This window comes from Echeneis naucrates, chromosome 20, assembly GCF_900963305.1.
Source record: "Echeneis naucrates chromosome 20, fEcheNa1.1, whole genome shotgun sequence".
NCBI lineage: Eukaryota > Metazoa > Chordata > Actinopteri > Carangiformes > Echeneidae > Echeneis > Echeneis naucrates.
This window is the reverse complement of record NC_042530.1, coordinates 16,685,781-16,974,138: the sequence shown is the minus strand read 5'-3', so window position 1 is coordinate 16,974,138 and position 288,358 is coordinate 16,685,781. Positions and strand designations below refer to the sequence as shown.

The 288,358-nt window shown below is 40.4% G+C and overlaps 6 protein-coding genes across 18 annotated transcripts in view; 3 read left to right on the top strand and 3 right to left on the bottom strand.

Annotated features, from left to right (window-relative positions):
- Positions 1 to 232, bottom strand: part of LOC115060955 (uncharacterized) — a 3,695-nt gene extending 3,463 nt beyond the window's left edge. The window contains exon 1 of the mRNA XM_029529131.1: positions 1 to 232. This exon is cut by the window's left edge and continues 97 nt beyond it. The gene's annotated coding sequence lies outside the window, so the exon portion shown is untranslated.
- A 1,959-nt stretch (positions 233 to 2,191) lies between these two features.
- On the top strand, positions 2,192 to 16,803 carry LOC115060649 (copine-3-like). Of its 4 annotated transcripts, none has more exons than XM_029528640.1 (16): positions 2,192 to 2,286; positions 3,187 to 3,377; positions 3,507 to 3,686; positions 3,765 to 3,839; positions 3,923 to 3,994; positions 6,272 to 6,352; positions 8,385 to 8,474; positions 9,648 to 9,746; positions 10,541 to 10,627; positions 10,773 to 10,832; positions 11,017 to 11,150; positions 13,198 to 13,252; positions 13,366 to 13,417; positions 13,939 to 14,072; positions 14,155 to 14,391; positions 15,056 to 16,803. In XM_029528640.1, the coding sequence occupies exons 2-16, from the start codon at positions 3,219 to 3,221 to the stop codon at positions 15,167 to 15,169; spliced, it is 1,629 nt and encodes a 542-aa protein (XP_029384500.1). In that variant the 5' UTR covers positions 2,192 to 2,286; positions 3,187 to 3,218; the 3' UTR covers positions 15,170 to 16,803. The 4 variants fall into 4 exon arrangements, with proteins under 4 accessions (XP_029384500.1, XP_029384501.1, XP_029384498.1 ...); XM_029528639.1 differs by adding an exon at positions 14,481 to 14,595 and having other exon boundaries at positions 2,224 to 3,377; XM_029528641.1 differs by having other exon boundaries at positions 2,222 to 3,377; positions 3,548 to 3,686.
- A 1,013-nt stretch (positions 16,804 to 17,816) lies between these two features.
- LOC115060973 (copine-3-like) lies at positions 17,817 to 31,551 on the top strand. Of its 3 annotated transcripts, XM_029529164.1 has the most exons (17): positions 17,817 to 18,036; positions 19,647 to 19,796; positions 20,149 to 20,328; positions 20,609 to 20,683; positions 20,779 to 20,850; positions 20,956 to 21,036; positions 23,438 to 23,527; positions 24,769 to 24,867; positions 25,070 to 25,156; positions 26,845 to 26,904; positions 27,006 to 27,139; positions 27,228 to 27,282; positions 27,392 to 27,443; positions 28,106 to 28,239; positions 29,089 to 29,325; positions 29,584 to 29,696; positions 30,232 to 31,551. In XM_029529164.1, the coding sequence occupies exons 2-16, from the start codon at positions 19,665 to 19,667 to the stop codon at positions 29,692 to 29,694; spliced, it is 1,599 nt and encodes a 532-aa protein (XP_029385024.1). In that variant the 5' UTR covers positions 17,817 to 18,036; positions 19,647 to 19,664; the 3' UTR covers positions 29,695 to 29,696; positions 30,232 to 31,551. The 3 variants fall into 3 exon arrangements, with proteins under 3 accessions (XP_029385024.1, XP_029385023.1, XP_029385022.1); XM_029529163.1 differs by lacking the exon at positions 29,584 to 29,696 and having other exon boundaries at positions 17,823 to 18,062; XM_029529162.1 differs by lacking the exon at positions 29,584 to 29,696 and having other exon boundaries at positions 17,824 to 18,036.
- Positions 31,552 to 32,115: 564 nt separating this feature from the next.
- On the bottom strand, positions 32,116 to 37,876 carry idi1 (isopentenyl-diphosphate delta isomerase 1). Of its 5 annotated transcripts, none has more exons than XM_029529166.1 (8): positions 37,444 to 37,876; positions 36,639 to 36,673; positions 35,854 to 36,093; positions 35,143 to 35,315; positions 34,973 to 35,065; positions 34,719 to 34,849; positions 34,512 to 34,616; positions 32,116 to 33,254 (listed from the first exon to the last, which is right to left on the bottom strand). In XM_029529166.1, the coding sequence occupies exons 3-8, from the start codon at positions 36,003 to 36,005 to the stop codon at positions 33,042 to 33,044; spliced, it is 867 nt and encodes a 288-aa protein (XP_029385026.1). In that variant the 5' UTR covers positions 36,006 to 36,093; positions 36,639 to 36,673; positions 37,444 to 37,876; the 3' UTR covers positions 32,116 to 33,041. The 5 variants fall into 5 exon arrangements, with proteins under 5 accessions (XP_029385026.1, XP_029385029.1, XP_029385027.1 ...); XM_029529169.1 differs by having other exon boundaries at positions 35,854 to 36,008; XM_029529167.1 differs by lacking the exons at positions 36,639 to 36,673; positions 37,444 to 37,876 and adding exons at positions 36,465 to 36,469; positions 36,740 to 36,977 and having other exon boundaries at positions 35,854 to 36,008.
- LOC115060971 (WD repeat-containing protein 37-like) lies at positions 37,332 to 59,850 on the top strand. 4 transcript variants are annotated; one of them, XM_029529158.1, is made up of 15 exons: positions 37,332 to 37,740; positions 38,842 to 39,039; positions 40,809 to 40,905; positions 41,040 to 41,135; positions 41,765 to 41,829; positions 42,033 to 42,116; positions 45,017 to 45,155; positions 45,755 to 45,826; positions 46,037 to 46,081; positions 46,264 to 46,340; positions 46,846 to 47,080; positions 47,915 to 48,056; positions 56,355 to 56,489; positions 57,330 to 57,444; positions 57,520 to 59,850. In XM_029529158.1, the coding sequence occupies exons 1-15, from the start codon at positions 37,738 to 37,740 to the stop codon at positions 57,649 to 57,651; spliced, it is 1,635 nt and encodes a 544-aa protein (XP_029385018.1). In that variant the 5' UTR covers positions 37,332 to 37,737; the 3' UTR covers positions 57,652 to 59,850. The 4 variants fall into 4 exon arrangements, with proteins under 4 accessions (XP_029385018.1, XP_029385019.1, XP_029385021.1 ...); XM_029529160.1 differs by lacking the exon at positions 37,332 to 37,740 and adding an exon at positions 40,159 to 40,230 and having other exon boundaries at positions 38,983 to 39,039; XM_029529159.1 differs by lacking the exon at positions 42,033 to 42,116.
- A 4,685-nt stretch (positions 59,851 to 64,535) lies between these two features.
- On the bottom strand, positions 64,536 to 249,422 carry adarb2 (adenosine deaminase RNA specific B2 (inactive)). Its single transcript, XM_029529330.1, has 10 exons — positions 249,320 to 249,422; positions 134,942 to 135,028; positions 133,063 to 134,015; positions 95,740 to 95,854; positions 84,174 to 84,342; positions 81,058 to 81,209; positions 79,383 to 79,551; positions 75,112 to 75,293; positions 67,838 to 68,019; positions 64,536 to 64,712 (listed from the first exon to the last, which is right to left on the bottom strand). Exons 1-10 carry the CDS (start codon positions 249,420 to 249,422, stop codon positions 64,536 to 64,538), a joined length of 2,289 nt encoding a protein of 762 aa, XP_029385190.1.
- Between the last annotated feature and the right edge of the window lie 38,936 nt (positions 249,423 to 288,358).

The following is a 288,358-nucleotide window of genomic DNA, read 5'->3' as shown; positions in this document are numbered from 1 at the left end:
TCAGCCGGTCAGTTGGTATGACACTTTCGTTCCGAGTAACTGACCCTTCTTCTACCTGCTCAGTGTAGCCAACCAGTTTGTATGACACTTACGTTCCGAGCAACTGGTCCTTGACCTCTACTGACACTGTTTGTGTTATCACCGTTAGGTTTCCACAGTAGTCAGTTTCAGTCTGACACCACACCTTACAGATATCAGGACATTGAGAGAACCCCCCCCTTTTAAACTTCCCCTGTGTGTGTGTGTGTGTGTGTGTGTGTGTGTGTGTGTGTGGATACTTACAACACGGCATCTTCTTATCCTTTATCCAATTCTGTCCGGTTTTTCTGTAATAACAGATAACTGAACAATGACCTTTAATTCAGGAGATCTCACCTCCTTGGACTAAGGTCTTTTAAAAACTAGTGTCCCTGACACGATATTCAAGATATTCAAGATATTTACTGAGTGGCTGCTTTTGACTCCTCGAGTCGGGACCTCTAAACCCTGAACTCAGTGCCGAGTGGCTGCTTTTGACTCCGGAGAGTCGGGGACCTTCAAATCAAAATCAAATCAAATCAGATTTATTTGCATAGCGGCAAATCATAACAAAGTTACATCAAGGCACTTTACATATGGAGCAGGTCTAAACCAAACTCTTTATAAATTTATTTAAACCCAACAGATCCTCCGATGAGCAAGCACTTGGCAACAGTGGCAAGGAAAAACTTCCTTTAAGAGGCAGAAACCTCGAGCAGAACCAGGCTCAGGGGGGGCGGCCATCTGCCTCGACCGGTTGGGTTGAGAGTGGGAGAGAGAGAGAGAGAGAGAGAGAGAGAGAGAGAGAGAGAGAGAGAGAGAGAGAGAGAGAGAGAGACAGGCAGGCAGGCATTGGAGGGGGGGGGTGTAGGCAGGAACATGTTGCTGCATGGAGTTCATGGAGTTGAGCTGTAGTGCAGAATTCATGAAATATGGAACCAGCAGGTGTTGCAGGAACATGGGGTGGTGATGAGTCACCACCTGCAGGATGAGGACAGGGAGAGAGAGGAGAGGAACTGGGAGAGACAGAGACTTTGGCAAAAAAGGGTTTGTAAATGCAGTATAATTGCTTAGAACTGGGTGTTTTTTAAGAAGGGTGGTTCTTATCAGTGCATGCAAGAAGGGAGGGAGAGAGAAAGAGGGCGAGGGGGAGAGAGGGTGACAGAGAGAGAGAGAGAGAGAGAGAGAGAGAGAGAAGCTCAGTCCTTCCCCCAGCAGCCTAGGCCTATAGCAGCATAGCTAAAGAGTAGAGGACTTTAACTTTTTAACTATAAGCTCTGTCATACAGGAAAGTTTTAAGCCTGGTCTTCTAAACCTTCTAAACCCTAACTCGGTCTTTCCTCTTTTTCCTCACTTTTATGCTATTCAAGTACTTAATTCACAGTCAACTTCTTATGTTATTTTAGAATGCTCAATAGTGCTCAATAGAATGCCCAATAGACCTTTTAGAAAAGGTCTGCTTACCTTTATTTCGTCGCGACTAGAAGTTGACTGATCCCTTTTCCTTGAACCCGTCCTAATGAAGATTAGCGGACCTGTCTCGCTATCCCGGACGAGCCCCCAAATTGTTGCAACCACACTTGCTATGCTTCACTCATGGTTGCTGTCCCAAAGTCCAAATTAATGCGAAGACAGGTAAACCGGGTGAGGATAAACACTTCTTTATTCAACGATCGTTGGAGAGCATTACATGCAAGCGCCGTGTGTGGAAATGCTCTGGACAACAAAGAGAGGTCCCAGTCTTTTGTACCCCCGGATTTCCCTATGTTTTTTTTTTGTTTGTTTGTTTTTTTTTTTTGTTATCCTATTATGGAGTTGTTTTTCTGCTTTCGAATGACAGTGAGTCTTTGCAGCTCTCGGATCCCCCTCCCCTTCTTTCTTGTTCAGAGCAGTTTTCTCAAGGCCATTATTACATAGGTTGTTGTGCTTTGCACGAGCAGCTCCTCAAGGCCATGATTACGTAAGCTGCTCTGCTTTACTGTGACACTACTAGATTATGATTCAAACATATTATATAAATTCTCACACTTGTTACAGTACCAGATTAGGACTCAAACATATTATGTGAATTCCCCACACTTCTCAATTCATTTTACGATGTATCCATGTTCCTGTGAGTCATTACAATTACACTAAGTTGATCCCTATGTGCCCTGGTCTGCTGCCGCCCGCCGGCAGTCCCTGTACCGGAAACGAGCGCACCGGACACCGCCCACCCCAGCAGCTCGCTGTGTCTCCAACTGCGAAACCAACAGGGATCCGAACCAGGTAGGAGAAGCTTACAAAACACTGTGACCGACACTTTGTAACGTACACACACATTCGGTTGAACACGACTAACTACTGTACAACAAGTTACCAGGGTTAGGCGTTTCTTTCGTGTCACATGACCGTTGTCAAGTTAACGTATCCTAAGTAAGAAAATACCCGACGTATAGACGTTCTTGTAGTGAAAGGCAGTTAACGTGAATTCAGTCGTGCGTGGCGGGGTGTGTTACAGTAACGGCAACTCTGCTGTCTGGAGATCGGTCAATGTCCCTTCAGCCACTCGATATCAATGCGTTATTTTCATTCAATATTGATCGTGAATTTTTGCCTCGATAAGTACTTTAATTCGGCTTGTGTAAAGTACAGTTAACAGCTACCGTTAGCAAACGTCAGCTCCCTAAAATTGTAAAAAAAATTGAACTCAGCTCGATCAGTGAATCTACGAGTAGATCTCAGCGATAGTTTATCGTAAACGCTGAACATTTCTGTTCAACACATTTACGGCACATTTTTTCATGCAATCCTCTCCATTATCCGCCCAGTGTGGTGTCAGGGTGGAGCAAGGGTTGAAGAATGAAGCAGTGGATTCTTGGAACCAGCAGGGTGGTCGAAGAAAATGTTTCTTTCACAATTCATACTAACAGTATAGGCCAGAATGGACATAGAAAGGGTCATATACATTCATAGCAGTTGAAAGATGACACGTCTTTGGAGTTGCCACCATTTTGATTAGTAACTAATTAAGGTGATTTATTTCCTCAGAAACAGATTACAGTTGCATTCATTGTATCATTTATTTACCTGCTTTTACATGTAATTAGTTATTCCCCACAGCCATGGAATATTACATTTCTGCTACAGAAATACTTGGAAGGTTGTTTAACTGTTTATGTATGCCAGTTGTTGTGTGTGAGAGTGTCCTCCAGGCCACGATGGCAACAGGGGGAAACTCAGGTCCAGGCACCACGGCCTGTGTGACCAAGGTAGCGCTCAGCATCTCCTGTAACAATCTGCTTGACATGGACGTGTTCTCAAAGTCTGACCCTCTATGTTTACTGTCCATGAACACTTCTGGGCCGCACTGGTCTGAGGTAAGTGGTTAAAAGGGTTTCTTCTACACACACATACACACGGACAACTATTTAGTGAAAGTTTGAAACAATGCTAAATGAGAAAAAACATAAAGAAAAATCATTATCTTTGTAACATGTTTCTGTTAGATTGGCCGGACAGAGAAAATAATGAACTCCCTCAATCCCAGTTTCTCAAAGACTTTTGTCATCGACTACTACTTTGAGATGGTGCAGAAGTTAAAGTTTGAAGTTTATGACATTGACAATGACATGTGCAGTCTGCAAGACGCTGACTTCCTGGGAGAAGTGGAGTGTACACTGGGACAGGTAACAGACCTGATTGCAACAGGCCATTTCTTATCATCTGTCTTTGTTTCAAAGATTTTGAAATATTTTTCCATTTAGATTGTGTCCTCGCAGAAATTAACAAGACCCCTTGTCATGAAGGACAAGATGCCTGCAGGAAAAGGAACTATTACTGTGAGTCACTTTCAGTTCCTGGAGTATATGGGTATTTGGGTAATGTGTACATGTGTTCCTGGTGAATGTTTCTTGTTTTGTAGATATGTGCTGAAGAAAGAACTGACAGCAGAGTGGTAGTGTTTGATATTGCAGCTAGAAAACTGGACAAAAAGGTATGGGTCACCATGTATTGGATTACAGGATCATCTCAATAAATTAGAATATCATCAAAAAGTTGTTTTGTTCCAGTAATTAAATTCAAAAAGTGGAACTCATATATTACAGCCTGATATATTTCAAGTATTTACTTTTTCAATCTTGATGATTCTAACTTATACCTAAAGAAAACTCAAAATTCAGCATCTCAAAAATGGTCTCTCAGTCTGATTCAGTAGGCTACATGGTGTTTCCTCTGGGACTTTTATCAGCAGCGGCGGCAGGCTCTCTGGGGGGCCTGAAAATTTCTTTTTACCTTACAACCACTACAACCTATGCAACTCGGTCATATACAATGTCAAGTAAAGGCTGAATGTAAAAAGTAAAAAAAAAACAAAACAAAAAACAATAAAATGAAGTCAGTAAAAGGCTAATGGCACCTGACTACCGTCATCTTCATCAGTTGTCTTTCTCTTACAGAAATATTTGAACAAGCTCATCTGAAAATGCAGTCAGCAGTTAATATGTCATGGCGTGTAGATATTAGCTTAATTAATTAGCTTAATAGTAGATATTGTGTGGGTCCCAACTGCCAAGCAGTGGGGCAATGGTCTGGTAGTGGGGCCCAACGTGGTTGCATGAAAAAAGGATCTTCTGAGTCTTTTGAGGTTGCAGTTTTATTCAGAAAAGTACAAAAAAGTATTTGAACAAACACCTGAGTGCACACTGAGTGAGATCTTTCCAATCCATTCCTTATATACCCCTTTCTTTTAGAGGCAACTAGCCTGAGCAGGCCATTGGAATGCTACCCTAGACCCTCACTCGTCCTGAACTCTCTCAGTATTAAATGCACTTTTTTAGTATTGCTCATTTTTACTTCAACAATATTAGCTTAACTAATTGATAGTTTACCCACCTTAGCATCACTGAGATGGCACCGGGCCCAATGAATGCAAGCTACCGGTATGTTACGTAAGTTAGCTGGACGTCAATACTTTGCAAATGTCTATTGTAAAATCTATTATGAGTTATGAGTTATTATGAGTTATCTTAAGCTAATAAGTCTACCCTTTCTCTGGTAAGTCTCTGCACTATTTTCCAGAGCGATACTCCTCTGACTCTCTGATCTGGTGCTTAGGTGCCTGATGTGACATCACTTTCAAGGCTGTGCTCTCACGAGTAATTAACGTTGTATTAACTCCAATAGGATCCCCCCTGCTGTTGCGCGGTGATGTATTTGCTACAATAAAAAAAAAATCCTAAATAAATGTAGAGGAAACACTTACACAATTATGGGGAAGACGGCAGATGTGACAGTTTTCCTGAAGATGATCATTGGCACCCTACACACGGAGGGTAAGACACACAAGGTCTTTGTTGAAGAAGCTGTTAGTTCACAGAGTGCTGTATCCATGTGTCAAGCTGCTCTTGAACCAGACATAACTTAGGAGGCATCCTACGTGGGCTAAGGACAAAAAGCTCTGGACATTTTCTCTGTGTTCCAAACTCTTCATTTTAGGTAAAAGTAAATTTTGCATTTCATGGAAATCAAGGTCCCGGAGTCTGGAGGAAGAGAGGAGAGGCATAGAATCCAAGTTGCTTAAAAGGCCTAGTGTAAAATTTCCAGTCAGTGGTGGTTTGGGGAGCCATGTCATCTGCTGGTGTTGGTCCTCTGTGGTTAGTCTGGTCAATTCAGCCGGGTACAAGGAAGTATCAGAGCACTTCATGCTTCTTTCTGCTGATGGAAAGCTTTATGGAGATGCTGTTTTAATTTTCCAACAGGTCTCGGCATATGCCTACACTGCCAAACGTACCAATCCCTTGTTTAGGGACCGTGGTATCCCTGTGCTTGATTGACCAGAAACTGGCCTGACCTAAACCAGGTGAAGGTTGCCATCACAGCAACCTGGGCCTTCATAACACCTCAGCAGTGCCACAGACTGATCGCCTCTGTAGAGCTGCTGTAATTCATGCAAAATGAACCCTGACCAAGTATTGAATTTTTTACATCTCAGTAATCCAACATTTATAGCAAGAGCTGTAAGTTTCGAAAACATAAAATTTTAAAGAATTAAACACTTGAAATATATCAGTCCATGTGTAATGAATATCTGAATTTCTGTTTTTGAATTGAATTATTGAAATAAATCAACTTTTTGATGTGTAAATATTTGAGATGCACCCATATATTGATTTCTAGATATTAATGAACCATGGTTAATTGCACATGCAAACTGTCACCGAATAAGTGATTGATTTATTTAAGCTGTTTATTATTTTATGTTCATATCCAGGATTTCTTTGGAAGGTCAGACCCCTTCCTGGAATTACACAAGCAGACAGAAACTGGATGGCAGCTGGCTCATAGGACTGAGGTACAGATTAGGTTCCCACTGTGTCTGTGTCTCTGAGACTTTTTGACTGTGTGGGTTTGAGACTCTGTGGCTCAAAATTTCAGGGACAATACAGGGTACAAGTATTAAAATTCATGTAACTTCATGGAGTAGATGCCCTGGTAACATTTCCCAGAAATTGGTGTTCTAACTAAGCTCAATAGCAAACTGTATATTTCAGCATTAACGTACAGTGCTCAGCGTAAATGAGTACACCCACTTCGAAAAATAAAACTTTAAACTATCTCAATGAATACAAACATTTTCCAAAATGTTGACAAGAATAAGTTTACATAACATCTGTTTAACTTATAACATGAAAGTAAAGTTAATAAAATAACTTAGAGAACAACATTTCTAAGTTTTACTCCAATTAGGGTGATGCAAAAATGAGTACACACCACTGAAAGTCTCTGGAGCAAAGCTAAATTTTGGACTGCAATGTGTAATTTAACAAGAATGAACCACAGTTGAGTCTAATTATTTATTACACAGGTGTCCAGCAGACAGTTGACTATAAAAGGGTGTGAGTGAAAAGCCCTTCTAATTTCATGACGTCAGCAATGACACCACATGGAAGAGAAATGTCACAAGATCTGAGAAAATAAATAAATTCTTGACACCACAAAGATGAAGGCTACAAGAAGATCAGCAAAGCTTTACTTATCAGTCAGAATACTGCAGCAAAAGTGGTTCAAAAATATAAAAAATATGGAACTGCACCCATCTCACAGAGACCATGCAAGTTAACACCTCGACAGGAGTGTCTTCTGATGAGAAGGGTTGAAGAAAATCTGCATCCAAGTTCATTACAGTTATCTAAAGAAATAGAAAGCCAAACTGGGGTGACTATTTCCCTTGACACAATACGGTGTACGCTGCAGAGGAATGGCATGCATAGGTGCCGTCCAGGAAAGAAGCCTCTACTAAAGCCCAGGCACAAAAAAGCCCGCCTAGAGTTTGTCAAGGCCCATGCTGACAAAGATGAAGACTACTGGGATTCTATACTCTGGAGTGATGAGACCAAGATAAATGTTTTTGGAACAGATTGCTTCAGAAGTGTATGGTGTCGCAAAGGTGAGGAATACAGAGGAAAAAAACATGGTGCCTACAGTGAAACATGGTGGTGGCAGTGTCCTTATGTGAGCTTGCATGAGTGCTGCTGGTGTTGGGGACTTGCATTTCATTGATGGGATCATGAATACACAGATTTATTGCGCTATACTGAGAGAGAAGATGCTACCATCACTCTGTGCCCTTGGTTGTGGTATACTTCCAACATGACAATGACCATAAACACACATCTAAGACCACTGTTGGATTTATGAAGAACAACAGGGTGAACGTGATTCAGTGGCTCAGTGTCTCCTGATCAGAACCCAATTGAACATCTATGGGGAAGAGACAAGTTGAGCATCACTCTCCATCCAGCATCCAGTCTCTTAAAAGAGGTCATTCTTGAAGAATGGAAAAAAAAAAAAATGTTACAAAATGTTACTAACTTGTTCATTCCATGCTGAAAAGACTTGGTACTGTCATAAAAAATCCTGGAGGTCATACAAAGTACTAGATGTGCAGTTTTTGTTGTGGGGTGTACTTATTAGGCATCACCCTAATTTGAGTAAAACTGAACATTTTGTTCTCTAAGTTATATTATTAACCTTACTTTCAAGTTTTAAGTTAAACATATTATATAAAACTTGTCAACATTTTGGAAATTCTTTTTTTTTTTGTTCATTAAGATTGTTAAAAATTTAAAAAGAATTACTTTTCGAAGGTGGTTCACTTATTTATCCTAAACACTAAGTCTGAAGTGACTCAAGTAATGAATAAGGTAATTGTCTTAATTGTTAGGATTTTTCATCAACAATATGTGTCATAAACAGTGCACAGTGGAAACTTCTTACTTACTTATACAATGCAGTACAAGTTTTAATTACATTATTTCACAATGGGGTGGGTTAGGGTTATTGGGACATCAAAGTGCCCCTTGCTCATATATGGTTTTGTGCAGGTGGTGAAATACAACCTAAACCCAACATGGAAACAATTCCGTGTCTCACTGCAGGCACTCTGTGGAGGTGACGTGGAGAAATCCATAAAGGTACACACAAAGATACAATCACTGTTTTGATAACAAATATATTACAGATTAATCACTGGAACCTCTGATACTTCAGCAACCAATAAAATACAGTTTATTTTGAAACTTGATACATAGGTTATTCTATGGTTGAAATTAAAAGGGAAATCTTACCTCATGTGCTCATGTAAGGTTGGAGAAGTGTGGAAATGTGTGCAAGCATTGGTTGACCTTTTTTTTTTTTTTTTTTTTTTTTTTTTCAAATTTCCATCCTAATTCTTAAAGCACAATTGTAAGGATGAGATGCTTTCCACCCAACAGTGCAAGTGAGTTTACTGACAAGTCCTCTTCATGTGACGGATGCAGTGTCCATGACAGAACAGCAATGATACTGTCCTGCTGCATCTGACTCTTATCATAAAGGAATACACATATACACAGTTACGAGTTATGAGCTAAGCGCATTGGTCAACTTACCTGTTGGATGACAGTGAAGTTACTAAAATCATTGTGCGTCCCTGGTTGGCTGTTGGCTTCAGTGCTACAATGCTAACAACAATAAGCGTCAGTGGGAATTTAAAATATGAGCTGAGCTAAGTCATGAGTAATACTTCAGATGGTTGGCTAGATCTGGCATCTCATCGTTGGGTAGTAAAACTACAGAAAAGAGTACATTAGAAATGTATGGATAGAGCACCAGAGCCAGCAAACTACCAGGGAGTCAGAAATGACTTGAGTATCAGTTGAGAAGTATCTGTCAGTTGACCAAAGGATTATGATCCCAAATGGTAGAGATTTCCTTAAGATAGATGGCTGTCAGTTTTCCATGAGCTTTCATAGCTGTTCTTATTGTAGACTCACGCAGTGTGTGCAATCCACCCTAGTTTGCTGATGCTGTGTTCATACCTGTTTATCTTCTCCCTGTCCTCTCAACACTCAAGCTGCCATGTGCAGACTCCAGTCAGGTAGTGGGGGCTGGGCTCACTCTGTTTTCCAGTTAGTTTGTGTGTGCTTCTGTTTGACTATTAAATGTCAGTAACAGGATTTTGCTTTACCTTTTCCAGCATGCCTTGTCTCATCTTTGATATTCACACACTGTGGTTTTAAATGAGCAGAAAATGTGGGTAAATTATCAGAGGATGAACTCCATGTTTTGTGTGTATGGTGTTTCTTCAAACTGCCTGTGTTTTCCAGGTGGATTGTTACGACTTTAACAACAGTGGCACCCACGAAATCATTGGTTCCTTCCACAGCACACTTTCCCAGATTCAGCAGGCTTCACAGACATATGCGGTGAGCCATGGGTGTTTGTCAGTCATGTCAGTGATGTTAGAAACCACAGCCTTGGCCTTGTGAATTTGATTCATTGGCCTTTTTAAAACAAAAAAAACAAAAACAAAAAGAATCCCAGACAAATGTTGGGATGGCTGTGATGTTGCGCTCTCTGTGGAAATGCCCTGCACTGAACTCTTTTTGATCTGAGCTGGGAACTGCCCTTTCTGAGATTTTACAGGTCAAATTGCCTGAACTCTTTATATTAGGAGACTAAATAGATGGGTTATCTGTAAGGGAAATGGGATTTATAACATTAGCTTGTCTTGCTGCTAAACTGAAAATCATTCCTAACTGGAAAATTACAACCCCATCATGGTTTTCGTCTGACTAGTTTGTTTGAAGAGTTTATTGATTTAATTGGTATTGAAAGAGCAGCTGCCACTTTATGGCAGTTAGTCCAGGCCTGGAGGGACTGTGGCAAACGATAAGCTTTTAATTTGTTATTATAAATGAATATTTGAGAATCATCGGTCTAGGAAATGAGAAGGGGAAGGAAGAGAGAAAAGGAAGAAAAAAATGCCCCTTTTTGAGTGAATATATTGTTTTTTTATGTCAGTGTTGTCCATTATTTGTTTAAAAAAGGATGAACTGTTTTTTACATTTTAGTGGCCAAAGGTCAATATTACAAAACACTTTACAAGCCACTACCCAAATCTTCACACAAGAAGCACGCTATGAGATAATTTGACACAGATGGCAAATTTTTTATGACTCATTTTGTGACAGTTTTGTGGTATGTTTCATCCTCTTAGGCTGAATTTGAATGCATCAACAATAAAAAGAAGCAGAAGAAGAAAAGATACCAAAACTCAGGTGTAATTATCATAAAACAATGCAAGGTACTGTGACTTTATCCTTCTTGTCTGCCTCTTCTTCAGTGTAGAGGATAGGTAGTGGACAACCTGTGTATATATAAATGGTATAGAGTATTAACTGCATGCTGTATATCTTTTCAGTAATCTCGTATCATTTTTTTCTCTGCAGATAGTGAAGGAATACACATTTCTGGATTACATAATGGGTGGCTGTCAGATTAACTTCACTGTGAGTCATCTGCAGATTGTTTTTTTTTTTTGGGGGAGGGGGGGTAAAATGTTTGAAGGAAAAAATATAGATCTCTAGTTTGTATTCACACCTTGACATTCCATCATATAATTTGTGATGGCAATCTTTATTATAATGTTGTCAAAGCGTTTCTGATTTAAATTTTCTCTGTGTTTCGGGGCAGATTGCTATTGACTTCACAGGTTCTAACGGGGATCCCAAATCCCCTAACTCCCTCCACTACATCAGTCCTCATGGCTATAATGAATACCTGGCAGCTATATGGGCTGTGGGTAACGTCATCCAGGACTATGACAGGTAAATGCAGTTTTTTGTTTTTTTACAGACCGTTTAATGATTTGGATTTATTTGAATGGATTTATGATGTACTAGAAATCCACCATGATTCGTGTCAACATAATGACTTTTTGTTGGGGTGGAAATGCATGTAGAAGATATGCAGCAGGCTGATTTTTATTCCATATACACTCCTGATGAGGAGTTATAGCACAAAATTATTCTGCTCTTTTAAGATAAACTACCTGTCAAAAGTTTTAGAACATCCCATTTTTTTATTATTCAGTTTAATGTCTCATTGCACTCTGAAATGAAAACATAGTACAAATAAACAATTTGAGTTAAAAAATAAATCATGGAATCAATTTATAAACCAAAATGTATTCTAAACTTTTGACTCATCAAAGTAGCCACCTTTGGCAGAGATAACAGCTCAACACACTCGTGGCATTCTTTCCACAATAGAGATCAAATATTCTTCAGAAAGTTCTTCTCAAATCCCTTGGCACTTGTGGCACAAGTGGCACTTGTAAATTGCTTTGCTTTCACTCTTGTGTCTGGTAATCCCAAAGCAGGCCACCTCCATGTTTTCAAGCTTACCAGCTTGTTCTTTTTTCTTGAGGTAGTTCTGGCATAGCTTAGACTTGAGTTTATCTTGCTGTAGGATGAACCCCTGACCAACTAGGTACATACCAGAGGGTATTGCATAGCACTGCAGAATGCTGTGGTAGCCATTTTGGTTCATGGTGCCTCTCACTCTGTACAAGTCACCGACCCTCCAGCAAAACAGCCTCAGACCATCACACTTCCTCCTCCATGTTTGACAATTGATGCCAAACAATTGCAACCATCCTTTCACCTACTTGACGGCATAAAAAGATCCTACATGATAAACTGAAGATTTTCTATTTTAATTTATCAGTCCATAAGATAGGGTTAGGGTTTTATCGAGTCTTCAGTAGTCCAATGGCGATGTTTCATGGCCCAGGCAAGCCTCTTTGTCTTATTCTGACATCTTAGAAAAAGGCTTTCTTGCTGCAACTCGTCCTATCAAACCTGCAGCTCAAAGTCTTCTCTTCACAGTTGAAACTGAGACTTGCTTACAACGACCACTATTAAGCTGTGCTTGAAGCTGTTGTCCTGTGAGCCGCCTATCACGCAAGCTGTTAACTCTCAGAATCTTGTCGTTTGATTCAGTTGTGGCTTTGGGTCTGACAGACCTCTTCCTGTCAGTTTGCCCCAGTTTCTGAGTGCCTTTTTGATGATGAAGGAAACTATATTCACTGACATCTTGACTTTCCTTGCAATTCCTCTATAGGAAAGACCTACATTTTTGTAGTGTGTTACGATGGTCTCTCCTTCTTTGTTGATAGCCTTTTTCTTGCCATTTTTGTAGCAACACACTACTTTATGCAGTACAATACTGTTCAATTGATGCTCACGAGGGTATGGTACCACAGTGTGTTCCAACACTGCTTTTATGCAGACAGGGAGGGTTGTAAGTAATCCAGAAGTTTGAATACCCGTGGGAATTAGTTACCAGCATTCAAAGCTTGATCAACCTCCATTGCTGCAGAACAGCTTAAAATTGTTATCCCATTTCATGTTCCCTGAAAAGGGCCTTTTTGTATAATTCTGAAATGTAAGTTTTGGGTAACATTACCTTTTTTTTAACCTCTGGCAGTTCACCTCTTACCTTTCAAGCTATTTATTGGACTTGAACGTCTTGGATTGCAATAAATAACTGGAAAAATTGGAGTGTTCTAAAACTTTTGACTGATAGTGTATATGAAATCAGTGATCTCAGTCATCACTGATTTAGTCCAAAATTGTTTTAGTGAACTAGGAAACACTAGAAGTGGTAATTTTCCGACATTATGAAATGAAAATGCCTTTGCTAAAAGTATGTGCCTGTGAGACATCATATAAACTGTCAGAAGCTGATTCATACACGTTAATTCTGACTGAAGTCATGAAGAGTAATGATGGGTTAGGATAGAATGATGTAAATTGGTTACAGGGAAATCCTTTTCAGTAATACCTGTTTTCCTTCACTTCCTTTGTGCAGTGACAAGATGTTCCCTGCTTTTGGTTTTGGAGCCCAGGTCCCTCCAACGTGGCAGGTAATGGTTTATTTCAGTTAAAACATACTTTGGTGTTTGCTATGGTCTTTCTTGATGTGACAATCAAACTATTTTAGTTTTTCATGCATATGAACAACTATTTGTGTTTGCAGGTTAGCCATGAGTTTCCCATCAACTTCAACCCATCAAATCCATTTTGCGCAGGTAACAACAGACTAAAGTAAAGTCCCTTTTCTGTGGAAATAATCTACATTCTATCTTAATGACCATCAGAGGATAACTCCACTGATTGTGAAAAGAAGTGAAATTATGTTGGTCTATGGGAAAATGGCCCTCATTCTCACTTAAGTCATTAACTCAGTAACCATTTTCCTAAGACGTTTATGGTTTCAGTGTCTGGTTTCAAGTCAATACAATATGATGTTTTTTTTAAAGGATGTAGAAGAAAATAGACCATTAACTAGGGAATGCATTAGGTTGTGATAGCCATGGGATTTACAAACTTTACCACCGAATCAAAATAGAGTACAGAGAAGATCAGATCCACCCCTCACGCCTCAGGAAGGTAAACAAATTACAAACTGAAGGCTACTTGAAAACAGAAGTCCACAATATAAAATACTAGAGAAATAATCATGGCTAACCTTTCTGCGCAAGTGATCTTTGCACAAATAAATTATATTGTGTTGTGTGTGTGTATGTGCATTTTGTTTGTTCTGTTATAGGTATTGAAGGTGTGGTGACTGCCTACCAGCAGTGTCTGCCCCAAGTCAAACTTTATGGCCCAACAAACTTTTCTCCAATCATCAACCATGTAGCCCACTTTGGCAGACAGGCCATGCAGCAGGAAACTGCTTCTGTGAGTTGCTGGAAGCAGCAGTCTAACTATATCTATTGTGTATAAATGTTGAACATGAGAAGAACTTCTTTGTGTTTCCCAGCAATACTTTGTCTTGCTTATCATCACTGACGGAGTGATCACAGACATGGATCACACCCTTCAAGCGATCGTCAATGCCTCCCGCCTGCCCATGTCCATTATCATCGTTGGGGTTGGGGGTGCAGACTTCAGTGCCATGGAGTTCCTGGATGGAGATGATGGAATTTTACGGGCTGCTACAGGCGAGACTGCCATGAGGGATATCGTGCAGTTTGTGCCATTCAGGCAGTTCCAAAATGTAAGATCATTTATAAAGCAACCAAGCAAAGTCTCTGTGGGGATGCCTGAGCGTCTTATCTTAAATGATGTCCCCACATCTTATTTCAGGCAGGCACTGCAGCCCTTGCCCAGAGTGTACTGGCAGAGTTGCCTGACCAAGTGGCCTCCTTCTTCAATTTATTTGACCTGAAGCCCCCCACCGAGCACAGTCCTTCCTAGAAATGTAGGAGTTATCCCAATCCCAATCTCCTCCTGCCTTCCCCACATTTGATCCAAAGCTGTATAAATATGACCCCACTGAATTTAACGTTTTCTATGGATTAAACAAATGAGATATGTCCATGATCTTGTAGCTGTGTTTTGGAACATTTGAGCAGGATTAGCCTGAGAGTGGGCCTTTACTTACTGGCAATATTGATCTTCACATGGATCTCTCAACTAGAAAACAAACAAGAACACTTTCCTCAAATATGAAACTAATGACTTAAGGTTTGAAGGTCAGAATTACATTGGGCATATTGTAGATGCGTAATAGCAGCACACAAACTCCATAAATTCTCTTAGACAAATGTGGTTCCCCTCTGCAGCCTCCATTTGGTTGCTTCAGATGGTTCCCCATAAGGTTCTTTCAAAAACTATAAACATGACATTGTCACACTTACTGTTGTCCTCTGTCTCTTTAGAGCCCTCAAGAGCTGCTTGCTCAGAGTGTCTTGGCAGAAGTCCCAGGTCAGGTGATGAGCTTCTTCAATACCATGAAGTTGAAACCACCCCACAGTGACACACCTTCTCCCTGACCTCTTAGCCTCAGCACCCCTCGGTGATGTGTACTGAGGATCATGTAAAGGCCTTTAAATGTCCACACAACTTTATGTGACTTAAGTGCCAGAGTGATAAAAAATAATTTCTTATTGTCATAATCAAAATGCTTGCTTTCTGTAGAAACATTGATGCAGGCAATTAGAATTAGAATGCTTTTATTGTCATCATACACAATGTACAACGAAAGTAATAACAGCCACAAGCTTACAGATTATTAAACAGATAAAACAGAAAAATTCTAAACAGATTATTAGTCTCTCAATAACTATACTGCAAGGGTAGGAGCTAGGCCTGTCATGATCATTAACAGTTAGTTGACATACAACTAATTGTGATTAATGATTTGATTGTCTTTTTCTGATCATTTTATGCCACTTTTATAATATAAACGTAGTTTAATAATACACATACACCTACAACTAAATTCCTTGATGCTGTCAATAGATGCTCATCAAAATATGGTTGTTGAATCTTAAAAACAAAGTGTCTTGAGAAAGAGTTTGTGGCGCTAATGCTCCCCTTGGAGTGCTATTAAACTATTGCAAAAGAAGAATTTAACGATTATGCAAATTGATTACACTCGCCTCAAATGATGCAATCCAGTGAGTGTATTATAATTGTGACAGACCTAGTGGGAGGAGTTAATGTGCTAATATTTTCTTCACTATGTCTATTTAATGTGAAAACTTTATTAGGTGTTTTCCAAGGAAATATGCCATCACTTCCCAATGAAAACATAGACTTAAGTCTATTCAGCATGCACAAATTCAGGTCGGCTTCACAGATGTTTACATTTTACAGGTTTAGAGGTTTACTGAAATGAATGCCTTTTGTAGATTTTGCCCTTTTTCTGCAGTTTGTACTTCTGTCTGTTTCTTTTTTTAAATTCACTTCAGATTTGGTTTGATGTACTATTCCTTGCCTTCATATAACTGTCAGACCAGAAGAATCTTGGAGAAAGATTTAATACTCAGGCTTCCTTGAGCAAAATGCTTATTTATACTGATTAACTGTATAAGTTGTCTGAAGCGGAAGTACTGAACCTCGCTGTGTTGTGAAGATGACCTAAACATCTCAACAATTGTATCTTATTACATTTTTCTCATTATTTACAGATGTATCTCAATAAATTAGAATATCATCAAAAAATTGATGAATTTCAGTAATTCAATTCAAAAAGTGAAACTTGTACATTCATTACACATAGACTGATATGATTTGTGTTTTCTTTTTATTTAGATTATTATAACTAACAGCTAAAAACATAAGTGAAATAAGTGAGTCTGTGTTTAATGACACACAATACAGTTTTCACTTACTGAATTACTAAAATAAATAAACTTTTTTAATAATTTATTGGGATGCATCTGCGAGTGTTTATTAGTTTGCACTTATCAATGTGCCATTTGCCTTATCTAATATACTTCCTATGTAATCAGATTTTTTATCACTCACATTTGGATTTGGACTACTTAATGTCACAGTACAGATAATGTGTTTCTGAAGTGCCTATCAAGACTTGGACATAGTAAGAAGTTTTTAAAGCCGTAACAAAAAAAAAAAAAAAAAGGCACTGGAATAAAAAAACAAACAAAAAAAAAAAAAACAATAGTGGAATGAGACATCAAAGCAGGTACTCCTGAAAAGGCAAGAAGGGCTCTACTTTAACAGTCCAAAGCATGCAATGCATGTAGTGCACGTAGCACGTAGTACAAACTTTAATTTGTACATATGTTTTTATTGAAAATTTCCTGATTTAGCATGACAGTCAAATATGAAAAATCTGCTAAATTCATACTCAAAATATATTTTAGCTGAAACTTTCATCCCAATCTCTTTTGGGTAGAAGATAAAATATAAACAGTCACGCTAATGACATCATAAAATAAAATTTAATATTGCATTGTTTGTTTTGTTATTTGGTCTTTTGTCTGTTTTTCATTCAGAAATGAATATCTGTAGGTCTGAGTGTGAGTGGTTGTTTGTCTCAGTATGTTGGCCCTGTGATGGACTGATGACCTGTCCAGGGTGTACTCCTCCTACGCCTTGTGTGAGTTGGGATTGACTCCAGCACCCCCCGTGACCCACAAGCAGTAGAACCTAAATGAATGTGTAAAATTCAAAGCATGATCAGACAGTCTGTTAAATTGCGAATACTAGCTATACACTGATTACAAAAAAAGAGACATCAGAAGACTTAACTTTAGCTAAAAGTAATGGAGTGTAACATGTTAGGGTTTTTTTGTTTTTTGTTTTTTTTTTTTTGTTACTCCCTGGTGGCTGTGAGTTCATGATCTCATTCTCCAGTGGCAAAAAAAAGTCTATTCAGCCCACTTCTACCGCCAGGTTTTTGTGATGTAAACCCACCAAGACACATCTTTTAGAGCCATCCCCCCCTTAAATGTGTCATAAAGGCTGTACAATTCAAATGAAAAACAGTTTATGTTGATTCTCCCCCTGATGGTCAGTCGATAGAATACAGATTACAAGCTCTTCAGCATTGACCTCGCTTGGTCAGCTTTACTTTAACACACTTTCTGTTGGAGTCACTTTGATTTAACATGAGTGTATCCTGTATTTACTAATATCATCAATATAGGTATAATTAGGGGTATTCATAGTGCCATGACATCATTAACGACCATCGGCTGCAACAGACACATCGCAGCACGCACAGATAATACAGTGAAAGGGGCGAGGTCTTTCAACGAAGGTCTGTTTCTGTGGGCGGACTGTGCAGCTTTGAGCCTGGAGTCGGTCGGCGGACTTTAGCCGTGTTGAAGGCAGAGCTCAGCGGAAGACAATTAGGGCTGGAGTGACGGAGCAACACCTAGTATTGGTCGTGAGTTAACAACATATTTTCTCCCCGTGAGTCTTCTACCGACAGTAGATCTTTTTTACCCCGTCTTGACTTAACGTGCTAGCTAAAGCGGCTTGTTGTCAGTTTATTAGTATTCAGGTTTTTAGCCTGTTAGCTTGCTGTTAACGTTAGCCCCCGCCACTGCACCCAGATTGGACATCATCAGTACTTATTGGATTTCTGTGAAAGAGCCCCGGCGAGGGTGTGTCCAGGCCTTTACCCATACCCTTACCCATAGGAAACACTTTGAGCCCCTGTTTGAGCCACACTGCCGCGAACCGCTACATGTCAGTTTAACGCCTAGCGGCGGATACGACAGTGGTTTGGTCTAATATTATGGAGTCAGAACAGTCTCATAATGAATTAACTATCGCGGGGCTCTTCACGAATGCAAACAATCTGTTTTGCAAATACACACGCCCTGGTTAACAAATGTAATTTGTATGCAAACCTGAAATTTAAATTCAGTAATGTACGCGCTCTGCTTCACAAATGTAATTTTGAGGCACATTTGTTATATAAATTTACAAATCATATGGATTGCTGAATGTGCATTTATGAAATCTGTACGTTGGATTTTGAGACTGACCTGACGTCCTAAGTCAACCAATGTCGCCATTAGCTGATAAAGCAGTCAATCAAATGTATATTTCTGATTGACAGATTCATCAGCCAATCGCATTGAGAGACTTAATCAACCTCTGACTGTCAGTAACATTTATCTGACTATCCACTCGCTGTAAATCATGCAATATCGTAGAATTAGTTGAAGCGTCCTGCTTGGCAACGTTTGAATGAACATCAACTTTATGACCGTATGTTGCATGTCGCCTTTGCAAAACGTGTTGTTTATTGTTTTCGTAACGACGGCGGTCGCCAACGGTCTAAGTGAGAAATGTAAGAAGCCATTTGATTGGTTTAAAGGAAACATACCTGATTGGCTGATGAATCGTTCAACATTTGATTGATAGCTTTATCAGCCAATGGCGACGTTGGTTAACCTGCGACGTTATGAGATCTCAAAATTCAACATACAAATTTCGTAAATGCACATTCATTAATTCGTATGCTCCTTGAAATTATATTACAAGTGTGCCTCAAAATTACATTTGTGAAGTCCGAAATACAACTACGAAACAAAGTATGTGCATTCGTGAAAAGAGAGCTCATTCATTATGAGACTGTTTTGATTCCATATAATGTTGGCTTCAGGAAAATAAGAAATGACTCTAATATCATGGAGCAGTCTGTGCTCTCTCTGTTAACTATAACCTTTTAATTTCCAGGCTACAAATAATGTCCTAAAGCGTAATAATACCACTGTTATGGATGGATTAGGCAATACATAATTAACACAGTCCACACTGATGAGCTGGAGCTGAAAGTGCTTCAGAATAAGATTGAAGTTGCAGGTTAAAACAATAGAGGATAGATTATTGAAGGTGAAAAGAAGAACCAAGTTTAAAACCAACATCGTGCTTTTGTTGTCTGCTGTCTCAAGATATTTATACCTTGAGGGTGAAACAGCTCTCAGCTAACCACTCCCTAATGTACACAGAAGTGAAGTCTTCCTTTTTGTGTTGTCTCTCCAGCTTGCTTCATTCAAGGACATGGCTGCCCAGTGTGTAACCAAGGTGGAGCTGACGGTGTCCTGTGACAATCTCTTGGACAGAGACATCGGCTCCAAGTCGGATCCGCTGTGTGTCCTCTTAATGAACAGCTCTGATACTCAGTGGTTTGAGGTCAGTAGGGAGGTTGGATCTGGATCTGTGTAATATTAGAAAAGCTAATATAAATGAACTGATATAAACCTGCTTAAATCTAGTCTGAATATCAGCAGCCAAACCCTAACCCAACTCTGAGAAACATATTGTGTGGTATATTTAAAAAACATCAATTTTCTTTGGTGTTACATCTATGATAGTGGAGCAAAGGAAAATCTCAGAGCAGTTTAAATCATTAGCCTTTAGCTGGAGAATCTGTGTAAGCAGTAATGGCATCATTTCCTGTTTCATTATGACATGTGTACCATTGTAAAGTTAACAGGAATACTATTCACACCCACACATAAAGCAATCCAATGTTTCCCAATAGGTGGCACGCACAGAGAAAGTCCAGAACTGCCTCCACCCAAAGTTTGCAAAAAAGTTTGTCATCGACTACTACTTTGAAATAGTGCAGAAACTCAAGTTTGGGATTTATGACATTGACAACAAGACCATTGACCTGAGTGATGATGACTTCCTGGGGGAACTGGAGTGTACTTTGGGCCAGGTAAAGACTCTGAAGGTTTCAATTGGTCACTTTTGAAATTTCCACTGAACATATTTGTTAAATTTTATGTGTCCTCAATTTAAAGTCTGCTATTGGCAGCTGAGTTCAGGCATAATGAAGATACCATTGTTTCACCATGTCAGAGAGGTGCATTAACATCTGATAAATATCTGCTGTGTAGACACAGTAGGTATTGATCAGATGTAATCCGCCTCGTGGTCCAGAGGCTGTTCTCTTGCACTCATGGGTGATCTCACTTATTCTACTGCATCTGCCACAGGTTGTGTCAAGTAAAAAACTGACCCGACCACTCGTCTTGAAGAACAAGTCTCCTGCAGGAAAGGGGACCATCACAGTGAGTGGCAAAGAAACTTAGTAAGACAATTGTCCCTTTATTGGCTGTAATTAGTTGCTCTGATGTTTATTCACCTATCTTATGTTCTGCTGTAGATCAGTGCCGAAGAAATCAATGATAACAGGGTGGTGAATTTTGAGGTGCAAGCGAGGAAATTAGATAACAAGGTACAAGTCATTATTTTTAAACTATTAAATGCTGTCAATAATTTTTTTTCAACATTCAGGTATATTTTATTGATTGGTGTGTTTCATTCCTTCATTTGTTTGCAGGATTTCTTTGGGAAATCAGACCCGTACTTGGAATTTTACAAGGCAACAGGAACTGCATGGCAGCTGGCTCATAGGACAGAGGTAAAATGCCTGCACAATTACAATGCCTCAGTATTTATAAACTTAGCACAAAAGTAAGTATATTTGTGCTTGGTAAATTATTTCTTTGTTGTAAAAAGGCTTCTTGGCAATAAATCTTAAACTGTTGAAAACCCTGTTTATTTCTGTTTTCAAAGGAGCGACATTTGTAAGGGCTATGCATTTGTGGAATGAGCAGCAGAGCTGAGTATTTGGGTTGCGCCTATTTCTCATCTCTGAGAGACCTTAACCAGGAGTATGGGACTTATTTCTTCTGCACCCTTCTGTACAGAATATTGTGAATTTAAAGGGCATGTGTGTCAAATTTATAAACTGTAAATAAAGATCAATGTAGCCTTGGTAATGTCATCCACAACTTTCTCAAGAGTAGTTTTAGAGTACAGAGTGAGCTGCTCCACTGATGCCATCCTGGCTGCATGCGACTCTGCCCCTGACTGTCAGATGAAGGGGTGTGGCGTGTATGGAGCCAAGATTTTGGAGCATGCCTGCTTGTGGCACTCACACTCACCCACCTGCTACTCCAAGCCACCACACCCAAAGTTATGTAGACTATTAAACTTGAATAAAATGCAAACAGCTGAGTTAAGTAGATCTATAGTTTGATGAGCAGGTTATAGCAGGTACACTGTGGCACTAACTCCAACATTATGACTTTTCAATGGATAATTGTAAGCTCAGTCCCTCGTGTTCTACATATAATACATATAACATATAACACAGGTAAAACCATCAGGGATCTTGTGTGGTATGAGAGGTGTGAGTGAAAACCAAAATTGCTAGGCGCTAATTCAATTATTAAAGATAAAATCACTGTTTGATTGCCCCTTCACAGCAGAAGAAATGTGTAGTCATGACTAGGATTGGGACCTGGATCCAGTTCTTTTTTGGAACCAGTTCCATCACTTTTGGATTGATGGTTCTTGCAAACAGGTATTAGATTGTTGGGAGCTGTGTAATTCTTTCATTTGACTGTGCATGTGCATGCACCGTTGGGATGTCACATCCATCTACATGAGTGAGTCGAGTGGATCCGCCCACTGATCTCAGATTGTGAGCGTCATGGTTGTATTTTAAAAATTTTAAAGAAAACGAGGCTAAGTGCATTAAGTGCATAGCAGTCATCACTTGCACTGGCAGTAGCACATCCATGATGATTATATTGCAGCGCTGGTGCACGCTGAAGAAACAATACACACTGACAATTTAAGGATTTATTCATTCAACAAACAAGAGTCTCAGTTGCGTGTGGAAGAACCATACACAGCCACAACAGCCTGACACCTCCTTCTCATGTTGGTCACCAGTGTAGTCACACGCTGCTGAGGGATGGCATCCCATTCTTCAACCAGCATTTGTCACAAGTCAGCCAGCTTGGTTGTGTTGGTTACTGGCATGCTAAAGCTGATCCCACAAGTGTTCAATTGGGTTGAGGTCAGGACTGTGGGCAGGCCATTCCATCCTCTCCACTCTCAAATTCTGGAGGTAGTCTCTGATAAACCTTGCTCTGTGGGGGAGAGCGTTGTCATCTTGAAGGTTAGACTTCGGTCCCAGACCGTGGAGATGTGGGATTGCCGCTGGTTGCACAATCTCATCTTGATATCTCTGCATTGAGATTGCCTCCAAAGACGACAAGCTTTGTTTTTCAAGTGAGGGAGATGCCGCCCCACAGCATCTCACTGCCTCCACCAAAAGATGCTACTCTATCGGTGGCCTGAGCAGAATTTGGACTCAATGCTGAACATAACGTTCCTCCACATGTTCAGGTTTCAGTTGCCGACTCCAGTGCAAACTGGTCTGATGGGGAAGGGCAGTTTTGGCAGGCCTCCTGGCAGTCCTATGTGATTGGGGATTGGCAGGATACAGTCTGTTCCAGATTGTCTGAGCAGAGAGCTACCGGCCATATCATCCTGCAAACCTCGACTGCAAATCTGCAGAAGACAGCCTATATAATCTAAGAGCTGACAGGGTGAGGAAATGGCCTTCTATGGAACTTGGCCTTCACTTTGGAGATGGTACTAGGGTCACTCAAAATAATGCTTGGTTTTGCGGAACACATACTTGAAGTTGCCCTTCTGCACGGGCCCTATCCAGATCAGTCAAACATGGCATGGCAAGTCTTGGAGCAGACACCTATTGACCACTGTAGCAGGGGCCATGCTCATACCTTGGGGTACCAGAAGCTCAAAACAAGAGTTGATAGCAACAGCAAAATTAGCTGTTGGGCACTGGCAGAGATGATGTGGCAGATTCCTTATGGGCATATTGTCATGTGAGCCTACAGGGAAATATACAACCTTATGTGATTTCTGTTGGACATTTCCATATTAATTACTCTAGAAAGAGTAAGCTGGCTTTGTGTAATCTTCATATATTTTGTCATCAGGTGGTGAAGAACAACTTGAATCCAACGTGGAGACCCTTTCGCATCCCCCTTCAGTCTCTCTGTGGAGGAGATATGGACAAACCAATCAAGGTAAGCTGATGCCATAACATCAGCTACTTTAACAGCTGGACCACCTTCCACTTGCACCTGCTCTGATTTCTGATTTCTTCTTTTTATGTTTATGATACAATACAACCCTGTCAGCTTTTACTAATGATGAATGAATACAGAGTTCAAATTAAACCTATGTTGGATCTCCTTCTCACACATCTGAAAAGATCTGTTTTTAGTATATTTACTCCCAGCTTGATCCTCTGTATTCTTTTTAACCTCTGAAGCAAACATGTCAGGAAGGATGCAGTTTCCAACCTTACAGGACAAGTGAGTTATCCAGAGCGTCAAGTGTTTTTCTCTTTTCATCTCACCTTCACTTAATGGTTGAAGTGTGTGGATGGAGTAGATGGGGACTGATACCAGACACCTCCTCAGCACAGTGTCCAGCCCTTCAAATTCTCTTGATGAGAGCATCAACTTGATGATCTTGTAGAACACGTTTGTTTGGAATCACATACTCGCTTTCAAATCATGCTACTGGCATCATCAGTCTCGTACAACAGTATTACATAGTTATGTTTGAAATCTCACTTTTGCATGTTGTCTGTCTCTACAGCTTCAGTTTAAGAAACGTAAATGGTCAGTTCACTGAAACTACTGAATTTTCCTCTCCTGTCTCTGTTGGTATTTGGTTTTGTTGATTGTTTAAAGGGTTCAGGTTAAGGGCTGCAGCTATTGAATATTTTAGTAATTGAGTATTCTACTGAAAATTCCATAGATTACTTGAGTAATCGCATAAAACATTTTTGTCTAGTTACAGAGCAATTATAAATACACATGCAAAAATAAGACATTAACCCAATAATGAAACATAAAACAATTGTTTTCCTTGTTAGACAATCAACATTTATCTTTATCATTGCTTTCGTCATTGTCACGTCTTTCCTCCATAGAGACACAGCTCATTCGAGCCCCGCCCACACTGGAGAGGGGAAAACAATCAAGAGCTCTCCATTGACTTTGTATTGTGTGAAAGTGTCTCTTGTCACTCTCCATGTGCCAGCAAGCACAAACAAATTTCCCAAAGCTGCTGGTTTTTGTCTTCTTTATGAGCATGTTTTGTTGAGACAATTTCTTCAAATGGAAATATATTTTTAGTGAAAACTATGTGGATTATTTTTTGTAGTTTGTGTGAACCGACTTTGTGTGAATCTTCTGACATTTATCTTGCTAACCAGTTGACATTACATTGGATGATTGTTGTTATCTGTTTCCAGGTCGAGTGTTATGACTATGACAATGATGGGTCACATGACCTTATTGGAAACTTTGAGACCACAATGACACACCTCATAGAAGCATCACAGTGTTCTCCGGTATGATTGTTTGTAGGTTCATTTGCGTAAATACTTGTCATATCAAAAGCTTTGCAGTTTGGATCAGCTCATTTTATTTATTGTTGAATTCATGATATTGTTTTATATTGTCTTAGTTAAAGCACAGTCCTACCACCAGCTTGTATCTAAGTGTTAGGGATGTAATAAAGATCGAGACCCCTGCTGCTTTGTTTTCTCTCAGGTAGAGTTTGAATGCATCAATAGCAAGAAGAAACAGAAGAAGAAAGGCTACAAGAACTCTGGTGTTGTGGTAGTCAAGCTGTGCCAGGTACAGTTATTTGCTTTCTGCACTTCTATTATATAATACATTTTCAGAGAGCCACACAAAGACCCAGACAACACAGATATTATCAAAAGACAGAGCAGATATAATGAACGTTTGAGTGACTTGTTAATGTATGACAGAGGTGTTTCAAAGGAAAAGCCTTAAATATCCCTCTGTTCCAATGTGAGACTGATGGAGGCTTCTCCGCCATCCACTAGAACTGACCATAGAAGCAGAAGGTTAATCATTAAAGTCAGTTTTCCAGTGGATACAAATAACAGCCCTCTGCTATTAAGGTTTTGACTTTACACTTTGACTCTTATGCCGAGGTGGGTAAGACAGAACAAAGGGAGACCAGCTAAATTATGAAAATAGAATTAAATAGAATTAAAAAATGTGCACCAGAACATAAAGTCGCTCACAAGGTGGAAAAAAACATAATCTCCAGTACAAGATAAACCAATGCAAAATAAATAAAGAATAAACTAAGGAGATGGGCCAGTAGGATCAGAGAGTTGCAGCTCAAGCAGCTTGCAGCACAGTCAAGAGGCGCACACACAGAGTCGAGAGTCCACATAAGGTATAACAACAGTCTGGCAACCAGGGAATGAACCCGACAAGTATAAGTAATATGGCTTAGAAATGATATTCAGCTGTGCTGCCTGATACTGTCAACACCTTCCCAGCCATGCCTCCACCTCTGCAGCAGGGAAAGAGAGAGAGATGGCCGGTCTCCGCAAAAAAATTATTATAGAGCCCACACAACTGCACGAATTCAAGAGAAACAGGTCTGGCTGTGTCTTTATGGTTTTCTGGAAAATTGAGAAAAGATCCCTAGCAATATTTTTTCAGTTCCAAGGAAAGGACTACTGTCATACACAATGATAGTTATTTTCTAAGCAGATTTAAAAGCATGTCACCTCAAATGCATATAAAAGTGGATGCAGGTTCTGTGGCTGAACAGTGAACCCAGGGCCGAAGAACCTTAAACCTTCATTCTATCTAATGACCATCAGGGGTAGACTCTACTGGTTGTAAACAGAAGTCAGCTTGTATTGAAAGCCATGTACATTTTCCTAATGAGCTCATGGTCTCAGTCTAGAGCAGGTCGAATCCACCGCTTACTCGTCTCAGCTCTATCTTCTCCTCCTAATATAGTTTCTTCTGGGTTAAAGAAACCAAGATTGCAAATAGGAAATTACAAACTGGAAGCTACAAAAGACAACATGTTCAAACTTCAAGTCCTTTTCTTATGTTGAAGGTGTTCTCCTGTGTGACTATCATACAGCTAACCTTCATTTGTAGCATGAACTGATGCATTTTGTCTAATGCGGCAGCATGGTTAGTGCTGTTGCCTCAAAGCGAGAAGCTTGTGGGTTCGATTCCCAGGCCTATTGTCTTTTTGTGTGAAGTGCAATATTCTCCCCCTCCTCCTTTTCTCCTCTGGTTTCTTCCCACACTCCAAAAACGTGTCTAGGTTAATTGGTTACTCTAAATTGTCCGTAGGTCTGAGTGTGAGTGGTTGTTCGTCTCTGTGTGTTGGGCCCACGATGAATGGCAACCTGTCCAGAGTGTACCCCGCCCTTGCCCAATGTGAGCGGGGATGTGCTCCAGCATCCCATGCAATCCGGAAACAGATATTCAGTAGAAGGTGAATGAAAGAATGTTGACTAATGCTTAATCTTTTATAGGTGGTGAAGGAGTACTCATTTCTGGATTATATAATGGGAGGCTGTCAGATTAACTTCACTGTGAGTTCCCATTAATGCCAGTTTTTCCTATGGGTCTTTTGAATGATAACAGTAATGAGATGTGCATCTGCTTTTTTATTTTACTGCACATCTTTTGGCAGGTGGCTGTCGACTTCACAGGTTCCAATGGCGATCCCAGGTCTCCTCAGTCTCTGCATTACATTAGTCCTCAGGGCGTTAATGAGTATCTCTCTGCTATCTGGTCTGTGGGCAATGTCATCCAGGACTATGATAGGTACACAACACAGTCTACTCAATTCAAAACTTAAAGTTGCGATGTCTTGATGACACGGGCAAATGTGACAATTGTCTTTTCTGTGTAGTGACAAGATGTTTCCTGCTTTTGGCTTTGGAGCCCAGATTCCACCCACATGGCAGGTAAAATGTGCAAATACAGATGAGACCACAAATACATACAAGACTTACGCAGCGGTTTGTAAATGGTGGTTTTGCACAGGAAATAATATCTGATGATAATGTTTTTCAGGTTTCCCACGAGTTTCCTCTCAATTTCAACCCCTCCAATCCATTTTGCGCAGGTGTGTTGAGTCAGTACCGTAATTTCCAGATTATAAGCCGCTACTTTTTTCACACGCTTTGAACCCTGCGGCTTAAACAACTATGTGGCTAATTTATGGATTTTTACAATGAGCTTCATGCCGCCAATATATTTAGCGTCCCATCAGACCAATGAAATCACTGGACAGGTCACAGTGGACCAATTAAATTTTTAAATTAAATGCACCCACACTAAATTCTTCAGATCAGTCATTTATTTTGTGCTTCATGCACACACCCTTATCATGGAAAACCCACGAAGCAACACATATGATGCGGCTTTCAAGTTAAAGTCGATTGATCTGGCGAAAAGGTGAAATTTTCTGTGTAACATAATTCCTGCCATATATCATTTCCTCCCATATTTCCGACACCTGCGTCTTATTAACAAGTGCAGCCTATATATGTAGAAAACTGTTTTGCTTTTTAAATTAAGCGGGTGCGGCTTATATTCAGGTGTGCTCCATAGTCTGGAAATCACGGTATATTTCATTGTTTCATAGTTTCATTTAGATATGCAGTGGGAAGCAGGTGATTGTAACTGCAATCGGGTTAATAGCAATACCTATTTTGCAGTATGCTAATCCTAAAAAAAGTCTTAACCTTACTGGGGGTATGTGCGTGTGTGTGTGTGTCTGATTAGGTATAGAAGGAGTGGTGGAGGCCTACAGGGTTTGTTTACCTCAGGTGAAACTCTATGGTCCCACTAACTTTTCTCCCATCATCAACCACGTGGCCTGCTTTGCCCAACAAGCCCTCCAACAGACATCTGCATCAGTGAGTATTAGTCTGAAATGGGACTGTAAGCTCTCATGGACCTACAGTGGAGTGCTTTGGGTTTGTGCTAAATCTCAATTTATTTTCCATTCAACATGTAAATGTCTTGGTTGACTTTGATCTGCTATGAGACAAATACAGAATTTTTAATTATGTCTCCCCCACGCTGGAGACAGTCAGGGAGCGGGACACAAAATCTGTCAGTCTTCATACCTTAAGAGAGCTTCAATATTGGCACATAGACTCATCTGGCCTGAAGGAGCAACTGATCAAATTTTTGTGGTCAGTGGTCAAAGGTTCTGGTCATTACTCAGAAATTCATACACTTATTGTGACACAATAAAATTGATAGGATAAGGTCAACATCATTGTGACATCATAATGTTCTCTGTTCACTATTGAATGCTAAATTTAAAGATAAATATTCTCCACTTTGTGATTGAATAAGGTCAATAGGAGACTCATGTCTATGTCTCATTTGATTGTTATTTCAAGCTAATTCCATTGTTATCCCTTTGCTGCTACCTAGTATTTTAGATACTATGTACACTTGCAGTAAACATTTGGATGTGCCACCCTGGGCAGGATAGATGAATGGCCTGTTAATAGTAATTTCCTAATTTCCTAATCTTTATAGTGAAGCAGTTTGATTTGATAGTAGTTTCATCATCGTTGTTCTGTGCCAGAACTATGTGAATCCTTTCATTTCAGGTGTAATTATCTTCTTGAAAGTAATAAATAAATTCACTAAGCTGCTGGTGGTATTCAGCATCTTAAAGATTTAGAATTGTAAAATGATTGAGGATCAGTTTACATAGATCTTTTGTTCTGTCTGTGTTCTTCCTGAAGCAATACTTTGTCCTCCTCATCATCACTGACGGAGTGATAACAGATATGGATGACACCCGCAATGCTATCGTCAAGGCCTCTCGTCTGCCTATGTCAATCATTATTATCGGAGTAGGTGGGGCTGACTTCACTGCCATGGAATTTCTCGATGGAGATGATGGACGTCTCCGCTCTCAGACTGGCGAGGCCGCCATGCGAGACATTGTCCAGTTTGTGCCATTTAGACAGTTCCAAAACGTAAATAACATTTTTTTTACAACTCATGTCTTGGTTGGTTGTGTTGGGTGTAATTGCAGCTGATTTTTCTCAGACAACTTATTGCTATAGAAACTGCATGCATGCTTGTTATTACAGTTTGCTTTTCTTTCAGCAGTTTCCATTGAACTACTTTCAGAATGACAGAAACATACCCTTATGTCAAAATTCAGAGATGCCCATCCCTCAGTCTAGGTCTTTTGGGTTATTTGTGTGCCTTGTTTATTTATCTCTTTTCAGGCACCCAGCCAGGCTCTTGCCCAAAGTGTATTGGCCGAGTTACCTCAGCAAGTGTCCTCCTTCTTCAGTTTATTCAAACTGAAGCCTCCCCAAGAGCCCAATCCTTCATAGGGGTACCCCAAATATTTCAGTCATAAAACCTACCACGTTCTTCGTTTTTGTTTGCCCTATCTGAGATGCACTGCATTCCTGTATTATTCACCACATGTAGTGACTCTGAGTTGCTTTTTTCATCTGTGTTTTAATAAAAACCTGCTTATTTTCATAAAAAGGAAAGATCCTCTGTATATCACTAAACTGTAAATCATATCATTTGCAATTTTTAATTCATCACTACATCCACACTAATGAGCCTTAAATTGATATTGACCATATTGTCTTGGTCAGTAGCTGTTGTATTATTAACTGTCTTTACTGTTCATTCATTGTATTCAGCTAATCTGCAGGATAGACAATCCGCTTCCTGTTTACACTATGTAAACAGTGTGCATGATTTTTGATCTGGAATTGAAGTGCTTATCTGGACATGGATCCAGCAATCTGTGTGGATGTAGCCTCAGACTGCTTCTTAATAATTAGTGTGTGACTGGTTTGTAAGCAAAAATGAGACCCTAATGAAAAACCTTATTCTTCTGCATGACTCTTCAGGGTCCCAAGGAAGCGCTGGCTAAGAGTGTTTTGGCAGAGGTTCCTGGTCAGCTGGGGGATTTTTTTAACGTCATGAAACTGGTTCCACCCATATCCAATTCTGCCCCAAATCTCTGAGAGGACTAAAACCACAAGGAGGAACCTGGAAATGGACCACTGTCACCCCTGCGTGACAGGACTTGCATCTCATAATTACACCCTGCCCCCAGCTTTCCTTTCACTTCTTTCCTGAAATACCAACTTGCACCGTAGAGAAAACAGGCCTGGCCTTTCGCCGTGGAGCCTTCATCAATACTCCACACTGTTTATACATGTATCCAGTGCATTGTAGCACAGAGCTTAAGCACACAAAACTATCATTCCATCATTTCATCCAAGTTAATTAGCATGAGGTGTACTCCATAAAACTTAATTGGAAAGGACCTTGCAAGGTAAACAACACAGACTGTAGAATCTTGACTATGTCTGTACATACTTCAAATAAAGTAATAGTAAATGCAGATCCTCCACAATGAGTTATTAAATGCTCTGCTGCTACTTTTAATGCAATTTTATTTGCACTGAGATAAGAAAGAGGGCTTTTAGTCAGGGATCAGTAATGCTTAAGATGCTCAGCATAGTCTGGGGGCTCCCTGTGGAATAGCTGTAGAAAGACAGATCGCAGTTCTTCTGCTGAACAGCTTTGTAATTCATGTAGACAAATTAATTGTATATCACTTAAATGTCTGATGTGGCACATCATCCCCTTTGCACTCACCTATGACAACACAGTATACTGCAAAGATCTAGTGACTGGATAGTTTTCTCATTCAAGTGTCAAACTCTGTATGGGTTTTAAGCACATGCTTATTAATACATCAGAGTATTGATCAGAAATTGTGTGATAACTTGGAAATATTCATAGTAGATGTGGTTTTATTGTGCCATTCTCATTACCCACAATACATATATTTGGTTTCATATTTTAATTTGACCAAGTCAAGCTTTCCTCTCTTTGGGAAACTGGTCTCATATTACAAAGACACTTACGTGTCAATTTATTAGATACACTTGTTAAAATAGCATGATGCAGTTACACAGCACCACAGTCTGCCACCTCCAAACATGGCAGACTGGTGTTTGAAATGTTCATGAAGACAATAGGTTCAAAAATGTGTTCAGAATAAACTGACAACAGAATATATATACCTTCCAGTATATAGGAGATACTATGTTGTTGTCATATTTTGTTTAATACCTTGTCGCTAAAACATATGATGTCTCATGCCTGCTTCATGTGCGTTCGTGCCAAATAGCTTCCAAATAAAGTTCTTTACTACACACAAACTGAGCTCAAATGTTATTTGTCACCAAGACGAAGAATGAGAATACACCTTTCATTCATTTCCATAGCTTTCCTTATTTGACCACGCTTGTTTGTTTTGCTCAGCGTTTCAACATTTCTCTATAGCATGCACACATTTACTATCCTGGGTTTGTTTGTGTTTTGCATTATGATTGGTTACAGCTAACATACAACAATAATTTTGGTTAAAACAGACATTTATTGTTTAAAGAGTTTAAGTTTAAAGATGCTCATTTGTTGTTATCTAAAAGTTAATTTTCTTTTTTTTCTGACTATACCCACATGTTCCGGGGGGAAAGGGAGGAAGCAGCTGATCACTTCCTGTATTTATACCTTTGGTGATGTCATTAGATATGTCACTGGGTGAGACCAGGTATAAGGTGAATAGATTATATGATGTGATGTATTTTTGTTTGTAGCTCATTTGTTTATGGTTGAGAAGATTTATGTGGTAAGCTGTGTGTGTTTTACTATAACTTTGTTGCTTATCTGCTGTAATGAGAAGAGACAGCACTCAGGATGGAACAGCCCTGATGGAGAGGCCTATATAACCAAGTTAATGGCTTATTTAGTATGTCTTCAGTTTTTTGTTTTTTTTTTGGCTTGTTTGTTTGTTTTTTTTGTTTTCTGTATTTATGACCTGGCTGCTCCTTTTTTTCCTGAATAGAACACCTTTTGCTACCTGGGCATTACTTCCAACTCAGCCTTCTATCACTTCTGGTCAGGCTTTCCACAGTCACCTTTGAAGTAATTCATCAGCTCCGAGTATTTTCACAAAATGTATCCCCTACCAGTTCATGAGATACAAAGGTTATAAAATGGCATGATGGACCAGATTTGTTTATTTGACTCATGGCTCAGGTCGGAGGACTGGCCCAAATGATGACTTCATATACTACACCCTCACTACCTTCCATCCCCAACCTTTCACTGCTGTTATCCCAGCAGCTTGATGCTTAACACATCCCATCAGTGAGCTTATTCAAATCCTTTATTGCGTAAAAGGGTAGAAAGATACAGCTTGTTCACTGATATTGTAGCCAACATATACAGAGTGACAGTGGTTGGTATGGCTTGGAGACACCATCACCTCAGCTTTAAGACCTGTGCTCAGGCACTACTTCTATCAACAATAGTTATTTTCAGCCCAATACATGAGACATCTACTGTTCAGAGTTTACAACCTGACATGCATCTTTTCAAAAGAATGAAATGTGATGAAATGTTATCTATACAGCAACAAACCTACTGTAAACCACATCCCCTCAGACTTTTAAGTAGGTTTAAACATTCTCTGCTTCCTCGTCTAGTGTAGAAATCAAACCTGCCAAAAGATGCTTGATGTGATGCTTGTCTCTCGACACCTAAATGTCAGGGGCAGCCAGGCTTTACTTTTGTGTAACATGAAGAGTGTACCAAACAGAGGTTACGGGGAGCCGAAGGTAAAGACTGACCCTGGTTGCAGTTACATGCGATGAATGTTGTTGTGATCCATGAACTGCTTGAGGTTCTGTAGGCTGTCCCACCACTTAAAGAGGAAGGTCTCAGCGATCAGGCTGAACCAGGGTGTGATCTCCAGTTCTTTGCGCTTGGCCTTGTCCAGCATCTCCTTCAGCTCCTCCTTGCTCACAAAGCAGTGTCTTTTGATCTCATTGGGGTCTGGACTCAGCTCCACATCCTTCAGAGAGACATAAACAACAAAACACTATTAGTGTCTAAAGCCTGACAAGACCCTTACCCCCAGATTCATCCCAGTGGGCTGGAGGGGCCTGTGGTCTGAATGAATGCCTGTCGGCCTTAGGATATGATTTAATTAGAAGCCAAGCTGAGGGCCACTCGCATTCGGTTTTCACGATGGACAGTGACTTATGCCCGCTCTTGGCTCTAATTAAAGAGCTCCATCCCGCTATGTGCCTCATGTGTTCACTATTAGCCTTAAACTTAAGTCAAGCAGCAGAACATGTCTTAAAAAAATCCAACAAGCAGAGGTTGTTAAACAGTCAAAACTGCACCAGAGTAAGTCCTGCCTTATCAACTGATGTGGAGCAGTGAGGGACCCATGTGCACATTGAGCATATTTCCTAACAGAGTGGTTTTCATTTGATTAAAAAAAAAAACAATTAAAAAAGTTTTGTGTAAAATTTTGTATGTGCTGGCCACACTTCCTTTAAATTAATTAATTTTACAGTGACATAAATGATAAAGCCTTTTTTTTTTGGGGGGGGGTGGGGGTTGACAAATACTGGAATATCTTACTGCTTTGCATGAGGTCCAATGTTCAACATGTCCCACTTCCAGGACACAAAAGCATCTGTGATGGGTCTCAGTCCCATCATTACATTTGAATAGTCTTGATATTTAATATGGACCAATTGACAATCATAGTTTTTGCTTTAAGCCATCAACAACACAGTTACTGCACTTGCCCGTTGTGTATGATGTTTGCTATTGGTCAGATCTGATTCAAACAGAAGGTGAGAATATTCTTCCCTTGTAATTTACCAGCACTTGCCAGGTCTGATCCTGCTGCTTTCCCTTGTTACTGTCACACACTTCAAGCATCTGTGAAGTGCTGTTTGCTATGTAGTCACTCCCCCTACACATTTTCATTCATTCACAGCCACTTATGCTGTGACCTCTACTGTTGTTTGCTTTGCTGTTGCTTAAGCCGATGATGAATTGAAACACACTTGTTAATTGGTTCAAAATAAACAGGTTTAATCCATTGTGGATTTTAACTTTTCTAGGATGGATTCTAGGTGTCCCTGACAAATTAATACAATAAATATTTCAAATGACCACAAACTCAAGTCTAAGATCATCATATAAATCATCCCTGTGCTACCCTTTAAATATATAACCTCAACATACAATGATTAATTAGTTTCAGACACGTTTATCGATTAAGTGGCATGTGGAAGAACAATAATAATACCTTCTGCATGAAGAGGATGTAATCAATCTCATGTTCTCCCCAAATGCCATCTGACTGGGCCTTGTAGTGGATTCTGGTCAGATATGTCATTTCATCTGGCGTCACCTGAGGTGCAAGAGATGAGACACAAGCAAAGAGTCATCACTTTCCTCCAGAATCAACTTCCATTCAGTACACCAGCCAGAACTATAAATGGTGTACATTTACCTGTTCTGTTGGGATGCCCAATTCAGCTTTTAGTCTCCTCTGTGCAGCTCTCCTCACTCCTATAGCATCCTTCTCCTCCACCTCACTGTCTGTGTGCAGAGGGTGACTGCAGCATGTGTTGGTGAAACAGCCTGCCAGTACACACACCCACACCCACACCCACACACACACACACAGGATGTTTTAACACATTACATTCCAATGTTGGGACTAGTATTGAGAGTCAGATTGGAGGATAGTAATGTGTTGCTGACCAGGAAAAGTGATCTTGGCATCAGACCTCTGTTGTAGGAGAAGCTTTTCTTCACTGTTGAAGATGAATACACTGAAAGCCCTGTGCAACAAACCTGGCCAAAAAAGACTCATGAGAACAAATTTGAAATGGGAAAACACAGAAAAGTCCCTGTTAGCAAAACAGATATACCTTTGTCAATGTTGGAGTTGAGGTGGCAGTTTTTCTTAGTATCGGCTCCAATCCTGGTGTCGTTCTCATCAATGAGGATACACATTTCAGACAGTAGCTGCACCTGCTTGTCGTCCAGGTGATCTGTTGTGATCTCAGGCATCTTGACTGCTGACTGTAGGTGTCTGATTTCACTGTAGGGAAATAATAAAGCAAGGCTCAGAGCTGACCCTTACCGCAGTACCTTTAATGACACCACTTATTAAATGACTGGATAATCTGTCCAGCATAAATACATCACAACTGAAAGTCCCCAGTGCTAAGTAGACAGTTTAGATAGCTTCTTTTGTCCAACCCCAAATGTGAACATGTACAAAGATTCAAAGAAGAATTAACCGTTTATTTTCCTGACAAACTTGAGTGAGAGAGTTGAGTGAAGTGAACCCCTGGACATATTAAAGTGTTTTTCATCTGATTCTATAAGCTCCTGCTTGCTTTAATTTGCAAAACAACATATAGTGATTAGCTGTTGTTCTTGAACACATCCTTCAACCACATCAGATTGACAACATGTTTGATGGAGACTGAATTTCTTCCCTATGAGAGCAGCATGTCAACAGAGACGACCAGCTGAGTGAATAACACTGCTGATGGTCAGGTGGCTCGTCTGGGGCTTTCCGGCCTTTATCCTGAGATCCTGCGGAATCCAGATTTCCGCTGGACACCGCTTACCTGGTTCTGTGTCTGTGGCAGGGGTAGATGTGTGTGCGGCGAGGTCTGCTCCACTTTTCAGCGGCTCCCACAATGGTAGACTCGTTTGGTTTCAGCGAGGCTGCTGCTTCGCAGGACAGTCTCCGGAGCACCGCCCACACAGGCCGCACCATCGCCTGACCGAAAGAGAAAACCAATCACACAGACTGAGGCTGTGGGTGTCTGGAAAACCAGGGGAGGCTCACATCCAGTGGTTAGAAGCTGGATGAACAGGAACGAGAGCTCTCGTGAAACTGATATTCACAATGTATCATAAGTGAGCAATAGGTTATTACAATGTTTTTTAAACTGTATAATTTCAACCCATGAAACCTTTATAAATAACGCGTGCCTTACTAATTAGTACATTTATCACAACTGTAAATAATTTTTGCATTTATTATTCATAAAATTATTACTCATTGAAGAGATCAACGCAAATAAAGATAAACAATATGTCTTTTACATTTTTTAAGCTTTCCCACGTGTTTTGTTTTAACCTTAGTTCCTTCAGAAAATCGTAATAATTAACGCAATTTAAAGAAAACCATATTTGCAGCGGCTCGCATTTTTTTCTACATTTACGCCATTACAATAAATCACAAATCTCTGCAAACTGCAGAGCAGTTTTCGAGAATTGTTGTTTACATTTGATAATAACTGTGACTAACTAAAAATCTATTAGCTGACAATCAAAATAATCATTACTTGCAGACTTAATTAGAGTTTATGATTGTGCCGTCTGGCACATGATGCAAGTCACTGACCTGACTTGCTCTGTTGCCCTAAATAGGGAAAAAGCCTAAAGAGGAAAAAATAAATAAATAAATTAGTAATTGTCAGTAAGATGGGCAGCACAGCGGCGTAGTGGTGAGCAATGTTGTCCCACAATAAGATGGGGTTCGGCTCCCGGCCTGCGTCCTGTAGTTTGCATTTACTCTGGTTTCCTCCCACCATCCAAAGGCATCATGTTTTGGTTCATTGGTGACTCTAAATTGTCCGTAGGTCTGGGTCTCAGTGTGTTGGCCCTGTGATCGACTGACAACCTATCCATCCCGCTCTCGCCCGGAACGTTGGCCGGGCTTGGCTCCAGCACCCACCGGGACCCAAAAAACAGATGAGCGGTAGAAGATGAATAAATTTATGACTGTCAGTAAGATGTACTTAAAGAATTGAAAGGAAATTCGTCCAATGCAGTGACATTGATCATGTCAGTGTTACATTAAGGTAGATTTAATGACTAGTTATTTATGTATGTATGCAGGTATTTCTGTACATACACACACGCTGCTAAGTTACTAGTCAATTGAAGCACAGTGGAGCAAGAGGTGATTTCGATGAAGGAAGTAATGAAGAAATCTAGAGCAGATGTGTTCACCATGCCTAAAGCTGTGACAGTATTACGTGTAGTCCAGTTGTTCTAGCAGAATCCACTCCAGGTTTCGCTGTCACCTCTCCATCAGACCACAGCCTAGCCCGCACCACCAAGGCCTGTGACAACTGGACCCAAGTATGGACTGTCTGCATTATACTCTTATCACTTACGGGGAGATCGACAGCACGTTCACTTACTTATACAGTTACTCTCCTGTGTCCTTCGGATAAACTGCGTCTTTTAACGTCTTCTGCGTTTGTTTCCAGCTACATTTTACAGCTCTGCGCTGCAGTCTGCCGACCGTGCTTTCACTGCGTGTTTCTGACGTCACATCTTTTCATTGGTCGCCCTGGCGGCTTCGGGGCAGGCCATTGGCTTAGAAAGGGCAAATACAAATCTTGTGATTTAAAAAAAATTAAATGCGTTGATGTGTCAAAAAACAAAACAAAAACAAAACACAACTCTGGTTTACGTAGTCATACGTTGACAGCATGGTGGGTATTGCTATTGCTAATGAAAAGGTTAACATGTTGCTGCAGGTCAGCCTCCACTAGTGCGGTCATGTTGAACCTTGAGCTTCAGTGACGCTGGTATGTGGCAGCTAGTAGCGTTAGCATGCAGCTAACCCAGTTTTCAGATCTCTGTGCTGGTCCAGTGTGAAGTCAGACGGGCAGTGACGACGGTGAGTGTCAGTACTGATCCCTGCATGACGGCTGACAGGCTACACATCTTGAACTCACACAGCGAACGGTCACTGATCCAGTGGACTTGCCGAGGGGCTGTCAATGTACAATGAAGTCACGTGTTCTGGCGCATGTCACACTAATGTCTACTTTCGTATTGTGGACTTAACGGTCCATTTTTAAATGCATCGTGACTCTCCTGTGCTACTGGTGGGTTTACTGGTGCTCAGCGAGTCCATGTCGAGTGTACCGGCTTCATAATCATATTATCCGCTTAGTTTGTGAGACCGTGTGCCTCACTGCATTGGAAATAAAGCAAAATCGAAAGTGTATTGCTTGCTGATAGACGCGAGTAGATTAAAGCAGATGACTCCGGGGAGTCAGATTTCCCCAGCTGCCAGTACTAAATTTGGACTAAATACAATTTGCTACGAATCACAGATTTATTCATAATGTTTTTCAACAGTTGCACCTGTTTTTTCGACAGTCGTCTTTCATCAGCAGGGTCTGGTGTTGAGTCAACACGAAAAGAGGCCAATTTAAGAAGTCAGTGGTTCATTGCATAACACATGCACATACATTTGTTTGGTGAGTTAATTGTCTTAGACCTGTTTGACAAATTAGACAACATGTGTTTTTTTATTATTAAAAAAAGAAACATTAAATAACTGGCTATTTATTTTTACATTCAGTTCTTCTCTGAATGCAACAGTAGACATAATATAGAATATATTGGTTTTAGTTTAGATTTCTGAGGGGAGTTGACCTCCACATTGAGCAGTTTCTGTCAAGGCTGTATACCAGAACTTGACTTCCTCTTTACCCTTAGGTAGGTGGTGTTAACCCACAAACCCAACCCGATCCACCCACTCGCCAACCGCAGAGCTTGGTCTTTGTTTACCTGTCTCTCAGGTCATACATCAGCAGGGGACAAGATCCATCCAGCAGGTAGAAGGGATGCCTGTGGAGGGCGGAAGCAGCAGCGGCTCTGCTTCAGCTGCCCGTCACCCCAAGCAGAAGCGCAAGGCTCACAGTTTATCTATCCGGCGCACCAACAGCACAGAAGAGAGACCATTGGGCATGCAGAGAGGAGACATGCTGGAGGGACAGGTGAGGAAGCTGCATATTCAAGATACTCTTTCCCACACACACAGACACACACTTTTTACAGTTTGAAGATAAAGAATTTAGTAAACATGCAGTGTATAAGACATATGTTAACATGTGACGTATAGATGAGAGTTTCTCATATATCAGTTAAAACTGCATTTACCAAAATGGGTAAATGAGTTAATCACCATTTTGACTGCAATTCTTGGATGGTGGACTGTATTTTTTACCTGGTGTTACAACAGCCACAGTTTCAGTGGTACAGTGTGTTTGAGATGAGATTCGTTCCCTGAGGGAAAACTTAGTTTGATTAATTTCTTCATTTCACATCTTAACTTATTCATACAACAGTGTGTGCCAGTTATTGATTCTTCATGTCAAAACAAAGGAATCTACAGTGACTTTTTAAGATAACATGAAGTTAGAGATTAACCACCTCTTCAAACATTTAAGCTGGAGCAGCAATTGATTCATCTCTCACTGAAAGGCAAAACTGTAGGCTCTTTGATTAATACGTAGATCCTGATGAAAAATCCGCTGTAGGTAGCTGTTCAGCCTCCTTTCTGCTGTTTGATCAAGATCCTTGTGGGTGTTAACTTTTGGGAGTTGACTGTATTGACAGTCACATCCCAGTTAGGAATCATTGCGAGTTCATGAGTTCTTTGAGTGGTGTCGTCATATTTTTGACAAGTTTGACAAAAGAAAGACAAAACAAATGGAAGCAGGTGATTTTCTGAAATTTTCAGTTCAAATGAGGTGATTTTGAAGCATGATTTTTTTTTTTCTCTCCACTAAACTTTCCAGCACAAGGAAAGTTTTTAGCATTTACTTTCCTTACTTGACCATGTCTTTACTTTATCAGCTTCTAGAACTTGAGCTCAACTTGCACTGACTTGTTGTTTCATCAAGTATTAATACTGGCTGCTTGTTCAGGTCTGATTAGTCTTTTCACCAGAACCTTTTCCTCTATTGCCAAGCCATGATGACATCATTATTAGCAGGAGTACGTTGCAGGTTTTAAGGCCACAACTAAGCAGCTTTGAATTCATAAGGACTGCATGTTGTTTGCTAATTGACCTTTTTTGTTTTCACAAATGTGTTAACATGTGGCGCTGGCAGAATGGTCAGGCGGTTAACATTACTGTGACAAACTACTGATCTGAACACTTGCCAGAAGAAAGAGTTATGGATGTAAGTGTTTGGTTTTCTGTCTCTCAGATGGCAGTTAGAAATAAGTAACAGCTCTGAAGGGGAGCTGTCAAATGCAACCTTGTGACTCCAATGTTTTCACAGCCTTTGTTTCACTTTGCATACTAGTCTGCTCTAGACTGAGCATTTAATAACTGAGTACTTCACAATGGAAGTAAGTCTATTGAAATGTAGCCAGTGAGCAGTTGGAGCCTGGCCGGTATGTGGTTAGTTAATTGTAAATAGGCTGTACTTCTTTATCTGAGAATGTTGCAGTGTTCTTATAAGTGCCAGTGGCAGTTCATTAAAGCAGGTTAATAAACTGGCGGTGGTGAACAAGAGATTTGTGAGGGTTTATTTAGATTTCTTTAAGTGGTTTGTTTTTATGAGTCAATTAAATTTACATTTTACTATACATGATATGAGACACCCATTAGTCACTGTAAGTCCATCGTGTCAACAACAGCTTGTAAAAACCTTTAAAAATAGTGTTGGCTGTTTAAACACAAGACACACACCTATACGTTGAATCTCTTGGCCCATGTTGCATTTGAATTCTGCCTGTGTTTCTCTCTATGCAGGACTCAAAGCTGCCTCTGTCCTTACGGAACAACCTTCTTGACCTTTTTGGTCAAATTGAGCGAGAGTTTGAAAATCTTTACATTGAAAACATTGAATGTGAGTGTCGAATGTTTTTCTTACTTACCTTACTGTATTTATCTTCATGTGCTAACTGACTAACTAGATGGCATGATAGCGCAGGTATTTGCGTGTTTGCGTACGGATGAGATGTCATTGTGCTAACATTACAGTGCGCCGGGAAATTGACTCCCTAAATGAGCGTATGACCGGAGATGGACAGACTATTGAAGGAGGAGACCCCACCAAGGGAGCCCTGAAAACAAAAGGTTCAATATTTCCCACGTTTTGTTGCCCCTTAGGCTTTTGTTTTCCTGAATACATTTAACAACGTTTTCTTTCTGGTTTAGATGATAGTGTGGCATCTAAATGTGAGTGAATACAGTGTCGCAGTGTCATGGACCAGCACCACCTGGAAATCTTTTACTTTAACCCAAAAAGGCTTTATTTTAAAACATGTCCCCTTTCCTTACCTGAAACCTGCAATATTTGGCTCACCAACATGGTGTGGGTTTTTTTTTTTTTTTTCTTTAAAGAATGAGCTGAGTGACAATGCAGTTGAAATGTAACAAAAAGATGAGACACATCAACTTATGCCTAATTATGTGAATGGAATTGAGGCCCGTACACGTGCATTCAATTTCTCAATTAGGGAAATTTGTAAGTTGTAAGTAAATGAACATCTCTGTATAAGAATGTATCTTCATATTTCCTATACATACACATAGTTTCATGCAAACAGGCCTGGCTTAAATTGTAAACTCCCTTTATGTGAAAATAGCATATCTTTGCTGGCAGCATGTTGTCAGAGGTCATTAGGAGCCACATGGACTTGAGCTACTAAGAGTTATCTGCAGCAGTGACATCAACCACTGTTCTTTGTCTCTTAATCTCACAGCCAGCCACAGCACCAGTCAATTGTCACAGAAGTTGAAGACAACCTACAAAGCCTCAACCAGCAAGGTACTTGGTCCCAGTTGTATTGTCACTTGTGTAGATGGTACCAGACTACCTCACAGTCAAAAAGTGTTTGTGGGCTAACAAGTAAAATTATGACCAAACATTGTTAGGATGCAACAGTACTAGTAATATGGAGATGTCTCAACTGCCAGAGTTTGATCAAACTCTATGATGATGTCTTCCTTTTTAATCTCTTGCTAATGCAGAGCTTGTACACACTCCATGGAAAAATAGGTGGACCTCGCAACTTCAGTGTGGCCACATGGGAGTTGTGGGGTGGAGATTCATGGGTAATTTCCTGAATGCTCTGTTAATCTCTTAGTATTGTGAGGGAAAAGCTATGGGCTGAATGTCTTTTTAACTCGAGTCTGACCTTGACTTCTCATCTCTTCTCTGTTCCGCGCATTAGAGGCCATGAGGGTAAAAGGCTGCTAGAACACATGATATACAAAGGAAGTTTCTGATTGGTTATTAATTGAAATTATTCATAGGACCAAATCTAATCCCTGTAAATAAAAAGTTAAGTACAAAATCAAAGATTTATTAGGGTTACTAGGAGTTTGAATGGCTGCAAGTCTACACAGAATTGCCTCAACCTTGAGCAGGGCGTTAATTTAGTTTAGCACCAATCTAAACAAGCCTTCATACTTTACATCCAGTTTATTTATTCCAAATATTCCAAAGGAAGGGGGTCATGTCAGTCTTCATTCTTAGTTAAAATAATAAGATGCTAGTGTTAACTATAAATTTGCTGAATAACCATGAGAGTGGTGTCAGTATTCTCATGTAACTGTTGCCAAGAAAGTAACTGAGTCATTTCCCAAATTGTCTACCTACTCCTTTAATGCAGGGATCAACAGTGAAAGTAAATCCCAGTGCAAAGTGTGCGAGTATCAAAAATGAAGTGGATTCACCAGTGTGACAATCTCTGTTTATTAATGACTTACATTTTTCTAAAAAGATACAGTAATGTTATTTAAAAAAAAAAAAGATATATTTGTGTTTAATTTTTATCTATACCTTTCATTGTTTTCAAAGTAAATGTAAGCATAGAGCCCAGTGATGGTTTACTGTACGTACCATTGTTAAAGTTAAAAACTTTCTTGTTGCTTCTTGTAAAGCAAAGAAATTATCTTAAAGCAGCCACAAACTGAGTAGAATGCAATCCTCTTCTAATTGGAAAGCTAGAGAAGAAGGGATGGGAAGGGAGGACTTTTTACATTAACTTCCTGTCAGATGTAGTTGCTATTTAATGTACAGCTAACTTCTCAGCTGGCAAAAAAATAATTTAAGACTACATTTGTCATAACTGCAGGGAAATGAGACTAATGATCTGCACTAACTGTCCCCTCAGTTTGCTGCTGCGGTGACCTTGACTGGAATGGGGTTGTTCTTGTTGCTTGCTGCTCATTGTCTTCTAATGACAGCAACAACAACAAATAAGGTTGTGTTGTACTGTAGTGTGACTGTAAGCAGACTAGACAGAATGAGAGCATATCTTAACACGGTCTGACACATGTGAACCAGATGCTTCACTGCTGCATCTAATGACTGCCAATGATCGAAGCTTACAGCTGTGGTAAGCTGTGTGCCTGCAGCAGCAGTTACAATCAAACTGAATAGAATTTGGTGATGTGCTGTCCTCATTTTATAACTCTAGTGACATTTAGATTCAATTTGAAACCATAAACCTTGTGGCAGATTTCGAGATGACCCCGAATGTAAAAGTACTGCTTGTTTTCTGGATTTACACATGCTTAGCTTTTGCCTGCAGCCCTGTTGCTGGCCTGTCTCATAGAGCATGCTCTGCTGTTCATTTGTCTTCTTAGAGCTTTATTCCTGTGTAAATTTATAACAAATGTAATGAATACATTTCAACCCGGTAGATGCAGATGGCCGCCCCTCTTGAGCCTGGTTCTGCCCGAGGTTTCTGCCTCTTAAAGGAGGTTTTTCTTTGCCACTGTCGCCAAGTGCTTGCTCATGGGTGGGGGGTGTTGGGTCTCCTTAAATAATTTTATCAAGAGTTTGGTCTATATACAAAGTGCCTTGATGTAACTTTGTTATGATCAAATAAATCTGATTTGATTTGAATAGAATGCATACTTTAATGAACCAAGCAGCAGAACTAAAAGAAAAAATTAATAATATGCATATGCTAAATGTAATAATACTGCTGAAAATTAGTTAGTTACTCCTTGGACTAGCTCTTTACAGCAGAAATGAAAGCATTTGCAACCCCAGAGATAGCTAATTTCATCCTTTAGGACACCTGAACAGGGGTGAGTTTCTTTATTATAACTTGTGCTTTCTATAAACTGTTATTCAATGAGGTCTTGTCTCCTCAGATGCCCATTCTCTTATCACTTTATTCTGCCTCACGGTGGCATTGTGCCAAACAATGCCCCCAGACCAGACCTCATTATAGACCAGCACGCCTATGGTGCTGGATATGAAAGTTAGGACTATTTTGAAACTAAGACACCAATGCAGCTGTGTTGCACTGGTTCCAAGATAAGGCCTTAGAGTGAAAAGTTAGCCTGAAAAATGTTCAGCATTTTTAACTTTTTCAGTAGTCTAGAGTAGATATGGACAAAAAAAAATCAGTGAAATGTCACTGTGAGAATGCTGTCTAAAAGCATTTTCTCTGACAAATTTCTGAACAGCAAAATTTTTGTACAGCTCAATTAAATGTCTTCCTTTTTATTGCTTCTCACAGTATTTTGAGTGTTTTGTCCTTGTCCTGATCCCGTAGAAAAGATGATCAGTTTCCCCATAGAGCTGTCAGCAGTGTAGCTGCTTGATTAAGAGCAAATCAGGGTCATGATAAAATCTGATTTTAGCCCAGAGGAAGAGGTTAGCCCACTTGCCCTTGGACACAGGCATCAGATATAACATAACCTAATAAATCTCTATATCCTTGTCAGATAGCAACAGTTTAAAGCTACTGTAGCAGTCTCTGGTGTGGGTATTTGGTAGGAATTGAAAGCTGAAATTATAAACTCAATTAACCCCTTGTTTCTGCAACTGTGCTGTTTCATGTCTTGTAAATAAGCCACATTCATGCTGGGACCTGTATTGCTGTATTGGTCATTATTGTTGGTGACAAATTTTGCACCAGGATCAATGCTCACACTTCTCTCCTGTCTCTTCCCTCACTTGCATGCCCCTGCCTTTTCTTTCTCCTGCTCAGATTGTGTCCAGTTTCAAGGCCACCACAGGGTCCCGAGCCTTATGCCAGCTGCTAAAGGAGTATATGGGCCACCGGGACGGGATCTGGGACCTCAGTGTCACACGAACTCAGCCGCTGGTCCTGGGCACTGCCTCTGCAGGTAGACTAAATAACTTTGCTAACTTTGCCACCATGGCGCACAGTTATTTTAAATAGGAGAAATTAGTTCAGTTTAAAGGTGCTGCATTCAGTATTTACATGATTAAATCACATTACCTGTAAAGACGTGATACGACCAGTAAGAAATTTGTGGGCAGAGCCAAGATAATTGATAACATCAGTTGCACAGCAGTAACACTGCATCAGTGAACATATCACAGAGAAAGGTTACAACACAACTTATAAAAAGACAACAGTTAATATACCATTTTGTGTTTAACATTGTTTTTTTTTTTCTGCCATAGAGAGAACCTGAAGTTCCACTGCTGCTTTAACTAAGATGCTCAGTCTCTGTTTCCCTATAAACTGGTTCAGGCATTCCTTACCAAATCAAACTATGATGCCATTATGTAAAATGATACGTTCCAGCAGTAATCAATAGCTGTCATTGTAAATATGCTTCATGTTCATAACAAGTCATAACAAAGTTTCATCAAAGCGCTTTACACACACGCATACACAAACTCTTTACAGAATTGTTAAACATATCCCTCCAAGAGCAAGCACTTGGCAATGTCGTCCACCTTGCTCTCTTTACAGACCACTCAGCTCTGCTGTGGAGCATAGAGACTGGGAAGTGTCTGCTGAGGTATGCTGGTCATGCAGGATCAGGTAATTAAAATTTAAATAGATAAAGCACATGTTAGAAGTACTATTGCTCTTACCTATTCTTACACCATATCGGCAGGTTCATGTCTCAAATATGCTATAAGTTACAGTGTTACAGTTGGTGTTACAGTTACAGCATTTCGTCACATGGCTTGTTAAATGAGTAATCCTTGATATAACTTATTTTTTATATATTTTATCATTTTCCCACAGTCAACTCCATCAAGTTCCACCCCATAGAGCAGATGGCCCTCACAGGTTTGTATCTGAATGCATGTGTCTTCATTGTGTTGATTTGTGTGGATATATTTCTGTCAACATGCTGATTCTCTTCATGTCTTTTTGACTATTTTTATCTTGCCTCTGTTGTCTCCAGCATTCAGTTCTGTATAGATGTGATTGTGCTGCTTGTTTGTTGATGAGTACTTGTGTTTGCACAGCCTCAGGGGACCAGACAGCTCACATCTGGCGTTACATGGTTCAGCTTCCTGCCCCCCAGCCAACACCAGATGTCAGCGTGAGTAGCTTTGTATTACTGTTGTTCCTGGGTAGCGACTGGAATGTCCTGGAATGTCATTAACCAAAAGTATTTTGATTATAATTGCTAGTATTTCTCTCAAACAATAGAGGTCAATGTGAAGGGTTGTACCTTACACTCTTCTGTTGTGTAGATCTCCCTAAGAAGACAGTTTTTTTTTTTTTTTTTTTGATTGATTCACAATATACCGCAAATTTCAGGTGAGCATTCAGAGAAAGCAAATTAATTGTGATGCCACAAAGTCCCGACAGCTGGTTTTAAGGTTCAGTTTCTGAAAAAAATTCTCAATGGACTGAGACTGAGACCTATGACTGAATTAATATAGATCCTACACCTGCTTATAATCAGATAAGGCATGGACGTCTATGGATAATATATGGGACTTTAAATGAAATCTACCAATAGGTCACTTTACATTCTATGATGAAATAATGACAACAAGTTGTCAGTGCACATTGCTCAACTCTTGCATGTCCCTTCATAGGCTCCATGTGATGACGATCAGGACTCCTCAGATAGAGAAGAAGGTGAGGTTGACGGTGAGGGTCCATTTGAGGTGCCCACTGTCCGGGTTGCCACAGCAACCTTGAAGAGCCATCAGGGCGTAGTGATTGCAGCTGATTGGTTGGTTGGTGGCCGGCAAGTGGTGACAGCTTCCTGGGATCGTGCTGCCAACCTGTATGAGGTGGAGACATCTGAGCTAGTTCACACACTCACTGGTAGGCAAACAGACTGATGTGGTGTTTTTGATATCTGTGTTTGAATTATTTGAAAAAATACATATTTATGTTTGATTTGTCATCCTCAATAAGGCTGCAGTTAATTTCCAAACGAATACCAAGTGCAGTAAAAGAAGATCGTCTGTACATTGACCATTTGCAGCGCACCACAGAGTGTACATTACCAAATATGTGTTTAGAGGCATCTGATCTGTTTCTTCCCTTGTCATTCTGTCAAACCCACAGAGATGAGAGCAGTGTTTGTTTTCTCTTCAAAATCTGTAGCCTTTGCCACTGGAGTCTGTCAATCAAAGCAATAACAATGGACTCCACAAACATTGTATCAAGAAAAAAAGAGAGATTAAAACAGCAGCTGAAACTGCTGCTTATCTGTGTTCTGATCTGAAAATCCAGATTGCTAAAATCCTTCATCCAGCTATAATATATGGCTTCAAAGGACTTGTAAAAAGTGTGTATTAAAAATTTGGCTTGGAACAGGATGAAATACAACAACAGAGACACGTGAACATAGACAAAACAAATGGAACAGATCATAACCACGATTAAAATGACAGATTAGAATGGCTTGAGAATTGATTGAAACATTTGATCTGAGTACATGTCCCAACAAAATATAATACATAGATCCAGTGATTTTTTTTTTTTTTTTTTTATTGTGAAACTGTTGCATATTATCTCTTAAAAAGGTTGGACAGAAACACTTTTTGGCTGCAGAAATTGACAAGTATATAAGTGAATGACAAAAATTATGGAAAACAAGCGCAAAGCTTCATGTCTTTACTACTGTGTGTGTTCGTATTTGTGTACAACCAGGCCACGACCAGGAGCTGACCCACTGCTGTACCCACCCCACCCAGCGGCTGGTGGTTACATCATCCAGAGACACCACCTTCAGGCTGTGGGACTTCAGGGATCCTTCCATCCACTCTGTCAATGTGTTCCAGGGCCACACTGAGTAGGTATCTCACACAGACACACACATGCTCCATCCTGGTCGATATTCACCTAGAGTTTGCATGATGGCTAGCTGCTGCAGTACTCTTGTTGCCCACAGGGTGGTGATGCAGCATCTCTGTGGTCCCCCAGTTTTTTTTTTTTTTTATCCTTACAGTCCCACATTCATCTATAGAGCCTGCTGCTCTAAGCCTGCACCTTGGCTCTTATTTATTACTGAGCACTTTTCCTCACTTCAACTGTTTGCTTGTCCTCCTCCCTACTGTTTCTCCATCTTCCTCTCCTTCTCCCTCCTGTTCATTTATCTGTCCGTTTCTGTGTGAATCCCCAACTCTGTGTAATTTGGCACTTTGCTCACTGTTAACACTCAATTGCAGCTGCTCATTTCAATACGATGACTGTCAGGCTTGTCTGTGGCTTTCAACAACAGCACCCTTTTAAAGGCATTAGAAGTGTGTGCTCATTTGTGTATATGTGCTTTCCTACACGTGTGTGCTGGCTGGCTGCCTTTGATTGCAAGTGGGGGATTACTTAGAGCTCATTATGTATGACCCCAACATGTATAATTCCTGCAGATCCCACATTAATTCTCTCCCTTAGACAATAGCTGTAATGAGATTAAGCACCAGTGTTTTAGAGTTAACGACAACTGTCCTCTCCTTATCCCCCCCCCCCCCCCCAAATAGCCACAGATGTGAAAAGTTTCCCCCTTGTCCTTAACTAGTGCATTTAAAGCTGCAATCCACCCTCAGTCCCTCAAGATTGAGCTGTCAAGATGAAAAACAAATAGCAGAAACTTTTAGAAGCTGTTCACTTTTTATTGAGAAAATGGCAACACTCCTTGTTGCAGCAACAACCATATATAAAACAAATAAATAAAAAATACACAATAGAAACAAAAAATTCCCAAACTAAAAAATATTAAAAATATAACAATATAAAGTGGCAGTGGTAAAGAAATACTTTGCAGTAGTGCAAAAAGAAAAGTGATGTAATAAATCCAAAGTGCAGATTTTTAATTGCAGTGCCAGAGAATTGTTGTACAGTCTGATCGCTTTTGGGATTAATGACCTGCAGTTGCGCTCTTTTTTTGCATCTTGTGTGCAGCAGTCTGTTGCTGCTTAGTTCTCCCATAGTGTCATGAAGGGGGTGGGAGGGGTTGTCCAGAATGGATGACAGATTGGCCAACATCCTCCTCACCAACCTCCTCAATGGAGTCCAGAGAGCAGTCCAGGACAGATCCAACTCTTCTGATCAGTTTGTTGAGCCTCTTCCTGTCCCTCTCCGAACATCCACTGCTCCAGCAGACCACTGCATAAAAGATGGCAGAAGCCACCACAGAGTCATAGAAATTCCTGAGCAGAGGCCTCCACCTACTACTACTACTACTACTACTACCTCTCTAGGTGGAGACGACTCTGGCCCTTCTTGTACAGTGCCTCAGTGTTTAGTGACCAGTCCAGTTTATTGTTAAGGTGAACATCCAGGTATTTATTCTCCTCCACGATCTCTATATTCACGGAAGTTCACTGGCAAAGTGTGTTGTGGCTTCCTGCTGAAGTCGATCACCACCTCCTTTTTCTTACTGCCGTTGATGTGCAGGTGGTTCCCTTCACACCAGTCAACAAAGTTGGTGATGACCTCCCTGATGTGTACAGGGTGAAGAGGAAGGGCAACAGGACTTTTCCCCCATTGGGCCCCCGTGCTGCAGACTAGCAGATCAGACACACAGTCGTAAAGACACATATTGTGGTCTGTTGGTAGCTGGTGGTCCATGCAGCCAGGTTACAGCCCACTCCAGCTCCTTCTAACCTCTCACTGATGGCTGGATGGTGTTGAAGGCACTGGAGAAGTCAATGAACATGACCCCCACTGTGCCCCCAGTGGTCTCCAGGTGTGACTGGCATCTGTGCAGCAGGTAGATGACACTGTCATCAACCTGCTGCACACCAATGCCGGGTCTTTAAGCAAACTGTAGAGGGGCCATGTCACAGTGCACCAGGAGTCTGTCTTCACTCTTGGTCTCTTCAGTGTAATGTTAAATGTAATTGGATAAAATAAAGAATAAGTTTCAGTTCTATTTCATCTCTGCTGACCGCCAGAGGCGGTGCTTTAAGCACTGAATATTCCCCTTCGTGCATGCGCAGTTCCAGTATGTAAAAAATAAAAATATCACCTGTGACCTCTGGGTGACCCGGAGGAGACCATATCTTCCAGTGTCACCTGAGCCTCATTTCCTTTTTTTATTCTCGCGCGCAGGTTGCTTTTGGAAGCACTGAGCCGCATTTGGCCCGCTTCACTACAGCTACCTTATTCCATCGCTAGTAGTTCCGCGACCGTTGTCGGTTGGAACAGCGACCATTCGCCCTCCAGGAGCTGCGACGGCGATATCGCTCTTTTTCAATTAGTCGTAATGAGCTTACGTGGACACCGCAACACTCTCTCCCCGGTAAGGCAGTGCCCTCACCTCCCTCCCGGGACAAGGTGAGTATATTCCTAATTCTTTGCAGCTACTTTGTTTTGCTTATTAACTTCCTGTTGGTGATGATGGCCTTCGCCCATCCTTCTCCCGGCATATAATTTAGTTGCTTGAGCTGATGTCTTTCGCTCACTTACCTAGTTGGTGGGTTGCGTGAGCGCGTCCCAGTGCCCAACATGGATTCTCTGCTAGCGGTAGCTTATAACTTACGGATGAGTGTGTTTGTCAACCTCTGTTTGTACAGGCTGCGTGCGCGCTGCCTCCCCAAAGCACACGGTTTGCTTCTTATTAATTGTAGCGTCAGCGCTCCAATTTGTTAATTAAACTTGAGAACCCTGATTGGGTAAGGGCCACAGCAGTGGCTACCTTTGTTTTGTAACAGCTTGTGCTGCTGATTAATTTCTGTGTTTGGGCTCCTGCTGGTATAGGAAATGTACGTGCTTCCTCCCTTCAGCATACAGTTCCCACACTTGGCCTGCCCATAGCGTGCGCGCTCAGGTTGCCCAAGTGGTTGCTGATCTTTACTGAGCCCATTGCCTGGCACAGGAGGCGTACACGCCCCCTCCCCCCAGTAAAAGGCCTCTTTAGGACATCATGGCAGGAGCACCTAAGCAGTCTAGGAGCCACCACAATGGTTAACTCCCATTTCTGCCCATCTTGTGAGGCCCCTCTACAACCAGAGGACGGCCGCGACCTCCGCCCCACATGCCTTGGCCCTGAGCACCTGCAGCATGCACTGTCCGACAATCCCTGCATGAACTGCAGCTACTTACCTGTGAGGACTGCAAGACTGGCAGAGGTGGAAGATCCAGAAGATGGGCGTGACCTCCCCCCATTGGGCCAGCCACATCTGGACTCTCTGAGACACTCCAAGCGTCGAGCAGTGGCGGCAGAAGCCACACCCCCCAGGAAGAGGACAAAGTCTGATCATAGCAGGCTTTCATCTAAGGTAGAGCAGCTGTCTGCTGAGCTGGCCCAGATGAGGTCCCTGCTCGCAGCTCGCCAGCCTGACGCTTCCTTGGAAGCTGAGGTAGCACCCTCTCCTCCAATGCCGATGCTGATACCTGAGGAGGATACGCTCTCCCTAGCAGCTTCAGCTACCCACTTTCACAATTACAGGTAGGAGCCAAGGAAGGGTGGTTCCTGAGTTCTCTGAGTTCAATGGCCGGAATGGAGAACAGCTCCATGCATGCTATCATGCACGATGCAGCGAGAGTTGGCCTGGATTACATGCCAGCCGTTGAGCCCACCATTGCCTCACTCATAGTGTCCCCGGATGAAGCTCTGTGAAGGGATGCTAGGTGCCCTCGACCCCAGTGTCGGATCACAGACGATCTCCTCACAAAGGCCTACGATGGTGTAGCTGGTCGGCAGGTTTGGCTTTCACAGTCAATTCCACTTCAATTCCACCGCCGGCCCCCCACATCCGGCCGGGTCAGAATGACTTCCGTCAGCGACCCGGCAAAAGCTCTAGCACTGGACCAGAAGTTATCCGCCCTCCTGGCCAAAGGCGCCATCGAGGCTGTGGATCCTTTGTCACTTCCCAGGGGGTTCTAGTCAACCTATTTCCTTGTGACAAAAAAGACCAGGGGCTTTCGCCCAATCTTAGACCTCAGAGGGTTAAACAGATTCATGAAAGTCATACCCTTCCACATGCTGACCATAGCAGAGGTCCTGCGAACTGTAGCACATGGAGAGTGGTTCACATCCATTGACCTCAAGGACGCTTACTTCCATTTTCCCCATCGCTCAGCAACATCGGCAGTTACTTCACTTCGCCTATCGAGGCTGCCACTGGCAGTTCAGGGTGCTGCCCTTTGGGCTCTCACTCTCCCCAAGGGTGTTCATGAGGTTCATGAGGCCCTTTCGCCTCTCCAGTCTTAGGGCATGAAAGTCCTTCCATACTTGGACGACTGGCTTGTCTGTGCGCCGTCTCTGGCCCAGGCATCACAGGAAACAGCGCGTCTCCTGTCCCACATGGCCCGCCTCGGACTCAGGGTGAACTTGGAGAAGAGTTGCCTGGTGCCGTTACAGACCAGATCTTTCATTGGGGTGACATTGAACAGTGTTACGACAGCCAGACCGTCCCCCCACCAGGTTGACGACATCCTACACCTTCTTACCCTATTCCAGGAGGGCCGCCAGCTGACCTATGTTACATTTCTTCGCCTCTTGGGCAAACTAAAATCCATTTCAGCTGTGGTTCCCCTGGGCTTGTTGTCACTGCGCCCCCTGCAGAGATGGCTGAACCGTTTCCACCTGGACGCCAAGCGGCACAGGTGCAGGAAGCTCAGGGTATCACAGCAGGCTGCCCTCACCTTGGCCCCATGGAGAGACAGGGCCTACATGCTCAGGGGTGTTCCTGTGGGCTGCGTTCCGTCTCGCAGGGAGACTCTCACCACAGATGCCTACCCCTCAGGATGGGGTGCAGTGTGGCAGAGCAGGGCGGTGGTCCATGGGAGACTGGGGTGCACACATCAATGTGTTGGAGCTGCAGGCAGTTCACCTAGCTCTCAAACACTTCTTTCCACACCTAAGAGGCAAGCATGTCCTCGTACGGGTGGACAACACATCAGCTATGTATCATATAAATCATCACGGCGGGACCAAGTCTCCGCAGCTGCTGGAAGTGACGAAGGATCTCCTCACATGGGCAGCTCCCCGCCTTCGGTCAATGTACCTACTGGGAGAGCGGAACCGTCTGGCAGACTTTCTCTCTCGCCAGAAACCTCCAGCAGGAGAGTGGTGCCTCCACCCAGAGGTAGTGCACACTATCTGGAACCTCTTCGGCAAAGCAGAGGTGGACCTCTTCACTTGTCAACCTACTGCCCTCTGTCGTTCTCCTTGGCCAAGGTGACAAGCCCTCTAGGTCAGGATGTGCTGGCTCGCCCTTGGCCAGATGGCCTTCTGTATGCCTTCCCTCCACTTCCTCTGATTTGACTGGTACTCCACAGGGTCCTTCAAGACGGTCACAGGATCCCGCTTGTGGCCCCCTTCTGGCCGGGGAGGAGCTGGTTCCCTCTGCTCCACGGACTCTTTCATGATCCACCATATTTTTTTTTATTTTTGGAGAGATGCACGCCTCTGCTTGTTGGTTATTTGGTTTTAAGAAGTCTTTGTTTTGTCTGATTTGTCAGAATCCTTCCTGAGTCTTTCAGACAAACATGCAGGTTCTCACCCTCCTCTTCTTTCCATTTCACAACTTGTGAGATTTGTTTCAGTCGGAACCTCTCTGCCATGTCATAGGTTTCTCCTGTTTGCCATTAGCGCTGTTCTCTCCTTATTTCTTCTGTGGGAACAGCAGAGCAGAGTGTGAATGGTGTAAATGCAGAGAAGTTTGAGAGCTGGAGGAGACATCATTTTCACTGCCTGCCTTCAGTGGCAATTACAGCTAAGTGCAGTACACAGTCTGTAGCTACACCCCCACTGCAATTGCAGAATAATGACAACTGCACATGAGCTAAGAAAATGGCTGAAAGAAAACGAGAGGTTACAATGGACTTTCTGTACAAACCGGATGCCATCTCACATTTTTCCGTCCAGCCATCAGTGATGATAGAAAAGCAAGTTGTGTTTGTGTGTGTGGTTGTCTGTCGTTAGGTTTAACATCCTGTCTCAGGAAGCCTACACTAGCACTTAGCAGGTTCTCAGCAGACAGCAGTTTTACTGTAGCAGATACATGTTCTCATCAGGAGTGATTCACAATGAGAGATTATCCCAGATGTGTCATTAATTGTGTTTGTTAGAAAGGAGGACCAGGATCACAGCTGCACTATCAGAATACACACCTCAGTTCACCCTGCAGATCCTGTGCACTGTTATAAAGAAATTATAATAACACTCCGGATCTGTGTCATCAGGGATCAAAGTGCAGATTCTCAGGTCTGGCTGAAGTGTTTACCTCACATCTGAAATTCACCCTGAGAACACACTATCATGGTCAGCACAAGGTCAACTCAGAATAACTGAGCAGCAACATGAGGTGTGTGTTCTGCTGTGAAACAATGACATGGGGGATGGGAGAAATTCAGAACTTGTCTCAGAATTGATAAACTTTGGAAACTGTGGTGTTTCGCGTGGAAGAGCACATGGCCCAGGTGTGCACAGCAGCCTGGGTTATTCCCTCTGACTTTCTTGTCTCTCTCACTATGATTGCACAAATAAAGGGAATAAAGTGACAATCTGTCCCAAAGTAGCTGAGAGTCAAATTGTCAGTGCCCTCCACCTTCTATAATGGCTTTTAAACTGTGCGGTTAGTGGAATTAATTTTGACTATAACACTTCTCTCCTCATATGACCTCAGTGTTAGCCATTAGTTGAAAAGGTTTGGTGGTGTCCTAGAAAAGAAAAGAGAGTCAGTAGAGCACAGGGGTCTTTGTGCTTCATCGACATTTCACCTTAACTGCAGAAGAGTCCCTCACTGCATCTTGCGTTCTTTCCATCATCCATCACAAGTCTTGACCTTGATTCTTTGAGACACTGCAGTGATGCCATTAAGTGACACCACCCTCCAAACCTCCACCGCCCATTTGAAAAATCTTTTAACCTTATACAACCTTTTAATCAATTACCTTGTCTGATTACGCTCCCCACACACACCTCTCCCACCCAGCACACCTCCTATCTTTCTTATTCTTTGTCGCTTTCTCCACCTCCTGGTTTCCCAGCTGGCCTCTCCCCTACAGAGTCAGAAGGTGTAGCAGTTTTCTCCAGTCCAACCTCTCCCATAGTTTAGACCCCAGATTAGCCCTTGATGCCCCACCACTTTGAATTAAGGGTGAAGAAAACTAGATGTGGAAATATTGTAAGTGGGTGTTAGTGGTAATGTGTATATATATACGTATGTGTGTGTGCATGCACATGTATGTTTGTGTGTGTGTGTTTGTTTGTGAAGGTAAACTACAAAATATAAAAGTTAATCAAGAATCAGAAATTCCATCCAGCCTTTTTTTTCCTTTATCTCTCATTCATGCAGGGAAATGACTGAGATGAACAATCGGAGACTGGAAATCTTAGTAGTTTGTTGAATGAATGGACACCAGATTTTTTGCTATTGTTCAGAGCATGGCTGGATGGAAGACAGTGCTGGATGAGGGAGATGCTCATACCATGATGGAAAAATAATATGTATGTGGCACCATCTTTCTTTTACATATAATTGTCATTAGAGTCGGAAGTTACTGCAGGTCATTGATAACAGGCAGCAATGGAAACAATACATGGTGCCCTCTGCGGATAATATTAACGTGTGATGAAGTCTTCAGGTTGCTATAAAATATTATACAACATTAAAACACTCACATACAGATATTTAAAAGGTGCCATACATGTCAAATATGTCAAGTGTGTTAGACCACCTTGCTGACTTTACCTTCCTACTTTAGCGTGTTATATAAACATTTAGCGTATAACTGCTTTCACTCATTTGATAACATTAAATACCATTTCATATATATTTCTCACTCATTCGTTTTCTACTGCTTACTGTTTGTGTAAGGGCCAGTTGGGGATACTGGAGCTCATCCCAGCTAGCTTTCTATGCGAGTGGGGTACAGCCTGGACAGGTCTAGATAGAAACCATTCCCTCCCAAACTTCCCTAATTTTCATGAGTCTAAATTCCTCACCATGGAGATTCTTTCAGCATACAAATGACATTGAAACACTCTGCCATCTCAAATCGCTGTACTTCTTCAGCTCTCATGACTGCATTTTAATTGGAAAGTGGAGAATCTTTTGAACATAATATGATCACACAAAGGAGAGTATTCTTGTCTTTATATGACAGTTGTCTTCTGTTTTTGCGCCCCTCACCTGTGTAGCACGGTGACATCTGCAGTGTTCACAGTTGTCGACAACGTGGTTTCAGGGAGCGACGACCGCACTGTCAAGGTCTGGGATTTGAAGAACATGAGGTCGCCCATAGCAACCATCCGCACGGACTCAGCTGTGAACAGGTTGGTGAGGGGACACATGTAACTGGATGAGAAACAAGGATGTGTCGATGCATTGGTTGGTGCAGGGTAATTTTGTTTAAGATGATGCAGAATCAGAGGGGGAAATGAAGGACCTGTTGAAAACCTGCCTAAAAGCTTCCTGCCATTGCACAAGCAACATTTTGACCACCATACATAATATAACAGACCTCAACAGACAGACAGACAGACATTTGTTTTGGGTTTTGTTTTTTTTTTTACTGAAACAGAGCAGATATGCTGTCAAGCTCATTTACACCAACACAAAATTGAAAATGCAAAGCTCCAAGATGAACAAGAGGTCCCTCAAAATGCTTTGATCACAAAAAGCAAATAATATGAAAATCTGCATTTTTAAAAAGGCAAAAAGATGTACTCTTTTTTTTTTTTTTTTTAAGCCTCATGTTCATGTCTATGAAAACCTGTAGATTCCTTTTAAAAAGATAATAATGATCTTAGCACCTTAGCTTGTCAGAATAATAAAGGGAAGTTTTTTTTCCCATGGGATTTTAAAGCCACTGCTCACATGTAAGCTTTATAGTTAGTCAGACATCAATATATGTAGGGACTGCAGTTTTACTTAACGTCTAACATGAAGACCAGAATACTTTGCAACTGCAAAGAGTGTTGTTTCCTCAGTTGCTGTTATATAAAAAAAAAAGTGTCCATTTACGCCTTTTAGCTAATGGCAGCTAGTATGTAGTATGCAAACTAGAAAGTGAATTTGTGTTTGCGATATATGTAAATGAAGATTGAGTTATACAAATTATCAGTCCAGCTGCAGTGCCCCTGATGCTAAAATAATGTGCCCTGGTGTTTCAGAATAAGCGTCTCTACCAACCAGAGGATTATTGCTCTGCCGCACGACAACCGACAGGTGCGCCTGTTTGACATGAGTGGAGTGAGGCTGGCCAGGCTCCCACGCAGCAACAGAATGGTAAAGATGGCAAAGGAGGAGTTGTGTGTTTGATCAGTCAGTATGCATCATCTAAATGAGTTTGTGTTTCTGCAGGGACACAGACGTATGGTGTGTTGCACAGCGTGGAATGAAGAGAATCAGTCGTGCAACTTGTTCACCTGTGGCTTTGACCGACAGGCCATCGGGTGGAACATCAACATCCCTGCACTGCTCCAGGAGAAGTGAAGTGCAGCAGGCTACTGATCACAATCTATCCATGTATATACAGTATGGTACAAATAAACACTGTAATCTGTGGACCTCGTACATGCTACTAAGCTTTAAGTGTTCACCCTGTGAAACATGGTAGTTGTGATGTATTTCACAGCTTCCCAGCAGCTGAAATACATGGCTTGTTATTTCTGTTGTTTTCCAGGGTGTGGCTATTAACATCCACTGGTAATACCATATTACTCCCCATTTTATTCTGTCTGTCACTGTGCACATCTGCAACTGAACCCTGTGAAATTGACTGACACTGTTCCATCCATTTAATGTCTCAGTGTGTACGAGGCCTCAGAGCTGCTCCTCTGTGTTTGAACCCTTCACTTATTTAGCATGGATTGTGAATTGTGACGTGGCTGAGCTGATCCATTCACAACTAGCCTTTTCTATTTCAACTGTTTGCCTCCAGGTCACAGGCTGCTGCTCACATCACTGTTGTGGTTACTGCTGAATGAACGCTCTTGCATGTAGATAAACTCAGTTACCCATTGTTACTTGTAAAGTTTTGCTAGAACAATTGTTAGGTCAGGACAGTGTGTAGAACATGATTTAAAGATAAATGTGTATATATTAAGTTGTGGCCTGGTAAAGTGACCTGCGCTACAGGTTGTTGCTTGTTAATGGATCATTGTTTTACTGTAATCTACCGTTGAGGGTGGATCCTAGGGAGAACAGGATAATTCTGTGAAAGGCTTTTATTGTTTTAGTCAAAATATTTCTTATCATGGAGCAAAACATAGTCATATTCAGGCCTACATGTGTTTCAAAATGGGACCTGCTCTCCTGTCCTGAAGTCTTCAATGATCTAAACTCAAGACTTTGCCTAATTGATGCTTTCAATTCACAGCCAGCCTCCAATTCAATATTTCAATATTCAGATTTGTGATACTGTAACTCTGCCTTGTTCCATGTTTACAGTCTTTTTTATTGCTCCATTTGCCTTTCTGTTAAATGCAATTTGCCAAGAATATAGCAATAATGGCAAAACAGCTGCACTTCCGTTGCACACAAATCCTCTGTGTGGGATTTGTTTAACACAATCATGCTATAGTATTCTGTTCACGGTCGCTTTAGGTAAGGTGTCTAAAAACAGTGTCTATAAACTATCCACCTCTCTGGTGTGTTAGAGTTAGTGAGATACAGAGCCATCCTCTGACTGTTGCCAACTCAGAGCCCTGTACTGCTGGAGAAAAATTGCTGAACTTTTCTCTTCTTCAGTAACAGCTTGTCGTCATCATCAGGATAGTGTTTCCATTCTGCATTGAACCCTTGTATGACCTGTTGCACTTTTTTGCGTTAGACAAAGCTGTCCAGTGTGTGCACTGCTCTTTATAAAATAAACAAAAAAGAAACTTTAGGTTCTCAGACTGAATTAGATCCCCCCCCCCCCCCCTTCTTGGAATCTGACATTGAATGACAGTAGTGTATCTGGGTCTGGGCTCAGTCAGGATCCAGGAAACTTTTTACTAGTTACACATGTGCAATATCCTAAACATGAAGTCATGCTGTTGTCAATCTGGCTGGCAATTGCCAGATGTTTTATTTCAGTGCTGTAAATCCCATTTGATTTATTTTACTTGTGGGATTGGTGTAGCTGTAGCTGTATATAGGTATGCATAACTTAACCAAAAGTTAGCTTTAGATGACACTTCATCGCTGCTTCTAGCAACAATAGAGCCAGGATGGATTTTTGAAGTGAATTGTAATAACTTGTAAAAATGCCTTACCATTGCAGTGAAAATGGTGCATTAGCTGTATCCATCTGAGCATCAATACACTTTCCCAAATGCTTGTTAAATAACTAATTGTGTTCCTCTGCATAGGGCAGATAGGATTTTCACTCCTTTTTCATTCAGGGAACTCAATTTAGCACCTGCTGGTATCACTGTCATTTTAATCTGCAGGTAGAAAGGCAAGTCCAGTTTGTGCCCCATGTATGAATTCCAACTCGGCAGAAATATGATTTTGGATTGATACATTAAATTAGTGAGTGCCAGATTGAACTGGCAAAAAAAAAAAAAAAAGAAAGTGGAAATGCTTTGCTTCATTGTAGCGAATCATATTCACCTCAAACTTCATTATGTGATCTATTTTGCATACCTTATTGTGGCAGGTACATGCTCTCTGACACTTTCCAATAAAAATGTGTGGTTTCCCTTTCCAGTCTCTCATGTTTCTTTGCCATCTTATTTTATACAAATCTTTCTCACATTTGAATCAGCTCAAAAGATATACATCCTTTCCATAAAGTAACACTTTATTCATGTGGAAATCTGGTACCTCGAGATGTCTTGGTGTTAATGAGAGTGCAAGTACAAAGTATATATGTACATATATATGTATGATTATACAAATCTGTTTTTCTAAAGTTTCCTTGCCAAACAGTCTTCCAGCTTCAAGGAGAGGGACTCACTTTTGAAGTACAAATATTCCGTAATTACCAGGCAAGTGTTGTTACTGGGACACTGATAAGAACTGGTGAACTGCTAAGAAGGTTGGAAACCAGGTTCATCTCTAATGTTTTTTGTTGATGTCAAATGTATTACAATAAAACTGTTACTGATGTTTTTGATCATAAAGAAGGCCATGTTTTAGTTGCACCAATATACACATAAAAAAATCTATATATTTGCCTCCACAGTCAATATGTAAATTAAATGTAACAGTGCTCATCACATTATGAACAAAGGAGTCGCTGTCCCTGTGTAAGGAGTCAGATGTAAAACAATCAGGGAAAAATTACAAATGTGACTCAACAAACAGAGCTTAGTCCTAATTCCACTCACGGAGAAGAAGCAGCCTTTGGCAGGTACAGTTTAAGGAGAACAAAAGTCATATACATGTATTTTTGATTTTATTTATATCTTCTTTCACTGTTTCCTGCTTCATAGTTAAACTCTTCAAAACTAACTCATGTTTTTGTGTTACTGCTAAATATTTTAGCTGTTGGCTGTAAAGTAAGCTAATTCATGGCTGCAAGAGTCTGGATTAGTTCTAACATATGTAGATGGACATACACACAATTATTTTATGTCTGACAATGATTTGCATAACACAAAAAACAAATAAAAATAATGTTAAGTATTTTTATAACAGCCTTACAAAGAATTAGAAACAGCATGATATTGATAGGCTTGTTTTTGCATTTTGCATTTTGCATTTTGTTTTGTTTGTTTGTCTCCCCCTGCCTCGGGCTAATGGTCTTCCATGTGTATTTTCACGCATTGTTGTAATGTAGATTTTGGAAATAAAATCTGATTATTAAAAAAGAAAAGTAGCACCTCAGGTTGCAGTGTCACAGTCCCCTCAGAATTTACTGACGCATGCAGTGAGACCATTCTATGGAGCTTTACCTCTCTGTCCATTAGATTACAGCTGGCTGCTTGTGACCAGCCACTGTAGCAAATTGTCAATTATGATTTTTATTGTAGTGCACAGCCGACTCCGTGGCCTCAAGGGGGAGGGTGGATGCTACCGAGGAGGTATACCCCCATCCCCTCTCTCCTCTTCGTCCTTGCTTCATTCTTCCACCAGGCTAATTTGGTCGCTAGTCTGTATGACACCTGCCACCAAGCCTAACAGAGATAACCATTTCCCCATGGATTTCCCCTGGGAACAACCGGGAGAGGGAGGTTTCTGTAATATTTGTCTGAATACTCCTGAGGGCTGGTACCGGCTGCGGGAAGGTGATTGTGAAGCTGGCAATGTGGAAATGGGCCATTATTACTGTTCATTATTAGATTTTTTTTCAAAGATTAAATAATATGTATTAAATCTATTCAATTACACTATTCAATTCAAAAAGCAATCAATAAGACATAAAATTACAAGATTTTGTGGTTTTATTCACATTTACAGTACAAACATTCACTTTTTTATTTGTCACCTAAGTGTAATGTACAGATCTTAGCAGCAATTCTTCTTTATTTTAATTTACATAATAAACACACTATAATCTCTCACATCTTTGTCTACATCTTTTGTACATATATACACTCATAAGTACAACATTGCCATTCAGACATGACTTTTAGTTATAATCTGTCAAAATAAATCTGTAAGTCTGCTTTCATGAGGGACACAGACCATGTGAAATGCATATAAACTAATGATGTCTTGTCTGATGTCACATATGGAGTACAGGCTGATGTCGACCATCACAAACACAAATCTTTGCCTATTTGATCTTTGCTATAATGGGAAAGCACAGTCAGGCTTCCTGCTGCTACATTAAGTTGAAATCAAACATTATTATATGTAAATCAAACAATGTGAATTCCTGAAAACCTCAGTTTTTTGTTTGTTTTTTTTAAGTGAAGCTGCCACTAGCCAAGGGCTGAACATAAAGCCTGAACCCACAGGAGTCCAGAAATCCCATGTTCACTACATGTCAGCTGGTTTTGGTGACCTGATAAATTGCAACTTAGCCTTATTTACCTGATTAAAATTCAGCTGCTTTATGAGTTAATAGTGGTACCCACAACAAATATCTGTCAGTATATATGTGTCATCATGACCTGAAAACTGATGAATATATGTGTGTGTGTGTGTGTGTGTGTGTGTGTGTGTGTGTGTGTGTGTGTGTGTGTGTGTGTGTGTGTGTGTGTGTGTGTGTGTGTGTGTGTGTGTGTGTGTAAATGGGCAGATGTTATTTAGACTGCCTATAATCAAAGCTTCTGATCTGCATGTGTGCAGGGGTTAGTAGATACACCCCATATTATTCTCAAGAATAACATCTACACCATAATTGGACATAAAAAACAGATACTGATTGTTTTGTATTTTGTTTTTTTGTTTTTTTTAATTGATGTCATCTTTGATCTGCCATGTCTGCTGAATGTAACCCTGCTACCTTCAAAAGATTATTTATGGACTCCCTTTTTTCCACATGATCATTACCCAGTGGTTTATCCGTGAGGCTCCAGTTTGTAAATTGTGGCAGCTCAGAATTGAATCAAACTGAAGCAACTCACAGGCTGCTGTCAGTCAAATCTGATCAAACCACACCTGCTGAAGGAGATGCCCCTTAGACAATTAACTCCTGATAAACAGTAAAAAGACTATATTCTTGATGCTACAGAGGATTGTGAAAACTTTGAAATACAACTTTTAGGGGATTTTAAAGTCACTTTTACAGTGTTGACCAATAATGATAGGCCAATGCCTTTCTTTTAAAATATGCTGTGAAATCAGAAAATAAATAGCTCCCACTTCAGCATATGAATCCTCTGTCAAATCATCTTCCTCAGTAGGTGATCAGCTCGTCAGAATGAAGGGTTCATTCTGCAAAGCTGCAGTTCAGACTGCGTCCTCACTGGAGCTCATACTTTTCCCTCAATGCACCACTAGATGCCACTCTCACTACTCAGATACCTCAGACTAAGCTGAGCTGGTGGCACTTTCTTTATGCCTTAAAGAGAATGTAGAAGTGACAGAGGAACACAACCATGGACATGACATAAACATTTAGCTGCATCACACAGACCCACAAGGGTTTATGATATTATCATGAGCTATGCAAAGATACAAAAACTGTGCAAGGTGCAAATACATGTACATGGTGGTGATTAGGGATCTCTAGTCATCTTGTGTTGTAAATCTTTTATTCATACATTATGGTGTAAATTGAAAATGGCGTCAAAAAAATGTAAAATAAAATAAAATAAAAATAAAAATAAAAAATACCCAAAGCTAATTGCAGTGCAGACAGACAGAGGAGCCAAACTCTCCGCCACCTCGCCTATTTAACTGTTCAGGGTGGTCATGATAGCTAAAGGTAGCACAAGTCGATGAGGTCAGCAAGGCCTTGCTAATGAGTCACGACTGTTGTTTGCTCTCATTGGTGACAATAAGCTTTGATTCAGATCTGCTGAGGTCATGAGAGCAAGAGAAAAAGGTTAAATTAATATGAAAGAGAGGGAAAAGAGGGAAATGTTCCCACTCTTCTATCATCACCTCCGCTTGTACTTAAGTAAACTTTAATGGCCGAGTTCATGTCATCGCTACGGTTCTTCTCCTTCTCCCTGCCCTGTAGGGGAGGAGAGGAGGGAAAAAAAGACGGTGTATCAACCTGTCGTTGTATCGTGGTGAACTCTGCCATGCTTGAGAGGCAGAAGGCTGAGGGGGTGGGAGGAGGGCAAGGAGAGAGTGACAAAGTGGAGGCAAGGGAAATAGGAGGAGGAAGGAAGAAAATGGGAAGAGGGGGTGAAGGACAGAACCCATAGAGACAAAAGGAGAGGGACATCAGGAGTCAATGGGTGAGTCAGGGAAGGAGGACAAAGATAGAATTGAGAACAGAAGGTGAAGGAGGGCTGGTCGGAGGCAATGGCCTGTCCTTCTCTTTTTCTCCCTCTCTCTCTTCCCCTCTTCTTCCTCTATCAGCTGTCACTCTGACAGGGCTGGTAATTGGACGTGGACCTCTCTCTGTCTCTCTCGCTCTCTCTTTTTTTCTCTTTCTCTGTCTCGCTCTCCCCCGTGGCTCAGCTCCTCAGCGGGATCCCTGGTGCCTGGAAATAGCTGATGACAAGATAGCGGCTGCCTTTCATTCTGCTCAAGGTTACCCCACCCTTTCCTAGCAGCCGGAGAGGGGGGTGCACACCTAATGTGTGTTTGCTTAAATGTGTGAGTTTAAAGAAGTCCATCTTTTTGTCCTTTTTACTTTCTGTCCATTCAGCTGACCTTCCTTGATGTTGCTGTCGTGGGTGGCTGACGGCCCTGATAGCTTTGAATATTTAACGTGACGTAAGCAAACTTCCAGGCATGAAGGTGTGAAGCTGGGTGTTTTTGAAGCATGGAGTCATTTTATTCTAAAAAAATAAAGGTTAAACAAACTCACACACTCATCCTCACACTGACAGTAGGAACTGTTCTTGCTCAGGTGGTTTCTTCACCCAGGTACCGAGGCCCATCTCCTGCAGAGATCTGAACCATTGCTGCTTCACTGTCTGATAAGGACGCACCGCCATCTTGGCCTCGCAGTACATGAACGGTCGGTCCATAGATGCAGACACATGCATTCCAAGCTGACAAAGGCAAGGAGAAAGAAAGAAACAGAAGAGGAAGGAGAGAAAAACACTTTAAATCAGGTAAAAGAGTCACAGACACAGTTGTGAAAACAACGACGAAAAATAAAGACAAAAATAAAGCCGGGGCACAGAGGCTAAAGGTTTTGATGAAGGGGGGTGGGTGGGGGATGAGCAAAACAAAACGAATGAGCCGGCACAAATGCATTTGGGTGGTGTTGGGTGATGGTGGTGTAGTGGTGGTGGGGGCTTCAACAGCTGTGTAATCTCCCCATTTAAATTTCACAAGCAATTGAACATTCTCTGTGCTTTTTGTGCATTCCTATTGTCACGAGGGGAAACAAGGAAGATCTGCGAGGAGACAAGTAGGGAGAGAGAGAAAGAGAGCTAAAGTTTCTTTTGGCGATTAGTGCGCTTGCTCTTGCGTGGCCCTTATATACGGCGTGCAGGGAGCACTTAAGGTGGGGGCCTCCTCCAGTACTTCTCCAAATAATTATGGTTTCATAGTCATTATGCTTTAACAGCCGCCATTTGGCAATGCAGGCAGTGTCTGTTACATAAAGTTTCTGAATGGAAATGAAAGTGCAGGGGGTCTATATGCTGCTGTTATACATCTGAGATAAGCTGTTCAGACAGATGTTACTTGTTCACAAATTTATCAGCAGAACAGAGTATCTCCATGTATTATCCATAGAGACTTCACCTGCACACACTCTGTCACTGATTTAAATACATGGAACTGTATTTTTTGACTGAGTTGATGTTGGTATAGTCAGTGGTTCTGCAGTTCAGTAGATGTGTGTCTGTATGCATGCCTGTATGTTGCGAATGACACTGTTTGCATGTTGCTTTTGAAGATGACTGAGTATTGCATTTGGGTATCCAGCAGGAGAGCGACAGTTCATAAATCAGAGCAATGTATAACATATATTATATTTTATTATATAAAATATAATATATGTATATTTTATATTTTTTTTACTTATAAGGTTAAAATTAGAAACTTAGAAAACAAAATGTTCAGTTTTACTCAAATTAGGCTGACGCAAAAATAAGTACACTGCACAACAAAAACTGCACATCTAGTACTCTGTATGGCCTCCATGATTTTTAATGACAGTACCAAGTCTTCTCAGCATGGAATGAATAAGTTAGCGACATGTGCAAGCACGCTGTATGGGGTCGCAAAGGTAAGGAATACACAGGAAAATGCATGGTGCCTACAGTGAAACATGGTGGTGGCAGTGTTCTTATGTGGGGTTACATGAGTGCTGCTGGTAGTGGGGAGCTGCATTTCATTGATGGTATCATAAATTCACAAATTTATTGTTCTATACTGAGAGAGAAGATGCTACCATCACTCTGTGCCCTTGGTTGTGGTGCACTTTTCCAACAAAACAATGATCATAAACACACATCTAAGGCCACTCAATGTTGGATATCTGAAGAAGAACAGGGTGAATGTAATTCAGTGGCCATGTCACCTGATCAGAACTCAATCAAACACCTATGGGGAATTCTGAAGAGACAAGTTGAGCATCACTCTCCATCCAGCATCCAGTCTCTAAAAGAGGTCATTCTTGAAGAATTGAAAAAGATTGATGTTGCAAAATGTCGCCAACTTTCATTCAACATTCCATGCCATGGTGTTTTCCAGTGACGGTTAGTAGCTAGAATGCAGGTTGCAGGATTTTTAGTGGTGATGACAGTTTCACACTGGAAATGCCCCAACTGCCATCCACAACATTGTTTTTGTATTTTACATCCGTCTCAAATATTACTTGTCTACTACTTCTTTACTAATGGGAGGCAGTGCTCCTGGTAGAGGAGAGCGGGTATGGTTTTAACATGGTGAGTTATAACACCACCAATTCCACAAATCAGGGAGGAGAAACAAGTCATACAATCATTTCAGAATTTACCAACTCTATCCCCAATCTCACATGGTGGTTGTGAGATGGAAACAGGTGCATGCAGATATTATTGAGGAAAAAACAGGTAACGAGTTAAGAAACTAATTGTTGTTAGGAATCTGTTCTGTTTGTTTTCTGTCTTTTTTTTGTTTGTTTTTTTGCTCCCTCCTTCAGTTCCCCCTCATTTGTTTTTTCTCCTTTCACAGACAACTGCTGTCTCACCATTTCTCTTTACGTACCCCACACATTCTACTTAGTGACTCCAGTGTTTTAACCAAAACACTTTTTTAGTACAATTGCAGATAAAATCAATGTGACTTACAGTTCATTAAATTGTAGTTTCTCTGACGAAATGTGAACATTTTTCCCCTCCTAATTTCAAGCAACTATGCTAATACAGTTAAACAATGGCTGACAGGGCTGGGTTTTTAACATGTTACAACCATCCCCTTACAAAGAGCTAAAAACACTCTCTTGATTTTAATCATTTTACAGTACAGTGGAAAAGGAAGACTGACAGAGGTGTGCCTGCTAATGTTTAAAAAAAAAGCATCTAATGAAGCCACAAAGAAGTGCAAGTCAGTCAGATCAGTGGGGAAGAAACATGGGTTCTGCCTTGTAACACTAAGCAGATACTGCTCAAAGTGAAGTGTGTTTTTCATACAGGTGCAATGTAGTATTAACTAAGCATTCATACTGTCATGCAAGTTTGTTCTAGTAGACTTATTTACACACACACACACACACACACATACATAAACCCTCCTGATTAAACAGAGAGTGTGTGTGAGTTATGCCCAGTCATAGAGAAAGAGAGAGACATTGTTCTGGATTTTTCTTTTTTTCCAATACAGCTGTTCTGAAGCATATTCTATGGTGCGGTCTCTGTTTTTGCTTCTTTTATGTACTTTTATGTACCAGTATTGGGGTGGGTTGTAACAAAGGAGCACCATGACATTTTTATATTATTTGACATGATAACTGACAGATGAGGTCTGTGATATTCTTGCAGGGTTTTGTAGAAGTGCCACATTTGTAGTAAACAAATGTGTGTATTTTGTATAAACATTTGAGAGCTCTAAAGAGCTCAAAAATTCAGTGAGTTACAGGTGCTGAAGCAAAAAGTGTTCCCCTCCCTTGTCTTCCTCATGATGAACTGAATTCAGTCCACTCTGCTCTGATTTTGTCTTCTCTGTGTGTGTTTGCACTCACCTTACGGTAGAGTCGGCTCCAGCGGGTGAACAGGGTGTGCTTGCAGAGACGAGAGGGTGTCCCCAAGTCCCATCTCCGCCCAGTAGCAGTGTTGACCACCTCCAGCTGCGTGTCACCTAGCGTCCAGTTGACACTAACACACAAGGCCTTTCCCGGGTGTTGATACTCAACACTGCTCAGCCCTGCCGGGAAGATAAGATGGCACAGAGAATTGCCTTGGTTATTTACAGTGAAAGTTTTCCACCACAAGTGGTCAAATTCAAAACATTTGATGAAATGCACTGAGTGTCGGAGTGACATTTTCAAACTATGTATTTTCCCTGTCAAACCTCTACTTGGTTCGTTTAACTTTCCTTCACTCTCCCCTCCCCTGAGGCTAATCGCTGACAAAGTTTTGCAAAGCTGCAAAAAGCTAAGTCAATCTGGCCTGAAATAGAAAGGCTATTTTATATGAAGCTGTGATACACTGTCGTAGAGGGAGGGAGTAACAGGAAGGCTATCGAGAGCATAAGCAATGTGTTCCTGCTGTTGTGTGAGTACTTGTCTGCTTTTGTGCCCCCGAGGTTAACAGTGTTTGAATGTTTCCACTTAGGTACACTGTAAATATCTCTAGTTACAAAGATCAACTCTCCTTTACACTGGACTGTCTGCGTCTCTACCTCTTTCTCTAAAACAAATAGCCTCATTGGCAAACCAAACAAAACCATGACTGTAACAAAGAGAGACAGAGGGAGTAGAAATGTAGAGGTGAATGGCTGGCGCATCAGGCTTCATGTGGAAAATTTGCTGTCTGTGTTTGGCACATAGGTGTTGGCAAAGTCACAAGCCCATGGAGCAAATACACCTTACATGAAATGAACGAGGACTCAGGGAATAAAAAAAGTCCTTGAGAAGCCATAGCAGGTGATTTCATAGGAGCCAGTTTCCCAGTGTACTTTGGGTGGGTGAAATGGAGAAGTTTTGGGGTTTGGAAAACCCTCAACTGTACAGCTTGGAGCAGAGCCAGATGTTTTGCAGTGGAAAAAAGGAATTATCATTTTTATGTTATTTAAGAGGTTCCTTTTTACAGGGAATATTCAGATTGTTCAATAACACTGGCAGTAACCTTGTGGCTAATGTTTGGTTAGTCAGCTTCACTGCTACAGATGAAAGTAATAGCTTGACATTTTGAAAAAGATACTCATTCATGTTGCTAGGAGTGAGATGTGAAGATCTGTCTGCTGGTTATTTTTTCACTATTGATTCATTTGCAGATAATTTTCACATTTAATCTTTCTCGTGTACAGCAGGAATAACAGTCAAAGAGCAACACCAAGCCCTCTGACTAACAGATTAACACACAAAATTTTAAGTTATTATTTTATTCTACATTTATGCAAAGTGTTGGTAGAAAAGTAAGAGCTGGACAACTTCTGGCTAAATGCTTAGTTGCAATGCCAACCTCCCAACATCCACAGCTTGGTTGTTTATACATTTCTTACATTGTCAAACTTTAACATAAGTCGATGGCACCCTTGTCTCTCTTTAGTTATTAATACTACTTTTATATATCAATAAAATAACAAAATCTGCTGTCACGATTCTTCAACCTTCCTGCCAAACTAAAAACCATTCAGATACTTCATTTCAACCCCCTTATTGGACCAGTGTCTTGAAATAGTGCCTCTATGGTGGCAGACATGCTAAACCTTGTAAACATGTTTACACTAACACTAACTACACACACCTGCAGATCTAACTCAGGTTGTTTACCTATCAGAAGGTTGCTGGTTTGATTTCAGTACCAATGCACATGTCAAACTGACTTTGGGCAAACTACTGAACCCCAGAAAGCGGTGTTGTTGTGTGATGTCATATGAGCAAGAGTTGCTGCATGATAATGTGAATGATTGAGTGAATGTTGCTTGCAATGTGAATGAGTTTGCATAGTTAAAAAGACATGAGAAACATTTTAAGTGTAGTCCATAGAAGAAAGACATGGCTTTGTTGCCATGGTTACTATAATGGCAGCTTGCTTAGGCTAAGGGAAAAAAACAAAAACAATATGGCATGATCTCAACATGAGACATTCTTTGTTGTTATTGTTACAATAATAGTATCAATACACTTAACTTTCTGGATGTGTTTCTTTCACATGGGATTCAAACACCCCTGTCTTGTGTCATCCATCCACTTGTTGTAGACACGAGGACAATGTCACTGCACTTTTTCCTTTGCTCCTATCATCATCACTATGATCACTAGCAACATCACTGGCAACAAAACCTGACCATGGGTCATACATTTCTGCTGACAGATAACCTTTCTTTCTTTAGTGACCACACAACCAGGCTGGTGGAATTTATTTCCAGAACAGCTGATTGGTACAGGTTCAAGAACATTGATATACACATACAGACAAACACTTTTCCCAGTACATGCATATACAAGGTTTTGCTTAATTCTCATCATTATGGGCATGGTTCGGAGTTCAAAATGTTTATTGCAATGGAATGAAACTGTTTTTGAAGCAGGTTGTTCTGGAAGCATAATGTGAAAGGTGAGAGGCGTCAGAGATCATTTTGCGGCCTCTGTTCGGTGTCTGTTTGCAGTGAAGCGACTTAAGGGATGTTCGGGGCGAGCCAATAATTTTGGTTGTCCCATTAATGATGCATTGTAATTCCGAAAGAGGGTGTCGTGGCTGCCTTGCCAGACTATAATGGATGTGGTGAGAATGTTTTCAATGACGGCTGTAGAAGTGGAGCAGGACATGAAATCTTACTGTGAAATTTGTGAGCTGTCGAAAATGGAAAAAGTCTTTACTTTTGTAGATGTGGCCTCTGTGTATTTTCCATTTGAGGTTGTTTCTGATGTGGGTACCAAGGAGTTTTAATGTGTCAGTGTAGGTGGACCAATGAGCTAATTTCTCTGTTTAACAATATGTTTCACTGCGTTTTGTTACAATTACTCAGTGAAAATACCACAATGGAAGAAATGTTGGGTGCAGCATGTCACACTGCCATAAACATGCTTCTGATGTAGCACCTCTGCTAACAAAATGTGAAAGCTAAGTGCTACTGAACATTAAAGTCGCTCCAGTCATGTTTAAAACTGACTTTCTTGGATCTCACCTCAACAAAGCGTGTTATTTATTATATCAGGTATCTTCATATGAGGTCAGCAGACAGATTCTGTGCACCTGGTGAACAACACACACCGCCTGACAGCTGACACAGACAGCTTGTTATAGTACAATACCTGATGTTCAATGCCATAATACATGCCTTCAGATCATCTCCCCCCTTGCCTCACTCATTTTCCTGTCCTCAGTCCTCCATTCACCAATCCAAGCCCTTTTTCTGTAGCTCCTTGGAGCTGGAACAAATTGCCTGCCACAGGAACAATCCTCCAAGTCTCTTATTACCCATCTCTTCTCTCTTGTGCAGACGCACCTCTTTGAACAAAAGACTCTCCTATCCATCTTGCCTTTTTCCTTTCTCTCACTCCATTCATGGCTCATTTCATCCCTTCAATGCATTTGACTCCTCTGTTTCTGTAATAGCCAATTTGATTTTTCCTTCATTGAAGACTTGATCAATTTCACTTCTGGGAAGTGTTTGGCACACATGAAAGAGGCAGAATAAGAGCCTTTTGGTTATGGGATTCATAGTTGTACCGTAAACGTATCAGGCTTCTGTAGAGCCACAGTACAGCATAGCCTGTTGGTCTATTTGTGCTTGTTGCATCTATCCTCATTGCAGTGTTCCAGGGTTTTCCTGTAGTTTCTTTTGCTGTTACATGAGCATGTAGCAATAAAAACATACCATAATAAAATGTTTGGTTTGGGGATCTTGTCTGGAGTTCTTCGCGTGCCTATAAATCTCTGTTTGTCTCTATATGAGGGTCCTCCATGGTGACTGGTACTGGGTGTATATATTTTTTCAGTATATACCAAGATTATGTCCACTTCCTTTTTCACTTTACTCATGTGTCCCACCATGGCAAATTTGCTCTGTAAACTACCCATGCTACCTATGATCATCTCTGAAGCAAACAGAGAAACTCTACGCACACATACGTTTGAGATTTATGCCATCTTTTATTTTTGGGATTTTTTACAAAAACTCCCCTGTGTATTCAAACCTGATTTTGTTTTGCTTTGTTATGGATATGGATCTGAATGAAGAAATTTTGAACTTACTCCATATTCAGTGTGGTCTCTTTTCTAGTGTGTGCCGGAAAATCTTTCACCAGTCATCTACTTACCTACACTACTAAGAACAAGGCACTACAGTAAGGTAGTGCCTTGTTCTTAGTAACAGTGATATAATTAATTTTTCAGTAATGAGTGGTGTCAGGGTTTAACATTCGATATGCAGACATCACAAGTGTGAATCCAATGCTAACAGAATGTAGATGTAAACAATCATTTGCACTCTTCCAACCAAAATTCCAACAGCGGTCAGTGACCATTATTAATGCTTTAGTTATAAATTGTTGTTTCTTTTTTATCTTATACTGAAAACAAAGCAACAGGACAAGCGCGAAGGACAAGTCTCATCAATGTGTTTGGCCCTTGGGTCTCAGGTAGAGCTGCTTTGGCTTGGTGTGATAAGACCGGGCCTTGTGATCCCTAGGAATTTCCTAGGTGCTGCTTTTAAATAATCCAGGACACACAATAGCTGGGGAGCTCATCAGAGCCAGTGAAATGATGGATGGAGGAAGAGGAGAATAGAGGTTGAGGGTATATTTGCAGACAGACATCTGAATGCAAGAGAAGCTCTCTCTTTTCCTCTTCCCTTTCCACCTTGTTGTCTCCCTGTCCTTCCCAGCCTGTCTTGCTCTCTTGTTCTGTCGGAGCTTAGATTGAAATGCTAAGGGCTGTGATTACATTGATTTTTTGTTTTAGTGATCTCCCCTGTCAGCCCCTGCCCCTCGCCTGTCAATAGGCTGTACTCAAGGTGTTGCAGGTGCTGCGGTCCCACAGTCTGGCACACATATAGGGAACACGTAATAACTGTAAAAAGAACAAAGCAGAGCATTTGCATTTGCTGTTTTGAGTTGAGAGGATATTGGACAGTAAAATAAAACTTACATCTGTCACAAAAACATACATAAAACTTGCTGACACAAAGAAAAATGCAGGACATTCTGCTACACCATTCCTCCCTTAAATGGAGGATAAAAAGCCATTGTGATTAAAAGGTGTATTTATTGCAAGCTTTATTATAGTTAGTGTAAATACCTCAGTATTATAGTACTAAGTTATTCACTCTAAGTATAAATGATGAACTAATGGATCATACCTGACCACAATTATCTGGATATGAACTGCAGCTTGTAATACCCAAAACCAAAACTTCTATTTCAGACAAGTCAAATGACTCCAATTCAAAGAGCCATTGAACAAATCATGAGAAATGCTTCCCAGGGCCACGGTTGGGAGCCCTAATGATGAATTCACCCCAGCTATCATCACAGAGGACAATTCTGCACAATTATCAATCTTGATGAGGATAGGTTTCACAAAATATTCATCCTTAGGGCAACCAATTACCAAGAGCAGAGCCCTGCAACGTAAAGAGTTCCTGTGCCCTTCAAGAAGTACACTTGAAAACTGACAAAATTATGTACATTTGACATGGTATAATGTGTTTCCTTGTATCTGACTGTCACAGTCTTTGATCTTATCGTTGATCTCCTGGCAACAAAATATGTTCTATATTGCTGTGCAGCTTTCCGTCTCTTCTCACTGTGACTGGCCTAGATCTGAAGTGATGGCTGATGCAGTTTCTACAAGTTGGGTGTCAGTTAGATCCTCTTCCAGTGTTTATCCTCTCTACAAGTGAAAGACTGAGATCTCAGTGGAACCCTGCAAGCAGACATGCCAGACAGCTTCTTAGCTCTTTCTTGTCTGGCTGGCACAACGCAACTGTAGAGATACGTAGGGTTTGTTAAATGTGTGGGCGAGTATATAACGTGATGAATTGTTATTTATTTGGTCTGGAGCAGAAATTTTTATTTAGAGAAATGTCTGAAAACAGATTGTGTGTACTCTACATGACATATCCACTTCTGAAAACACAGACAGGTGTGTCACCAAATGGGAACAGAGAGCACAGGATGTAGTCTATTTAGCAAAAAAAAAAAAAAAAATACATACAGTTTTTCTGTGCAGGTTAATCCACTTCTTGGGAATTTCATTAGAGATTACGGTTTGTGTATTTTCACCATACTTGAAAAGTTTTTTGGCAACTCAGTATGGCAAAAATTTAAGTCAAAAGGTAGACCCTTATATCTATACCTTGAGAAATTAATAAAGCAAAAGTATCAAAGGCCTCAGTTCATGGAGAAATGTACACAGCTGGTATTTAGAAGCAAAGCCTTAAAATCATCAGTCAGGACTTCTCAAATTTTGTGATGTTACAACAAAGCAGTCACTACCAAAGCAGCCATGCCCACCAGCCGAGCACAGCTAAACCACCTTCCAATCTTGCATGACTGGATCAGTTTTCCCTGAAAATTGCTATATTTCTATTAGTTGAGTTACTGACCTCTTACTAGAACTCTAGAGGGAAGCCAGAGAGAGATGTAAAATCACACAGAGATGTTTTTTTTTTATTTCTTAACACCACAAATACATTTTTGACTATTGGAGATCAACACTTCAGGTAAAATGTTAAATCTGGCACCTTTGAAAACTAGTGATTTAAAATTGGCACAGACAAAAAAAAGGTGTAATTTCAGTACAATGCTCTGTCATAAAGTACAGAGCTAATTTCCACTGCTATAAGAACAAGGGAAAAAAACCTTCTCCAGTCTCATAATACCAGCATCAGTATCATAGGCATTTCTATGTTATCCCAGGTGTCAATAATTACCAGATTTGTTAAAATGAAAATTTGTAAAAAAAAAAAAAAAAAAAAAAAAAAAAAAAATCAACAAAGCACTAATTTGACTAAATGCGATAAAGCTAAAGTAATAAGGTTAATGCTGATGTTAGCTCTCTGTGAGGTGGACAAATAACTGTTTGTGGTTTAACATTGGAACTGGAGAGTTTGTGTTCTATAATTGCATCTCTGATTCAGTCACCAAGTGCTTTACTTTAAGAGTATAATTGAGAAACTTGAAAAAAAAAAAAATCCCATTGTACTACGTTATCAAGCTTCTAGGATAACCAACTGCACTGTGCACTGTGAGGACTGAATTTCACTCTGTGTTGTGAAGACCTCCCTTTGTATTCATATATTCCCAGTTGTCGCGCAAATACTTGACAATCTGTGTTTGCGCCTTACCACTGAGTAGGGGCTGGTTGCGTCTGTACGTGGCAGGCAGTGGGCCGAGACGCTCCTGCCGTTGGTTGAGAACCCGACCCAGATGACCTGTGTGGCGCAGGCTGCCAACAGTCAAGCTGTGCAGGTACACTGGCTCCACAAAGTGGCTCAGCAATGCTCCCTGCAGGCCCAGGATGTTCCATCTTGGGGTGTGGAAGGAAAGAGGGAGCCAACAGGGGATAGTAGCAGGATGGTGAAATGAAGATGAGGATGGAAAAATGAAAAGGCAAAAACAAAAAAAAATGGAAGGAAGGTAAACGTTTGAAAAAGTAGTGGGTGAGAATAAAAAGAGAGAAAAAGAACAATAGATAGGTGTAAAAAATCCAATAATAGGTCAAACAGTTTGATCATTAGCTTGATGAGGGACGTGATGAACACACACACGCACACACACCTCACACCTTCCCTGGTTCGAAGACACAAACCATCATCATCGCCAGCAGCAACACTGGCAAAGGTCAGTACATCAGCATTCATTAAATGGAACAACACATTACCATGTGCACATTCATCTGTGCTTTTGAGTTTAATACACTGCACAAGGCAGCCACCTCAGGGTTTGTTTAGGGAGATCCTTGAGTGACACAAAATCACTGTGGGGCTAATCCTACCAGCCACACCGACGCCTGATACTGTAGCCAGCTGGTCATGAGCCACCTACTGTTGAAATCCCTTCTATTTAACCAGCAGATGCTAATTTATGGATGGATTCCCATGTTTATTATCATTACTGCTCTTCATAGAGAGAAAGCCTGCTGTGTACCTGAGCCATGAGCTCTGTGCCACAGTGCACTAATGAACTTATGCCAGGCACAATCAGACACTTGACATTATCCTGCAAATGTTTACATCACTATTCTTTTCCTTCATCAATGTCTCTTTATCTGCAGTGTTTTTTGTCTTTTCCAGACTTCATAATCACTCAATATGGCCTTTTCCTCAATCAGTAAACATAACAGCTTTTTCGGAGACAGTTACCGGGCTCAGGAAACAGTGTCCTAAACAGTGCACTTTGCCTGCAATATGTCAGCAAGATCTGTCCTTCCCTCTCAGATGGAGGGGAGTTGAGAGTTGCACTCACACACACACATATATACACATTCGTACACATACAACCTCACTGCTCCACTAAAACAGAAATAGTTTAGCCTGAAATATTAATTTACCCAGTAAGCGTCAGTGTGAATCAGAAACATCTTCTAATCTCATGCAAGAAAAGAGCCATCTGGCTTAGGTGCGTGACTTTAAAGGGTGAGGGGGGGGCTCTCTCTTCCTCCTCCCTCTCTCAACATCTATCCTTTATTCTTTCCCCCGGTAAACGCCGACCATTAAAATGATGTGTTCATCTGCATAAAACTGCAGGGGAAAGGAGAACATCATCGTTATATATGAAAGCCATTTAGGCCCCTCAATTAAATCCAGCTGTTGACTTCAAATCTAATATCAGCAAAAGAGCTGCGAAGGGCCAGGCTTAAGAAAACAAAATGGTGATCATCTTGATCATCATGTGAAGTAATGACAGGGTGAGACATCAGCTGTTATCAGAAATGTTTATGGTGAGAGCACCTGAAACTCACCTGTGGTCAAAGCTGAACTAACCATAATAAAGTGCAGGAACTGGAGGAAGTGGAAAGAAATAAAAAGTAATGGGAGGTTGCAAAATGAGTGTGACAGAGGACAAAAAGAGTATCCAGGGGATCACGTGAAAATTGCAGCTGTGTGTGTGTGAGTGTGTGTGAGTGCTCCTCTCAGTTCCACCCTACACCCTGACCTTGATAAACTGGCCCTTTGTGACCCACTCTCTCTAACGACAGTCACTGATCATTTACAGTGATAAAAGAAAAAAAAGAACGAAAAAAAAAAAAAACAACGCAGAAAGGAGTCTGTGGAGCACAGCGAGTGCGTCTCCTGTCTGGTTTGGCTGGATGGTAGGGGAGATGATGGTGGGAGGAAAGAGAAACAGGGTGTCCCTTCTCCTTCCCCAATCATGCTATTTTTTGTAAAGTAATTGCTTTCACCCCCGTTGGTGACCTGGGTAGATTTAATCACACCATCTCCAGCCCTGGCCAACTGAATCAAATTGGTCAAATTAACAACGGCTGCACAGGAGACAGGTTCACCTATCTCTTTTACTTACGCTGTGTCTCTCACCTCCTCTCTCTCTCTCTTTCTGTTTGTGTTTGTGCCAGCTCTTCACACACACAGAAGCACAAAAAATTGGCTCAGCTGTGGTCCTGGGTATGGCTCAGTTGGAACAGTGCAGGAATTACTGAGGTAACTTTATGGGTTCAGTTGCTGTTCAGGTTCAGTTATGAGAGACTGGTACTGTACTGAAAACTGACTTCGGGAGTAAATGTAAGTGTAGGGAAAGACAATCTAAAAAAGGAAACCTAAAACAAAATCAACAGCTCTAAATGAAGGCTCTCCATTACTGGGTCTAAACCAGCGGTGTGATTAAGCATAACTGCTAATAATAATAACAATAATAATAATAATAATAATGATACTAATAATAATAAAAAAAATAATAATAATTTTTTAAAAAGGCCACTAAATAAAAATGCTTGTTTGTATAAGTGAGTCTGCTCACCCAAAATTTGAAATGCACTAATTGAAAAGCAGGGCAGTAACAGTTAGAGGAGTTTCTCTTCAAGGTGACTTGGGCTGGAACACACGACAGTCACAGCCAGGGGCTCAAGTAATACTTAATTTGCTCTCTCAGGTAGTCAGACGAAAATGCATGGCAGTAATAACCAGTCATAAATTGTCTGTTTTTCAAAGGGATGGTAGCACACTGTCTATACATCTACAAATTGAACTCTTCAATTTACAAAGTCTAACTTAAGTCTTAAGTCTGACAACAAGACAAGATTTCATTGGATACACCGATTCGAAATGCCAAACCTTATCACAATGCATAAGCACATCAGATGTCTACTGCTGTGGGGGACTTAAGTTTCAGGGTCAACTGTATTTATCTTGTACTAGATAAATCATATTGTAATTAATATTGCAGAATTAAGAACAACAACCAACAGGAGTCTGCCTCAATAATGGACAAATTATTAATATTAACTTTAATTATATCAAAGTTAACCTTGAGGCTCCCAAAAGGGAAAATCCCCAAATCACCTATTCAGTCTCACATACAGTACCAGTCAAAGGTATTTATTCAAATTAGTGGGAAAATTTGTGCGGATAAAACTACTTTTAAAAACAAAGAGTATCCACATCCACAAATCCACATGTTCAAAGGCTAACAGTTCTATGCTTAGCTTGTTTTATGCTTGGTTGGCCCACTGAACATTATCCAGTCCTGGGACAAGGAAAACTGTCCTTCCTTGTGCTTTGTCCAAGTCCAGTGTCTCGAGTCCAGAGCTGCTGGTCTGAGGGGTTGAACTCATTCCTCAAGTTGCTTGTGTAGCTGGTGTTGCTGTTAAGTAAAGACTTGGTACTAACTTGAGGCTCATTGCTTAGAGTAAACAGCAGGAACATGTTGTGTCATATCAGCTGGCATTTAACTTCTTCACTCTTGGAAATCTTAGGCAGAGCCTCATGTAACTACCCTGGAGGAGAGTGAAGAGTTGTGGTGTAGATTGGGACCAAAAGAGACCTCCGAGCAAGAAGAGAGAATCTGAAAGAGGGGATCCATTAGGAACTGATGGATCTGAGCCAAGAGGCAACAAAGTATCCAGGACTGAGAGCCAAGATAGAAGGGATGAGCAGGGGTTTATGTAGACCCCAAAATCTGTTTCCACCTTCGCATCAACTTCAGCACAAACCATTTAGTTTTAACTGCAGTGTGAAAACAATATATTGGTGCTTTTCTTTCAGTCTTTGTGAAAATACCACTAGTAACAATCATAACGACTTATGCCTGTAATATATTACTGTGTTAATTTAGAGTGACAACACTGGAATGTGAGGAGTACACTGATACCCCTGGTTTGGGATTATTATAAATTTTACTTACAGTGGTCCTACACTGTGGCAACAAAATTAAATAATATTCACAGAAAAAGCTTAGGGCAGAGCTATCACTGGAAAAAAAACAGATTAGGTTTCAAGTTTTAACTCCCCAGGAGAGACCAGCTGCTTTCAGGTATTAGGGTAGTTTGGAGGTTTGGAAAATGCTCAGAGTCATTCAAGTTTTGATTTAAAATTGCCATCAGGGAAAAAAATGCATCCGAGAAAGTGAGGATGGTTCAAACTCATTATCTGACAGAACTGACCTGGTGAGCTTGTCTGTGCAGGACATGGTGATGAGCTGTTCACCCTGTAAGATACCGTCCCACGTCTGGATGGCCCCCCGACATCGTACCAGCACTGTTCCTTCTCCTGACTCAATCTTGGTCCGCAGGTGGTTGCGATGCTTCCTCATGAAGTGTCTACTACTGTGAACTGTCAACAAAACAACAAAATCATAACCTGGCTTTTTCACCATTCCTAATTCCACTGACGTGGAGACTTAAAACATTCTTTCACTGCATTATATAATAATATACAGAGACGCATTATTCTGACTAGCCATTGTTATTGATGCAAGCATGCAACTGGATTGTGCAGATGAGCCTGCAGTTTGTGAGTGAGGGGGAACCATTCCAATAGACTGATGCACTTTGAGCTTACTCTGGTATGATGTTGTATCATATAACCAACCAACATGACAAGCCACATGATCATCACAAGCAGGAGCACAAGCTCTTGATCTATTTCAAATTCTCTTTTCTTCATCCCTCTTTTCTAGCTTTTCCTCTGTGGTTGTTGCTTCAGTTGATGACAGCAGCTAAAAATTAAGCCCCTGACTTCCAACTCAGTAATATTTCAGAAAAAGGTACTAAGTATTTTTTTTTTTAATCTCTGAGAGTGCACTGCAGAACATTTAAAAGGTTTAATGACCAAACGCGTGAAGTTCAAAGACTTCTCTGATCTGACAGCATCGTCTTTTCTCCCCTTTCTCTTTTTCGATCCCCACTGGTTTCATGAAATCCCATTTACTGCACTGTATACATACATAGCTAAATAGCAATTTAATCTGTGGTGAAAGATGAAAGATGAAAGATGAAAAATCGACACATTCTACTATAAGAAGCTGCAGTTCAGATTACAACTACCAACTATACTGTGGAAATCATTGGAATTAATTCAGTTGTTTTCCCAACAAGCTGGATTGCTGGAATGGTGTATTAACAAAAATTACCAGTCCTCAAGACAGTGGAGTACACCGCATGGAATCACTCCACTGGCCTCCTCTGTCAAAGAATAGATTTTCAAATCCTTCTACCGATATATAAACCACTAAATGCTGTTGTGTCTAAATACCTTCTAGATTTAGGAATAAACAAAAGTGGAGCAGTTTCCATTTTCTCTGCTCCTCAGCTGCAAAAAATGACCTTCAAAAACTGTCAGTTAATTTACATCAAGTCAAAGAGCTACTATTTGATGCAGTTAATCAATAAAGTGTCCTTTAGTCTTGTGCTGTATTGCATTTAGCTGTATTCAATGTCCTTTGTCACACCAGCACTTCTCACCTGCTTTTATTCAATATTAACATGACTTATCTAAATATTTTCTGTCTTAAAAATTTCTCCTAAATGCTATTTTAATGTCATCTTAAAGTTGTATTTTTAAAGTAAGGAACACTGAATTTCCTTGTTACTGAATGTTACTGTATAAATAAACGTCCTTGCCTTGCCTTCAGTGCTTAAGCAGTAAAATATCATTGAGTCAGCAGAGTGTGGCTGAAGGAGGCCAAGACGGAGTGTGACATGAAGGATGCCAGCTCTTTGGCTGTGTTTGAGAGAAAAAGTATCTGCGAGAGGAAATGATCTCCTTTGTAAGTCTGAGAGAATGAGATGACAGAGAAAATGAGTGTGACTAAGTGAAAGGAAAAGCCAAGTATCTTACGGTCCGCTGTGATTTCGTAGGGTGAGTTGAGTCTGCCGTCACCACATGGTGAGGTGCTGATGTACATGTGGAAATGGATGTTGTCTCTCAACCTGTAGCCGCACTCCTTGTGCTGTACGAATATTGACTCCTCCCAGTCCTTGGGGCTTTTACTTTGGTGGGGAAAAACCATTCATCACAGCAGAGAAAATAGATTACCACTTTTCTGGACACCAGCCTTCTCTCTCCATTCTTTTGCTGTCAGACTGACAGTCCTGGACATTACTCAGGCTGTCCAGCATCTGGCAAGTATAATGCTGCTGGTCTATACATGCTTCACAATTGAGCCTCGGATGTGTCACCTTAGTCAACTAAATGTCAACTAAATGATAGATTGAGATAGAAAATAATGGTTGAATAAAAAAAGCAGCACTCAAGAAAATAAAATCCTGTATTTACAGATTTAGGAGTCAAAATGACATCATTAAGGACTAAAGAGAAGAGAGATAGTTGTACTACAAGAGTTCATTCATGCATTCATCTTCTACTGCTTATCCGATTCAGGGTCACAGGGATGATGTTTCAACTAGACTTAAAAAACCTTGGACCTCATGAAGATGAATGACCAGCTAGTGATCAAAATCAAGGAAATTAATATAAAATAAAAATAAGGTTGTCTAAGTTTTTCAAAGACAAAGTCAGTCTGATTAATTTGTGATGAAATAAAAGATTCCAGTGAGGATTTTTTTGGATACATTCATTAAAACTGAGCCAAATATCTTAAATATGGGGCGCACACACACACACAAGAAACACAATATATTAAACTATATATCACAATGCAAAGCACGACTGAATGCTTTATATAACCTCTCGTATGCCTGCGATGTCCTTTCACTAGTATAAATATGGCAGTTCTGGCATTTTGTTTGGTCATTTCATTATGAATTATCTTCCCCCATTAGCCACTTTACTAAGCTGCAAAGTCTCTGTACCTGCCACCCAGCATTGTTCGAAAACAAAAAGTCAGTGCTGTGTATGCAAATATGACATTCAACGATCTAGACTTCTAGCCAGTAATCTGATGAATCAGCCTTGCAATCAGGTTCCTTGGGGGAGATCAGAAACATAATATATTCTTGTGCGCTGGAGGCAGTTAGCACTCAAAACCAATCAAGACTGTCTGTTGACACTGGTAAAAATCTTTGAGGGGGGGTCTGTGTTCACCATAGTTCGTCAAAGTGGGTGCATAGGTACAAAAATGAAATACATTAAGGAAAGGATTAAAAGCAAATAGGCCACGGAGACCCAGAGCTAAACCTATTGAGTGTGCTTAATTAGCAAATCCCTGAAGCATCTCAAGAAGAATTTTTTTCATGTAAACCAAAATGTTCGATTTTGCAGATGTTTCTCAATAATTGTACTTCAATTTATGGAGTATTTATGTAATGTTTTTGTGGAGAAGTCGAAGAAAGTGGCAAGAATTGCAATTTGAGTTTGGTAAAATGCCACCTCCCATTCAAAAAAAGAACTCAAGATGGCAGAGGCAATGGGCATTCATTCCATTGAATTTAAAGGAAATTGGCAGACATGAGACGTGCAAGGAGGCAGCACAGTATAGTGTTTAGCAGTGTAGTGGTTGCACTGTTGCCTCACAACAAGAAGCTTGCGGGTTCATGTGGAGTGTGCATGTTCTGTGTGCTTGCATGGGTTTCCTCCAGGTACTCCGGTTTCCTTTCACCATCCAAAGACAAACGTGTGTGTAGGTCTCTGTCTGTCTCTCTGTGTGGGCCCTGTGATGGACTAGTGACCTAGCCACCGCAAATGTCTAGGTCTACGTTAATTATGACAATTGCAAGATGGCGGTTTCCTGGTGGGACTGGTTAGCTGGGAAAGTACAAAGCCTCTCATAGAGCATTCACCAGTGGAAGGTCACAGCAATATGATATGTAAAGTTATTAAACATACTGTAATGCATGATGTGATGTCAGGCATGCTAACATTGGTGGAAATACCTTGGAAATGAGTATCCATATTGAAGGAAAAAATATTATTTCTCATTTTGTTTTTCAAAATAATAGTAATATAAGTAATAATAATAAGACCCAAATATCAAAACAACTGTTTCATTATAGTTATTTTTGATTGGAATTCAGTATTATTTTGAGTCTCTTAAATATATAATAACACAAAAAGTATATGTCATTGACCTGATGCCATTCATAATATTTTAATTGAGGATGTCTTTTTTCAAAATATAATTTTGTACTAATTTTGTGAACCCGAAATTATTTGTACAGTACAGGCCAAAAGTTTGGACACACTTTCCTATTAATTTAAATGAGAAGGTGAGTCCAAACATTTGGCCTGTACTGTATTTTATCTATCTGTTCAACAAAGAAAAACAATTTTGGGAAAAAAAAAACAACTTGAAAACTAGTCTGGCTTTAATTCATGCCACGACAATGGCAAATGATCTGAAAAGAAAACCGGCAGCCAGTCGCAAGTGACGTTTTAAACATGTTCTCTGGCAAATACAATTTCCAGTAAACACTCAGAGGAACCTGATGCTGTCATGTTGGATGCTGGGTCAAGGTGTGAGAGAGGGGTGGTGTCTATTTTACTATATCAGATTTCAGACTTATTATATTATAAGATTCCTAAGAATCAGTATTAGATATTAATTTTGGAAATGATAGTCTCATTTAGAGGATAATAGACCATAAAGCAGGGGATGGATCACAATGTGGCTATTGACCGACTGTATCACCCAATCAGGACAGAGTACAGAACAGGCCAGATCCAGCGTCACTCATCCTCAGCACATTCTCGTCCAAATATGGTTTCTTCTGGTTAAAAAAAGAAAACACGGTGAATCTACCATTTACGTTATCTTTCTGGCTAAATGTATTTGTTCCCCAAGCCAGTTCACTGGTCATGATAAGCAAAGAAGCAAAGTTTTGATCTCTAATTAGGTGGCCCCCAAGCTGACCAGTTGACTGCTTCAACAGTCAACTGGTGAACAGCAGGCAACAGCATGATCTTGCTGTTTCAGGGAAGTGAGAATTTAAACACCACAGAGACATTCAGAGCTTTTGAAAATGGGAGATATAGCTGCAAAAAAAACCTGCAGTTACCTGAAGAAGAGTTCAAGTTGTGAGTAGAAGAAGCGTAGCAGGGCTCTGCGGGCCATGACTTCAGCGTGACAGTCATTGACCACCTGGCCCTGGTCACTCAGATACTCCCCATTTATGCACTTGGTGCCTGTGGATAATGCCACCACCTGGGCATGCCGCAGGTCCAGCCCTATTCGACAAAAACACACAGACAAATGTGTATCTTACTGCTCCTGTCATATGTTGCATTGACGACACTGATTCCTCAATCCACATTCTTAAACTTAAAATAATAAGGATAAATAAATAATAATGCACAGTGTAATGACAATTGAATGTCCTCTATTTTTTTTTTAAGAAGAAACATGTCTCACTTCACACAGATATCACAGCAGAGGAAAATAGATAAAGGCAAACGGGTCAAAGATGTTCAGACTATAAATGTTTATATTGTTTCTCTGCCTGCTCTGTACTGTATAGCTGCTAATGCAATATCAATAAAGATTTGTCTGAGAATACAAACTAAATTTCATTAACCATACAAATAGAGCCAGAAAAAAAGTAAAATATTTCATTTGGAATTGCAGTTTCCATGAGGTGCAAAAGCAATATATGCTCAGGGTGCTCAGAATGCCCCCAACATCATTGTGCATAAAACATTTTCATGACAAGGCAAAGGAAGAGCATCCTGCAGACTGCTCTTTTATTGGCCACTGGAGATCTGCTGAATGAAAACAGCCGCTTTCAGGGGTCATTCAATGTATGTAATATTATGAATTGTTGGTATTGTGAAGCTAAGATAAATCTACCTAAACCTAATCTTACCTAAAATTTCTTACAACATGATGTGAGAAGGGATTCAGTCCTTGAGGGAATAATCCATCAATATTAGATATCCAGTGTACTTAGTAGTGGGACCTCATTGACTCATCTCGATTAGTTAGAATCACCCTTTCAGTGCTCTGCGACCTAGATATTAGGAGGTGACTTTTAAAATAATGAAAAAAGCTATTGCGTGCTTGCTACAATTTCTGTTCATTGAGCTTTTGCAATCACTTATTCTGTGTTTTAATGAATGGTAGTTTTCCAACAAAGGAAAACCCACAGGGACTTATTTATTTAATCATGCAAAGTGACATGCGTGATGACATCTTTGATAAAGTATTTGTTACAGTATAAGGATGAGTAAAATCATTTTCTTTAATCAAATTAGTGCATTTAGCGCAAGAGGCTTTTTCCCCATATTTACTCTCAGATCCAAGATTTGAAAAATGTATTGTCAGGATTGTACTGATCATTCAACCTCTGAGGACCAATAGTTCTTCAGCGGATGCGAGAGTGGGATCTAGATGTAGTTGTGACATTAAATTTACCTAGTTGTCAGGGGCTAAAAAACAGATTGTTCACATTCAAGGGGTCTGCCTGTGCAATCACTTCATACACAATTAGCTTGGCGAGTCCAGTGTTTTCCAAACTTCCACAAATAAAACTAGTGGACCATGAGAGAATGTGAGGGATGAGAAGAAAATATGTTACTCTGATGCACAAATCTGTTCTTTCATGATGGACTTGCTTATTAACAATGGCCTATATTATATTAGGCCATTTGAAGAGTCAAAGGCAAACTGTCTCTATGGTGAACTGATATAACTAACTTACTAGGATTGTAGGAAACTCTGAGCAGACGTGATTTGGAAAAGGGATTTGTATTATATTTTATAAGTCATAATATGTGATCTCAATTAGCGGAAAAAAAAAAATCTCTCAAATATACGTTGTTCAGGTGTACTGGAGTCATAAAGCATTGTATTGTTAATGGAAGTGCTGAGCAATAATTTGGTGGATGTTGGCTAAATTAAAGGCCTCTAATGACACAGGTCCAAGAAACTCTGAGTAATGAAACAAATGTTATTAGAAAGGTTACAGATCACAAGTCATCCCATCCTGTTTTGGTTTTCTCTTTTTTTGAGGATTAAGACCAGTGCTGATCCATGCGAGAGCCAGGCTGACTGGCAGAGAGACAGGGGTGTGGCTGTCTGGATCAGCACGTTAACGGCATGCCATTCCTTTCCCGGCTGCCACAAATCTCTCCCATCGCCTCTGAAAGTCAGGCTTCGTTGGCTCCTGGCAGACCCGAAGGCACCGCCGGCTCGGCACATGAGCTTTTATCAGCTTCGGCCCAGATGGCAATGTGGCGGTAGAGTCCTGACAATGGAAGGCGGGCAGGAGAGGAAAAGATGAAGGGAGGGAGGAGTGTGTGTGTGTGTGTGTGTGTGTGTGTGTGTGTGTGTGGGGCGGGGGGTTGGGGGGAAGGGGGGGGGGAGGCAGTTCAGGAAGAAAGAGCACAGAAAGGAAGAAAGGAAGTTTGTGAAGGACCATTTCACTGTTTTCTATGGGGGCAGACTTCAACAATACTTGACTAAAAAATATATATTTCATACCTTTTTCCAACAAGTCATCTATTTGGTTCAAAAGCACAAATCATCAGCCAACAGAACAGTGCTACCATGAGGTGACATCGAGCTGAATTAGAGGTTATGTTTTTGACCACCTGATACAACAAGCATTCTCCCTTTACAAAATGGGTTCCCTGCTGAGGCTATCAAAACAGGATGAGAGTGATGAGAATGACTCAAAACAAGCAAAGTAATCAACTGCACGATAATAAAATGCTTCACAGAGCTGAAAGTAACTGTTTGTGTGGTCCAGACTGCTTTGTAGTTGATCATATGAATTGATAAATTACTAAGCTACTGAATGGCAGTTTCTCTCTCTGTTTGGGCCAACTGCATCCCAGAGCAGGTTATTGTCCTTTAGTGTGTCTGGATTGCATCTGGCTATGCATAGGTCAGGTTTCTCTCGACTCGAGGTATGTCTCAGATTGGACAGCTGTGCTTGTGCCTTAATTCTGAAATCGCCGGAAACCCTACTCTCTGTGATTTCCTCTACAGCCTCTCACCTTATTGCTTTGGACCAGTCATCTTTGATACTGAAAATGTTTGTCTCACTGATACCAAGTTATAAAGCTGTAGAATTTCTATTTTTGACACAGAAATATTGTACTTATTAAAATACTCATATGTAGATTAATGTTAGGGAGAGCAGTGTGTCAACCTACATTGGATGTAAAATATGTTGTAATGAGAACTAAATGACTTGACAATTGTAATCAATCGTTTTAAGCAGTAGCAGAATTTATGGGTGATGCCTGCAAGACCTAGGTCTGATTACTTTTGGTAAGGGTGCACAACATGTGTTCATGTTTGAGTAAACAGGACAGTGGACAAAAAGAAATGGATTCATAACAGCAAAATGTGGTTTACACACACTGTTCAGCACTGAAGAGAGCGAGTGAGCTGGTATTAATACTCTTGATGGTTAAATTGATCTTCAAAAGCAATTTGATTGCTAATTTGGGATTGATCAGATCACCTCTAGTTTAAAAGCAGATTGATAAAGAAGAATTCAAATGAAAAGATTAAACAAGGCCTAAAGCAAAAACTGAGGATAAAATAGTTTTATATCAAAGAGACTCTGAAATAGAATAATTAGCTCCAGGTCACTCTTCTCCCAACAAGTAATTATATATATTCATTCACTCAAACAGACTCCACTGACATTACATCTTTGTCACAGTATGAAAAGGTAAAGTCTATAGTTTTGAAATTACTGTATATACACAGTAGTTCAATAATATCTGATTATAAGCTTCTAAAAAAAACAGGCTATACATACTGTACGAGCACACAAAAATTATTCAAAATGTACAAGTGTACGACGTGAAAATCTCTATATCACGAATGCAATGATTAGTATTCCTGTAAGCAGTACATCCCAATTCTTTCTCTGCGATAAGGTAAGTTCAAAAAGGTAACAGACTCTCCCAATTTCATTCTCCTGCTTTTCCTTACTGTTCCACTTTGCGATTGTTTAGATCAATTTTGCAGTGGATAATTTCTGCTGCGCTGCTTGCTACTGTGCCATGAAATTGGCACTGAGGTTGCCTTCAGTTTGCAGGAGAGAGGAGAGGAGGAGGAGAAGAGATGAATGAAAGTGGAGAAAAAACAGAGGTGGGAGAGCAAGAGAGAGAAGAGAAGTGAGAGCTAACGGCAGAGTTCTGTTTTTAAACCAGGAATAATCAGTTACATCAGAGAAATACAAAAAGAGAGGGTCAAAAACAGCAAGGTAAAGCAGAGTCAAAGGCCTGAGGTATTTTCACACACAACTAAATCTGTTGATCACTGGTGATTCAAAAATGTCACACTCGAGGATAACAGCACTGTCAGACACAATGTGCATCATAGACTACATACTTTGAGACCCACAACCACTCAATCTGATAACTCAACTATAGTAAGTATACTACCAAAAGTGTTAAACAGGAAGACAAAGCACAAACTGTGGAGGTAAACACACATGAAGCAGAGACTTTTTTGTCAGGTAGATGCAGGCATTTATTTAACCCGGTAATTTTATGACTGTTGGCTGATAACAAGTGGAGGGAAAAGAACAGTAGGTGGTTTGGTATCAATCAAGCAATGCAGAGCAATTTTCCTGTCAAGAATAAAAGGAATTTTCTCAGATGGCATTAGCTGCCGTTCAGGTCCTTAAAGGCCCCATATATTTTTCTCCTTACATATTTTTATATTTACCTGCTGATAGCCATGAGAAGACATTTATGGCTTTAAGAAGCCATAATCATCAACAGGGGTGTTTCTAGGATCTGACCTTTGGGGAGGCTCAGCCCCCAGGAAGCAGCTGACATCCACTCTTGACAAGGAATTATGAGGCTACTGAATTTAATCCATCTTTTTAATTTCTTAGAAAAGGCTAACATTTCTTATAAAATTGCATCCTACGGTAGATACAAGAAGAAAAAAAATTAACTTTTTTTTCCCTTGCCACTGTTGCCAAGCGCTTGCTCATGGGGGGATATGTTAGGTCAAGACCTGCTCTATATGTAAAGTGCCTTGAAGTAACTTTGTTATGAGTTGGGGCTATGTAAAGTGATTTGATTTAATTTGAGAACCATGACTGCTTTGTTGTGACGTCACAAAGTTCCAGAAAACAGCTGGTTTTAAGGATCAATTTCTGGAAACAGAATGTGACCATTTCTATTTGGTCTTTGACCATTGATATTATTCCTAATGCTGATATAGAACCTAGAAATGATTTATGATGAAAAAACATGGACAATGGCAGACCTTTATTCTCTATGGGACCTTTAAATCTACATCTTATTCAACTTCTGGTCTTCTCTTATGAGAATCTTCAGTGCCAGATCCAATCCAAAACTTCTCAGGCCATCACATAATGAAGCGGAGCACTCTGACAAAGTAACAGGAGGTTTGGCTGCTGTCAAATACAGGAGGAAGTGAGGTAATTTTATTAGTCATGACTCATGTCAATACTTGTGACTAAAATGCATTTCTTTTAATGTTCCCCTGCTTCCAACTGTGCAATCACACAATACCTAGCACACCCACACAGTGAGTGCATCTTGTGCCACTTAGTCACAAAAATGCAGTGTGGTGGGATGTTATGACCTTGCATTGGTCTCTGCGCTTATGAGTAAAGCTACAGGAAATCGAAAGCTTAAAAAAAAAAAAAAACACTTAGGTTATAATTACAGAAAATACCTCTTTCAATGCAAGTGAGATGAAAGTCCTTAAGGTCCTTATTCTACCTGTGGAGAAGTTGCACTCTGTGGTGGGCGCAGACAATTCATATTCATGGTATACCCATAAACCCACATTCACACATAGTAGAGGTGAGATGAACGTGGGATCCAATGCAAAGTGTTTTGAGCAGTCCATAGGACTAAAGAAGTGTGGTCATGCAGGCTTTTTCTCAAACCTTTTGTTTATCGTACAGTTTGCAGTACATTTCAAACACATTGGCTTAGAAAAAACTCAGAGGTACAGAGAGAATGATACACAGTCTTCCCTTCTAACTTTATGTCTCTGCTTGATGCTTATTTTAATTTTACCCCAAAACACTGGTCCTCTTCTTGGTGGGCCCATGTCTGCGCAGTCAGACCAAACCCACATTTATATTTTGATTTAAGGGTCCAGGCTTCTGATTCAAGGGGTCAGCCTCTATCTAAAAAACCAAGTATGACAAAATAAGAGCCAAGAGCTTTAAAATCCAGTGATATTGTGAAGTGGGACTGGGACTGATTACACTGATGGGAATTTGCAACAAACCTGAATACATAATCACAATTGTTAGGCACAATTTCATGAGCAGAGTCAGTGGAAAATCTCACTCTACAGCCATGGACTGGTTTCATATACTAAATAAGACTAGTTATCCTGCATATCATCATATATTTAATGGCTTTCATTAGCATTATTGTTACGTTTAGTGTTGATGGAGGATCTGTATGTATGTCTTCTGTATAAGGTAAGTCTCACCAAAAAGAGCCTTTTAAATGAAAAGTGATAACTAATGGGTTTGACTACTTTACTGGCAATCATCAAAGAGAATCACTGGGAGTACCACACAGCAAAATACATATAAATGACATAACCATGACATTTACATTGAGTCATCATTACACAAGGCAACTGCAATCGACAGATACCAATAGACCTATTATCTGGATCCCTTTATTCTCTATGGTTATACAACAGGGAAAAATGTTTCCTAATAAGCCACCCATTATATTTGAGCACCATAAAGGAGACATTAAAACATTTCCTCTAAAGCAGAATGAGCTTGCAAGGTCAATTTTTAGTAAACTCATTTATATGCCATTTAGATTTAACTCCATAAATCATATCTTTTGTGTGTTCTTTCATCAGAGATGTTGGGTGATTACATATAATGTCATCCAGTGCCTGTCATTTGAATCACAGAAAATCTCTGAAATTGCTCAGCACTTCCAGAGAAAAAGAGGGGGGAAAAAAAAACAAAAACATCTTGGCAGGAGTTTAGAATTCACCCTTTTGAATCTTTATTAGCTTGAACAGGCAACTGCTCTGAACATATAAGGGCATCTTTGTGAAATGCTGCTGAAACTCTGAAATCTCTCTCTGTGTCTGTGCTACAACACACCCTGGGCACATCCCTGCAATTTATTTCCTTTTAGGAAGCTGTTTTGTTGCCAGATGTGAATATCGAACGTTAACATTTCCAGCATTTGGAAGAACAGATAAAGAGTTGAGAAAAATTCTCATTTGAAAATGGATATCCGTACTTAGAACCATAGCTTAACCACCATTTGTAATCAATTAGTTTGAAACCCTTGCTCTCATCCCTTTCTTTGAGTCCCTGTGGTATTTCTTCCCCCTTGGAGTCCCAATTAAAAAAAAAAAAAAAAACTCAGAAGAATGTTCTCTGGTCCCATCCAACAAACAAATGGAAAAAAGAGAGTGGGAGCGTTGACTTTTTTTTTTTTTTTGCATTTTTACATGTGGGTCTTTCTGATTCCCATGTCTGTGAACACATCTGAACACTGTTTAGCATCTCCAGACACTCAATGCTGTTTCAAACCGATTCAAATGAGATTTTCCACTATATTTCACAATATGTAGTGGTGGTTTACTTTGCCTCCATTAAGGGCCTGGGGGGTGTTGCTGTCTATCTATGGTTCAAAGGCAGAGCCTGATTAATGTTCCTTAGGCATAAGCATCGGCATGAGACACACAGAAAGAAAGAAACGCGAGAGAGGGGCGGTAGGGGAAACAGAACAGGACTCCCCAGTGTTCCTGACAAATTTGGTGTCTGACTGCACGGACGCTGGCCACCACCGCAGCTGCAGCCACTGCCTTACTGCAAATACTTGGCAGCCCTTCGTCTGGATCTTTGAAGATAACGTTTGCTATTAATAAACAAACAGAGGCAATTACTGGGAGGCAGAGGGTAGAAGAGGGATTGGATTAGGTCAGAATGACCCGCAGTCTTACTGAAGTCTAAACTGATGAACTGCAGCACTCAAAAGGCAGCAGTGATACCAATCCCTCCTCACTGACCCCTGCACCCCCACAGCCTGCAGCCACACAAGAAGATAACACTCCTCTGTGTGTGTGTTTGTCTGTGTGTGCATAGATATCCAGTGTCAGTATCCAGACATATGAGTCTCTGTGTATTTATATATGTACTGCCATTTTTGTGATGACTTATTACAAAAGGTGATATCAAAAAGGTAAGACTACGACAGTGACACTGTAGACCTTTCAAGTGGAAATAAACCCTGACACTAAGTAATCGTTCATCTTCTTACTGTGCATAACTGAGTACCAGTGTTTACTAAATTAGATACATTTAAATATATGACAGTATATTGCTAATGAAATGACAAGTCAACAATGCAAATGAAGGCCTATTCTTTCAGCCTGCTGACATTAGTCATTAAAACTGTAATTAGCATTCAGCCATAGATACTTGAGACAACCTAATTCATAAACTCTGAAGGGAGGAAGCCTATTAAATAAGCTAGTTCATTAGCTCTTTCTGCTAATGGCTAATCAAATGTACAAGTAATTTACAATTTGATTTCATTGTTTGGTATCATGTGGGTACAGCTACTTCTGTGTCTGCAAGATGCATAGGAAGAGATTTCCGAGGACACAAGTGATTCAGGTGGCCAAGACTTCACTCAAATCATATTTCAAGAATCTTCTAGCCCTGAACATGGGAAATATATTTACAGCTCCTATTTTTACCTCTTTGGCTCATTCCCTCCAAACCCCATTGTAATTTGAACCCTTGATGCATATGATATATAATACCATAACAGGATGGGTTTTATTTGCTCCTGCACAAACTGCCAAGTATTCACATTAAAGCCCTAAACACTTCCTGTCATGCCAAACTCTAGCCTGCCAACTGTAGAGACCAACTGAGCTTTCAACTCACTACTGGCCTGTTAGTTTTCTAGCCATTAACCTGTGGGTACTACAGCTGGTGCCTGCAGACATTGGAGATACTCACTGTAAACATTTTTGTGTCATTAACCTGAGATGATTATTTTAAATTTGTATTAAATGCTTTTATTCCTCCCCATGATTTAATATCCTGCTAATGCTGTGATACAATACACATGGCAGTTTGATAGGAGTGCCACTAAAAAGTTTAAAGGACTTACTCTTTGGGAGAGAGTGCCTGTAGCCTCATATTATGGGAATATTGATGCTTTACCTCAATATCATATCATATTGACACTCACCGGCCACTTTATTGGGTACACCTGTTGAATTGCTTGTAAACACAAACAGCTAATCAAGCCAATCACATGGCTGCAACTCAATGCATTTAGACATGTAGATGTGGTCAAGACAACTTGCTGAAGTTCAAACTGGGCATCAGAGGAAAAGGGATTTAAGTGACTTTGAACATGGCATGGTTCTTGATGCCAGATAGGCTGGTCTGAATATTTCAGAAACTGGTAATCTATTGGGATTTTCACACACAACCATCTCTAGGGTTTATAGGGAACGGTCTGAAAAAGAGAAAATATCCAGTGAACGGCAGTTGTGTGGATGAAAATGCCTTGTTGATGTGAGAGGTCAGAGGAGAATGGGCAGACTAGTTCAAGATGACCGAAAAGCAACAGTAAGTAAAATAACTACTTGTTAGAACCAAGGAATGCAGAATACCGTCTCTGAACGCACAACACGTCGAACCTTGAAGAAAATGGGCTACAGCAGCAGGGCTACAGCAGCAGAAGACCATACCGGGTGCCACTCCTGTCAGCTAAGAATAGAAGAGTGAGGCTACAATTCGCACAGGCTCACCGAAATTGGACACACCAAAATTATGAGTCTCAATTTCAGCTGAAGCATTCAAATAGGTAGGATCAGAATTTGACATAAACAACATGAAAGCATGGATCCATCCTGTCTTGTATGAATGGTTCAGGCTGTTGGTGGTGGTGAAATGGTGTGGGGGGGTAATTTCTTGGCACACTTTGGGCCTCTTAGTACCAACTGAGCATTGTTTAAACACCACAGGCTATCTGAGTATTGTTGCTGACCATGTCCATCCCTTTATCACCACTGGATGAATACTTTCAGCAGGATAATGCACCATGCCACAAAGCTCATATAATCTGAAATTGGTTGCCTGCCTGCCTGTCTCTCTCTCTCTCTCTCTCTCTCTCTCTCTCTCTCTCTCCCTCTCAACCCAACCGGTCGAGGCAGATGGCCGCCCCCCCTGAGCCTGGTTTTGCTCGAGGTTTCTGCCTCTTAAACGAAGTTTTTCCTTGCCACTGTTGCCAAGTGCTTGCTCATCGGGGGATCTGTTGGGTCTCTTTAAATAAATTTATAAAGAGTTTGGTCTAGACCTGCTCTATATGTAAAGTGCCTTGATGTAACTTTGTTATGATTTTGTGCTATACAAATAAATCTGATTTGATTTGGTTTCTGGAACATGACAGTGAGTTCACTGTACTCCAATGGCCTCCACAGTCACAGGATCTCAATCCAATAGTGAACTCACTGTCATGTTCCAGAAACCAGTTTGATATTATATGAGCTTTGAGAATGTGGTATGGATGTGGAATGGGAGATTTGGATAATAGATGTGCAGCTGACAAATCTGCAGCAGCTGAGTGATGCTATCATGTCCACGTGGATCAAAATCTCTGAGGAATGTTTCCAACACCTTGTTGAAATTATGCCACAAGAAATTAAGGCAGTACTGAAGGCAAAAGGGTGTCCAACCTTTAACTAGCAAGGTGTACCTAATAAAGTGGCCGGTGAGTGCATATTCCCTGCATGTGGCCTTAGAGGGGCCAACTGAAAAATTTCAACTAAAGGTTCTCACTCACAATATGTAGATAATATAAAACACGAACACCTCTTCATTACATGCAAAAACTAATAGGTAACATGTTACACCAGTTGACACCAAAAGCTTATTTTAATAACAATAAAGCCTGGTTTTAGTAATGATTTACTTAAAAAAACTTTAGTTAAGCTGCGTCTACACAGACTCCTGCAAGATTATACTGCGGTCCATGTGGGTATGTGTGGTAGTGTGGAAACAGTGTGTGTGTGTGAGTGTGTGTTGGCGTTCATGTGCACGGTGCTGGTCTCTGTGTCCTTTTTGTGTGAATATGTGGGAGGCCCTGATGTAAGGTGCAACAAACACCACATGAAAGATAAATGAAGCATGAAAGATGCTTTATAAATGCGTAGTAATAACTCGTTGTTTCATGCTGCAGGAGAACAAGTGTGAAGCTTCCTCCTCCTCCACAGCTGGCTTTCAGATTAAGTTTTGAGATGATCTAGTTAAGATTCCCACTGCGGCATCTGGAAATCCTGTTAAAGCTGCCTGAGTACAGCACATCCAGCATGCAGTCGGGATGAGTGACACTCACTACCATGTCTTATTCTCCTCAGAGACCCTCGATAGTCAATAATTTATCAGGAAAGAACAGTCTCCTGCACAAGTCCAAGATACAGCATGGTGTGGAGACTCTCTTCTTCCTACCTTCAGTTTATAGATTCTCTCTCAATCTAGAATTCCTTCCTATTTTCTGTCTGCTCCCCATTTTTTTCAACCTTTTTCACTCACTCCCTATATTGCACCACTTCAATAATTCAAAGTGAAATATAAAAGTCAATGAAATTTGCCATACCTCGGGTCATTACGATGCCTGCCAGGGATTTGTGACGAGCGTGCGTAGGGCTGCAGCCACCCACCAGTGACCGGTACTTCTCCCTCACCAAGTGGAATATTGAATCGGCAAAGTCCTGCAAAACACAATTGCTCCTTTAATTACTGACTTCACACATTCAGTCCAGTTGTGAAATATTCCAACGCTCTAATCTGTTCAGGTTAAACAGAGAGTTTTTGATAGATTGGCCCAGTGGGCAACTTACCTCTTCAGGGCTTTTGATTTTGACATGTTATCAGAGTTACTTTCTATGAACACCAAGTATTGGGAGAATTTGTTACTGGATCAATATGACTCAGAGCCATCACTGTTGTGGGAACTAAGCAGTCATGTGTTGGGTTCCTTAGGGAAACAGTTTTTACTTCTTGAGTAGACTCCCAGTGCTTTACCCAGCACAACACATCCAACTTCCTGCTTCCACACAATACAATGTATGCTTAAGTATATATATTGGGCACACATAGTGCATTAAGGGATAAAATCCCAGTCATTGGAAAGTTAACTATGTTATATTATTGTTGAAAGCCCTTATGCTGTGTGAGTTTGTTCTACAGTTTATTACAAAATAGGAAATATTCAAAAATGCATGGCCTTCATCTCTAATGCAGGTAATTTATGTAATGAATGGGAAACAGTTGAAAACTCCCTTACTTGTCTGATCTACACCAGTGTCATTGACTTTTACACCCCTAATATTTTTGTCCCCTTTATGGCTGTCCTCCTGTAAGAAATAAGCCTTTACTATGAACCATCACTGCTCATGCTCCCTTAATTCACCAGTAAAACAGCCTTAAAGCTTTTACACTGACAAAACTGCCATGGAAAAGGAAGACACCTCAAGAACAACAGAGGAGGCATTCTTCCACCAGGATGGATAAACAGGGAATATCTGTCACATTGTGAGTACAGATTAAACAGAATTAACAATGGAAACACCATGAGGAGGGTACCCACTATCAAATAAGTTTGTGTAAAAGGCACTCTTCTATTTCCTATAATTAAAGAGGATTCTCAACATTTGTATCTCAATCACTCTGTTTTCTCTCTGGCTTCACTGAAGTGGATGAATATCTCGTACATTATTTTTACATGAACATGAAAACATGACTTTTTCATTTTCCCCACCATCTGCCATTTGCAGACTCAGAAAAAAAAACAGCTCTGTGTTCCTATTTTGTGTTTTAAACTCTTATAAATTATATTAAAACATGCCTGAAGTAATTTACAGATAACATTTGAGCGAAACCCTTACTTCCACTCATCTACGCCATTCTGACTCTCGCTCTCTTGAGCCAAACCAACACTTCATTCCAGATTTCCACTCTTCCATTCTGTTCAGCGGGTACCAAAGAAGCCATGTGGATCATATGCACACCCCTTCAAACCTTAAATGGTTTTACTGTAGTGGTAATTAGGACTTACAGTCAGCATAAATGCATAACTGAGACACCAGAGTGGCACAAAGGGCCTTTTGGACTGTTTGCATCCCCAGTCACTAGAGGAACATCAACAGATGCCATGCCAACAGACCCATAGTGAGAGAGTGAGAGTATGAGAGAATGAAGGGATTAGGGGAGAAAAAAGACAGAGAGAGAGAGAACAGCAGCATCAGTGAGCATATTACACATTATAGCCCTCATCAGGGCTGTGAAATACTCACTGTTGGAAAGCTGATGGTAGATATGCTCACAGCTCGTGGTTTTGTGGGTAGTGTGCTGGCCAATATATACATATGCAAATTCACATATTGTTGCTCTGACACTGGTGTCAGCTGGATGTTTACTTCAGAGAATAGTACAGAAAGAAGTAGTGATCCTGTGAACAGTCAGCACAGTGAATAAAGCTGAGCTCCTGATATGATAATCAAACAGCTACATGTCAGGCCACCACAATAAATATTCTCTAAGAGCTGTCGAATAGAAGATGAGTAAAAGACAAGTTTGCCTCTGAACTTTCATATCATGTTTGTTTATTTTCTGCTTGAATAAGCCTGTCATCATATTTGTTGAGTCCTGAACTCACTACAGCTCAGGCTGCATTGATGGAGACAAAATGAATCAAACAACAAGAGGAAAGGTCATTCCGCACCTCATTGGTCCAGATTCAAAGAGTCCACAAAGCCACCTGGGTCACAAAGATAATGGTCAAATGCAAAAAGTGACCATGGCTAAAATGATTGTTATCAGTGAAATAAGTGAAGGAAATGTTTGATAAGAGATATTTTTAACAACTGTTCTTATGTCAATTATGTCAACAATTCTTATGTCTGTTTTGTATTTCAAAGACTCAAAAAAGTAAGTCAGTATAGCAGATGATTTACATTTTACGGTGTTAAAAGCTTTTTAAAAATGCAGTTTACAATGGCATTATTAATAATTTCCATAACAGTGGGTCCTTAATAACTGATAATGACAAAAGCAGCTTCCTCACCGGTCCTTAAATTTATGGTCTGCGAATGACATCTCTAACTACCAGACTTTATCAGCTGTAACTAGTTAATGAAGCTGCCATAAGTTTCAAGAGTTGCAAAAATTATATTCTCTGGTTGACTTTTCAGTGTTTTGAAATGAAAAATTAAAACTTGGAAGCCTTAAGCAACACAACTATATATAAAAGTATGATTTGTTTGTCATGACTGGTTTAAGGACAGGTTCATAATTTTAAAGCTTAAGGTTTAGATAAATTAAGACATCTTCAAATGTTGCATTATGGCACTTTACTGTCATTGTGTTTCATTTAACTAATCTGATCTGATTCATGGAGCTCAAATCTCATTTTAGCTTTATCTGTGTGGCTTTGCACAGAGCGAGAGCTGTGATTTTGTGTCCATTAATTTGAAAGTGCCTTTTTATTGTCCAGGATAAATAACTACAGAAATGGTTAGAGCAAGAAAAAAAAAAGTCTAAAAGTTAGATTTGAAACTAAAGATGGAAGAAGCACATCAAATATTGACTGGAACTTTGATGCTGAAAAAGCCTTTAGTTTCAAGGTCCAAGGATAATTTGTTTTTGTTTGCATGTTTGCACATGAAACCAAATTTCAGGTCAAGCAGCTTACAATATCACTCACTCACTCATCTTCAACAGCTTATCCATTTCTGTGTCATGTGGGGTGCTGGAGCCAATCCCAGCTCACACTGAGTGAGGGTGAGGTACACCCTGGACAGATGGCGAGTCCATCACAGGGACAACATACAGAGACAGACAGAGACGAACAACCACTTACACTACAGACAATTTAGAGTCACCATTTAACCTAAACATGATGTCTTTGGACGGTGGGAGGAAACCGGAGTACCTGGAAAAAACCCACGCAGGCAAGGGGAGAACATGCAAACTCCGCACAGAAAAGCCCCAGGCCCAAGAACTGAACCCGTGGCCTTCTTGTTGCGAGGCAGCATACAATCATCCAATTAATTTGAACAGAGTCCTGCTTGGTTTGGCAGCATCAGCTGGTGTCGGTCACAGTCAGGACCCCAAGTCAAGTCCTCCATCCCTCCTAAAGGCCTTTTCATCGATGACATTACTTAAGTAAGAGGAGGTGGCAGCTCAGGAAGACCCAGAGAGCAAAGGTGGAATAGACCCTGGCACACAGCCTAGCTATTTGTCCCTGCTTCCTCCTTCTCTGCTTTTTCCTCCTTTACCTCTCTGCCAGTATGTTTTTTCCCTTCCCTTTCCACCTTTTTTAAGGCTGACTCTCCAGACTCTGTTCTTTCCTTTTATTCCCCCCACCTCTGTTGTCAGGTTTCTCTTATGCTGGTTTGTGATAAGGGCAGTGATGTGTCAGGACTCAGAAACCTACAGTGAGTCAGAGCCTATAATTTCCTCATCCTGTCAGCTGGAGTGAAAAAGCAATATACAGTAATCTACATCCTTGACACAAAAAGGAAACTAGTGTGTTTACAGCTGTGCTTGTCTTCTGGCAAGTAATCCTCTGTCTTGCTTTGCAACAGTGAAGATCTGCATACGTGTGTGCATCTACAATTTGACTGCTTTGCTCCTCATTTGTTAACATACAGTACAGTCACACACAGTCATACACACCATCTTGAGTGGGGGAGTTGAGCACCACCTTTAGTGTGGACCTAATGTGCAAGAAAAACAGGGCCAAGGATGTGTGGCACAGGAGGTCACCTGCCACACAGGAGCAAGAAGGAGCAAGAAGGGGTAGAGTGGGACTGACTGCATTACTCTTGGATGAGCATCAAGGTTAACACTACTTTGGTGGCTTCAGTAGCTACTGTACATTTGGGACATGGATCTCAAAATCTATTTCAGGTAACCGGCGTAAGCTCCACTTGGAACACAACTCAGGTGGAAGGTTTTTGAAAGGAAAACTGCTGTAGTGGCTGTCATGTTACTCAGCCCACCTGGCGTCCTTGTTGCATTAGTTCTAACCAATTTGCTGAGCAATTCCTCTGGGTCTCCTCAGTCAAGTAAGAGCAAACAGCACCAGTTATTTTGTAAGTGCTACAGCTACAATGGGTGAGATTTGCTTCAGCAGTAGGCCAATCAGCCAAGATGAACAAGTACTGTACAGAACCACATGTAAAATTCATCTACTGATCTTTCATCCCACTTATACTTAATGACCTCATGCAGTTAAATATCCAATAATTTACACTTTGTGATTATATTTTTGAGGTAAGATATATTTATGGTTTTGGACCAAAAAGCAGTTCAGTATAGTTTTATATCTCCCCTGTCTTAGGCTTCTCTCTGGAGCTTTGTAACACTCTGTTCTGATTGGTTGACTGTGAATGCCCATTTTCTGAGTTATTAAATAAAAGTACCGAATAGTTTGATGTTCGGTCTTAGAGAAATCAAATTCATGGTAGGATTGTAGGTCAAGATGGGCTGGGATCGGGAGGGCAATGACTACTCGCAAAGTTCCAGTCCTGACAGTCCTGAGAGCTGGTTTTAAGGTTAAGTTTCTGAATTCGGACTGTGAGGATTTCTCTGCAGACTAAGACCGTTGATTTATTTACCATATTCATGCAGAATCTAGACCTGATTTATAACCAAGACCCCATGGAGGCCTCACTTTATACAATGTGTACCTTAAAGGCAGATTGGATGGCTATTTGAACTCAATGCATCGGGCACTCTAAGACTTAATTTTCACCACATCTTCATGTCAGTAAATTTTCAGTCAAAACAGTCACTGACACTACTCATGAGAGTGAATTCAGTTGGAATCAGTTATTGATCGTAGAAATGCATCTGTTAGCTGATCCGTGATCAGTTTAAATAAGAGAAACGGTTAATGTTTCAATGTTTCAGCCTAAGCCAAACATTTGTGCAAATGCTTCATAGAGTTTAGTCAAGTAGGAGATCTGGAGTAAAATAAGAAATAACTGGAACACTCAAATCTTTTTCCTTTATAGCTCTCTCACACACACAGGGTTACTCTATCACTTTCCAATTTAGTAATAAAAATGTACTTGGATTACTTGGACCTTTTTTTTTGCTGAAAAATGCTGCCTTGGTAGCATGGAAACTATATTAGAAAACTGTTTCAACCAGAACATTGCAGTTAAATTCTGAAAAGCCAAAACAAGGGGCTAAAAGATGCTATGAAAGTCAAGAGCACTGCAGAATCTACTGCAAATTTTCTGTGGGTGTGTTACACCTATGACATTCATGCAAATACAAGATCCTCTCTTATTAAAGAGAGAAACAATTTGAAAAAATTATCTGATTTTGCAAATGTGTTCTGCTTGTTTTATCAAATATGTTATATTTATTTCAGTGTTTTGAAGAATGATCACGAGTTACTTTCAAGGATAGTGTGTGATGCTTTGATAAAGGTCATAGTGGTTAGGCCACAATAAGAAGGTCAAGGGTTCGATTACCAGCCTGGGGCCTTTCTGTGCAGAGTTATATTCTCCCCATGCCTGTGTGGGTTTCCCACCATCCAAAGACATCATGTTTGGGTTAATTGGTGACTCTAAATTGTCTGTAGGTCAGAGTGTGAGTGTGAGCGGTTATTTGTCTCTATTTGTCTCTGTGAGTTGGCCCTGTGATGGACTGGCAACCTCCCCCAAGGGTATACCTCGCCCTCACTCACTGTGAGCTGGGATTGGCTCCAACACCCCTGCGACTAAGAAAGGATAAGTTGTTGAAGATGAACTAATTAAATTAATGAGAAACTACCAAATTTCAGCAACAATGTCTGTGTGCAGCGGTTTGGCACAAGTACTAACCCACATAGGTAAAGAACATTCTTCAATAATGGCCGGTCTACTTCTATATTTATCTATCCATCTATCCATCTGTCCTCACCCACCCCACTACCCCCCAAATGTTTGTACATATAAACAGTTCGGCATATATCTCCAAGGTAGTATGGAATGTCACCAGCAATCCTTCTAAAAAAAGTAAACATTGTGCCAGAAACACAAATGTCAACAGGAAATTTTCTTCACTGCTTCCTGACCTAGAAGCCTGTGCATACTGTTCGAGGACATGGTATAGTGTTGGGGTGTGTGTGTGTGCATGCTCTCAGATTGAAAGAACGCTCGATTGTATTTTTTTCCCAAAGGGAACTGATGATTTGAGAATCACGAGTGATTACATTTTAAGGCGTTTCATAACACTCTCATACGTCTCCTCAGTTAACTTGATGTGACATGTCAGTGTAAAACTGAGAAAGTTGTGTTAACTGTGTGGGTTAACTTGTGTCGCTTGTGTGAACGTCAAAGCTCATGTTTGGTGAAGTGGGACACACACACACACACACACACACACACAAAAGCGTGCACATGCGTCAACGCACTACCCTCACCATCTTATCATCGGCCTGCAGAGCAGTCCAGGCAGCATAAAAACCAGGCCATGTCTTATATTTCTTGATAGAGGCATTTAACAATTAATTCTCCTGAGTTTTAATAGTGTCTGCCCTCTGCCTAGATATCTTCCCCCCCACCACCACCATCACTAGCCCACCGGATCTTCTCCCCATCCCTCCCCTGCTGTCAAGCACGAGACATTTGAAAATGGATATCTATTCATTTGGTAGAAGTGTTGCCTCTGGGAATTTTTTAGAGTCTCAAAAAGCCAGACTCCTTGCAGTCATATTTCCTTCTTGTTTGTTCTGAATATGACACACAGAATCACCCTCATTCTTAAATCTTTCCTGCTCTGGCCATCCTCAAGATCTGTATCATGACAGGGAAAGAAAAACATAAAAAAACACAGTGCTGTTACTTGGATCTTTTCAGTGTTTGTTTTATTGTCTGAGTTTCTATTGACGGTAAAAGATTATATTGTGCCATATGACAACATTAATGTGCTACCCAGAGAATTTTGTGTCTAAATGTAGTGAGTGCTGTGAAACACTCCAGCACCTCACCTTTATCTGCATCCAGCCCATTCTTATGTGGCGACCACATGGGCTTATGTCGGTGGAACTGATGTGTTTGTGTGTGTGTGTGTGTGTGTGCGTCTGTTTCACTTTGTTTTACTTTCACTAATTTGTGAGGTCCTAAGACTGGGAGCCCATTACATTTTTGGGGTCTGTCAGGACTATGGTGCTGGACCACACAATTATGAATGTATAAGGGAAACAACTACGACCAGGTTTGGGTTCAGAGTTAAAGTTAAACATTTAAATCTGAAAGGTAAATTGTTAAGGATGCAGGATGGCAATTGTGGTCTCCACAAATACAGCAAAACAAGGATGTGTGTGTGTGTCACGGCAGGGCCAAGTCAGTCAGATCAGGCAGCCAGGTAGCACCATACGCCATCATCATAAGAAGAGGCATTTCTTTTTCAAACCACATGCTTGATGTTAGTGAGCGAGAACAAAAGCACATGAAGGAGCACCAGAGAGCGTGAGTAGCAGAGATTGTGCAATTGATCTGTCTTTGCCACAGCTCGCCCAACCCTCTTCCCCCTGCAAGCCCAAGAAAAGGGAGAGATGGGACTGCACCACAGGTTTCCCTAAGAAGGCAGAGCTCAAGCAGAGTTTCCTCATTAGGCTTGAAAAGGTGGAAACTAAGACGATACATTTTGTGCACGTGGTAAGGATCAGAATCAAGGATGAGCTACCCCAAGAATGATAGCCTCACCCAAAAACGAAGGACACGTCCACATGGTCCAGTTCTTTTGCACAGAGCCATCCAATTTATGCAGCAAAATACAGAACCGAGACAACTTAGCAAGTATACAAACAAGATATTTAACCCTGCTTGCCTTGCAGATGGACTGAAATGGACATAATGTATGGAAATAATATCTCCACAATTTTTGAGGGCATTAATTCCCCCATTGGCTGATGCCCTGATATTTTGATATTTTATGCCCCGATAGTATCAATTTCAGGTTAAAACTTGTGCAACATTTTGGTTGAACAAATATCTAATAAACTTTGCCATGTCTTTCAAGCAAAGTTGCAGATGGTGGTGCACCAAATAAGGGGGAGACATAAACATTTTACATTGGCACTGGCAGTGCTCTGGTGCAGGCAAGGCAAACTACACAACTATTGGTATTACCTAGGCCCGTTCATATGATTGAGGACTTTTATGAACAAACCAGTCCAGAATCCAATAAAACCAATCTTACATTTTTGTGTGAATGGAATCTACTCGGTCCGACTAGTATAAACTAACTAGAAACAATTTGAATGAAAGAGAGAGAGAGAGAGAGAATGCAATCTTATCATTAACACTAGAACTACCACAGCCCAGCAATTTGGCTTTTCTACCCACAAAGCCCAAGTGGCTGGATTAGTCTGGAACTAATATCCTAACTCAAGTGTATACAGCCCAACTTGTCACTATTGTTCTGTAAATGAGGTCCCTACTATAGTCATTGTTCAGAACCACGCTCACCCTTCCACCATGCACAACCAGTAGACCTGCTTTTATATTTTCCACCAATCTTTATATGTACTTTTTATTTATCTATTTTCTTATTTTGTTGTTTTCACCAGGATTTCTGTGTTTGTCAGCAATAAAGGTCAAAAACTTTAACTTTATTAAGGCTACTCAAAGCCCCCCATGTCAAAAGGTCAAACTTTGTAATAACACTGGATTTTTTTCATGTAATACACGTCTTCAAAGTTAGGTCTTTAGGTGGCACCAGGAATACATATGTACGCACTTGAGATGTGTGAACCTAAATTTATGGAAGCAGATAAGTCTCACAAAGTGCTGCATGGTTATAAAAAAAAGTATGTACCGTATTTTTCGCACTATATGTCACACTTCAAATTCTTAAATTGTCTTGACCGATCGACAGTGTGCCTTATGTATGAATTTTTGTTGTGCTTACTGATATCGAACCAAATTTATGTGGTGCACTGCGCTCAAAAATCTTTCAAAATGTTTTAATGCAACTTTGGTGAAAAAAAAAAAAAAGAAGCCGCTCCGCTTGACGGATTGTCATAGCATTCCCAGCTGACACAGGGACGTTGTGTTAATGTTGGTCTTTGGTTGGATATGGGTTACAACGTCAGACAACGTTAGATAACTAATTATGTATTACTGGCAACCAACCGCCATCCAACATTTAGTCAATGTTACCTTACTATAATTAGACGTCAGGCCAACATTAGGTTTTTAACATAAACCCAATTTTCAAATCCATATCATAATTCAATTATAATCAAATGTTGGGAGACAACGTTGTTCCAGCGTCTCACTAACTTCAGGTGTTTGCTATTGCTGGCAATGATAAACCAATTAGAGAACAGTGCGCAGTACGCTGACCTCTGCCACTTCTTGTAAAAACTTTATAGGTTTTGTCATGCGCCTTATAATGCGGTGCACCTTATGGTCCGCAAAATACAATATATATAACATAACAACCTATAATACATATATATGTATATATATATATATATATATATATATATATATATATATATACATATATATACAGAAAGGACCCAGGCCAGGAACCAAATCTGCAACCTTCTTATTGTGGGGCGACAGCGCTAACCACTATGCCACCGTGCTGGCCATTTTTTGGACTGTAAATTTTAAAATTAACTATAAACAACCTTGTTCCCTGAATGCTGAACTTTGAACTTACTGAACTTACATAATATATGTATTATGTATTATATCCAATTGATAGCATGCTAACATGTTAACATACTGGCATAACATAAAATAACGCTAAAAAAAAGACGTAGAGTGCTAAGCAGTATTTGGCCAGCATCGATTTCACTGTGAGCATGTTAGCATGCTGATGATAGCTTATATACAGCAGGCAAAATAAGTATTAAAGACCACCATTTTTCTCGATAAATATTAATTAATATTTCCAAAGGTACTACTGACATGATTTTTTCACCAGATGTTGGTAACAACCCATGCAACCCACACATGCAAGGGAATCAAACCTTAGATGTCCATAAATTATGTGTGATAAAATGGACACATAAAAAAACTATTGAACACATGAAGAAACGGAAATGCAAAAAGGCACCAAAAGCCAAGACACCAGCTGAAATCTATCAGTAATCATAAAGCAATCCTGCCCCTTGTCGGTGCAAATTAATATCAGCTGGTTCTGTCCCAACTGATAGTCTATAAAAAGGTGTCTTATTGCCAAGGTGTCACACAAGAAACATTTCATGATGGGTAAAATCAAAGAACTTTTTCAAGACCTTCGCAACCGTATTGTTGAAACATATTGATGGCATTGGTTACAGAAAGATTTCTAAACTTCTGAATGTTCCAACAACATCATTTCACCATAAACCGGCTACAACCAGGTGCTCCTCACAAGATTTCCAACAAAGGAATCAAAAGAATTATCAAAAGAGTTGTGCGAGAGCCAAGGACCACTTGTGGAGAGCATCACAATTGTTTCAAAGAAAACAATAAGTAACGCACTCAACAGCCATGGCCTGTATGCACACTCACCACACAAAACTCCATTGCTGTAGAATGCTGAAGCTCGTTTAAAGTTTGCTGCACAACATTTACACAAGCCTGTGAACTACTGGGAGAATATAGTCTGGTGAGATGAGGCCAAAATTTAACTCTTTGGATGCCATAATACACACAATGTTCGGAGGTCAAATGACATAGCACATCACCCCAAAAACTGCATACCAACAGTGAGGTTTGGAGGTGGGAACATCATGGTGTGGGGCTGTTTTTCAGCATATGGCACTGGCAAACTTCATATAATTGAAGGAAAGATGAATGGAAAAATGAGATTCTTGATAAAAAAAATCTGCTGTCATCTACCAGGATGATGAAGATGAAACAAGGGCAGACATTTCAGCAAAACAATGATCCCAAACACACAGCCAAGGAAGCTCTGACTTGGTTTCAGAGAAAGAAAATGAAGCTGCTATAATGGCCCAGCCAATCAACTGACTTCAATCCGATAGAAAATCTGTGGAAAGATCTAAAGATTAGAGTTCATAGAAGAGGCCCACAAAACCTTCAAGGTTTGAAGTCTGTTTGGTCAAAACCCAGAATGGGTTATTACCAACAAAGGCTTTTGAACAAAGTATTAAAATTTTAGAAATATATTTATTGAGAAAAATGTTGACGTGTTCAATGCTTATTTTACCTGCTGTACTTGAAGGGGGCATTTACAGAAAGAACAGGTGTTTATGTGGGCAGTGTTAGGGTTAGGGTTAGGTGCTGGTTCAAAGTTCAGGTCATGTGGAAAACAAGGTACTATTTCACATTCAATTGTTCATTCATTCATTTGTTCATCTTCAACTGCTTATCCGTTTCTGGGTCGTAGGGTGCTGGAGCCAACTCCAGATCACACTGGGCGAGGGCGGGGAACACCCGAGACAGGTCGCCAGTCCATACAGCTAGTGTGATCACGTTTTAAATTTGGAATTAGTCCCTGGCTGTCCACTGTCACTCAACAATCAAAAATGTAACCTTGTGTTATCTGTGTACATTCAGTCAGTCAGTCATTCAGAGATCAAGTGGAGCAACAAAAGCGATTAGCAAGTATGTGGCAACACATTGCCAGTGTACAGCAGCCAGCCAAAAGAAAAAAATGGACACTAGGTCTATAGCTGCTACTACTTCACATAAAATCATTTAAAATTTAAACTGTCTGAACAGATGAGACTATAGTTGATGGTAATGTTATTTAAGCCATCAGAGAATGTATACGCATGCACTTCCATGAGTGCACATGTTTTGTGCACATTGTGGTTTACACTTACTGGTATATCATGTGTATGGTATGAGATTTAAAATAAAAATTACATTTCTGCTATTAGCTTCAGAAAACAGTCATTAATATAGTTCCCTACTAAAAATCAATTGTTGGGCAATTACCAGATTTTTGTACTATTTTGCTAACCTAATGTTGTGAAAAATTTAGTGGCTGGTAAAATATTTAGTAAGTATGCGCAGCTTACCTGCCATTTGCAGGTAGGTCAGCACCCAGTGTGTCATCATGAAAACAACAGGGGCTAAGCGTCATTAGCCTGGACATTTTATTTAGCCAGCATGATCCAAATTATACTATTATGAATAATTCTAAACAGTGTTCATTTGTTTGTACATACAACTCCGCCAAATACGGTGTAGAACGGGCAGCACTTCTATCTGTATCAAAGAAAAACTAAGATTCTATTTTAGACTTAGATCAGCATTAGCTGCTGGAACATCATGCCGTCAAGAGTGTGGTAAAACCTGAGCTCCATCCGATATGGACAGAGTTTTCAAACAGTGAACAAGAACAAGAGAGCAACACCTCTTGCGAGAGTGAACAGCACTTGTGAAGTCGTTCATTATTTGAAAATGTAACTATTCAATTCACTGTTCATAAAAAACATTAATGTTTTCATTAAATGCGTTTGGGCACAATTGTGACTATGGGCATCTGAGCTCCTGGTGAAATGAGTGTAGCAGCAGCCTCTCTTTACAGCTTGTGAGTTTCCTAGAAACAAACAAACAAATAAATAAAATAAATACATTGCTACAACACCAAAGAAATATGTGCAAATGTTTTATCAATGATTATATTTTAGCTAATGCTCAGTAGTTCATTAAAAACATGAAACTAAAATGGATGTGTAAAACCCAAACTTTGGTCATAGCTAACTTCATAAACCCCTGATGGGTTGCATCTGGTCAGAGCCTCTAATGCTCTGAAGCCTAAATCCAAACATTAATTTGGGAAATGAAACCCTAGCACTCAAGCCAAAACGAACTGAAGCCACTGAATCATAACCACCAAGCGCAGATGTTAAGCGCTACTGACTCTAAAACTCATTATCAGTATAAATTCACTTAATCTGATCAAACAAGCTCAGCCAGTTACAACAACATAGACGCTATCAGGGCCTTTCCCATCTGTAGCACAATGTTTGGTGTAGTAACCTGGAAACGATGCTTGCCAGGCCCCCAAATAAACTCCCCATCAGAATGACTTTCTCTGCCTGAAGAAGAATACAGCATCTATACTCTGTTTATTCCACTGAGCTCCCACTGATTCAGCTGCAGGTTTTAGAGAAAGACATTAGCCTGAGGCCAAATGTTAATCTGCAGTGTCAGATATAAAACATAGTCACAGGTGACAGCGGGGATTACACAGAGTCGACACATGGGAGAGCAACTATGTTTCCAGTTGGTAATCAGAACAGACTCCCCGATTTATCAACTGCCTACATCCCTTTTGTAGAGAGCACAGAAATGTTTGACCTCATTACTTCACATTCAATGTGGTAACTGAAAGGAAAAAATGGGTTAAGTTGTAATTTTAAAAGATTCAGGCATCTTGTGGCCCATTATTAGACACGTTTCCACTCTGACAATAACAAATCCCTAGTTTGACTCCTGCTGTAAACCTGGTGACCTGTCACTCACCCTATTTGTCTGCTTAGTCCTTGTCTGCAAAATGCAATTCACTAATTTATCAACAAAAAACCAAAGCTGCAAACATTTAGAAAGAATTGAATAGTATGGAATGATTTTTTCCATGTGTCACATAAATTTGTTGCAATATTAGAAACTACATGCCAAAATGTGTTTATAATTCATCTAAGGCAGCTACATCAACTATCTTCTATGATTAGGTTTTGTTTAAATTTTAAAACATTTATTCCATTCCATTTCATTCCATTAATTGATGGAACTGATTTAGTAAGAAGAAGCTGGAACTTGTGGATAAAAATGGATAAAAGCTAAACAGTAACTGTGACACTGAGGATAGGATTTATTAAGAAAGTGCTGCAGTGCAAGACAGAAACCTCTGTGGTGATCAATGTTGAATGCAACTCCGGTGAGAAGGGGAACAGTGGGGTTCCTATAGGATCACTGAGCTTGAAAAATAAAAACTTTGATAGCTAAAAATTATTCAGCACATCATTCTGGGCCATGGGGGAGGGGGCTGGAGCCAATCCCAGCTCACATTGGGCGAGGGTTGGGTACACCCTGGACAGGTCACCAGCCCATCACAGGGCCAACACACAGAGACAGACAGAGACAAAAAATCACTCACCCCTACTGAAAATTTAGAGTCACCAATCAACCTAAACATACATGTCCTTGGACCATGGGAGGAATTGGTCTGGACGCTGGGTGTTTTATTTAGTCTGTACTACATGTCATTAAATTTTTTGCCTTACTGTATGGAGATCTTTATGTTCCATTTTCCCGAGTATGTATGCAAAAATCACAGCAAAAAACATGTTTCAAGCGGATTTGAACAATGATGCCCCAGGACAGTTTCTCTTATATTGCTGGGCTTTTGCCTTTTAAAAATGCATACTTTAAACAGCTTGTAGTTTAGTTAGACTAGACTGACAGTCTACTCTTGCTGGACATATCGTTAAAATATGTGCAGAGCCTAGGAAAAGAAGAAAAAAAAGGTTTAGGCTGATAAGAGCTGGTGTGCATCTAATGGAACTGGTTGGTTCTTGAATCACCCAGGTTGATGATTTGAATCTTTGCACTGAACCAGACTGCATGTTTTTCTGTAGATAGTATCTCTGTTCTTTCTGTTTTTGTCTATTGTAGAGAGTGTTCTTTTGTAATTTGTAATTTGATTTGTAATTATATATAATTTTAATCTGTCTTTATACAGCTGTGGTAACGAGCAAATTTCCCCAAGTGGGATCTTATCTTATCTCTTAACTGAATCACAAATCACGAGTTCTCCATTAACCCAGATCCCATGAACTGTCTGGTTGGCTGCTGCTACAGTAAGTTCACAACATGAATCGATGGACTCACCGGAAACAGTTCTGAATCAAAGGATTTGTCTGAACCGGCTGACTGACTGAAGTCAGTGATTCTAAATAATGAATTAAACAAGTAATTAAACAGACTGGTGGTCTGACGATGATTATTATTATTACTATTACTATTATTATAAGTCGTAGTGATATAAACTAGTAAAGCAGCATATTTTACTGAAAGCAAAACAACAGCAAATTATATTATTATACTAAATTTATACTACTTTGGTGTGTGAAATATTTTAATAAATTTGTGTAAACCAATAATGCGTATGTGGATCTTTATCATGGGTCATCAGTTTAAAAAAAAAAAAAAAAAACTCCAGAAGGGGGTGGCCAACAACACTGACTCAGGTGAATACATAACCACCACTCGCATCTAAGGCGTTTCGGTTTAAATCCCCTCTGATTAACCTCCATGGTTGAGATAAAAGCAGCGATATGCCTCAAACAACTTAACAATGTCAAGCACAGTGTAAAACACATACCAGCAGCTTTTTACATTATGCCAGCAGAGGGACTCTCGCAAAAAGATACCATGACCTACCCCCTAGAGATGGAGAGAAAGGAGGAAGCAAAAAGAGGGAGAGTGAGAGAGAGAGAGAGAGAGGATGAATAGGCAGGCACTTACAGAGGAAAAGAGGCCAAGAGACAGGCGAGGGAATGAGAGGGTCAGCGATGAGGATTTAATGAGTCTATCATCTACAGTACATAGCTAAGTGGGTTGAAGATGGAGAAGGAGGCCACTCCAAAGGGCCCTTAAGGCTGTCCAAACAACTCCCATTAACTTGCCCCTGATTCAGCAGTCACAACCTGATGCTGCGTCATTCAGGACAGAGGTTTTATTTCTACAAGTATTATGCAAAAATGAAGTTTTAAGACTGCAGAGTAAAGGTTTAATCACAACTTTTAAGGAAGGAATTGGCCATTAAGGTGTTAGCACTGCACTGCATTCAATAATTATCAATAACATGGACATATGCAACATTTAAATCACAAGAACTGTGAAAAATAGAAGGAGTTGCTATTTTTGAATGAAGAAAAAACTACAAGTCATATTTTCCAGACATAGGGGAGCTTGCTTATTTGCTATAAGCCCCAACAAAAATAATTTAATACAAAAGTGATCATTCCAGCTGTAAATGTATTGCATTTCTCACTCAGTAATTTCTACCAAAATTGCATTAATTCATGGATGATGGTGAATTTCTATGTTAGTCACTGGTCAGACAGTACTCTTGTAGAAACAGCGCTGTCACAAGCATTCTATGTTGAAGTTTTCTTTAGCAACGAGAGGTTCTGGGTGTTTCAAATCCAAATTCCCAGGAAAAATGCCTGCAGAAATGTGTGTGTGTCTGAGAGAGAGAGAACTGTGCATGAGCTTCTGCATTCAGTAGTTGAAGACCTTTAAATGTACTGAAATAAAGTTGCCTTTTCCAACCCTCATTAATGCTATCACCTTGGTGTTGTCATATATTTCACAGCCATATATCTGCCACTGGCAGTTTACAGATAGTCTGTGTGGTTAAATGTTGTGTAGAACAAAGGTTGGGGAAGAGTGGTGGTTGTGTCTCACACCAGATGCCACACCTAATAAGAGGAAGCTTATTTGCGAATGTTGTATGCCATTTTACATACAATGCTCGGTTTTAAAATAAATTACTGTTGACGTGGAGGAAGAAGAATCTGAATATAATAATTATATGTACTATCAAATATCTGCTGCTCTGCAGTTGAAATTAAATCTGAGGAAAACTAAGTTTATAGTGATTTGACATTTCAATGAAACGATGATTGAAAATCATTCAACTTTATAGCTACTAGAAGTGGACTAACACTAAATGATTCAGATTTTTTGGACAGAAGCTGCTGGAGATGGTAATGTGCAAGTGTACCAGGCCACACATGCATAAACACACGTGGTAACATTCGAGATACCATTATTTCTCCTTAGCAGTCCAATGAAAAGTTGTGTTTGACAATGTTTAAATCCCTGATATACCGTATTTTCCACACTATAAGGCGCACCTAAGAGCCTTCAATTTTTTCAAAAGCTGACCATGCGCCTTATATATGGATCAATATTGATATTGATCCATATATATATCTGCCAGTGGATCGTAAATGCCTGGGCTGATATATCAGTCTCAACTGTGGTCCGAGCTTTCAGGAAGGCAGGAATTATCACTGAACTGCCAGACAACAACAGCGACACTGACTCGATTAATGACTTTGATGAGACGGAGCCGGGCGTGTTGGATGCCGCATTCGCGCAGCTGTTCAATTCGGACACTGAAGAAGAAGAATTCGAGGGATTGGTAGATGAGGAATGAACTGATAAAGTGAGCTTTACGTGTTTCTTTTGTGTGTTTACAGTGGAACAAGGTTGGTCATATTGTGAATATGGACATTAACGCATAACGTAACGTAACGTAACGTAACCCCAGCCTCTACTGTAGCGCCTTATAATGCGGTGCGCCTTATATATGGAAAAAGTTTTAAAATATGTCATTCATTGAAGGTGCGCCTTATAATGCGGTGCGCCTTATAGTGCGGAAAATACGGTACTTACAAATCATGTAACTTTAAGCTAGGTTTGGTAGTTGTGTGCTTAACTCTTAGCTCAGTTCACGGTATTCACGTTTACCTCTGAAAAAGGGGTTAAAGCGCCAGCTTCACCTGAGGATCCAGGCAGACGGAGTGAGGTATGTGTTTCTGAGGTCTGTTGAAATTATGGACATTATGGACATTAGCTTGTTATCCCATTTCCACATTTCGGAACATAACTCGGTGTAATGATCAAACTCTTCTCTCTACTTCTGACACCTGCTGTAAGATTTTTGTGGTGGTTTGCAGCAAGGAAATTACTCTGTTTTCAACAAGATAATGTTGAAAAGTTGGGCTGGTCTTCTATCCTCAGTTAATACACCTACCTCACATTACATTCACAGAAAAAAATCTTAAATAGTAATAGTATAGTAATTGTAATAGTAATAGTAATAGTAATAGTATAATAGAAAATCATAATCATAACAATTCACTGTGGTCAGAAATGTGCTGGTAACATAACAGGAAAATTGGACAATGAACTGTTAATAAAAGTCACATATTGGCATGACATTATTGCTTACACATTAGTAAAATCAGATTACAGATCAGTCCAACTCTATTTTCAATCTCCCAATGGAGAATTCCAGTCCAGAATTAGTAATTTTACTGCAATCCATATAAATGATAAGGCAAAGAAAATGTGATTGCTGTTTGGACATAAGTCTGCAGTGAAGGCTTGAATACATTTGGGATGGCAGGATCTAGAGTTGTCTTTTATGTCTGTAAAGTGTTTTCTCTGGAGCATTGTGATGGCTCCCGCCAAAGAGTAAATGATTGTGTCGGCCACCGCCCAGATGCAGCGGCCTCCATCTCTGCTGCTCTTGAAGATACTGCTGTGCCTCTTTTGGCGGGCTCAACCCTGGCAATCAGCGAAACTTCAAACTCCAGCACCCAACCTTTGAACATCGCCTGTGAATGTCCGTTGCCAAGCACTGCTCTCCGCTCAGTGTGGAGATTAGAGATGCAGACAAGGGGAAACACTTGTGCTTTTAGATGCCTATGTCTCTCTCTCAAGCTATGCCTGCAACATGATGTACTGTCAGTGGTACATGTTCATACTAACCCAGAGTATACCAAGACTGCAACAAATTCACTAGTCTTCACCACTTGAGTGATGGCACACATAACTAAAATGATGCCAGTAAAATTTCACTGTAGGATAGTTATCATTAGGCAATGAAAACAGGAAATATGTGTAACGTTTTTTTTTTTTTGTTTTTTTTTTTCATTCTAAAGCTTCTTTATGTATTTTACCACAATATTCATAAAGGCAGACTTCCATGTGTTCTCTAATTATTATAAATCAGCCCTAAGCTTGATATTAACACTGAGAAAGAAATGAAAATGCTCAGACCACAGAACAATGGAAACAGAATGTGGTCAGAAACTGAGTCTTAGGGCGCACTCATACTTGGCCCAGTTCGTCCAGACAGTGTGTGAGACCCTCCCTGTCCCCAACTCACCTGCACTCACATTACTTCATAATGTGCCCAAGCACAGTTATCGCTAATACATACATCACCCTGTCATAATAACATGCATGATTTCAATGAATTGGTGGCTTCTTTTGAGAAGTTCCAGTCCAGATTGTTTTTTCGATTATGCAAGGCAGTGATTATCAGCTAACAGAGCTGCATGCACAAGACATTTTTATGAAGGCAGCAGGAAACGAGAGAAGCATTGGTTGTATATCACATCTACATTGTATACAAATGCTTGTGCCCGTGCATGACTGTGACTGACAGTGTTGAAGTCAACTTCTCCACACCAAGAAAGTGCCAAGAAAGCATAGTGTGCTTGAGTCAGTACAGAGTTTTGAGTGCACCCTTACAATTAGCATCAGGACTTCTGTACCTTTGCAATGTCACAACAAACTACTCACTGTCTTGTCAAGCCCTCCCAAGCCCACCATCAAACCTTGCAGTATTTCATCTCTCTGAATCTTTTCCTGAAATCTGTTATATTCCTATTTGATCCATCTGAAAACACTCACAGACCCCTTACTAAAGCTCCAGAGAGAAGATATAAAACTAGACTGAGGAGGTTTTTTTTTTCTTAAAATCACAAATATATCCTCTTATGGATTTAAACTCTACACATAAAAGAAAAGAAAAACTGTAAAAATGTGAGACCTTCAAGAATAATATTCTGAATGAGTCAACTGAATAGTCTTTTTGAATTTCTCAGCTGGGTTTTTTTCTGTGTGTTGAATTGGCTTCTGAAGGGCTCATTTGTCCAGCGGCCTTCCCTTTGCTGGTGACTTAGTGTGAATTGGCCTCTGTGTCATGTCTGTGGGTGCTCCTGTGGCCAAAAGACCCTAAAGTCAGCCATACATCATCAGATATTGATATATTTCCACTGCATCAGCATGGCTGACATTTGATCCATAGCTTGGGGTGCTCTTTTTGAATTCCTAACAGTCAACAAGGGTTCATAGAGAAATGTCATTGTTGTGTTGGTTTGAGGCGCCTCACTGACATGAGGGCGAATGGTAAAAATAATAGGGGACAGATAGCCTACTTTGTCTTGCACTTCTGACCCTTTGGTTTGGATAAAATGTTTGTTTTAGTCAAATATAACTTTGAACAGCTATATGAAATAAATACATTATGTCATTTACTTTGAGCCGATATAGACTTTTATTCTCTCATTCTTAAAATTCTGACTTTACACTATAGCAAAATGAGGCCATGAAGTACTGACATGGTAAAGCTCTAACACTCTATTATAAACGGTATTATAAACATATTTGTTCTAAACAACAAAATGTTTTGTGATTCTTTTTGCTTTTTTACAAAGAACAATAGCTTGTTTGATTACAATGCATTCATAAAAATATCGCCAATGATGTATCTAATGGGGAAAAGTGATAAGAACATAGAAAGATATAAATTTTTAGGTTGATTGGTTTCTCCAAATTGTCTGTGGGGCTGAATATGAATGTGAGTCGTTTTTCATCCCTGTCTGTTTCTGTGTGTTGGCTTGGCAATGGACTGGTGACCTACCCAGGGTGTACCCCGCCAGAACCCCCTGTGACATGGAAATGGATAAGCAGTAGATCAACAAATCAAAGAGTGGTGCACTTTTGAGACCTAACTTGGGTGCCTAACTTCAGCTTGTCAGTTTAGCATCTACTTTAAAGATGAACTTCCCATCCAGTGTGAATTTAGTTTCCGCTGACCTACATGGGTTCAACTTCTCACCTTGTCACAGCGATACCCAGGTGCACTCTGTGACATCACAATGGGCTGTGGTTACTGTGCAAGGAAGAACACTTTCTGACCACACCCAGCATCAGACTTTCAAAAAGCTAAAAGCTTTCAACCATAGAAGGCAGTGACATGCTGCCTTTCAGCCAGCTGTATAGTCACTCTTTTGGGCTGTGCCAGCTGTTCCTGATGATGATCTAAAAATAACAGCTGTCACATATCAGTCAACTTTGTCCTGCGCTGTTCACTCTGCTGCAAACTGTGAAAAATGCATGAATGTGAAACTCTAAACATCACTGTTCACTTGACATTTTGGAGAAGTGAGGTTTTCACTCAACAACAGTGATATGTTTATCCTGCAGACAGTTGCTATTAAGTTTATACCTGCCCTTTGGAGAAAATAGCACTGCTCTTTTTTGCACTGATGAATGTGGCTTTTGACAAACATCCCCTGACAGAAGAGGCTTAAACAGTGCATGATCCCTCTCACCACCAACTGCTGTGCGCACACACACAGCAGCGCAACACAATATAATATGCACCTCACAGCCCGCAGATGAAATGAATGCAAATAACCGCAAGAGAAAGCCTTTTGAGTGTTCCAGAAACATCAGTCTGGCCCCTGCTCTTTTAACATTTACTAAAATCCATCACGTGGCGTTTGCAGAGTAAGCAAGTAAGCAGTAACAAATTCACATGCTCCCTTTTGTCACCTTTTCTTTTCTTTCTGCCAAACCTTTCAATTGCACGCACTCACACACACATACACACAACTTTGTGCAGGCAAACACATTTATAAGTTCTTGCAGCAGGCCAGCAGAGAGAGCAGAAGAGGCATCACAATAGACTGAAAAGAGAGTCAATATTAAACTGAGGGAAAAAACAACAAATAAAGCAGAAGGTCTATATCTATTGTATGTGTATGTTTTACTTTTAAGTCTATGCCTCCTTTCGCTAATTATACACCATTGCTCCCTGCTGCTGCTGCTGCTGATGTGTCAGGTGGTTTCTGCATGAATACATGCCATGTGTTGTACAGGAGATTTAACTATATATTTTCTGTATTCCGTTTTGACATTTTTTCTTTTTCCATCTTGCCAGTTCTTGCCATGGTTATGTTAGAAAGCAAGAACCGAGGAGTGATAAGAAAAAGACAGTGACGAACTAGTGACTGACAAGACAGTGAGATTGCCATATCTCCACCCCCTCAACCCCTGGGTTCATCTTCCTTAACAACTGGTTAGGCTGCGCTTTAAAAACAGAGCTGGGAGGATGCACTGGATGTCAGCTATGCAGGAGAGCCTGGCTGTTTGTTTGAAGTAGCTGCCACATCTAAACAAGCCAAAGCTGTAAATGTGTTTCTGTAAAGTGGCTCAGAAGGGAAGTTGCTTGACATGTGTGTTGTATGGAGGAAACATAAAGAGAAAGCAAGTGGGAGAAACTAACAAAAAGAGAAAAGAAAGTATTTTTGTGTATGTGTGTGGGTCTGTGGACAACAGCACAGTGTGCATACACTATGACTGTGCTTGGGCATGCATACTTCCGAGTGCCACCTGATTATTGGTGAAAGTGAGGGAAGGCTTGAAAATGAGGCTATATAGCACATAATGTCAGAATGCTCAATTCTGACATTTCACGCAGCAATTAGAACAACAAGAAAATTGATACACAGATTCGCTCTTTTAAAAAAAAAAAAAAAAAAAAAATATATATATATATAATTATTCATGAGGTGTAAAATTGAAGACCTTATGAAGTGATGAGAGGGAGTACCACAATTAACCACAATTAGGAAAAACAACCTGCTTTCAGCTCAAGAGCAATTCCAGGGGATATAAGAATATAGTGTCAGGATTTCTCCCACAACAGCCAGTGTGCCAAGTCTCTCATCAACAATGTGGTGATACATTCCTCATGCTAGATGTTCCATTTCATTATTTAATTTCATCAAGTTCCTATACAGTCTGAAGGTAGATGTCTATGTCTTCCTGTTCTAGGTTCAATATTAATACAGTGAAAGTATCAGAGATATCAGTGCACAGAGAAATGCTCATAGTCTATATTCAGTGACTGAGGCTTAAAGCTCCAGGACTTCTGCAAGTCACAAATAAAGAGTCACTGCCTTCAGACACTTGCCCCAAGCCCTGTCCTGGGTTGTGTTTCTCTGACTTTGAATAAGATCCTCTCTTCTGACTGGCTTACTTATACATTTTAACAGAGCTCCAAAAAGAGGAGCTTGAGAAAGGAGATGTAAAACTCCACCAACGTGATTTTGGTTTGTAAAATCACAAATTTATCTTTCTTTGGAGATGTCCAGGTAAGATAAAAAAGGAAAGGTTTAAAACATAGGACTAAAACATGGGAATAAACTTTTAATATGCAATACATACTTAAAAAAGAAAAAATGCTCACCAGTGCTATGTCATGCTCAACTTGCATATTTTAAGCTATTTCTGTTTCTGGCATCGGTGCAGGGACCTCTCCTCATCATCTTTGTGTGTCAGTGTATGACTGTGGTGTTTAATTTCTCCATCAGCAGGAATGCTGCTGGTTCATCATCCTACACAGGAGAGGCCCTGGAATTCAGCCAGGAAGCAGAGCAAGGAAACAGGAAAGTGGGAATGGATTTGTTGTGTTGCTGGTGATGTACAACCAGGTGCTAATGCAGCAAATGCATCAGGCAGTGTGTATCTGGCAGTTAGAGGTATATGCAGCTGTGTCATTGCTATTAGTAATTCATCATCTTTTTAGTGAAGGTGATGGATCAGAGTAGTGAGATGGGTCAAACTTTTCTTACTTTAAAAGCTTAAATGTCACACTGAGTGAAAACTTTTCCTTTCAGCCACTGACTAAAGAAAATGATAAATATTCATTCTGTGGGCTGCAAATAATTATTTTTTTTTTCACATAACACAATTCATCTAAGCTTTATCAGTGCTCTGTGTAGCCAATCGAATGGCTAATCAGTCCATCTACCCAGAGTTTGTTCTAAAGTTGACAGTGCTGGGATATCTTGAAGCTGTATGTGTGAGCCACCTTTCTGATAGTGTGATTGATTGGTACAAATGTTCTAAGGCCACGATTTGCACAAGCCTCCAGAACGGCCCATATTTGATCTGCTAAGTGCTCTGTGAATAGACAGAGTTGGGAAAAGATATTGTGAATCATGGTAACCCTCCCTGTCATCAGTATGCAGAGTTCAGTACTTCCTGTATTGGAGGGGAAGAAGTGCCACCAAAGGTCAGCCCAGAAACATCCCTCTGTGACACTGACAACACAGACAATATTAGCAGGCAGCTTCAGGTTCGTCTCTCATATTTAGAGGTGACACCTGTGACCTGAATATGCAATTCAGCTGTTCTGGAAGCAATTATGAAAAAATCAGTTGATAAGAGAGTAAAAAGTTCAGTAAGAGTTCAGCTGCATTTCTTTTTTGAATTCATATTGTTCTAATTTGGCAGAGCTCAGCTTTAATGAAGGGCAGCACAAGCACAGCAAAATGCTGCCATATACAGTGAATACAATGAAATATGTCACCTATTTCCTGTCGACTTCGCATGTACACACACACATGCATTCATGCCTGATTGAATTTGGAAGATATGTGAGGGGACCCTAACATGGGATGTGAAAACCATAAACACTATGCATTGCATAGAGACCTCTGTGTTTCCTCTTGTGGCCTAAATAACATAAAAATACATGAAGATGGAGAAGGAGCTCTATCCATAACCCAGTGGACGGTGGTTCCATGCACAGCGCAGGCCTTAACTAGCTGCCTGTTGTATACCCATGGGCAGGCAGGCTGAAATATGAGGACTGAGGACATGAGGTCTTCCCAGAATGTTAAACTCTCTCTCTCTCTCTTTCACTGTATACGCCCCCCACCCCCACCCCCTCATCCCACTGTGCCCTGCAACCAATCTGACGCCTAATTAATCCTGAAGGTCTTTTGTTCCGCTGAGGTTTTCCTCTCCTTCCCGCCACTGCACTCCATCCATCCTCACCTCCCTCACTCCCCCTACAGCCTGCCTCTCATCTTTCCCCCTGCCAGCTTGCTTTTTAACCCCTACCCACCCCCCAAACACACAAATACAAAAGCATACACACACACACACACACACACCTTATTCCAGCCTCGCCCATTCTGTCTCCCCCAAGGGAAGCAAGCTACAGTCCCAGAGAGCAAGACAGAGCTGACAGATGTTTTTCTTTTCCTTTTATTTTCATCTTTGGGGTAATTTAGTCAAGAGAAAAATGAATGAATGTTGTTACATTTATTCCCAGTATTCTACTAATTATGCTCATATGAGAGACTTTTGGGGTTTTATCTACTCATGTTTGCCACAATGTGGATGTAATGATTAACAGCAGACGAATATGAAGATTCTTCTAGTAGTTGTCCCAAATGGATCAGGTGCCATGTCTTTGAAGGTGGAGTTTAACATTGAGGTAAACACACTTATTAAGTTTTTTACCCTGAGATAAGAAGAAAGATTACCAATCGCACGTGTCCACCCTAAACATGAGGGAAGCTATCTTATCCTAACATGAAGATGGGGAGCAGGATCCTATTCTGTTCTGACTATAATGACAAAAATATGATAAAAAAACAAATGTAAAAACATCCCTACTCCCTCGTTTTCTAGTTTTCTAAAAGAAATAATTTTACTGAAAGAAGCGAATAAATAATCTCATAAAATGATACATTGTTAAACCCAGATAATACAATAAAGTTATAAGCAATGAGCTTCAGAACTTTTGTCTTCTTTGGACAAAGACAGGCCCACCTGATTCCCTCTGTTCCTAGTCTTTATGCTAAGCTAGGCTAAGTGGCTCCTAATTGATTCAGATTTATGATATAATACCCCAAATAGGCGGCTACAGTGAAGGTGTCCTCTTGTGGCTTTAGTAGGGATGACTCATCTTTCAGCCCACAGCCAAGCAGAGCACATAGGGGTCCAGTGGGTCCAATGATCAGCCAGACATATGAATTTGTGGAAAAGGACAATCATTGCCAAAGGATATGTTTCTGTCCATATGTGTTTGTGTAGTGGAATAGTAGACAGTTTGAACATTTCTTTTTGAGGATAGAATACGGTCTCATTATACCAGGTAAACTGAAAAAAACAATCGACAGCTGAGGTTCAAGTTTGCAAGTTTTGAATCCTCAATACCATGTCTGAACACTAATTGCAGTAGCTGCATGGTTACAAGGCAAACTAAACTATAGCTATTACATGAAAAAAGTGTCATAAATTTTTTTTTTTTAAATTTCAGCTGAGAGTTTATGACTTTGCATTAGATTTGTGTGAAGAACAAAAAAACAAAACACGTCAACCCCAGGTTTTTCTTCAGCTCTGTAGCCAGGCTGACAGAGAGCCATAGCTCAGTTGAACCAGATCCCCTTAGCTCTAAGCAGTGACAATTTCATGGACTTTTTTACAGATAAAATTCTCATAATCAGAGAAAAATTAATCAGCTCTTACCTACATTAGACAATAATCTTCTACTGAATACAGCAACTCATGAATCAACTACAATGCCTATTGTACATCTGGAGTCATTCTCACCTCTGAATCTCTCAAAGCTAGCTTCTATAGTTTCATCATCCAGACCATCAACCTGTCTATTAGAACCAGTACCTACTAACCTCTTTAAAGACATTTTTTATTTAACTGAGCCGTTCATTCTAGATCTGATTCATTTGACTTTATCTTTGGGTTATGTAACTCAGGCTCTTAAGACCATAGTCATCAAACCCCAGCTTAAAAAGCCTAATCTTGATCCAGATATTTTGGCAAACTATAGACCCATATCGAACCTTCCATTTATTTCTAAAATCATTAAGAAAGCCGTAGCAAGACAATTACACGAGCACCTGGATGGGAACGGTTTGTTTGAAGAGTTTCAGTCAGGATTTAGAGCCCATCATAGCACAGAAACAGTGCTGGTTAAAGTCTCCAATGATATTTGAATGGCTTCAGACAATGGATCAGCCTCCATACTTCTTTTAGATCTTAGTGCTGCATTCGACACCATAGATCAATATTTTAAGACAGAGACTGAAACATGAAATTGGGAGTAAAAGAACTGCACTAAGGTGGTTCAAATCCTGCTTATCAGATAGACATCAGTTTGTTCATGTTAACAACAGCTCCTCCTGAAGTCAGTGAGATAGTCAGACTGCAGACATGTCTTGAACCAATAAAAGTCTGGATGACCAAAATTCTTTTACTTCTCAACTCTGACAAAACTGAAGCTATTGTACTTGGCCCTTGTACCCTTGTACTTGTACTTGTACTAATCATCTAATCAGTCTGGACGGCATTACTTTGGCTTCCAGCTCCACTGTAAGAAATCCTGCAGTAACCTTTGACCAGGACATGTCCTTTGTCCCTCACATAAAACAAGTCAGTACGGCAGCTTTCTTCCACTTGAGAAACATTAGGAAAATCAGAAACATCCTCTCTCAGAAAAACTAGTCCATGCATTTGTAACGTCTAGGCTGGACTACTGTAACTCATTAATATCTGGATTTCCAAACAAATCTCTGAAAGGCCTTCAGTTAATTCAGAACGCTGCTGCATAAATATTAACAGGAACTAGGAAAAGAGATCACATCTCTCCTGTGCTAGCTGCTCTTCATTGGCTGCCAGTAAAATATAGAGTAGAATTTAAAATCCTTCTGTTAACATATAAAGCTTGTAATGGCCAAGCTCCATCATATCTCAGAGAGCTCATAGTTCCTTACTGTCCTGGTAGGCCACTCCGCTCTGGAAATGGAGGTTTACTCGTGGTTCCTAGAGTCTCCAAGAGTAAATCTGCATCACCATCCCATGTTCCTGCAACGCCTGCTGGTCTCATATTTTAATGAATTCTGTACTACAGCTCATCTCCATGAACTTCATGTAGCAACATGTTCCTGTCTACACCCCCCCCCATGCCTCTCTCACTTTCTCTCTCTTTCTCTCTCTTTCGATCTCTCTCTGTCTCTCTCTCTCTCTCACTCTCAACCCAACCGGTCGAGGCAGATGGCCACCCCCCTGAGCCTGGTTCTGCCCGAGGTTTCTGCCTCTTAAAGGAAGTTTTTCCTTGCCACTGTCGCCAAGTGCTTGCTCATTGGGGGATCTGTTGGGTCTCCTAGAGTTTGGTCTAGGCCTGCTCTATATGTAAAGTGCCTTGATGTAACTTTGTTATGATTTGGCGCTATACAAATAAATCTGATTTGATTTGATTTGATTTATGTCCTCTGTAGAAAGAAGTGGCTCTTGTCTCACCCATATGAAAATTTGAAAAGAGTAAATGTTTGAGGTGAACAATGTTTATCTTCAACATGTACAAAAGCTACTGATAGATGGTAAAAAGAGATCCACAGGTAAACTGTCCCTGTTAGTTTTGTTATTAGGCGACATCTAGTGGTCGTAGTAGTCAACCTTGGACCAAAGGGAACATTTAGTTGTGGTAATATAATTCATAGGGTGACAAAGTCCAGGTCGGAATGAGGTTGCTGGTAAATAGATGAGTCGACGCAGGAATCTGATACATGAGATCTGTTTTGGATTCCCACATAAAGGAAATAATTTATGTTTCGTCTTTTCATGACACAAACCATGTCTATGTTATTCTAACTATAATGAGAAAAATTGACACAACTTTTAACGACTTCAGGGTAATGAGTGCTCGACCACATTCCACAGCTGGTGTTACACCAGCTCATGTGACCTGCGAGCAATCCAGCCCACTTCCAAGTGAGGGTCATGGCATCCTGCCGGAAAACATCAGTGCTGCTGAGCAGCTCAGTGAGGAGCAAGCTGAGTGAAGACCGGGCTAATGAAAGTCAAAGAGCTCAGCAGAACATCCATGCTCCACCTTTGATACTTAATTACCAGTGTTTCCATTAGCGCCAGTGCAAAGTTCATCTGGTAAATGGTTCTTAAACCAAGTGGAAAATGATCATTTGTGTTTTTCACATGATCACAAGATTCTTAAATATCAAATAATATTGAAACCAATTGTATATCACGTCAACAGTCGACATTTTCTTCTAATTAAAAGAGTTACAAGGCTAACATTTAAAACCCATAGTTGATAAAAATGTTCAGGCTTATTAAGACCTCTGGTCAAGTCATATTGCTATCTAACTGTTCAGATCATGATCTCTACTTAAACCTTACCACTTTTAAAACGTTTAATGTTTTCAATGTAACAAATATAACATTTAAATGGGCAGCGTGGAATGGAATGGTAGTTAGCGCTGTTGCCTCAAGCAAGAAGGTCATGGATGCAATTCCCAATTCTGAATGGAGTTTGCATGTTTGCATCCGTTTCTTCCAGAAGCTCAGATTTCCTCCCATAGTCCAAAAACTGTCTAGGTTGATTGGTGACTCCAAATTACCCGCAGGACTGCGTGTGCATGTGAATGACTGATGGTCTCTGTCTCTACGTGTTGGCCCTGAAATAGACAGGTGACTTGTCCAGGGTGTACCTCTCCCTCGCCTGCAATCTGAGCTAGAATTGGCTCCAGCACCCGAAAACAGATAGTTTCTTGAGATAGTGATTTCTTTGTGGCATATCCTCATTACTGTTTTCTTTTCTTAAATTGTATTGTTTTAAATTTCAGTCATCTGAAAACAACTTGAATGGATGAAAGGGTATGAAAAGTGCTCATTTAAGAGAATAAATTCAAAATGGCTTCCGTGTTGTGTCTGCTGCATTATGTGAATGTAATGAGTCTTTAGTGTGTTGATCTGCTCACTCTATGTCACCATGATGTCTTTGTGAACAATCTGATCTCACAGAAATAATGCATCCTGCATGTCTCCATCCATCTTGCATGAAAGAATGGTCCATTGCTCCTGGCAGGAAGGTCATTTAAAGGCCAGACATCCAGACCTCTCCTCTCTCCTCCCTCCTCTCCCTCCTCTGGTGCCTGAGAGCTAGAGATAAACCTACACATGCCAGCCACACAGGACCAATAGTCGTGATTTATCGGAAGCCATTTGGTACCTGAACGCCTATGAAATTGTAATGAACTTGATTATGCTTTTAATGAAGTGTGAGAGGTTCTTCGGGAATGATTATAGCCATGCTCTAGCTCACAGCTTGGGGCTGTGGAGGGGAAAGGTGGAGAGAGAAAGAAGGAATGGAACCCTGTCAGAGACAATGAGGACTTAGTGGCTGCAACTCAGGATACAGTAGGGCAAGCAGAGGTGCAGTCAGGGCTGCTACGCTTCTAAGGGATAGATTACAGGGGCGTTTTACTGTATATGTGAGGTGACTTGTCCCAACCAACCCCATTTCAATTCCTCCTTAGCGAGGGATTTTCCCTCAAAGCTTCATGCTGATGTGGTACATTAGATTCAACAGCCTGCAGCCTCATAGGTCACATTTTGCATATATATTAGACAGTTGAGGATGATTCTAACCTTTCCATGTACAGGGTGCTCCTATTCAAATGGGGAAACATTATTGTTTGGTGATTTCACACACAAATCTCTACCCTCCCATGTTGCCTTTTCTTTAAATACCACACCACGATGTAAGTGGCTGCTAAAAGGGCAAACTGAAAATCCAGGTGCAAACAGCAGCATTTTGCTCACATTACTTTCTTACACTAAGTGACAAATTGTAATAAGATTTTTTATGGATTCACATAATGACATAAGGAATTCCCTGTATGCTCAGAGGTCAGAAATCAGCAGCATTTTGAAAACACAGCAAGACATGGCAGTGCTCATAAAAACATATTTGCAATTTCAGTCATTATTTTGCCTATGGTAAATGATGCACTCATCGAAGAAATTTTTAAGTTTTGAAACCATGGCGACTGAGGCCACAGCCAACTTCTTTGTTTTCTACATGAATGTGATGATTATATTTATTTCTTTAAATCTGTAAAAATTATTAATTCAACAGTAAAAAAGAAAGACTCGATACTCAGTCAGATACATTCTTTTTTTTCAATGTTAAGTTTTTTTCAATGTTTCAATCTTTTCATCAATGTTAAGCCGTATATCTCTCTTTATCCATATCAATTGATTTACATATGAACATACATATACTTCTATCTATATTTAAATGATGATTTCAATGATGAAATCATCATTGAAATCTCAATCCTAAAGGAGTGTCTTGCAGATCAGAAAAACAAGTTGCAGATACATTCAAAATAATACCAGTACTACTTTTAATAATAATAAAAGTACTAATACTACTAGTGCTTATAAAGTTCAGAGTCAGAGTCTGTAAAATCCTAGAGCTGCTTTTTCATTGTTCATTGTTGTAATTCTACCACATGTCCCCCTGGTGTTCTCTGCCAGACTTTTGTGGCCTTTGTGTACATAGCTTTCTTCCTCTTCCTTCGTGGTTGATCTGCGTATGGACTTTCACCTTGCCTTGTGCCTTGTGCTGAGCCTCGTTCCGCCCGAGGTTTCTGCCTCTTAAAGGAAGTTATTGCGTCACTGCTTTGTTTCCTGTGTGTCATCTCTGCATTTGAGTGCGATCATTTAAGTACTATCATATTTCTAGGTTTCTGTTTTTAAAAGCATATTAATTTTAATGGTATTAATATACAGCAGAAAAAATCTAAACCTGCAGTATTTCAGTTTTCAAATATACTTTTTCAAGCTGGCGTGCCGTCTTCAGCTCAGTTATGTCATGTGGAGGAAGGCTACAGAGGCATTTATTTGGGACTAACTAGCTGACAGAGTGTTTTAAAACTCTGGCTTTGTTTACGTGTTTTTTCTTAACTAAAAGCTCAACATTTGTCTGTTCAGAGAATCTGTGTTTGCTCAGAGTAAAGCGCAGCATGTTGAAGATGTATGGATGTAAACAAATTGCTTACACTTAGGATGATAAAATATGGCACTAAGAATAATCATTCATCTAAAACAAACATGCCTCCCTGAGATCTGGAATTTTACCTCTTGCTGTTGAAACTGGATGTTTGTCATTCTGGAAGAAGAATTTGCTCAAGGTGCCAAGTGGATGAAAGAAAACAAGCTGTATTGTATTTAGTAAGAAGACTGATACTGATTTTGTAAACATGGATTATGCAAAAAGACTGAGTTCACATATGAAATATTTAAATTAGTCAGTTACCTGGGGAAATCTTGGGAAATAAGAGGATATGCCCTTAATTGTATTTTGTACAGCAGTCCTTCACTATCAGTAGTTGATTTTGATGAGAAGTTCCTATATATATTTTTTTTTTTTTCTCTACTGACAGATGAATCTTTTGTAAAACAAAAGTATTCTTATTTTCTAATCTTATTGCTGGCATCATGATTCTCCCCACTCACATCAAAAAAGTTTTTTGATATTACTGGCTGAAAATGAAAAAAAAACAGCCTGATTGGTTTTCCCTCAACTTCTTGTCTAGTATTTATTCCTTGATGAAAATGTCAGTTACATTCTATTTAGTTTTAGTCATGATGAACCAGAAAAGACATTTCCTTTGATTGAATTAATAGAAATAGATAAACGCAAATTTTTTTTCAAGCAATTTGCACACCACAACCAGGAGAGCAGTGATAATCACTACTGATCCTGTGAGTAGAGTCTGCTGCAGTAGTTGTCACTGTGTGTGTGTGTGTATGTGCGTGTCATCATCATCATCACTGTCCGCAGGCTGAGGTTGTAACACTATCTGCAAGGTCTTTGATTTTCTTAATCAGCTGCCCCCTAATGTGTTGCTCACCCTTCACTCTTTCCTCTATTTGGTGAATTTCAATCTTAGATAGGGTGCTTGGACAGGCGATGACTGTTGCTAATTTGCTGTGGCAATATTAATTAATGATCAGCCTGTCACAACTGTTTATATTGAAACAGATTTGAAGTGGGAGAGATTAGACAAAGAAAAGTATGTGTGAGAGGTTCAGCTGCTGAAAGGGGTCACCTTCATGTGCCTGAAATCATATTCAATTTGCCGTGACAGAGGCAGTGAAATTACTCCACTTGACCAATCTGTATCCTTCTCTATCTCTGATGCTTCACGTTTAGCGATAACTAAATCAAATCATACTGAGCCAGAAAAAGCCCAGAAGCACAACATGCAGTCACATTTGATCTCAGCTGGTCTGATTAAAAAAAATTACTATTCTCTTGTACTTTTATGAAACCAAATGACAAATATACATGTTTACATGCTTTTTCTCCTCCATTAACCCTAATTTTCATTCAGGTCTGGCACCAAACACATTTCCCTATTCAAATGGACTTTAATCCGAGGTGTCAGAGCGCAATGTCCTGACCACTGACCTATGCACTGTCCTTCCTTGTGGGCCTGCTGAGTCTGACTCTGTTTTGCCCATGCTGGACACAAGTCTCAGGCTCAATTGACTTGGCAAGTGTGATGCGACGGCACGGGGATATTAAGTGGCCAATCAAGGCCTGAACAGTGGGGTAATCATTCCACTTGGTGAAAGGGGAGTCAGGATTATTCTGTTGCTTTCTGATATCACAGCACAGGCTCTAATAAGGCAAACTGGATTTAACAGCAACAACTTCATACTGACTGATTTATAATAGTAGAGACTACAATTAATTGTAGTTAAAATGTATTTATTTATTTTTTTATTTCAATTAATTTAATTAACAGAAACATATCTGTCTATCTGATGTCACGGTTCAGTTTAGTTCCATGCCCTGGCAGCAATTGGATAAAACAAAATAACAGCTGCGATATTGGTTTAATACAACACATCATTCACAGCCCATGACACGTGATGGATTATTTGACATTTAACCAAAACCAGCTTTCAGTCACATTGATCCAAGGGCTTTTGTTGCCTCAACCACACACAGGACACAGGATGTGACCTCTGATTTAGCTTTCAGGTCTTTTAAGACCACCTGTGAACACAATTCTACGGTGGCCCCGATAGTTCAAAGCACTTAAGAGAAACACATGAAAAAAAGAAATAACACACGCAAAGTCAAAAAACATCTTCAACAATTTGACAGCACTTGTGCTGCAAATAGTCACAACACAAGAGAAGAGTTTCCAAAGGGACATTAAAAAGTAATGTCATAGTAATTTGACTTCAACAACAGTGATTCCAGTAGCTTGGAAAATCCCCACATCTGGAATCTGTGCTACTTGCTGTGTATTTGTGTATTTGATTGAATTGTGAGTATGTGCAGCACATATTTTGCATACTGATTATAATGTTTTGTTAATTCATTTTTTTAATTGAATGTAATTTTCATTCATTTTTTCACAATTTTCTGAATTTGTGTTGAGATCTCAAGGCCACTGTAGAATTAAGGCTGTGATTATTAGTTGCAGAAACATAACATGCTTGGAAGTGAAGTGAAAATGTCATCGTTCTCTATTATGATCACTTATTTTCGTTAAGTAAAAACTACCTCTGTATAATGCTCAGCCCCCCAACCCATACCAATAACTGTTATACATCGAGTTATTTTGTTTGAGCTTGAAGAACCTTAATCTCCTCTTTGATAACCTTACATTTACTTAGAATCAGAACTACTGCTGCAGAAATGCTCAACAGTAAAATCCCACTTCATCACACTTCTAGAGCTGGTAAATGTAGGTGATTCTGTCTGTACTACTCTGGAATGAATGAGTGGAACTAAAACAATGTAAGGCAACACGTCATTTTCTCACTTGATTTTCCCCAAATAAATACAAGTTAATGAAGGAATAATAAAAAATTACGTCTCGGCTGCAAGATAAAGCAGTGCTTTAATGTCAAGCAGACTGTAGTCCAATGCCTCATTTCTGGTGTGATTGTTAAAGTCAGTTCTCACAGGCATGAGGCTTGGAGGGATGGAAAGTGTTGGCTGTATAAGTGCAGGAAGGGGTCTGCTGCATGTGAGGATGTGAGCTATTATTCTTGTCTTGAGTATTTACATGGAGCCCGGAAGCTTTTAGAATACAGCACCATGGGGTTCAGGTGAGTTTAAATATTTTGTATACGGGAGGGGGGTTCTGGATTTACTAGCCACACACTTTAGTTCAGAATACAAGTTTCATCCTCATGTTCCATTCAGTTACATTAATGTAATATCTCCCTTTTATTACATTCACTACCCCCATCGAAGACACAGAGTGCCCAAATTGTACTGCATACTGTATCTTCAGGCTAATTTGAAAAATAGCAAATTTACAGTGCCAGCTGAGAGAGGGATGCAGAACTTGCTTTTGCTTATGCTGAGTTTCTTTAAAGTAAAATTTTAACTTACCAAAATCTTCAAAGTTTTTTTTTTTTTTTTTTTTTTTTTTTTTTTGTGAGTCTGGCGATAGAGAGAGAGAGCACAGGTTGGGTCATAACAGTAGAACTAGAAGGTTTCATGTAATAGTAATTTTCATTATCAATATCATACATACTTTCTTGAAAAAAAAATATCTAAGTTTCATATCACAGAAAACAAAAATACATAGCTTAAAACCATTGGGGACATAACTTTTTGGGTTAGGGTTCTTCTTTAATCGAGAAACTATCAAGTATGATGGGAGTCAGCAGGGAAAATATTTTTGGGTCCAGTGAGTCCAATCACTGTATTTAAAACATTAAACTCTTTCTTCGTCTCTGCTTCCTCAGTTCATTGTACAAAAGTGAAGAAGAACTGTTGTCTTGACCCTCTGCTTTACATCAGCAGCTGTATAATTCTGTGGGTCTTTGTCAAAGTCAATCAATTGATCTGACAGTTGTATGTGAGAGTTTTCCAACAGCACCCAAATCACTGCGTGAGACAGTAAGTTGAATACAGAATCCAATTTTAAAATACATATTTTTTAAATATATATATAATTAGATATTTTTCCACATTTTGTTATTCTCAAAATTTGAGGGATCTACTGACTGAAGCTTCACCCTTCTACAGATGGAACCACAGGGACTTCTGAGAGTGAGAACAGGCCAAGTTGGCACATGAACGTTGGCATCCCACCATAATGTTTGCATTACCCCCAGAACACAGCTGTTACATGTAAATACACGTGCACATTCTATACATGCTTTTGTCCTTAGCAATGAAAACAAAATGCCTCTCAAGTCTGGCAGACAACACGGCTGACTTTCAAGAAATTCCACAAGTGAGTGCTTTCTGGAACTAAATGGGTGCAGCAAATCCTCTTAAAATCCTTTTAGACACCGTGGCAGTGGGGAGAAAAAGAAAAAGTTTCTCCCAGGCAAACATGTGCAGGTTTGTTGGGTTGATGCTCGTGCTCAGGGGAAGGACACTCTCACCAGTTTATTTCTTCAACGCTAGAAAAGAATGTTAATACGACAGATACCCTGCAGGAGCACAGAATGGTGACAGATGGCTTCAAGGAAAGACTTTGGGGAAAAGATGTGAACGGCTTAATTTTTCGATTTAAGCCTTGAAGAGAGCTTTATATGGTACTTTGTGTAGTAATAGGACAGAAAAGGAAAATGTTACACAATGTTGCATTTTCAGGCACCTGAATGACAGATACCGGGACAGATGTTTTTCTCAGTGCAAACAACTAAAATCAGTGTGACTATCTACTCAGGGCAGTTTTATATTAGATGGAATTCCGCAGCTGAAATTAAGTTTTAAATGGCTGCCAACCAGTGCCAGCCAATCCAGCCACTGTGTCTTTAGGCTCTCCAATTTCCACAAGTTTCTCAAAAACTAGTTGCTGTGCTCTGATTGCTATTTACATATTTGGGTAAATGAGCATGGGATTGGGCGGTTTGTTTGTTAGTATGCTCTTTGCTTTTCTATCTCCTTTGGGCAACAGATTGAATTAATGTTTGTAGACACTGTGATACCACACATGAGGAAACAGGAGATTTTGCAAAATTACATAACTCTCCCAATTACAGCTCTACAAACATATAAGACTGAAAAAAAAAAAAAACCTCATTTGGGTTGTGATGCCAATTTCTTTTATGTGAGATACACGAAGACAATAATTAGCTTCATTTACATGATTTTCTGTTAAAATACACCAACAAACAGATATTGTTTACTCAATACCATGGCTTTGCAGAACATACACAACAGCACCCACGCTCAAATCTGTAATTTGTATTTTCACTACATTCACTATTTTCTGAAAGGGTAAATGTCAGCTTGTTTCCACATCTCTTTATCACTGCTGCCACTGATTCTGCTTTTACTCTGTTTAACTCCTATCTCCTTTCCTCCTTAATTACTTGTTGGAAGGTGTTTGGCTTTTCACTGCACTCCTGCTGTTTCGGTCATTACAGGCACCAGTAGGAAGTGGAGTGGCTGCCAAAGAAGCTTAGCTAAAGAGGGGTGCTGTGGATGTGTTTGCACGCACCTGGGGTAAATGAGGACAACTCTTCCTGCTGGCTTTCAGGCCTGTCCTCCCTTCAGGGGCTGTCCTGATGTTGAATAGGGCCTGAAGAGCACACTGGGCTGCCTGGGTCTTGGCCAGCTTCTTGCTGCGGCCGCAGCCCTCAAATATCTGCCCATCTACACGCACAGCCATCACAAAGCTTCGCAGTCGTCGGCCTTCAGTTTGTTCTGAAAGGCAAGCATAGCGCAGGCCTGGTCGGAGTTCATTTAGCAATGCCACAGGGCTCTTGGGAGCCTCAGGCTCTGAGACTATCCCACCCAACCTCTGCTGAGCCTGCACCATCAGGTCCAAAGTGTGACGAAGCAACCGCCCATGTCTCAATAGCTCGCTAGACAGTAATTTGCTCTCAGCTGCTGAGCTGCAGAGGGAGAGGCCATTAGAGTATGGCGAGGATTCGAATTCCTTAAAGAGCGTGTCAGGGAAGTCTGCCTGGTCTGAGGTGAAATCAGCTGAAGGGTTGGAGATGTTTCCCATAGCTAGGTGGGCTTGAGGAGCATTAGGAAACTGGATGAAAGACTTCAGGGCCAGCTCGGCAGCCCGCATCTTAGCTTTCTTCTTTGTGGGACCAGTGCCCTCAAACGTCAGCCCATTCACTTCCACAGCAATGGAGAAGATAGGGGCGTGTACTGGGCCTGTCTGAGAAACCATGCGGTACTGCAAGCCTGGCCGGAGTTCATTCAGCTGCACCAGCGCATTTTTTGGAGTTTCAGACCAAGAAAGCTTCTTATAGATGAGACGGAATTGACGTAAGTGCCCCTTGTTGTCTTCCTCCAGTGGCCGTTTCCTCTTCAGAGCTGAGCTGCTGCCTCTTGTGGAGTCTGAGCACAAAAGTGACTGGCAGTCTGCAGACCCTAGAGTACGATCCTCTAAGTTACCAATATTGCGGTTTTCCTTCACTTCTGCACTGCTGGTACCTGCGATGGAAACAGTAAACCATAAACAGTGAACTCCAATGTGGTGCATGAAAAAACACTCAATGAAGAAAAACAGCATCCATTGCTGTGTGACGCACATTGTTCTTGGCTGAACAAAATGAATCAAGGAAAATCTCTGAAGGAAAACTGAGCCAATTGATACACAATCAAATGGTAATGAAAAAAATATACAATCACCTACCAGAGTTGAGCCCCCTTCATACCACAGAGCTACATCATCATCATATTTAAGTGTTGTGAAATCCAAATACAAATCCCCTAAAAATGGTGATGTTATCTGCCAAATCATTCTGTAATCTTCTTCCAAATTGGCTCTGGATCTGCTTCGTAAGTGAGAGACATTGGTCCCTGTGGCCAACACAAAGCATCAATCCTATTTGTAGCGGGGGTGGGGATTGCATGGAGTGGCAGACATTCTGAGAAAGGATGAGAGAAACGTCTGTAGCTTGCTTTATTTCACACGTCTATCCTCTGAGAGAGTAAAGTCGGAACAGCTGTGATACTCTCTACAAGTCTAGTTACGGGAAAGTGATGGTAATGAGAATGATGGGAAATGAACAAAAATAGGGTGTTCAGATCTTGCAACTAGAATGTTAATGGAGAAATGGGAAGTTGGGGGATCATGCACTGGCATTTGCTGATGGACTGAAGCAGATAGTAGTTTGAGATGATGTGTATGCCATTGCACACGTACCTGTCTAATGTCTTATTTATCACAAACACTCACATTTAATATTTAATAGCTGACTTTTATAAGATATTACCGATTTCAACACATGAGCTGACATCCATTCGTAATCAAATAGCCCATTTCACGAATAATTAATTCTGTGGGTGGCAGCTTTTCGCTGAAGGAGTTAGCACTGCATGCTCACAGACAGAAAGAAAAAGAGGCAGCAGCTTACTTAAACTGTCCTCGTCCTCTGTACTGCTGGTCCCAGGGCTTATGTACTTGAAGGGAGCGATCAATGCTGACAGCATACTGAATTTCTCTGGAGGAGAGACAAGAGACACGCAAAGTCAACATGAGGGCAGTGGCCGAGAATGCTTTGATAGTTTTATTGATTAAAGCCATCAGCCCAACATGGAAACAGAGTTGGAGCATAAGAGAGCAGGAGTATGCACACAGGGCATGTTTTTCTGTCACATAAACATGAACCACAAGCCATACATACTCACACAAGGGAGCAGAGACACACACTCACACACACACAATATCAAAAAAATTCTATACATTCTGGGCTTCATGCTTTTTGTGAGGTTTGTTTATAGAAGTGCTTGAATCAGAATCAGGTTTATTGCAAGTAAGTTAAACATAGGATTTTTATTTTTTTTTAATTGCAAACCAGCAAACATATTTTAAACAAAAAATGTAATGACAGAGCAAAACAAGAGTGTTCAAAGAATAAATGTTTACAATAATTTTTAGAATAGAAATGATAAAAAAAAAAACAAAAACAAAGCAAAACAAAAGAAAATAATATAAATGTGTACTACAAGAGTGTGAAAAAGAGGACAATGTGATAAATGCATGATTAGATATTGAAGATTTCATCCTCATGAAGTAACAGACGTTTAACAAATCATAAAGCCATATGCTGTGGCTGTGAACTTCATTCACAGAAATGTCCAGAGTAAAATATTTGTGACTCGTGAGTAATATATATATATATACAGAAAAAATGTTGAGGCAGCAAGACTATTTAAGTAGCCACTTCTATGAAACATACACTGGATGGCTGTGATCAAAATTGATTTTTTGGAGAAATATCTTTCTAAGACTTACTCTGTGATTTCCAATCAGGAACAAGTTACTAATTAATTGATTAACTATATATAAACTTGTTCCACATGAGGAGAAGTAGCAGCCTTTGACAGATTATTTTGAGCGAAGATTTTTTTTCACTGCTTGTATTTTTGTGGTGTCATTGTCTCCTTTGGTAATTTTTCTCGTCTGGCTTAAATCATGCGTAGAGTATGTGTGGTGACATGCACCTAAACCTGACCCACAATTAATACAAAATTATTAAACGATATATACGATTATAAAATGAATTATTCTTTTTTTTTTTTTTGAAGGAAGCTGAAGTCAGCAGTGCTACCTTGCTCCCAAAGTCATGGTCATGTTTTCATTTTGGACAATGTATTTTAAAAGAAAAAAAAAAAAATATATGTAATCCTTTTCAACATCAAACCACATGAAATGCTTTGGTTTCACTCTTCAGTTTGTTGGATTTGACTTAAATGTCAAATGAAAAATTTACCTCAAATGACTCATTCAAGTAACCAAGCTTATGTTTTTTATTTAATTATCACCCAGTAAAGGCATTATTTAATCAATCAGAGACAATGTATCAGTGTATTTCTGTGTCTGGTTCTGCCTCCATGCACACCCACTGCATCTGTGCTGATATACTTCCTATCTTTATCGGTGCTGACTTGTCGACAGCAGCTCTCTTGTTTCTCCCTGGGGCCTGCTGCTACCCAGGTGTGCGTGTTGTTTACAGTATGAAGCCCTATTAGGGCCATCGCTTGGTCTGATGCTCTCCATGCAGTGCTGAGCAGGATTGACAGACCAGTCTGGCTCCTTAATTACACCCCCCTCCTTCTAACATCAACTAATGATCAATAAAAGAGAAAGGTAAGGAAGAGGCAACAGGGAGGAAGAAGCAGAGGTGAAAATAAGTAGGGGGTGGGATGAAGTAGGAAAAAGATAGAGAAAGAGAAATGGGTAGAATGAGTTTATGTAGGTTTGAGGAAGGTTATAGACTGAGTCTGAAGTCAAGACTCCTTCCAATCTCCTTGGCTCCCTCCACTGAAGGCCTATAGCAGCATACTGGCCTGCAGCATTAACAATTTCACAGAGCTAAATGCTGCATAAACGGGCACCACATTACAGTGCAATAAACATGTTTTGATAACAGCACAAGGTTGTGAATGAGCTCGGCCCCTGGTGCTCTCTCACTCACAGCTCAGTGCTGTTACAGGGGCTCAATGAATCACTTTGACACACATGGATACACTCTAAACACTGAGGCTGGAGCTGTGCTAGTCCTCTTGGGCCAACATCACAAAACAAGCATTTCCATTCTGACCTAATTACGGACTAAAGCCCAACACAAGCAACAATTTGGCCCTGACTCCCTCAGCCAACGGGGTTATTATCCAGGCCATTTTCAAATCAGTCTATATTGTTTTTAAAGGCCCTAAAGCCCTTTTTACAGTAAAAACATGGGTGTTTGGTGTGCATCCGCAAGTGGCGAAATTGTGTTTAAAGGTCTGTTGGCTGGTACTGCACATCCTAGTTCATTGTTACATCTGTACACAAAGTGTATCCAGTTCCTTTGTAGTGTGAAAGACAAATGTTCACATCAAGCACGTAATTACTTAGCACAGTGAGGCCTGCAATTAACACACAGGAGCATAAGCTTTCATACTGAGGCCTGAAATGCTTGTAATGTATATTTGATAATTCTGTTTTGCCGAAGGGTCTGAACCACCCATTCATAAGCTCCTGCCAAGTCCAAAGGCCCAATGAGTAATGAGATATCGAGACTAGTTGTGAACAGATGTACACACCACGTACATCGAGAGAGGAGACAATGTTAATAATTTTGGCTATGGTCAGTAAATCCTCATGTGTTTTCATAATTTTTTGTAATTCTATTCATCTACCTATATCTTAACACTCCTAAGTGTTCTGTGTCACTCTGAAAAATTGCTACTGTTATTCAGTACACTCCATTTACACTTGGTATTACCAAGCAACCTGTATCTGGGTAAACAAAATTACAAGTTACTTGGAGGATTAACATACTGAGGTTAGATCAAAGCAAGTTGTAAAAACATACTGTGCAGGGGATCACATTCTCAAGAAAGAAAATCCAGTCAGCAAGATGGTACCACCAAAGACATTGCACGTCTAGGTTAACTGGTGACTCTAAACTGTCCGTAGGTCTGAGTATGAGTGAGAGTGGTTGTTGGTCTCTGTCTGTTTCTGTGTGTTGGCCCTGTGATGGACTGGTGACCTGTCCAGGGTTTACCCCGCCCTCACCCTGTGTGAGCTGGGATTGGCTCCAGCACCCCCCGTGATCCAGAAATGGATAAAGCAGTTGAAGATGATTGAATGAAGATTGTAAGTCACCTACAGAAGAAGATGAGGGCCTGAAGATATGTGACCCTCACCTCAGTGTTGTAGCAGTTCGCATTATTAATAAAATCATGCCCATCAATGATGTTTATCCCATAATATGAGAGATACTGGGATTACTCTGAAGAAGTGACGCATAATTAATTATTAATACAAGGAGTAAATGTCAAAATTGATTGGATGTTATTGTCAAGATGAGCCATGTGTCCAGATACAGATCACACGTTAATACATGGTGTAAATGAGGGTATCTATCTCTGCTAGACATTCTCTGAGGTTGTACTAAAACACAAAGCTAAATGCTAAAGGTAGAATGCTAACTTGTTCAAATTGACAGGCAAAACAGGTGAACATAGCTAACATACTAATGTGCTGTGAGTTTCGAGAGGTCAGCGAATCCCTCTGACCAAACAGCATTTTCATTATGTTCGTAATTATAGTTCCCATCCTAACATGCTAAGATTTGCTAAGTAGCACTTACCACTGAGGTGCAGGAGATGATGGCATTAGTGTTCTCCTTGTGCTTGTGTTCTCCGGTTTCCTCCCACCGTCCAAAGACGTGAACACTACCAGTCAAAAATTTGGACACACTTTCCTATTCATTTGAATTAGAAAGGGTATCCAAACTTTTGACTGGTAATGCATTTTTAGGTTAACTGGTGACTCTAAATTGTCTGTAGGTCTGAGTGAGAGTGTGAGTAGTTGCTCCTCTCTGTCTGGCTCTGTGTGTTGGTGCTAGGATGGACTGGCGACCTGTCCAGGGTGTACCCTGCCCCCACCCAATGTGAGCTGGGATTGGCTCTAGCAACCCCCGCTAACAGGAAACAGATAAGTGGAAGAAGATGGATGAATTAATGGCTTTTGAAGCAGATGCGTAAGACAAGTATAGACCAAGATTCAAGGTAATCCTCAAAGAGTTGTTTGTTGAGACATTTCCCTTTTTCGCAACAAGCTGGGAGCTTGATATGAAATATTATTCCAACCCATTGGCAAAAACATGAGACACTGACCGATGAACAAACTAAGTGTCACTCCCAAAGTATCCTTAATAAAAAAAACAAATATCTGCACCATCTTGAAGGTGTGTTGGTGGGTTGGTCTGAGCCCTGGGCTTTACAAAAACCACAATAGGTGCTTTTATTCTGCATTCAGAAGGTTTTAATTAGATGACTGGCTTCACACTCACAACAGAGCTTTTCTCCGAGCTCTCCAGGTCTGTATGATTTCAAAGTGACCTTTCAATAAATCACAGTTCATTTCAAATGTCCCAGGAAGTAGCTATTCAGCACAAAACACCATCGCTTTCAATAGCTCTGATGCTGAATCAGCTGTGGAGTGGTTAGCAGTGCAGTCCAACCTCCAAATGCCACCTCGGCTCTTCTTTTTTTCTTTTTTGACATGCTTATGAGGCATCCCCACACAAGTACTCTTTGCTGATTTAAAATCTAACTGTCTTTGTTGGATGATTACAGTATGTAGCGTGATTGATTTTCCCATAGAGATGCAACATAATTTCAGCCTCACAAATAACACCACACAGAGCTCACACAGTCTGAAGCAGTGGAACAGTAACACTCTTGGTTGATTGTAGAATTGGTGAGAAAAAGTTCAGTTACTGAATGCAGAAATGGTGGTTTTTAACTATAAATCAGCTCTAGGTTCGACATTAATACAGTGAAAGTATCAAAAGTCTCAGTCCACAGATATACATATATGGGCACCCACTCCACCCCCATAGACCTTCCATCCAATCTTATAGAATTTGGTTTATTTGAATGTTTACGTGAAATGTCAAACCTGAAAAAATCTAGTGAAATTTTTATTGTATTAAACCTGGAAAAGCACAGAAATTGTATTCCATTGAAACTTTCTTAAAATTTCAAATGTGTTACTATATCATTGAGGACAGTTTTTAATTTATTTAAGATAAGGAAGATATGATTGTGTTCTCATACTGTGACATAACTGTGTAACTTTTGCCTCTACAAAACTGGAAAAAAAAACCCAAACTGTTTAATTGGCTGAGCCCATCAAATCCTATCCCTTAACCTGATATTAGGTCCTCACTCTGTGATTTCACCCATTTTGCTAAACTTTTAAGTCTATGTACAAGTGTGCGTCTAAATAATGTGGCTCCAACACAGTGCATATGTGCATATATAGAGGTATACATATAAAAGCCACCTCTATGTAGGGAGATTGACTAAAACCTACCTGCCAGGGATGAAAGGATGGACTCTGGTTACACATGAATCGATTACAAACTCTGCAGCTCACATAACAATTGTGAAGCCAAAAGGTAAACACCATCTGACAACTACTACACAGACAATAGAAGTGAGATCTCCAGAAGGAGGCCCTGTGACTTTAGATACTCATTTGGAAATCTAATTTGAAACTATACAAATAAATATATTTTGATTTGATTATACTCTCCTGGTGACTTAACACGACACCAGAATGACATTTTGGCAGATAATGTAATGGACAGAGAGAAAGGCAAAGTCCTGCCTAATCCACTAAATGTCCCTCTGCTGATGTGGACATGTTACCTTATATGCCCTTCATGGTATCTGTCATCCAGCCCTTCTCATTCACCAGCAGAACAGGTGAATGAGACCATGCATGCCAATAGTCTCAGATAACTACATCCATCCCCCACTGCACCAGGACATGCACGGCAAGAGGAGGAGATGCTCATTCATTTCCAATGCAGAAAGGAAGGGAGACAGAGGAGAGCCAGGCTAGATAGGGAGAGCCTTGGCAGATGGCCATACACTCTGCATTGTGACAACACTAGTGATGGTGTCCATTCACAATGAGCAGGAGAAGAGGCTCACTAGCCCTCTCTCTCCCTCTCTTTGCTTCCTGTATCAGTTCTGAGGAGAGAGTAATGAGCCCAATCAGATTCCCCCATGGTTTAGCAAAATGAATGGGTCAGATGAGCGACGGGAGACACTATTGAAACAGGTGCTAGGGGAAATCATTGACTCTCACTCTCTCTCTCCATTCACCTCTCTCTCTCCCATCTCCAACCCGCTCTCAGTGTCTTCCTGCAAGCTGCACATTGAAAGCCACGGAGCCACTAAATGAGTGGCTGCAATGGAGTGCAATACAAAGGTACAGAACAGGTACCAGCATAAAGCACATCTGTAATCTTGTATTTGTTTAGACATCACACCACTCAAAAAATATAACAGTGAATGGGTACAGGAGCCGTATTTACACGCAGGGGCATCACCAGACATGGGTAACAAGGTAATATGATCAACATTTCTGTCAGTCCTTGGGTGACCAGAGACTGTGAGTGACTCCATGCACATTATCACAGCAGCAGCAACATTTGAAACACCGGAGATGTGCACAAGGGAAAATATTTTCATCATGTAGTATACATACTATATTAACAAATAATTATGTAATGAGTGGTTCATATGTTTCTATGATTCAACATGTTCACTACTTTGTTCATTCATTTGTTTTTGATTAAGGCCTCAGTCAGAACACAGATTTGCATTCATTTGAATGAAGCCAGTCTATCTGAGCAACAGAGGGGTGGGGGGTCTAGAAAAAATAAAAACAAACAAAAAAGTGCAATGTCATCGGGAAAACTGTTAAACCATGCACACAACCAGATTTATTTGTTTTTCTGTGAGCTGTTGTCAGCACTCTGATGTATACGATTTTAAACCAATTAAACTCTTGCTCCACCTGGACTTCCTGAATTCTATTTTACAATCTGTATCTTTTAGAAACACATTCCAACCAAATTCAGCAACCACTACGCTCTAGTTACTAATTTGCACATTGTGTATCTTTTGTCCCTGTTTCCCTGTTAACTATTAGTATTTAAAGCTAACACAATTGTGGCAGTGTCTGATTCTGGCAAACTGGTTGATCTCAAAATGAAATGAATAAAGGGTGGAGGCATGTGCAGATGGGGCTTGAGTGTATGCTCAGTGGGAGGCATACACTAACCCACCTGTCACTCAAAGCAGACACACGACACAAACAGAACTTCACATCATATGAAAATGCACTCACTGCACAATTGTCATGTAGTAGGAAATTAGCTACAGAGACCAAAATAGTTTTTTGTATTAGGCTGTAAACATATTTACTTCTGCTTTAAAGTAGACTGACTCACAGTTGTAGCCTGACTAGTGGCTTCTTTGGAGAAATGCAATTTTTAGTTTCCTGTTTGCTCCTGTTGAAGATTGATCATTTTGTGGTAAGACAAGTCTTGGCTATCCCATCATGGCCTGAATTAATACATAAAAAATTCACGAGCAAATCAATAAAAGCAGATAACTGCTTGAAAAGGCTCCTTTCCATTAGGAATCTGAGTGATGATTTACACAGCATGGTCTGACTTTGCGTAACTTTCAAGGGAAAACATACAGAGACTAATTTCTGGAAAGGAAGCCAGGAAGTACTGGACAATACTGTAGGATCATCTGGACTGCTGCTGTACAGGTTTGATGATTGCCGTATCAAGTCACGCCGTATTTACTGAAACTTGAAACTCTGATCACCTGCATTTCTAGTAATTAGTGACAGACATGTTCTTTTCATTGTATTTACTATCACCTACCTGTTAGTTTTAATTACTTTTTGGCAGTGGTGTGCCTTTAAGTTGTGTGTTTTTACAGACTTACTGACGTGGTGTGTATACCATGAAAAGAGTCAAATGGAGGAAAAGGAGGAGGGAGAGAGAGGTAGGGAAGTGTATTAGCACAGACTGACTGACTTTAGCACCTGATTAGCCACAGAGAGGATGAAGTAGCCTGGCCATCTGCCTTCATTTGCTGCCCTGGCCATGAATACCGAGGACAAAGTCACCATTGTGGACAACAACTCTGTTTTGTAAGTTACAACTATAAATCAGTGTTGTATTTAGTTTTAGGCTTTTAATATGATATCATCTACCCCTTGTAGAGGTTGTTATATAAATATGCCTTGTACTTTTCATTTCATTGTAATGCTTTTTGGTGTGAAAATACATATCAATCACATCATCCGGTGATGGTGTCTTCGTGTTGATGTCTTTAGCTAAATGTCTCATTTTCTGTTTATTTGCTCTAATTTCTTGTTCTCATATTTGGACTCAGGTTGGCTGGCATTACTTTTCATTTAATCACATTAAAATCTGTGTGTGTGTGTATGTGTTGGTTGGGGGTGGGTGACTGAACTTCATAGAACTTAAAAGTCAAACTTTTCTGAGTTGAGTTAATCATAATTATAATTTTTTTTAATGTATTGTACTATCCAATTTGTAAATAAAACTTTCATTCATCTTCAACTGCTTATCCACTTCTGGGGGTGCTGGAGCCAAACCTAACCTATCTAGGGTACATCCCAGACAGGTCGCCAGTCCATCGCAGGGCCAACACACAACCACTCACACCTACTGACAATTTAGAGTCACCAATTAACCCAAACACGATGTCTTGAACAGTCAGAAGAAACCCACGCAGGCACGAGGGGCAACAGCGCTAACCACTATGCCGCCCTATAAATAAATCTTGACCTTGTTAATTATTGTCATGTTCTGCTGAATGTCAGCTGTAATAGTTCACCAGGAGAAACTTTTTTAGTCAAACAAAATGCTTGGCCAGTAAAGCTCTCCATGACTGAACACAAAGTTGTACCTATAACATCTGACAAAGTTTCAAATATGGATGTTGTTGCAAAAAGACTGCAAATTCTAAAACACACACTTGACACACATATGTTCAGGTCTCCTGAGTTATAGCTTTGAATGATAACAAATGTAAACTTATGACATCACTGTGAAGTTGACCTTTGATCTTTTAGATATAAAATGCCATAATTTCATCTTTCATGTATTCATTTGTCACCTAAAGGATTTATTATTTTTTTTTAAGATCTGGGGGAGTGGAGCCAATCCCAACATTGGGTGGGGATTGGATATACCCTGGACAAATTATTTTAATATGGTTTCCTCTGGTTTGGAAAAAAAACAACTAAACAAACAAACACACACACACAAAAAAGAGGGGGGTCCAAATTACAAACGGGAGGCTTCAAAATAGCTCAGATTGCTCCAAAAAATAAAAAATGAAAAAAGCAATGGGTGGCCTCACAGTAGGATGTCTCCTGCGAAAGACGTTGGAGTGCAGTGCCCACAATGAAAATACACAATTATGGTATTGGTTAATTATTTTGCTTACCTTACATTATGTATCATACAAAAATCTGGTAAAAACTAGCAAAGTCACACATTTGAATTACATGCTCTATTTAAAGTTTGTTATTTTGTCAAGTTACATTTCATTCATGTTTCTTTTCTTACAGTACTTTCCTACTTTAGATTCAACAATAAGCAGACAATGCAATGCAGTATTTCAGATTTGGTGAATTTGGGGAAGTGAATGCTTTTGACCAATATTTATTTATTTGTCTAGTCAAATATGTACATATGACAACATTTTTAATAATAATATTACTGACTTCTGAAATATATAAAAAAAAGTCCACTGTAATTCTTTTCTATCACTGTGCTTAAATTCGGGCTCCTGGTAGGATTGTAATTTTTCCATTTTCTATTCCCATTTAGATCTCTATAAACTCTGGCTTGGCTCTGCTCTGTAACACTGTAACAATTAAAGATAAGATTTAACAAATCCTTTTTAAATTCAGCTCTGTTTACTGTAGCCACGGCAACCTCACCCAGTGATACTGAGGTAGCCACTGTAAAGAAAAACTCTAGTGAACAGTGAATTTCTCAATCATATTGTGGCATGGTGGGAAAATTTGACCGCACTTTTTTTTTTTTTGTCCATTGCTGTTCCACTGTGTCAGTGAGTACCCTCTTGAGCTCATGAGAGGAGACTTGTCATGGTTGAATGTCACAGAGGAACCTGCTCAGACTGTGTGATGGCTAGGGAATTTTGGTGGAGGCCCGGCAGACGGCCGAACTTGTGATGGTCCAAGCTGCCACCCTAACACCACTCACATTTCACAAATAGTCACTTCTCAGAGATATGCTTCTTTTCACTGGAATAAAACTGGAGAATACAGCCATGCTAAAAGCTTTTTAATGTCACATCTCATGGCTGAACTATATAAAAGTAAGGCTTTTGATGCAACAAAAAAATATAAATTTTTCACAGAATCTTCAAAATTTTTCTTGCCCTGCTCCCTGAATGGAAAATGTGTTGCCTTTGGATGGCTTTGAGTGTGACTGCAAAAGCTTTCAGCACTAAAATTACACCATCTGAATAATAGTATCTCAGAGTGCTGGAAAGGCCTTTATGAAAAGAGTGAAGAAACGCATGAGCAACATGTCATCCTAAAAATGAACCAAGCCCCAGTTGAAATGTCACAGCAGCATGGAGATTGAGTAGGAATAGAAATAAGCAGAAGAAATTGTACCTGCTGTTACGTCCTTTCTCTGAATACCTTTTGGCAATTAAAAGGCAAACAGCCATGACTTTTTTCCCCCAAAATTCTACACAGATCACGATCGCTACCTGATAAGTTGAGGATTTAATGCACACTCGCTTCCCTCCTTAACAGAATATTAATGTAGGCTGTCATCCATAAGAATGACTCATTTACACGCATGCAGAGGAAGCTGAGAACTCAGACCTGGATGAGGCTTGTCACCTCGCTCGTTTGATAACAAGCACTCGAGTGTATTTACAAGGCAGAGCGAGCAAGATAAGTCTGTGGTGTAATGACACTAAGCAGGTCAGGAATGTCTCTGCCTCTGTGTTCTGTTCATCGTCCTCTAACAGTTACCCCTCTGTTTGTCAGCGAGCTGTGTTTCCTCATAGCGCCTGCGGCAACGCTGTCATCTGTATTGATGCAAAGCAGGAATATCATATGATGACAATCTCCAGTTTGGACTGGGAACCCTTTTTATTCTTCTCTCAACTGTCAATGTGTTTGCTCGCCTCTGCAACACGAGACATGATGCGACCCCTTGTGTGCTCTCCAATCACTGAGTGTGTGGGAGTCAATAGGTAGGTGTGAGGTTAGATACAAATTGGCCCGTACATGTCACAGCTCTACAGTCACCAGCTTAAGCCTGGACAGTGGTTCCAGGGGAAATGTAACACTATGTAGAGAGAGGGAAAAATAGCTGAAAGAACTGCTATTGTTTTTGCGCAACACATGAAAGACATTTTATATGTTGGTAAGTCTAAAATAATCCTGTTTATTCACCTCTCCCACCATCCACTCATTATTTCATTTAAGTCCCATCCTTTGCTGCTAAATGGCCTCCGTTTACTCTCATCATAAAAACCCACAAGCTTCTGTGTGATCTTCTCCAGCAGTGCTTTTTGCCTTATATTATGACACATATAATCAGACTGGCTGTTTGCACCACTTTGTTCAGCACAAATTGCTGCACCGACGGTAGCAGCAAAGCACAGATGGGATGTGGACACGTTTTCATCGGCTGTTCCATACCACAGAGCCCAACACATCTGGTATGCAGCGAGAAGCATCTTTGCACTAATTTGTTTGTCACTATATATTGAAAGGACTATCTGTCATTCTGCCATGCTGTGGTTGCAGCATGATGTTTGAAGAACATGGCTAGTCATAAGTTTCAGGCAGCCTGGCTGGCTGGCTGGCTGGCTGCCCGCTCAGGACTCGCTTCACACAAGCCATCTGACTGTGGGAGGAAGAAAGAAGGCAAGAAATGGAATGCAGAGGAGGAGAGGAATATAGGAAGTGTGGGGAGTTTGCAAATTTAATTTTAAAACATTCACCTAATCTAAATCAGGTGAAGTGATGAAACAAGCAAAACAAGCAGTGATGTTTCAAGTTTTGAAGCTTTTGCATCAAAGGTTCCATTTAGTCTAAGTCCAGGTTTGATTAATGCAGTGAAAGTACCACAAACGCTCAAGGCTTGTATTTAGATACTGAGCCTTAAAACCAGCCATCTAACTCTAAACCTTGAACAACATCATAACAGTACACTAGAAGTGGATCATTATTGCTGATCATACGTGTCATAGATTGTTGCGTAACAACACCTGCTTTATAATTAAATCATAGAAATCTACAAAAATGAGTATGAATGATTAAAACATTTCCTCAAAATGAGCAAGAGATGAATTACATTGCCAAGGATCACAAGTAATATTTTATCTCTCACCTACCCCTGCAATTTTAATCCTGTCCTGATGAGAGTTTAATGCCCATTTCAAATTCCTCATGTGTTTCTTAGTTTGTTTTTTCAAACCTCAGATTTCCATACAACCCCAAAGTAAAAAAAAGGAAGAAGAACATGATGAATGCAAGCTGACAGCTCATAATATCCCCTTTCCTAATCTATGTTCTACATTTAGTGTGATTCTAAGTCAATTAAAGAACTGGTTGACGTTGATGCATCAAGACTTGGAAATTAAGTTTCAGTCTAATAGGTTGTTAGCTGGTCTTAATACCCCCTTTTTCACGACCATCCTCCTACAGGCCATATGCAACTGAGCATATTAGCAAGGAAAACAAACATATACTGATGGCTGCTGGAGAGGCCAGTATTGTTAGTCCAACTTTGTATAAACACAGAGGATGAGATGCACACTTCTGGTGATATATTTTTTATCCAAAATACAAGAAAAATAGAGAAAGGAAGGCTGGTAGGGGGGCTTTTCAGCAAAACGTAAATGGCTGGGTGTTTGAACAGATATCCATTTTTCAGGAGGAAAAACCCTTTTATCTAACGGCAAGCACTTTCCTTGGGTACTTAAGAAAGACATTAATGTTGCAGAGGAAGATGGCGCTGTGGTAATACTGGCTAAAAAGGCACATGGAAATTCCAGAGCACTCCATATATTAGAAATATCAGTTTTTGCATTTACTTAAATGGAAAAGGGAAAAGCTTCTGCCTTTCCCAGTCTTGTTCTGTTGTTGTAAGTAACTTAAAAATATTTTCCAATTTGACCAAATTCATTTTGAAAAAGTAGAAAACTACATGAGTCTGTTGAGCAGGAAACAAAAATCATGTCCTGTAATTCATTGGAGTGAATTTGTGAAATGGAGGGTTTCTGTGAGTCGGCCCTGCCAGTAAAGACAGTGTTCAGGGAGGAAGCTCACTGGATTCAGCATTCTAAAATTGAAATACAAGTATCCAAGGAAAGTTGCTGTGTGGGCAATTGGATGTGGTGACAGCACTTACCCTTGATGCAACTTTTGGATAACGTAGCGTGCATGTTTCCAACCTGAACAACCATATGTGTCATTTGCATGCCACAGGAGTATCTCCTCTAATAGCAGGCCTATTATTGTAATGCAAACTATACTGGAAAAAAGGTTGAAATCTTTGATATAACTATGATCACAAACATGTCACGGTCACTATTTTAGTTTCAGTGAACAATAGCTAACTTAACAGCTCCACAGAGAAACTTGGGGACGCTTCATTCAACAGCATGACTTCTGTGTTGCATTCAAGTGCACATTGCTGTGCAATTGTTATTTAAGCCCCCCCACCCCCCAAAAATCCCAGAGGTTTCACAACAAATAAATGAGGAGTTTATGGAAAAGAAAAAATATTTAGTTCTCAGACTGTCACCCAATTTCGAGGTGTGTGCTGAATAATAGAGCAGAACAGCATTGGTGCAGACACACTGTAAAAGGATTTTGTTGTATTTCTTTGATTTGACCACTGAGATGAAGGTATGTGTCATGCTATCATAAAACACACATGCTATGTTTAATGGTCTCTGTCCTTATGATTTATTCATTCATTCGTTCATCTTCAACAACTTGCGTTTGCGTTGCGTTTCTGGGTTGCCGAGGGTGCTGGAGCCAATCCCAACTCACACTTGATGAGGGCAGGTTACACCCTGGACAGGTTGCCAGTCCATCACAGGGCCAACATACAGAGACAGACAGAGATGAACACCCACTCACACTCATACTCAGACCTACGGACAATTTAGAGTCACTAGTTAACATAGACAAGCATGCCTTTGGATGGTGGGAGGAAAACGGAGTACGTTGAGGAAACCCATGCAGGCATTGGGAGAACATGCAAACTCCACATAGAAACGACCCAGGCCGGGAACTGAACCCACAACCTTCTTATTTTGGAACCCAATTAATTAATCGCATTGTATCTCCTCCAAATTAGCAATCATATATGAGTAATGCATGTGAGAAAAGGTAATGATGTCACTCAGTACAAGAGCTTTGTTTCACTGTCTGAGTGTGACAAGCCAATCTAATGAAATTTTACATCTCCTTGCCTCTCATTCAGGATGTACATGAGACCATGGAATGCCCTGCACATGGAAGGTCTTAAAACCAATCTGGGACACATTGAATAATAAATAAAGTCAGAAATCAGCAGTCCAGGAAGCCCATTCGTTTGAATGGGCTGATTGAAAATAATGGTTTTAAGGAGGTTGTGACAGTATTACATTCATAAATTAAAATACATTTCCTGTAATAGAAGGACATGACGGTCATGTAACAAAACCGATTAACACGATGTGTGCCTTTTTAATTATTACTTAAACACTTACAGTTACTTACACTTAAACACAGAGAAAAGGAAACTGTCAGGGCACATAATCTGGTGGACATTTTAATTATTGTTTTTATTATTATTTGTATTATTGCTCGTAGCAGTAGTTGTAATAGTAGTGTTATGATACATTAGAAAATTTAGGAGAGAAGGTTGCAAGGAAAAAGACTTGACAACGACATGTCTCAATTGCGCAAACATCTATATAAAGATATATATTAAAACCTCTGATATATTAGAAGTGAAATGTCTAGCAGAAGCATTTTTTTGACCAAGGAGTTCTCTTTGCTGCTGCATCATTTGAATGTTTGTAATCCTGTGAACTCCCACTCAGAATTTAAATGTATTTGACTGAAGAGGTTGTTTTCCCTCACATCTGCTGAGAGGGAAAGTTTCTCTATGCTTATCTGACAATTTGACATCACAAGTGGATAAGAAATAAATCAGATAGATTCAACAGTGAAAAGGGAAACAACATGGATCTATCAGTCAGACTTTTGGATTGAACACATTTGCACAGCTATAAAAAGCTCATGAAGTGGTATCTTGCAGTGATGAAGTGGGGGGTAAAAAGGCCCAAATTCAGCCAGATAAATAGAATTTATCATGATTTCAGACTGACATAAGACACTGGGAGTGAAATTTTATGTTGTTCTGGGTACCACTGAAATGTAGTCAACCACAGCAATCACGCCACATTTAAGCTAAAGATGAAAAAGAGCAAATGAAGCCAAGCAGGGAAGGAAATGTCACATAAGAAATAAAGCTAAATATACTTTTGAGAGGGCATCATGAAGTCTAATCCAAACCACCCCACATCACTTTTATTCACACAGGAATTCTGTGGGTTTTGAGCTGGCAGCACTACTTTCCCACATTTATTTAAGGCATAAATGAATGATGAGTAATCGTGTAGGAGAGTGAGATCATTACTGAGATGTGTAAGTTTCAATTGATACGTCGGAGGCTTCATTTGTGCTGCATTCATGGCTCCTTTTGACTTTGAAGCGTGTGGCACACCTGACTCATAGTACGTTTGACTGGTGTTTCTGCTCAGTTCCGCTTTGGCTTTTATGCTAAAGCAGGATGATCTAATTGTAGAAGGGCCTCTACGACACTTCTCTAAATGTTGGATGGAGGGATTGTGGGAATCAGCAGTAAAATGTAATGTTTGTGTGCGTGTTTGTTGCCTGCATCAATTCTAATTGCAGACATATGAGAGAAAGAGAAGAAGGAAAAGAAATCTGCTATGTGAACACTTTTTGTGAGTGTGTTGTTGAGATAGAGAAAAGAAATGTGCTTTTCACTATTACGCTAGGCTGTGATGTTTTTTGACACACCGTCTGATGATGACCACTGTTATCATCCCCCATATCAGATATTTACTATGTTTTAAATTACAGGGATGGTCCCATAGGAACAACCTCTGCTCCCACACCGCAAACCAACACACATCCATGTGCACCTGCCAACAGGATGGGTGCACATGGATGTTACACAGTAACAGAATGGGTTATGCATACTGCGGTTGTAGCTGTCTTTCATGACAAGTTGACAACGATGGATACTTCAGAACCATGGACAGCACCATCATGTATCACTACACAGTACACCTAGGGCCTCATGCACTAAAGGTTTGTTAGTATAAAAACGTGCAAACTTAATGTCACCCGCGCTATGAAGTCTTTTAAGTGAGCAAAATACTAGGAGTAGAAAATGCAGATAAGAAATATTAGCATTAAGGCAGGTGCAAATCATCCCAGCTTTAAGCACAATGGCTGCTGTCATTGTCGCCAGGAGGAGAAACAGGAACAATGAACGCAGGTGCAGATGACGCGTCGCGAAAAAAACAATTATTCAGACATATCACTGAGCTTGTGTACAAGGATCGCAAACACAGCCACTCATTAAACGTGCAGGTCACTCCAGAGAAGTCATAACTAATTTTGTGTCAATATATCCTTGGTCGGAGCACGACTCATTCATCATGAGAAATAGCAATATATTTTCAAAGTTAGGAGATGGCGAATATTGTGATGGCTGGCAGTTGGGTGAGCAGTTTCTATATACTCTACGCTATATAAATAATTTCTCTCACTGAACAAAATGTAACCATGCATTTTCATATGTTTCAAATGTGACAGTGCATATCCCCTCCATCCCTTCCTCCTGACTCCGACACTGAAACCTACCGCTCCGGGAAAGAATCGATACAATACAAAGTGGAGCGCACGTCTGCGGTGCTGAAAAGCCGGTTCAGGCCTTTATTTGCGCTATTATTATTATTATTATTATTATTATTATTATTATTATTATTATTATTATTATTTATGATGATGATGATGATGATGATGATTATTATTATTATTATTATTTGTGTTAATTTTGCGCTTTCGCTCTTCCTCTACACTCACTATGATGGAAAGGGAAGGATGGAAACTCCTCATTTAAATACTGGTGTTTGCACCTGTAGTCACTTTGGGTACTTTCTCTTAGTAGATCACCGGCAAAACGCACGGACACCAAGCGCGCAAAATCTTACCACGAGCCACGCAATTTAGCGCCCCTTATCTGGGATCTTAGTAGATCAGGCCCTTAGGCCTATTCAGTACCTATGCAGGACTGATATTAAAGACTGAATGGTACAAAAAGTCATATCACGATTAATATGGACTGTATTTATCACTGTATTGTCAAAATGTGCTAAAAATGCTAGAATGGAAGAGAAGGGATGACTGGTTAACAAAGGGATTACAATTTGGTGATTGGAATAGTTGTTTGAGTATCCTTATGTATGTGTTTATTTGTGTAGTTGCTGTATCTCTGTTTATACTGTTTTGCCAGATTCATTTTTATACAAATTTAATGGACAATAAAGTTTTATCTTTTCTCAGTTCCAGTATTCACTCCTCCCAAGTATTCTATTCAGTTCCTATCAGTTATTGCCTGCAAGCTGTAGCAGTTGCTGTTCTAAGGACTATCCCGCTGCTATATGTAAGCTACACTTATTTAAATTTATAGATGAACACTGGGTCAAAATTAGTACTTGCAGATTGCTTATGATCACAAACCCGCAGAGAATTGACACTTGACTGCTTTTCCCCTCAGCTCTAGAGAGAATGTCTTTCAGCTTATTGTTCTGGGTTTTTTTCTACAGCCTCACTGCTTTCATCAGCTGTCTAGCAGCAGGAGACTGGTTTACAGAAACAAACTCTATTAGGCTGACTATCCACAACTATGCCCCAAATACCAAACAGCCAAATAATTGCTTCAGGAGCTGGTGCAGACCAAACCAGAGCTGAGAGGGGTAAAACCTGTAATAATTTTAATCAGGTTTAAGAATCATCACTTTGATGGATAACTTCAGTGGTATTTCAATACTTTACTACGTTAACTGAATTCCTACATGAACCTGGCTTGTGAAGTAATCAGAAATGTTAATTGGTTTAAGTCAAAGCTAAACAAATGGCATAATTAAGACTCATAACGCCCATTTAGACTCATGTCTAAATCTAGAGACATTTCGACACCTTAAATCTAGGGAGTGTATTTCTACTGTTCTTCTTTTGATTTTGACCCACACAAAGCCATCACCTCAATAACCCTAAACCTTTTTTCATTGGTTACTCACTGTGCACCCTAACTGTAAGCCACACAGCTGCATCCTCCATAAACCTGATACCAGGAATGTTTGCTAGGAAACTTGTGATGCAACAGCAAAATCTACAAAAAACATTACAATATTGTTATCATTGTGTTTTTTCTAGTCAAGAACAGGTCAAATGGACTCAGCAGTTCCATGCATATGTGTGTCTCCCTCTGTTTCTGCCCTGAAATGTCTACTTATGGATCACTCAATGGTTTCAACTCTTTGCTCTGAAATGCATAGTGGCTATTTCTACAGTGGCACCACATATTTAGTCATGTCAAGGTTTTGTGTACTTGTGTACTTGATGTACACACCCCTCACAAGGGGTGTGTGCATCTTCCACAGTTAATAATGGGATGAGAGATGTTATCTGCTGTCTGTGTAGGCAAAGCTTTTTGCTTCTGGTGCATGACCTAAAACAGAAAAGCCCTTGAAATGGAACACAGGCTTAGTATTGCTCAAGTAGACTCTGATGTGTGGAAACGAATGGAGTTTGGCATTGCTACCCAGCATAGCTGTGCATGATACAGTGTGTCCTAAATGCTCTGTGACAGTTATACAAGACTTTGTCTGTTTAGATCCATACACTGGTCGGGTCAAGAGCCACGGTCTGCACTGTATGCATTTTGTCAAACTCACATGATCCTACTATTCCTTGTTTTATCTGTACCCAAGCAATCATCCAATCATAGTGCTCCAGTCAACCAGTGTCCAACAGCACCTGGTCTGTGGTTATTTCACGTCTGCAATAACAGTGAGATAGTTGAGTCCCGCTTTTATTTCATGTGAATTGTCTTTTTTTCCTGTGCACTCAAAGTAAATATTATTTATCTTTGTTAAAGTCATAAAAGTTTGGTTTCTGATGAAGAAACTGAACGTGGTTGATGCTATGTCAGTTTGTCATTAAGTCTGATGACAGAAACACTGAATAAGAAGTAACACTTGGTTGCAGAACTAGCCTGGATGTAACAGTTTTGCTCATATGTAGATAGTTACAGTTTTCTTAATGAAGTTAATCAGGTCAGTATCGACTATGAGAGTTGTGACCAGTGTCCTTGTAATGACTACCTCCATCCCATGTTATTGCCTCCTCCTATTAGTCTATCCGTATTTTCCTCTGCCTCCCCCCTCCCTGTGTGCAGGCACTGTAAGCCTCTGTACCTGGCTGCCCCCTCCCTGTGTGCAGGCACTGTAAGCCTCTGTACCTGGCTGCCTGTCGCTCTGCCTGTCACAGTCACTATCTACCTATCAATCTGCGTGTGTGCCCGCCTGTGTGTGGTGATAAGGAGCCGTGGGTGACTGTAGCCCTGACACCAGCTGATTTATGCCAGCCTCTTTCCCTTTAGGGGGGCGATTTGTGAGAAAATCCCCAACAACTCATGCTGACTTTGTGGACACGAGTGTGTATCAGTTTGTCTGGCTGTTTGCATGTGCATGTATGTGTTTTGCCAGGATCTTCTGTCAAAACAAGGATGGCAGGACACTGTAAGTCATTAATTGCCTTATTTCAACTCCCATAAATCGCTCAGACCTGATTTTATATTTGACTGGCCCCTTTATAAACAACATAAAGGAACACTTAATTTGCAGAAACAGGTCTGAATCTCGTCTTCCTACCACATAGGTAAAATCATTCATTCAGTCAATCATCTTCTACCACTAATCCGATTTTTGGTGCTGGAGCCAATCTCAGCTCACATTGGGCGAGGGGCATGGTAGACCCTGGACAGGTAACCAGTCCATCATAGGGCCAACATACAGAGAGAGGCAGAGACAAACAACCACTAACACTCAGACCTACAGACAATTTAGAGTCACCATGTCTTTGGATGGTGGGAGGAAACCAGAGTACCCAGAGGAAACCCAGGGAGATGCAGAGAGATGAGAATGTGCAAACTTTGCACAGAAGCCCCAGGCCCAGGAAACAAACCCATGATCTTCTTGTTGTGGCATAACCACTATTCCACCGTGCTGCCATAGATAAAATCAATATGCAATAAAATATAAACAAGTAAAACCACAATGTTTACAAACCCCTAAAAGGTAAGGCAATCCTCTATTAAAAGACTATGTTTTGATTTAGAGTTGAAAAATTCATGTGAGAAACAGCCTGAAATCTATTTCTCAGTGTGTGGATGTGTGCATCTTTCATTTTTTATATGACTGAATCAATTGAGATGATTCCTGCCAAACTTTACACATTTACCACAAAGAAAAACACTGACTGACTGACAAACAATGACAAATGACAAAGCCCAGAAATAACTATTACTGTAATTGTAACTAATAATACAAAATTCAAGTCTTTGAATCTGAATCTGGATCCTTGAAGAATATAGATCTTCATGTGACTATCTTGTACTCATTAATCCTATCATTTGTTCATTTGTTTGGTAATCACACAATAATACTAAACACACAGTAGTCACAACCTAATTCCCCCATGCTTTATTGTCTGTTTGTCTTTATACCATTTAAAAATGAACATAAGTTGTATTGAAGACTTGAAACTAGCGACCATAAACTCATAATAGAAGAAAATTCTAATTAATAAGAAGAAGTAGGGGCATTTTCCCATAGACTTCAACATCATCTGACTATTTCTCACAACTGGTGGAGTTTCCCCTGATGGTCATTAGATAGACTATAGGTTTAAGGCTCTTCAATAATGCCTTAATTTTAATTTCTGTCCACTTGTATATCATCTATGCTTTTCAATATTAGCTCCATTAACTACACAACTTTTCAATAAGGACTTACTGTAGACTTCATACTGTCCTGAAGAGATAGCACTGCTCAGAGAACAATAAATAATATTTACATGTACTATTTTGGCAGATACCTTTACAAGTGAAGGACATCACTGAAGATTCAAATGCTTCTTGAGTGTGTTATTGTTAGAGGTGTCGGGAGAGGAGGTGCTCTTTGTGCCTTCTAAAGATTGTTGAAAGGGATGACCGACCCTGAGAGTGCTCAGTCGTGACGTGTCTTCAGATGTCTGTCTACATTTTGACTGATGTCAGAGTCCAGGGAACTATCCTCAGCTCCCTTGGCTCTACCTGATCTAAACTCAGTTCTGTACCAATCTGTGATTCATCTCAGTGTGGCTGTTGCCTAAATGGGTCTGCCCCCACTTGCCAGAAGCTACTCTCAGAAATCCTGAGTGCCAAAACGTCTGGATTGACTTGGATCAAGTGTGCTAACAGAGAAGTGAAAAAGACACTTTAGCTAAGGAATAGATGGACTCACTGGGTGGTATTCAAAGTCTGTTGTTGCTCTGTGTTTCTTGATACTCAACAGTACTATCCCTACTTCATCTGCTGCTTTCTCTGAAAAGCTCTGTCTTCATGTTCATGACAAGAGACTGCCTGGAATGACACAGAGGAGGCAGAAGAGTCAAATTAAAACAACGTGTCTGTGCTATTTTGGCTTCAGAACAATTCTGTTGATCGAACGTATATTCAACACACCCAGAGCCTGTTTGCTGAGATAATTACATTCTCAAAGAATGCAAGGAGACGCAACACGTAAATTAATTTGAGCTGCAGCAACAGACAGGATTTATGCTGCTTTGGCGGGAGCCTTTACTTCCAGAACAAATAAATGGGATGTTTTTGAAATTAATTACTGTTCCAGTGCACCATTAAAGAGAATCAGTTATCAGATGACTTTGGAATACACACTTGGTTCTTTTGATGTGTTAATGATGACAAAGTAAATCATCCTTCCTTCCATGGAGTTAGAAAGACAAGGCATGAGACAGAAATAGAAAGAGAAAAGAGGAGAGCAGACAGCGTGAATGCACAAAATGAAAGTGTGTGAGGGAATAAATGAAAGAAAGTAACAGTGCAAACTCAAGAAATAATGTCTATTTTATATCAAAGGCATTAATATGAAGGTTATGGCCTTCATGGTTCAGACACTGACACATTTCTGTTCCTGTTTTTATTCCCTGTTCTAGATCTCTGAGAATGTTTCAAGCAGAGGTTCAGATTCTGCCTCGGGGTCACCCAGGCTTTTGTAAAAAATGCAAACTTCATTCACTTCAAATGAAGCAATGTGACGCCAAATGTAGGCCAGGCCATTACAGCAGATGTGACTGACTGTGTCTCACACTGTCCTCTGTTGTAATGTAGGGCTGGATTAAATAGTGTAGGTGTTAATCCATGTCGAGGAAGGCAGAAAAGGGCCCATCTGACATGGGCTAACTTCCTTCTGTAATTAGAAAACCTTATTAAGTTCATTAAGACATTCCTTGTGTTGGGGGATTTGTTTTACATGCACAGCCAACAGACTCAGGTGGCAGAATGTGGGCCAACTGCTGCTTTTCATAGGCTGATGGAAGTAGGTGTTCAAATGTTAAAGGAGCTCAAAAAGATTTCATGTGTAGGAGGAGTCCAAAATAATGTTTTGCTGCAGCTTTTTAATCATGACTTTACTGAAGAGGCCTTGCTGCAGCTACCAGTCTAATGCGACATTGGAGGAAGAGAATATCATGGCAACACCATTATGATGGGGAAGGATATGAGTGTGACACATTTCTGAAAGGCCCTTTGTCTTCTCCATTTATCGGAGGCCTTGAGCACACAGAGGGGGGGAATACCTTGTGCGGCCTTGGGCAGTGACACAGTAACAGATGACTAGACGTCCCCGCCAGGGGCCCTCTTTTTTTTTTTTTTTTTTTTTGTTTCAGTTTGGCTCCCAGACCCAATGATTCCAATTTGGGTGTCAGTGAGAGCAGCGATTCATCATTGGCTGGATTACTTAGTGGGCCGAAAGCAGAAGGCTATTCATCTCTGTAGCTGACACAGTCGTGGCCAGAGAGACGCCTTGCTGCCAGCGCAACCATGCAAATGCACTCCGTTACAGATGATGTGTGTTGTTTCTTGGGTGCAGAGTTAAAGGTACAGTAGATCTTCACATGGTCATGGTTTGTAAATCTGGTCTAGGCTCTATGTTAATATTGTATATATAGGTAATATACACTCACCGGCCACTTTATTAGGTACACCTGTCCAACCTGGTCAAGACAATCTCCTGCAGTTCAAACTGAGCATCAGTATGGGGAAGAAAGGTAATTTGAGTGACTTTGAACGTGGCATGGTTGTTGGTGCCAGAAGGGCCGGTCTGAGTATTTCAGAAACTGCTGATCTACTGCGATTTTCACGCACAACCATCTCTAGGGTTTACAGAGAATGGTCCGAAAAAAGAAAAAATATCCAGTGAGCGGCAGTTCTGTCGGCGGAAATGCCCTGTTGATGCCAGAGGTCAGAGGAGAATGGCCAGACTGGTTCGAGCTGATAGAAAGGCAACAGTGACTCAAATAACCACCCGTTACAACCAAGGTAGGCAGAAGAGCATCTCTGAACGCACAGTACGTCGAACTTTGAGGCAGATGGGCAACAGCAGCAGAAGACCACACCGGGTGCCACTCCTTTCAGCTAAGAACAGGAAACTGAGGCTACAATTTGCACAAGCTCATCGAAATTGGACAATAGAAGATTGGAAAAATGTTGCCTGGTCTGATGAGTCTCGATTTCTGCTGCGACATTCGGATGGTAGGGTCAGAATTTGGCGTGACAACATGAAACGACATGAACGCATGGATCCATCCTGCCTTGTATCAATGGTTCAAGCTGGTGGTGGTGGTGTAATGGTGTGGGGAATATTTTCTTGGCACTCTTTGGGCCCCTTGGTACCAATTAAGCATCGTTGCAACGCCACAGCCTACCTGAGTATTGTTGCTGACCACGTCCATCCCTTTATGACCACAATGTACCCAACTTCTGATGGCTACTTTCAGCAGGATAATGCGCCATGTCATAAAGCTGGAATCATCTCAGACTGGTTTCTTGAACATGACAATGAGTTCACTGTACTCAAATGGCCTCCACAGTCACCAGATCTCAATCCAATAGAGCATCTTTGGGATGTGGTGGAACGGGAGATTCGCATCATGGATGTGCAGCCGACAAATCTGCGGCAACTGTGTGATGCCATCATGTCAATATGGACCAAATTCTCTGAGGAATGCTTCCAGCACCTTGTTGAATCTATGCCACGAAGAATTGAGGCAGTTCTGAAGGCAAAAGGGGATCCAACCCGTTACTAGCATGGTGTACCTAATAAAGTGGCCGGTGAGTGTAGGTCTCAGTCCACGGAGAAACTCTTGCACACTGTATTCTGAGACTGAGCCTTAAAACTGCTGTCAGGACTTGTGTTACTTTGTGATGTGTCAGAGCAATGCAGCCACTGTTCTAAGCCTAACCCACCTGGAGCCACCATCAGGCCTCAAAGAATTTGGCTTCTTTTAGTATTAAGGTGAAGATTCATATATTTTTATTTAAACACCTAGAAAACAGGCAGCATTATGGCATAGTTGTTAGCACTGTTGCCCCACAACAAGAAGGTTGTGGGTTTGGTTCCCGGCCTGGGTCCTTTCCATGGGGAGTTTGCATGTTCTCCCTGTGCCTGCGAGGGTTTCTTTTGGGTACTCCGTTTTCCTCCCACCATCCTAAGACATGTTTGGGTTAATTGTCGACGTTAAATTGTCCGTAGGTCTTAATGTCAGTGATTGTTGGTCTCTTTCTCTGTGTGTTGGCCCTGTGATGGACTGGTGACCTGGATTGTAACCTGCCCTCACCCATTGTGAGCTGGGATTGGCTCCAGCAGCCCCCGCAACACAGAAACAGATGCACTGTAGAAGATGAATGATTGAATGAATTAACAGTCAATCAGAAGTGATGGTTGGACCCTAAACCTTCTATGTTGTTGAAATTTGCACCACTTCAACCTAGCAACCTTTTTATGTTAATAAATTCAACAGGAAATATGCTTATTTACTTTCGGATGGAGAATGGACACCACTTTGATGCCATTGATGTCATTTGGCGATAGTTAGTGCTGTCTCCCCACAATAAGAAGGTTGTGGGTTCGGGCTGAGGCCTTTCTGTGTGGAGTTTTCATGTTCTTCCTGTTACTGCGTGGGTCTCCTCCGAGTATTCCAGCTTCCTCCCACCGTCCAAAGACATGCATGTCTGGGTTAATTGGTGTCCGTAGGTCTGAGTGTGTGTGAGTGGTTGCTTGTCTATGTTTGTCTATGTGTGTTGGCCCTGTGATGGACTAGACCCAGAAAGAGAAAAGTGGTGGGAGATGAACACAATGGATGGAAATATTAAAAAGGACAAAATGAGTACAGAAATAAACACAGTGGGCTTGAAATGTGAGGAACACCTACTTGTCTCTGCATACACACACACACATCTATACTCCTGCCGGGCCTGAAAAGCACCGTGTGCTGATAACAAAGAGAAACCACTTGCTACCCTGCAGATGGAAAACAAGGTGGGCATTCACATACCGAGCCTCACACAGCGTTCTGCATTTCCTATACATCTCTGTGCCATCAACATCATAGATCCCCAATATGCGCTCATCCAGAACATACGTGGTTCACGGGATGTCGGGGCCTTTGATCACTGCAGGGGCAACAATAGAGTGAAATACATATGCGTACCAGGAGTAAATGGCTACTTCAAAATGGTAAATGAGCCACCTGGAGGTAAAATAGAGCATTACTCTTGTCTTGTATTGGCACACTTTCCTTTAAGTAAGGAGTTCGACAATAAACAGAGAGGCAAAGGCAAAGGGCATGTATTTCTTTAGCACAACCTGAGGAGTGCAAGTGTGCTCGCTACCACACACACACTGCACTGTGAACTGTGCACTCCATAAAGTGGAAGACAGTTCAGAGATATGGACGACAGAGTCATGATCTGAAATCTGAAATGCCACAACTATATTATCAGCTATCACTGTGGAGGGAGAGAGAGACACAGCGCAGAGAGATTCCATCTAGAGTCCACTTATTCTTGTGTGTCGCATCAAAAGGAAAAGTAATTAAGTGGTCTGAGGATGATATTGGAAAGGAAAACAGTGACATGCTGGGTTTGCGATGCTTGCAGCTTATGCAGCCTGTCTGTGGGTATGTGTGTGTGTGTGTGTGTGTGTGTGTGTGTGTGACTGACACAACACTGTGCAGTTGAAGATGAGAGATCTGTTGTGCGTTTGTAACAGGCGCAGCCAGCCGCTCCTCATTAACCTTTGGGGAGATAAGCCCGTTTTAAGTCCATGTTTGAACAGCCTGTGTGAAGTATCTCCCACTGATATGTGGCTAGCCAACCACCCAAACTGTCTTTCCCTCCTATTTAACGTTAAATATTTCTTTTCCCTCACCTCCACCAGATTGGCAGAATTAAATTTCAATTTTAATCACAGACCTGCAAATCTCCATAAATCTAGCACCTGAGCCACCCTTAATTATGGAACAAGCATTCTGGGGCAGGGTGCTGCCGTGGCCTGCTAACAAGGTTAAAAAGCGCAAAGAGTGTGTAATGGGAAGCAGAGGAACTCACTGAGCAATTGTTAACACCATGTTAGCTACTCCACTTCTTTGTCTCATGCCATGTTCTCTCCCTATTTTCCCAACCAGAATACACAGAGCACCTTGTTAGAGGCGCTAGGATAGAAGTAATGTAATTTAGCTAAGTGGTGAATGTGGAGGTGCCAGATGCGCATTTTGCAGTGGATGGTGACGGCAGCAGTGATGAAGCCAGCGTACAGAGGCAAAGCTGTTACATTATCTGCTGCTCGCCGGTGTGCTGTAGACAGGAACTGATAATTGGCAAAGAGATGGAGTCTGTTTCCAGAAGGGACCTTTCTTTTGTTGCTTTTCTGTCAACATCCAAACTGACTGAAAGATACCTGGATATGACAAGTGGTCAAAGTACAGTCTCATATTGCAACTTAGGGGCTCATGATGAAGCTATGACATAGCTTTAAGGTACATTCATACCTGTCTGTGTGGAACACTACTTCGTAGCTCTAACCTGAGTTAAAATTATTAGTTTTAATACATTTATATTTGGTTTTCACTGAGAGTATTTGGCAACACTGCACCTGGGATGTTGTTGGAAATTGTCCTGAAATTGTGTTTAAGGGGGATGCAGCCACTTCTGAGACACTGCTGTGGAGTTAAGTTTGTCAACCTTTGTGAGCAAGGTCACAAGCAGTTGCCTGAAAAACAAACTGCGCCTGTGAGGGATTCAAAGGTAACTAAATTAAAATTTTATATATTTTTTATATGTATTCCAAATTCACGGTTTAGGTCTTCTGACTTTTGTTATACAAGGTGATCTGATGCGTTCCAGGCTATCGAGGGAATAATCACAGTGTGAGACTGCCACAAAGTGAAATTGAGGAACCAGAAAATCTCACATACGCTCTTGTCTTTGTTTCATAATTTGTAAGCCGCTGGCTGTGAATTAAAGTGGGACAATGTAATGCAGTCCATAATACAATTATGCGTGAGAGGACTGCATGTAGGAATTGTGAAAAGGGTTTTGTGGCAGGATTTCACGAGTGCAAAAAGCGAGTTTAATTAAGCAGTGGTGCATAATAGGCGTCTTTGAGCTTTCAACTGTGTGAAATTGTATGCCAATTAGATAATCATCTGTGAGAACATTGGACATGAAAGACAATTCCATGATAACATTATGATTATAAACAAATGCAGCATCAAAAATAATTATGCTTTTTCATTCACTTTGGACAAAATCTTTGTGATTTTCACATTATCACTGCACATAAATGCTCCCTTTCCCTTGGAGTCCATCCCAATAAATATTGAGAATCTGTACACAGAGACAGACAGTCTTCCTCCTTTCACAGAGAAAAAAATAAATAACTAGAGACAATCAGAAAGCAAATAATCCATACGAGTTTCATCTTGACAGATGGACAGCTAATACTGCATAGATGCCATGTTTTCTTTACACGTTGGCTTGATTTTGATCATTGGTCTGTTCAGCTTTCCAGATGTCTCGCCCACATGTGAGTTGGCCATTTTTTATATGCTGAGATCACCAACAACAAACTTCTGCTAAACTTCATGTTCCAGATTAATCTGACTGTCTGTGCGTGCGTCTGTGTGTGTGTGTGTGTGTGTGTATGTGTGTCCGTAATGTTCCTTTTTGGATTTTCTTTAACACCTATGCCACAAAATAATCAATATGATTCCAGGAGCAGTGAGCATCAAGTGTGCTCATGCTGGTTTGTGTTATAATCGGTCTGTGTGTGTGTGTTTGTGTTTTTGTGTGTGAGGTTTTAGATAGCAGTGGGGATAGCAGCTGTTCTCCCTCCCGTCCCCTGCCATTGATTTAACATATGGCTAACCTTTTGGAGATAGTGCTGCTGTTTACTTTCCTGCTCTGCACTGATAACATCCTAAGTCATTACCCAAAACCTGTGTCACACGTGCTTTTTAGCCATAATAATCTGGCAAAACTCAAGGGCGGAGACAAGTGGTTGACCATTTTTAAATGAAACCTCACATTGGGATTTAACAAATGTAAGGTTCACATCACATTGTCCTCTTGAATTTGTTCATGAGCTGTTGTTGATTAAGGTTTATTAAGTTTTAGGAGTAAAGTTGCCCTAAATGCATGTGATTGGTGCACATTGTCTAAATATATATATACACACAGTATAGGCCAAAAGTTTGGACACACTTTCCTATTCATTTGAATGAGAAGGTGTGTCCAAACTTTTGGCCTGGACTATATGTATATGCTCCAGCGGGACCTGGAAACAGAAAAGTAGTAGAAGATGGATGAATTGTCTACCATGTAGGCACACAAAGTAAAAAGAAATATCCACAAGCAACCTCTTGTAACATCACTTTACAGGACAATGTTTTCCTCAGCATAAATACAAGGTTATAAATGTGTTTTGTTTTTGTTTTTTTACAACAGGTAACCTTCTTCAGTAAATTGTGATCTAGTAGTTGTTTGTTGTGGTGAAGCTTCATTGGAGTTACACACGTCGATAACGCTAAGGGACTCTTGCCTCTGTGCTTCCTAACAACATTAAATAAATGGTCCACTTAGAATTAATGACTTTCTCACTGTGGACAAATTTGATTGTGTTAGACTAATGACCAATCCTCAGTGAGTATCGGCCCAACATTTAAGTGGAGCTACAATTGGTTCCGCTGCTGTTTGAGACCTTTATTGATGATGCCACGCACACACACACACGTGTGCACATATGGAGAAGTTCTCACAAAGCTAAAATGCACGCACATGCACACCTTGAAATCAACACCTTCCCTCCGTTTTCACCGTCAAGCAGTGGCAGTAAATCGTACTGCTCCCCAGACAATATTATCTCATATGCACAGACAAATTACCTCTTTGTTTTAAGGACATGAGTAATGCTCAAAAAAGAAAAGAAAAAAAAAGAACAGCACACACACATTATGAAAATCCCTCCATAAATGGAAAAAAGAAAGCACTCAAAGGGAAGCTAAAGTGGCACTTGGGTCTACTGTTAGTGTTTTGCTTGGGTAAAAGAAATTGTCTTATTAAATGGGTCTCTCCCCCCTTTCTCTCGCTCTCCAGCTCACCGCAGAACAGATCACATGAAGGTTATGCCGTCCTCTCTCATGGCCTACATTCTGATGCCAGAGCTAATTGCATAATTTGTTTCAGAATTAACAGCTAATAGCAGTCTCTTCTAGGCTCCAGCCAGGCCCCCTCCATCCACACACTTGCTCATTTTTTTTTTCCAGCCACACATTATGTTGTGCCTGTATTAGACAATATAGCAAAAATCGTACTGGAATAAATGGCATTGGCAGTGTGGTGATGAATCATAGGCTTCCACTTGGCCCTTGCTTATTGAGTCTAACATTGCTGTTCAAATTTACAGTGAATATCTGTCTATATTTAGTGCTTTATCAAAATAATGGTGAAAGTAGACTAAAAAAAACCTGCTCACTTTTTAAATATTCATGAGCTACATTTGAGCCGTCAAACACATGAATGCACTCAGGCCTCTCTGTAAGAGGGTATGATGCTGCGTTCTGATCAGCTGGCATTTTCCACACTGGGATCCATATGAAACAAGCCCACTGTCCATGCTCATGCAGGGAGGCCAGCCCACTAACAGACGACTTTGGATGCAAGGAGCTGAGAAAGATGGATGAGCTGCTCAGAAGGTGGTGACTATAAGACAATGCCCCCCTCACACCAGGCAATAACCTACTCTCCACTCCGTTTAATAACCAGCTTGAATTCAAAACCAAACAAACAGGAAGGGCAATGAGAAGGGATGGGAGTGAAAGAGAGAGAGCGATACTTCAAGACAGAGATACTGGATTCAATCAAGACTGTGATCCAGTTGTCAATCATTGGCTATTTTAACCTGCACTTGGAAGGGGTGAATGTTTTATCTTTCATGGCCATCCTTTTTAAACAATACATTCATACAACCTTTAACTCCACAGTGTGTCGCAGTGATGAAAGTGTTAATATTTTCTCCTAATCACATGACTTGACCCAGAGAACCAATGATCTGTATCTGGCTTCTGATGTACTTTAGCTTGCAAACAGAGCCCCAGGCAAAGAAATCTTAATTAAGGTCCTTCCCAATACGCAACCTTCAGATGATTTCGCCCAAACAAAAGGGGAAATAATAGAAAGGGAACTTTTTTTCTTTACCTTTTAGGAAATAACAGGCACTCGTTGAAAACTCTTCAAACCTTTGGCTGCATTTGGAACGTGATTGTAACCTCAGGTTGCCTTTTCTATTATGGTGGGAAATAATGTTACAATACACAGCATCAGTTTTTTAATTGAAATTTGACAGGAGACTCTGTGTCGCATATTTGCAGAAGCAGTCTCACTTTATGAATCTTTTTTTTTTTTTTTACTTTCTTAGATTTTATTTTGAAGGACTATTCAAGCCAATTTACAGTGAACCAGCTGAAGTGTATATTGTCCTCTGGATAAAGCAGGGGTTGTGACTGACTTCAGGGTAGCCTGGGAGGGGGTTGAATGACCCATTAGCCCTTTTCAATTAGGACACTGATCCAGCTAAGGTTGGAAAATAAACAATAATTAATAATATTTGCTTTTTAAACCATATAATATAAATACATGTATGACTATATTATAATCACAGGTGACATATTATTACAAACAGTATAAACAGTAGTTTATGCTAAGACATATTAGATATATATATCTTTTCTCCTTTTGTCCTGAGCTCTCACTTTCCTCTTATTTTTAAATGAGAGTTTATTTTTTTTTAAATAATAGTTTGATAGTTATGGTGATTAAATCATTAAGTATTTCAACAAACTGATGGACTTTAACTGTTGCTTTTTACTGACTGCTTACATTAGCAAATGACGCTGGGAAATGGTGTATGCACGCGGCCACCTTTTACTTGTCTTTATGAACAGCAGAAAGATACAGTGTTTGCAGAGGCTTGGTTCAGTCGCAGATTTAAGGCTCTACAGAACCAATGTGTTTTCTGCCATTTCCTAAACCTGGCGTCTCCTCTGAAACCAGCCACAGTTTCAGAACAACCAGAGATCTGACCACATCCCTTACTTGACAGAAAAATTGGCCTGCCTGAGCTCACAGGCAAGTAAATTTCAGAAAATAAAGAACACTTTTCAGTAATTACTCTGGCAGACTTGTAATTTAGGTACTAACACGGGCCGTTTCGTGACCTGCAGCCTCAACATCAAGCATTTCACTGGTGATAAAAAATAAAATGCATGCTAACAGCACTGACTCTGCCTTAAGCTACTCATATTTATCATTTGTATATTTCAAAAGAACTAGTGTACACCATCCTGTACTCCAGTAACAGCACAGAAGTACTCTGTCTCACCCCTCTCATGTTGTAACACTGTCATCTCCAGCATGCACATCAGGAATCACCCAATTGTAACCAATCAATAACGAGTGTAAAGTTTGCTGGCCAGTCTGTGTTATATGATGTCTGAGTGTGTGAGTGTGTGAATGAGTGCGTCATAATTCTTTCACTTTCAGCTGTGCCCTGTGTAACCCCCCCACTCCTCACACACACACACAGCCGGAGCAATATCTGCAGCACCAGAGACAGCATTGTGACCCAGCTTTACTCATCTCAGCTAAACCCATCTCTGACACACACACTAGCAAATGCACATGCGCTCACACACATATAAAGGCATATGAACAAACACTGCATGAGGTGGGACAACTAATAACAGTCTTACCTGCCTCACCGAGTCAGCAACAGCAAAGAGAGGGAGACAGGAGAGAAACAACAGATATGAATTACAGCATGAAAGAAATATGCTTTATGACAGTATTATCATATAAACAGGTTGGAAGGCCATAAGAAGAATAGATCAGGAATTCCTGCTCAGCATATACACTGTACTGGAATCATCATCGCTGCTCTATTAACATGATTTAAGTTGTGTCATTAAATTAAACCATTGTAAAGATGAATATAGCCATTATGTTATGCCAGTGGTATTGCTAGCGTTAACGTGTCTAAATTAAGACTCTGTCAAAGAAGACCTCCCACTCTGCTGAACAATTGTTATTCCAACACCCCAGTGAAAGTCAAAAAGAATCCTAACAAGCTGCATCTATTTTTTTTTATTTATCTCTACATGAACAGAGCTGTAACAATAAGCTGACGTTTTGTATTGTGATACACGTGGTTCAAAATGTTTCTTAGCGAGCAGCAATAGCTGTGCTATAACCAGCAGATTATAATTGTTGGTTTTTCATTAAGCTAAGCTAACTGGCTGCTAGCACATCCTCATATTCAATATTCAATAAGAGACATGAGTTTTCAGTTAATAAGTATCTGCACCAAGATGGCAATGATGGAGTGGTTCATTCTGGGCTCAAAAGGTGCTGTTCACGAAACCGTTGGGCAATGTCACAGAGGCCACATCCATTTTTATTTCCAGCCTATGCTCCAAATCCTCTTAAACCTCCCATAAAGACCTCATGTGTACTGCTGTTGCCCCAAAACCTGCTCAGTGGGGACTCCAATTGTGTGTGCCGGGGTTAATGTTCACCAGTTACCTACTGTAGGGGACAGCCACCTAAAAAGGAAAACCTTGGAGCTGCATAGGTCTCTAGCCCTGCCCCCAACCATCATGGTAAACAACACAATGTTGAAAACCTGCCACACAAACACATTCCAAAACAAATATTTATACTCTGAAAAGCAAGAATGCGGAATGAGAAGTCAGGAGCCACGTTAGGGAAATGCAGGTGTGCTGATTGACTTTTTAAGTGCGAGAAATACTGGGAGATTTCAATCAAGATTTCTGACAGTCTATTAGGATTGGCATAGGTTATCATTACGTTGTGTGTCAGCATCCTAATGCATGTTTTCCTTATCGACGTTTCGCACATTGATAACACCACAGAACAGGAAAATGTCATTCTCTGGCTAAAGGTAGGTCTATATGTCTCTGGCAAACAATGCAGCTGTCTTTGAAATAATGAGGTTTATCTCATAGAGACATATTTTGAGCTGCAACTTGGGTGTAGATTGAGGTAATTTCACTCTTTCTCCTCTTGTAAACATTACTGCAATACCGAATGTCTTAGCTAGCGCTTAGACAAGGTGCTATGAGGACAACTTATTTCACTGTTATTCTGGTGGAGGCATTGACGTCAAGCATAACAAGTGCTTGCATTCAGGGAAATTTCTGGTTTTCCTAAATTCCTCAATTTTCTTTTTTCACTAACCACCACTGACACCATGAGTCTGTAGAATTCTTCCAATGCAATTTCTGGGAGAACAACATTCGAGTAAAGCCTCAAGTTAAAAGCTCTACAGTGTTTACATTTACTTTACACAATTTTATGTCTTCATTTGGGGCTTGGGCAACAATAGTTTAATATTTCTACCAATCTCCAAGTTGGTCTTCAGTAATAAAAGTGGAGCTAGTTTATTCAAAGGGAATGGATCGTCTTCTCACTGCAGCTGCATTTCACCATTTATATTTTTGCAGAAATTTCAGTCCTCTCTGTGTCAATATGGGATGCATTCAGGTGCAGTATTGAGGTCACCAGAGTTTGACACTTCTCAGTACAATGTAAGAGTAAGTCACGTGCATGACATAGAAGAAAAGAAAAACAAAACAAAACCTTGACAAAAAAAAAAAAAAAAAAAAAAAAAAAAATACAGTCACCGTCTTATTAACACAAATAAAAACTGAGGCAGCCATCAGTGTTGCAGACATTTACATGTACATGTTTTTAACTTGATAGTCTGGGTTTGAAGTAAATAAATAAACCATATAGGTAATGTCCATATGGATATTAACAGCAATATTTACATAGACAAAAATTTTAATTCTATCACGTCTATTAATAACATTTAGCATTATATTACATCAATACGACATACATTTTTACAACTTATCTTGTATGATGATTATTCCCAACTCAGGTTGAATTCCACATCTTATAAATATATAAACCAAAGTATTGCAGAAGCAACATTTTCAAGATTATGTTGGTTGAGGAACCATGAATGGATGGAAATGGCACTGGTGGACAAAAAAATCAATACTGCCATCCATGGAACAAACAGACAATGGCGTCAGAAATACACAAATTACCAGCTGCATTAATTCCACAATACTAAAACCACCCCAAACTTTTTTACATCTGCTGAAAACACTTCCTCGCCTCCTGGTGAATATATCTACTTAGCATTCAACCTTGATGAGTATGTGACTATTTAAAGAACGCGAACAAACAGAAAAAGTCTGAGATGATCTAAAGGTGTGTACCATAGGTTATGCAAATAGAGAAAGGCAAATGGGAAGGAAGAGGGAAGCGACTGACAGAAAGACAAAATGAGAGCAGGCACAAACATGCCACAAGACACTGGAAAGCTAAGAAGGGTTTTTGGCCGAGCCCACACACACAGAAACAGAATGTAAGTATGCGTGTGTGTTTGTGGGAATGGTAAATCTGCTGCCAGGATACTCCTGTCTGATCATCCAATTCTGGTGAGAGGCTGGTTAGAGCTGTACAAAAATGGGTTTGGATCCTATTGCAATGAGTATAATAAAACTGTATCACACAACTCGGTCTGAAAAGTGAAGCCAGTGCTGACGTGTCTTAAACCTGCATTCTACCTATTGACCATCAGTGGGTGACACCACTGGTTGTAAAAGAAAGTCACATTGCACTGACGTCTAGGGGAAAGCCTTGACTTGATAAACTAAAACACATTTTTCTTAAAAAAAAAAAAAGAAAAGATAAATATGTCATCTATTTATTTACTTTAGTTCTTTTTATACTTCCATATTGAAGTAATGGCAAATATTCATCAACTACCATCTCTGTTTTTTAAAAAATAATATGTTTTACTTATAAGTGCCTGTCAAGACACTCAAGGAGACTGTACAATAAACAAAGACAACAATAAATAAAATCAACATTCATAAAATAAACAACAGAGGGTGTTAACAGAAGTTAAATCCACAAAATATCAGTAGCGGGTCAAGCTGCACATTGGAAAAATTGTGATGGAGTCACAGCACCATTGCCCTCATCTCACTAACATAGCTGCCAGCTTATCTCTGGTGAAAAGTGGAGCTGCTGGAGTCAGTACCAAGAATGAGATCCATAGACCATTACTATACAAATGTTACTGTGTTCTAGCAAACTAGTCTCTCATGATTTGATTGGCAGGCCATGGAAGACAGCAACAAGGTGCTATAATTATTGATTGTGAGGCTGTGTGTGCACAACAAACACAAGTCGAGACAGAAATCTACGTCGAAACCAAGCGGCACTATTCATCTCAACACAGGCAACATCCTCGGAGTTGTGCTAACATCATTCATGGAGGTAATTGATGGTTTGCTTTTTTTTGTTTTGTTTTGTTTCACAGCTACAAGCAAGCTCCGGGGATGGAGCTTTTGTCAGTGTACTTTTTTCTCTCATCACTTTTGCTTTTTCTTCTCAGCACCTGCTACATGTTGCTCCAGCAGAAGAAAGCGACAGGAAGGGAGTAAGGGAAAGACTGAGTTGTGATGAGAAAGGAGAGGCACTGTGAGAAACCCCAGAAAAACACAGAGACAGACAGATAGACCGACAGCAAGTTGATAGAAGGCAGAGAAACTGGGAGTCAGAGTGAAGGGGGAGGAGTGAAGGCATAGTATGCATCGAAAGAGAGCAAAACATGACAGTGAATGTGTGACAGAGCTGTGCTGGCAGTCATCCATCCCATATCAGTGAGTCTGAAACTAACACGCATGTCAAGCAATTAAGAACCAGCTACGACGGCAAAGCTATAAATTATCAGCGGATCCACAAAACACTCCTCCACTTCAGTATATATTTGCAAATATTGATGTGGCTTTACCATGCAGTCCAAAGAAGGTCCAGGGTGGAAAAATATAACAGTAAAGTCTGAATTGTCTGAATTTATTCCAGCTCAAGCTGGAGTGGAGGAATAATAGTTAAAACGGCAGGAAAATCGCTTAGCAGTTTCATTTGTTTTCACCCACTTAGATCCTAACTGATGTTTGAAGTAGACAAGCTATTCAGATTGCACTGATGGGTCTGCTAATTGATACCAGTTAATTCGACCTCTCACAGACTTCTGTTGAATTTTTTCCCACTTTTTCTGTTCAATAAAAGTTCTTATTCGGTTGCTTTAATGTCAGAATTGGGTGCATTTAAAGCAGAGACTCATATGGTGAGTTCCTTGGAGGTGTTCCGGGGAGTTAGAGGATATCATTGATCCCACTCTCATATTTTGTTTTAAGTGTAAGCTATCAGGCAGTTAGCTTAGCATGACATGGATTCTAAGGGAGAAAAACAGGCTTAAAAGCATTTCTGAGCTTGTAAATGAGTGGATTATATCTTGTCTTCCACACTGGCTGTTCCCTGTTGTGTGTAGCTAGAGGCAAAGAGGTGATTAGCTTAGCATTAAGACTGACCGCTAGAGGAAGCAGCCAGCTTCATTAGTGAGCTTTAGAGGAGCTGGTGCACAATTAACTTTCAGCAAGAGGTTGGAATATATGACATGCCATTTAATGTCAAATCATGAGGAATGATCAATGCAACAGGCTGCCACACTGCAGCTGCTTCATTTCTGCTATCCTTCAGCCCTGATGTGGTGCGAGGTAAATTTGTAGGTCATTCTTTGGCCCCTGATACAGTATGCAGACTGGACACCAGCTGTCGCTGTTCTTATGTCAAGTATTTATCAGTCGATTAGTCATCCAACAAAAGATTATATGGAAATATGTTTGAAGCATCCATATCTCCCAGGTTAAACAAGTCCACTACAGTTAACAAACCCCTGGCTTTATGATACTGTGTGGCCAGTGATTTGTATGTTGTTGAGCATGCCACAGTAGGAGGAAGGGCCATTCTTATGCCATCTGCTCCACGCAGAGCCACAGTTGCCCACTGCCCCTATTGATTTCAACTGGCTACAGGGGCAACTGCTGAGCCAGTCAAGACACAAGGAGGAGTATTCAGGACCTGCCAGCCCTGACTCTCAGCACTGCTCCACAAGCTCACTCCAAAAAACAGAAAACAAATCAAGGAATAATGAGCTGTTGAAAATGCATAATTGGCTATACATCTGTTTGTCATTTTGCTGAACTTTCTGCCATCTTAAACAAACAAAACCCAACTGACTAATTAGAAATAGGTTACATGGTTAAATGTAAATGTGTCATTATTTTGTGAAGACACTGCAATCGCTATCAAGGGCAAACATTTCAGTTGTGGGGCCTAATTAAATCTGGGTTTGTATGCACACAGCCAATGAACCTTGATGTGCGATGCCATCTCATTAAATAACAGTGATGAATAGATGGTTGGATGGATGGATAGCTAGATGACTGCTTGGATCGAGGGATGGAGACATAAATAGAAGACATGAACGCGCTCAATGTCGCTCTCAAAATAACACTGAGACAAATATGAATAAAAACACAAAGGCACAGAGACATAGTAACTGTAGCTAACAGCTGGGTACGAACAGATGTGTCAACCTGCCCAGTGTCATATTTCTTCATCAGATGCTTCATGCATGGGTGTTGTGATGCTGCTAAGTTTGGGGCACTCGGAAAAACAACAGGAGAAAGAAAGTTGTTTCTGTCAATGCGTCAGGTAGGCAGGGCGAGTGAGACAGGACTGAGGCAGGCCACTGCTGCTGCTGACAAAGGTGTGGTTGCCAGATTGGTAAAGAAAATTACCAAACCCATCAGCTTATTCATTAGTGAAGACTGAAGACCCTTCAGCGGCGGTGCAGCAAATGCATTTACAATTCATTACATTGCTCAGATAGTAAGTACTAAAATCATTTAACTTACTGAACACTGTTGAGCATATTAGCAATTCATCTAAAAGTATCAGTGTGGCTACGAATGCCTGCCAGCACTCACACAATGTTGGCATAGGTGTCCGTTTCCTGAATATTTTCAGACTTCTTTTTATGTGCACAATCTGTCTTTCAAGCTAAATATGAAACTAATAGTAGGCACATGGCAGTCATTCAGATGTGACTCAAGAAGTAACAACTAATTGGCTGACCAAGACTAAAAACTATTTTTAATATCTTTTCTTGGAGCAATACCTCTTAAATCTGCTGATTTCTCACCCAAAGATAAACAGGTCTTCCCACAGCTCTTTCTTCCCCACATTGTTACCTTTCTTCCTAAAAAGTCAAAAGACAAGCTAAAAAATAGAAATATATGTCGGTTTGTGTGATTCTGCACATGTACATTAAGGTCATTGGTTCCATGTGCATAATGTGTAAGCATTAACTTTTCAAATACATTTTTACAGCTGTTTTCCCTACGTGTATTTCTTCTTGCATGCATGTGGAAAGCATTGTGTGTTACCACTTGCCTGATATGTGTTTATGTGTTCTCCCAAGTGGTCCTGCTGCTGAGACATGAAACATACCAGCGATAAAGCAGCAGCAGAATCATCACCATCAGTGCCACCAATAATGCAATGTAATACACACAGGAGCCTGTTGTGTTGCTTAATGCCCTGCCTACCATTTACTAACTCTCAGGGTGTCTGCCCCTGTGTGAAAACATGTGTATGTGTGTGTGTGTGTGTGCGTGTGTGCGTGTGTGCGTATGTGTGTGTGTGAAAGAGATGAGCATTTCCTCTGGAGCCCCTCTGGAAGACAACAAACACTTCAAAGGATCCCTCCACAATACTGAGCATGACATCTGCCTAAAGAAACAAGGTTGATCCACCACCGTTTTCTTTATGATTAGTCAGCCAGCAGAGCAAAATGTCATTTAGTTTAACACAGTTCTGGTGGATTTGCAGAGCTGTTTGTCTTCTTAAATCTACATTGGAGGACTTGGCAAATGAACCTTGAGACCTATGAATAAATCAAGGGGAGGGGAGAGATGGTGAGAGGAAAGTTTCTCTTGGTCTTAGCGTTTTAGGAACAGCATGGTACAGAAGGCATTGTGATTGGAGCCAACAGCCAACTGTGCGGGACGAGGAATCCTGTTGGCTTTGCTCAGAAGGGCTTTTAGCGCTCCATCAGCAAGGGAGCGTTTTGTCAGGTGTATTAACACGTAAGGCCAATGTGGCTTTTAACTCACTGCAGTGGTGTCGACAAGGACAAGTTGCTGCCATGTTGCGTTCTATTCTACCATGACCGCTTTTAACTGCTCTGACCCAGAACACACACCTGATCATTAGAGTTATTCATCATGGCTCTTGACACTTTATAACCTGGACTATTTGCAAAAGCTGTTTCCATGGAACAGCCAGGCTTCTGGAGAACAACCAAAGACAACAGCTCTCTCGCTGTGATTTCATTAAGTCACACCTCCCTCAGAACATGCCACCTTGTGTATTTAGCTATTTAGCATTCATGCGTCATTCCTTTCAAATTCCATTCAAATTTATCCAGGCAACAAACAGCAACAGTAGACACTGAGCTGTATATGGTTGTTATTTACTATGAATACCAGCTGCTATCTTTTGTAGTGCAATAATGAATCTTGCAATGAACTGTCGTAAAGCAGGTGGCAAAATCACCAGCATTCTGCAGGGTGGCTGCTGATCATTATTCAATTCATCCAACAGTTTTTTGTCATTATTTCATTGCAGCAAATGCTAATTTAGAAGCTGCATGCTAACATTGTTGCTAGTTGATTGGTCCATCGCTTTGGACCAGATGGATCTCAAAGTCTCATAACGCTGCCTATTCCCTAATTTTTCATCTGGCACCATGCAGTCACAGTTTGATTCAGACTGGTAAGGTTTAGGGCCAAATATATGCAAAGTTTAATAGCATTTCCATCAGCCTCTGCTCTTCACTCCTCATTAGCGAATGTTAGCAGGTGCAGAAGATGGTGAGCATGTTGAAAATTAGACTTACTAAACATCAGCTTGTTTTCTTTCAATATAAGAATTCTTTAAAAGTAGTAAAAAAAGGCACATTTATGCTAATCATGTAATTGTCAAATGGTTTCACCACTCCACCTGTTACAGTGGAATAAGAAGTTAAATACATACTTATAAAACTAAGTGCAGTCAGATATTGACAGTTTGATTGCCAGCGTCTTGAATCTCCACCAGAATATTACCACTTCTGACATAGACATGGAGGTCATTAGTCCGGGGAGACGTTTGGCCCAGTGACATTTCAAGCAGCACAGTCACTCATTCTTCACTAATGAATATGTTAGTATCTGGCCAGGGAAAGCCTGTGTAATTTTTCTCTACTTTTATCACGAGGATGCAGGCTGACACAACCATGGCATACGTTCAGCGTTCTGTGGGGACAGACAAACACACTCTGCCAACAAGATGAAGTGTTCATCTGTTTCCCACTTCTCTGTTAATATTCAAATACCCCTGCCCACTAGCACTGCACATGTGCGCTGTTTTACCATGATATCCTACTTCATAGGTACTGGTGACAATTCAACCAGTCGGTCAAGGCCACACTGGCTCTAATCACCATCATAATCCTCCCACTCTCTGCTGCGCTCATCTTCCATAGCAAACCGCTGGTGGCTGCGTCATCAGTGCGCTTATAAATTTGTTGCATTAAACTAAACTAGCGGACATAATTTTATGGTCATTCATTAGTCCAACAGCCATCCAGCTGCATTATTCAATTGTGTAGAAGGCATTCTGGACGAAGAAAGCTAGAAAGTAAAATGTGATTGCTTCAGTCTTCGCCTTCATATGAAGTGATTTGCAGTTAATCATACATGTTTCACACAAGGTTCTGCTGCAATCACTCTGGTAGCAGCTATTTGGTATATTTTTATTATGTGATCATTCAGGTGAATGAAAATTCTTTTGGCTCTGAGTGTGACGATGATCACCACCAAAAGAAAGGAGAGAGCTGCTGAAGAAACATTTCAAAGCCTGAATAGATCATTAGAGCCAACTTTTGGCTGATAAAAATGTCTTGGATGACATCTCGATGTGATAACAGGCCCAGAGAGGTTTTAGATGAAGCTCTGAGGCTGAGTGCCAGCAATGATAGAATGCTGGCATGTTCCAGCTAAACAAGATCAGTTAAAAGGCAGATTCAGAATACATGAGCACAGGCAGAGTAGCGACTCAGATGTGAACTCAACAAGCCAGTGAGAAAGGTCTGAGAACTGGCAGTCCAAATATCAGTGGCATTCAGTTTCTTGTCTCCTTCACTTGTTTTGAAATCAATGTTGATGTAAGTCACTGACTGTGTGTCATGACAGTATGATTACAAACCATCTGTGGTGCCCACTCACATAGACACATTGTGAGACAGTATCCCACTCAGTAGGTACTGTCCATGCCCCCATCCCTAATGCACAGCAAAAGAAAAACCACTTTTCTTCTGGTTTAAATTATTTTGTGATAATCTGTAGTTTTGGTCATGATGTCATGTGTTATTTTTTTGTGTATGTTCCTTTGTAATGTTATCTCTCTTCATATTTTTTTGTATTGCGACATTGGCATTTCTTGAGTCTCTTTGTGTCCCACTGTAGTTGTGTTGTCGCTTTGTAGTTGTTTCTACATTTGTGTAGAAACAATTACAGTGCACTACAGTGTACAACACAGTGTACTACAAAGAGACACAAATGACTATACAGAGATAGAAACCAACTAGAAAAAGATGCAAAATGGCTCAACAGAGATATGAAACTACTGCAAAAGGACATAACAACTACAAAGTGACACAAAAAACTAAAAAAAAAAAAAAAATACATAAATAAAAAATAAAAAATATAAATACGCAGACAAAATAACTTCAACAATATGCAAGACACCAATAGAGAGTGGGTGTGCTGTTGTTATACAGAAGTGATGGGTGGGATAATTTTTCATCCCTCCTGTTTTCTATCATTGTTGTAGTTTTTCATATCTCTGATGTTTTTGCCTCTGTGTTATATTTCTCTTTATTGTTATTATGCTTGTAAGCATTTGTGAGCATTTTGCATGTCTTCCAATGACTGGACAAGAACTCCCTGGTGCTTCTTGAGGTCTGTACAGTTCCCCATTGTTCACAGCACATATAAGCAAAAGTAAGTACAAGACAGGATAAAGAGGAAGGACATATATCTACTGACCTGTAAAAAAATAATTTTTATTTCAGTTCAACTTTAACATACAAGTCTGCTTTGTCAGTTAGCCCAAATCCTGCATTAGTCTTGCAACAGCCATCTGCCAAACCAGAAATGAGGGGGAAGTAGAAAGCAATCACGACTACATTTTTATTAACAACTCCATTTAAATAGCTTAGTGGCAGCAGCAATCTGCAGAGGGCACCTTCAGCAATCAACAGCGTTTGAGCACAGCTGCCATGCGAGGTGCACGATGGGTAGTGGGGAGAGCTGAACAATGCGATTAATCCAGCAGGATAACAGAAAAAGAGGAAATTCCACAGACAATCATGGTGCCACGGCCTATTTGCTATGCACAGGTCCATTTGAATAAGTGTTTCATTTAATAATAATTGATTGAGGAGAATTGTGAACAGTGGACGTGAGGTAGTGCACCGGTGACACACTCCCTTGCTCTTTTTCTCCCTTTTGCCTGCTTTTTCTCCTCTCTCCAGAATTGTATTTTGTGCTTGAGTGAATTAGGTGATCATTTTTTATCTTACATGCCGTGCTGGCTTCTGGAGTTTCTAGCTCCAAGGAAATTGGAGGGGAAGAAGAAGTCGAACATTTATCGCATGCTGAGGTTAATCTCTTGAAATGGTGGGATTTGGTCAGAGAGGAAGTAGAAAATCCATGCTTGCACTTGCGAGCTGCATTACAGTCACATTCCCACTGTTATTTTTTTTCCTCTCCCTCTCTTGCTCCTTCGCTCCCTTCTTCCTGCCTTCATCACGCTCAAAGTAAAACCCTTCGAGCTGAACAGTGGCGACAAGACGAAGCACCAATGCATAAATTAGGGCAATGACTGTACTCGTCACTCACTGTCTGATGCACTAATGATAATACATGCGGTGGGATCATCTTTCATCAATGTTGTTAATGCGAGCAAACACCTGTGTTTTGTCTTGGAACTGGGCACATGAGATATTGTGATTGATATATTATATATTGAGTTTTTCAACATGATGCATAGGATTTGAAAAGCTAAATGCTCTCAACACTGTGTAGGGATGCCTTTTCCTGACCAATTTAGCATCAGCTTCTTGTGGGCCCAGGTCCTAAAAGTTGAAGACCAAAGTGTGAGTCAAGACATAGGTCTGTCAAAAACATTTTCTCTGTAGTAGACAGTGTATCCATCTCAAGGTCCATAGTAGCAGCTTTGCAACTACCAATCATATCTCGCGAACTTTGGCAATATAAGATGTGAACAAGTTATTCTCAGAGGAGGGAGTAACTCACACAAGTGCAAGTCACAAGCAAGCTAAAAGTCTTCAAGTTTTGAGTAACTTTCAACTATATAGTTCACCAGATGAAGGAGAACAACATTGGATCCTCTCTTCTGCTTGGCTGTGTGTTTTCCTGGTGAGGTAATAAAAATATAGCAGATTCCAGGTAAACAGTGGAAACCAAACCCTGGTTGGATGGTGGATCCAAGTGGTTGGGGCATGACTGAAGGCAGTGGATTTTTTAGTGTGACCTCACAAATATCCAGAAGTCCTGACAGCTGGTTTTAAGGCTCAGCTTAATTCAGGTTGTGAGAATTTCTCTGTGGACTGAAACCTTTGATTCTTTCATTCATTCATTTATTCATTCATCTCACACTAGGTGAGGGCGGGGTACACCCTGGACAGGTCTCCAGTTCATTGCAGGGCCAATACACACAACCACTGACACTCACACTCAGACCTACAGACAATTTAGAGTCACCAATTAACCCAAATATGAGAACCCAGAGGAAACCCACGCAGGCACAGGGAGAACATGCAAACGTACAAAAAGGCCCCAGGCCAGGAACCAAACCCGCAGCCTTTCTTGTTGTGGGGCTACAGCGCTAACCTCTATGCCGCCATGCTGCCTTTGAAACTTTTCTTTAATAAAGAAAATAGACCAGATTTATAAAAGCAAACACACAAGTTTTCTTTATAATTTTCATGAATCATGAATCGCTTTTCTAATCAAAGCAGCGTGTGGAACTCAGTCTTTATATCTTCCTTACCTGACCAATAATTGGAAAAGTTTGTTCCCCCTCCTGTCAACTTTCTTTTTTTATTCATTGTACGACCACTGGGCAGCACGGCGGCATAGTGGTTACAATAAGAAGGTTGCAGATTCTGTTCCCAGCCTGGTTCCTTTCTGTGCGGAGTTTGCATGTTCTCCCCGTGTCTGTGTGGGTTCCCTCCGCGTACTCTAGTTTCCTCCGACCGTCCAAAGACATGCATGTATAGGTTAATAGAAAACTGTAACAACGGTTGACAACGGTAAATTGACCGTAGGTGCGAATGCGAGCATGAGTGGTTGTTTGTCTGTGTTTGTCCTTCTGTGTTGGCCCTGCGATGGACTGGCGACCAGTGCAGGGTGTACCCCACTCCTTGCCCGATGTGTGCTGGAAATGGCTCCAGCAGCCCCGCGACCCCGATCCGGATAAAGAGGATGAAGATGAGTGAGAGAGTGTACAACCACTTGCTTTGCTTTGGTGCGTACAACCCAAATTAAACTGAAAACACTGCCTTCCAGCAGACTCAGAGCCACAATGTGTGCCATTACCCCAGTTTGAATGATTAATATGCCTGGGTTGCCTGTGCGCCAGCAGGCCTTACCCCTGTCTTCAGCTCTCTGGAACTGTTTGAAGTACTTATGCTGTCAGACATGTTTGTTTTGAGCAGACTTAAGAGAAGTGAAATATCAAGCTCTCATGCTTGTTACTTAGGTGTGAATCAAATGTCAAGTAAGCAACTCTGCTATTTAAACAAGGTAATAACACCTGTCCATAATGTTCTTCTAAACTCCTAAACTGAGAAGTTTGCAAGATGCGCTTAGCAATGGCTGAAATTGTTTGCCAGAGTTTTGAATAGTGTGAAAAGCCTTTGTTAAGATTGCTCATCCGTCAAAATTATCAGGCACACTCCAAACCTTTCTATCTTTTTGTTAGCGTCAACAGAGTATTAGTCTCTCACCATATACCAACCACTTTCATCACATCTCTACAATCATTCTTTTGGAGAGGTGAGCACATGGCTGACTAGACGGCTGCTGCTGAGGATCCCAGCAGCCACAGATTAAGTGGATGTGGATAGGAGAAATACCAACACTTTATGGCATTTGCAAATGACTGGCTTCGTAGTGGCAGAGTAATTCCATCCTGTCATATTTGTCTTTAGAAATTGTAACAAATTACAGTGAGTTTGTGGCAGAAGGAACTCTTCTCTACCATTTTCTTGCTTCCTTTTCTTCATTCGCCCTTTTCCCTCTTTCGGGCCATGGAGATAAGTCGCTGATGGCAAGATTGCGGGGGCCATCCATTTACAGTGTGTGGCAGGTGACAGGAAGACATGTTTCATTCTGCCTTGTGCCGCATGATGCAGTCTCCCATTTCCCCCTCTGTATTCTCTCTCCTCTGTTCTCCTCCTGCCTCCGACCTCCCCCAGCTTCCACCCTTTCCGTCACTCCTTGCCTCCTCCTCTTTTGACTTTCTCCCACCATTTTCTAGAGGGGTGCCTGTCAGCATAACTCAGCCCGTCAGCTCAAGGGACAGGACAGGGGTAATTGGGGTAGAAGTTTGTGTGTGCATGGATGTTTGTAAGTCGGTGTGTGTGTGTGTGTGTGTGTGTGTGTGTGTGTGTGTGTGTGTGTGTGTGTGTTTGCAGCTGTGTGAGACAGCGCTTTCACAGCAGACATAACTGCTGTTCTCTTTTCCACTATCTACTAATGAGGTGTGACTTCTGTCTTGTGGAGAGTTGGACAGATGATGATACCCCCCGCCCCCCACACACACCTCCATGTGAACCTTTCTTCTTTCTTTTCCAGTCCATAGACGCCACAGATACATCAGTCACACAGACGACTGAGGCCTGACCGGAGCAAAGCAAGCAGGGTGTTGACATGCAGCCAACACCTCCCTCTTCAGTGCCTCTCCTAAATGTATCAAGGCTTCCTGTAAAGACTGGGTTAGTTGGAAGAGTAGACCATTAGATAAAATTAATAATGAATTAATAATGCCAAGAGGAATTACTGTGTGATAATTGCTGCATAAAGCTTCCATTTACTGGAGTTATGAAAAGGTTACATTCATAGATGGAAAAATCTGCTGTCAAATGTTCAGATGGGTAACAAAAAAAATTACTTTTTTATGCACCATAATCTCTCAAATATAGTTAGAGAAGCCATTAAAAGGGTGTGTAAGTGTCAAAACACCCCGACACACTGGTTTCTAAGGGACAAAGTTTCATACATGCGAGTCATGAAGTTCTCCAGTCCACATTACTGGCCCATAGCTTGATTGTCTCAACCAAGCTGCAACTTGCAGGGTTGAAGAATGAAACCAACACTCAGTGCCAAAAACTGCAGGTCCTGAAATGAACAAATGGCTCGATCACCGTAGACTCCAATGTTAAAATGTAGCACCAATAAACATGTTTACAGTGTGACACACTCAGAGTGAGTACACTGTTTTAATTTCATTAAGATTTAAAGGTAAACACACATGAGGGCGCCCCAAATATTTGCCCAATTTTGGATGAGCAAAGTCAGGCACGGCCAAGATTGCAGCCGCAGAGCAGCTCATTGTGAGCCTATAGCACATTAATTATTTACGTGTGTGGAGACAGCAGATATCATCCTGTAAACATTGATATCACTGTGATTTTTAACCTTTACCCCTCAAGAGATATATATTTTTTTTAGCTTGATGCTGCCATTGTTCATTTTGTAATGCAGTTACACTTGAAACAGACCCGACACCCCGGCCTGTGCTCACCCTGGCACTTTGGTCAAAGCAATGAGCATTTAGCCAGCACCTCCTTGTTGCTCAGCCTGACAGCCACTTTAACAAACCACTTGCTTGTTGTGGTGGCTTGTACCTCAGCAGCAAGGCCGGCGGTCTCATCACTCAGCTACAAAAGTGCTTGTGTAAAATATCTCTTCTCATTAAGTCAACCATAATGTGTCCCCCAGGCAGGAGTCATGCGTAATGTGAAGCCATCTCATTAGCGCTGTCACGTCACTTTCATTCAGGAACTATACAACAGCATTACGTGCCTCTTTGAACGCTCCTGGACTAGTTCACCATCTCCAATGACTTAGTCCTGCTTAGCACTTCACATTTCCTTAACTTTTACTCATTACAAAAAACATATTCCCTGCAGAGCTCTGCCAATTTAATCTTTTGTTGAACATGTGAGGTAGAGTTGTAATCTAATAAACCTCATTAGTAGGGAATAAGGCTTGATGAAGACGAGGGGATTTACGAGAGGCCCGCTAACTGCCCTGCTTTAACCCTGTAAGAAATTGCTAATCAGTGACCAGTCCACAACTAATTGATAAAACACGTTGGAAAGACATTGTCAGGAAAAATACTGCCATCACTTTGAGAATGTGAGTGCCTCATGCAGACTTTAAACTTGTCACTCTCCACAGTTGTTTTTAATTAATTTACAGTTGCAGCCTTTGCCAAAGAGGTTTACTGTAAAGGAATATAACTGTTTAAGCAAATTTGTTTAAATTGCCTTTAGAAATCATCAAATGATTTAAAATTAATTAAAACAATATTACTATTGAGCTCAAACGATGAAGAGAGGAATATTGCACCTGCAAAGGCCAAAACAACCCCTAGGCATGAATGATAATATAAGCATTTTCTGTGATGTGTTTGATTCCATTCATTCCAACATTTAGCAGCTCACTCAGACCATCATTGGTTCCTTTAAACCCTTCAAATACAGTGTCTGAAAAAAACTACTTCAAGGAAACTGCTATTCATTCAGACCTTGTGTGGGAGAGAAACATGGAAACACCACAGAAAAGCCAGATGAGAGGGTGCATAGCTCTGAGCGGCAGGTTGAAATTGTCCATCCAAATCAAAAGAGGAAATCTGAGATGCAAACGGTCACTGGGACAGCGACAGAGGGCCAGTTATTGATTTGTCTGTCACCAGGACAAACGGAAGGGAAGTCCCTGGAGATGCCCATTACTGCCGAATACATGTCAGTGGGGCCATTAAGAAGCACATCTGCCCTGAACTGCAGACGGGTACACCTTCTTACTGATACTCATGGGAGGAACAATGAAACAAAGCAGACAAGCCACAAATAAATCAGCCATCACTCACTTCATTCAAACAATTTTATCAGCATACAAATCGCGTATGAAAATTCCAAGAGGAAAAACATTATGTATTACTTGTTTTTTACTGATGGGAGGGTATTTTATTTCTGATCATGTAATTAATCCTGAATTTATAAGCAAGTTTTGTTTAAAAAATTAATAAATAAAACTCAGCTTGTTGCATTTTTGGACTGGATTTATTTCTCAGGTATAGTAATGCTTTTAACATTTTCTGTTGTCACTGGTAACATTTACAGGGTATATTTTAGGGTTTATTTATTTTTTTTGTATTTTAAAGTCATCTTTTGTGCATCTAAAGAGTTGCTTTTCCTTCTGATTATTTGCCCTGTATTTAGGTCAAAAAGTGTTTGGGAACAAAAATGAAACTAATGCCATTAGGAGAGCAAGTTCTATCCTGTTTTTGTGCTGCTGAAAAGAAGTTCAGCTCATTTATTTATGATGCCGATCAGGGATAATGATAACCTTGAGAAAATCGTTAGCTTACATATTTTGCCTTTTATTTACTATCCCATCTGTTGGAATAGTATCTTAATTTTGAGGGAATGGTCCAAAGAAAAGAAATTCTAATACTTAGAAGGGTTGTGCCAAGAAAGGCAGTATGCAATTCCCCGTCCCATCGCCAAAAATGTACATACAGGATCTTGTTTTACCAAGAAACATCAAGTTCACACTCCAGAATAGTTTCATATTGTGTCATTTTCTGTCAAAATATAAATACCATGGTACAATTTGTAATATATGGAGTGCAATTGTGCACATTAATTCTAAGAATTCCCTTGGGTTTTTTCCAAACACTTATTTGCAGTTCACTAAACATCATTTCTGACTGACGACAAGCCAGACAAACATTCGCACAAAACAGCAGGCTGTGTGCGATACTGCTGACAGCAAAAACCTGCCATTTAATTCTTGTTCTGTCTCGCCAAGCTTTTTCCGCTACTTTTGTCCTTTCAGCTCTCCTTCGTCTACCCTTCCCTCCCTAAATCCTGGTTGCCCTAGCTTAATTGACCTGATCACTTTCTATTCCTCTTCTTTCCTCATTTCCCCTTTTCCCCTGTCTGTTTTCTGTTCAAAGCAGAGACAAATTAAACTCTGCTCCTTTAATGGTGGAAACATAAGCGTCTGGCAGTGCTCCATTAGCAAGGCTGCTTATTTGTTAACAGACTGGATTAATGTGCTGTATTTGGTAGGGGAGGCCACCTGCCCAGGCAGTGAAGGGTATGCATAGACTCACTAATCTCTCTCCAAGGATGATTGCAGGGTCTGTGGCATGATAAAACAGCTAGCCATGTATCCACCCTCTCTCCTTCTCCCCCATGTCTGTTCAAGAAAATCAGTGAATGGTTAATTTCCTCACTTCATGGACTTGTGACCTCTGAGGTTGGACTCCTTTGGCCAGGCAGGCCAACCAGTGTGTGAATGCAACAAAAGGCATCAGCTGAGACGCCTCTTACAATCATTGCATAGCTTTGCATGGTCATCAAGTTTGACAAAGCATGGATGCTGATATTTTCTAATTGGGTTCCAGTTGAAGCAGCTGGGGTATCTGATAAGGGAGTCTCAGAAGCAAAGCACCTTCTACCTTTGTGCTTGAGTCCAAGTTAAGACCAGGCTAACCAGTAACCTCATGCTGGAAAACTAGATGAATTTTTTCTTATTCAATTAAAGTTTAAGCTTAGAACTTTGCTCTGGGACACACCTGTTTTGCCAAGTCTGGTGAAGGTGGATTTTTAGCAGGCAGCAGCAACAAAAAAGTGACTAGAAAACAAAAATTGATTTCTGGCAATTTGTCAATAGACTCATTACTTTTAAATGGATTTAAATGAATACCACACAGCGTTCTGTTAGTGGAATGACTTTCATTGTGATGAATTACCTGTGTGAGTCAAAGAACCCACACCTCTCAAAAACGATAAAACACATTTAATTGTCTGGATGAGGAGAAAACATTGTGCACAATTGCCACAACTATGGGCTGCTGCAAAGAAATAAAGGCCAGTGGCAGAATTTGTAGTGGTGATACATTCAGCGGTGCACAGCAAACCTGAGAAGACATAGTTTATGTTGATCTACAATATCACACAGTGTGTTAACAAAGAGAGGCAACTGACTTGAATGGCAGGGGCCCCTGAGGGTTTGCGGTTTGCAGGAGGTGTTGATGCGTTGAGGTTTGGGCCCCTTTGTGAAAAATACATGCAAGCACACACACAAAGGTGATGTCACGCACTGTCAGGCACCCCAGGGCGCAGCAGCATGTACCATGGCAAGGAAAAGAAATGATCTGTGAATCCTTGGGGAGCAGTCAACTAATGTGCACTGAGCTCTGTGTCCCCCTACAACCTGGATGAGTCACATAAAAGGTTCCCTTTTCTGTTGACAAATCTCTTCTTCTTCTTCCATCATGTGTTTTTTCTCTTCATCTCTTTAAATTGGTTGTCCCATAGAGTGTAATACAGATGCCTTTGATTATAAATTTTCTCTCCATTCTGTATTTTACTGTGAAAGAATCAGAGGTCTCAGTTCACAGAAAAATGCTTACAGGCTATATTCAGAAACCAACTCTTAAAGCATCTCCCGCCTGTACTAACCATCCAAATTTACATAATTAGATTTCTCTAAGCCGTTCCTGAAATTTATATTTCGATTGGTTTCCTCAGACAACAGTCAGCCAATCAAATCTGTTCAGAAACTGATCCAGAAAGAACCCTGAGAGAGGAAATGTAAAACTATATGAGATGGCTATACGTCAGCTTTTTGAAATATACAGGAATACTTAAATGGTTAAAAAGTATAAAATCTGGGGCCCTGAGAGGCAAAGTATAACTAGTGTTTGGATACTGCATTGCATTAAGTAAGTGATCATTCATTGATACTCTACATTCCCTACTACTGTGAATCCACTAAGTATTTAGTCACTTGGTGGGAGCTAGATGGTACTTAAATTGACAGTCAGTGTGTCTGCCTTGATTTAGAGAGGTGTATAAACTTCAACAAACCCAGCCAAGATCTTATCTGAAACATCTTGGCTTTTTGGCAGACACAATGTTCATTCCTCATCCTTTTCTACCATCTTTGTAGCATTTTCACAACACAAAGTATAAATATATCACAGGCATCAAAAACACTGTGTTAATAGTATACTTTGAGAAAAAGAAAGAGAATAATCTAAAAAGGGCTGTGTCAGAGCAAAATAAATTGCCTACTGTCATAGTTAAGAGTAGAACTAAAGCTAATTACCCTGCAGTACAAAATAATGGGGCGTTTTTTTTTTTTTGACCACGACTTCTGCAGGGATTACTAATTGATGGGTTTAGCGAAAAGTCAGTCATTCCTGCCACCCAAAACCTCTTCTGTGCGTAGACATGGCCTGTATCAATACAGACAACATTTAACATCCATCACACAGTCAGTGGTTATCTCTGAATATGAACTGAAGCTTTCTTTACACCTTAATTAATTTATGACGAAAGAGAAAGCGAGAGGCTGAAAGCAGAAGGAGGTTCAGACAAAAAGAGAGCACCGCAGACAAGCTTGGAGATGAATATGATGAGAGAGAGACAGGAAGATATAGACGGGCACCACCACTCTCTGTGTAGTTGGGTGACAAAGCGCACCGCCCGAGGCTAGAGCCGTCATAAAAGCAGTAATAGAGTGAACACACATTTTCATTAGCTATTGATTCATTTCCAATTCTCCATTAATTTTGGGGGGCCATCACCGCACAGTAGCCTTTCTCCTCCCCAGGCTACGTTCCTCAGCTCCGCCTGACATAACCGTGGTAATTACTGCGCTCCCGCCCCGCAAGCTGTTCACAGTCTCATACCGCAGTAAAAATTGAATGAGTATTCTGGAGGAAAAAAGCAGACAAAAAGAAGCGAGGGAAGAAAAAACATTGACTGAACGAGAGAAATCAAAGACAGCAATGCTATCACCCACAGGGCCGTACTTCTACAAAACAGAATTACAATGGGTGTGAACAATTGCCATTGTGCTATTTAAGCCTTAATTGTTAAAGTGCTCAATCTGCTCAAAGCAGTGGTTGCTACAGCTGTGGCTGCCGCTACAGTCGACACAAAGTTTTTCTCAGAAAGTGAGCTGCGTAGAGAAGCATTTCATAACAAGCACCAGTGACTGAGTGGATGATTCAACATCAAGTGAGACCAACCTTGAGGATAAAGCTTCAGTCAGAAAGCACAAGCTAATTGTACCTCACGCACAGACAGTGTTACATTCCCCCCTTGAAGCTGATACTTTATGGGCATATCATTCTCAGCAGCTGACAGACACATCGGGATAGATAAGATGTATGACCACGCAGCTGACCTGTGCGCCGGACTGCAGGGAGGTTTATAGTGCTGTTGCTCCACAACAAAAGGTTGCCAGTTCAGTTCTGGGCCTGGGGCCTTTCTGTGCAGAATTTGCATGTTTTTCCCAGTGCATGTGCGGGTTTTCTCCAGGTGTTCCAGGTATTCCAGTTTCCACTCTGCTGAGACAACTCATACTGTTTTGTCTCCTGAAATGTGCCTTTGGTGACAAGCTTACCAGAACTTGGTTTTCATTGCTGAAATAATAACAACTTTGTGGAGCGGTCATAGATAATATTGAATAAATATTAACTGGCACTTTGTTTAATTGAGCCACCCATCCACCCCTGATCTGGAATGAAGACCTTTGGCCTCATTTACTATAGGACAGTCTCATAAATAAACAAAGCAACATAATAAAATGTAATGTCACTGGCGAATTAACCCGAAAAAGCATTTGAGACAACTTTACTGGAAAAGAACGTGGACTAATTTTCCTGCACTCAGGCCTGCTTCCTCTTTACAAAAAATCTACATGCTCTGGGAGACATATGTTTACTAAGTGCAAAACATTACTATTCTGCCATAACATGCAAAGCAAAGCACCACTGCTCATTGCACTAGAGGCAACCCCGTAGTGTGGAGGGGAAAAATTAACTCCACAAGGTTCATCTATCAAGCCGACTGCCTCCTATGCTTCACAAAAGATGAAAAAAAGAGGGAAACAAATGGCAAAGCAAATCAGTTACACGTAAAAGAATCATGTCACCTGTCACATATACACTGGTTTATGTCATTCTCTTTTTTCCCTCCTTCCAATGTTGCACATTTTTTAGATTGAATTTTGAAAACCTTATACATTATTAACACCCTTCATGCTTCATCAATTAAAAAAAGTATATCCCTTTTTTTCTTGCTCCTTTACTCTGTTTCTATGAGACACAATCTAATAAACAAAGCGCTTGGTCTTGGCACTGAAGCTCTTTTTAATCCAACATATTAAGAGCCAATACCACATATAAAATTTAACAGGGAGCCCCTTCAAAACTCACAATGGGCGAGTGGGAGGAGAGAATCAGAACAACGGAGAAGAGAGTGAAGGGAAAATCAAGCGTCAGCCACACTTCCCATTTAAGTAGCTGAAAAAGAACCACATGATGGGGGTTTAAGAGGTTGGACAGACAGCACTAGTCTGACTAACTGGGGAAAAATACACATGAAGAGTTTTCATATCCGCTCAGATTAAGGGTACTTGGAAGAAGGGTGAAATAATGATGGCGTTGTCAAGGAAACAAGTGCCACAGCGACACCTTAATCTGGAGAAATATAATTGGAAAAGGAGTGATAAACATCTTCCTATCGGAGTGTGTGATGTACTGAACAGTATTCGAAAGGAAGCCGCCTGAGCACTCATTACTGGAGTTATTGTAAGAATAACACTAATGAATACATATGGAGAGACGTCCTGAGAGGCCAAAAGAAGGAACTTAACTGTTGGAACAGGCTTTTAGGGCTTTCTTACGGATAAAGTAATGCTTAAAAAGCCTTGTTACACTCGGGTAATGCATATGAATGTGATGAGTAGCAGTGTAAATAGCACTTGTATAGAAAATTAGTCTGAATTACTCCACAAAACAAATATTGGATCTTGGTAGTGCACAGGTGCACGCCACACATGCCGCCTCACCCACCTCCTCGGCTGCATGCTCTCAGTTTGAATCCGCATCACAAGCAAGACACACCATAGGACACAGTATTATTAGCAACTCAACCTTCACAGATTGAAAAAAAGAAGTCATAAAGAACTCTGTGCAAAATGACATGCAAATAAGGAAGAACTGAAGAAATCGTTGCCATCTCTCACCAATTATCTTGTTAATTACAAGCCATTGTGAAGGGCTCCCACTGTCGACGGGCTCTCTGATTATACAGTGCATTTGTCCCCACTTCTCACAGCCTAATCAGTAATTACTACCTGCAGCTGCAGCTTAGTACAGAACAGACTCGGCCATCTTGGGACAGCAGGGTACACTGGGCAATTTGATAGACTCTGAGCTTGTCAACGCCATACATAGCTCACAAAGTAGCAGTGTGTTGCTGCAGAACACAGATCTTCCCAGGGGTCACGTCATGGAGTCAGCTCTCACTTTCACACCTTTGATCTTACTGATGTTGGTGTAACATTTTAACCACTGTGGTCCTAATTGGGCACCTACATTGACTACTGACTGGAAAAAGACAGATACCCTCTACGTAAAGATAACTCAGTATTATCTTTGAAACTGTGTTAAAGTAAGCAGCACCTCTCAATCCTAAGGTTTGCAATGGTTATTTCCAGTGTTGTCCATTATGTGCAAATGGCGCTTGTGTTCTTATTCACAGGGTTTAGGTTTTGCAACACTCTTTTACGGCACCTGGCAGGACAAGTCCAGTGGGTTAATGCTCATAAATCAGACTGCTAATACTGTGAAAGTAAGTTCTGCATCACATTTGGCAAAGCCTTATGTAAAAACAAATTACCAGTATTTACTGTTTTGAAGCGCTATATGCAAATTTTTTTAATGCTAGCTAAATAAAATTTCCATTGCATGTACATCATTTATTAATTAACACCTTGTTTTATTCTGCTATCTACAATCTTCATATTATCATGGCGAAACATTATTTAAGGGGTCAATCTCATCAATCTCAGCATTGTTTTTTTCTTGGGTTATAAGTATAGCTCCCTTCCGATTCTTCATTTGTCAACAGTATTTAGAACAGTGTTGGAGTGGAAAGATTTGTGCATGCTGTTGGGTGTGTAGGAGGATGGTCTATCAAAAAAATAGTGGTTGATTTTTTTAAAAAGAAGAACCAATGAACATGACAGTGAATTTGGATCGAAATGTAAAAAATAAAAAAATGTCTTTTTATCTGAATGAACTGAACTGAACCAATATTTTAAGGTATGAACTGGCACAACACAGATTATTTGTGAGAAGAAGCTGTTTGTCTCTTGCTAAAATGCATACCTACTGATTGCAGTGACTACCTTCAGATTGTAGGCACAGAACGGGATGACTCTAGTTTGCATACTGTGAGTACACCCCTGTCCCCACAAGTTGAGAGGTTGGCTAGGTTTGTGATGATTGAATCCCTGGCTGTTTTCTGATTCTGTCATTATCTCCCTGAAGTTCAAGGTGGAAACAGTCATATTTTTGCTTATGATATGTCTGATAGTACAAAAAAAAACATGAAATGTTAGCAAGGTTAAACAAGCCTGATGGCTATGTCATAGATGCCACCCCTTTCCTTACTTCCCTACAGCTGCACTCATTTCCATCTTTGTGCTTAAATGTATACCACTCCTGCATTCCTCACACCCCCAAAGTCAGAAGTTGCTCTGAAAGAAAAAAAAATACACTAGCACTTTGAAAAGTTTTTTTTTTTTTTTTTTTTTTGTCTACTACGTGAGTATTCACTTTGTCTTAACTCAAGATACTTGCACCAATGGGAACACCAGCTTCACACCTGGAGTGTTTGCGATCCAAAGTAACTAATGAGATACAGGTATGCCAGATACACACACACATACACACGCAATAATGGACTTAAACCGTACAGCATCCAACTCATATCGTCAAAAACATCTCTGAGGGAGAAGCCATAGGCTGCTTTTCCATTCTGTTCTTGGTTTTAGGGGATCATGACCCATGTCACCCACCCCTTCCCAGAGAGGAAGACTTGCACTCTGGTTGAAAGCAATGCATATCAATTCACTAGCTCCATTGAAGAGTTAGTAAGAGAGAAGGTCACCTTTGATATCAAAGGTGGGTGGGGGACAGGATGGCTTCTATATGACTGCCATCAAGGTCAGGGAAAGTTGAGGAGGATATTAGGAATGATGACCCAGACCAGATGTCTCCTCTGTAATGACTTATAGGGAAAACAGTCTGGCCTTAGCTACAGTACACAATTCAGTACACCATGGAGGTTATTTATGATCTTGACTTGGTCACTTGTCATTTGGCAAGAGTAGTAATATGATGCCAGAACATTTTAATGAAAGCCAGGGCATCTCATCAAACCCATAAACCTGAGACTCGCATATATTCAAAGCTCTTCAGCAGCCAGTAAACACACTGAATATGTTCTCAGTTAAAATGGTGCAGAGGAAGCGGTGCGTTTGACCGCTTGCATATGTGTTCTTGTATATTGGTGATGAGTAAGTGCGGAGTGTGTCCACTCGTGGCCAGTCAGACAGGAAACAACCCGGTGACCTTAAGAGGTCAGGGTACTGCTGTCAGCCTATTAATCACACACACGTCTCACTTATCTGCTGCCATGAAGACGGACCAGCTGAGCTCACTGTGTTTAGTGCTGATGTCTGTCAGATCAGACACTGAGCCTCATTGCCTACATGTCTGCTTTATTGAAGAACAAATTCCACACCAATCAAACAAGCCCCAAATCAAGCCTATTGAGCCTATTTTTAGCCTTTTAGCCATTATGTGATAAGTAGCAAGATACAAAGTGGCAAGTGAAAAATGCCTCTGGCCATTGGCTTTTATTGTTGATTATTTATCCAACAGTGCCCCGAGACGTAGTTCAGTGGGAGAGCACATGCTTTGTCTTCAGAAGCCCTGGGTTCAAACCCCGGAGGTAGGCTTGTGCCAGTCCCAATCCCACATAAAAGGGGAGGGTTGCATCAGGAAGAGCATCTGGTATAAAAATACAATGTAATTCACAGAACTGACTTGCTATGGTGACCCTAAATAAGGAGGAAAGAAAGTTGTATTTGCGCAGTGCCGTATTATCAACCACATATATCTTTGAGATTCTACCAACAGCATTTATACAGCAGGAGTTTCTGTCCAATTGTATTGTTTCTATGCAGTTATATCAATTATTATTTTAGTTTTTTTTTCCCAATTCATAACCTGTTAAAGCAAGCAGCTGTTGTTATGTTACATTTATTGAGAAGACCTTTTAACCCTTGAACTCTTCCAACAGCAAAGTGTCTCTAATTATTAAAATTGTTTAAAAAGTGTTTTTATCTGATGTATTGACATCCATAGGTATGCATTGATATCCATCACAACCTCGTTTTACATCTTCTCTCACAGTAAGCTTTAAGGCTCAGCTTATAAATGCATTTCTCCTTTGATACTTTTAATGCATTAATGATGAAAGCAGGCTTGATAAATAATCAGAGAAGACATAAACATAAACAAACACCTTTATTCTATATACCTTTAACAAAATGCTATAGGGTGAGCCTTCTTACTATTGCTCAGTGTGTCTGTATGGAATGATGGACTGCTGAGAAGAGCAAAGATGAAGTGATGAGAGAAGGATGGATACTTGCATGGATAGATGAAGGGTAATGACGAAGAGGACGGGGATCACTTCTGTAGCCCTGATGGGTGCACAGGTATATGGAATGGGGGGAGGTGGATTACAAGCATGAGCAGGTGAAAGAGTGTGCCTGGAAAGGAAAGTTGGATGGATAGATAGATAAATGGATGGATGGATGGAAGTGGAGAGGAGTGGAGGGAGAATGCTTCAGTGGCTCCACTTGACAGCTGAGTGAGAGGGGAAGCAGAGTGGCTACTCTGTGTAATTTGTTAGCAGGTCCATGATGCATGCAGGCATGATACCACACCAAACCTGGAGAGCACAGCACAGACGAGCGAGAGAGACAGACAGACAGCAGAAAGGAAGGGGGGAAGAAAGGCCAAGTGTTTTGACAGATCAGGGTGCATCCAGGGAAAAATCAGGCTTGTGAAGAGGAGGGGATGAACCTGGAAAACCACATACATTTTTTTAGCCTCTATCAGCCAGGTGAGACCAACCACTGGCCCTATTGCCTGTGTTGTATACAAGGCAGAGGCTATTTTGTGTGACAGCGTCTGCGTCTTGCCTGTTTAGCTTTAAAATCATTGTCTACCTGTTATCTCAACAGTCCCGTCTGCTCTGCTTGGCGGCAGGTGCATGTCATCTAAGTACAAGCCACTCTGGATGCATTGCAGACATAAATTGCCCGAGCTTATCAGAGATGCAGAATAAATTGGCACAAATCTGGGCATCAGCCCGCTAATAATGACGCCATGTTGATGTGCAACCTGTTTTATGTGTGATTGAGTGTGTTTCCAGCTTGTTGATGTGGGACTGATCCAGGATGGCACGGCAGCTGTCTGCTATAATTACCTGGGAGCCTGATCACGCACGCTGACGCACCTACCTACCTACCTACACACACTGACACACAATCTCCTGATTACCTCATAAGGTGAGGTTTGTCCGATTAGCTTCCATATTTATGCCAAAGACTTGTTATTAATGAACATGTGTTCAACGTTTCGCTCGACTATACTTTGGAACTGTCTGAACATGTGGGAGACAATCTTTCAAAATGTTTGAGGAGATGCCACTTTAACAAAACCTCAACAAAGGCCTATTGTGAGTGGATATAAAGTCTGCTGCGTGTGTATAAGTTTTTTGATAATTAGGGGTCGTCATGGCTGTTTGTTAATCAGAAGTAGTAGTAAAGAGGGTGCCTTGTGTCTCACCAGAGACACTGTGAAAGAGCACAGATGGTGTTTCTGGGGGTATGTCTACGAAACTGAATGGCTCCATTTCACCAAATATAATCTGCCATTTGACACAGGCACACACATACACCTAGAACACAAGGCACAATCCCTCACAAGGCTCTAACAGTCCACACCCTTTTTACCAAATATTATCATAATGAAATGCACTGTTATTTATGTGTCATAAGATGCTCCAGGACCTGGAAATAAAGTGCTTGTTAATTTTAAGGACCCCTAAATAGATCATCAGTTGCCCTTAGTCACAACAATGGCTCCACATTTTGGATGTATTTTTTTCCCCAGCTCATTTAATAAAGCCACAGATCGGAAAGAAAAAAAAGATGTGAGCACTCACAGCATTCATGTACAGTTAGCTTGCCTGGTGCTGTCTATTTTCATTTGCAATTCCCATTATTTCAGAGTAACAGAAGAGAACAGAGGGGAAGCTGTAGGATGTATAAGAGCCTAAAAATCTAACTGACACGAACAAGACAGTGACATGAAAACTTGGGTTAAGGTATGGTATGAAGAGAAAGAGCAAAGTGTAGCATGTCAAAGCAAAAAGAAGAGGAGAATCAGTATTGGATAAAGAGTGGGATTGTGGCTGAGGGGGTGGGGGTTGTGGGGTGAGCTCTGTTTTCACCAATCATGCCTGCCCATGTTCCCTTGAAAGCCTGTATCTCAGTTTTCATGAGGTCATTTCTGGAATGCAAATGATGCCTGGCACTGCCGGCAGGTACTCTGAGGCTGTGTCCACGCCAGCACATTTTCATTTTAAAACTAGAAACTATCTCTGCACAGAAGAGTAACTCCATATCAGAAAAAATATCTCTCTTCTTACGAACACAAATGCACATGCATATCACATGGCAGTTCCACTGACTGACATTTGCCATTTCTATCTGAAAATGATCACATGACAGGAGTGCAAATAAAATCAAACGTGATGGAGAACCATTAAGGAGTTGAATGTAGCTGTCTTAGTTCTCAACCTAAAAGAAGCCCAGAAGTCTTTCCAAAAGGGTTAGGCTTGTTTGGTCACCAGGCCCAGACGTAAGGTTTCAGTGTGGACTTAACCTGGGGTCTACCACTTAAAAAGGTCATTTCCATATAAATTTGACAGTAAAAGATGTTTGTTGTGTGATTAGGAGGAGGAGTAATAATAGGGGAATCGAGGAATAATAAGATTAGGTGGAATGAGGGTTTAATACATAGACATAAAAATATATGGAACTTGATGAGATGAGACTGAATACTGTATATTGATATATATTGATATACTGCATTGAATTGAATATTGTATTGTATAATGTTAAGATATAGGCTAAATTAATTAAGTAAACTATTTGACTGGCTGGTAAAGCTTTAGAAAAAGTCATGGAAGGTCTAATGCCACTATGGTTCATCCTCTGAGGAACAGCATTGCCTGTGAAAAATTTCCCGGGCCATTGATCCAATAGGAGGCAAGACATTTCATAAAAAAAAAAAAAAAAAAAAAAAAAAAAAAAAAACAATGTCAATGTTTTGTGAAGATGAGAAATCCCAAAGTCAGAGCCACAATCATATCTAGGATAAAACAACTGGGGCACAGCGTATTCCATACACAATGAGATGGTGTGAGTAGTTTATCCTTTAGTCCAAACTTGTATTTCACTCAGATGATCACACAGTGGACTGGAGGACTCTAGGTAGTGAAAAAGAGTGTAAATACTGGGCTTTGTCTCTGTGGGCACGCCTACACAAGGAGTGGAGGATTTCGTTCCCTCTAATCCTCCCGTTTACAAGAGCAGACACTTTCCAGGTCCATTGTGGACGGTCGTCTCCCTCCATTTACTCCCTGCATGGCACTCATTCCAGCTAGTTTAACGCTGTCTTGGTTCCAGGGGGAAGGATTAGGATGGGACCCGTACCAGCTAGTGTGGAAACAACATTGACTACGGAGCCGTGTGTCACTCCCCTCTCCTCCCTGAAGGGCACACTTGTGGACTTGTGTGAAATTGTCCACATGGATTTATGCTGATTATTGTTGTAAGGGTTAGGGTTACATTCTTAAACCAATCAGGAGGGTTTGAACTGCAGCAGGAGGGAAGCAGGCATGTACTTTACTACATTCAGACGACTCCTCTCATGTTATTCGCTCCCATTAGTTAGGCCTTTTTTCATGCGTAGAGCCTTGAATGCAGATTTGAGGAATTCATCTTGCCTTGTTTGTCTGACAACGCCCAGACTCTTCAATAAAGAGACGAAGAAATGCGAACTGCAATTATACTTAGCACCATTTATTGGCAGTCTTTACTTAAAAGACTGCACACTCTGTGAGTTTCATCACCCTTCTAACCCTGCATTAATGCTTGAAGCAACATAGATATGATTTTGGAGACAACCCTCTAGTCACAGAACTGATATCATGGAGTGCCAAATTGACCAGGTGGGTTTAGTTATTTTCTGAAAGAACCAGTCTTGTCTTATGCTAAGCTAAGATAATCAGTTTTATATTTGCTTTATATTTAATAAAGAGATATGAGAGTGGTGAGTGACCATTCAAAGCAGCAGTGGTCCAATGATTTCCATGTCCTGAGAGATGAAAAACGAAAAAGATATTTTCATTGGGATCTGGTGGCTTTGTAGTGGAGCAATGTAATGACTGGTGACTGGTGGGCCAGGTGAAACAAAAAAGGATCCTGTTCTCAAACAAAGAAATCTACCTTTGTAGGAAATTTAACCAGAGAGTTTTACTAGCATCCTGTACCTGTCAATGGCAAAAAGAACCACTTTCAGTTGATGCTGCTTGATCTATCCTGCTTTGATAGTGAACCCCAAAACAGTAGGTTCAAGAATCCTAAAGTTATCCTTTAAACACTGATTTGGTTATTGAAACTGACTTGAATTAAGTTCTCTTATATTTTTAACTCTCAGCGATAATTTTTGTTTGTTGAAGCTGAACTAAGAGTGATCTGCTTAGTATCTGTGAAACAATGATTTACACAGAGACTTAACATAAACCAAGCCTATGCATATTAACCAGAATGAAAGACCACAACTCTGTGGCCATTGATTCAGTTGGAGATCTCCATATTCTCCAAGCACTTCAGCCATATGGTGGAAAAAAGTCATGTTGTGACAATGGTGATGAAATGAGAGTTTAATAGGGAAATCTCCTCCCCCAGCATTCACTGATGGGCAGCAAAGTGAGTCAGTGGATTACCCGATTTCACACAGTTCACAGAGGAGGACGAAGCTAATGGCATGTCACTTATTGAAATGGAGCGGCATAGGTTAACCCCACATGTGGGCCAATGTCTTTTCATTTAGTTTGCACAGCTAACCAAAAAGGCGATTACTACAGGGAGCAAAGCCATTAAAATGCTGACCTTTTCCCTTGAAGACAATAACTGTTGGAGTATGAATGTGTATGTGTGTGTTGTGTGCTTGTTGTGTGTTTTGATAAAATATAATAATAACTTGCATGAACTTGGTTAGCATGATTGAGTATTTGGTGTGTGTTGAGGGAAAGGGCAATATGTCATTTTAGAGCATCGGTGTAAGTGAGTACACATTTATAGTGGCTGTACCCATGCATACACATGCACACAAACACAGCCTCAATCCCTCCACAGCGTTCATTACACAAACCGCACAGTGGAAAAAGGACATGTCTGAAATTACAGCAACCTTTTCTGTGTTGCTGCTGTCGGTTAAGTCATTTATAGTTTTCCCTTAAACCCCAGACGTCATTAGACTGATCAGAGCATATTGGAAAACCAATAAGGTGCAAACCAACAGGTTGCAATTCTGAAACCTAAATTTATTTTGATAAATCGCTACAGACCAGCTTGATTGCTTATTTTTTTCTGACATGCCATTAGCAATTTCTGGAAGGTATTGTCCTCCTCTATTCAAATTGAATTGGTCAGAGGTAAAGCCAGAGTCCTTTTGTGAATAAATCTCTCAGAAATGTCTGAATTAAGTCTGCCCATTGGTGAGTGAGGGGAGTCAGCTCCCAACACGGGGAGAGAAACCAGCAGAAAAAAAAAAAAAAATCCAATTCCTTCTCTAAAAAGCAGAACAATGACAGAGATGGCCGGGCACTGACAGACAAAAGAAGAATTCACAACAGCTGACGCGAGAAGGCATTATTTTTGCCTTCCTATTATGTTTGTACCTTGGAGATGTTGGGATCTGATTCAGCACACTGTTCTGTTCCAATTTTGCTTCATTCACTCGCACATCAGTCCATTATCATTAAATACGTTTGATTTCCTCACAATGCACTCACTCTTCACAATGAAAAGAGATGTAGAGAGTGAGCGGAGAGAGGAAAACACATTAAATAAATGGCCTATGAGTGAATGACAACAATAAACATACTTGCGCTGGGAGCAATGAGCAATGTTTATAGTGATGAATGATGTGCAGAAGTGGGTCAGCTGAGACAAACTGCAGGAATCCCCTTCTGAAAGAAAGGAAGACACATTAATGAAAGAAGAGAAGAGGTTAAACAGGTGATGAAACAGACAAAACATTTTTTGGTACAGTGGTACTATGCTTAACAAAAGTTATGTTCCTGTAAAGTCTGCATCAGTTTAATCAAATCTTGTGTGGAATAAATAGCAATTGGTGACTCAGATCCATTCATTGGTGGAGGACACTGTGAACAAAATCAGAGCCCTTTACAGACATAATAGGCCAAGGCTTATAGAGAGGATTAGGCAGCCTTGACAACATGCAAAAGCAGCGTGCAAGGCAACAGACAGGACCAAAGTAGTGAACTGGCCACAACTGACAAGTGTCAACCCTGATGATACAACAGTCTGGCTAAACAAACAACTTCTTCTTACCAACACAGGCACCAAAGGGGAGACATGAAACAAAAGCCTCCATCAGCCCCCACTCAGTTACACAGACTGACTTCAGGCAACAAACAAAGGTAGATCTACAGACTATGAGGGACATATATAACAGTGTAACCCGCTTATACATTATACCTTCATTCTGTCTTTGTTTTTGTGTTTGATCCTGTGTGGAGTCAACACAACACCATGCTGAGTTATTTCCTACTAAGAACACAATAACATATTACTAAATGTTTAATGTTCATAAAACTACAGCAGTGTACGCCAACTTTAGGTGTAAGTCACTTGATATCAAAAGAACGCAAGCTTCTTTATATTCACCTGTTTAGCAATGACAAGCAGTGACAGTGGGAAAAATCTATTATAAAAGAGGATGTCAACGTTTCTACTAACATGAGCCTCAATAGACCAGAATTCAGTACAGATGGAGACAGGCTATGTTTTCACACTGCTGATTTTTTTTTTCTTTTTTTTTTCTGTCAAATAGAAAAACTCTCGACATCTCAGTACATCCTCCCCCCGGCTTTTGAATCAGTCCTCTAAGGTTACTAAATTTAATTCTGGGAAATGCAGGAATATATTTAATGAAGCACAAGTAAATAAGGCATTGCAGGAAGGTGGTTTAGACCCACAATCCTAGATCCCTCAAAAATATGTCCCTTCCTGGTTGCAAACCTCCCATGCTACACAAACCTCCAAGAAACTGCTGGTTCAGTAAACTCATTCAGACAGATGCATTATGGGAGGATAGATCAACAAATTCTGCAGCGTTGGGCCACTTATCCAAATTAGGGTGCAATGGCTGTCTGCTACAAGAAGACTCTCTGCACCTATGGGACTGATATATTTGCTTGTGTGTGAAAGAAGACAGAAGTGTGGTGGAGAAAATATATATAAAAAAAAAATCAACTTAAATGTTATGTATAATGTCATATTATGACCACACACACACACACACACACACACACATCATGGTGACATGCCTGTGAATCAAGAGGGGAGGCTCATCATCAATCCGCACCATGAGATAACTGTGAAGAAAAGCCTGGGCACTATGGGTAATGCTGCTGATTAATAGCATTCAGCAGACATTAAGGCGCTATGATTATCTCTCCTGCACTGCGCCTCTCTCTCCCGCTATGCTAATTATTGTGGTGTCGCTCTGAGGGGTATTTCTCTTTTTTTTCCCCTCTAACATCTCTTTCCAACACGGTTCTCTCTCTTCCTGCATCTGATATCATTTGTTATCAAATCATCAAAACGCACTTTTATCTGCTAAATCGTTGATGATTAAGTGAAGCAACGTCTGATGACTGACAAGATACTGCTAGATGAACATATTAATCTGCAGAATCATAAATCTTTGTTTAGATATTTCCTGCACACAGATCTCCGCTGATTTATGCCTGATCTCTCCATTAGAGTGATAAATATAGTTGAACTTGGGCTCAGATTTGTGCCTGTGTTAAATGACCAACTGGGATCAAATCAAACAAGTGTCAGTTCTGCTAGGAAGTACAATACCGCTGAGAGAGTTTTCTAAAATTGAAAAAACACTGATTATTTCCAATTGTTTAAAGAGGCCGCAATGCCACAAAGGACTTGAACTACCCCTTTTGTTGCAGTTAATGTTCATGTTTCAGGTTGTCTGCTGGAAAGACGCATAGAAATCTATTTGATAGCAGAACCCTGTTGCTACAAGCTAACAGCAGCAGAGGTATGACAGGTCAATTATACCTGCAGTAACAGCTTTTTCTTTCTTCCTTGAGCAAATATGGAAGATGTTCATAACACTGGTTTTCTAGCTTTTTAAAATGCCATATGGAAACTGATGAAAGGTGGAAATAGGCATTTAAAAATGATAACAGATTTACCCCACAATTTTATAGATTTTTGAATATGACATTGACATAATTAATTTTTATTGAATCTGGGGAAGTTTAAAGGACAGTGTTACTGATATGCCAATGCTAATGGGTTAGAGCTACAATAAAACTCAGTGACATCACCCGTTGGTTTGCTAGCTGCTGTTTTGTCATTAATTTGTTATCTGGCTCTATGCAAATCAATTAAGCAGGAACATTTTTCCATAGGCTTCAGTACAATTGGACTTCTTTTTGAACCAGTAGAGTCACTCCTCAGGAATGGTTTCACTCTACATACCCAGAGATTAGGTCCGCTTGTATAGACAGTCTACAGTCAAATCTAAATCTTAAAGCATTCTGTCACATGATCCAAAGAGTCTGCATCCTGACATCTTGCCAACACAACACAAAAGGCTGCATGACGGATATAAAGAAATATAAATTTTTTTGTATTGCTTCTTTGTCAGTTTCATGTGAACAGTGGCATTGTGTTGAAAATTTCCATCAAAAATAAACCAGGAACTGGGTCATAATTCAGCATTAGAATAGCCCTCAAATTTACAATCTTCCATCTTGCTTGATAACATTTGTAGCCACGTTATAGCAGAACTCCACACGTTTGGCCCTGTTTTTGTATCTTAGATTATAGGCTAAGTCTTTAAAATAGAAATAAAAAAAACAAACATAATCTTCAAAATTAATAATAGAATTACGTACCTTGTGTTTGAGCATGGCATTAATAATTCATTACATGAGATCATCAAAATCCTGTGTGTAATAACTCAAATATGTTCCACTGGGCCCTGAGAACACAGGAGTAATGTCATTTACACAAACGTTATGGATCAGTGCTCAGATAAACAGACATACCAGAAAAGTTATTGAACTGAAAAGGGAAAAAACGTGGACAGAAAAATAATGTGTGCGTGTGTGTGTGTGTGTTAGGAATAAGCACATGGAAATTGGATGCCAGGCTTTGTAGATTCCCATACTGTGATAACACACACTCCATTCACATGTCATGAACACATGCTCACAAAGTTGTGACAGTTCAAAATGAGAAAAAACACTGAACTTTAACTGCCAAAAACAGAAAATGATTTGGATTTAAAGCTATAAGAAACTCAAGGCTCAAAGCCAGTGGTTGGCAGGACCTGTGAAACACTCACAACCTTATTGACTTCTCCTGAGTTTTCATGTGACAACGCTGCTGTCAGTGTGAGACAAAGGAACATTTTACAAGCGAACCTGAGAAAAGTGAAAAGAGCTTAGGCGACAAGCAAGCACACCCCCTTGGTTGTTTCAATCACCATTTTACAATTTACATGAAGGTTACTGGTGCTACTTTCAGAGTAAATATGGTAACTGCACAGCAGTGACACTATGAGTGCTGGCAGGGGATTTCTTACTGGCCCACTATGAGGGTTCTGATCCAGCCCTGAGGGAGCGGCAGCTGAAGGCGGAGTGGCATGGGAGAGCTGACACTCAGCACGGACAGGGGAAGGCTGGGGCAGACAGGGAAGGTCACAGGGTCCCCCTGGAAGTGTGTTTGCATGTGTGTGTGAGTGTGTATATACTTCTCTTGGAATAACACAAAGCTATATATCATATTTCACATGATGTGGAAAGTGGAAAGTGAAAGTGTGTTTGTTTGTGTGTTTAAGTTTGTGTCAAGAGGTAATAGAAGCTGACAATAGCGAGGTGCGTCCCCTAACTCTTGAGGGGACTGATAAGGACATGTGACAGCATCCAGGCTAGCTCAACTGTCAGTACCACTCACTGAGGAGCCACACTGATGACAGCAGACAGCGGCCAAACACCACTTATCATGGCACCACTGAACACACACACACATGCTCTCATTTTTATATCTGCAGACTCCAATCAGAATATAGTGATAATCAGTTATTTATAAAGACAAGAAGTCTGGTTGTCAAATGCAAAAGAGCTTCAAACTCAAACCAGGCCTTCAAGCTTTCCAATATGCTGTTGCTCAATAGCAGTGTCCTGAAAAATACTGACTGATGGATAAGAAGTAATGCATTTCAGTCCCTGTCCCTGCAGCAGAAATATTTTTTGTTTTGAAGAACAGAGAGATGACAGAGAAAAAGGCATTAGTAAAGTTGTAATGGGTGAGCAGACACGAAAATAAGCAGAGACAACAGAAAATACAAATAAAAGCCCCTTTTGAGCAAAATAGGAATCCGATCCTGAGAAGAATTACTCAATTAATCATTTAAGAGACTAACAGAAAATGAACCGAATGATCACTTGGGACATAAATCAAACAAATAAACCTATACATGTGTTCCAGTTCTTGCTTCAATGCGGTTTCTTCATTTTCTCACTTTAATATCATTGTAAAATGATATATGGTTGGGTTTTGATCCTTTAAATTTTTTTATATACCAAGCAAATGACCAATAAAACTAAATAATATGATAAGGTCTTTGAATGTAACCCTGAAAATAATCCAGCCTATGTATCATTTCCTATAAATAAGAACTTAAAGCTGATGTTGCTTGATCATACAGTAAGACAGTACTAACAGCATGACAGCAGCACAATTGCAGCAGATTCATAAAGTCAGCAAACTGACAAAAAGGGTTTGCTAACGTTAGCAGCCATGAGCCACTGGTCATACCAGACCAAGTGAGGTAGTAGCAAGAAAATCACAGTGAGCAGTGAGATGTTTTTCCTAAGGTTTCAAAATTTAAATTGTGAATAATGGAGCTAGTCTATTATCTATATCTACTCCATTTTCCCACAGAGCAGCTTTCACTTTAGAGGACAAACAATGAAACCAGTCAGAGCTCTTTAACAGAAGCTGTTTCACATGAGCCCTTTTTCTTTGCATTTCCACCTTTGCTGCTGTTGGTTTTCAGCGTCTTTTCCCCCCTTGGGGGAGGCAGGAGAGTTGGGAGAGACACACTCCCCATTCACCACTGTGAGTGTGCATATGCTTCTTTGTGTGTGTGTGTGTGCATATCTCGTGAGTATGGGGGTGCACCCGCTGGGTGTAGCTCTGGACTGGGAGGTCAATACACATCCTGACAGTCAGTAATTGTACCAGAGGGATGTGTGGGAGGGTGCCATAATGCTGGGTGACATCTTGCAAGACTTTAAGGCAGCCAAATGCCGGGGGCAAGGGAGGAAGAGAAGAACAGAATGCTGCATTTCAATGCACCGTGGCAAAAAAACTATGACTGCTTCCACTTCAATCATCAGTTTAAGGAGGTTCATTGAGATAGTATTATATACAGTATAAACTGTAGACTTTACCCCTGCCTTAATGAGGCCACATCGATACTTACATGTTTTAATTTCACAGTATTTTTTAGCTGGACAGTAAACACTAACAAATGATCTCCCCCAGATGAATAAATACCATTACGATCGCCCCACTACTGCTCGTACTAACCTACCTCTTGCCATGGTAATTTACAGTCATTGCTGGGTTGGGTTTCGGAAATGTTTATTTGAATTGGGTTGAAATAAAAACGTCCTCAAAATATTTCCGAGACAATCTTTGCTGTCATGGTGACAGTAACAAAAGTAAAAGGTAATGCAGAAACAAGATAAGCTAATACCTTTGCATGGGAATCGACAGCACTCCATATTTTGCATATTTCTGCATTCAGATGACCCATTCATTCATCCCAAACTCCTCCTGTGGACATTCTATAAATTTTTCCCTTTGTTTATGTCATTTTCACCACCACCACTAGGTGTCACCTAGCAACAAAACCTAGCTACGAGGTCATAATAATCTGTTGACAGAAGACCTGTAGGCTTATTTTTGAAAAGACAGTCTCCTGTCTGATACAGTACGTTTACTTTCAGGACAAATTCATGTCACAAGAGCACATTAAGTCAGGGAAGGATATGCCTTAACTGATAAAACCCCGTTTGAAAAAGCCGAGTGTCTCCCTGTCCAGACTAAAAGGTGTTTTCAAACTAAAACAGAACCATTGGAATATCAATTTAGAAAATCCTGAATATCCTCCACTGAATATGAAATGTTAATGTAGCAAGTATTTAACAGTCTCTGTGTCTGCGTGCACCAGAAATCTGTTGATTTCACAATTGCTCACCCACTTACCCCACCACCCCACCTCTTCTCGAGACAAAAAAAAAAAAACAAAAACAATTTTGCTGCCACTATTATATGATTGCATTTTCCAATCTGATTCTTAACAAAAGCAAAGCCAGTTGTTCTTTTTTTTTCCCTTTCCTCAATATTCCCAGGACCTCAGCGGGGGAGCTCCAGCTGAGATAATGGTATCTGATAGTACAATGCCTAGACAGACACACACTTGCGCAAACACATGTTCCCATACACATATACAGTATTAGGCTTGTAGAAATGTACTCACCTCAACACAACAACAGTAATAAGCGTAGTAATCAAAGTGGAAATAACACAGTGTTTTCAGGCATCTTTAAAAGATGCAGGGTTAATTTTGCCACTGCCACTTGAAAGTCAGCAGGTTGCTTTACTAATTAATGGAACATGACTGTTATCCTTGGGCAAATCCTCATACACTCACACACTCACACCCTTGCAGTCACTTTCAATTTACCCAAAAACACACACAGGAAAACAAATTCACTCACAAAACCAGGCACAGGCAAATACAACAACTTTACAGGAGTGTGTGTTTGTATGCATCCCTTTATGTATGTGCGGACTAATCAAGTGACATGCAGCTGCACACTTAATCAGACCAGCCTCAACAGAAACAGAAACACACACACACACACACATATGCATGCGTACACAAGCAGCAGCAGCAGCATCAAGCAAACAGCTCAATGACTGAAACGTAGGCGTGGCTGTAGGTGCCATGAGGTTTGGTCCTGTAAACCAACCCTTTCTGTCTGACTCTCCCATTGCTCCCTCATTCATGCTTCCTTTTCATTGGCCACACTCTTTCAAACTTTTACCACATTAGACCTTCTTCATCACGTTATCTATTAGTACTTCATCCCTACTTTAGCCTCCACGCTCAAACTCCTCACCATCAAACTCTCTGGTCCCAGCTATCATCTACTGTCCACCCAAACCACATCCCTCCATCCTCCCTGATCTTGCCAACTTTTTAACCCAGTTATCTGCCATTTCACCATCCATTCTCCTCCTGGGCAACTTCAGCTTGCACATTGACAATCCTGACAAACCAGCCACAGAATTTCTAGAACTGCTCCAATGTCTTAACTTCACTCAACACATCAACTTCCCAACCCACAACTGTGGTCACATTCTGGACTTAGTTTGCTCCACTTATCTCATCATTCAAAAGCTATACAGCTATACAGCCTCAATCTGCACATTTCCGACCACCTGGCTATACAATGGACATAGGCATTCTTATTCCTACCCCAAAACACAACCACACAATAAGTTGAGGCAGACAGACAGTAGGCGAGAGCTGCCTCTCTCACCCACTGTCTGCCTGCCATCTGACAACCCCACCGACCAGGTAAAATACTACAACGACACACTCTCCTCTTGCTTGGATCAACTCAAAACAAAACAAAACGAAAACTGTCTTCTTCACACACTCTGCCGCCTGGTACACCCTGGAACTCCCCCACATGAAAACCCAGGAATCTCAACTAGAAAGAAAACAGGATTATCAGTTCACCTCTTATCTTACACTGATCACCTACAACAATGCAAAGATTGGTCCACCAAGAAGCTCATCCATGCTGGCTCCAACAACCCCAAGGCTCTGTCCTCCACCATAAACTCCATCCTCAAACCACATGACAGTGTCTCCTCATCATTCACCACTGAAAAGTACCAGTCCTTCCTTACCTTTTTCCCAAAAAAAAAAAAAATAAATAAATAAACACCATCTACAGAAACCTCAACGCCTTCAGTATCCCTCCCATCTCTCCACCAACCTCGCCACCAATCACCATCCAATCCCTGTCCCAGTTCTCTCTAGTATCCCCAGCACAGCTAAAAACCATCATGACCAGGATAAAAACCTTCACCTGCACTCTGGATCCCATACCATCAAAACTCATTAAGGACTGCCTCCCTGTTATCTCTTTGATTATCACGGATATAATCAACGCCCCCTTCAGCTCTGGTTCTGTCCCCCAAACCCTCAAACTGTCCGCAGTCAACCTGGTCTAAACCAGTGGTGACTGGTGCTAAAAGTCACCTTGGCATACATAGGGGTATAACGGTACACAAAAGTCACAGTTCGGTGCATGCTTGCTACAATGGGGACCAAAAGAAGGTAGAAAATAATATTTTGGTCCTTTTATTTTGAAAATTTGAGCATCCAACAATGGTTCATTGGTCATAACAAAGCAGTTCAGTTATGCTGCAGTGAAAAAAGAAAACTGTACATAAAGTAGGGGTGTAACATTTTAACAAGACAAGTTTTTTTTCTTCCTGGTTTGGGTTCAGTATGTTTTACACATTAGAAGGAAGAAAAATGTGAACATTTCCATTGTTCCACTTGGAATTCATATTATTTGCAAAGATAATGTTCCTTCCTTTCAGATATTTGATAATATACAAAATCTGGGAATTAATTGTCAAGTCACATTAGATAAAAAAAAAAACAAAAACAAAAAACAAACACACAACACAATACTGATCACTGATTCTCTGTTGATATTTCTTGGAGACATACGGATGCACACAGATGTGTCCTGTGAAGAATCTAATTAAAACCAATTAAAAGAGAGCCTCAGGTCACATGCTTGGTCACACTGGAATCTGTTTTACCGGCATCCGTCACTTCAGGAAGTGAATAAAATAAAATAAAAACCATTTTAGAACCAAATAAGTATTTAAACAACGCTTAATTACTATTGACAGTCACTCACAGACTGAAATAACACCATCTTATAGTAATTATTTGCATCTTACAACATGTTTATTTTTTCTTTTGATTTTCATCTCTTGTTTTGATGGGGACAGCACCCTACTGCCCTCCCCTGACCAGCTGTCACTGGTCTAACCCTAATAACCCAAGAAATTTCCTGCAAATCTCCAATCTCCCTTTCCGCTGAAAAATCCTGGAATGTGCTGTTGCCTCACAACTCAGAGCTCACCTCCCTTCCAATGACTTGTTCAAATCTTTCCAATGTGGCTTCTGTTCAAAACACAGCACTGAAATAGCCCTCCTTAAAGACAATAACGATCTTCTCCTCTTCTCAGACTCCAGACACCTCAGCATCCTCATTCTCCTCAACCTCACTGCAGCCTTTGACACTATCAGGCACTCCATCCTTCCTCTCCCGTCTAGAATCATCTCTCCACATCACTGGCACAGCACTGTCCTGTTTCACTCTTAACTCTCCAACCATCACCAATTCATCAATATTAACAATTGCACCTCCCCCACTGCTCCTCTGTCTTAAGGCGTACCCCAGGGGTCAGTGCTAGGTCCATCACCAACACCATCCACTGCACACTCACCAGCTGTCTCACTGAAACTTAATCATGGATGCAATTAAATTATCTCCAACTGAACAGTAACAAACCGGACATCATCATCATTGGCCCCACATCCCGCAATAAAGTCACCCACAATCTCAGCCTCACCCCGAACCCTAACCGTAACCCTTTGATAACTGTACTCCCTCTCCCTCCCCACACATCTGCAACTTTGTAATCATCTATGACTGCCAGCTAAAATTCGACCACCACATCACCAGGACTGCCTTCCTCCATCTTAAAAACATCCATCTCCCATCTCTGCTCACTCACCTTCTTTGCTGCAGAAACCCTCATCCACGAATTTATCTCATCCAGACTGGACTATTGCAATACCATCCTCTATGGCCTACCATACAAACTCCTCAATAAGCCTCAATACATTCAGAACTCTGCTGCCCATCTGCTCACCCACACCCACATCACCCCTGTCCTCCAAAACCGACATTGGCTATCCATCGCATACTGCATACAGTCCTCCTTCTCACACACAAAGCTCTCAACAACCAGGCCCCCTCCTACTTCACAGACTTGCTCCACAACCACACACCCCCCGTGATCTCTACTCATTGGAACAAAATCTCCCTACCTGCATGGACCAAGCACTGAACCTGGGGGGACAGAGCCTTTTCCGTCGCTGCCCCTTCTCTCTGGAACTTAGGGTAGGGTTAGGGTTAGGGGGTCGCCAATTTCATAAGGGACTGGACACACCTCCCAACACTCAAGACCTGGCGCAGATCCCACACCTTTAAATTAGTTTTTTACGTATGACTTTGGGGCCACCATTTTAACTGCTTGTTTTCAGAGGCTCACCTATTTTATCTTTGCTCAATTTTATAATTTGTTTATGTCTATGTTATATGTTTCTTTCTATGTACAGTGCCTTTGAGGACTTTTCAGCACGTTTACAAATAAAATGCATTATTATTATTAATACTTCCACTTTTGACCTTCAGTCCACTATGTATTGAAAATTATTTCAGCTGTCTGAATCAGTTGTAATGCGTTATTATTCTTTATTTTGGGTCAGTTTGTTTTCAGTCCAATTTGTCAGATTTTGAAACCAGAGAAAACCATATTTGAAAGAGAAGGTGGAGCTGAGGAGGAGTGAGGGCTGGATCTACTCTGTACTGCATCCTGATTGTGTGGTATTACAAATCAACCACTATAGCCACGTCCCTTGATGCATACGCTGCTTTATAGTAATTTTCCTCCATAAGTGACTGTCATTTGAAAAACTAACATCATGTTGTATTGAAAACACTAAACACTGAGACGATAAACTTGTTAGGAAAATGTCTACCGAGTTCATAAGTGAAGGAAAAAAAGAGGGAGTGTTTTCCCATAGAGTACAGCGCAATCTGACTGGACTGCCCTCTGATGGTCGTTAAATAGAATGCATGTTTAATGCTCTTCAGTATAGGCTTTTCTTTTCCAACCTGGACTCTCTTTCTGATTTTACACGAAGACTATGGATCTAAATGAGCATTAACTTTGCAATGACCTGGCGGCTGACTAATTATTGCAACAGTAATTTTAGATTAGTATTAATTTCTGTCAAACTCTTATCTAGCCTCAGGGATCAACAACCTATTGCCTTGCTGGTTCATTGTTTTTTGTGTCCACAGAAACACATTATTTTGTGAGTATTTGGAGGGCATATGTGTAATTGGTGTTTTATCATGGCCAGTTTAATAATTTAGTCTGGACTTTTTTTACTACTAAAATACCCAGGTCTTAACAGAGTCATTTCATCAGTACTGCACACCATGAATCTCCCCTGAGTCTCCAGCAGTAACTGAGCTAATATGGCTGACACTAACTGACAGAGATTATTTCTCTGCTTGATGTGCAAGTTGACAGAATGTGCTGATTTCAGCAAATAGAGGCTTCTACAATGCTTTCCTGAAGCAGCACGTGTCTCCACGAACCTTGAACTGAGTCACCTATGTTCATCAGAGGGACATCTGTGGTAATGAGGCCACTGCATTAATTCCAGGTCCATGAAGGAACACACACATTTGCACACACATATACGACATAATAACCCTGGACGTGTATGTGTGTATGTGTGTGTGTTTAAAGGTAGGAGAGGTCGGCAGGGGGGTCATTGTCAGAGGCTGGTATCCTTGTGTAGTGATGAGCAGGCGGGCCGCTGACACAACCATTACCAGCTTGACATGGAACAACAGCTATAGAGACACAATCACACACACACACACACACTCGCACATGGCTATTTCAGTGTGAGAGGCATAAAACAGGACAAATAACAGGTTGGGAAATATACCAAGGGCAGATGGGGTAAGGCAGCAAATACACCTGTTCAAAACCAAATAACCTGCTGGCAAACAAAAACCTGTAGTGCCTGACATGAAGGGGACCCATGTTTCCAAGTGGACATCACGCACTGTCATTATGAATCAATGGAGACGAGAAATGAGCAGGTCGGTGTCTGTAATGCCTGTTAGCTCCACATCTGATGCTCTGTCTTTGCTGGTTATGTGAGGAAACTCTATAATGTACAGGTGGCTGCTGGACAGGACTCCCTCGTTGCATCACATGAGGAAAACACCAGGTCCAATGCGCCCTGCATCTGCCAAAACAAAGTCAAAGCTTTCCTTTTTTTTTTTTTTTTTTGGAAAAAAAAAGGGGTTTCTGCCTATCAAGAAACTTCCGCAGTGGGGTGGGGGCTTCCACCTTAGTGAAATGAGTATCGTTTTGCTTTTGAGTTGAATCCTGACCCAGAATCTTAATTCAATATCAGCGAAGCCATGAAAGAATGAATCTGTGACTCAGAAAAATTACTTATAAAAGCCATCAGTGGTCTGACAAGGGTAGTAAATCTTGGCTTGCACTCAGGTGTGACTGCATTGTGTGAATCAGGTGTTAAATTTGGAATTAGCTGCTTTCTGGCTACCAACACATACATCACACTAATGCAGTTCTGTCATTGCTGCACTCGGCCTTAATCAGGGCGCATCTGTGTTCTGATGAGGCGACTAGGCTCTCTATAATAATAACACAAGCAATCTCACATACAGGCATACACAAATACACATTTTCATGTACAGAGGAAGTACCCTGGAGCTTTTGGTTTCACTGGACTCCGCTGTTGTGTTTAAGTGAGCCGGAGAGCAGCAAACAAGCACCACAGACCTACTGGTTTCTGATACTCCATGTCCTCTAATGGACAGCCACAAATGGATCCCTGCACTGTTTGCGAGCAACAGTGTCATACTCTGGACACAATCCAATAGACGCAAGAGTTGCTGGTGCTGGATGAAAACTGGCTGAGAACAGCAGTCTTGTTATAAAGAAGAAAATGGAAATTGCTGCGTCTTTTTTCCAGCTGATGAACATTTCCATGTCTTAAAGTCGAATTTTATCGTTATAGAGTTACAGTGAAAAAGTAGATGAAATGATTAGGGTTGGGACTCAGGGACTTCTTTAGGCTGTACTTATGGTAACTAATATTCCCTTTAGACTTTGCTGGTGACTTTCTTTTTATCTATCTATAAACATTCCTGCTTTAGCTCTCTATCCCAGCTTAAAATGTCACTGTTTTTTATTTTGTGGAATTTTTAAACTCAAAATGAAATACATATAAGGACTGGAATAAGCATATGGCATAAATGTAAGAAATGTAACAAATTATCTGTTCGGTTCAAAAACATTTCAGACACTGTCTGCTAACAAACGAAGAAGCGGAGGAACAGAACAAAGACACATTTGCTGTCCTATACAGAAAAAATGCTTGTCATAACAATGAACCCCAGTGGATCACTTTCAGTTTGATAATACATGACAGTCATAACCCTGCCCCAACTATCACTAAAGGGCACAGAGTATATTTATGTACAGCAGTGAGCACACAGTGCTAACAAATAAGTGAATGTTCTTGACTCCAAATATCAGTCCAGAGTTTCAGACATCCCCAAGCAACTCTAAACAAGTCCTGTTCACTTCTTCAACTGTTTGAAGAGGTGTTGAAACTGTTTTTATCACTAGTAGCTTTCCCAAAAGACGACAGAAACAACTTTTTCTATTGATGTTTGCTACTTGACTTTCCAGCTTACAGCTTACAGCTTTGTGATTCTTGGCAGCCGAGAAAAAACAAACAAACAAACAAAAAAAAAGCCATCAATGAAACATCTTTTATTTTCTTGCTGCAGGCATGTGATGCAGAATTAATTCAAATGAGGTTTGTTTCTTCCTTTGCTCAAGAAACATCAGGTTCTTATAGAGCACCTCTGAGTCATCACATGTGGAGATTGGTGTAACAACACTGGGCTCCAGGTTTAATGCTGACAGAAAGGTTATTATTTATTTATTTATTTATTTTTTGACAAAACAGAGACAAATTTACTGACTGAAGGTACAAAGCCAGCAGACACAGCAGACACTGAATAAAACTGTGGCGTAGAGAAAAAGGAGATTGCCTCCATCTAATATTTGTGCCACCATTCTCAAAAAACTCTGACGAGTGTCTTCATGAAAACCATTTTATTCAAAGCATTGCAATCAGTGGTGGTGCTATATTTTAATCAGCACAGTGCAGCTTCAGCCAAAACTGTCAAAGAACACCAAAAGAGCCACAAGTCTTATCCTTGAGGAATTTCCTCCACAGACTACTCCTGCTAATTCAGGTTGATATTTCCTGCCTTTTACAGGTGCTGACTCTGCAAGCATCCTGATTTAAACATCTCCATCATAATGGCACACTTGATCAGCCATTATTTTACAGATAAGAAGTTCACAGGAAGTAGTGTAGACATCACTGGTTTGTAACAGAGTTAAAAACTAAGCTTTCATGTTGATGAGGTGAGTTAGTCATGACTGAAGAGCTGATGGAGAGAATCAGAGGTTAAGACAACAGCAGTCAGGTCACAAGTCAAAAAGAGTATTTAAATACAAAGCTGATGTTATATGAAAAACAGTCCGAAAATGTTGTCTGTTGTGACCGCAATATTTGTCATACAAATTGATGCATGATCAAATTATTTTGTTTTATCCAAAAAAAGATCAAAGAAAAAAGATCAACTGCAGCAAACAAACAAACAAGAAGAGAGTAGACTGTTCACAAATGCAGCTAATTCTTTTCGTGAATTTGAGAGAATAATCTGTTGATACTGAAATTAATTTGGCATATTGTAGTTTTTCGGTCTGGACTCATTCATAGCCTATCATCGTCCACCAGATACATTTAATCAATTTAGATTCTGCTGTTGCCAGGAAATAAAATGAGACTCACCAATAGCAAGCGGTGACTAATTCACGAAAATGATGCTCAACAGGTTTGAGTTTGACAAAGGGTTTGAATTGATGCATATTGCCCAAACAAGGAAAAGGCTGCTCGAGTTATAATTTCAGTGCAGTAAGTTTATGACAAACAACACACTGGAGTGGGATGAGTTTCTCAATTAGATTGTGTGAACGATCTACGAATGGATGCTAACAGCCTCAAGCTACAGGTAAGCTAACTATTGTTAAGTAGTTGATAGCACATCCTTTCATTTCATTTCCAATGTGGACTTATTTCATTTTCAATCAAACATGTCATGTAGGGAAAAGGCGGGATGTCGGAACCCTCTTTTATCTGATAGGTAATTTAACAATATAAAAATCCACGTCAACTCAAAGCTAAATTGTATCAGCATTGGGAACATTATTAAGTACATTTAGCTCCAGCATCCTGGATCTGCCCACCACCACCCAACTCTAAACTGTCCCTTTCGTTCCTCTGCCACCGCACTCCCCCGCTGTATCCAGATCGACCAGGATGCTGTTTAGGCCTGCTTGATGACTTTACCTATCAACCACTTTCTTGCCACCCCTTCAATCCGCAGATGCCCAAGGCTCTCCAGAGTGATTGCCCAGCCGACCTTCATGGGTAGGTTCCGGGCCTTTCATCCATTTTGCTGACTTATGAGAAAAAAAAGGAACATGGAGATCAGCTGCAGTGGTTTTGCCGGGCAGGCACTCCAGAACACAAAACGTATTCTGTCAAATGTTTGAACTACTCCACTGATCAACAGGTAATGGCAATGACGTTCTAGCAAAAGCAGGACTATGCTATAAGAGGCAGTGAAGAAAAACAAGTTCGCTCATTTTTTTGTTTTAATTTGATCTTCTCTCCTACTGTGCAGTTCAACATTACTCTGCTTTTGGGAGCATTGAGAAATAAAAATACATTTGGCAATTAAATTCAAAACTTCCATTACCATTATAGTGACATAACAAAGTCAATAATGAAGTAACTATCATTTCATCTTCCTTTCACATTAAAAATGCTCCAGCACAGTGGACATCAGCTGACACAGTAGTTCGACTCCATGTCTGTCTTCACCCCACAAATATCTTCCCCTACTTCCACAGTTTGCCACATATCCTTGAAAAACTCCTTATGCAGCACTGCCAGCAGTTGGCGTCACACCTGTCCATAGGATGGCCCCATCTGTGACCAGTTTGTCCCAGTTCTTCCCAGGGATTATCAGCTATCAACCGTTGACTTTTCCGCTGGGGCCGGCTCTCAGCTCATCTGCTCCAGAGCAGCGCTCCACTGCCCGTCATAATTGAGGCCGATACCGTTCCCCCATGGCTGCCAACTTACAGTGTCCCTATGTCCCTCTTTCCCTCTTCTGGTCCCTCTATCTTCCTCTGTGTGCCTTATCAGTAACCACAAACCCTCTCCGTGAGTCAGGCTAAGAGAAAGCACCACACCTGTTCTGGTACACAGTTTGTGTCTGTAATTTGTCTTTGAGCTATAGCCTAATGTTTAAAGCTTTCATATTCTACAATGGTCAACCTGTGTGTGGTATTTAATCATAAATCAGGTCTAGTTTCTAAATTAATATTGTGAAACTATCAAGGGTCTCCGTCCACAGAGGACTGCTCATAGCTGGTATTCAGAAACTGAACCTTAAATCCAGCCATCAGGTCTTTTGTAACTTTGTGATGTCACAGTACTCACCACTCCCGGCTATGTCCCAAGCCCAGCCCACCTAGAGCTAAAGTCCAAACCTACAGGTTTTAGTTTCCCTGAGTATTTTGAGAGCCTTGGATCTTCTTCTGATTAGCTGACTGACATGTTACAAGAGCCTTAAAGAGAAGCCTGAGAGAGGAGACATTAAACTGTCCTATCTCATTGAACTCTATCAAATGAAAAATAGCTTTTGAAGGTCAACATATTATTATTATTATTCCTGATTTCCGTGGGTTTTCCTCAGGTGAATTGAGGACAAAAAAAAAAAGAAATGTAGCAAGGTATAACCAAGACACCCCCCACACCCCTGCTTTTCCAGAATTTGAAGTCATCATCCTCTTTTAGACAGAAGGAAGTGATTCTAATTTTCAATGGCTCAGACAGGAGGTTGACAGTGTTTTCATTCCTTTGATCGGCAGTGATGTCAGACAGAAGACTTTGCTCTTTGAGGTGCCATTGAAGGTGAGAACAGCTGACATTTGCCTATTAGTGAATTACAGTGCTAATGATAAACAGACGAGATGAGACGGAGGCTGTTTTGGGCCTATGGCTTCAGCGACCTCTGTGGAGTCAGTAAACAGACGATCTTTGGTAAAATAGCTTTTTACTGAAAACTGCAGATACAGTAAAATCATTCACTTTTCTTTCATTCAAAAAGGAGCTGATAAAAACAAACTAGCTCAAAACCATAGCATTTTATGTTTGGCCTTGCAGCATATTATGTCCATGTGTTGTTGCGACCTTCAAACCTGTGTGCTTTCAGGAGTAAAAAGATAACTAGGTCACCTGTGCAGAACAAACCCATATCCAAATGTTAAATCACCTTGCAAAAGGAATGAGCCATTTCTGCATGCATTGCTGAAGCAATGGCTGCAACAATACCTGGCAGTTTAAATGAACCATCTGAAGAAGACGCTGTGACCCAGAATTTGCAGCCAGCGTGAGACATCGAAAAGAGTAAAACAAAGCCCGAACCATTATCTAGTCGCATGACAGCAACACTGACTTTTAAGTACAACACATCTGCAAATATCAACACACTGCCATTAGATTTTTTTATGTTAAATTGATGCACTCACAACGCAGACACATACACACACACACACACAGTTGCAGCTGCTACTCATTATTGACCCAATTCCTCAACAAGTAATTCAATGTCATTTTCCTGGCTAGGGAATACAACTTAGTGTGCTCATAACAATACCCAGACTAAGTAATGATGTTTGTACCACAAATTAACAAAGCTACTGAGCTCAACAAACTTCTCAGACAAGACGACACTATCTTTTCCACATCAACCATGAAACGTGATCTAAGAGCAGCTGATCCATGAGCAACAGGGTGGAGCCATCAGGAGAGAATTTTTAGGGTCAGATTTTCACAGTTCACAGTCACCATAAAGATATTGACAGTTTACTGGTCTGTCTACAAAGGAATGTTTTATTTTGTTGTGTTAGAGCAGAAATCATGTTTACACGGCCCCCCTGAGTTAGTATGCAAAATGTGTTGCAGTTTCTTCTGTATCCTTTTTTAAAACCTGTTATGACTGGAGTCATTATGTTTGTAAAAAGTGCATGGTAGTGTGAGTTGGACCTGGTGTGTGTGTGCCCTGTGTCTGTGTTCTATCACATATGTAAATAGGTGTGTTCCATAGCCGGTAGCCGATTGGTGGATGAGTTCCAGCCTGGCCTGTGATAGGCTGACGACAAGAGCCACCTGAGATAAGAGGAGGCAAGGCAGCGGCCGTAGGGAGGCAGCTGGAATTTCTTCCCCCTCTCCCAACCGGACACACTAGATTGCTTGGTGCAGCACTACGAAGTTGTGAGCAGTAGGGGTAGACTGCTATTTTTGGTTTATGGTGTTTTTTCTCTTGTTTTTGTTAGGTAGGGAGGTAAGTCCTCTGTCTATTGTTTGCATAGTCTTGGATAGGGAAGCCTTTTGTTTTATACTTTATTTGTTGTTTTGGCCTTGGTTCACCCTGAAGCCTAGAGCTCACCTTTAGTTTATCTTAGTATATGTATTGTGCCTAGTGCACTTTGTAAATAAAATCCCATCCATTGTTACAACAGTTGTTTTATTGTTGGCTACTTGGGACTTGGGGAAGATGGGGCCTTATCATGTTGTGCTCTAGGCAACCCTAGACCGGGGCATAACAAACCACCACAGGATTCTAGGGGCCCATGATTGAGAGGGGCCCAGAGAGGTCCCTAATAACATTATAATTTAGATAAATTATAAATTGTAAAGATTCTTTTCATGGGGCCCAAAATCCCTAGCGGCATCCCTGCCATTTACACTTTAACTGAAGAAACGAAACAAAAACTGAGGTTTTAAGTAGAAATGTTTTCGTACCTTTAGAAACAGATAGATTTCATGCTAACTTTACTGTTACCTGGAAACAGGTTTATACAGATATGGGAGGGGCTTAAATCTTCTGGTTTCATCCTAACCAAGAAGGCAAACAGGGAACTTTTTTGCCAAAAAAGCTATTGCTGTTGGAATTAGAATTTAGTCCCATCAGATATTTTGTAATCAACAGCAAATGAAAATTGCTGCTCTGTCTGTGGTAGCTTGAATAAATGCTTCATCAGCTGGCTGTAGAGAGTAGCAAAAAGGTAATTTGTTAATGTGGAAATGTTGGAGATTATTACTTTATTATGCAGGAGATAGCAATAATAACATTTAAGCCTCATGTCGAGTCTCCATGGCTCAGTCACACAGGATTTTATCTGAATTCACATAAGACCTGATCGGACCGCTAACTCATTTTAGGAAACCCATCTTAGCTTCCTAAAGGTCAGGGATCACACAGCATAACGCAGCTTGTGGCATCTCACTGCGCACCAGAGGTAGCAGAAGTATTAGAAGTGAGTAGGGGTGGGCGTTGGGTGGAGGGAGGAGGCTGATCCAGCACCAGAATGCTTCGCCGCTTCCCGGCACCATCAGCACGCCAGTCAGTGGGCGCAAGGAAGACAAATTACCAGAGGAATGGCTGGAGAGGAAGGCAAGCTCCCCTTTCCAGCCTCCTCCAGATGGACATAATTAAACCATTAGCCGGCAAGTGGGAGCTGATGACTCCATCAGGACCCATTTCGGGCTTAAATAAACGGTGGAAAATAAAGCTGCGTTCAAAATTGCAGCCCGCTTGTTCACGCGCTGTTTACCAACAGTGTGCTAGAAACCAAAGGGAAAAAAAGAATGGGTGGGCTGTTTTTCCATATTCATCTGTTGTTGTTTTGCTTTTCTACCTAGTGTGATGAAAAAGGGACCTTTTTTATCTAAAGGAATTTAAACAGGGCTTATGGGCTCAACTTTAAAAGTGCCTTACAGTAAGGTTCTAAATGAGGGCAATAATTTAAGATGAAAAATCCATGGATGAGATGTGAAGAGGCCCTCACAATCCCTCTTAAGTCAAGTTTATCTGTCCTCACCTCACCTGCTCCATATATCTGTGCACAGAGAGACTGGTGGTGTGAATCTGGCTCGCCATCATTCACTCGGTCCGAGTCTCTTAGAGCCTGTGCAACTGCCACCACAACTGCTGCGGTAAGCAATCATGGCCACAATGGCACAGCATTTACTCCCTGGGTCTGTGACTTTCAGCAGCTGTGTGAGTGATAAGACATTGATCAGCAGTGGATGTTTCCTTTCCATCTGGGGAACATGACTTGAGAAAGACAGAAAAGGGGAGTTTTTCCTGAAAGGAGAGAGAGTTTGGTTGAAGCTGTGAACCGAGATGTTGCATTATCCCTTGCTACCTGACTTCACCTGCATTACCCAAACACGTCACTTTGCCAGATAACAGTGGAAAATAAACATGAAATTGTGAACATGAAAAGAGCCTGACCCCGCACTGACTTCAGCCACAGGAATTTATTGCCCTATTTGTCATGCTGTAAGGATGAAATAATGGCTGATCGTAAATTCTTACGGATCACAACGGATGTTATATAACTAAGAAGGGCTTTTTTATTGTTAGCAGCAAGCAAAACTGTCAAGCTGATCTTAAAGATGTCAGCACTGCCTTATACACAGTAGCAGCTGAATTATGGGAAATGCTGTTTTTTGCTCTCTCCTGATTTAAATGACAAGTTGCACCTTGCAGGTTACCCTGCAATTGAACCAGGTATCAAGTGTGAGGTGCCCCTCTTTGCTTGGCCTCAATTGCCAACACAAGGTAATTTACTTATCTCTCTATTCTACACCAGCAGGTAATATAAGAGCAGCTGCTCCATGGTCTGTCTCTCTTTTGATTTTCTTTTTTTTCTGCTTTATGCTGATCCTTCTCCATTCTCTCTGTACATCACAGTGTCTCTTGTGTTTCTCTGTCTTTTTTCTCCCTGACAATGAAATACAGTGACACCAATCTCGGGGGTCCCTCGACACCAAAACACAGCTGTGTGGCTGTCCCACTTTCCTGCCATCGAACACCCTGCTTGCCGATCCTTCCTCCACTTAGTTCCATCAACAGCTTCGCTTTTCCTTTTTACTCCTTGGCGTTTCCTTGAACTCGTCTTCTCCTCCCTCTCTTTTTATTTTTTTCTCTTCTGTCACTCATTTTATTGCTGGATGGCAGCATCAAAGATAAGGGCCAAACAAAAAGTCAACATTCCTGCAAACATCTGTTCTGTATCGCCGCCTCGCTTGCTCTGGTGCTCTATTTTACATTTGATTTTTCTGTCAGCGCCAGGGGAACGCCACTGCGAGCTCCTAGTCTATGACATGCTACAATACTTCTAAAATGCTCTTGTTTAATTAAAAATATGCAGAAAACAGCGCTCTGTGATATTTGAAAGAGCAGACATACCGTCTCTTCAGGAAGTGGAGCACACACATGCAACACGAACAGCAAAGTATTTATTGATATAACAGCTTATTTAGAGAGGACCAGGCAGCCTAAGCTCTCTATATAGCTCTACATAACTGCTGTACATTTTAATGAGGACAGTGATTCCCTGTTAATCCCTGAAGGGAAATTGAGCCAGAGAGGTGAAAGGTTGGCATTAATGACAGGACAATATCTTTTGAGCATGACGCCAGGATGACACTACACTATCAGTCTCACAGCAGTTGAATAACAATAACCATTGCAGTGAAGTTGGTTGTGTTTTCACTGCTGTATGTCATAGTAGAAGACAAGCAATCCTGTATCTTGAAAACAACTTGAAGAAAGAAACCTTTTTCCTCATTGATTTACCTTTGCACATTACACAGGCAAAGAAAACGCTCAAAAGTCAAAGCTCAACATGTAACATGTTTTTTGGCCAAATCGTAATGATTTGGAAGGTTCAAGAACGTCAAAGCAAAACAGATGGATCATTGGTTCTGAGGGTAGTGTTTTATTTTAGGAGGAAAGTTAACCATTAAATAAAATATTTAGATTTTTCAATTTTTAAAAATATAGTTTTTTCTACTGTACGTTAAAAAAGAGATGAATAAAACGTGAGGAGAAACCCAGCAACCACAAAGAATCCAGGTATCAAATGGTAATGGGAATTCCATCCCTTTTTAGAGAGCCAGCTCATTTGACTCGGCTAAATAAAAAGAGCCAGTTCTTTCAGTTCCCAAGTGGCTCCTTAGATTTTCATTCATTCAGGTTCTACTACTTATCCTTTTCCAGGTTGCAGGGGGTGCCGGAGTCAATTCCAACTCACATTGGGCAAGGGCGGGGTACACCATGGACAGGTCGTCAGTCCATAACAGGGCTAACACACAAAGACAAACAACTACTCACACTCACACTCAGACCTAGAGACAATTTAGAGTCACAAATTACCCCGGAGGAAACCCACACAAGCACGGGTAGAACATGCAAACTCAGGAAGGCCCCCTCTTATAACGATTCTTTTTATGTACAAATTGTCCTGGCTGTCTTCATGTGATATGTGACTGACTTATGACATCTTTAAATTTCTGAGTTGTCAACAACACTCTCCGTTCATGGGAATACTATCTATGTGCAGCTGTGTCAACCTGGGGGAGGAGATATAAGTAGCGAGCACCAGCTGACTGAAAAAAAGAAAACACTGTCAAAACTAGGCAAAGGAAATATAGCAGCATCAAATGCACTTTTCTGGGAACAACGGCCAAGGTAAAGCGCAATGCAATATTTGCCAGAAGAGCATCTCATTCAAGTCAGGGTAAACAAGAAATTTATATCGCCATATGAAAACTCAAAAACCAACATGTTGGATATGAAAAGAAAACTGACTGATTCTGGCACTAATGTAAGACGCCAGGCCACTTTTATTCTATTTTACGCTTCCGCAGACACCACTGAACCCACACCATTACCTGGCCAAATGAAATTATAATCAATACTTCAGAATGTTGCTCAAAGAATAGACTTTATAACAGCTCTGCTTGTGTACAAGTCTCTTCGTGGCCTAGCACCAAAGTGCATCTCTGACATGCTAGAGCCATATCAACCATCTCAGGCTCTGATAACCTCGGGGAGTGGTCTCTTGGTGGTGCCCAGAATAAGGACTAAACATAGTGAGGCTGCATTCCAGTTTTATGCTGCTAAAGTCTGGAACAGTCTTTCAGAAGATGTGAGACAGGCCTCAACTCTGACGTTTAAATCCAGGCTGAAAACAGTACTATTTAGATGTGCATGTAACAACTGAAAGTACTTTATCTTCTTTTTAGCTTTTAATTCATCTAATGATTATTTTATGTCTTCTTGTAATTTTTTGTATCTGTAAAGCACTTTGAATTACCCTGTGTATCTATCAATAAACTTGCCTTGCCTTGCCTTCAGAATAATTCCCACCAATAGGGTATTCCAACCAATATATTGGTGGGATTTGTGGTCCAATGTGGTCCAAATCTTACCTTATTATTGCTATTTGATTTATATTTTCTTGATAAAAATGAGTTACCCCTGGTTGGCGTCTAAAAATTAAATAAATCTAACAACAATCCAGTCTTTTGTACAGCTCTTTGAAAGGAACGACTCCTCAAGATTGACTCCTCACTTCAAAGAGCCATAAATCCCAACTCTGTCTGTAACCTCTTGCCCTTTTAGCCAGCATGGACACACAGATACTACAACATATCTTGACCAATCACATGCAGCTTTAAAAGAAAAAGAAGTGAAATAAATAAATAAATATACAGTGCAGGGTCAAAGTTTGGACACACTTTTCTATTCATTTGAATGAGAAGTTGTGTCCAAACTTTTGGCCTGTACTGTATATATATATATATAAGATTGGCTACCAAACCAGTGATCAACACGTTGCTCACGTCAAAAATCTTCCACTTTATCCAGTTTATCACTGTCTGTAACATAAGCTCCAGCTGGCAGAAAAACTGAATAGGTAGGAGACACTTACAGTATATGCTGATATCTAACAGCAGTGTCTTGCAATGTGTAGATGCTGATGTGCAGCTAAAACTCTTGTATGGATATTTCATTTTAAAAGTGCTATGTTACAAGGGATCAGCATTGACAGCATAGTGGCTTGCACTGCTTCCTCACAGCAAGGATGTTGTGGGTTTGATTCCTGGCCTGAGTTTGCATGTTCTCCCTGTGCTTGTATTGGTTTCCTCTGGGTGTTCCAGTTTCCTACCACCGTCCAAAGACATGCATGTTTAGGTTGACTGCTGATTCTAAATTGTCTGTAGGTCTGAGTGTGAGTGTGAATGGTTGTTGCTCTCTATCTGTCTTTGTGTGCTGGGCTTGTGATGGATTGGCTATCTGTCTAGGGTGTACCTCGCCCCCTCTCCCAATGTGAGCTGGGATTGGTTACAGTGTTCTTTGCAATCCAGAAATAGATAAGCGGTAGAAGATGTATAAATGAATGATTATGTTACGTTATGTTCCCTCACAAGTGAGTGAGGGCATGAGATTGACTGGAGAATCGGGGCAGCTGGTCACTGTACCGCACTGTTGTCATGAAAAGAGAGCTGAGCCAGAAGGCAAAGCTCTTGATTTACCAGTCAATTTTCATTCTTACCCTCACCTATGGTCATGAGTGATGGGTCATGGTCAAAAGTACAAAATCGCGGATACAAACGGCTGATATGGGTTTTCTCTGCAGGGTGCCTGGGCATCCCCAAATCAAAGTTAGCTGAGATTGCCATCAAAAAGGAAGTCGGGGGCTCTCTGCTAAAGCTCCGGCTGATCCGGCTTTGCATCTCAAACCAATATAACTGCATTTGATGTGAGGTTGCTGTACTATATTCTATGTTGGTCTATAACTAGTATCAGGCTGCTTATTTTGTATTTGTGAAAAAAAAAAAAAAAATCAAAATCAAATATATAACATACTACATATATTTTAAGGCAACCCCCTGGATGTATTTCAAGTAGGGGGCTTACCTTCAGCAGTACCAGCAGGATTAACTTAGGTTAGGGGGTTGACCAGGTTAATGTCTCAGTTGTAGGTCTGCACAGAAGACTCGAAGGACAGATGCTTGAAACATGGAAAACACTTTGTCCTCTAAAGTGAAAGACATTCACACACCTGTGGTGCCCCAATGAGCTGTATCACCCAGAAATAAGACAAACAGCAGAAGACAGCAATGGCAAAAGCATTGAGATGAGTGTTTTCTATTTCCTACATGTTCAGCAGTTATAGTTGGAGCAGAGTTCATTTTGACACAATGTCCCACCAACAGCAGTCACCGCAGACCTTCACAATTGGGCCAAATGCATCATCAAAGATCCTGAACACCCACTCTGACTCCTAACCACCAGCCAGGCAGGGCGTGTGTCTGTAAGATTGTGTCTGTCATGTTCAAGCTGAGACCCAGCATGGAGACATGTTAGTTGTCTCCCTCCATCACCCCTCCAACCCTCTAATAATCACAGACACTCACGTCCCTTTGACACCCCCTCCTCCTCTCTCATCTGATGCTCAGGCAAACACCAGCAATTGGCCTCAAATCAGCCAAACATAATGGTGCCATCCAGCCTTGTTCCCTGGCTGTGGCACCAACTCAAACCAGAGACAACAGGGAAGAAAAAGGGAGCTGGTGGAAGCTTCTCGTCTCAATCTGGCTCAGCCACTCTGCCCCCTCTTGTATTAAGAACAGTGTTCAGCACAGTCAGCTAGCACCATGCTGTCACTATTGTTCTGTGTAATTGCACTAAATGGACGTTGAGCGGTACACAGGCTCCGACCAGTCTTGCTCTTTTATGACTGCTGTCTTCACGGACTAAAAAATGTGAGGTGAGAAATCTATCTCATCTAGCTTGAATTCAAAAAGAACACAATTCACAAGTCTTCCAGACTAACTTGCACTCACTCAGTGAAATTTGCTGGACTCCATTCCTTTCTCTTAGTCCCTTAACTCTCTAGCTCTCTCTTTGCCATCCATCAAACTGTCAACCTCTCAACTAAGAGAGCTTGTCACCATGGCGCTTAACCTTGCTTCTCTTCCTCTACTCAATCTTCCACCTTCCAAGCCCCTGTTTCATTCATGCCCCAGATCATTTCCATGTATTTGCTGCATTTGCCCTCAACTTGCTCAGGTGTGATACCTGCTGCTCACCTCTGTGTTGGAGACACACACCTTGGCAACTGTCCCAACTGTTTGATACCGATTAACAGTGGCGCGCACGCACACACACACACACACATGCAAACTGCTAATGTGCCTATTTTATGTACTCTGTCTTGCTGTCTTTGACACATTAACACTGACAGGCCCAGTTCCAATGGAATCACCCTCATTTTCCATCTATCAACCAATCCCATCCCCCCATCCCTCAATTAGAACATGCGACCCAACACTGCTCCACTTTTAGCCTGCTTCCCCATAGGCCCTCTGTGAACTCTTTCTGTGCTTTTATGCAGGGAGCACACCCAGGTGCCAAGCAGTAGTACAGGCTACATGCTCACAGATATGGATGGCTAACCACTTGAAAGGCAAGCTGGACTCACAAGACAATGGTTTAGCTTTATGAGCTTTTTGGCCAACCCAGTAGAGAGTAAAGAAATTCAGGACCCGACTGTCGTGTTGGCAAATGTCCTTGAACATGAATCCCCACCAGGTTTGGTGGGGTTGTTCTGTAGCTGCTGCTGACCTCTGATCTCATTTTGGTGCAAGAAAGTAGACTTTCTGTACAGGAATGCAGGTCACTATAGACTATAGTATTTTGCAAGTTGGTCCAGCAGGAGGAGATTTGACAAGACCTCAAAGTTGTTCTCCCTTCGAAGAGTCATTGTGAAGGAGCAATTTTCAATTACTAAATTGCCCCACAGTAATTTGTGACAGCTCCAAGCAATATGACAATTGGCAAATAAAATGTTAAAAAGAAGGTTTTGAAGTTCAGGGGATCAAGGTACTGATACCAGCATGTTTTAGCTCACATTAGTTCTTAATCAGGGGCATGGGGTCCAAGCTCACACTGAGCAGGGGACAGTACACTTTGGACAGGTCTATAAGAGGACACAGTCTATTTTGTCTTGTCTATGTTGTTCCACTTATTTAAAATCACTAAACCTTTCTGGGAACAAATTGATCTCTTTTCAACTGCAAGTGGAATTTATAAACCATCATCCTTCCTTTTCCCTCACAAATCGAAACTATATTTAGTATGTTGTTAGTTACCTGCTCTGTACATGATCCGTTAATCTGGATAAAAAATTTTTGCTCTCGGTATCCATGTACCAGAAACCAATATAATGTGATTGAAAAAAACATAATTTCTTGGAAAGTACTAAATTCTTGTAGGTTGCATATTTTACACATTTTAAAACTTATTTTTTTAAGCCTTGATAGACATATAAATATGCTTGTGGCTTTAACTACAATACCACCTCTCTCTTAGTTCTCTCTGGGGTGCCAAAAACTCTCAGCCTCTCTCCTGATTGGCTGACTATGTTCTGAGTTATACAATGAAAAAAACTATTTGGGTTTAAAAAGTAGTACCATGGGAGCTACCCTGTGAGCTTTACTGTGACATCACAAAGTTCCAGAAGTCCTGACAGCTGGTTTTAAGGTTGAGTTTCTGAATACAGACTGTGAGCATTTCTCTGTGAACTAAGACCTTTGAAAATTTCACATTATAAAGGAGGAAACATGGACCTCATTCATAATCAGTAGAGACATGGAGTCTATACTTTATTTGGTCTCACTTTATTTGACCTTTTGCACATTACACTTAAAGGTGGTTTTGGTTGAACTTTCAAGTCTTTATATCTTAATGGTGATGTTACAGAGAAATATTTGAATGTAAGATTTGAATCCAATATTTCAGTTGCCTCAAGGTTTTTCCCTCAGTTACTTACAGCTTAACAGCTTCTTGTTAACCTTATATGAGCATTAAATTATATACTGATGTTTTCCCTCCTTCCTTCATAACAGTGAATATAGAGCTTGACAGGCCTGAACAGTATACATGGGGGAGATAATATCAGATCATCGCTATGGGAAAACTATCATGATCACTGAGATGATGGCAATAAAAATGGCATATTAGTGCATCACGCCTTGTGGGGAGAAGGGCTGTCTGTGTTTGTGTGTGTGTGTGTGTGGTGAGGTGGAGGGCGGCTCAGAGCAAAACAGTGCCGGCTCCCAGTTTCTCAAGTTCAATTAAATGGCTTGTGACAGCACGCATGTGAGGGCATATTTGCCGCGCGCCACTTGACTCCTGTCATTAGGGTGTGATGGTACCAGGCTACACCAGTTTTATAAGCGTATTTTTAGCAATAATAACCAGCTGGTGAACAGTGATGGCTATGAAAGAGCTGGGGGAGGGAGGCATGATCGTGTAAAGTTGAATCTCCTGAGTCTCCAGGGGATTATAAATGACAATGAAGCCTAAACTGTGCTGTTGTTAGTAATGAAAACATAAATAAAAGAGAAAATGAGGAGTGATGCCTTTAATTGTGATATGAAATAAGTAATAATATGTAATAAAGTAACGGAATATCATTTCATAATGTGGGTGTGTTTATGCACATATGTGGAAGTGTGATTATTATTACAAACCTTAAAGCTCCGCCTTCTGTCCAACCACAGCATCTCATGTTCCACATAACAATCTGTTGATACTGTATGCGGAAGAGAGGGGTAAGAAAAGTAAAACATGTCAAAGTAACCGCCACCAGTCGTCAGTCTCAGAAAAACGCTAATTATACTATGCGTCTCAAACAGCCACTCAGGTATAACGCCCTGGCTGTCAGGTGTAAACAAGGCTCACAGTTGCACAGGAAGAGAAATCAATCGACATCTGTTAATTTATCTCAGGCAGAAGACCAAATTGAAAAATGGATTGTTAGACGTATGCCCAGCACAAATCTGCATTGTGGTCAAGGAGCGATACGTCTTGGCACTTGCCTAGCACACGATAATGGGCATTGCTTCAGTTTTAGCCAAGAGTGGAGCCAACAAGGATGAGATTACCATCTTGGCAAGACAGGCAGCCAATAAGCAGGTGTGTTGAAGACTTGAATCTTGGGCTTTTTAATAAGAAGTAAAGGGACAACAGATACGTGATATTATTACAGTCCCTTTACTTAGACTATTTTCAAACATAATCACTAATCATACTACATACATTTCTTATTACAGGTATCCTGACACCATATGTGCTCATCCATTATTTTAATTTTGGATCAATAAATTCTATTTATAATGCTACATTGTCGGTGATAAATTCAATATGTATTAGAGACACCTCTGAATATTTTTTATGTAATATTTATATTTAATTTAGTACAACACCACCTGAACCATATGACCTCAGCACTAAAATATATCACTGAATTAACATTTCTATGACAGGGGGTGAAATAACATAAAAGACAACCTAACATTCTGGAAATGAGTCAGTTGCAAATCAGTGTCATCCACACACTAATTAACATTTACAGTTAAAGTAATGCTGTAGGTAAAACTTTCTTCTTTTGTAAAGGCCTCAGTTGTGACCCAGCCTACCCAACCCGGACCCACCAGCCAGCCTTGTAGGATTTAGTTTCTCTGAATGATTTTACATAATCTTCCATATTTTTATTGGAGCATTCAGAAACCAATCAGAGGAAAGTTTCAGACCCTCTGTTCTGATTAGCTCACTGACATGTTGTTACTACATACTACTGTAGATGTAAAATTAATATGTTTGCAATTACCATAAAAAGTGTTACAAACTGTTTCTGTAAATTAAATTAATTAATTCTGTCAATTAACTTTTTTAATAAATATTCCTTTATTTTTTTATTCAATTTTACTTTATCTTTTGTGTTCTTCAGTTCTTCTGTAAAACATATTTATGAGTTAATTAGCGTTTTATTGTTTTATTTATACATGTCTGTTTAACATGTTGAAGATTGAGATTTGCAGTCTAGACTTTCATACTAATTTATTACTCCCCACTCTGCTATAGTCACATGATAATCTTATTTTTTTTTACTTGCAGCAACTGCAGCACTATATATAGGGATCATTAGAGTCTCATGTTATTTTATCTTATCGGCGCAGATGATGTTAGCAGCTGAGTGAAGAGCTTGCTGTAAAAAAAGGTAAATTCTTGCTATGAAAAAGCCAGTCTTCATTACGGGAGTCTAATGGGTGGAAATGAAAGGCAATGCGTCAATTCTCCATTCAGGGTTGGCTGGTTCTTTACTGTAGCCAGACTAATGATAATGTGTTCTCTAGTTTGAACAAAGAATCAATCCATGTGCCCCATGACTCATTACAAAACACTGCTCCAACTTGCAGCTGGCAGGTCTGCGATGGTGGATGCTAATCTGTTTATGTCTTAAAATTTTCATATTAGTATTAATAATACTAATATTGGTAATAATAATACTAATATTAGTAATAAAAGGTAACAATAAGTATTATTGTAAAGTACTCTGATTTTTTAAAAGCAAACCTGAATGTGAAGAAATCATAATTATCATAAACAATGATGCTGTCTGTGAATGAGAGATGTAATATCTAAATGAATCTACAACCCCACCTAATATGACTCAAAAGGCTTTTTTATATCGAGAAAATCTGTAGTAGAATTGTGTGTTGTAGTTTATTATTGTACTGGTTTACTCTAAGGAGTCTTCTTCTGCTCCTCTGACTAATGTCAGTCATCCTTCACACGACACAAAAATGGATATCCAGCTGTCGCAGAGACAAATTAACAGCACTATGATGGAGAAACGTTCAAACTATTGGTCCTTGTTTTTTGGGATCTTTTATTTGTAGGTACATTGAGATGGTTTTTGATTCTTAAACCAGAAATACATGATTTTAAGGACATCTGCCCTCAGTATAGAAATACACAATGCCCCTGGAAAAGTGTAAAATGTGGGCCCTTAATAAGGAGGAAATTCCTTTACTTCCTGAGAATCAAGCTTTTTATTTGGTGTGCATATTGGTGGGACTTCTTAGCCATATGTATTTCACTGCTTTGGAGACCACAAGATGACAGTTACAACTGTCCACAAATGAGGCTAACAGGTCTAGGTTAAGCAAAATTAAGTAAAATGGCATAGAGAAGCCGGAATGTAATTTCCTCTTATGAGACTGCAGGCACTTAGGAGGTTAAAGGGGATATAGGAACTATACTTTCTTGCTAATTATTCAGTGAGAAAGTGTCCACCTCTTTTATGTCTGTCTGGTAAATGTAAGAGAAGGATCTATATACTATATGTCATCTTAACCATCATTTGACTTGACTGATGGCAGGTTGACAGGTCCTATTGTTGACTGTGGAGAGAAATTGCATAAATTAGCATGTATTAAAATTCTGTCACCCCGCCGTGCATGACTGAGAGTTACTTTAAAATGACGTCAACCCCTATCCTCATGCCTTTAATAGGGGTGCGGTCTGAAGCCCCTGGCCCCCAGTTGACTGGGAATCTGAGAAGGCCTGGATCGGGATCCGGCCCCAAAGCCCTGATGACCTAGAATACAGGTTTTCTTGCAGTAACAATAACCCATATCAACATACAATAATCTATATCAGAGGTCACCAACTCCAGTCCTGGAGAGCTATGTTTTAGATGTTTCCTGCTCCAACACACCTGATTCAAATGAGTGGCTCGTCATCAGACCTCAGCAGAGCGTGATGACGAGCTGATCATTTGAATCAGGTGTGTTGGGGCAGGAAACATCTAAAACATGCAGGACAGGTTGGAGACCTCTGATCTTTGTGAACAAAACTGTCTGGGAATCATCTTGAAGTTTAGTGACTTTAGGAGCAGAACTGATCAGGGCTGACGTTCTCACGCACACACCTTAGAGAGTTAAAAGGAATGCTGAGAAAGTCAAACGTGTGAAATAAGTCTTTTTCTTTTTTTTTTTGAACACAAAACACGATTTATGAAATGACTATCAGGTCCAAAAGAGAACCCCGCTATAACAATCTTCAAGCCGTTTTCACGGGAAAAGAATCAAAAGAAACAATTAAACACGGATTGGGATTAAAGTATCTCCCGGGATGAGTCTGGGATAATAATCCATTGCCGAGACCACACAAAACTGGCGAGATGCCTGGCGATTAAAAAAAAAAAAAAAGATTTTGCAATGCTATACTATAGTATATCATGTTCTTTCTCTTTAAAATGACTAAATAAAGGCTTTGTTTATTTTAAAATTTAAACATAAACGTTTATCGGGGTATATTTGGTGATTATTTTAGTCTTTTAAAGTTATTGCTGCAGAGTTACTCAGAATCCACCTCACACAATCCGAGATCGGTATAGTTTGTCTATCTTATTTATATTTTCAATTTAAACCCCTTTTCATTAAAACACGCAGAAATGTTATTTAGGGGAAAAAATTACTACTACTGCGGATAAGGTGCCAGGTCACTACGACAGTTTCAGGATTTACCCATGCGTGCAGCAGAAGCCCCCCACCCCTCTTCGAGTTGAAGAGGATTTTGACACCTAGCTGGTTAAATATTCTGTGTACTTTTTTGTTTTTGGTGAAACCAAAAGGATCCAAGAAGGAGAAGAGGAGGAGGGTTCTGCGGTGCACCCTGCGAAAGCTCCCCGGCCGAGTGAATCGTCTGCGGGGAATCAAGCCATCCAAAAAAATACATTAAAAAAGTCACCCGGGAGTCCCAGAACGAGAGGTAATGTCATCTTTTTTTTTTTTTTTATTTTCTAAACATAAAAATAACTTAAAAAATGTGAGGAACAACGATATCTCTTTGCGCTGTAGCATTCAAACGCAAATTTTACTTTCGTATTGACCCGTCAAGTGGTTACGTTAAGTTGTTACGGCCTATAATGACGTATTGGCTTGCGTCAGTACTCTGTTTAAAGAGTGCCTTTTAATTGGTGTGTTTTAAGATGAAACATTTGTGTTTTTGTTTGTTTGTTTGTTTTTACAAAAGTATGATAAATGATTCTGCCTTTATATTATTTAATAAAAATTTTTCATAGAGAGCCTCCAGCGGGTCGAAGGATCCAGAGAACAATGTTCGATGTTGTCAAAATGTTTAATGGTTTAATTTTCAAGTAGGCTTCAGGGTTTTTTTTTTTTTTTTTTGGTTTTAAAAAATAAAATATTCTATTGACATATATCCAATTAAATTTTACCAATTCGTTTTGATCTTGATCTGAATGTTTTCAATGTGTTGCCTGGCCAAATAATCAGAGAAGTAGAAATGCTGCATGATGATATTGCCATACATTCCTTGAAAGTTGATAGTTCTTAAGAACAGCACATAAACGCTGGGGGCGTGCTACATCTCTGTAACAGTACATATGATAAAACCCGCATTTAAATCCACAGGATAAGGCCCTGTCTTTTGGTCACATTTGAACCATTCTCCCAGCTTCATACCTAAAATGTAAGTGGCAGGAGCATCAAAACTCACGAGTTTGACCTCCAGCCAGGATATCAAATCTTTTTTGAATGCTGCTGTAGAGTACTTGCACGTTGGAATCAATTTTTCTAAAAAAAAAAACAAAAAAACAAACTGTCCATTTTAAACTGTCCTATGCCACTTAGCGAGGAGTGATGTGTGCTTTGGAAGGATGTGCTTTTATAGCGTGGTGGTGTAGTCTTCAAGGAAACCAGTGTTGTTCCAGTTGTGACAACTGTAAAAGAGTGAAGTCATTTTATCACTCACCTCTTCCATCTTTTCAGTCCAAGCTGCAGCTGGCAGAGTACAAAAAATTTCACAGTCTGCGTTGAAAAGATCCAGAACAAAACAATGCCCGCATTCTGAATCCATGTTCTTCTGCACCCTATAACTGGTGTGATTAAAAAAAGAAAAACAACCCATGCCTGAGGTTTTTTCCAGCCAAATAGCCACAAACATGTTTTTTTCACGCAGAGAGCTTGTTAAGGTTTTGTTTGCCTTTTTTTTTTTAAAGGCTCAGAATCAGTTTGTTCAGCACATCAGTTTTTTCTTCTTTCTAACCAATGCCCCTAGGGTTGACCAGCTTTAACACCCCCATGTCATTAAAAAACAATGTAACTACGTCCATCTGGGCCCCCTGTGTTTCACGCTCATCCTGCTGATAGAGAAAAAGTTCCCCCATCTTGTACTTGAAGATATAGCCGCAGCTACTGGGCTGTCCATCCAGCTCCAAAGACCATTCCTACGTGGAGGGACTCTGGAGGGGCCATCTGAGTCCGTTGCAAATACACGGTACTTTTCTTAGGACCATCCGCGTTACACTCTGTCTTGTAAAATTGTTACAGCTATCTCGCTCATAAGCATCGTTCTACAATTGGTCGACATGGTAAGTCTATTTTTTACTTTAATCTTTGAAATAGCGCGCACGTCCTTACCAGCCAAAGTCAGCCCTGGTTAGCCCTGCTCAGCTGCTATGATGCCCTTTTAAATTAGCCCTAATTTATGCACGGGGGAGGGGTAGGGGTGACGTAATGTTAATATTTGCTAATGTATGCAGTTTCTTTCCACAGACAACAATAGGCCTGTCAACCACCCATCAATCAATTTAAATGGTGATTGAGATGACATTTTGTAGATCCCTCTGTAATGTAAGATAACTGACAAAAGATTGTAGCTTAGCTTAGTTTAGGGTGAAAGTTGGGCACTGTAGGAAACACAGCAGCTAAAACTCCAAAAAACACCTACCAGCACCTTAATACCACATTGAATAAAATATTTTATATTGGTTGTTTAAACCTGTACAAATCCTTCATGTGAAAATTGTTTGGGTTTCCGACTGTTTTCCATTTGTATGCTGTGCTAAGCTACCCACTTGGTGGCTCTAGCTTCAGATTTTGTGTACAGCCCTGAGAGTGATTTCAACTGTCTTAGCTAACTCTGAGCAACGATACATGCATTTTCAAACATGTCACACTATTCTTTCAAACACAATCATAAGTGCAGTTATCGTGAGTCTAGGCTTATGGTGTCTGTGCAGTTACATCCAACCGCTCACGGAGTGCAATAAAACCACTGGAGAGAAATGTTAAGATGGCTGGGCGATGTGTAAATTTGACATAAGATATAGAAAATAAAATGTGGCTGTGTGGAAATAATACATGCGAACAGGTGTCTTTAGGTATGTGACCACGACTGCAAGTGTGTGTCTTTGCATGTGTAGGTATTTGAGGCTAAAGCTAAAAGGCATACTGTCCTCAAGACAAATGGTCTTTTGACCTTTGTATGAACCGCCAGCCCCTGGTGGGCGATAACTCATGACCTATTGGACTGATAGGGCATCCATCTCTCACCATGGTGAGGATGAATGTGATGATGAATGCGCCCACTTGCTGCTATTTAGATAGCCCTGAAGTCACAGCTATGACAAACTACCCACACAGAGAGCTGGGGCTGAGCCTTGTTTATACTGTCTGCCCATTCAACAGTGCACAAGGACTGTACACACTCAAACTTTGCCAAAGGGAATTGTTGCAAACTCAGGGTCAACAAAAAGCTGTCTCAGTGAGGCTAACTTAAAACTGAGTTTTACCATACAAACTAGTGTTTACAGTATATACTCTAGGTTCAACATCATTAAGTGGCTGTCATGATCAACACAAAGGATCCTCTGAAGGACTTCAGCTCAGATCATGTACATTGTAACCAGTCAAGTCTGTAGGGCCAAGACCCTAACTAGTTTTTTATCAGACGGAGCTAGTGCAGTAGTAGCCACATATCCTACACTGCTTTGCTGTGTTGCCACACGCACTTCACCTCCCTGCTTTACATCCAAATATAATAATAAGGTATACACAATGTTGAAGCAGTTTTTTATATTATTATACAACACAAAAAATGCATCAATTAAAGGTCCTGTGTAGTAAAAAAAGGATTGATTCTAAACCTAAACCTATGCTCTATATCATTCCTGTAAAAGTATCAAAATACTCAGAGCCTGAGGACTTTGTGATGTCACAGCAAAGCAATCACTACCCTCATCTATGCACCAAGCCCCTCCTACTTGAATCCGCCATCCAATCTTGCAGGATTTGTTTTGTTGAAGTGTTTCTTAGTAATCTAATCTAACACATATTATTCAATCTTTCCTGAAACACTACAGCTCTGGGCCTACACACACTTTCACCAACATTACCACATTACACCACAGCGTCCACCTCACCCTCAGACGACGACTGATGCCTGTCCAGGCCTAGCAATAAACAGCAGAGAGCACCATGCAAGCTTACTACTCTCCCCCTTGCTTGACCTCATGCTTAATGCCATACTCTTTTTAACAGGCTTAATGCTCCCAAGTTATGTCTTGGATCTAGTGGAACTCATGTGAGCATAGATTCACAATGATAAACTATGTCCTCGCCCTTCCATCCACTCACTGTCCCTTGTGTACCAGACACACTGAGGGGATATTAGCATTTTCAAAACATGAAATACAACAGAAGCAACATGTCGGACTGGAGTTTAGATAACTCAAGATGGGGCCTGTCTTTCAAGAAAAGGGCAGTCACCTTTGCTTCTGAAAATAAAAGACTACAATGTTCTACATTTTTAATTTCTTTTGCACTATAATGTATTTTTGATATGTTCATATTTTTTTGTCAGTTTGTTTTACTATTAATTTTTCATTACTGGTTTCACTGATTTCCTGTTTCAACTTCCTGTTAACATCGAGGTGAGGCTTCCACAAGTTCACCTCAACCATTGGAAGTCCGTTACTCTCTGTTCCTGTTTTTCAGTTTTTTTCTTCTTTATTTGGGACTTTGGGAACTGTCTCATACTCAAATGACTATTTAAAATTTTTACCTAAATACTTGGTTAATTATTTTACGTTGATTAGTGAACCAGAGGCTTTGGCTCATTCTTGCCACAAGTTGGCAAAGACAGCAAAGAGAAAGCCATTCTGTCTTTTCCCCATTTGGATTCTTTTCATTTGCCAAAATACAGTACAGGCAAAAAGTTTGGACACACTTTTCTATTCTTTCAAATGAAAAGGTGTGTCCAAACGTTACCTCACTTGAAATTCCTCTAACTTGACATCACTGCTCTTCTTCAAACAAATAAAACCTTAAGAGCAACAAGACCCCGTCTACCTGTCCCTGTGTGTGAAGTCCTCTTTGTCCTCCGTCTTGGTACTTAAGCCTCAGCTGCAGCTGACACTTTGGAGAAACTCTACTGGAACAGGTGCAGAGAAGATAATTGCACCTGCAGCCCATAGAGGTCACCACATTGACCCCTGGTGACTTCTCCACTGTTGTGTCTTTGTCTCAGAGCAAAGACCATGTGTGTGATATGTCCGTGTTGTGTGTGTGTGTGTACGCACTCTTCTGCCTGCATCTCATGTGCACAGATTTTTCTCCATGCTTGATTTCTCTTCTGTAAGTCTACATGGGCATGCGGGACAGTATTTCTCTCCTTATCCAACTGATGGTCCTTTCAAATGAGATTGAACCTCCATCACACTAAAAGAAGGAGCGAAAAACAAAGCAAGGACTCTACAGTCAGCAGGAATAGCAAGAGGATTATCGCTGCTATCATTCGGGCTATTATCATTACACCCAGTTGAAACCCTCTCCCCTATGTCTGTAAACCATTACCCCACAGTGAGTTCACAGCAGCATCAGTATGAATCCAGCTCAGTGCTGTTGTTTCAGAACCCTGCTGTGCCATGAATGCTGCAACAGATGATTAGTTTGATTTCAATTGTTGTTTCTGGACATTTAGGAAATTATGTGTATTTTGGAAAGCACTAACCTTAATTTGAACTTAATGATACGTTTAACTCACTGAGAGACATACAGTTTATGCTTGGCAGGAGTTGAAAACCAAAATACTGTAGTTAATTTGCTGTTGCAGTCTATTTTAGTGTCATCATTTGTATTTACAGGTCAAGTTATTGTATTTTAAAGATGACATTTTAATGCTTTGTTAGTTTTTCTTTCAAGCTTTCATGACACCAATGTATGGTATGATGAAACAGGTTTAATAAAAAGGTTCATGTACTCCACAGTAGACATTAGTGCTACCTACCTATGCTTCAATTTAGGATGAATGAATTAGGATTTCACTTGAAATGGTAAATTATAAGTTGTTAGGCATTGTGTCAATCGAGATGTTTTTCATGTTACGATAAATAAATGGGAAAGACACTTCTTATTTGATTACTATACAGGTGTGCACAAACACACACGCATTGAAAACAAAATCTCAAATTGTCCTTTTAAAAAAAAATATTAAAACTATCATATTTTTTTGGAGGCCAAACAAACATGTTATGTAATAGTGTGTTACTGATTTTATTACAAACAATTAAAAACAATTACAATTTTGATATCACTCTTGGCAATTTTTTGATGCAGATAACATTTTAACATTTAACATTTAAATAAATTGTTCAGTGCTATCACCCTCTCTCTCTCTCTCTCTATATATATATATATATATATATATATATATATATATATATATATATATATATCTCAAATGCCATTTCTAACCATTTCTAATATTTATCAAATGCTGTGTTCATTTTACGCCAGATGTAACGGGATGCACTCCTTCCAAAAAGTTTCACTTTTGTTTTATTAGTCCACAGAATATTTTCCCAAAAGCTTTGGGGATCATCAAGATGTTTTTTGGCAAAGGTGAGACGAGCCTTTATGTTCTTTTTTGTCAGCAGGCTTTCGCCTTGGAACTCTGCCATGCATGCCATTTTTGCCTAGTCTCTTTCTTATGGTTGAGTCATGAACACTGACCTTTACTGAGGTAAGTGAGGCCTGCAGTTGTTTAGATTTTGTTCTGGGTTCTTTTGTGACCTCTTGGATCAGTCATCACTGTGCTCTTGGGGTCATTTTTGTAGGCCGGCCACTCTTGGGAAGGTTCACCACTGTACCATGCTTTCCCCATTTGTGAATAATGGCTCTCGCCGCAGCTTGCTGGAGTCCCAAAGAGTTAGAAATGGCTCTGTAACCTTTTCCAGACTGAGACATGTCAATTACTTTTCTTCTTATCTGCTTCTGAATTTCTTTGGATCACGGCATGATGTTGGGTTCAATATGGCCTACTTTACCTTGTCAGACAGGTTCTATTTACGTGGTCTCTTGATTTGAAAGATCTGGCAGCACTCAGGCCTGGGTCTGGCTATGAAATTGAACTCAGCTTTCCACAACAATATAATTAATCACAGTTACCTCATCATTTAACAAGGGGGGCAATGACTTTTTCACCCAGGATCATGTAGGTTTGGATAGTATTTTTCTTTTAACAAATAAAATCATCACAGAAAAACAGCATTTTATGTTTACTTGAGTTTACTTTGTTTAATTCTTGAATTTGTTTGATGATCTAAAACAGTGTGTGTGTTGAGTGTGACATATATGCAAAGAAGTAAGAAATCAGGAAGGGGGCAAATACTTTTTCAGAGCACTGTATATATATAGAGAGGAGAATAATTTTAAAATAACCGAATCATCATCATCAAAACAACTTCATCTGTTGATGTTCAAAGAGTTTTGTTTACTTTCAGCAAATGTGCAAATATGATGCTGTTCTTGTCTGTTCAATGCACTTCATCTGTTTGTGTTTGCATTTACCGCCCTGAAGGATATATGACATTTGAGGTTATGTGTGCTGTTGCATTTTCTGTGGAAGTGGAAGAAATATGTGAGTTGAATTGAGGGAAAGTTGTTTGAGCAGCTGACAGAATTGCTGCTCCTCAGACGTACAGCTGAATTTCTGCACACACAATGCTGAGTGAATTTGTTTTTTTCGTTTTTTTTTCCTCTAATGGGGATGTGTTCAATACCTTGTGTCTAAATTTGGCTGGGCGGGGTATGCAGGTTCATCTGTGCCAGCATTTCAGTGACTCTTTCATCCCAGAGACATCCTCTCTCTTTGTCCTTTGTGCATAGCCCCAGGTCCTGCACACCCTTCACCCTTCACCGACAGCTCCAGCCCCAGAGCAGCATTGCAGGATTGTCAGGGAGGTAGAGAGGAGAGGAGGGGATAGGGGGATGAGGGATTTTGGATGAAATTCTCCATCATGCCAAAACCCATCCAAGCAGACCCATGCCAAAGCACCATGTGTGTGCAAACAATTCAACTGAATCTGACTCGATGTATACTCAGGCCTTATCTGGGTGAAGCCAAATACACTCTAAGCTATCAAAGGCACCGGGTGAGTGATTGGAACCCTCAGTTTTTCGGCAAATGCAAACACATCTATTACGCTCCACCACTTCAAGCTGTACAAATCAGAATCAGCACAGCAAGGAGGAAAAATAAACACCACACTGTGTGACTGTTAAAGAAACTTGAAAAACAGGACTTTGCATATCGCACGGATCGGCCCAGAGGTATATAAAAATCCACCTCGGTCATCGCCAGCCGACTCTGCTGTTATGCACAGAACATCAGACGGAGTTAATGCAGGCAAAGATTTTTTCTAAATACCTTTTAAAGGATTTACAAGATAAGCCTATCGGTCTCTCCTAGAAGGAGCCCCTAAAGGATTCTAGAATCGATGGATGAGAGAGGATTTACTGTAGGGCGAGGAGAGGGGAAAACTGTTATTTAATGCGTCCATGCGAACAGAATATTGAAGCATGCAAGAAGCCCACATGTGTACGATCATCATTACCAATGCACTAATCTGCTATTAAGCAATTCCATCAGCCATATGCCTCTACTGTGCTCTGGATGAAATATGCATTTTTTCCTATTAATCAACAACATTGTAAATATTTATACTGAGAAAACAGGAAATCACTCACCTTTCATACAGAGTGAGGTGGAAATACCACAATATGTTTACAGTAACTACACTCATCTCTTTATGATGCACGGGCCGTGCTTTGTTCTGTGTAATGTTAGCCGTGAAGGTTTAATGCCTTCATTCTTTGTGGGTTATGAAGAAGAAGAAGGACATCTGACCATTTACCACCCTTGGCCAGTCAGACTGACCTGTCAAACTTTGTATTTTCAGGTGTACACAGAGCTGCAGCTCTCTGTCCAATAGTACCCCACATAGAAGTCTAACTTTAGACTGCATAGACTGTATGAAGTGTTTTTTCTCTCATTCACATGGGCAAGAAACATTAAAGTTTGCCACATATAGTTTTTTCAAACAACTCAATGTTAGCTCTGTAGCTGCAGCTCATAAATTCCAGTAACTGCCACAGCAGAAAATTTTAAACAGATTCAGAAATACTGGAAATGAAATTGTATTTGTGGAAGAAAAGAAAGAAATATTATAACTGTAAATATTATAAATATTATATTTATAATTATAACTGTAAAGTGCAAGAACTGAAACCATGACAGATGTAGCAGCTGGAACTTCTGGGGGGGTTACAAATGGTTACTTACGCCAACAAATGTGACTAGCAGAAAAAACACAGCACACTGCTGACAGAGCGGTAGCACTTTCTTATCCAGATCCACATTAATGACCTAAAAAAGATCCATCAGCGATGAAATGGACAGCAGTGATTATGGTGTCCACTTCCCACTCCCAAATTATGTGGAGCTACATGAAGGTTTAGAGCACTTTCCTGGAGAGGAGACATGTCTCCAAGTACCCACTTGTTGAAATGAACTTGTCCGGGCGTTGTTAAGGTATAGGATTGTTTCCGACCTCCAGGAGAGGCCCTCTTGTAAAATACTCCATCTAATTAATGGAAATAAATGCCGTTAGCAACCACCCCTTTTCATCCCCTGTACCCCCACCCCCAGCAATAGGAAGTGTCTATTCTTGGCTAAAGTCCTCTTCATTAACGTTATCTCAAAATAGGCAGCCAGTCTAATGGCAAGTGAAGGGATAGGTTAAGCTGCTTCATCCAATTTCATTATTCCACATGAGGCGGGGTGTCAGTGCTAACTTTGCTATGTCAGCACAGCAGAGGGGTAGTTGTGTTGTTATATAAATGAGGCATGACATCAGTGTGGAGACTGAAGTTGCAGCAAGTCAAGCGGACTGCCAGCTGACCAGAGGCTGCTAATCATTCATGTGTTTATGGTTTTTAATTTTCAAATGAACTTAAAGATCTCACTTGCTTGTTTTTTTTTTTTTTTTTTTTTTTGTGTGTGTTCAAATTCTAACACTCTCTTGGTATTTTCTGCATATGAAATATGTCCATTTTCACAGTAGCAGGCACCATGCTGAGAAGACATACAAGCAAGCCAGAGGACAACAATAACAACAAGAGTGCTGCTGAAATGACAGACGGGAAGAGAGAGAAATGAAACAAAAGACATGAAAGGGAGGAAGAATGAAGGGAGAGGGATCAAAAAAGTGTGAAACTACCAACCGTCAAATGATCTGGCCTCTCTCCAGGCATTATGACTCAGGGATGATGGCACAGTTAGAGCTAATTAGGATCATAAACTGGAGAAATGTTTTGCCACCAGGATGTGTGGGGCATCTCTGCTCTATAGGACTACAGAGCTTGCCTTAGTAACTAAAAAAAAAAAAAAAAAAAAAAAAAGTCTTGAAATAACAGAAAAAAACAGTTTTAAAGCTCTCTTTCTTTATTTGATTTTGCGTAATATGTAGACAAAGCCTATTCTGAAACTGTAAAGTGCCTTGATTTAATTTTTTACAAATTTGATTTGTTATGATTTAGCACTATACAAATAAATCAGATTTGATTTGATTCGAACTGTCATTTGTTTTTGCTTTATCAAGTTCAGTGGCAAAATTATGACAAGTATGATTTAAATCAGTTCTTTATTTTTCTCTGACCATCAGTCCAACCTTCATAGATGTTTATTTTGTGATGGTATAAAAAAGGAAAGCAGCAAAATCTCATATCCTGGTGAATGCAACCAGAGCACATTCAGATTTTTTTTTTTAATTTATGTTATTTATGTTCATTTTGTGTAAAACGTGCATCACCAAATTCATTAATGAACTGATAGTTTCAGCTCTAAATTTGTAAGACATCTGGATAGCATCAGCAGGGTTAACAAAGTCAAGAATTTTGTGAATAATGCCCTCTGATTCTGTTTGAAAGTGGCTGAGGTTCAACCAGGCATGAAAAAAGATTTGGGCCAAATTGTAAACCAGTGAGTGTTAATGTGGGGGTCAGAACCCGACAAAGGGGTACAAGTTGAACCTAATGGGTAATAATGTGATTTCAAGGGTTGAAAGAAAACTCATTGCTGCAGAGTGGGCATCAAGCTGTGCCATCATTAAAGGTCCTATAGATTTAAAATTAGACTTCCACCTTTTATTTGACAATAAAGCACATTCAGCTTCTAAATCCTCTACAGAGAAATGCTTACAGTCTGTATTGAGAAAATTAGCCTTAAAACCAACAGTCAGTACTTTGTGATGTCACAACAAAGCAGTCACTGCTCTCATCCAATCCCATCCAATTGTGCAGGATTTGGATTCCCTGAGCATCTATTTGAAATCCATTATATTTTTTGAGCCAATCAGGAGAGAAACTGAAAGCTTCCCTTCTGTTTTCTGCTCTGGCTCATTGACTTGTTTTTCTCGAGCTCCAGACATAAAATTCTGAAATAAAATGTATAAAACTACACTTAGATGTTTGTTGGTTCTTAAAACCTCAACCTTTTTGTGCATATATACACAAATCAAACTGAAGAAAGATGTAAAATGCAAACCTTTCATCAACATTGCACAATTCTAGGCATGAGAAAGATCATTTTAATTTAACTAGAGAGGATTGTGAATGGAAATGATTCTCGTTCAACAAGAATGCAAGACAATCTTCAAGTTAAGAAACTAGTAAAGGTTTTACCTCTTCGATGCTTCAGTTGTGTCAAAAAATGAATAAACACACATAACCTGAGGTTGTCTTGCTGGCTACATGGCCATAAAATTAACAGACTGTAAGTACAGCTCATACAAAAAATAAACAACCCGAAATAAATATTCTTGTTGCTCCACAAACATCTGATATGTAATGATGTACTGTTAACACCTGACCCATGTAAGTCAAAGTCATATATTGTCAGAGCTGTAACTCAAAACAACACTGAGAGGACCACGCGTTGACTTAGCTTTGCTCCTTCAGGCTGACACCAACTCAAAAATCTCACTGACAGTCAATACGAAGCAGCTTCCTCTCTTCTTTCTCCACCACAAGTTCTTTTGTGTTGTGTGTTGTCTTATGGACTGCAGACGCACAAACACTGACAGGAAGCAATAATGCTGCTGACTTGCTCCACTACATCTCTGTTTATGAGGACTGACAGCTTGCCACGAACTGCAGCGGCAGGTGCTACACATGCACATGGAGACACACGCTCACACACAAACACAAGGAAAACACATGCTCAGAATACACGCCCACACGCATGCAAACTAATAAATATGCACAAGCATCATGTGATACACTCTGGAACGGCATCACATACATTAGTACTGTTAAAGTATATCAGTGCAACAGCTCTCAAAAGTCTCCTCTAAAGTAGTTATTGTTTTGGAAGCTAGTGTGAATGGGGAGCTGAATCACAACACATGGCTGACTGAATTAAACTTCTGTTTTTGTCGTCATGCCAACAGGTGCAACAAGTTGTTTGTTATGTGAATAATACCCTTATCTGTCCAACTGTGGGAGTCTCACACAACAGACTAATTAACTCAAGTGTCACCTCCTGAATTTTTTTAATCTGTACCTGTGCTTTTTATATTTGTGATTCATTTTCTCCAGAATCTGAGTTACACAGCTCTCAGCGCGTTCAACTGCATCTGTTATTGAGACATTTGTGCTTATTTTTGTTCATAAAATGTGTTTTCTGTGCCTGAACTTTAAGTACAATTTCTCACTGCAGAGCTCCAAAAAGCCAAGAGGGACTATTACGAGATAATTACTAATTATGCTAATGTACTAAAGTTGTGCGATTCCTTTTCCTTGGTCATTTTATCAGCGGGCCTCAAGAGACCACAGTCAGTAGTAATGACCTTTTTCCCTGAGCTAAACATTCAGTCAGTTAGAGGACGCAGTGTCCTAAACTGCCGACTCCTCTGCCGCTACCCTTAATCAGGAAGTGCCTGTAAATTCACAGAACCATGCATGTGCGCTGGGAGGATTGCTGCGCCGTTTCCGTCGGTACTGACCTTCATTAACCTCATAAATGCCAGCGGTGTTCTTGGTACAGCTCTTAATGCCGTTATCAGAACAAACACAAACAAATGTGACAGAAGTGTTTCAGGCTGAAACTAGAGCATCTGGGAAACACATCTCTTCATTTTCTCCTGCAGCAGACAGGCTCTGTGACATTGAATTGTCCCAACATGGAAACCACCACCAGTAACTCCTGCTCTCTGGTAACCAGGAGCCACCCAAATCGACCCCAGTGCCCATCATCCCACACTGTGAATAAACCTACATTAAGAAACTTGCAGAAACAATGAAAATGTGTTTTGATTTATAAACCATCTCCTGCAGTAAGATTTTATTCAGGAATTATTCTGAATGCAAATCACAGAGAATATAATCAGTTTACAGGCATAGTTGAACAAACCAGCTTGTATTTCACAATAATAAAAAATGAAGAGACAGACAATGAACAGCCCCCTCCTCCTTTTCATCTCTCAGTTCTTCTGAACTGCAGATGAAGACAGAACCACCTCACACTGCTCCACCACAGGCTCAGCAGATTTGGAATGTTTATACCCACCTTACTTGAATAGAACTATTTTTCAATAAGATGTATGGGACCTGTGGTATTATCTGCCAGTGAGCAGATCCCTGAACATATTTTACTTTTCTTTATCACAGACACTCCCGGTCCGTCAGACACTAACATTTGGAAACTGAACTGAGACCACGTTTTCATATGTGAATTTATTTCTCAGCAATTTTGCTGTTGTTTCTAAAAAAATCTTGGAGCTCCGGGTTTTTCAGACTTTTATCTTGTCCCTCAGAGGATAAATGAGAGATGGACAGGAATTACCAGTCAAACACAATTCAAGACTGAATGTCCTAATGGTCCGTGATGTACCCACAATGTCCCATTCCAGCTGGGGTTCTGGGCCACGGCATTACAGGCTCTTTTCCTACAGATATAATAATAATACAAAATTATCAGTTTTCCTTTTCACAATGAGGAACAGTCAGTGTTGTGTAAATCAAGACATCTGCACACTAAAACAGACACCAATGTGGTAGTGACAATATGAAACTAAGACAGATACATTGTTACTTTCTGGATACATTATTAGTTTGGAATTTCATGCTCTCATATCTGGTCCTACAATATAAAAAGCAGCTGTTGTCTCAGGGAAACAAAGCTATTTTAGTAGCTCATGGAAACATCACAATACTCAGCATTTTCGACCTGTTCATCCTTTACTATGAATTGGTGCAGTCATTAAAAATGACCCTGAATATATCATGAATTTAATCTATTTGTACTGTAAATATCATGCTGATTAAAGTACAGCAGGTTTGTTAAAAATTTTGGATTCTCTGCTTTTACTCTCTGCCCTGGCCTGCACCCTCACCTCCTCACTTCCTTTATCACTGTCTGTACATCTACGAGGGAAGTAAATGAGACCACGGAGCTGGAGTTTCCGCTGACTTGTCCCTCCTCTGCTCAGCTGCATGCCGGTAAGGCAGAGAACCCCAGCGGCCGGATACCGATCAACACATCTATCACGTGTGGCCCCCTTTACCCCCCTACCTGTGGGCCCTGAATTTGAAAAGGCAATGACCCTCTGCCCTGCTCCACAGCATCCCCCCACACCACCACCACCACCAAAGCTTCTGCCTGAACTTTCATCAGCACCTTGACAGCCCACACTCAACCCCTCCGTCGCCACCTCATTCAGACTGAGACCATAAACAGTAATTGGCGATCTCCATGATTTGCTGATATACTGTACTGTAAACTGAAAGCGCAATGTGATAAGTGGTAAAAAAATAAAAAAATAAATAAAAAATAATATTACTAGTCTATAAATCGCATCAGCTTATTTTTATTCATAAAAACCACATTGTGGATAAAATTCATTGCACATCTGCCTCAGTTTTTATCAGATGAAGGGAACAAATGTTGTGTAATTCTGGTGATTGACAGGCCTGATGTCACAGATATGCTACCTCTCAAAAACACACACATGCTCCTGTGAATCACTTGACTGTCACACACCTCGAAAAGGATTTTATTTGTGGCACTGCCAACTCTTTGGGGACATAACCGTAAATCACAAGGCTGTGATTAATTAAGAGTCAGAAACACAGGATGTTCATGAATACTTCCAGGAGCGATGACACTGGTCAAACACTTTGCTTAAATAGCAAACCAATTCATAACAAGATTTACATTGGCATAATGCTGGGCCACCGGAACCTGAACAATAAGAGGAGACAGCGGTTGGTAAACAACAGCAGAGAGCTTAAAACACAGATGATGGATTTAACAAAGCGCAGTATTTCTAGGAAAAGGGCACATAATCGCTGTGTGTATAATTATGTTTTGCTTAAAAAAAAAAATCAATTGCAAAGAAGGTCGGTGGAAAAAAAATTGAAGTCGTGAGGAGTAATTTTCTTACAATCTTTTGAATAAACACTGAGCTTTTAGTGACTCCATCAACAAATAATCTGCAGCCTTTTTTAAAAATTAAACTCTAAATGCCAAGAAATAATCCCTCTGTGACTTTCTGCCTTAAAGTCTAGAAAAGCAATTGTGTGGACTTTCAAGATGATCACATTTATGATGAAGGACTAGGATGATTTTTGATTTGTGGTTGGAAGTGAGCAAAAAAAAACTTCCAATTATAGACAGGTTTGATTTTGCCATCTTGAGAAAACATTTAGAGGAAAAAACATTCATGCAGGAAGGAGAGATCTGACTGAATGTCTCACAGTGAGTCCACCTCCTGCAGCTAAGGAGGAGTCAGCGGCCATCAGCACTTCCTAAAGAGACACTTCATTTACAACCGGTCCCCTGAACTGGCTCCTAATGTCCCATGTTATCAGAATGAATCAGCAGAGCTGATAAATTAGCCAAAGCACGCTGCTAAGGCATGTCAGCTAATGTGCATGCGTTTGGGCCATACTCATATGCAATGCTTAATGTTGTGGAACCAATTCTGTCGTTTCCATTATGTAAATACATTTGCCTCAGCACTATATTTTATGTATTGTCTGCCTTGTCTCAATTACTTGGACTATTAAAAATCAAGAGGTTATGGAAATGAGGTACAGTTGTCTGTTTGTAGTTTGATGACAAGTGCAAAATGTGTTTATGAAAGCTGCATTCAATTGCAGTCGGATACGTCAACATGCTACTAGTATTCATCTATATTCTACAATGCAAAGGGGTGGCATGTCAGTATCTTACAGCATAGACAACTCAGACAGTTGTGGTATCATCTGTTACACACATTTATTAAAAAAAAATGTGTCACTGATATTTATTTAGATCTCCCCTTGTTTTCTTACAGGGCTGCCAAAAAATGTGATGATTGTATAAAAATAAAAAAGTATATTTAATATCTGGGAGTGTTTGTGGCTTTGCCAAAGCAAATGAGTGTTTGATCCTCCAGTTTGGGTAACTTACTGTTAATTAGCCAAAACACCTCAGGGAAGAATCAGGGAAAATAAATCAGGAGAACATCTTTAGAGGCAGTTCAGCTCAGTATCAAAGGTTTCCTTGATATACATAAATAACGTTGTTCTTAATCTTTTTAAAATGCCATTCCCCCAGTTTTCATTGTGGAATGAAAAGTGTTGTAAAAATACTGAGCAATTGAAAATAAATTCAACACTGTCCTATAAATTGTGAGGATTTTTTAAAACTGAGAAAACACACTATTTCAAAGTGGGAAATTCAGAGACGGCAGTTTCTTTACCACTCTTTTTTTCTGTTTCAATGAATTCACACTAAAGATGGCTTTTAAATAGATTTTGTTGTGTAATTACACATGCTTCTTGTGTAGCAAGGACCCCAGTGAGTATGCATTACAGTTCGGCTGTAGAGAGACAGTGTCAGGAGAAATATCCCAGCTGTGATGTGAAAAACAGGACCATTTGCCATTTTAATTACACTCCTAACTGGGTTTTACAGTTTGTGTCACTTGACCACAATAATTTAAAAAAGCAGAGATAAAAAAAAAAAAAAAAAACTTTAGTGAAATCAAAAACTACATTTTAAATATTATCCTGAATTGTTGAGCAGCCAGTTACAATTAAATTCCTCTTTTTGTTTGTTTTGTCAGGCCTACAACTGTTTTTTTTTTTTTTTTCAGACTTAACACATTTTAGTGTTAAATGCAGAACGGCAGAGCTTTTCCTCTCTAAATATTTAGAAAAAAACAGAAGGCAAAACAAGAAAAGAAGCTCCCAAATACGATGGGGAAATATCACTTGAGTATTAGCTCGGTGAAGTCTCAGAGTGTGAAAGACCTTTATTTAAAATGTTTCTGATAGTGGCTGTTAGACCTGAGCCTAACTTTAATTCTGTTAGTCTTTCACAGAAACGTGTTTTTTTTTTTTATATATATATAAAAATAAGGGTGAAAACTGCTTCTTCTAAAGAGGAAGTTAAAGCGGGGTCGAAGCCATGTCGCGTCATTTTCCCTTTGCATTAAAAAAATCTGGTGTTGGCCGTAAAAATAACTTGTTTTCCTCTAAACAATAAATGTGAACTATTGAAGGAATGAATACTTTGATTCCGTCTTTCTGCCGCTGATGTCGAAGATAATGGAGGCTTTTAACGACAAAAACGCAGCCGCAACTTCAGCTTCAGACAATGCGTCATTCAAAGGCGAGGGGGCTTTTTCACCGTGTCTCCTCAGAGCAGGTGACATTTCTCCGTGTTCATTGTTTCCGGTGTCGCGCCTTGCACAGTGGCTAAAGCAGCCGGCCGCTCGGAGGCTGAGCAGCTCGGGAGGTCGACCTGGCTGCCGTGCGCTCCGACGCCCAGTCAAGGTGCGCTGCGTATGACCTGTGCTCGCGCTGGAGAAGATAAGACACATACGAATAGAAACAAGTGTTGCAAACTTTTACCTTTTCTTTTGGATCGCCTCCTCCTCCTCTTCTTCAGCTTGCATTTCACTTGGCCGCTCTGAGCTCCGGACGCGCGGCTGCTGTTTCCAAGTACGGATGCCATCGGCGCAGCTTTTGGAGCAAAGCGCAGGAATAACTTGGAGCCGCCGGCTCGACTCTCCTTTGTACTCAGTCTCCGCTGCTCTCTGCTCCAATGCTATGTCCTCGGGTTTGACGTAGAGTCGGACTGTATTTTTGACTCTCCCTCCTTGTCTTTATCCCTCCAAACCGGGGTGGTGGGGGTCGGGGGGCTGAGCGCCTCTTGCTGTTCGTGTATCACCACAGAAACTCCAGCTCCCTTCCAGCTCAGAGAGGCTGTTTGCAGCGCAGCGTGGCAGCTTTTCGCTGCACCGACACTGGCTCCTGTCTGCTCCGCTCCCCTCACACAGTTTTCAGCGCCTCTGCAGAAATTTTGGCATCAGCCACTTTGGATTCAATCATGCGGGACTCCTATCTATTTGCTGCCGAGCTTTCTAATTAGAGTCCAATCCTGGCTGCCTGGGAGGTGTGACATCACCAGCGACACCCACTAGCCCACACCCCTTGTTCACCCGCTGCTTTTTTAAATGTTTTACATTTCTACTTATTCTTATTCCCACTGCAGGGGAAGTATGTTCTCTTCACTCACCTGTGGGGTCAGAGGTCACCCTGGTAGGGATACTAGCTCAAGGACATTTAAGAACGTTGACTGCTTACCATCCAGGGAAGTGAATATGAGTGTCTCCCGCTGGCAGAATGCTACCATGCTACCAACCCCAACCTCCAAAATCAGACTGATGTGAGATTTTATATTTTGAGGAGGAAAAACAGACCAAAGCCAAACTCTGCTCTGAATCATTCTCATTTGTCTCCTTGTGCGCTGCTTTTTGTCAACTGACTTTTAGGATTTAGAAATTTCTGCAGGATTATGGATCTGAAGTGAATTCTGTCTCATTCCCAGTCTCTGTTCCAAAGTCACTGAGGAGGCCACAAAGGGAGATTACTGTGCTAAGATGCTATTCAATTAACTCACACACTGAATAACAACTCAGTTACATCAAACACATCTTTGATATACTGTCTGTGACATATTCTCCAGCTTTATAATTACACCAGCCTAATTTCAATAATTACAAAATATATTATTTAAAATGTCTTTTAATTTGAAAGCACTGCTTGGAGTTTTTAGCCGACCTTCAGCACAGGAGGAAAACAAAAAAAAAAAACTCCACTGACAGCGTGCTGCAGTCACAAAGTTTGAGGACTGTGACATTTTGGCATTTTTGTGTGAAAGCGCAGTGTCGAGGCTTTCACAAAGCATTTGTGGTTTTCCTAGCTGCAGGTTATTGTGTTATTCCCTCGGCCTCTGCAGTGGAAGGTCAGGTGTGTGTTGGGGGGAGGCGCCATCGTGCTGCTTGCACACAGCCACAGCCAGCACAATACAAAATATGCAGATTTGTTAAGGCCTCAAATAGCTAGCTGTATTTCCAATCACAGTTTTATTGTCTCAGTGTGTTCATAGAAATAAAGTTAACAATTTAGAAAAAATTACAAAAATGCTGTATGGCTAAAAAATCTGTTATGTTCCATAAAAAGAACAAAGCCCTCACCAGGTCCCACCCATGTCACTTTAGGGAAAAAAAAGCAGTTGCAGAGCATTCTGCTGATGTCAGATTGAAAAGTCACTTTGAGGCTCTGTTGTTGGGTGGAAACATTTCCTTCCGGCCTGAGGGGCAGAGAGAGAGAGGAAGTCTGCCAGGCTGCAGACTGCCCTCAGGACGCCCACAAATATCCATGTAAATTGCAGTTTAAGAGAAATCAATACAAGTGACAAGTCGCCAATGCCACTATCTAGGGCAATAATGAAGGTGTTGGTCGGAGAGGGAGGGTGTACATAGATAACAGCACACAGGGTGGGAGGGGCGGAGGAACAGGTTAGAAGCATACGTAAGGGTACATACACACACAGAGAGATACAGCAAGGTCAATACTAGTGGATGTTAAGTGTCACCAACGATACAAGCTGATGTGGATAATCTCTAATATATCTTTTTTTTTAGAACCAGGCTGCACACCACTATACACCTTATTTTTATGAAATCAACTAGGCATTAACTATGAACTAATTTCTAACATTACCATTGTTGCTGATTAGCTTCCTGTTGATGATCTCTTAGCGCTTGTGGAAATATTAAAGGTTTCACTATCTGCACTTAAAGCTTTGAACTCGGGAAAAAGATATATTTGTATTTCTAAAAATAAAAAAAACAAAACAAAACAAAAACAACTGACTGTAGTTTTATATCTCCTGTCTCAGGCTTCGCTCTGGAGCTCTAGGAACAACAGGTCAGTTAACCAATCAGAGGGGAGATGTCACCCTCTCCTCTCACTGTCTGCACTCTGGCTGACTGTTTTCTGACTAATCCAATTAATATATAGCAGTTTTCAGTTGAAAGCTCAAATGAACCCAAATCCTGCAAGACTGAATGATGGGTCTGGATAAACTGGAACCTTGACCTGCTTCATAATCAAAGAAAATTTAGATATCCATTTGTAGTATATGGGATCTTTAATTCAAAATGCATGCAATTCTGTCTTAAGAATCATGAATGAGGCTGGTTAGGAGCATTGCTGGTGTTACTTAACCCTCCAACTGATTAGCTGGAGGAGGGTTAGGGTTTAATGTATGATTTCTACGCTTTCCACAATGCACCAAATCGTGCACACTTTTTTTAGAAAGTAATTCTTTAGATTCGAGAAACCAGGGATATAAAATGATCAAGCTGTTTGTGTCCTTTCAAGATTTTTTTTTCTCAGTATTTAAGTGTCATTGATAGCGTAAAACAAAAGGTAGGAAAGGAGACTCACAGTTAACAGGGAGGATTTTCATTCCAAGTGTGGGGCATTGGACCTATGTATGGATATATATATATACAAACTAAGAATTGCTGTAACTTTTTCTGTTAGCTGAATCATATATTTGACAGTATGTTAGTCCTCAGGTCTCCATGGTAATACATCTGTTGCTCTTTGATTAAAAGGGTGTTTTTAATAGTTCTTCTAGTTCACAGTAGAGAAACAGCACATGATCTTTAAATATAAAAAGAAAGCTGTCCTATCTCCAAAAAACTCTATGGAAGCTGCACCAACAAGCCAATGAGAGTCCATATTAGACACATTTATAGTTTTACAGTGACTTCAATTCAATTCATTCACCTTACTTTAAATCATTGTTTGGTGCTTTGAAACATTTTTTTTTTCAAAAAATTTTCTTCAACAAGATTTAATGAAAAATAAACATAAATGACCAACTATGCAAAATAAGTGTCTTGATAGGGTCAGGATCTATTATTATTATTATTATTATTATTATTATTATTATTATTATTATTATTATTATTAATAATAATAATAATAATAATAATAATAATAATAATTCATTTTTACAAAAATCTCTAAACCTGCTGGGAATAATACTAGCAAGCCTGTTGAACCCATACATCAGGTGGGCATGGAAGCTTTGAACGCCTCATCAGTCTGCAGGCCGGGTTTTTCTTCTTAGGTACTGAGGTTCTTGGCTCTCATGCATTCAGCAGTCCATCTTTTCAAAAAATAAAAAAGTCCGTAGGTTGTCTGTGAACTGGTAATTGTGATCTTGTATCTAGGTTTTACTACTAGGCAACATCCAGTGGCTGTAGTGATGATGACAATTGCAAAAGCAAAAAGTGCCGTGACATAGTTTCTAGAAAAAACTGTGTCTCATTATACAATGGTTGCAAGGATTACAAGAATGCAACGAATGGAGCTGACATCACTGTATCAGATTTTCAGAGTAGACTGAGCTGAAATGAAATAGAAAAACATTTCTTCCTGTTCGGCAACCCTTTAGCTTATGATTGCCAAAGCTGTACTACTCCCAAACACAACCCAGCAATCCAAATGTATCTGCAGGTACAAATGAAGAGACCTACATAGCTATCAATAAAGACTTAAAAAAAATCAGGTATAGGTTTAGATTACAAAAACCCAACCATCCAAATTGTTGGTATCAAAACCAATCATCTTTAGCTTCAAAATCCTCATTTAAAAGCGGCACAAATTAAAACTTCAACCATGTAAGTGGTAACATGCTTCAAAGTCTGAAAAATACTGGAATAAGAAAAAGCAAAGGTTTAAGTTGTTTCCAGCACGAAAGAAAGACAGAAAGGACCGTTTGTGTCAAGCTGGATCTGCAAAGGAAGAGGAAATCTGGTTCCAGCTGTGTGTAAAATCTGACCACATTTAGAAAGTAGACGAACAAACGCTTAGCAGCAGGTGGAGAGCAGGCTTTTTGGCTGTCTCCTGTCAGGGATCTAAACTTTACTCTTTCAGTTTGCAGGGGCTGCTAATGCAAAAGATGGGCAGCAGAATGAAAGAGGAGGACAAGAAAGGACAGCTGTGAGAGGAGACCGTCCGCTGCTTTTTAAAACATCTCTATGGCTTTCCCACCTGTGGCAAAGAGGCCAGCAAATGGAGGCAATATTGCAAAGTTGGAATAACGCCAGAGAAGAATTTTTTTCTTTATTTGTGGGGTGCGGGGAGCAGTGTCAGGAATTTGAGCCAACTGTGCCCGAATGTACCTTGCACCAACACAAAGCGTGCTAATTGCTTGCTGTAAACTCTTGGCCCAGGCCTCATTTCAAGGTTGCATTCCTCAGCCGTATATAAACTTTGAAAGTGACATTGAACATTTTCTTTTAGAGCACAAAGATAGAGTCAGGGGGTGCAGTGGTGTTTAAGGAGGTGGGGAGGGAGGGCCTGGGCAGTAAGTTTTGCTGATGAACTGCCTCCAACGTACCTTTTCTTCAGAAACAATCTACTTCGGATTACTTCTTTTTTCCATTTTCAACCTCACCCACCCCTCTTAAGTGACACCCATTAATCACATTAGGTCTTTGGGAGAATTGTCTGCTGAGCGTCAAGTCTTGGCTGACCCCAACATTTGCAGAATGAAGATAAAGACGTTGCACTGACAGTTTGAAAGAGCCCCCTTTTTCACAGGTCAGCGTTCAGGCGAATATGAATATTATTACACATAAAAAGAGGACAAAAACAATTGAATTCTTAGTTCAGAAGAGTTGAATGACATTGGGAATTCTTAGAATATGTTCTGCGTTGGTTAGATTGCCTGGGTAGTAGTCAAATCAAGGTATTGGTCGCACAAGACTCCACATATTGACTTGATATATAGTACTGCAAATGTATGAGTGAGTAAGATCATCATTAAATCCTCATAATAATATGGCTGTATTAGTTAGTGTTCACATTTCCCTATCTGGAAACCAAATATCTCCCGTAAAGGCTAATAAAATACTCTGAGAGCCGACGATTGTGCAGATCAATGATGATTGTGTTTAATATTGGATTCCCTAATTTCTGAAAGCATTGAATATTATAGCGCGCTTTGTGAGTCTACATTCCAATCAAAATGTCTCTCTGAATAGGAACTAACATCATTGCCCTTAATGTCACGTAACATTATCAGCTCTGCGGTTTAGTACAATGGAGTCATTGTGTTCTCTGGTGAGGGGGGCTTATCAGTGAAAGACAGGAAAGGAGAAAGGAGAGGAGAAAATGAATAGAATAAAAGTAAATGCAATATCTCTTATTTCTCAAAATAGTTATCCACCATGCACAATTCAGATGACTTATTCAAGTGGAATCAAAACGAATTCCTGCAAAGAAACTCAGTATATATACATCACTCCTGTTAGCTTTGACTCATGCTCTTCCACTTTGACAATAAAGAACAAGAAAGTATACAGTTACTTGATTTTTTCTTTCATTCTGTTACAATGGCTCCTACACTGGACCTAAGTTATTGACATTGATTCTCAACATCAGCTCTGTAATTTGGTTAGTTCAATAAAGTGTGCAGCATGAAGATCTGAAACCAGAGTATAAAAAACCCATGGCTTTTTATACATGAAGCTTAAAAACCATCTTAAAAGTTCTCAGCAGTTGCTGTCATTGTTCTTGAAAGGCATGATTATGTAGGGTGAAATAAAACGACTGAGCAAGGACATGCTCAGACATTTTAGGGGCTATTGTGCTAAAAAACAGGCACTGCCCACCCTGATTAGGGTGAATTTTATCTGAATGGAGTAAAATATGGAAATATGACAAAGTTGAGCAATATTTTTTTTATTATTAAAAGCTTTAAATTCTAAAGGTTACTGAAATAATAAAAACAGCATGCTGTTTGTGTGAACCACCATACAGCTGCTCATACAGCTTCTTATAACACTACCACAGTCCTAGTGGTAGCGTACCCTGGACAGGTTGCCTTGATGTAACTTTATCATTATTTGGCGCTACACAAATAAATCTGATTTGATTTGATTTTGATACTCCGTCCTCGCCCAGAGTGGGCTGGGATTGGCTTCAGCACACCCCATGACCCAGGAACGGAAAAGCAGCTGAAGATGGATGGATGATATAACTAATACCTCAATTAGCCGATACTTTAAATGATACATATACAGTGGATAAAATAAGTATTGAACACGTCACCATTTCTCTCAATAAATATATTTTTAAAGGTGCTACTGACATTAAATTTTAATCAAATATGATAGAGAAAAAAAATATATCAGAAGAGTTTTCCAAGAGCCAAGGACGACTTGTGGAGAGCTTTAGAAAAACCTGGAATTAGCAGGTACAATTGTTTCAAAGAAAACAATAAGTAATGCAGCCATGGCCTGTATGCACGCTCACCATGCAAGACTCTATTGCTGAAGAATGTTGAAGCTTGTTTAAGTTTACACAACATTTACACAAGCCTGTGAACTACTGGGAGAATATAGTCTGGTGAGATGAGGCCAAAATTGAACTCTTTGGATGCCATAATACACACCATGTTCGGAGGTCAAATGACACAGCACATCACCCCAAAAACAGCATACCAACAATGAAGTTTGGAGGTGGGAACATCATGGTGTGAGGCTGTTTTTCAGTATATGGCACTGGCAAAAAACTTCATGTAATTTAAGGAAAGATGAATGGAAAATGAACCAAAACATTCTTAATAAAAATCTGGTGCCATCTAGCAGGATGATGAAGATGAAACGTGGGTGGACATTTCAGCAAGACAATGATCCCAAACACACAGCCAAGGAAACTCTCACTTGGTTTCAGAGAAAGAAAATAAAGCTGCTGGAATGGCCCAGCCAGTCACGTGACTTGAATCCAATAGAATAGTTGTGGAAAGATTACAGTTCATACAAGAGGCTCGCAGAACCTTCAAGATTTGAAGAAGCTTTGTGTGGAAGAATGGGCCAAAATTATACCTGAGCAATGCATGCAACTAGTTTCTCCATACAGGAGGCGACTTTTGTACAAAGTATTAAAAGTACTAGTGCCTTTATAAATATATTTATAAATATATTTACTGACAAAAATGGTGACGTGTTCAATGCTTATTTTACCTGCTGTATATTGCTAATTGATTTCATGAATCATTTCAATTTTAAACATCCAACTGAATCATCAGGTTTAATCCCTATATGTAAATAATGCAGTAAGACAACTGAACAAAGGCAGTTGAATTTCCATCAACACTGACAAAGGTTTCACTCAGCCTGGAGTAGGGTATATGTAGTTGTACATGGAACTATAAACTACTCTGTATTTTAGTGGCAGCCAATGAAGAGCAGCTAACACAGGAGAGATGTGAACTCTTCTCCTAGTTCCTGTTAATATGCTTGCAGAAGCATTCTGAATCAACTGAAGGCTTTTTAGTGCTTGGACATCCAGATAGTAATGAGTTACAGTAATCTTTGTTCCTATCCTCACCTATGGTCTAAGTGATGGGTCATGACTGAAAGAATGAGATCGCGGGTACAAGCAGCCAAAATGGGTTTCCTCAGGCGGGTGGCTGGAGTCTCCCTTATTTAGAGAAAACACAAGAAACTTGTGCGACTAGAAGTTTGTCCATCCTGGAGGGACTCGGAGTAGAGCCGCTGCTCCTTTGCGTGTATGACATCCTCATTTGAATTTAGATATGGCATTGTTGGAGATGATGACCGAATGTTCCTTTTAAATTTAGCCACAGCAGCTTCAGATAAACATCTGCAGCTAAATTTATTCCTCAATGCTGTGCAGCCAATTAACCCTCCTGTCGTGTTTAGGTCAAATCTGACCGATTTACAACTTAAAACACTCATAAATATTGTGTTTTACATCTGATTGCCTCAAGTCCTCCACACTATGCACTTGAACATATAAAAGTGAGGATCACCTCTTTCATTGAATTTTGAGTTTTTTAATCAACCTTGTTACACCTGTGGTGTTCCCGGTCAAATGTGACCACGATAGGAAATGAATGGGTATCCAGACTACATTCATCCATCAAACAGAAAACATCCCCATACGCACCACCCCAACTCACTCACTCACTCACACACACATTTCAGACTGAACAATGTCTTTTGTGGGTACACATCTCTTTCCCACGCTTTTGTGTCTATCCCCCACGTGAACCACACCTTCCAGACTAATCAATGTATCATCTTCATAGAGACGCCATATATATAGCATGATGTTTGCCTTGCACTCCTTTTACTGACCAAGCGGTTCTTTGTCGAAGAGGTTCTGGTCCAGCTTTTTGGACTTGATGAAGAAGGCACTGAAATTGAACCAGAGATAGAGGAGGATGTCTCGGAAGTGGAAGACAACCTAGATTTTGATCCAGACTTTGAGGAGACTGACCAGTCAACAGATGGAGAGGGAGAGGCACCTGAGAAGACATTCCAGTCCAAGAGTGGACACTTGCTCTGGTCTTCATCCCCCCAGGACAGAGGAGGTAGAGCAAGCGTGGAAAACATCATAAAGATGACTCCAGGGCCAACACGGTATGCGACATCTCATGTGGATGACATCAAGTCCAGCTTCCAGCTCTTTTTACCAGAGTCCATTGAGGGAATTACACTGGAGATGACAAACCTGGAGGGGAAGCGTGTCTTTGGGGACACCTGGAGAGAAATCAACTGGGGAAAGCTTTGGTGACTCCTCTTATTCAAAGGCGCCAGCACATCCCTTGCCTCTGCCAGTCTGGTTAGGAGTGTGCAAGCCCCAGCCCCAGCCACTGCCCTGGCTGCTCTCCCCCAACAAGGACATGGGCAGAAAAGGAAGCGCTGTGAGCTCTGTGCCCCTAGAGACAACAAAGCAAACCTGAGATGCTGCAAATGTGATGCCGATGTTTGCAAGGCCCACTCTGACCTGAATGTCACATGCCACTCATGTGCACGAATTCACACGCACACACACACACACACACACTCACATACAACTTCATGTTGAGTTTGCTCTTTGGTTTTCCATTTAATTTTTACATTACATGTAAATTTTCAGTGCCTATTTGTATTTTCACTGCAGTTATTTTATGTCTAATTCTATAAATTCATGTTAAACACAACTTTGAGACATTGTTCACAGCTAAGGAATGTTGAATAAAAATTTGGTGGTGAAAATTTTTTTTTGTGCTAATTTAAGAGCAGTTAAAACAGACCGATTAATTTTGACTGGGAACACTAAAATAAGGGGTGTGAGGTGAACACGACCGGAGGGTTAAGGTAAACTCAAATGTAATGAGGTAATGGCTGGTCAAAAGAGAGTTTTCAGGAGAAATTGTTAACTTGTCAATTTCAATGACATATGTTAGAACAAGATGAAGTGATTAATTATTGTTTTGGTCCTGACCCACAGAAAGCCCTGCCCATCTATGACTGTGTCACACATGGTAATACAGATTTTGGTCATATGGCTTTGATTTAATTTGATCACATTTCAGTAATTTCTACTTGTATTTACTTATTCAATATGGAGGAGCATTTAAGCCGAAAAAGGGCAAAGGCACTTTGCTGGGTTTTAGACTCTTGCGCAAACTGTTTCACATTTTCCAAGGTAAAATGCTTTTTGAGGAGGAGTTTGTGCCAAAGGAAGTTGGAAGCTTTGTGGTGGTAACCCTTAATTCACGGGCCCTGTGTCACAATGCAGCACAAGTGTCTTTGCTGAAGCTGGTGTGTTCTGTCTCCAACAGCAACATTGTTTCAATAGCAAATACACTTGCATCTATCTTTGCACCCATGGATGTCGTGGTCTGAACATGCTTAAAAATTGGTTTGACCAATGTTGAAAGGTTGGCTAAAGTGTTAAATTTTATTTCTATAGCATCCATGTGTGGACAAACAGGCCCAATCATCATCAGATTTGCAAGCGCAAATCAATTGTTCATGTTCATATCTGTTGTGAACATTGTGATGGAAATTTTTTGAATATGTGATACAATTATACCAAAGCTATGTCTTCATTTTGCCATCTTGACAATGGTGACATGACTGCAGCTGTAGCATATAATTACAGAACTGAGCTGCTTTTGGCTGAGATTCACAAGACCTGAGTGATGTGTTGGATGTGGTGGCACCGATGAACATTGCCTAGCTTGTAGCTCTATTCAAACATACAGTACATCCACACTGTTGCACTACAGCACTTAAGTCTGTTGTAGGAAATGTACAAATAAACTTTTTTTTTAATTTGACGAAAGAAGTACATTTACTGTAATTTGTAAAAATGTAACTGTATTATTCAGTAATATTGACAAGAATTTGATTATAACAATAAAATAATAATAATAATGATAATAATGAAAACATAGCAGCATATCAAAGACCACAAACATTTGGCAAAATGTACATAGTTGTCCAATTTCTAAACAATAGGCCACCGCACTGCCCACTTGTGTGCGTGTGTGTGTGTGTGTGTGTGTTTTCCTGTTTGCAAAGCTGCCAGCCCAGATGCTCCACCCTCCTTGTGCTGATGGGTGCAGCTTCCAGGCACTTGGCAGCTCCACCTTCACCTGTATTCCTGATTGGTATAGCCTGTCTGCAGACTGGCCAATCCCAGCTGCCCCAATCAGGAACAACTGTTTTAAAATCTATGCCAGCTTGTCAGTCTGGGTGGCTGACTGCGTGTGACAGCTTGCCCCTTTGTTTGTGGCCTTTGTTAAAAGCTAACATAGCAGACCTTGTTATAGCTTGTGTGTGTGTTGGATGATGAAAACTTTATATTCTGTAAAACCTTGGAATTAGAGGCGAGATTTAGTTTAGTTATTGACTGTCTGTTTTAGCTGATTGTCTCCCATGTAGCCATTGGGCTTATTGTGTACTTTTATTGTGTCCAGGGGTGCTGTTTCTGTTGTAGTTTTGGTTTTTAGCTAGCTGTAGCCAGTTTTTTTTTCCCTTTTACTTCGAACTAGTGGAAGTACTATGGTACTTAGAGAGTCCTCTTTTGGTTATATTATGTTTTTGATTTAAGGCAGCACCCACCGGCCTGTTCCTTGGTTTATCTTTTGTTTGTCTGTTAACCACATTTTCTAATTTGAGTAACAATAAACAACATTATACCCATCAACACCTGGTTTCTTTGTGTTACTTCCCTTTACCCTTAGAGCCGGGTTGTAAACATATCCAGGATGAAGGGTTTTATGTCCCAAACAGAGCAGGAGAAGCTCTGCTTTCATCTCAAGTAGACTAGACTACTATAACGAAAAAAAAAAAAAAAAAAAAAAAAAAAAAAAAGACAGCAGGAACTGATTCAGAATGCTGCAGCTCATGTTTTGACCTGAGAAAAGTAACAGGGCACATTAGTTCAGTTCTAGAGTCTGTACAGTGACTCCTAGTCAGCTGTAGAATAGATTTTAAACTACTGCTATTGGTATACAAATCACAGTCCAGAAGACATGAATGACACATTAATAGAATATTAACTAATTTGAGCTCTGAGTCAGATCAGAGTGGAGCCTGGAGATCAAACTAGACAAAGTGAGGCAGCATTTAGCTGTTATGCTGCACACAACCTGAACAAAATACCAACAGACCTCAAATCAAATAAGGTTTGAAACCTTTCTTTTTTCATATGCTTATGATTGAGCTCTTTTAAAGCACTTATTGTGTGTGTGGCGTTTTGATAATTCAATGTATATTATCGTTTCATGCTTCCCTTTCATATTTTAGTCTCTCTTTCTTACTTTTCTATTTTTCTGTAATTTTTGAAAGTTTTGTTTTTGCAATTCTAACTTTTAACTTTGTTTGTTTTTTAGTAAAGCACATTGAGTTGTTGGAGATGAAATGCACTGTGTAATAAAGCTGTCTTTCCTTGCCTAAAGTGTTCAGAATGAGGAGACGCACTAGGCAACAGCAACACTTGCTTGACTTTAATGTTTCATAAACATCCCTCTTCAGTCCTTAGCAGCTAACTCAGCATCATTATCTAGCCTCTTTTGCCATATCCAATTTAAACTAACTAGAACATGACATAATTTTATACAAAATCGGTTAACGTTACCTCAACATTTGGATTTCTTTCCCTCCTCCTCTTTTATTGGTTTTTGGTACTGCACCCCAAGGGCTTGGATGGCCTTCTTCATGATGCAAACAGGTTTTATCTTGACTTTACCTTTGACCTCTATGACCTGAGATATGCTTGGATAAACACGTTACTCGGCACCGCAAGTGCAGGGTGAGATGGTTTGAAACATGCCATTGTTTATTTCTTTTATTTAATTGGTCACTTGTTATCTTCAAAACTGGATTGATGGATTAAGGGCACCAATAGGCATTGCAATTTTTTAAGGGCACCTGGCAGTACCCCTCCAGCATGTGGCCCTCTAGGTGACCTTAAGGTGTAGCCTACTCAGTTCTGTTGACTATGCTACTTACATTACCACAGCCTCAACTAAATGTTTTAAAAGGTTGTGGTCCTGGTCAGTTTAGAAAGTCAAGTGGAGATACATGTGTGGCCTAACAACACCTTCACAACAGATACCAAATTAAGGAGACAATCTTATGCACAAAGTTTCTAACAAGCAACAGTCAAAAGATCAACATGACAAATAACAGACCAATTCCAGGTTGCCCCTTCTGGCCAGCCAACCACCCACAAAAATCAACAACCAACCAGCAAACATCTCAACTCTCTCACACCAACCATAGGAATGTCTGCTGAAATAGTGCACATACATCTGCAAGTATGCTGAATTGTTGTCATGGTTACAATAACCACGTTAGTTTTATGAAAATATATTGATTCGGACAAAAAATAACTTCCTCAACATTAAAAGATCTCTGTTGTCATGGCTAGAGCAAAGACAGTACGGTTAACTTTGTGGAATGGTCATGGTCATAGCAACAGCAGAAACTGCTTCTGTCACCTGGGACTCAAAGAACACTCTCCTGTGTTGTATTCCTGGATTTTTTTTGACTCATTCATTCACCTTAACCCTCCTCCCTATTCCCTTTGCTCCTGTTATCATTACTATAACCACTAGATGAACACCAAGGATCCCAGACAATTTTATAGTTTTAAAACTCAAATCTCAAAAAACAGAAGAAATATTAAAAATGTTCTCTGACTTAACGTAGCCTGGTAGGCTTGTGCAAGTACCAAGCCTGGAGAAATGGGGAGGGTTGCTGCAGGAAGGGTATCTGGCGTAAAAAAATTGGTGAAATTTACAATGCAAGTCACCGAGCTGATGTATTGTGGCAACAACTACATGATTTAACGTACAACAGCTCACGATACACAATTATTACAGTTTGATCATCTTCTACTTTGTGTTATTGGTAGATGGAGAATTATATCACCTCAGACAGATGGGGAGAGTCATTGTGGAGCTCCTGAAGGTAAAGATGCTTGTTATGCCAGGTCTGATTAAGCTGTATTCAGTAGCCAGGGGGGGTTTGGTGTCAGGCATGTACAGATCTGGAAACTTCTCTGATGGCAGATTTCATACATTTCATGAAAGTTACAAATATATCTGTAAAAAGCACTGTGCTGGACAAACCACATGCTTTTTGGCACTATGCTTGTTCTACACCTAATGCAGACATTATAAGCTGTTCTGGTTTGACCTGACAACAAAGAGAGAGACAAGGACAGGAGTAGAAAAACATTAAATGTCAGTGCAGCTTAGTTCTTAGTTCAAACATCCTGTTTAAACTGATAGCACCCCGGCTGGAGCCGCTTTGAAGCTGCCTGTCATTGAAAATGAGAAAAAAAAAATCAAACAAACACCAATGCTCTTGTGCATGTTTCTTTAAAAAAATTTATGTGCTTTACCGGTGAACCTTCTTTTAACTGACCCAATAACTGTGCACTCACATGCCTGTTCAATATTATCTGCCACATGTTTGCGCAAATCACGGTCATTATGGCCACATAGGAAAATGAGTAAACAGAAGCTTATAATTTTCCAAAAAGATCTAAACAGGCCTTGAAGCTCAGCTGTATCCCATTCTGAAGAGCGAGATTAATTGCCTGTTTTCCACCCCGACAGTAATCCTTGAGACTGCCTCTGCTTGGTGCTACAGTATTTCAGTCAGCCACCCCTCTTCTATCTCATACACACCCACATACACACATGGCGTATACTGCCACATAAAGCCAAACAGAACCTCCCCTACCACACGCACACACACACACACACTCACTTTACTACATCACTAATATCCATCCCATTAGCACTTAAAAGCCAACATCCAAAACTACGCTAAGTCTTGCAGGCGTTTGAAGTATTGTAGAGTCACAGTTGTGTGAGCAGCAGAAAAACCAACAATGATGTTTTGCTTGTGTCGCTTTGCTTGGTGTGGAGTGGAGTTTCTTAATCCTGCAATGCAGGCAGAATGGGTAGCTTGAGTACGGTGAGTCTTAGCACTTGTGGATTGCTGCTCTATCTCCAGCCCTTTTAATACCCTGTGGAATAAAACAGATTGGAAAGGGTGCTGTTGTTGTTTTCCTGTGATATTTGCAGGTCTAAAAATCAAGCCAGTAAACCAGAGTTTTAATTAATTTTTCTGTTTTCGTTCACAAGACCATGCATGTGCAGGAATGGTAGCATATGGTGAGTTCTGTTTTACAAATCCTCAAGAATCCAGACCGGCGTGGGATTTATGAATGTAACAGATGAGGTTTTGATGATTATGAGGTTGTTGATGGTCGTCGTCGCTGGAAAGGTTGTGCCTTTGACTCTGCAAAGCAACATATGCTGCCCACAGATAGTGAGAGGTCATCCAGATCTTCTGCGTGCACCAACCATTTCATTACACCAACAGATGGCTGCAGGGATTTTATCATTAAAATATCCTTCTGCTGAATCTTTTGCATTTTATAAAAAAAAATATTAAATTGAGACAGTCTTGTCATGTGTGACATTAACCACATTGTTACTTTTGATGAATTTCAACTTGCGTGGAAATAGGACTAAGTAGTCAAATATGTTAGTGAGTTGTTGATTAAATGAGCATCAAGCTTGTTGTGCACATGAAACATAATACATTTCAAGATTAATGAGGATTAGGGTTACTGGCACTTGCCAGAGACAACTGTAAATCACTCAAAGCTTTTACAAACTGAATCCTTGCTTGGCAATTAACTTTGTATGTACTGAGGACATGGCAGATTTTCATTTGGACTTATATTTTTCTGCTCAGTACAGATCTTTACTGGAATCAGCCGAGTGATTTTCCAGCCACCACAGCGTCATGTCACCACTGCATTGACACTGATTACAAGGCCCCATTGACCAACAGTGCATGTGTTTCTGTCCTCCAATGGTGGTGCTGGATGAATGGGGTGTAATCAATCTTTGATCCAATCACAGGTTGGTGTCCGGGTGACTGACAGAGAGGTCTCTGTGGGGCTCTGATGAGGGCAGAGTTAAAGGGCTCCCAGGAGACCAGAGGCTATGACAAAGAGATGCTCTGAACAGCAGTGAATCACTGAAATAAATTTAGTGAGCACTGCTAAAGCATCTATCTTTTCCTCCTGTCCATCACAGCGTCAGGTCAATGGGACCAATTCATTCACCTTCCAGAAGTCTGTTTTTCTCAATACATCAGCTGTAATTTCACTTGTGAAAATTGCATGAATGCTTTGAGATGGGTTCAATGGACACCCTTTTCCAAAAAATGCTTCTTTGCCAAATGTAAAAGAAGATGAGTCCATATGTGAGAAGTCCTACTGCTAGTGTTTCTTAATATTCATGCGTTTCTCACAAATCCTGTTCCATTCTGCTGCAAATATGGTGCCACTTCTGTCCAGCACTGTACAGCGTTTTCCTTATTGTAAAGCTCTGATATAATATAGAGATATAAATGAGATTCCCAAGCAGGTATTCCCAGTCCTCATGGATTTCTATGTTTTATGTGGCTTGTTGCAGTGATGTGACGAATACACATCACTGTGTGTGTCTGTGTGTGTCTGTATGTATAGGCATCATCCACCCTTACAGGTCTTGTTGTCTCTGAGTGTACAGTATTTTCTGTATTTTTTTGGGGAAGTGGGGGTGTGTGGATACGATAAAAGCATTATGAGCCCACAGTAATTTGAACAACTGAAACAATTATTTGGTGTCGATGGCTATGAAATTTACATTTGGATCACATTTATTATTTTTAATATTTATTACATTTAACAATATATAGAATATATAATAACATTAGTAACGTTGTTGGTAAAACCTGAAGTAAGATGAACTTCTACTGTACTATATTGAAGGTGTCATACACCTTGATCATAAAATAAGGTCTACTTTGTATACTAATACAGTGTCAAAGGTTTCCATCTACAGAGAAATGGTAACAGTCTGTATTCAAAATCTTAAAACCAACTATCAGGGCTTCTGGCCTGGCCCACATGGACCCACCATCCAGACTTGCACAATTTAGTTTCTCTGAGTGTTTACTTCTAATCTGCTGTGTTTTTATAAGATCACTCAGAAAGCAGTCTCACATCCCCTTTTGGCTCATTGGCTTTTGTTCCTACAGCTCAAGATAAGTCTGAAACAGTAGCTGGATTTTTGGACACAAACAATAATTACAGTACAAGTCAAGGTTTGGACACACATTCCTATTCATTTGAATGAGAAATTGTGTCCACACTTTTGACTGGTAGTGTATATCAACGCTTCACATAAAAGAGGAAGATGTTTTCAACTTGTGGTAAGGGCACACAATGAGAAATAAAGAGAGAAGCAATGCGATAAAAATATGTCTCTGTTCATGTAAAGTATTTTATAAAAGTTTGTCCATAATGGACTTCATATATACTCACAACATGTGTTCAAAAGACAGAGACCTTCAACTGCTCTGAATGACATGCAACTGGAAGCTCAAACTGGCTCACTACTAAATGTCATTCATCCCTTACAGAGACCTCCATAACTGCTACTGCTGACAGAAAACACAAAGCAAAGAATTCTTAGTAACGTGACTTTTGAATAAAAGAAAAAAAACAAAACAAAACAATAATTCAGATTCTTTCTTGATGGTATAAACACTGAAATGAGAGATAGTGTGTGTCCCTGGGGGATTTGTGTCTATAGTTAAGTGCAATTGCAATGTTTACATCTCAGCTGAATTACTCTCCACAGCTTTGCTTTTTGGGATCTATTACTTTAGGACCATATACTGATCAACTAAAGCTGCCAATATATTCTTTTCTTTTTTTTTTGTGGTTCAGATGTCTGATGGTGCCACCTTTCAAAAAGTCAACTCCTCCAAGTGAACAGCAGATGGTGGTAGTAAACATTTCACATGTGGCTGGGACAAGGACAGTGAACAGTCAGACACAGCAGTCATCTAAAACTGCTTCTTATTTTGTTTAATTTTATTTTGAAAATTATGATTGACCAATCATAAGTGGTTTTGAGAAATACGCAATATCTCATAAAGTATAAAACAAATTATTCTTCCTCCAGTTTGAAAACATGTGGATAGTATTTAGCTTCAGTCTACATTTGTAAACACTTCTGTTCAGGCTTGACATTTTCCATGGATCAAAGACAAGAATCATTATGTTCCTGATACCAATAATCAGCCATGAAGGCAAAACTGTGTTTGACAAAATGCAGGAAAGGAGAGACAGAGCTGCTAAATCTCTCAAGTTAAGCTCATCACCTCCTCCCCCTCTGAAATTCCAGTCTTCCATCAGGCAGGGTTTATCATTGCGTCAGAGACCGGCAGTGTTTGAAGTTCCCAGCGCTTCCTCACACTAAACCACGCATCGAGGTGAACAGCCGAGACTAGATCCCCGTCAAAATAGACAAACTTACTCAAAATTGGCAGAGGAAAACATGGTGAGAATTCAGCGAGACTGTCACTTGACATGCCAGACATACGTGAACATGGGTGGAGTTTGTGTGTCAGGAAAGAGAGCTGACAAACAGACACAAGGTAATGGAGAGAATGTCTGGAGTTTCTCAAGCGCAGGGGATAAAGGCACTGTCAATGGAAATTAAAGCTGGCAGATCAATACCAGTGAGAACCAAATCCCTGTCAGAAACCATACAGTTCAAATCACAGACTCTCTAGAATCTGCCCTATAAATTGAACATGCAAAGTGTAGATGTAGTTGTAAAATCAGTCAACGGCTAATCTAAAAATGCTGTTCTAAAGACAGTAACCTGTTTCCTCTTAATTAACCACGTGACTTTAACAGGTTCACATCAAGGTTATCATGATTAAAACTGCAGATACTTACATCTAGAGGTGAAAAGAATACAAAGTCCAGTTTTTCATCTGTGTCAGATGAAGCAGTTTCTCAGCTGTCTCAGCTTTGTGTCCAAAGCACACAGTAGATTAATGATTTTAGAAACTAAGAAAAACTAGGCTTTTATTAGGGAAAAAACATTGTAACCATTGTAACCATAATCTTAAATGTGAAGCTGCAATAATTAGTAGTTATAGAGTCTCAATTCCCATTTTGAATCATATGAAGCATCCAGTGGCCAAAGCCTCATGCTCTATGGGCTGTTTAAAAAATGATGTGTTGCTAAAAATTGTGACCAAAGTGCTAAATAAACACCGTATTGTGTTCAGAATGAAGAACCACCACTGCAAGGTTGACTGAGTTAGCAACATAGTCAGTATCAGGAGGAATTATGACACAATTCTGTTTCAGAGAGTGATTCAACTTATACCAATCCCACTGCATTAATGAGGTTCAGGCACCAAAACTTTTTGGGTTACAGCTGGGACACACTGGACGTGAGGTTTGGGCCAGGTGTGTAGCTGTGGAATGTCTTGGTTTTCAATTTGGTACTCGTGCTATTGAACTAAAGTGGACATGAGCGTGAGAAGTGTCTGTTCATAAAAATATACGGAGGAAACATCTGTCAATCAGATATTGACATCAAACCAGAAAAAAAACATAACTGTGTGTTCTGTAAAAATGCACATGTGGTGGTGGTTACCAGATATCGTAGTATTACTGGCAACACCCCTTTTTAAATTTTCAGTTTTTCAGGGTGGAAAAAGGAGGCGTTTAATAGAGAAAGGCATTATTTGTACAAATTGCCAATGCAACCGTGTATTAAATAAAGGCCTCCTCTTAGGTATTAGCTGTCGTTCTAATGTAGGCATAATATAATCTGGAGATGAGGGAAGGAGGAGGGAGCATGAGGCTGGGAGGTCTGTTCTGCCTGCCTGTGCTTTCCATGCAAGCGCATAGATGAGGAGGCCCAGGAACAGAGCCACACTGCAAAATTTAAGTTTGTTATTGCAATTGATAACTTTTTTTGACTTAAATGGTCCTGACTAAACTCTATTTACAGACTTGTATTTGTAGACACTTAAGTACATAAAATATGATACATAACTCCACTGTTCACATGGAGAAAAAAAGTGTGTACTGTCTATAACATGACAATTACACAATTTCAGTAGTTCCTGCACAGTTGGACAACTTCCTGTGTGAAAATCTAAATTGGGATTTCCTTTACACTCTGACAAGATATAATATGAGAAATTCTCCCTACAATCTCAAATAGCAATGCCTCATATATTCTCTGTTGAATGCCTTAATGCATGCATAAAGACAATAGGGCCGGCAGCATTTTTTAGCAAGTCTTTGAATAGAGCGAGTTAAGGGATAGTAAACTGACAGGGGAATTATTTCTTTTGCCTCTTTAGTTGGAATTGATTTCTTCAAAGGCGACTGTTGTTTTTTAATTAAAACATTGAACTGGCTAATTGTGAAATTGATTCAAGCTGTGTTTTTCACTGTGTAAAGCAATATGCCTTTGCCCTTCCTGCTGTCTGCAGTTCAAACCAGACAGTATTGGGACAGTTACACCTTTTTTTTTTTTTGTTGTTGTTCTTAAGATTCTGAGGTTCAGCACAGGCAGAATTTTACCTAAAATAATGTTGATGACATGAAATGTCAAGTTTCACATTTAATTTGAATAGGTTTACATGAAAAGAGAAATAACTGCCTGGGACATTTAGGGTTACTGCCCAAATTGCCAAGGTTCCTAAGTAATTCAACGCTTGGCTTCTAAATAATTCCTGGGAAGTGGTGTGGTATTTCAGTGTTAGTTCAGACACACAAACTCAGAGTCCTCTGGGAGTTGTCATAGACTGAGGTGAGGTCGTCTGTCAAAATTAAGAGTCAGTATGGAAATATGCAAGTGAAAGAAATTCCAGTCAGATATCAAAGGTAGCTGTTGCAGTATAATCAACAAATGAAGTCCATTAAAAAGAAAAAAGGCCGAAAATATAAAACCAGCTCACGGTTTTAAGTCAAGGAATAATGGATTCACTTTTTAACCCTCCTGTAGTGTTAGGGTTGGCAGTATTACATAAATCTGTTAATTGCATCAAGACTTTTTGACTTTGTCAGGAACCTCTATTTAAACAAAACTAAATAAAATAAAAATCAATTTTTCCACCTAAATAAAATGCTCTGGTGAAAACTATGACCTTTGTGGTGTATCAGTTTCGACCCAATTAAGATATAAGATATAATATTACATTATAAAAAAATAATAAGTGCCACAACTGAAACCACAAACACACGATCTGCCACCAGCCCACAGCCTGCTCCTCCTCCAACCACTTGAGCTTCAGTTAGCGGCCTCTCTCTTTGCCTTTTTGACAAAACAAACAAAGACGGACTTGTCCAGGCATGTAAGGCTAACTCAGTTTAGAGCTGGTGACTTGCAGAGTACAGTTTACAGCATGCAACAATGAGAAGATTTTCTGCAAGCCAAGCTCTGGATCATATCTTTGCTGACGATGAGACAGAGGACACAGAGCAGCATAGCAACAGGGATGAGCAGGTTTCCGAGGAGGAAGACAATGTGGAGTATCAAACGAAAGACACAGACACTGCTGATCAGTCGGAGGTCACCGGTGCTGAAGCTGCTCCTCCTCCTGCAGAAACACTCAAATCCAAAATTGGCAACATCTGTTTTTTTTTTTTTACCAGCTATGATCTTGGACAAGAACTTCTCAGGAGGAAACTCACCATGGTGGGCACAGTAAAAAAGGAATGGAGGCCTCCACTTTCCTCAAAGTTTGTTTTTACAGACACAACCATTGCTGTTTCACACTGTCCAAAAAAAATGCCAGAATCTGATACTGATGTCAACTCTTCACAAAGATGTAGCTTTGTCAGCAGGAAGTGCCAAAAAGCCCATATTCATCATTCATGATGGTTAGATTAAAAAAAAAAAAAAAAAAAAGGCCCAAGGGTCCATACCAAAAATATTAAAACCCATCATTTCATGGATAAGGAAGCCTAAAAAGGTAAGCAAAGGGTAAGAAACAAATTGGATGATCCATTGACATAATAGATAGTAACAGAAAGCTATAGGGCTGCAGCTAACGATTACTTTAGTATTCGAGTAATCTAGCGATTATTTACTTTGATTAATCGAGTAATCGGATAAAACATGTTTTTGTTGTTTTTTTGAAAATGAAGATATTATTCAAGATTTTGTACTCTGAAAAAGCATTTATTTTCACTGCACAACCAGCAACATTGTAAAAGCTCTTCACATGAGCATTAAAAGCGCAAACATAAAATGAGTATTTACCATAAATAATGGTACTGAGTAAGTCTTAAATTAAAGCTTATCACACTGTATGTAACTAAACAAAATATTTGCTTTCACAATGTAAAGTAGAAAACTCTGGCTCAGTTTAAAATAAATAAAAAAATGCTTTTTTATGGTGTGCATATTAACATACTCAAACTACAAACAATGTAATAACAATTACAAATTCCGTCTAAACATTCTTTGACACATTCTTAAGCAGGTCACTATTACTGTGCAGAAACGTGAGCATGTCTACATGCTCTGAACTCTGACTGGCCCTGGGCTTTGAGACTATGGTACCTGCTGCAGAAAACAAGCGCTCAGACAGTGTGGATATAGCAGGAATGGACAGGAACGACTTGGCAAGCACAGACAAAGTGGGATATCGAGTTTGATTTGCTTTCCACCATGCAAGAGGACTTTCTTTTTTTGAAAGTGGATGCTCACCAAAGTACATCAGTACTTCTCTATGTACCATCTATGTCACTTGCTCATCTGCATCTTCATTACCGTTGCTAGATTCAGAAGATGATCACAAATCTTTTTTAAGGAAGGATGCTTGCTTGTTTGGAGGTTCGCTGGTGCTTGCTGTTGGACCTTCTGGATTTGCAGCATTTCTCAACTGTAACTTCTTAGCACCAAGTGCCATTGTTTGCACTGTACTTTGTACTTTAAGAGAGTTTCCTCTGGAGAGAAAAACTTAAGTCTCCTGAATCTAGGGTCAAAAGCAGCAGTGAGGAGGGCGGTGTTCGGGTGCTCTGCGTCAAACACAAATATTTCATTCCATCTCAGTTGCATTTCTTGCATCATCTGAGTTTGACAAGCTTGGACAGAGGCTGTTTCAGAAGCTGAACCCTCAGTGGTTTTCTTGAGGTTGTGCACAAGCTGTGGAAGGGCTGACAGTGTTGCATATTGTTGGCCACTGAGAAAGACCGTGGTATTTACCTTTTGGGGTCACTGTAGGGTCTGATAGTGCAGCAGTCACTGGCCATCTTTGTTCCAGGAGCCGTGACTACATGTAGAAGGTGCTATTCCACCGCGTGCTGACGTCCTGCATAAGCATGTGCTGTGGACTACCCATCGGAAGTTGCTTATCCTTAAGTTTGGTGCAGGCTAGCTCACTCTTCTTACAGTGTTCAACCTGGGATCTAGCAGCAGACACACAGCTGAGTTGATTTTAAGAGAATTTTGTACAACCAAATTTAATGTGTCATCTCACAGTTGCCCACCCATGTTTTTCCCTCAGAAGCTTAGCTGCAGCAACTACATTAGCACCATTATCATGCACAACAGCTTTGACTTTCTCAAGAGGAATTTCAAATTTTGGTACTACAACCTGTAACCATTCTGCTCTATTTGCAGCTGTGTGCCTGTCCTCTGGGTGAAGTGTGGTCAAAATGAAGGACTGCATTTCCCAATTGTCCACATTATACACAGTGACATGTAACACCCATATATGCTTCGACAGCCACACTTGTCCAAATGTCAGTAGTGACAGACAGTCAAATTTTTTTTATAGCCTCAATGAGCTTTTCCTTTGTTTCCTTGAACCTATCCTCAATTTTCGTTGTAAAGTAGGTTCTGGATGGACGTAACAGGGACTGAACTTTTACACCATCTCTTTGAAGCCCTTTCCTTCGACCATAGTAATTGGCCTCATATCGGCATGTTCACGATGCATTCAGTGTATTGGGCTGCTTGCTGTGGTGAGCATGGTGGGGCCATTCGGAGATAGGTTTCCATACTGGTTTGGGATCTGCCAAAAAGATTAATTTTATTAGTCCAACTTTGTATATTATGACATTTTCAACATATAATCAGGAGTGTTTTATTCATGTATTCAAATATGTACTGTGAATAAATTTTTTGTAAATAATGTTCACATCCACATATTTATCTCTTTTCTTTGAATGTGTGAGGTCTGTTACTGTGTAAACTCTGAAAAAGATATCAAGTATCAAACCAGACACTTAACTTGTGCCCTCATTATGATGTCTGTGAACATCGTAAAAGTTAACGTAAGTTAAGTGTTTCTAGTCATTTACCCAAACGTGTTACACAAAAGGCACACGTTTAAGACGTGCAAAAAGCGCTAGCCGCTAAGTTTGACTTACCGCGCCTCCGTGGATTCTTTTGCACTCAGAGAATGTGCCGGGTGCTTTCTTGTGAGGTGCTGCGTCATTGATGACGTGCTGTTGTGAAATGCGAGCTCCGTGTGGCAGTGCAAACATGTAACTTTGCTCTCTGTTTTTTTTTTTTTTTTTTAATCTGAAACGGTCCCATACTTTAGAGAGTTTCGGTCTTTTTCTTGGTCCATCTTTTTCCATCTCTCTGTCGTTGTCCGCCCGTTCTTTGGTAGAGGTTTTCGACATTTTCGCCACCTAAGACTGCGTGCCGCCTGGACATGTCCTGCTGATTCCGCGCTGTGTGCTTAAGTAAACGTGCAGCGGCCGTACGGAAACATGCTCCGCGTGTACATAATTCCGGGTTGAATAAACGAATCATCGAGGCAGACTAAATGTAATCGATGCATTTTTCTAATCGAATTATTCGATTTAATCGATTAATCGTTTCAGCCCTAAAATGAATCATGCAAGTCACAGAGCTGACTTGCTGAGTTTACCCCAAGTAGGGAGAAGCCCAAAGAGGAAAAAGGAAAAATCTGTAAAATGTCATTTGGTATTGTCAACCCAGACATTGTTGGGATATTTAATTCATTATGCATAGACCAGGCCACTGCATTGAGGTGTATTCAGTTACACTGAAAGGTTAATGCCCACACAGCTCTATTATCATAACGTCAATCCAATTAATTAGACAAAGAAGAATGAAAGGAAAAAAGCCAGGAAACAATCTGGACAGGAGAGGACGTTTATTCACAAGCACTTGGTATATCAGAGCAAGGTTGTTGTTTGTCCATTTATTTACTATTTTTTTTATTTATTTTAGTTATGCAGCAGGGCAACATGTGAATGTCTAGCCTGAAGTGTTGGCAGCTCTGATGGGGAAGGGCATACTGATAATGCAGCTGATTCGACTGATTATAATCTACAGTGAGTCTTATGATAGTCAAAATCAATGGCAGTAAAGAGAAGAGCTTGCCCTGTGAAAAGATTAAATGTTTCTCACTGTATGATAAAGTCAAACTAATCACACTCTGTTTTTGAACTTTGGGGTTTGCTGTTGAAACGGCAGTTTCGGCAGCAGTGCATGAAGCGTATTCACAAACCACAGTCAGGCAAAACTTTTTCTGTCTTCCCGCATCTGATCAAATCATAAATCAGGACGTAAATGTGGGTGTTGTCTTCTCTGGGTTGCACACTTCCTCTTCGTATTATCTGGCTCCATTCCCACAATCAGCCCTCAGTGGGTGTTTATGGTCCCTGTTTTCTGTGGATGAGGAAGGAGAACAAACACAAACCACAAAGTCCAGAACCCCAATGCATCTCCTTCATTTAGTATTAAAAATATCATGTTTATAATATAAAAGATATAAAATTAGATATTAAAAGAATATGTAATTCATTAGGTTAAAACAGCATGATTATCAACCGTACAAAAGTATGTAAATAGCATAAGGTAAGCCATCCCAACATGCTCCATCACTGCCCTCCCTATTTGGCAGGTTCATAGCAGGCGGGTGGGGTATGGATGCAACCAATTTGGTACAGCAGCACATATCCTTGAACACTTTGAAGAGGGAGACATTTGACACAGCATCAAAGACTCGGCCTGAAAGAAGAAAAAAAAAAAAGAAGCAGTAGAGTGAGGTAGGAAATTGCTGAATATGAGCCAACATGAAACAAGGGGTTAGATCCTGCATCATCATCATCGGCTGCCCAAGAGCCCCCTGGACCCAGAATGGGCTAATAACAGTGATGTGGATGATGATGCCTTTTTGTTGCTCCTAAAAAGTCGTCAGAGGGTCACCCCAAATTTAAAGAATACACTATATATTTTATATAATATATATAATATTTTTTTCTGCAGTTCTTTGATGTTTTTTGAGAGTCCTCTAACTCTAATTGTAGTAGATATACAAACATTTTAATATGGCTAATTGATTCCATTTTAGATGACCTCTTGCTTTCCATAAAGGGAGTCTATGTTTATCTCTACTGTTCAGTCCCATTCTCAACACTTACTGTACTTTCTTTGTCTCCTCCATCATCCCCATCTGGCTTCATCACATATCTCTTTAGTTAATAACAGTTCCTCACCTACAACATCAAAACTTTCATTTAGTAGTCAATGCCCAAATGAAATTACATACTGAAATTTATACTGCTAGGCCTTGGTAACACAGATGACGTTGGCATTCTATCACCAGCCTTCCTCATAATGATCACACATGTCGAAATGAAGTTGCTTTTTGCTACTTGCTGTCTTCTTTGGGACAGCACTCCAGGTATAAACACAGTATAAACAGTTTCTGAAAAGTATCAAATACAGCACCATTTATTAATGAGGTCCTGTTATTTATAACTGTTAAAGGGGAATCATTGTTTATTAATATCAAGAAGTCTCTCTTTTTTAAAATGGTAGAAACTCATTAGTTAGATAAATGACTTGGTTTAATCTTGATAAATAGTGAGCCTGGATCAATGTATAAGAACTATGTGAAAGTGTTTCTATACTTGCATAATTATGATTAGCAATCCAACAAATAAACGAATTATTAAGTCTGGGTCAAGCCGGGCTACAGGCATGGTGGATGGTTGAGTGGTTAATACGCATGCCACATTTTTGCAACATCCCACATTTGATTCCAGCCTATGAGCTTTGCTGCAGTTCAGTCCGTTTTTGCTCTGTCCTGATTTTATGTTGGCCTCTTTGCACTTGCCGACTGAAATAAAGCTGTAAAAAGCCAAAAATAATAATACCTAAAAAAAAAAAAAAACTAGATCCAAGTGAATTTAATGGCATTTTTATCAAATTAAATCATAAAGAGGAAAGTGTTGTTAGTAGTGTTAATAGTACTTTCTATGAATGTTGTTTTCTTAACCCTCCTGTCGTGTTCAGGTCAAATCTGACCGATTTACAACTTAAAACGCATAAATATTCTGTTTTACATCTGATTGCCTCAAGGCCTTTTGATATCCTCCACACTATGCTATATATATATATACACTATAAAAGTGATGATCACCTCTTTCATTGAATTTTGAGTGTTTTAATCAACCTTGTTACATCTGTTACACCCGCGCTTATGTGCTGATCCTCCCATGTGAACCAACTTCCCGATGAAACAACGTATCATATCTTCACATAGACTAGACAGGTGTCTGTTATGTGAACCCATCTCTTTCCCACGCTGTTGTGCCTATCCCCCACGTGAACGACACCTTCCAGACTAATCAATGTATCATCTTCACAGAGACGCCATATATATAGCATGATGTTTGCCTTGCACTCCTTTTACTCTGAGCACAATGAGTAGGCCACTGACCAAGCGGTTCTTTGTCGAAGAGGTTCTGGTCCAGCTTTTTGGACTTGATGAGGAAGGCACTGAAATTGAACCAGAGATAGAGGAGGATGTCTCGGAAGTGGAAGACAACCTAGATTTTGATCCAGACTTTGAGGGGACTGACCAGTCAACAGATGGAGAGGGAGAGGCACCTGAAGAACAGGCACTTGAGGAGACATTCCAGTCCAAGAGTGGAGACTTGCTCTGGTCTTCATCCCCCCAGGACAGAGGAGGTAGAGCAAGAGTGGAAAACATCATAAAGATGACTCCAGGGCCAACACAGTATGCGACATCTCGTGTGGATGACATCAAGTCCAGCTTCCAACTCTTTTTACCAGAGTCCATTGAGGGAATTACACTGGAGATGACAAACCTGGAGGGGAAGCGTGTGTTTGGGGACACCTGAAGAGAAATCAACTGGGGAAAGCTTTGGTGACTCCTCTTATTCAAAGGCGCCAGCACATCCCTTGCCTCTGCCAGTCTGGTTAGGAGTGTGCAAGCCCCAGCCCCAGCCACTGCCCTGGCTGCTCTCCCCTGCAAATATGATGCCTATGTTTGCAAGGCCCACTCACATGCCACTCATGTGCATGAATTCACATGCACACACATACACACATGACTTCATGCTGAGTTTGTTCTTTGGTTTTCCATTTAGTTTTTACATTCATTTCATTTACAGTTTGTTCATTTTGTAATACATTTTCAGTGCTATTTGTATTTTCACTGCAGCTATTTCATGTCTATAAATTCTATAAATTCATGTTAAACACAACTTTGAGACATTGTTCACAGCTAAAGAATGTTGAATAAAAATTTGGTGGTGAAAAATGTTTTTTGTGCTAATTTAAGAGCAGTTAAAACAGACCGGTCAATTTTGACCGGGAACACTAAAGTAAGGGGCGGGAGGTGAATACGACCGGAGGGTTAATTGACTGGGAATTTGCTTGGTGTTCAGTGCAGTGGATGAGAAAAGACAAAAATCAATCCAACACAACACCAGGATTGACACAACTGATACAAATCTAGAGTTTAGACAAACACTGTTTTTCACTTCTTTCGTGATCTAGCACACAGCAGCGGGTCAGTCATGTTTAAGGTTTAAGAGAATGAAATTTTGCTCTGCAGAGTTTGTAGTGAGTGTCTGTCTACTCGTTCAATTTCCCTGTGTAAGCATAAGAGAAGGCTGAAAGGCTCAAAGATTTGGAGCACGCTGACGCCGTATATTCTATCAGTAAAATTCTTAGTGGGAGAACGGAAATGGGAATAAACCAAGGCACTGTTGGTGGAGCAGATTTATCTCTTCAATTTGACAACACAAAGCTTTTCCTCCTAGAGACTGTTAGTAACACATATCCAGAGGAAAAGGCAAAACATGAAAGAGTGTTTAAAGGTTACACAGAAGTATTCGGAGCTTTGCATGTGGCAAGACTCTAGGAATTGTTTCTGCTGAGTAGCCAATTAAAACTGATTGAAACTGATTAAAACTGAACATACATTTTCCTGTGTGGATTTTGTATGTTGTATGTTTGCATGTTTTGTATGTCCTGCCCTTCTGGTACCCCCGTTTCCTCCCACAGACCAAATGGTTGCACTTACACTTGTGAGTGTGAGAGTGAGGGGTTGTTTGTCCCTTTCTCTTTATGTATTGTCCCTGCAATGCCTTTCCAGGGTGCACCCCACCCTCGCCTGTAACAATGGCTGGAACTGGATCCAGCACCCCACCCCAGAGAGTAATTGTCCAAATTGAATTTCCACTTATGAAACTTGCTTTAGCTAATTCATTGATATGAATTCATTTTGAAGTCCTTGTAAGCATGAGGTCTCCTTAATTATTTGTGACCTTTCTTGTCGTTCCCTCCCTTCGCTATTCAACTCCTAAAACATATATCTTATCTTATAACATATATATATCTCAGTACCCCACACCCCCAACCTTGGCACTGCCACCAAGTGCTTGCTCATGGCGAGATCTTATAAAGAGTTTGGTCTAGACCTGAGATGCTTGGCTGAGTGTGTTTGTGGACCCCAGAAAAAGTAGTTGCAAGTTACTAATGGAGATGTAAATAAATAAATAAATAGAGCCTACAGGGGGAATGGGAGCGAGTGTAAAAAAAAATAAAAAAAATAAAAATAACAAAAGCTCACTCCAGCTAAGGGTGTTCAATTACCTTCACATGTTCCCTATCTTGTAAGAAAAAGATTGCTACAGTAATTATTCATTTCATTTTAAAATTTTTTTTTAATTTTTTAAATTTTTTTTTTTATTAATTTTCGAGGAAGACCAAATTTAGATTGATGGTAATGTTTTGTTATATCTATCTATTTATCTAGCTATCTATCTGTGTTCTTAATTTATTAATGGATTTCGTGTATGAGGATAAAAAAGTATGTGTCACATTTTATTCTTTAAACACCAGTTTCATGATAAATTCATGTTTAATTACATTTACACCAGGGACCAGTCAAGGAGGGAGTTGGTACCGTGACCTGCAAAATGCGCAGGTGGAGGTGTTAGTACATGCTGCACTACAGTAGGTGATCTAGTAAGAGTCTCTTTGGCACCAAGCTCGGGAGACAGATGCAGTAGTTGGAGTGAGCCCCAGCTGCTCCTCTTCATCCCACCAGGTTGAACTTGAGCCTTTATCCCAGAGGAAAGGGAGGCAGTCTTAAGTTGAAGCTGTCTGGATGATGGGAACAGAGAAGAGACTCATTAAAAGTGATCCTTTTGTCCGGTGCAACCTGATCACTACCAGCCCCTCTGTTCCCTTTTGAAGATCTGGTCCTAATCTCAACCCTGTAGTACTCATAACGTTGTCATGGTCAACCTGGGTTACTTTGCTAATGAGTGATAGGCCATGAGGAAGTTCAACAGCTCTAGTGTGTTTGAATCTGAACTGAGGGAGACGAGTTCTGCATTTTGTAGAAAAAAGGAGCAGTAGAAGGAGTAGCTGCAGACTCAAGCAATGAATTTAAACCCAAATGTTACAATGTCCAACTTTACTTCAGGAATAAAGTGAACGTGTTTTCAAGTACTGTATGATTGAGGGCAAGGCTGCTTTGAATGACAGGAAGGTGAGCATGGGTCTGTCGCTTTGTGCTTCAGAGCTACTCTTCAGAAACCTGTGATTAGATGGAGGCTACTTTGATCTTTATTGATTACCTATGATTCAGGTACACGAGAAAGGAATCATCTAAAAATGGCTACCACTGCATCACTGCAGTGGTTAACACCACACCAACATTCACCACACCCACCCCTGCAGTCATACTGTCCTCAAAGATTGTTTTAAAGGTGCTTGTTTCACACTTAAAGTTACTGATCAAAAAGTAGAATTAGTGTGAGAGCGGTAAACAGCTGCTCTTTCCAGAGCTGACACAAGGTAATTATTATTAATATTTTCCTCTTTCTTCTTTTTCCCTATTTGGGGTCGCCACATAAAGTCAGTTCCGTGATTTGCATTATTGATTTTAGCCACAGTTTTTAGGCCGCTTCCTGTGGCAGGCCTCCCCATTTATTGAACCAGGGACCTCTGCATGCAAAGCATGCAGCTCTACCACTGAGTTACATCTTAGGGCCCCCTCCAGAACAGACACAAGATAAATTTGAGAAAATAAATGAAAAATGAAGGGCTTTTCTCCCTTAAGTGAAAATGCTTGATATTGCCTTCATCCCCTTTCAAACTGGATCAAATTTAAAAAGTGATTTCTACATTCTCACATTAAGTATGACAATAGTTATTCCTGTACTCCTGCTGTGCTATAATCCATATTTACCTTTTCCTTTGCTGGTTTTTGTACCTGTGAGACAGCTTTAGGGCCCCCGTTTGTCTTTCCCCATTCCCTGAAGAACCGAGAGTAGCACTGTCTCCTTTCCTCAGTGTTACTTGCGCTGTATGTGCAAAGAGATAGCGTAGCTGAAGTCACATCCCCAGAGGAAGCAGATAGGTGGGGAGGGATTAAAGTGCAGTCTAATGATGTGGGGGCAAGAAGGAGTATAATCTGATACAAAGTGGAAACACGCAAGAACAGACATATGCATAAATACATCATGTTTCACCCTTTCCTAAAGAACAAGCTTCACACTGCTTCTTCTATATCAAGATCACACACGTACGTGATGCTCCAGGATAACAAGACATAATTTCAAAAACACTTTAAACAACAAACAGCAAACCACGCAAAACATGAGCTGGTAAAACTGAGGGTGGAGATGATTAGATGAGAGAATTCCTTCCTGCCCTCATTTCAACGAAAAGATGCTCAAGGGAAAGCAACTGAAATGTGGGCTGTACTGTGGCTTACTGCTTAGCGCTTTTGCCTCACAGCAAGAAGGTTGTAAGTTTGATTCCCAGTTTGCATGTTCTCCCCATGCTTGCATGGTATTCCCCTAGGTACTCTGGTTTCCTCCCACCGTCCTAAGACATGCATATTTAGGTTAGTCAGCAGTTATTTACCAGTCTGATTAACTAAGTACAGCTCACAGCTCCTTCATTGCTTACATGTCTAACAAGGACAACGCCAGCCTGCACAGCTTTGCACTTTGAATGAAGCTAAGTGAGCGCTTGCTGTGATCCCTGAATCCTTTTTAGTTACTGTTGTAGGATGTAGGTGAAAAACATTTCCTCACAACAGTGCGATTTGCATCTTGCCTGCTCTTTGTTTGGGATGACATCTCAGTGTTGATTTAATCTTTCGCCACGTTTGCAACTGCAACTGCAGTCCAATCACCTAAGTTAAATCGCCAGCAAACATCGGTGAAATTGTGCACCGTGATACATTTTTCCTGTAACAAAATTTAGGAAAAAATTATCATACAATCCTTGTTGACTCAGTTTACAGACACACGCGTTACCGTGGTGATACATTAACACTTATCTTCAGTGAAATGTGTGTTAGTGGCAATTTTTTTTCTCCCTTGCAGAAACATTCTGTTAATTACTCTGCAGCTTTAATATGACAGGAAGGTTAACAGTGAAGGTTCAGAGATGGCCAAGCAGAGCATTTCATTGGCTCAGAAGCATGATTTATGATGCCTCAATGGGATGACTAAATCATCTGTGTGTGTGTGTGTGTGCATTTGTGTATGTGCGTGCACTTTCATCACAGGAGTGCAGCTGATGGGACAGTTGATTGAAGTCTTAAAATGTTTGGTGGGAATAAATAAGCTTGACTCCTTGACATTATTCTAAACTCCAACCATTTAGCTGCTCACTGAGAAGGCCATGATTAATTGGAATGTGTGCTGCTAACAAACGGGGGATTAATTTCCCAACAGATTTAACTGTGTGAGTGGTTGCATAGCGCTGTCATGTCTGTCCTCCAGACCCAAAACCCTGCAGCGTCGAACCGTGGCCCCACAAAGGAACAGTTCCACAAAGATAGATCTGCACCAGTGGAATAATCAGCCAAAAGAGTGCAAGTTAATTTGCTTCACTCTGAAAAGTAACTCAATTTGTCCTTGTGGCATTTTACTTCACTCATGCATGACATGAGTGAACTAAACAAAACATAATGGACTGGAATGTAGTGACTAGGCTGTGACTGTTATATAGTAGAGTGCATTCAAGCATCAATGACGCAGAAAGAAACTAAGCAATGAAATTTTGAAAATGAAAGAAAAAAAAAGCAACATGAAATATATGCCACAAAAACAGATCGGGCTGCCATAGTGATAATCAGTTGCTATCCCAGCATCCACCTCACCACTCACTAATGTTTTGTTGTCCTTTCATCTTGCTTTTTTTTTTTTTTTTTTTTTTTTGAGCTGCTTGTGTGGGAGATTGGATATGTAAATAAATGTGTGGCAATTTTCTTGGGAAAATTACTTTGTTATTTCACTCATAAATCAATAATTTTTCTTGTTTCTTTACATCTCTTGACTTGTCTGTGACTGGCTGAATGAATGGTGGTAGTTTCTTCTTGTTCATCACCACTAATTATTCAGTAGCATTTATGTTTGTTGTTGTGACAAATTGAGCAAAGCCAAAATAATGATGCTATATGAAATTCAGAACAAATAGAGAGTTCCTTAAAACTGCTGAGTTCGTCTCAAGTGCAGAATCACACGTCCCTGTGGTGGTTGCAGACTCTTTCTACGTTTTTAATACAATATGACAACGTTTTAGAGTGGAAAGTCTGTCCCAGCTAGCGGTAAACAGCAGAATCATCACACGGGTGGGGTTCCTTTGACTGACAGTGTGTCAGAGTAGATCCTGCACAGTAGACTGTAAATAAAAACTGATGAAGCCTCAGTGACATCGCCCACTAGTTTGTGAAGAGAGGCAATGAGGCTCAGAGCGAGATGCTCCACCCTTGCCATCTTGGGCGTGCCTGACTCCACCTGACATGCTCCACTCAAAGACAGACAAAGAGGTGGATGTGTGGAGTCCACAAGTTCTCAGTGTTCAGGGACTGTCCCTGAACACTGAGAATCCCTTTGTGACTGTACCAACCTAATCACATTTAAATCATTGCTCAAGACCTACCTCTCCAAATCCGCTGTCGGATTGCTTTGATGTTTCTTTTATTCTCATTATTGTTTTTTTCTTCTTCTTTGCATATTTTTACTGATGTGATTTCATTTAAATTTGTATGATTTTACAGATCATTTTAATTTTGAGCATTGTAACAATAATAAGTTTCAGTGTACAAGTATTTATCTTCCTCGCTGTATTTTCAAATTAAATGTAAATTTTTGTCATTATTTGTGTGTATATATGTCTGTCACTTAAAGGCTGACCAAACATTCTCTTTTTCCCGGACATGTCCACTTTCTACTTGCCTCCCAGGGCATCTGGGGGGGTTTTATTAATTGATGGTAATGTCCGGTTTTCATTGTCATTGTTTGTTTGGGTTAGCATGTGCGACATAATCCCCAAGAGGCTGCGGATCTACAAAACTCATAACAAGAAAGCAGCAGACACCGGAGGTGTAGCTGAACTGTTCAAGATGCCAAAGCGCAAATGCAAGTCCACAGATGCGAAAAAAAAAAAAAAAATCCCAGTTGGGACATATGGGAGGCTGAATGCACCGTGTGCAAAACTAATACATGCATGTCTGTAAAAGGTGCCGGGGACCTCACAGCTCATATGGACACAGAGAAACATAAAAAGGCAGTGCGAGGTGAGAGTAGTTTAGCAAAGTTTACTGACTGAAAACATTGATTTTTCCAACACAGAAGAGACATTATATATATATATATATATATATATATGTTGTCCTCACTACAGTGTAGCAACTGCAGCTATACAACTAGCTAAACTCTTCTCTGCAAATGATTGAGTCGAGGCACGGTGAGCTTTCCTTTGCTGTTTACTGTTCCTCTTTTGTACCATCATACAGAGCAGAGTGAAAACTGTAACATAAAAATACAAAAATGCATTTTACTTTTCAACATGTGCTTTTCACATTGTAAATCCACATAAATTAAATATTTTAAAACAACAAATCAAATCCTTTTTTTTTTTCATGTAAATAATATATCCTTCTTTTAACAATTATTTATATTCAAACATGAAATTATCTACTTACGACATTGCTTCTGTGGCGTTTACAGCATGAATTGTTCGGATGAACACAGAAACACAGGAGGGTTGATTCAGCTAGCTTCTTCACTACTAACAGGAAGCGAATTGTACACATGCAACTCCCTCCGTAGAGAAAACCCATTTCAAAATAAAATACATTTCAAAATTAAAGCATATACGAACTTAGGCCATAAAGGCAACACACTCCCCGCCTGGCCTCTGTGAGGTCACTAACTAATTACCACATGAACTAAACAGGTATCTGAACATCACTTTTAGCAAGAAGTAAAACAACTTCTGAGACTGGTCGGAAGAACGTCTTTGAATGTCCTTGGTCTGTGGTCTTCAATTCCACCTTTCTCACTTTTCCATCACTTCCAGAGAAAGTCTTTGTGATCATAGCCATTGGCCAGTTGTTGCGGGCAGCTTGACTGTCTTTGAGAAGAACGAGGTCTCCTTCTTGTAGGTTTGGGTGTGATTTGTTCCATTTCCTCCTGTACTGCAAAGTTGGCAAATACTGTCGACTCCAACGGCTCCAAAATGTATTGGCAAGAGCTTGTACTTGTCTCCATTGCTTGGTGAGGAGGTCTTTGTCTGTGAAGTCTCCAATTGGAGGTGGGACTCCCACTTTTTGAGTCAAAAGCATTGACGGTGACAGAATGAATGGATCCTCAGGGTCATTTGAGACTGGGATCAGAGGCCTTGCATTGATAATGGCGGTCACTTCTGCCATTAGCGTACACAAAACATCATGGGTTAAGCGACTGTGCTGTTCAAGTAGGACTGAGTCCAGAATTCTTCTAGCCATGCCAATAAGACGTTCCCAAGACCCGCCCATATGCGAAGCATGCAGGGGATTGAACTCCCATGAGCATCCTTGTTGGTTTAGGTACCTCTGCACAGTTGGGTCTGGTTGGTTTTTACTTATTCCAAGATCCTTGCATGCTCCCATGAAGTTGGTGCCGCAATCAGACATGAGTTGTTTCGCAGGTCCTCTTATGGCAAAGAAACGCCTTAAAGCGTTGATACAGCTTGAGGTGTCCATTGAATCAATGACCTCGATGTGAACGGCTCGAGAGCTCATGCAACAGAACAGTATTGCCCATCGCTTGCTTTCAGCCTGTCCTCCTCTTGTGCGTCTAGTGGTGATGAGCCAGGGTCCAAAAACATCCAACCCCACATACGTGAAAGGAGGGCAGGTCTGGAGACGCTGGGGTGGCAAATCCGCCATGCGTTGTTCCTGCATTTTTCCCCTAAGCTTACGGCATATTACACATTTGTGCAAGACAGAGTTGATGAGCCTTTTTCCTCCCAGGAGCCATAACCCTGCCACTCTGACAGCTCCCTCTGTCAAATGACGGCCTTGATGTTTAACTTGAGCATGATGGTGCCTGACAAGCAACAAAGACACATGATCATCTTTTGGGAGGATTATTGGATTCTTCTCTCCAATTTCCAGGTTAGCATTTTTCAAGCGACCGCCGAGACAGATAAGATTGTTCTGCAAGGTTGGACTAAGACAATGAAGACTGCTGCTTAGAGGTACTGGCTTGTTCAATGTCAAGGCTTCAAAGTCCTTTGGGAATGCTCTCTTCTGAACAGCTGAGATGATGACTTTCTCAGCTTGAGATAGTTCTTCTGGAGTACGAGATAGATCACACTTATGCCATCCTTTACATTTGTCCCTGTGATTGGAAAGGTTGTAAGACCTTGCGATGTGAATTAGCAGGGCTATAGCTCGAACAAGAGAGTTGAAACTGGAGAACCTTTGAAAGCGTTCTGTACTAAGACCTTTCTCTTGAAGGTGTGTTGCATAGCTCCTCACTGGTGGACGGATATCTGGGTCCAACTCAGGTTTCACTAGGTCAAAGGACTGGTCTGCTTCAGGTTCATTTGAAGGGTTAAGTAGAAAGTCGGGTCCTGTGAACCACGTTGTCTGCGCCAGGAGTGAGGCAGGAACAGACCTCGATGCGTAGTCCGCAGGATTATCTTCTGTGCACACGTAGTGCCATTGATCAGGCTTAGTGGTTTGGCGAATGCGCTGTACTCTATTATGTACATAGACATAGAAGCGTCTAGATTCATTGAAGATGTAACCCAGAACCACTTTGCTATCAGTGAAGAACTTTGTGGAATCCAGCCTCACATCCAATTCGTCGTGAATTAGATCTGCCATTTCCACAGCTAGGACTGCTGCGCAAAGTTCCAACCTTGGAATAGTTGGTTCCGACTGGGGTGCAAGTTTGGCCTTTCCCATGACGAATCCAATATGGGTTTCACCATCTTCTTGCACAGCTTTCAGGTAAGCTACAGCACCAATGGCTTTGGTAGATGCATCAGCAAATATGCACAGCTCTACATGCACTGCCTTGGCGAGGGAAGCTGCAGTGTATGTACGTGGTACATGAAGATGTCTCAAGTCCATTAGAGAGTTTCGCCATGTCTGCCACTTATTGAGCTTATCTTCAGGTAAGGTTGTGTCCCAATCAGACAGCTCTGCTGTGAGTTCACGGAGGAGGGCTCTCCCTTGGATTGTTACTGGAGCCAAAAACCCCAAGGGGTCGAAAACACTGTTCACTGTGGAGAGGATACCACGACGAGTAAACGGCTTGATGTCATGGTCCACAGAGAAGGTGAAAGTGTCACTCTTTATCTCCCATAGGAGACCCAAGCTGCGTTGAGTAAGGACTTGCTCTCCACAGAAATCCACACCCTCCACGATTGCAGCACAGTCTTCAGGTGCGAAAGCTGCCAACACAGTTTGGCTATTAGACACAAACTTGTGAAGCCTGAGGTTTGATTCGGCAAGGGAAGTCTGTGTTCTGCGCAACAAGTCGATGGCTTCAGCCTCAGTTGGCACAGAAAGAAGGCCATCGTCCACATAGAAGTGGCGCTCCACAAAGTTGACAGTGTCAGTTCCATGTTCTTGTTCGCCCTCTTTGATGGCTCGTCTAAGTCCATAGATAGCTACAGAAGGCGATGGGCTGTTGCCGAAAACATGAACTGTCATTCTGTAGTCTATGATCTCCTTTGTCATGTCATTATCCTTGTACCACAGGAATCTCAGGTAATTCCTGTGGTCCTGTTGCACCTGAAAACAGTAAAACATCTGCTGTATATCTGCCAAGATATACTGATATATACTGATATATACTGATATACAGGTCCTGTGAGGAGCACATCATTGAGAGAAATTCCCAGGTGTTTAGCACTCGAATCAAATACGACCCTGATCTGGCCTGGTTTTTGTGGGTGGAAAACCCCAAAAGTTGGCAAATACCAACATTCTTCCCTCTCCCCCAATGATGGTGCTACCTCTGCATGACCGTTCTCCAACAATTTCTCCATGAAGGCCATGTATTGTTGTTGCATCTCTGGTCTCTTATTTAGACTGCACTGGAGTGATGCAAATCGTTTGACTGCTTGTTCTCGGTTGTTGGGTAGATGTTGCCTTGGTTGCCTAAATGGGAGTGGGGCAACCCAGCTATTAGACTCATCTCTGTAGACTTCTTTGCTCATCAGTTTCAAGAAGATGTCATCTTCAATTGAGGGTGCTAGCTTGTTGTCATGTTCAGTATGACTGAAAACAGTTTGTCCCAACACCTCTTCTGCAGGTTTACTAGTTTCCGACTTGTCATCATTTGCTGCTGTGCCGTGATCAATCTTCTCTTTGATGTGCAAGAAGCTTGTGCAAGGTGGTAGAAGTGAGGGTCGACCGTTCTCAAGCACAGTCGTTTTGAAGGTGTTGACAGTCTGTTTGTGTGCACTTCCCAAACATACTTCTCCAACTAGCACCCATCCCAGGTCTAGGCGCTGTGCAAAGGGAGAATTATGGGGCCCGTTGACCTGTTCCCTGACCTTGTGCACTCTTATCACATCCCTGCCGAGCAACAGGAGGATCTCAGCGGTCGGGTCGATATCAGGAATGTGCTCTGCTACTTTGGCGAGGTGAGGATGGTTTTGAGCTGCATTTGGAGTCGGGATTTCAGACCGATTGTCAAGTATATCATTGCACTCGATGAGTGGTGGGAGAGGGATTACAGCCCTTCCATTCAGTGACTCGACAACAAAGTCTTCAGCTCTGCGCCCGGATGCTTCGACGGTGCCAGAAC

What these genes read in the sequence shown, in the direction of transcription:
- LOC115060649 (XM_029528638.1), top strand. Translation starts at nt 3,123, where the DNA reads ATGGAATATTACATTTCTGCTACAGAAATACTTGGAAGGTTGTTTAAC. An exon ending in CAGGAAAAGGAACTATTACT is followed by an intron (nt 3,840 to 3,922) that starts GTGAGTCACTTT and finishes CTTGTTTTGTAG; the next exon opens with ATATGTGCTGAAGAAAGAAC. An exon ending in TTATCATAAAACAATGCAAG is followed by an intron (nt 10,628 to 10,772) that starts GTACTGTGACTT and finishes TTTTCTCTGCAG; the next exon opens with ATAGTGAAGGAATACACATT.
- LOC115060973 (XM_029529163.1), top strand. Translation starts at nt 19,665, where the DNA reads ATGGCTGCCCAGTGTGTAACCAAGGTGGAGCTGACGGTGTCCTGTGAC. An exon ending in CGAGGAAATTAGATAACAAG is followed by an intron (nt 20,851 to 20,955) that starts GTACAAGTCATT and finishes ATTTGTTTGCAG; the next exon opens with GATTTCTTTGGGAAATCAGA. An exon ending in GTCATCCAGGACTATGATAG is followed by an intron (nt 27,140 to 27,227) that starts GTACACAACACA and finishes TTTTCTGTGTAG; the next exon opens with TGACAAGATGTTTCCTGCTT.
- idi1 (XM_029529166.1), bottom strand. Translation starts at nt 36,005, where the DNA reads ATGGTGCGGCCTGTGTGGGCGGTGCTCCGGAGACTGTCCTGCGAAGCA. An exon ending in CAACTCCAACATTGACAAAG is followed by an intron (nt 35,066 to 35,142) that starts GTATATCTGTTT and finishes TTTTTTGGCCAG; the next exon opens with GTTTGTTGCACAGGGCTTTC. An exon ending in ACATCCTCTTCATGCAGAAG is followed by an intron (nt 33,255 to 34,511) that starts GTATTATTATTG and finishes GTCTCTCTGAAG; the next exon opens with GATGTGGAGCTGAGTCCAGA.
- LOC115060971 (XM_029529158.1), top strand. An exon ending in TGTGGGGTGGAGATTCATGG is followed by an intron (nt 42,117 to 45,016) that starts GTAATTTCCTGA and finishes TCTCCTGCTCAG; the next exon opens with ATTGTGTCCAGTTTCAAGGC. An exon ending in TCCCACGCAGCAACAGAATG is followed by an intron (nt 57,445 to 57,519) that starts GTAAAGATGGCA and finishes GTGTTTCTGCAG; the next exon opens with GGACACAGACGTATGGTGTG.
- adarb2 (XM_029529330.1), bottom strand. Translation starts at nt 249,422, where the DNA reads ATGGCATCCGTACTTGGAAACAGCAGCCGCGCGTCCGGAGCTCAGAGC. An exon ending in AGAGGACGAGGACAGTTTAA is followed by an intron (nt 134,016 to 134,941) that starts GTAAGCTGCTGC and finishes TTTCCATCGCAG; the next exon opens with GTACCAGCAGTGCAGAAGTG. An exon ending in AGGCATCGTAATGACCCGAG is followed by an intron (nt 84,343 to 95,739) that starts GTATGGCAAATT and finishes TTTGTCGAATAG; the next exon opens with GGCTGGACCTGCGGCATGCC.